We start from the raw sequence: 288,358 nt of genomic DNA, 5'->3' as shown, positions 1-288,358 counted from the left end.
ACGTGTGTCTGTACCTGTGTATGTATTTGTACCTGTGTCATTGCATGTACCTATGTCTATGTCTGTACCTGTGTCCGTACCTGTGTATGTATTTGTACCTGTGTCTGTGCATGCACCTGTGTCTATGTCTGTACCTGTGTCTGTACCTGTGTATGTATTTATACCTGTGTCTGTTTATGTACCTGTGCCTATTTATGTACCTGTGTCTGTACCTGTGTATGTATTTGTACCTGTGTCTGTGCATGTACCTGTGTCTCTGTCAGTACCTGTGTCTGTACCTGTGTATGTATTTGTACCTGTGTCTGTGTATGTACCTGTGTCTATGTCTGTACCTGTGTCTGTACCTGTGTATGAATTTGTACCTGTGTCTGTGCTTGTACCTGTGTCTATGTCTGTACCCGTGTCTGTACATGTGTATATATTTGTACCTTTGTATGTATTTGTACCTGTGTCTGTACCTGTGTATATATTTGTATCCATGTCTGTGCCTGTGCCTATGTCTGTGCCTGAGTCTATGTCTGTACCTATGTCTGTACCTGTGTATATATTTGAACCTGTGTCTGTGTATGTACCTGTGTCTATGCCTGTATCTGTACCTGTGTATGTATTTGTACCTGTGTCTGTGCATGTACCTGTGTCTATGTCTGTATCTGTGTCTGTAGCTGTGTATATATTTATACCTGTGCATGTATTTGTACCTGTGTCTGTACCTGTGTATATATTTGTACCCGTGTCTGTGCCTGTGCCTATGTATGTGCCTGCGTCTATGTCTATACCTTTGTCTGTAGCTGTGTACGTATCTGTACCTGTGTCTGTGCCTGTACCTGTGTCTATGCCTGTACCTGTGTATGTATTTGTACCAGTGTCTGTGCTTGTATCTGTGTCTATGTCTGTACCTTTGTCTGTACCTGTGTATGTATTTGTACCTGTGTCTGTGCATGTACCTGTGTCTATGTCTGTACCTGTGTCTGTACCTGTGTATGTATTTATACCTGTGTCTGTGTATGTACCTGTGTCTATGTCTGTACCTGTCTCTGTACCTATGTATGTATTTGTACCTGTGTCTGTGCATGTACCTGTGTCTATGTCTGTACCTGTGCCTGTACCTGTGTATATATTTGTACCCGTGTCTGTCTCTGTGCCTATGTCTGTACCTGTGTCTATGTCTGTACCTATGTCTGTACCTGTGTATATATTTGTACATGTGTCTGTGCCTGTGCCTATGTCTGTACCTGTGTCTGGTGCTGTGTATGTATTTGTACCTGTGTCAGTTCCTGTGTCTATGTCTGTACCTGTGTATATATGTGTACCTGTGTCTGTGCCTGTGTCTATGTCAGTACCTGTGTCTGTACCTGTGTATATATTTGTGCCTGTGTCTGTGCCTGTGTCTATGTCTGTACCTGTGCCTGTACCTGTGTCTATGTCTGTACCTGTGTCTGTACCTGTGTATATATTTGTACCTGTGTCTGTGCCTGTACCTGTGTCTATGTCTGTACCTGTGTATGCACTTGTGTATGTATGTACATGCCTATACCTATACCTGTGTCTGTACCTGTGTCTATGTCTGTACCTGTGTCTATGTCTGTACCTGTGCCTGTACATGTGTATGTATTTGTACCTGTGTCTGTGCCTGTGTCTATGTATGTACCTGTGTCTGTACCTGTGTATATATTTGTACCTGTGCCTGTGCCTGTGTCTATGTCAGTACCTGTGTCTGTACCTATGTATGTATTTGTACCTGTGCCTGTGCCTGTGTCTATGCCTGTACCTGTGTATGTATTTGTACCTGTGCCTGTGTCTATGCCTGTACATGTGTCTGGACCTGTGTATGTATTTGTACCTGTGCCTGTGTCTATGCCTGTCCCTGTGCCTGTACCTGTGTATGTTTTTGTACCTGTGCCTGTGCCTGTGTCTATGTCTGCACCTGTGTCTGTACCTGTGTATATATTTGTACCTGTATATGTACTTGTACCTGTGTCTGTACCTGTGTCTATGTCTGTACCTGAGTCTGTACCTGTGTATGTATTTGTACCTGTGTCTGTGCATGTACCTGTGTCTATGTCTGTACCTGTGTCTGTACCTGTGTATGTATTTGTACCTGTGTCTGTGCATGTACCCGTGTCTATGTCTGTACCTGTGTCTGTGCCTGTGTACGTATCTGTACCTGTGTCTGTGCCTGTACCTGTGTCTATGTCTGTACCTGTGTATGTATTTGTACCCATGTCTGTGTTTGTACCTGTGTCTATGTCTGTACCTTTGTCTGTACCTGTGTATGTATTTGTACCTGTGTCTGTGCATGTACCTGTGTCTATGTCTGTACCTGTGTCTGTACCTGTGTATGTATTTGTACCTGTGCCTGTGCATGCACCTGTGTCTATGTCTGTACCTGTGTCTGTACCTATGTATGTATTTGTACCTGTGTCTGTGCATGTACCTGTGTCTATGTCTGTACCTGTGCCTGTACCTGTGTATATATTTGTACCCGTGTCTGTGCCTGTGCCTATGTCTGTACCTGTGTCTATGTCTGTACCTATGTCTGCAACTGTGTATATATTTGTACAGGTGTCTGTGCCTGTGCCTATGTCTGTACCTGTGTCTGTACCTGTGTATATATGTGTACCTGTGTCTGTGCCTGTGTCTATGTCTGTACCTGTGTCTGTACCTGTGTATATATTTGTGCCTGTGTCTGTGCCTGTGTCTATGTCTGTACCTGTGTCTGTACCTGTGTATGTATCTGTACCTGTGTCTATGTCTGTTCCTATGTCTGTTCCTATGTCTGTACGTGTGTATGTATTTATAACTGTGTCTGCGCCTGTGTCTATGCCAGTACCTGTGTCTGTACCTGTGTATGTATTTGTACCTGTGTCTGTGCATGTACCTGTCCCTATGTCTGTACCTGTGCCTGTACCTGTGTACGTATCTGGACCTGTGTCTGTGCCTGCACCTGTGTCTATGTCTGTACCTGTGTATGTATTTGTACCTGTGTCTGTGCCTGTACCTGTGTCTATGTCTGTACCTGTGCCTGTACCTGTGTATGTATTTGTACCTGTGTCTGTGCATGTACCTGTGTCTATGTCTGTACCTGTGTCTGTACCTGTGTATGTATTTGTACCTGTGTCTGTGCATGCACCTGTGTCTATGTCTGTACCTGTGTCTGTACCTGTGTATGCATTTATACATGTGTCTGTGTATGTACCTGTGTCTATGTATGTACCTGTGTCTGTACCTGTGTATGTATTTGTACCTGTGTCTGTGCATGTACCTGTGTCTATGTCTGCACCTGTGTCTGTACCCGTGTATGTATTTGTACCTGTGTCTGTGTATGTACCTGTGTCTATGTCTGTACCTGTGTCTGTACCTGTGTATGTATTTGTACCTGTGTCTGTGCATGTACCTGTGTCTATGTCTGTACCTGTGTCTGTACCTGTGTATATATTTGTACCTGTGTATGTGTTTGTACCTGTGTCTGTACCTGTGTATATATTTGTACCCATGTCTGTGCCTGTGCCTATGTCTGTGCCTGTGTCTATGTCTGTACCTATGTCTGTACCTGTGTATATATTTGTACCTGTGTCTGTGTATGTACCTGTGTCTATGTCTGTACCTGCGTCTGTACCTGTGTTTGTATTTGTACCTGTGTCTGTGCATGTACCTTTGTCTATGTCTGTACCTGTGTCTGTAGCTGTGTATATATTTATACCTGTGTATGTATTTGTACCTGTGTCTGTACCTGCGTATATATTTGTACCCGTGTCTGTGCCTGTGCCTATGTATGTGCCTGTGTCTATGTCTGTACCTATGTCTGTACCTGTGTATATATTTGTGCCTGTCTGTGCCTGTGTCTATGTCTGTACCTGTGTCTGTACCTGTGTATGTATCTGTACCTGTGTCTATGCCTATGCCTATACCTGTGTCTGTACCTGTGTCTATACCTGTGTCTATGTCTGTTCCTATGTCTGTACCTGTGTATGTATTTGTACCTGTGTCTGTGCCTGTGTCTATGCCTGTACCTGTGTCTGTACCTGTGTATGTATTTGTACCTGTGTCTGTGCATGTACCTGTGTCTATGTCTGTACCTGTGTCTGTACCTGTGTATGTATTTGTGCCTGTGTCTGTGCATGTACCTGTGTCTATGTCTGTACCTGTGTTTGTACCTGTGTATGTGTTTGTACCTGTGTCTGTGCATGTACCTGTGTCTATGTCTGTACCTGTGCCTGTACCTGTGTACGTATCTGTACCTGTGTCTGTGCCTGTACCTGTGTCTATGTCTGTACCTGTGTATGTATTTGTACCTGTGTCTGTGCCTGTACCTGTGTCTATGTCTGTACCTGTGTCGGTACCTGTGTATGTATTTGTACCTGTGTCTGTGCATGTACCTGTGTCTATGTCTGTACCTGTGTCTGTACCTGTGTATGTATTTGTACCTGTGCCTGTGCATGCACCTGTGTCTATGTCTGTACCTGTGTCTGTACCTGTGTACGTATCTGTACCTGTGTCTGTGCCTGTACCTGTGTCTATGTCTGTACCTGTGTATGTATTTGTACCCGTGTCTGTGTTTGTACCTGTGTCTATGTCTGTACCTTCGTCTGTACCTGTGTATGTATTTGTACCTGTGTCTGTGCATGTACCTGTGTCTATGTCTGTACCTGTGTCTGTACCTGTGTATGTATTTGTACCTGTGCCTGTGCATGCACCTGTGTCTATGTCTGTACCTGTGTCTGTGCCTGTGTACGTATCTGTACCTGTGTCTGTGCCTGTACCTGTGTCTATGTCTGTACCTGTGTATGTATTTGTACCCGTGTCTGTGTTTGTACCTGTGTCTATGTCTGTACCTTTGTCTGTACCTGTGTATGTATTTGTACCTGTGTCTGTGCATGTACCTGTGTCTATGTCTGTACCTGTGTCTGTACCTGTGTATGTATTTGTACCTGTGCCTGTGCATGCACCTGTGTCTATGTCTGTACCTGTGTCTGTACCTATGTATGTATTTGTACCTGTGTCTCTGCATGTACCTGTGTCTATGTCTGTACCTGTGCCTGTACCTGTGTATATATTTGTACCCGTGTCTGTGCCTGTGCCTATGTCTGTACCTGTGTCTATGTCTGTACCTATGTCTGCACCTGTGTATATATTTGTACAGGTGTCTGTGCCTGTGCCTATGTCTGTACCTGTGTCTGTACCTGTGTATATATGTGTACCTGTGTCTGTGCCTGTGTCTATGCCTGTACCTGTGTCTGTACCTGTGTATGTATTTGTACCTGTGTCTGTGCATGTACCTGTGTCTATGCCTATGCCTATACCTGTGTCTGTACCTGTGTCTATGTCTGTTCCTATGTCTGTACGTGTGTATGTATTTATACCTGTGTCTGCGCCTGTGTCTATGCCTGTACCTGTGTCTGTACCTGTGTATGTATTTGTACCTGTGTCTGTGCATGTACCTGTGTCTATGTCTGTACCTGTGTCTGTACCTTTGTATGTATTTGTACCTGTGTCTGTGCATGTACCTGTGTCTATGTCTGTACCTGTGTCTGTACCTGTGTATGTGTTTGTACCTGTGTCTGTGCATGTACCTGTGCCTATGTCTGTACCTGTGCCTGTACCTGTGTACGTATCTGGACCTGTGTCTGTGCCTGCACCTGTGTCTATGTCTGTACCTGTGTATGTATTTGTACCTGTGTCTGTGCCTGTACCTGTGTCTATGTCTGTACCTGTGCCTGTACCTGTGTACGTATCTGTACCTGTGTCTGTGCCTGTACCTGTGTCTATGTCTGTACCTGTGTATGTATTTGTACCTGTGTCTGTGCCTGTACCTGTGTCTATGTCTGTACCTGTGTCGGTACCTGTGTATGTATTTGTACCTGTGTCTGTGCATGTACCTGTGTCTATGTCTGTACCTGTGTCTGTACCTGTGTATGTATTTGTACCTGTGCCTGTGCATGCACCTGTGTCTATGTCTGTACCTGTGTCTGTACCTGTGTACGTATCTGTACCTGTGTCTGTGCCTGTACCTGTGTCTATGTCTGTACCTGTGTATGTATTTGTACCCGTGTCTGTGTTTGTACCTGTGTCTATGTCTGTACCTTCGTCTGTACCTGTGTATGTATTTGTACCTGTGTCTGTGCATGTACCTGTGTCTATGTCTGTACCTGTGTCTGTACCTGTGTATGTATTTGTACCTGTGCCTGTGCATGCACCTGTGTCTATGTCTGTACCTGTGTCTGTGCCTGTGTACGTATCTGTACCTGTGTCTGTGCCTGTACCTGTGTCTATGTCTGTACCTGTGTATGTATTTGTACCCGTGTCTGTGTTTGTACCTGTGTCTATGTCTGTACCTTTGTCTGTACCTGTGTATGTATTTGTACCTGTGTCTGTGCATGTACCTGTGTCTATGTCTGTACCTGTGTCTGTACCTGTGTATGTATTTGTACCTGTGCCTGTGCATGCACCTGTGTCTATGTCTGTACCTGTGTCTGTACCTATGTATGTATTTGTACCTGTGTCTCTGCATGTACCTGTGTCTATGTCTGTACCTGTGCCTGTACCTGTGTATATATTTGTACCCGTGTCTGTGCCTGTGCCTATGTCTGTACCTGTGTCTATGTCTGTACCTATGTCTGCACCTGTGTATATATTTGTACAGGTGTCTGTGCCTGTGCCTATGTCTGTACCTGTGTCTGTACCTGTGTATATATGTGTACCTGTGTCTGTGCCTGTGTCTATGCCTGTACCTGTGTCTGTACCTGTGTATGTATTTGTACCTGTGTCTGTGCATGTACCTGTGTCTATGCCTATGCCTATACCTGTGTCTGTACCTGTGTCTATGTCTGTTCCTATGTCTGTACGTGTGTATGTATTTATACCTGTGTCTGCGCCTGTGTCTATGCCTGTACCTGTGTCTGTACCTGTGTATGTATTTGTACCTGTGTCTGTGCATGTACCTGTGTCTATGTCTGTACCTGTGTCTGTACCTTTGTATGTATTTGTACCTGTGTCTGTGCATGTACCTGTGTCTATGTCTGTACCTGTGTCTGTACCTGTGTATGTGTTTGTACCTGTGTCTGTGCATGTACCTGTGCCTATGTCTGTACCTGTGCCTGTACCTGTGTACGTATCTGGACCTGTGTCTGTGCCTGCACCTGTGTCTATGTCTGTACCTGTGTATGTATTTGTACCTGTGTCTGTGCCTGTACCTGTGTCTATGTCTGTACCTGTGCCTGTACCTGTGTATGTATTTGTACCTGTGTCTGTGCATGTACCTGTGTCTATGTCTGTACCTGTGTCTGTACCTGTGTATGTATTTGTACCTGTGTCTGTGCATGCACCTGTGTCTATGTCTGTACCTGTGTCTGTACCTGTGTATGTATTTATACATGTGTCTGTGTATGTACCTGTGTCTATGTATGTACCTGTGTCTGTACCTGTGTATGTATTTGTACCTGTGTCTGTGCATGTACCTGTGTCTATGTCTGCACCTGTGTCTGTACCCGTGTATGTATTTGTACCTGTGTCTGTGTATGTACCTGTGTCTATGTCTGTACCTGTGTCTGTACCTGTGTATGTATTTGTACCTGTGTCTGTGCATGTACCTGTGTCTATGTCTGTACCTGTGTCTGTACCTGTGTATATATTTGTACCTGTGTATGTGTTTGTACCTGTGTCTGTACCTGTGTATATATTTGTACCCATGTCTGTGCCTGTGCCTATGTCTGTGCCTGTGTCTACGTCTGTACCTATGTCTGTACCTGTGTATATATTTGTACCTGTGTCTGTGTATGTACCTGTGTCTATGTCTGTACCTGCGTCTGTACCTGTGTATGTATTTGTACCTGTGTCTGTGCATGTACCTTTGTCTATGTCTGTACCTGTGTCTGTAGCTGTGTATATATTTATACCTGTGTATGTATTTGTACCTGTGACTGTACCTGCGTATATATTTGTACCCGTGTCTGTGCCTGTGCCTATGTATGTGCCTGTGTCTATGTCTGTACCTATGTCTGTACCTGTGTATATATTTGTGCCTGTGTCTATGTCTGTACCTGTGTCTGTACCTGTGTATGTATCTGTACCTGTGTCTATGCCTATGCCTATACCTGTGTCTGTACCTGTGTCTATACCTGTGTCTATGTCTGTTCCTATGTCTGTACCTGTGTATGTATTTGTACCTGTGTCTGTGCCTGTGTCTATGCCTGTACCTGTGTCTGTACCTGTGTATGTATTTGTACCTGTGTCTGTGCATGTACCTGTGTCTATGTCTGTACCTGTGTCTGTACCTGTGTATGTATTTGTGCCTGTGTCTGTGCATGTACCTGTGTCTATGTCTGTACCTGTGTTTGTACCTGTGTATGTGTTTGTACCTGTGTCTGTGCATGTACCTGTGTCTATGTCTGTACCTGTGCCTGTACCTGTGTACGTATCTGTACCTGTGTCTGTGCCTGTACCTGTGTCTATGTCTGTACCTGTGTATGTATTTGTACCTGTGTCTGTGCCTGTACCTGTGTCTATGTCTGTATCTGTGTCGGTACCTGTGTATGTATTTGTACCTGTGTCTGCGCATGTACCTGTGTCTATGTCTGTACCTGTGTCTGTACCTGTGTATGTATTTGTACCTGTGTCTGTGCATGTACCTGTGTCTATGTCTGTACCTGTGTCTGTACCTGTGTATGTATTTGTACCTGTGCCTGTGCATGCACCTGTGTCTATGTCTGTACCTGTGTCTGTGCCTGTGTACGTATCTGTACCTGTGTCTGTGCCTGTACCTGTGTCTATGTCTGTACCTGTGTATGTATTTGTACCCGTGTCTGTGTTTGTACCTGTGTCTATGTCTGTACCTTTGTCTGTACCTGTGTATGTATTTGTACCTGTGTCTGTGCATGTACCTGTGTCTATGTCTGTACCTGTGTCTGTACCTGTGTATGTATTTGTACCTGTGCCTGTGCATGCACCTGTGTCTATGTCTGTACCTGTGTCTGTACCTATGTATGTATTTGTACCTGTGTCTGTGCATGTACCTGTGTCTATGTCTGTACCTGTGCCTGTACATGTGTATATATTTGTACCCGTGTCTGTGCCTGTGCCTATGTCTGTACCTGTGTCTATGTCTGTACCTATGTCTGCACCTGTGTATATATTTGTACAGGTGTCTGTGCCTGTGCCTATGTCTGTACCTGTGTCTGTACCTGTGTATATATGTGTACCTGTGTCTGTGCCTGTGTCTATGTCTGTACCTGTGTCTGTACCTGTGTATATATTTGTGCCTGTGTCTGTGCCTGTGTCTATGTCTGTACCTGTGTCTGTACCTGTGTATGTATCTGTACCTGTGTCTATGCCTATGCCTATACCTGTGTCTGTACCTGTGTCTATGTCTGTTCCTATGTCTGTTCCTATGTCTGTACGTGTGTATGTATTTATACCTGTGTCTGCGCCTGTGTCTATGCCTGTACCTGTGTCTGTACCTGTGTATGTATTTGTACCTGTGTCTGTGCATGTACCTGTGTCTATGTCTGTACCTGTGTCTGTACCTTTGTATGTATTTGTACCTGTGTCTGTGCATGTACCTGTGTCTATGTCTGTACCTGTGTCTGTACCTGTGTATGTGTGTGTACCTGTGTCTGTGCATGTACCTGTGCCTATGTCTGTACCTGTGCCTGTACCTGTGTACGTATCTGGACCTGTGTCTGTGCCTGCACCTGTGTCTATGTCTGTACCTGTGTATGTATTTATACCTGTGTCTGTGCCTGTACCTGTGTCTATGTCTGTACCTGTGCCTGTACCTGTGTATGTATTTGTACCTGTGTCTGTGCATGTACCTGTGTCTATGTCTGTACCTGTGTCTGTACCTGTGTATGTATTTGTACCTGTGTCTGTGCATGCACCTGTGTCTATGTCTGTACCTGTGTCTGTACCTGTGTATGTATTTATACATGTGTCTGTGTATGTACCTGTGTCTATGTATGTAACTGTGTCTGTACCTGTGTATGTATTTGTACCTGTGTCTGTGCATGTACCTGTGTCTATGTCTGCACCTGTGTCTGTACCCGTGTATGTATTTGTACCTGTGTCTGTGTATGTACCTGTGTCTATGTCTGTACCTGTGTCTGTACCTGTGTATGTATTTGTACCTGTGTCTGTGCATGTACCTGTGTCTATGTCTGTACCTGTGTCTGTACCTGTGTATATATTTGTACCTGTGTATGTGTTTGTACCTGTGTCTGTACCTGTGTATATATTTGTACCCATGTCTGTACCTGTGCCTATGTCTGTGCCTGTGTCTACGTCTGTACCTATGTCTGTACCTGTGTATATATTTGTACCTGTGTCTGTGTATGTACCTGTGTCTATGTCTGTACCTGCGTCTGTACCTGTGTATGTATTTGTACCTGTGTCTGTGCATGTACCTTTGTCTATGTCTGTACCTGTGTCTGTAGCTGTGTATATATTTATACCTGTGTATGTATTTGTACCTGTGTCTGTACCTGCGTATATATTTGTACCCGTGTCTGTGCCTGTGCCTATGTATGTGCCTGTGTCGATGTCTGTACCTATGTCTGTACCTGTGTATATATTTGTGCCTGTGTCTTTGCCTGTGTCTATGTCTGTACCTGTGTCTGTACCTGTGTATGTATCTGTACCTGTGTCTATGCCTATGCCTATACCTGTGTCTGTACCTGTGTTATACCTGTGTCTATGTCTGTTCCTATGTCTGTACCTGTGTATGTATTTGTACCTGTGTCTGTGCCTGTGTCTATGCCTGTACCTGTGTCTGTACCTGTGTATGTATTTGCACCTGTGTCTGTGCATGTACCTGTGTCCATGTCTGTACCTGTGTCTGTACCTGTGTATGTATTTGTGCCTGTGTCTGTGCATGTACCTGTGTCTATGTCTGTACCTGTGTTTGTACCTGTGTATGTGTTTGTACCTGTGTCTGTGCATGTACCTGTGTCTATGTCTGTACCTGTGCCTGTACCTGTGTACGTATCTGTACCTGTGTCTGTGCCTGTACCTGTGTCTATGTCTGTACCTGTGTATGTATTTGTACCTGTGTCTGTGCCTGTACCTGTGTCTATGTCTGTACCTGTGTCGGTACCTGTGTATGTATTTGTACCTGTGTCTGTGCATGTACCTGTGTCTATGTCTGTACCTGTGTCTGTACCTGTGTATGTATTTGTACCTGTGCCTGTGCATGCACCTGTGTCTATGTCTGTACCTGTGTCTGTACCTGTGTATGTATTTATACCTGTGTCTGTGTATGTACCTGTGTCTATGTATGTACCTGTGTCTGTACCTGTGTATGTATTTGTACCTGTGTCTGTGCATGTACCTGTGTCTATGTCTGTACCTGTGTCTGTACCTGTGTATGTATTTGTACCTGTGTCTGTGTATGTACCTGTGTCTATGTCTGTACCTGTGTCTGTACCTGTGTATATATTTCTACCTGTGTATGTATTTGTACCTGTGTCTGTACCTGTGTATATATTTGTACCTATGTCTGTGCCTGTGCCTATGTCTGTGCCTGTGTCTATGTCTGTACCTATGTCTGTACCTGTGTATATATTTGTACCTGTGTCTGTGTATGTACCTGTGTCTATGTCTGTACCTGTGTCTGTACCTGTGTATGTATTTGTACCTGTTTCTGTGCATGTACCTGCGTCTATGTCTGTACCTGTGTCTGTAGCTGTGTATATATTTATACCTGTGTATGTATTTGTACCTGTGTCTGTACCTGTGTATATATTTGTACCCGTGTCTGTGCCTGTGCCTATGTATGTGCCTGTGTCTATGTCTGTACCTATGTCTGTACCTGTGTATATATTTGTACATGTGTCGGTGCCTGTGCCTATGTCTGTACCTGTCTCTGGTGCTGTGTATGTATTTGTACCTGTGTCTGTGCCTGTGTCTATTTCTGTACCTGTGTCTGTACCTGTGTATATATGTGTACCTGTGTCTGTGTCTATGTCTGTACCTGTGTCTGTACCTGTGTATATATTTGTGCCTGTGTCTGTGCCTGTACCTGTGTCTATGTCTGTACCTGTGTCTGTACCTGTGTATGTATCTGTAACTGTGTCTATGCCTATACCTATACCTGTGTCTGTACCTGTGTCTGTACCTGTGTCTATGTCTGTACCTGTGTCTGTACCTGTGTATGTATTTGTACCTGTGGCTGCGCCTGTGTCTATGTCTGTACCTGTGTATATATTTGTACCTGTGTCTGTGCCTGTACCTGTGTCTATGTCTGTACCTGTGTCTGTACCTGTGTATATATTTGTACCTGTGTCTGTGCATGTACCTGTGTCTATGTCTGTAGCTGTGCCTGTACCTGTGTATGTATTTGTACCTGTGCCTGTGCCAGTGTCTATGTCTGTACCTGTGTCTGTACCTGTGTATGTATTTGTACCTGTGCCTGTGTCTATGTCTGTACCTGTGTCTGTACCTGTGTATATATTTGTACCTGTGTCTGTGTCTGTACCTGTGTCTGGTGCTGTGTATGTATTTGTACCTGTGTCTGTACCTATGTCTATGTCTGTACCTGTGTCTGTACCTGTGTATATATGTGTAACTGTGTCTGTGCCTGTGTCTATGTCTGTACCTGTATCTATGTCTGTACCTGTGTCTGTACCTGTGCCTGTACCTGTGTATGTATTTGTACCTGTGCCTGTGCCTGTGTCTATGTCTGTACCTGTGTCTGTACCTGTGTATATATTTGTACCTGTGTCTGTGCCTGTGCCTATGTCTGTACCTGTGTCTGGTGCTGTGTATGTATTTGTACCTGTGTATGTGCCTGTGTCTATGTCTGTACCTGTGTCTGTACCTGTGTATATATGTGTACCTGTGCCTGTGCCTGTGTCTATGTCTGTACCTGTGTCTGTACCTGTGTACATATTTGTGCTTGTGTCTGTGCCTGTACCTGTGTCTATGTTTGTACCTGTGTCTGTACCTGTGTATGTATCTGTACCTGTGCCTATGCCTATACCTATACCTGTGTCTGTACCTGTGTCTATGTCTGTACCTGTGTCTGTACCTGTGTATGTATTTGTACCTGTGTCTGCGCCTGTGTCTATGTCTGTACCTGTGTCTGTACCTGTGTATATATTTGTACCTGTACCTGTGTCTGTACCTGTGTAGGTATGTCTATGCATAAAGCTATAACCGTGTCTGTACCTGTGTCTATGTCTGTACCTGTGTCTATGTCTGTACCTGTGTCTGTACCTGTGTATGTATTTGTACCTGTGTCTAGGTCTGTACCTGTGTCTGTACCTGTGTATATATTTGTACCTGTGTCTGTGCCTGTGTCTATGCCTGTACCTGTGTCTGTACCTGTGTATGTATTTGTGCCTGTGCCCGTGCCTATGCCTGTACCTGTGTCTGTACCTGTGTATGTATTTGTACCTGTGCCTGTGCCTGTGTCTATGCCTGTACCTGTGTCTGTACGTGTGTATGTATTTGTACCTGTGCCTGTGCCTATGCCTGTACCTGTGTCTCTACCTGTGTATGTATTTGTACCTGTGCCTGTGTCTATGTCTGTACCTGTGTCTGTACCTGTGTATGTATTTGTACCTGTGCCTGTGCCTGTGTCTATGCCTGTACCTGTACATGTGTCTGTACCTCTGCCTATACCTGTGCTGTATGGATCTAAAGATGGAATCTTGTACTGCGTTCAGCAGCGGGAAGCAAGGTTAGTGGGAGAGTTTAATTGAGCAGGGGGCCAATAATCAGCTTGCCGAGGTGTCTAGAATTCCGCTGGGAAGAGGGGTGAGGGGCATTCGCAGGCATCTGCTTGTTATGCGTGATGATTGAATGGCCAGCTCACCGCAATTCAGTTCACGCTGAGCAAGCAGGACTCGCCTTCAAATTTACAACTGCACAGAGGAGGCTCACGGCAGGCGAGGGTTTCAGCTTGCTGGAGTTCAAGCGAGTAGCCTCGGTTCTCTTTCCTCTTTAAGGGCCTTTGTAAAAACGAGGCGATGATTGGGTGGTGGAATTTTTAGTGGAATGGGGCAGGAATGTTGGAGAGGGAAGGAGGGAGTCTTGGGCACAGGACAAAGCAAGGGAGGGAAAGCATAGCGTGGCATGGATGTGGAAGGGAAGGAAGGGCTCCGCGTGTTGGAAGTGGGGGTCGTGGGTGTGGAGGGGGGTTCCTGGGATGGTCCTCAAGGGGCAGGGTCAATTTTGTCCACAGTGGGGTTCTGAACATAGAACATACAGCACAGAAGGAGGCCATTCGGCCTATCGAGTCTGCACCGACCCACTTAAGCCCTCACTTCCACCCTATCCCCGTAACCCAATGACCCCCTCCTAACCTTATTTGGACACTAAGGGCAATTTATCATGGCCAATCCACCTGCACGTCTTTGGACTGTGGGAGGAAACCGGAGCACCCGGAGGAAACCCACGCAGACATGGGGAGAACGAGCAGACTCCGCACAGACAGTGACCCAGTAGGGAATCGAACCTGGGACCCTGGCGCTGTGAAGCCACAGTGCTATCCACTTGTGCTACCGTGCTGCCCAAGTTGAACTGTGGGTACTGGGCATTGTAAGGAACAGTCGCAGTGAGTTGGGAGCGGGTGGGGGGGGTTGAGTGGGATGCGAGATGATGGCAGGACCTGGATCATGGTCGGGTAGCGGATGGTCTATGAGTGGGGTTGGTGGAGCGGTCACAGAAAAGGACATAACCAGTGGGTGGTCAATGGAAACAGTCAGGGCTCGGGGGGCTAATGGGTGCAGGTTCAGAGCTGAGAGAAGGCATGTGGGAAGTCATGCTTAAAGGTGGAAAGTTAATGGGGGGAAGGTGAGGAATGGTTTTATTGGGCGGATCAAGATGGCAGGAGGAAGTTGTTGGGTAATGGGGGAAGAAGAATATGGTGGAGTGTGTCTGGAAAGTTATGTGGACAATTTTCACAAGGCTTTGCCTCACAACACCGTTGCTCTGTGTGTGTGTGAGTCCTCAAAGTGGGAAGCGGGTCTTTTCTGGTGGAGGGAATGAAAGGTGAACACAACTGGCCGACTAAAGGGACATTCTAATATTCAGTGAGAAGCATGGTTAATTGTATTCTCTCTATGGTGAAGCAGGCTTGCTCCATGACTAACAGGCCTCTTAACATTGAGAACACAGCAAGTTTGGGAGCTGCAGGAAAGTCTGCGCTGAATCTCAACTGAAGTTGACCAAAGGGAGTGGGAGTGATGGAGGAAATGAAATGAAATGAAAAATGAAATGAAAATCGCTTCTTGTCACAAGTAGACTTCAATGAAGTTACTGTGAAAAGCCCCTAGTCGCCACATTCTGGCGCCTGTTCGGGGAGGCTGGTACGAGAATTGAACCGTGCTGCTGGCCTGCCTTGGTCTGCTTTCAAAGCCAGCGATTTAGCCCAGTGTGCTATGGCCCGTAGGAAGGGGCGGGGGAGGACTAGTTTTGTGGGTCATGGCTCCCCTTACTGTTGTGTCCATGGACATTGATATATGAACGAGAGAATAACGCATTTGTGGTCCTCCAAGATGGCCTTCACGATGGTTGTGTGGAGGAGGCCAGGAGTAGATTGAGGCTATTGACTGAAATGCTCAGGGTCATGGAGATAGCTTCAAAGAAAATGCTGACGAGATGGATCTGCGTGGATCAATGTAATTTGCTCACTGATCACCTTAGGCATACATGATGTTGGCTCCAGGCTAAGCCTGCACCCCTACAAACTATGGTGAGGCTGAGGAGGAAGTGGCGTTGGCATCCTGTCTGCCCTGCCACAAGATTCATCGAGACCCTAATGTAAGCTCATCTAACGACTCAAGGTCACGGTGGCCAGTCATTCCACCCCGAGTGGAAATCACTTTCACACCCGCTCCAGCCTCTCAAATTAAAGTCCGGATCTTAAGATTTTAACTTGCAAAGGTTTAGAATCGCAGTGCTCTTCAATACATTTCAGCTGGATAGTTTTGGCGCCTTTTTATAATACTTTTGCAGACAGAAGAAATATACTTTTTTTTGTCACACCTGATGACATCCTAGCAAGGGGATTTCAAAGTAATCAATCATATTATTAATTACATTTGAAGTTCTTTTACCAAAACAAAGCTGATTACCTCTCCTGCTGTGAGCTTCCTCTGTGCAGTTGTAAATTTGAAGGCGAGTTCTGCTTGCTCAGCGTGAACTGAATTGCGGTGAGCTGGCCGTTCAATCATCACACATAACAAGCAGATGCCTGCGAATGCCCTCACCTCTCTTCCCGCCGGATTTCTAGACACTTCGGGAAGCTGATTATTGGCCCCCTGCTCAATTCTGTTCTCTCACTCACCTTGCTTCCTGCTGCTGGGAGCAGTCATGGTGGCACAGTGGTTAGCGCTGCTGCCTCACTGCTCCAGGGACATGGGATCAATTCCGGCCTCGGGTCACTGCCTGTGCGGAGTCTGCACGTTCTCCCCGTGTCTGCGTGGGTTTCCTCCGGGTGCTCTGGTTTCCTCCCACAGTCCAAAGATGTGCAGGTCAGGTGGATTGGTCATGCTAAATTACCCTTGACCATCCAAAAGGTTGGTGGGGTTACTGGGTTACAGGAATAGGGTGGAGGCGTGGGCTTAAGTGGGGTGCTCTTTCTAAGGGCCTGTGCAGACTCAATGGGCCGAATGGCCTTCTTTTGCACTGTAAATCCTATGATTCTATTAACAATGAGAAAAACAGGCCAAAATTGTGCAAATGAGAAGAATTGTGCATATTCTAAGCCAGAGGCAGTTTGATGGATTCAATGGGTAGAACCTTGTGCTGTTCCCAGAGGTGGGCATCTTGATGGGTGGGGTAACTTCATTGCGCAGGAGGTCAATGATCAGTTTCTCTGAGTGATCTGAAACAATGGTATTATGTTCTCAAACGCTTGACCGATGATCGAGTTTCTTGACTGCAGGAGTGGGGAGTGGGGAAGCCCTTTTGCATATATCTGCATCTCAGGCATACTCTTTGAAAGCCAGACTCACCAGAATTAGTGCACCTTTTACATGAAGTTATATGCGAGCGAGAAATTTGAGATTCAGAACTGCACATCTCAGTGACGTGCAGAAGGCAAGCTAGCGTGCTTGCACAGTTTGGAGTGAAAAGATGAGGCTTTTTCCTCTTGGGGCGGGAGGTGGCATCTGAGGCAGGGAGGGAAGCTCTCCGAGGTAGTGAGGGAGGGTGGCTGTCTGAGGTAGTGAGGGAGGCTGTCCAAGGCAGGGAGGGAGGCTATGCGAGGTAGGAAGGTAATCCGAGGCAGTGTGGGAGGGTAGCTGTCCAAGGCAGCGAGGGGCAGGGCTACCTGAGGCAGGGTGGAGACATTCTGAGGTAGGGCAGGAGGTTGCATTCTGATGGCCATGGAGCAGAGCACTCTAAGATAGAAAGGGAGGAAGGGATGAAAGGAAGATGTCTGAGGCAGGGAGTGAGGTTGTTTAAGGCGGGGAGGGAAGGTTAGTTTGCAGATATTTGCAGAAGAGGACAAGGCCTTGACTCATGGAGGTGATGGTCATGTTGGTGGGTGGATGGGTTTGCCAGGTCACAATGGTCAGGTAGAGATGGTCCGAAAGAGCAAGGTCAGTGCTGCCATTGGTGGATGATGTGTTAGGAGGTCGGTTCGGTGTGGACTGCACTTGATGCAGTGATGCGAGAAACAGACATCTAACACTGTAGAAGATCCAACGTGGTTTTATTGAATGATAGACCTAACATACATATTCATCTGTGGGTCGACACTATACTGAACTGACTGGAGACCTTGTACTAGCCTGACCAGACTTACTAGCTACCGTATGGTGTTTGCACTGTGCTAGCTCGTGGACTCTGACTGTCTCAGTGGCTGGGTCCCGAGAGAGCGGGACACCTAGTGCCCTCTGGCTTTATAGTGGTGGTGTCCTGTCTGGTGATTGGCTGCACTGTGCTGTGTGCTTACTGGTCATCCTGTGTGTCAATCACTGCCTGTCTGCATCTCATTGTATACATGCGTGGATATTATGACATCTCCCCCATTTAAAAAAAAATAAATACTAAGGTGAGTAGATCAGTAGCCTCATGGCAGGGTACGTCTGGAGGAAGCATCGTAGGTGGCGGGGTACACCGGTCAGGTAGCGGGCGTGGAACTCTTCGCAGTGCCCGTCTGTTGCGCCGTAACGGAGAGCCATCAGCCATGCGGACAAGGAATGATCTTGGGGCTACAAGTTTAAGCACAACAGCTGTGGCTGGCCAGCCGCCCTCAGGCAACTGTACGCGAACATGTGATCAGTTGGGGCCAGCTCGGGCAGATCCGTGGCATGGGCATCATACGTGGCTTTCTGTTGGGCCCGTGACTGCTGCATTTTCTGTAGGACCATGAGGTGGTCAAGGTCGGGAACGTGGATGGCTGGAACTGTGGTCCTCAGAGTGCGATTCATGAGCATCTGGGCTGGGGACAATCCAGTGGACAGTGGGGTCGCCCTGTATGCCAGCATCGCCAGGCTGAAGTCGGAGCCTGAATCTGCAGCTTTGCACAGCAGCCGCTTTACAATATGGACCCCTTTTTCGGCCTTCCCGTTTGACTGCGGGTAGTGGGACTGGAGGTAACGTGACGGAAGTTGTAGGACTGTGCAAAGTCAGACCTCCCTTGGCTGTAAAAGCAAGGACCGTTGTCGCTCATTACCGTGAGCGGAATCCCATACCTGACGAACGTTTCTTTGCAGGCTTTGATTACCGCCTTCGACGTGAGGTTGGACAGTTTCACTACTTCTGGGTAACTGGAGAAGTAGTCGACCAGGAGTATGTAATCATGCCCCTTGGCGTGGAAAAGGTCTACACCGACTTTGGACCACGGAGAGTTCACAATCTCGTGCTGCTGCAACATTTCTTTGGGTTGAGCTGGCTGAAACTTCTGACAGGTAGGGCAATTGAGGACAATGTCGGCAATGTCCTGGCTGATGCCCAGCCAATAGACCGCCTCCTGAGCTCTGCGTCGACATTTTTCGACCCCAAGGTGACCCTCAAGGAGTTGGCCCAGCACCATAGCATGCATACTCTGAGGAATTACGATTCTGTCGAGTTTCAGAAGGATTCCCTCCACCACCGTCAGGTCGTCTTTCACGTTATAGAACTGGGGACATTGTCCCTTCTGCCAGCCATTGCTGAGGTGCTGCATCACCGCTGCAGCAGAGGATCCTTGGCTGTCTCCTCACGAATTTGGACCACCCATTCGTCAGAGGCCAGAAGGTTGGTGGCACACAACTGCACTTGGGCTTTGATGTGGCAGATGAAGTCACTTTGTTCACACGGTGTGGTAATGGACCTGGACAGGGCATCTGCAACGATCAGCTCTTTACCTGGCGTGTAGACCAGTTCGAAGTCGTAGCAGCGTAGCTTTAGAAGAATACGCTGTAATGGAGGTGTCATGTCGTTTAAATCCTTCTGGATTATGTGGACTAGAGGCCTGTGGTCCATCTCTACTGTGAATTTCGGTAGACCATAAACATAGTCGTGGAACTTGACTATCCCTGTTAGGAGGCCCAGACACTCGTTTTCAATCTGAGCGTACCGTTGCTCAGTGGGCGTCATGGCCCTGGAGGCATACGCCACTGGAGCCCAGGATGTGGAGTCATCCCGCTGAAGGAGCACCGCCTCAATGCCGTCCTGGCTTGCATCAGTTGATATCTTGGTTTCCTTGGTTGGGTCGAAGAACGCTAGGACCGGGGTTGTCATGAGTTTTGCTTTCAGCTCACGCCATTCCTCTTCATGCGTGGCAGCCACTGGAATTCCGGCAACTTTTTGACGAGATGGCGGAGGGCCGTGGTGTGCGATGCCATATTGGGAATTAATTTCCCGAGGAAGTTGACCATTCCGAGAAAGCGGAGGACCGCCTTTTTGTCTTCTGGGGTCTTCATGGCGTTGATCGCCGAGATCTTGTCGGCGTCTGGCCGTGCGCCCTGCTGCGAGATGTGGTCACCTAGGAATTTGATCTCCGATTGACCAAATGAGCACTTGGCCGGTTGAGCTGAAGACCATGTTCATGGATTCTTTGGAATACCTTCTTGAGGCGAGCGATGTGTTCCTGGGGCGTTGTGGACCAGATAATGTCATCATCAATGTACACTCGCACCCCCTCGATGCCCTCCATCATCTGCTCCATGATGCGATGAAATACCTCGGAGGCAGATATGATCCCAAAAGGCATCCGGTTGTAGCAGTAGCGACCAAACGGGGTGTTGAACGTGCACAACTTGTGACTGGACATGTCTAGTCATATTTGCCAAAAACCCTTGGAGGCGTCCAGCTTAGTAAAGAATTTGGCATGAGCCATCTCACTGGTCAACTCTTCTCATTTTGGTATCGGGTAATGCTCCCTCATGATGTTGCGGTTTAGATCCTTCGGGTCAATGCAAATGCGAAGCTCCCTTGACGGCTTCTTGATGCAGACCATGGAGCTGACCCAGTCTGTGGGCTCTGTAACCTTTGATATGATGCCCTGGTCTTGGAGGTCCTGTAATTGCTTCTTCAGACGATCCTTGAGGGGCGCCGGCACCCGGCAAGGTGCACAGGGGTGGTGTTCAGCTTGAGCAGAATTTTGTATCGGTATGGGAGCGTGCCCATTCCGTTAAACACGCTGCGGTACTGCGTGATGATGTCATCTATGTCGGCTTGCAAGTTTCCATCAGGCGAGGCTGTCGCCGGAGATGATGACATGGTGTGGACTCGCTGAACCAGGTTCAGGAGCTTGCAGGCTCGAGCACTGAGCAGAGATGTTCTGTCAGGCCTGATGATTTCAAACCACAGCGTCGCCTTAATCGCCTTATTGGGTATCCCCGGTTGACACGGGCCACTGGCAGCTATGGCATTGCCATTGTAGTCAAGGAGCTGGCAGGCCGGTGGAAGAATGCTTGGTCTGACGCGGATGGTGTCGAGATCGGATTTGGCGATGAGGTTCGCCGATGCGCCGGTGTCCAGTTTAAATCGGATGCGAGCCTTGTTAACTGTGAGGACAGCACACCACTCGTCGTCGGGATCCACACTGAGGATCGAGAGGCGTTTCGCCGTTGTGGTGGAAGGCAGCGCATGTGTAGTTATGATGCCCACCCGGTATGGGGACTTGAGGTACTCAGCATCAGGGTCTGTTGTGCTGCCGGGATCGGAATCTGGCATTCCTTGTTGTATTGAGCGGACACTCCTGCGCCGCAGCTGGGATCGCTGGCTGCTGAGCAGTGGAGCAGATCTGCAAAGGGCTGCGTAGTGGCCAAGCTTGCCACACTGTAGACACCGTCGTCCTTTTGCCGGACTTTGCCGCTTTAAGTGGGCGGAGCCACAATTTGGACACGTCATGATGCCGACGTCAGCATGTTCCGTGCGCCATCGCGCATGCTCGGTGTGGTCGGTCGACGTACGCACCTGCGCAGTCAGGTTGTGGAGCTCATCATCCACTCGGTCGTGGCGCGCATGCGCAGGGACCCGGGAAAAGCGCTTGAAACGGCCACTCTCCTCGATGCTCAGGCCCTGCATTTGTGCGATGGCCTGCACCCGTTCCGCCTCGTGGGAGGCCAGCTTCGCAGTTTCTGCCGCCCTGATGTGGGAGCAACGATTCTTAGCATGCTCATGGACAACGATTGTCTCGATAGCGACAGAGAGGGTCAACTGTTTGACTTTCAGGAGCTGCTGCCGAAGGGAGTCGGAGTGGACCCCGAAAACGATCTGATCCCGGATCATGGAATCAGCCGTCGAGTCATAGTTACATGACTGCGCTAGGATGCAGAGATGGGTGACGAAGGACTTAAATGGTTCATCCTTACCCTGAAGCCTCTGCTGGAAAACGAACCGTTCAAAGCTCTCATTCACCTCAATGTCGCAGTGGCTGTCAAACTTCAGCAGGACTGTTTTGAATTTCGCTTTGTCTTCGCTGTCAGCGAACGTGAGGGAGTTGTAGATGTGGATGGCGTGGTCCCCCGCGGTGGAGAGAAATAGCGCGATCTTCCTGGCATCCGATGCTGCTTCGAGGTCGGAGGCCTCGATGTACCAGAGGAACTTTTGCTTGAAGAGCTTCCAATTTGCGCCGAGGTTGCCGGAGATGCGGAGCTGCGGAGGAGGCTGGATGTCGTCCATGTCACCGGATGGATTCTTGCTGGTCAATGCTGATTCACTCGAGGTAGGTCCGTCAATTTTCAGTATCACCCCATTCCTGGTACCATGATGTGTTAGGCAGGTCGGTTCGGTGTGGACTGCACTTGATGCAGCGATGTGAGAAACAGACGTCTAACACTGTAGAAGATCCAACACGGTTTTATTGAATGATAGAACTAACATACATATTTAACTGTGGGTCAACACTATACTGAACTGACTGGAGACCTTGTACTAGCCTGACCAGACTTACTAGCTACCGCATGGTGTTTGCACTTGCTAGCTCGTGGACTCTGACTGTCTCAGTGGCTGGGTCCCAAGAGAGCGGGAAACCTAGTGCCCTCTGGCTTTATAGTGGCGGTGTCCTGTCTGGTGATTGGCTGCACTGTGCTGTGTGCTTACTGGTCACCCTGTGTGTCAATCACTGCCTGTCTGCATCTCATTATATACATGCGTGGATATTATGACAGTAGGGTCCTGGGGGTTGAACTGGGGTTGCTGGGCAACAGAAGGAACAATCACGGTCAGAGGAGTGGCATGATGAAGTGTGGGAGTTCCAGAGTCATGGTTGAGAGTCAAATGGTCTCACGGGGTATGACAGAATTGTATAGTACTGGTGGCACAGATAATGACAGGGGTTGAGGGTCAAGGTGGACTTGGGAATGACAGGCCAGGGAGAGACATTGTGGGCCCTGGGGCATCCCTCAGCATTTCCTTGTGCCGTATCCCTCTATACCCACTCTAGGGGCTGGTTTAGCACACTGGGCTAAATAGCTGGCTCCTTCGCAGGTGCCCAGAATTGGGAACCATAGTCACAGTTGGACCAAGCTATTTTTTTTATATGTTTGCAAAACCTCTTGCCTTTTGTATTTTGTGCCTCTATTAAAAAGCTACGGTTTTGATAGGAGAATCTTTACAATCACAGCTTTGCACACAATGTGCTCATTAATGTTATTCAGCCAGCTCCTCTTCTTCGAACCCGGTCCTGTGCGATATCTGAACAGCAGCATGCAAAAGACCTGAATCTCTCAAGCACCACAAACAACAATCCCATCTACAAATGAGAATATTTTGAGTTAACAGTGACACATTCCATCGGTCCATGACTCCTGCTTTCACTTCCAAGTTTAGAAATGGCAAAAGCTTCCACTAAATTAGCACGAATGTTACGTACAGGAGGGGGGGGAATTTAAACTGTCCTGATTTTTCCTCTGATACATGTCTGTAAATAAAAAATGTTTTTTATTTTTTATTTTAAAAAGTGGTGGTGCATTTTCCTCCACCCTTAAAATTGGAGTGTACCAATCCTCTATTAATAACTCACACAGCAGACTTGGAGGAAGATCAGATAAAGGGGACTAGCTTATATCACAGGAACACAAAATGCAAGGCAGGGCTTAGAAACGCCTGACCCTATTTGCACATAGAACAAAGAGCAATACAGCACAGGAACAGGCCCTTCGGCCCTCCAAACCTCCACCCTTTGCCAAAACCCTCAGCATTTCCTTGTGCCGTATCCCTCCATACCCCCTCTAGGGGCTGGTTTAGCACACTGGGCTAAATAGCTGGCTTTTAAAGCAGACCAAGGCAGGCCAGCAGCACAGTTCAATTCCCGTACCAGTCTCCCCGAACAGGCGCCGGAATATGGCGACTAGGGGCTTTTCACAGTAACTTCATTTGAAGCCTACTTGTGACAATAAGCAATTTTCATTTTCATTTCATTTATACCCATCCTATCCATGTATTTGTCGAGATGCCTTTTGAATGCTGTTAATGTATCTACTTCCCCTGGCAACACATTCCAGGCACTCACCACCCTCTGCATAAAAAAAGAGAGGGATAAGGGAAAGGAAGATGGTCTAGGGCCCAACCACAATAAAATACAAGTTAGGGTTTTACCTTGGTCCAGGGACCAGAATCCAGGGTGGGATTCCAACCCCCCCCCCCGCCAGGTCGGAGAATCGGTGGGGAGCGGCATGAATCCATCCCCCGCCGGCTGACAAATTCTCCGGTGCCGGGGTTTTGGCGGGGGTGGGAATCGGCAGCTGGCAGCGCCCCCCCCCCCCCGGCGATTGTCCGGCCCGCGATGGGCCGAGTGGCCGCCCGTTTTCGGTTTGTTTCGCCGGCGTAAATCACGACAGGTCCTTACCGGCGGGACCTGGCTCCACGGGCGGCCTGCAGAGTCCTCGGGAGGCGCGGGGGGATCTGGCCTCTGGAGGTGCCCCCACGGTGGCCTGGCCCGTGATCGGGGTCCACCGATCCGCGGGCGGGCCTGTACCGTGGGGGTACTCTTTCCCTCCGCACTGGCCGCTGTCAACCTCCGCCATGGCCGGTGCGGAGCAGGACCCCCCTGTGCATGCGCCAACTCGCGACAGCCAGCGGAGGCCATTCGGCGGTTTCCCAATTTTGATGAGGGCCAGAGATGCTTCTGGTGCCTCCTGCATGATGGTGGATGACACAGGCTGTGGCCTGAAGTCCTGTTCTTTTTGGAGGTCAAACACTAACTGCCCGAGTTTAGGTTCACAGGGCAATATTACAAGTTCCAGCACCTTGGGGAGGTCATGTAAGATACCTCCCACCGCTTCGAGACTTTGGACAAAGGATGTATTTTCCCAAGGCTGGAAACGTGAGGTGCTCAATACAAAGAACAAAGAAGAGTACAGCACAGGAACAGGCCCTTGGGCCCTCCAAGCCTGTGCCGATCATGCTGCCCGACTAAACTACAATCTTCTACACTTCCGGGGTCCGTATCCCTCTATTCCCATCCTATACATATATTTGTCAAGATGCCCCTTAAATGAGTGGGATTCCTTTTGTTGTTGGAGACACTGGTTTCAGATTGTTAAACAAAGCCCCATGGACGAAAGCCATTGCGTGAGGTAATGCACTTTGGAAAGTCCAATGCATGTAGGAATTACACAATAAATGGTATAACTCTTGCGAGTACTGACAGGCAGAGAGATCTGGGCGTGCAAGTCCACCGATCTCTGAAAGTGGCAACGTATGTGGATAAGGTGGTCAAGAAGGCATACGGCATGCTGGCCTTCATCGGTCGGGGCATTGAATATAAAAATTGGCAAGTCACGTTGCAGCTGTACAGGACCTTAGTTCGGCTTCATTTGGAATATAGTGTATAATTCTGGTCGCCACACTACCAGGAGGATGTGGATGCTTCGGAGAGGGTACAGAAGAGGTTTACTAGGATGTTGCATGGTATGGAGGGCATTAGCTATGAGGAGCGGTTAGATAAACTCGGTCTGTTCTCACTGGAACGACGGAGGTTGAGAAGTGACCTGATAGAGGTCTACAAAATTATGAGGGGCATAGACAGAGTGGATCGTCAGATGCTCTTTCCTAGGGTAGGAGAGTCAAGTACTAGGGGACATAGGTTTAATGTGGGTGGGTAAAAGTTTAGAACTGACGTGCGAGGCAAGTTTTTTACACAGAGGGTGGTAAATGTATGGAACGCGCTGAATAGGGTGGGAATGGAAGGGTACGGACTCCGTGAGTGCAGACGGTTTTAGCTTTGGTATGTACCATAGTCGGTGCAGGCTTGGAGGGCCAAAGGGCCTGTTCCTGTGCTGTATTGTTCTCTGTTCTTTGGGACAGGTAACTCTTAGGCCATCAGCGGTAAATCAGAGACGAGGAAATTCAATCAGTTACCTTTATTCAGAGCTGGCTGGGGCAGACATCTCACCTGCGAGGCGATTGTGTTCACCTGGCTGGAATGGTTATTCAATGCAAGGAGTATTGCATTCCAGAAGGTGTGAGGTGTTCGCCCTTTGTTCGCTTTCAAACTGCTCAGAAACTTCCAGGAGCGAGCATGTGATCCGCTGGAGCCATTTTATCAGCCCAGAAATTGGCCATTTTGAAAAGCGGAGAAAAAAATAAGTAATTTTACAAAGTAGATCAGCTGATGGAGAAGAACCCGCTACTTAGATCCACTTCTCCAGCCTACCCCCGTAGGCCCCACCTAACCTTTGGACACTAAGGGCAATTTAGCATGGCCAATCCGCCTAATCTGTACACCTTTGGACTGTGGGAGGAAACCGGAGCACCCGGAGTAAACCCACTTAGACACAGGGGAAACTCCGCACTGTTAGTCAAGGCCAGAATTGAATCCGGGGTTCGATTCCCGGCTTGGGTCACTGTCTGTCCGGAGTCTGCATGTTCTTCCCGTGTCTGCGTGGGATTCCTCCGGGTGCTCCGGTTTCCTCCCACAGTCCAAAGATGTGCAGGTTAGGTGGATTGGCTATGCTAAATTGCCCTGAGTGTCCAAAAAGGTTGGGTTAGATGGGGTTACGGGGATAGGGTGGAGGTGTGGGTTTAAGTAAGGTGCTCTTTCTGAGGGCCAGTGCAGACTTAATCAGCTGTATTGCCTCCTTCTATAATTCTATGAATTTCAACAAGACGTTCCAACTCCTGTATTCAATATTCTGACCAATAAAACCTAGCATGCTGAATGCCTTCTTCACCACCCTGTCCACCTGCGACTCCACCTTCAAGGAGCTATGAACCTGTACTCCCAGATCTCTTTGTTCTGTAACTCTCCCCAACGCCCTACCATTAACTGAATAGGTCCTAAACCTGATTTGATCTTCCAAAATGCTTCACCTCACATTTATCCAAATTAAAGTCCATCTGCCGTTCATCGGCCCACACGCCCAATTGGTCAAGATCCCGTTGCAATCCTAGATAACCTTCTTCACCATCCACTATGCCACCAACCTTGGTGTCATCTGCAAACTTACTAACTATGCCTCCTACATTCACATCCAAATCATTCATATATATCACAAATAACAGTGGACCCAGCACCGATTCATGAGGCACACCGCTGGTCACAAGCCTCCAGTTTGAAAAACAACCCTCCACAACCACCCTTTGACGTCGGTCGCCAAGCCAATTTTGTACCCAACTGGCTAGCTTGCCCTGGATTCCGTGAGATTGAACCTTTTGCAACAACCGACCATGCGGTACCTTGTCACAGGCAACCAGAAGCAGGGACACCTGGGGAGGAAGCGCAGTCTGAGATTGTATTGGAGGAGGAAGTTGCTGTGGACTCTGAGTTAAGATCCCCCATCTCCTCCACCTGCCGACCCAGCACCCAATATAGCTGAGGATGCCAGGGGTCCCCTGGAGGACCGGGTCACAGTGATTAATATTGGTTGCATCCCTTCTCCTATGCCCTGGATTCAAAAGCCCTGCCATTGAGATTGATATTTTGTTGACCAGCATATCATTTTTGGAGCTATCTGGTGTCAAAAATTTCCTTTCAGAACTGTCCTTCCTCTCCTTGTCAATATATCTCAAAAAGAGCAAAGCTATTGATTGGCTCAGATGATTTGATCTGGGCACTCTAATTTACAGTGGACAATACTACCTTGAGAGTCTGTGCCGCAGTTCCCTTCAAAATCTAAGCTGGTGTAAATATCAGAAGCTTAGAGCCAATTTCACAACACAATTAGTCAATAAACGACGCTGCTTTGATCAACTTGCCAGTCTTGTTACTTCATCTTGCAACTTCCAAATTGGAAATAGGAACAGAGTATGTGAAGGAATTCCTGAGGCATTTTCTGTCAACTCTGATAGAGCTCCCTCGCAGAAAATAGAGGACACCTCATCAGTCAAAGAACAGAACTCCAGTGGCAGGACCACTGCATTTATTTGTAGTTAAAGGTGATGAAAATCCTGCTGAATTGCGGCAGACCCGTGATAAAGTGGACGACTAACGCACTGGCTGGGCAACGTAAGGTCATCTACAGCACCTCTGGTCCCATCTTCTTTTCTTTGATGCCATTATCACCTCCCATTTTCCAGCATCGATAATCACCACCCGATTTAATGACTCCTGCCCACTTTATCACACAAACTTTCATTTGATCGTTCCCTCCCCAGCCTCTGTACTTGCTTCAAATCCACCACATCCGCAACAACATCTATCGAATGTACTCCCTGGTTTGCCTTATACTTTGATGTCAGATTTATCTCACAACAGTACTTTAAGATATCTCAGAACTCACAAGGTTTCTACGCGCACAAGTGGGCCTGGATTCTCCACCCCACGACGCTGGAAACACGAATCGCGGTCGGGTGTCCGTCGAAAATCAAGGTTCGCACCCGGTGCCGAATCGAAAGCCATGCACCGGGTGTGAACTGGAGGCGGCAGCGCAATTTTGCGTCCTGCGGCAGCATGCCAAACCGGAATTTGCATGTGTTAACATACCATTAGCGGGTTTGATGCAGTATACTCTGCACCTCCACGATGCTCCCTCCGCACCCTCAGGTGGAAGTCACGTGGGCGCAGTTTACTACAGGTATTTACAAGCGGGGACTGGGTGCCATGACTGCTGAGGGAGTGTAACGGGGAGCTGCAGTGTTTGTTTTAATTTGTACCCATTCAGTACAAGTTCCCGGCCCCTGACTGCTCACTCTGCTCACTGTGTCCTGTCAATGTTCACACAGCCTCTGGTCATCTGGGAGCCCACCCAGGCCGCCCCTCTGGAAACTCTCAGACCCCAGCTGACCATCACCGGGATGGGCGTGGCCAAGCTCAATCAGTGGCCCACCAGGTGCTGCCACTCCTCAGTTCACTCATCAGAAGCTCAGCCCCACTGCATGGGAAGCAGGGGAGTAGCAGAGCTCACCCCACATGGACATTCGCACCGTGGCCTTTGGCACCCTCCCTGGCACACTGCCCCTGTCAGGGCAGAGGCTTCACCAGTCACACTGTCAGCCAGCCCACCCCTCAGGACCACAAGCATCTCCAAGCGCTGCCTGTCCACCACGCCCCTGCTCCCATCCATCCTGCCCCCGGACAGGTTGTCACGACCTGTACGTCACACCCAGGACCCACATCACGCTGCAGCTAAGTTCCGAGCAGACGCCCCTCGCTCAACCCCATCTGCAGGGCCTGCCCACACACAAGCCTCTCAGCGTGGAGGTGACTGGTGGCACACCGTGACCCTCTCCAACGCGCAACCAAGTGCCACCCTGCTGGCGCGAGAACACATGGGCCACGCAGTGGGGGGTAAATCGCTGGCTTTGAAAGCAGACCAAGGTAGGCCAGCAGCATGGTTCAATTCCCGTACCAGCCTCCCCGAACAGGCGCCGGAATGTGGCGACTAGGGGCTTTTCACAGTAACTTCATTTGAAGCCTACTTGTGACAATAAGCGATTTTAATTTCAATTTATTTTTTCAGCGAGCAGACACACAGTAGACTCCACTGGGGAGCCAGGACAGGGGCTGCAGACCCTATCGCTGATAGTGTTGCGGCACAACCCTGGTGACAGGGACTGGGTGCAGTGTGGGATGGCTGAGGGATGGGTTTGGTGGGGGGCGGTGCATGTGGAGCTGGGACTGACGTGTAACTCAGGGTCACTGTTTAGCCTATTGTGGGTGGGCAAGGGAATACCTCATCTCGCTAACATGTCTCACCCTGCAGAGAAGGAATTTTGGAGTACAGCCTGGAATGCTCGCTATCTACCTGGCCGCGGCTGCCGTTGGAGACGCATGGGGGCTGCAGGCACAGGCGCTGCTCGGGGAGGATCCTACACAACAGGAGCCTGCCCCAGAAGATCAGGGGCCAGCTGGTGAGGCAGGAGAGTCAGCCGTCCAACAGGCCGAGGTGCGAAGGGGGCGCCGCATCATGCCACGTTTATACTGTTGGCACCTGTCCTTCGAGGACCTGACGGACTGAACATGTCACTGAAGTGTTTGGCTAACCTCTGAGACCATGCAACATCTGTGCCAGATGATGGAGCACCTGGAACCAGCGGTGTGTGGAAGAGGAACACTGCCCCAGTTGCCCCATCCCCCTCTTAGGGTCCTATCAACATCACGATAGGGTTTGGGTGCTGGGCAGGCAGTCTCAGCGGGTCTTGTCCACGGGATGGAAGATGACTAGTTGTGAGATGGACTCTGGTGCTCCTCATCGTCTGACGAGGTCTGACTCCTGCCTTCTGGATCACATTCTACCGTCTGCCTGGGTGATCCCTGCATGTCTGCAGTCCTGGAGGCCCCCTCTTGTCTGAACCAGGGTCTCTATGACCTCCGCCATGGAGCACAGAGACTGGGACATGTCCCTCAGCGAGTGCGACATGTCCCTTTGCACCTCAGACATGTCCCTCAGCACCTCGGTCATGTCCCTCTGTGACTGGCCCAGGCCAGCCAGCGCACGGCCAATGTTCTCGATACCCTGAGCCATGACCCTTTGTGACTGGGCCAAGCTCTGGTGCGCCGCGACAATGCCCATGTGGGCCCGGTACATGGCTGCCTGAGACTGGGCTCCCCTGGAATCTCAGCCATTGACCACAGTGTGCCCCAAGCCTTGGGCATCTTGATCCACGGCTGTGACCTTCCCACCCAAAGCTGGCCTGCATTGAATTGAAATTTCACCATCTGCCCTGGTGGGATTTCCACCTGGGTCCCCAGAGCATTATCCTGGGTCTCCGGATTACTAATCCAGTGATAATACCACTGCACCATGTTCCAATTGTCGGCCCATCTCCTGCATCTGAAGGTGGTTGGACTCCTCCAACTGCACCTGCAGCCTGTTGAAAAGTTGCTGCCCCCCCCCCCCCCCCCCCCCCCCTCCTATGGATAGACCCTGGCTCTGCATCTGCATCTCCACCAGTGGTGGAGTCAGTATTCCCAGAAGCGTGAGACCTGTCTGGACTACAGCTAATTCCTGGGATTGGGAAGCCCTCAAACTACCCACCCAGTAAGGGAGTTCGTACCTCCGCCTGACATGCCGCAGCAGGTGTGATGTGGGGACCAGAAAATGCCCCAGGAGCCTCTTCACTAATATGATCAGCACGGTAGCACAAGTGGCGAGCACTGTGGCTTCACAGCTCCAGGGCCCCAGATTCGATTTCCCCGCTGGGTCACTGTCAGTGCGGAGTCTGCACGTCCTCCCCGTGTCTGAGTGGGTATCCTCCGGGTGCTCCGGTTTCCTCCCACAGTCCAAAGACGTGCAGGTTAGGTGGATTGGACATGCTAAAATAGCCCTTGGTGTCCAAAAAAGGTTCGGAGGGGTTATTGGGTGACGGACGTGGGGTGGAAGTGAGGGCTTGGGTGGGTCGGTGCAGATTCGATGGGCCGAATGGCCTCCTTCTGCACTGTATGTTCTATGTTCTATGATCCACAGAGGTGATAGTGTCCGAGACAAAAGACAAGACACATGGTGAGATCGCGTCAAAGAGTGGTGTGGGGGACTCACTTGCTTTGGGGACATCTCTATGCGTCAGGGGCTCACATAATTGACCTATGTAGACCTCTGCGCATGAGCTGCCCCTCCTCCATCACATTCAGCTAAGTGGCATTTGGCCCAAAACCCTTCTACCCATCTTAACCATGTCTAAATGCTTTTTAAAAGACCAAACTGTACCCGTCCCTACCACTGCCTCTGACAGCTCATTCCAGACACTCACCACCCTCTGTGTGAAAAAATTGCCCCTCTAGACCATTTTGTATCTCTCCCCTCTCACCTTAAACCTAAGCCCTCTAATTTTAGACTCCCCTACCTTTGGGAAAAGATGTCGACTATCTACCTTATCTATGCCCCTCATTATTTTATAGACCTCTGTAAGATCACCCCTAAACCTCCGACGCTCCAGGGGAAAAACAGTACCAGCCTATCCAGCCTCTCCTTATAACTCAGACCATCAAGTCCCGGTAGCATCCTCGTAAATCTCTTCCCACTCTTTCTAGTTTAACAATATCCTTCCTACAATAGGGTGACCAGAACTGAACACAGATAATGGACATTGTGAGACACTTGGATGTAGGTTACACGGAGGTTCGGTCGCTGGTGGTCTGTGTGTGCAGGACATCTGGCCAGTGAGGACAACACAGGTGTTAGGGTTTGGTGCAGGGTGGGATGTAAGAGGGGCGCAGGCAAATAGAGTTTGATTGGCCTCAAAGGGAGTGGGGGCGTGAGGGGTGAGGGGCGGGAGTGATGCCAGGGGCACGGAGTTGGGGACTCACCCGAGCTGACCCAAGGAGGTCGTTCATCTTTTTGCCGCTCTGTACACCTGTGCATCTGGTGTGTACAGGGCGCTCGCCACCTCTGCCACCTCCACCAAGGCCCGGTTGATGTCGGCAGGCAGTAGCCTCCTGCCCCAATCTGGGGAAGAGGAGGAGACACCTCTCGTCCATTGCATTCAGCATCGGTCCAAGCTCTGCATCTGCGAACCTCGGGGCTGCTCTCCATGGTGCCACCTTCTTGACTGGAATGAGAGTGTGTGGGGAGTGGAGTACATAGAAACAGCTCCAGCTTGCCAAGCTGTCATTGCAAATTCCTGCCCCAGGACGTCTGACACAGGCGTTAATGACAATTGCACTAGTTTCACATGGGTGGAATGCTGGTCCATTAGAATGTCCTGAATTGTTCCAGAACTGGCGCCCCCAATGGGAAAAAATGGTGAATCTGTGGAACTCTACCCCATCCAACACCTCCCTCCAATGCTGGCACACTTAGAATCATAGAATTTACAGTGCAGAAGGCGGCCATTCGGCCCATCGAGCCTGCACCGGACCTTGGAGAGGGCACCCTATTGAAACTCACATCTCCACCCTATCCCAAGTAACCCAGTAACCCCACCTAATCTTTTATGGACACTAAGGGCAAGTTAGAATGGCCAATCCACCTAACCTGCACACCTTTGGGCTGTGGGAGGAAACCGGAGCACCCGGAGGAAACCCACGCAGACACGGGGAGAACGTGCAGACTCCGCGCAGACAGTGACCCAATCTGAATCTCTGGGGTGGAGTTGAGGAGTCGCAAAGGTAAAAAGACCCTGATGGGAGTTATGTACAGGTCTCCGAGCAGTAGTCAGGATGTGGGGCAGAAAATAAATCAGGCGATAGAAAAGGCATGTAAAAAAGGCAATATTACAATAATCATGGGGGGCTTCAATTTGCAGGTGGACTGGAAAAATCAGGTTGGTAGTGGATCCCGAGAAAAGGAATTGGTGGAATGTCCAAGAGGTTTTTTTTTGGAGCAGCTTGTGATGTGAGCAGCTACTAGGGAACAGGCAATTCTGGATTTGGTGATGTGGAATGAGGCAGACTTGATTTGGGAACTTAATGTGAAGGAACCTTTAGGGAGCAGTGACCACAATATGATAGAATTTACCCTGCAGTTTGAGAGGGAGAAGCTGGATTCAAATGAAACGGTATTATAATTAAATAAGGGAGCTACAAAGACATAAGGGAGGAGCTGGTCAGAGTTGATTGAAAAGGAGCCTCGCAGGGAAGACAGTGGAACAGCAATGGCAGGAGTTTTGGGGGGTTATTCGGGAGGCACAACAGAAATTCATCCCAAGGAGGAGGAAACATGCTAAGGGGAGGACAAGGCGTCCATGGCTGACGAGGGAAGTCAAGGACAGCATAAAAGCTAAAGAAAAAGAATACAAAGTGGCAAGGATTAGTGGAAGCTAGAGGATTTGGAAGCCTTTAAAAGTGAGCAGAGGAACAACAACAAAAAGGGAGGGAGAAGATGGAGTATGAGTGGAAGCTAGCCAGTAATATAAAGGAAGATAGGAAGATTTTTTTTCAATATATAAAAGGTAAGAGAGAGGCAAAAATAGACATTGGGCCACTGGAAAATGTGGCTGGAGAAGTAATAGTAGGAAACAAATAAATGGCAGACAAACTGAATAGTTACTTTGCATCAGTCTTCACAGTGGAAGACACCAGTGGGATGCCAGAGCCCCAGGAGAAACAGGGGTCAGAGGTGAGTGCAGTGGCCATCACTAAGGAGAAGGTTCTGGGGAAACCAAAAGGTCTGAAGGTGGATAAGTCACCTGGACCGGATGGACTACACCCCAGGGTTCTAAAATAGATAGCTGAGGAGATTGTGGAGGCATTGGTGATAATCTTTCAGGAATCACTAGAGGCAGGAAGGGTCCCAGAGGACTGGAAAGTGGCTAATGTAAGAAGGGAGAGGGGCTTTTCACAATATACATTAATGTTCTGGAAGAAGGAACTGAAGGCACTGTTGCTAAGTTTGCAGATGGTATAAAGATCTGTAGAGGGGCAGGTAGTATTGAGGAAGCAGGCAGGCTGCAGAAGGACTTGGACTGGCTAGGAGAGTGGGAAAAGAAGTGGCAGATGGAATACAATGTGGAAATGTGTGAATTATGCACTTTGGAAGGAGAAATGGAGGCATAGACTATTTTCTGAATGGGGAAATGCTTAGGAAATCAGAAGCACAAAGGGACTCAGGAGTCCTTGTTCATGATTCTCTTAAGGTTAACATGCAGGTTTAGTCGGCAGTTAGGAAGGCAAATGCAATGTTAGCATTCATGTTGAGAGGGCTAGAATACAAGAGCAGGGATGTACTTCTGAGGCAATATAAGGCTCTGGTCAGACCCCATTTGCAGTTTTGGGCCCCGTATCTAAGGAAGGATGTGCTGGCCTTGGAAAGGGTCCAGAGGTGGTTCACAAGAATGATCCCTGGAATGAAGAGCTTGTCATATGAGGAACAGTTGGGGACTTTGGATCTGTACTCGATGGAGTTTAGAAGGATGAGGGGGCACCTTATTGAAACTCATGTTGTGTGAGAGTACCTTTAAGAAATGGGTTTTATTACTGCAGTGATGTCAGCGAGTAGGTGGAACTGGGCTGTCTGTCAGCTTTTTACTTTCATTTTAGGATGTTTGCTGCAGGGTGTGTTTTAGTTTCCTTTTCAGAGCTGGATAGCTGCAGTCACAGCCAGAAGGTGTATTAGAGTTTCTCTCTGTAATCTAAAGACTGTAAATCGATCCTGGTGATTTAAAATTAATAACCGTAGTGACTTTAACCTGATGTGCTTCTGATAAAAGGTGTTTTAAGTCTTGTGGATGTTGAAAGGAAAGCTTAAAGGATTACTTAGTGTTGTATTCTTTGGGGGTTGTATTTGAATTAATGTTTGCTAAAATGTTCACTGTATGTTTTAAAAAGGTTAACTTGAGTTCATAGAATAAACATTGCTTTGCTTTAAAAAATACTTTTCCATTTCTGCTGCACCACACCTGTAGAGTGTGTGCTTCCCGTACCACAATCTATTAAAAGTTGTGGGTCAGGTGAACTCCATGATACACTTTGGGGTTCTCTAAACCCTGGCCCATAACACTTACAGGATACTGCGTGGCCTGGATAGAGTGGACGTGGAGAGGATGTTTCCCCTAGTAGGAAAAACTAGAAGCAGAGGACACAGTCTCAGACTAAAGGGACAATCCTTTAAAACAGAGATGAGGAGAATTTCTTCATCAGAGGGTGGTGAATCTGTGGAACTCTTTGCCGCAGAAGGCTGTGGCGGCCAAATCACTGAGTGTCTTTAAGATAGAGATAGATAGTTTTTGATCAATAATGGGGATCAGGGGTAATGGGGAGAAGGCAGGAGAATGGGATTGAGAAAAATATCAACATTGATTGAATGGTGGAGCAGACTCGATGGGCTGAGTGGCCTAATTCTGCTCCTATGGCTTATGTCTTCTGTGCTGCAGGAACTGGCCAAAGTTCCTTTGACAGCAACATCCTGATGGACCATCAATTCACACGAGTCGAGTTGTAGAAGAGAACAGTGGTTTTAATAAGCTAAGAAGTATGCCAGTCTGCTGCTGCTCCCGCACTGAGAGGTGGCCACAGGTCTGCCAATTATATACCTCCCCGAGGGGCGGAGCCACAGGCGGAGCCAACAGAAGCATCAACACAACAACAGTAAGTAACAGTGAATAAGAACAACAGTGAACATATATACAGTGGTGGATAACAGTAGGACGAATAACGAATAACGGTAAATATATATCTAGTCGCAATACGTGGTTCACCTCCAAAACCAGTGACCTCCACCAGTTAGAAGGAGAAAGGCAGCTGGTGCATGAGACACCGCTACCTGCAACATCCCACCTCCTTGTCACACACCTCCGTGACTTGGAATTGCTTCCTTCCTTGTCCTTGAATCCAAACTCTGGGACTCCCTCCCCAGCGGCACGGCGACTGTACCAACATCACACGGACATCTGCAGTTCAATAAGACGGCTCAGTGCCACCTTCTCAAGGGCCATTAGGCTTGGGCATCAGGCAAAGACCTTGCCGGCAACGGTCGCATCCCATAAATGGATAAATGGGGGGGGGGGTAAAAATGGCGAATTTACTCTACTTGAAAGCCAAGCAGCAATGTGAGAATGTTCCATTCGCATGCAAATATATGAAAGCAAACCGTGGCCCCGACATGTCAGTAACGAGGACGTTACAAAGCATCATGTTCAGTACTCCATTGTGAGCACAAAAAACTGATTGCAGTTTTTTCTTAACCACAGGTAACATTTTGTCCAAGTTGTGTTGCCGCAAATTTGATACGATCCAGGATTTGACACCTTTTGAAATCGCAGGGTGAATTCTTCATCGGCAGCTTTCTTCATTCCGCCGGCAGCGCACCCCTGCCTGTGGGGTGCCTGCAATGGGAAATCCCATTGGCCAGCGGCGGGAACGGAGAATGCCGCTGCCAGCAATGGCAGTGCCAAGGAACACACGGCTGGGCAGGCGGAGAATTCAGGTGTCTGTTCTTTTTGAATCGGACTTGTTCATTCACTCTTCCTCTCTTTATTCCAACAGGAGACCTTGGGGAGGAAATTGGCCAGAAGACTGGAGTTGAATCTTTGGGAGGACAGTCTGCAGGACAGGCTCCAGACACTGGATGCTCCCAGGCCCAGCTTCTTCCACTTCGTTGCAGCCACTGTTGTACTATTCTTCTTGCAGATGCTCAGTCGCAGCCGTGTGTACCCTCCACAAGGTGACTACAGGAACTCATCAAGGCTCCTTAGACATCACCTTCCAAACCCACGACCACTACCATCTCGAAGGAGAGGGCAGCAGATACCTGGGAACCCCACCACCTGGAGGTTCCCCTCCAAGCCACTCACCATCCTGACTTGGAAATATATCGCCGTTCCTTCACTGTCGCTGGGTCAAAATCCTGGAACTCCCTCCCTAACAGCACAGTGGAAGTACCTACACCTCAGGGACTGCAGCGGATCAAGGAGGCAGCTAACCACCACCTTCTGAAGGGCAATTAGTGGATGGGCAATAAATGCTGGCCTAACCAGCGACGTCCACATCCCGTAAAAATGAATACATTTTTTTAAAAACGCTTTGCACCCACTATCTTTCCAGATTTTTACTTACTCCTCAGGGAGGCAAAAAAAACCAGAGAGAAACTTAGTGCCAGTAAGATGAAAAAACAGCAGTCTGGAAATCGCTCCCTAAGCTCCTCGGGCCATTGTAACAGTCCAAGATTCCTATTGATTGTGACTGACTGACAAGTTACATTGATACAGAAGATCAAGGTGAACAGAGCAGTCTTTGTCGCTCTGGCTTGATTGTCACCAGTTCAGAGAAAATCCGCAGGCAGTTTGGAGTGGCCATCCTTGCATGAAAATCATTTGTGTGTAATTTATTTTCTCCCTGGGAGTAGCACAAAACATGAACGAGCTGAGCAAGTGCAATTCCCTTTAAAATGACAGCGCTGAATTACAACAAGTATTTAGAATGCGGTGGAACTCCATTAACTTGTTAACTGCAGCAAAATGTCATACATTAGGTATGTCTTACTGACCATTGCCTCCTGCCAGTTTGATAAAACGGAGAACGTACTCTTTCCAAAAGATTAATTGAGGGAATGGGTTTGGGCAGAGATGAACTACATTACATTTAGACAGACCGATTGGTTCAATTGACTGCAAGAAACATTCTACTCCTTCCGTGGAAGCAAAGGACAGATAAGAGCGCAGGTTTTAATATGTGCGCCGAGCATTTCGGTTATCACAGGAATCTCTCTCCATTAAGTTTTCCGTAAATGAATTGGGACACTCAAATTCCTTTCTTCACTTAAAGTCGCTGCAATGTCACCGGGCTCAGGTTGACCAGATCCAATTGCAATCCCTTCGCCATTATCCATAAATATGGAATGACTCTCCTAAATCCTGCGTGAGGAATCATCACCGTTGCGTAACCGGGACTCAATTCACCATGTACGAGAAAAACCCCGTCACATTTTTCCCACCCATTTACCCTTGAATTGGCTGCTGCGATCGCTTTGCAGCGGCTGAATGAAGTGTTTCCCCTGGTGCCTCTTTCACAAATCTTTTGAGTCCACAGCACCATGTTAAATCTATTTGTGCAGCCTGAAGGCTGATTGCAGCAGTTTTAGTTCTTAGCAACGCCATATTGTGCAGATCCTTCCGGACCCAATCCCATGGGGAAGTAAGACTGGCAGGGCACCAGATCAGAGGTAGACAAAGTGAGAGGTGAAAAGAAAGAAAGTATTTGACTTTGCATAGGGTGGGCGATGGTTTGGTGCTCTTGTCGCTGGGCTAGCAATCTAGAGAGCCAGACTAATGGCCTGGGGACCTGGGTTCAAATCCTACCATGGCAGATGGTGACATTTGAACATTAAAAAATTCTGGAATTAAGAGTTAACGATGACCATTAAACCATTGTCGATTGTTGCAAAAACCCACCCGGTTTCACTCATGTCCTTCAGGGAAGGAAATCTGCCGTCCTTACCTGGACTGGCCAACATGTGACTCCAGGCCCACAGCAATGCGGTTGACTCTTACCTGCCCCCTACTGGAATGGCTGAGCAAGCCGTTCCGTTTCAGGGTAATTTGGATGGGCAATAAATGCTGGCCCCATGAGCGACGCCAACATCCCCTGAATGAATAAGAAAAAACGTTTTGTGAACTCAGGGTGTTCAAAAGTGTTTCACAGCCTATTAATTAATTGTAATTATTGTTTCAGAGGGAACGCAGCAGCCAAATTGCACACAGCAAGATTCGACAAATGACAATGCAATAACGACCAGATCGTCTGTTTTAGTGGCATCAGTTGGGGGCCAAGACACCAGGGAGAACTCACTCCCGTTCCTCAAAATAGCGTCACGGGGTCTTCTGCCGCTACCTCAGAGGGCAGGCACCCCATCCAAAAGACGCCATGTCGGACAGCGCAGCACTCCAAGTACCGGGCTGGAGGCTCAGCCTGGATTTTGTTGCCACATCTCTGGAGTGGAAGGGACTTGAACCCACAACCTGAAAATCTGCGGAAGTGAACACTCAGATATATCAAAGAGTAAACATCCAAAAACTGAGAATGTGTTTTAGTCTCGACCCAAAGTGCCAGATTTCCTTCCTAAACCTTCCCACTCCTCCACCTCCTTGTTTTGTTATGCTCTTGACATAGCATAAGCTGCTGCCTTGATGTACACTCTGACAAAGGAAGGTTCAGACTTGGAGATAGCTTTAACGCCTTTATAAAACGATTAACAAGTCTCCTACTTGGATTCGACACTACTGTTAATCCTGCTATAGTTACTCAGATTGATGAACCAGTCTGCTACAATCCACGTGGTGGGTATGATGTTCAATCAACCCTGTGTCTGTACTCACTGAGTGTCTCCACTGGAAATAGACTGAGCATATGTGATGTGTCCTTTTATATGGGTTGGTGTAAAGCCCTCCTATGGTAGTGTCACCTCTGTGTGTATCGTGACTGCCCACTGGTCGTGTCCTATCTTACTGACCTATTGGTTGACTGTCTGTGTGTCATGTCTCTGGTGTTCCCTCTAGTGTCTAGCTAGGTGTAGTGTATGTACATTAACCCTTTGTGTACTTCCAGTGATGTACATCACCACACCCCTCTAAGAGGCTCTGTAAAAAAAATTGAAAGTGTTTTTATTGGTTTTCACATCATTATGTTACTCATTCCAGTTCACACTTTAACTTTAAAAGTTTCATCACCGCGCATAATGTTAAGCAAGGCAACCGAAGAAAGATTAAAAATTACAAGTGAGAGAGAAGCCAACGAAGAACGAGAAGAAGAAAAGAACAATGATACAAACAAACAAGGAGCATCACACGTGTTTAAATGTTACCCCTCCCCCACCCTCAGTGGCTGTGGGCCCCGTTAGCCGCTCTGTCTTAGCTGGACTGCCCAGTATTGGCCCTATAGCTTGTCTCGTCCAGGGTGCTGCACTGCTTGCCCTCGGGCCCATTTCCTGCGGGAATACCACATGTGTTCTGCCGAGTCTTTAATTGTTTTTTGTCCCCCATCGCTCCCCATCCCTTCCCCCCTATCCCCTTCCCTTTCCGTGGTGATCCGTTGCTCCTCTGTGCCTTCCATGTCCTGTGGAAGCCCTCTTCCGACCCACGGATGGCAAATTTTATCTTGTCCTGTTGAAGGAATTCGGACAGCCAGCCTGCAACTTTGGGTGGTGCTGCCAAACACCAGCCAAGCAGGATTCTTCGGCAGGCCGTGAGAGACAAAGGCTAGGACATCGCCTCCCCCCCCCCCCCCCCCAACCCGCCGCCACCCCCCCCCCCCCCCTCCTCCTGATAAAGAGTTCTGGCTGATCTGAAACCCCAAAGACCACCACTTGGGGGCCTGGCTCCACCCTCACCCCCACAACCTTGGACATTGCCTCAAAGAAGGTTTCCAGAACTTGACTTGTCTGGGGCAGGCCCTGAACATGTGGGTGTGGTTGGCCTGCCCTCCCTGGGCACTCTTCGCACTTGTCATCCACCTCCAGATTCATTCGGGCTCTGGTTGGTACACTCTGTGCACCACATTTAGCTGCATTAGGCTCAGGAGCCTCTGTAAAAGTGAACCTTTTGACCGAGCGTTTGTTTGGCCTTCTTTTGGTCTTGGAGTGTATCTGAAAATCAGCAGGGAAGGCATGGGATTGCCATCAGCATCAGGAAAGTGGGTAAGACTTCGCTAGGCCCGTGGTGACTGGAGTCAGGCATCTCCACTGATTCCACACTCAATGGCAAGGCTGTGAGATGGGCCACTTCCTGCTAGAAACATTTACATCTCCTTCAGCTGTTACCCAGCATCGACCTCCCACTGTGCAGACACCTCATCCCACTTGCCATGGTGCCAGCACAGCAAGAGACCCACCCAGCACTGGCACAGTTGCTGTGTGGTTGTAGATCCCTTTGGCACAGAAGGAGGCCATTTGGCCCATCGATTCCATTCTGGAAACCAGTGAAAGCATTCCTCCTTTGGGTGTCTCATACCACCAATGATTTACTAACAGCCAGTTGCTCTCACCAGTTGCAGTACAGCGACATTAAAAAAGTTGGCCATGTGGTGATATGCATGATAACATCAATGTGTATAGTTATCGGTACGACCTCCGACCAGCAGGTGGTGATAGAGATCCACCACGTGACTTGAGACACCCGCCAGTTGGTAGTAAGTCGTACAAGAGAGTAGTTGCACTTAGAGTAGTTCCATGAGAATTCACTGAATTCATTTAGTAGCCATAGTCCGTATTATAGTTTGTTAGTTATCTTTCCACGTGTTTGTTAATGAATCATCTTTCCAGTGAAACAACTAGATTTTTTCTATACATCATTACCACGGTCATAACACAGAACACAACAGGCCATAACTCACAACCTCAATTGCCTTCCAATCACGCACGTGTGGGTTGCCTTGGGCCCAAACTACCCCTCAGGAAAACAGCTGGAGTTAGAAATTCATTGACAAGTTGGCCCAATATCTCTCTTTCAATATTCATTTGCCTCATGCACCTCCATCCTCGACTCCAAGGGCCTGGGAGAATTCAGCCCCGTGTCAATATTTCAGAATAAGTTGGATAGGTGAGCATAAGGAGAGGAGCGTTATGGGATGTGGGGATAACACCAGCATACGGAATTAGGGCGACAGTTCATCTAAATTGTCCCAATTAATTTATTTCCATATGTGTCTTTGCAATTTTTAAATTCTTTCATGCAATGTGCGTGTCTCAGGCAAGGCCAGTGTTTGTTGCCCGTCCTGAACTGAGTGACTTGCTCATGGCGAGAGGATTTGAGTACAGGAATGGGAATGCTTTACTGTAATTGTACAGGGCATTGATGAGGCCACACCTGGAGTATTGTGTGAAGTTTTGGTGTCCTTATCTGAGGAAGGATGTTCTTGCTATGGAGGGAGTGCAGTGAAGGTTTACCAGGCTGATTCCTGGGACAGCGGGATTGTCATATGAGGAGAGACTAAGTCGGTTAGTATTATATTCACTGGAGTTTCGAAGAGTGAGGGGAGATCTCTGATGCACGATCAATTGCACCGAGACGAGAGTTGAATACAACTGAGGCTTTATTACTCTAAGATGTGTGGCCTCCTACAGCAGCTGGCGAAGTGGCTGCTGTATAGGGAGCACACATATTTATACTCCGCCTACTGGGCGGAGCCAGCAGGCAGGGACTACCCCCGTACCTGTAGTACAGGGCCTTACCACACATCTCCTAATATATACAACAGTGGTGATTACCACAATCTCATAGAAACTGACAAAATGCTAACAGGATTAGACAGAGTAGATTCAGAAGGAATTTCCCCGATGGTGGGGAGTCCAGAATTAGGGGTAATAGTTTAAGGATAAGGGGTAAACATTTTAGACTGAGATAAGGAGAAATGTCTTCACCCAGAGAGTGCTGAACTTGTGGAATTCACTACCACAGAAAGTAGCTCAGGCCAAAACGTTGTGTAATTTCAAGAAGGAAATTACTTAGCTCTTGGGACTAAAGGGATCAAGGGATATGTGGGGGAGGGGGGGAAGCCGGGGTCAGGGTATTGAACTTAATGATCAGCCATGATCATAATGAATGGCGGAGCAGGCTCGAAGGGCCGAATGGCCTCCTCCTGCTTCTATTTTCTATGTTTCTATGACTTGCTAGGCCATTTCACAGGACAGTTAAGAGTCAACCACATTGCTGTGGATCTGGAGTCACTTGGAAGCCAGGCCAGGTACGGATGCAGATTTCTTTCCCTGAAGGGCATTAGCGAACCGGATGAGTTTTTAAGACACTTGGTGATAGTTTCATAGTCACCGTCACTGAGACTAGCTTTTCAATTCCAGATTTTTATTAATTGATTGTAAATTTCACCAGCCGCTATGGTGTGATTTGAGTATTAGCTTCGATTACTGGACCCATGACATTGCCGCTAACCATCGTCGCTGCAATTTCTCAATTCTCTCAGTTTTTTTATTTATTGTCACAAGTAGGCTTACATTAACACTGCAATGAAGTTACTGTGAAAATCCCCTAGTCGCCGCACTCCGGCGCCCGTTTGGGTACACAGAGGGAGAATTCAGAATGTCCAAATTACCTAACAAGCCCGTCTTTCGAGACTTGTGGGAGGAAACCGGAGCACCCGGAGGAAACCCACGCAGACACGGGGAGAACGTGCAGACTCCGCACAGACAGTGACCCAAGCCGGGAATTGAACCTGGGACCCTGGGGCTGTGAAGCAACAGTGCTAACCACTGTGCTACTGTGCAGTATAATAGTGCTAGTAGTAATAACAGTGCTACCCACTCTGTGCAGTATAATAGACCAAACTTGCTTCAAACATTATTTATCATGCTTACATCAGGGACTTTTTAATTCCTGCTGAATCCTCAAATATCATTGAAGCGCATTGTAGAAATGTCCCTCTGTGTAAGAGCAGATGGGGAATATCAGGCAGCTCCCACCCGTTTACCAATGCCTGGGAAAGTGAAACTCTACCCCACTGTAAACAGCTATTTTCCAATCATTCTACCAGCAACTAAGTAAGAGAACCTGATTAAGAAGGTAACTGTCGCACAGGACAAGATTGCAGAGAATAAAATCTCATTACCTATTTGTCAGCCAAATAATCACTTCAACTTATCTTTCTGCCATCTTTTAATGAATCTGTGAATTGCACAATGGAGTTCAACAGAATGCCTCTTATAACAATAAAGATTCATTTTAATCAGAAGCTGGAAGAGGATCCAATGTAACCAACAAAAGTCTTCGAAAGCCTTTTAACATTTCCTGCTTTTATAGAATGGCAACTTAATTACTGAGACTGCAAAGTATAATCATCAAGTTTCAAACAACACACTCTTACGAAACAACTTTATTATCCTTTGGATATTTTGGGAGTTATTATTGTGTGGAACCTCTGACACTTAAGTTAGTTATTACATGCTTCAACCTTCAACAAAATAATCATTGAAGGAAGGTGGGCATTCAACAGAGCCAGGAATTGATGAAGTTCAGGGAATCTTGGCTAATTTTTCTGCTCCCTGATCGTAGAGGGGACTGACTGTGAATCTGCAGTTACAGGTACATTTATGTAACAAGCAAGAGTCGGCCTGAGATCCCCCCTTCACCATTGCTGTTAAACCCAGAGCCGCAAACACTAAAAACATTCAAACCCTGGCGAAGGGATGCAAAACCCTTCACTTATTCTGCCACGTTCGATGGGCGGGCAAGAACATAAGGCGGAATTTTCCCCTCCAGCCTGTGACAGGGTTGGTGACGGACGGGAACAGGAAATTTGGAGAGAGGCCAAAATTTGAATTCCCGCCGGTGGGAAAGCGACTTGGGATTTTCCCCTCCAGGCTTTCACGGCAGGCTGATGGCGGGACCGGTTTCCCGCTGATCTATGATGGGATTGCCATTTGCATTGGATTAATCTGTCATGAATGCTCATTAAATACGCTACTTGCCAGAATCAATAAGCCCCTCCCAATCTAGTGCCACAGCGGTGGGAAATTAGGCCGGTCTAAAACACATTTGCATAGAAGTGGCATGCAGCTGTTGCCTCTCGCTTCACTTGGTGCATCGAGGCGAGTGCAACACTCAAAGCTTGCCTGCCGCAGCGCCACTCCACGTTCACACGAATGCCATGAGACGCTGCACTGCTGGGAATGTAGCTCTGTTCAATGGCTTCCTCCATTGTTCAGCAATGTGTCCTCTACAAGGCTCAGGCAGGGCTGTGTGCCCAAAGGGGGCGGCATGGTGGCAGAGTGGTTTGCACTGCTGCCTCACAGCGCGAGAGAAGCAGGTTCGACTCCTACCTGTGACTGTGTGGAGTCTGCACATCCTCCCCGTGTGTGCGTGGGTTTCCTCCGGGTGCTCCGGTTTCCTCCCACAGTCCAAAGATGTGCCAGTGAGGTGGATTGGCCATGATAAATTGCCCCGAGGTGGGGTTGCGGGTGGGGGATTGGGCCTAGGTGGGATACTCTTTCAGAGGGTCAGTGTAGAATGAATGGGCCGGATGTCCTCCCTCTCCACTGGTGGGATTCTAGACCACGTCATGTTCTCGTACCAGGGAGGTCCGAAGGGATGGTCAGGGTTAGCAGAGGCTTCTTCAGCCTGTAAAGGGGGGGAAGGTGATACGGGGGTGGGAGGGGGAATTCAAATCTTTTCTCTGCAAGTGGCCATGCACACCACCTCGAAATGGTGAAGGGTGAGGTTCACAGTGGGGGCATCAGCAGGATTCAGGTGGGAGGGTTGGAATACAGACAGCAATGACCACGAGAAGCAGGATTACTAGGAGAGGCTGGAAAATTATGAGTTGGGAGCACTTCCTGCCCACCTTAGGGTTCAAGGGAGATTAGAACCTTGCTAATTACTCACAGAGGGAGGGTCGAAGATGGTCACATAATCAGATCTCAACACGCCTCTCTTAGCAATGCAAAGTAATGATGCAGTGACTTCTGGGCCATGAGGTTGGGGGGGTAGGGTTGGAGTTAGTGTGCGAGGAGCCCAGGGCTGCCCTCAGGGGCCAATTCCAGGGAGTAGCCTCAACCTGCTTGTGCTCAAAACATTGAAATGGTGTCAGAGCTGATAGAAAAGATTAGGATTTCCTTGGGGAGGTTCCAGTGGAGCCATTGCATTATCTTTCCTGGTGCTTTATAGAGAGACGGCAGGAGCCACTGGCTTCACAATACAGTCACTCCAGTTGTGATTCAACAGAGAAGTATATAAGAATGGAAATGAGGACAAACGTTTAGGAAGCACAGCTACTGCATATGTGCCAGATCACCGCTGAAAGCCTGAAATGTAAGCCTGCACTTGGCAGGATCGGACAGAGTCAGCATGGATTTAAGAAGGGGAATTCATGCTTAACAAATCTACTGGAATTCTTTGAATATATAACTAGTCGACTTGATGAGGTGGAGCCAATGGATGTGGTATATTTGGACTTTCAGAAGTCTTTCGCCAAAGTCCCACCTAAGGGATTTAGTGTAAGACTAAAGCGCGTGGGATTGGTGGTAAGTGTATTGAGATAGATAGAAAACTGGTCGGCAGACAGGAAACAAAGAATAGGAATTAACAGGTCTTTTTGCAAATGGCAGGCAGTGACTAGTGGGGTACCGCAGCTGGGACCCCAGGTATTCACAATATACATTAATGATTTGGATGAAGGAGTGAAATATAATCAGCGGAATTCTCCGTCAAGCGGCATCCTTCAGTCCGCCGGCATCTCACGGATTTCCTGACGGCGTGGGATGGCCACAATGGGAAACCCCTTTGTCCAGCTGCAGGAAAGGAGAATCCCGCTGACGGCGGGGAGGGTGGGGTGGGGGGGGGGGGGGGGCGCTGGAAAATGCGGCTGAGAAGACCGGAGAACTATCTCCAAATTTGCAGATGACACAAAGCTGGGTGGGTGGGTGAGCTGTGAGGAGGATGCGGAGACGATTCATTGTGATTTGAGCAAGTTGAGTGAGTGGGAAAATGATGGGCAGATGCAGTACAATTTGGATCAATGCGAGGTTATTCACTTTGGTAGCGAAAACAAGAAGGCAGACTATTATCTGAATGGCCATAAATTAGCAGAGGCGCACATGCAGTTGTTATGGGGCAAAAGATGGCATCAAAGTAAGCACTTTGAAGACCCTAATGGGTTACCAAGAAGGCGCTTTTCAAATATGTTGTTGAATCATCATTAGCTAGCGTCAATCAATATAACGCTGAATCTTGTCTGACTGCGGAAATGCGCCACAGGAAAGGTCATCGTGGGAATTCTCCTGAATTGCCTCCTCCAGTGGCTGAAGACCTTCTCCCTAAGTCTCAGTGGAGCTTTATGATTTGATTTATTGTTGTCACATGTAATGGTAGACAGTGAAAGTATTGTTTCATGCATGCTGTACAAACAATGCATACCGTACATAGGGAAGGAAGGAGAGGCTGCAGAATATAATGTTACAGTAATAGCAAGGTGTAGAGAAAAGATCAACTTTAAAGTCTGATGGCAGTAGGGAAGAAGCTGTTCTTGAGTCGGTTGGTACGTGATCTCAAACTTTGCTTTCTTTTTCCCGACGGAAGAAGGTGGAAGAGAGTATACCCGGGGTGCATAGAGTCCTTAATTATGCTGGCTGCCTTTCCGAGGCAGTGGGAATTTTAGACAGAGTCGATGGATGGGAGGCTGGTTTGCGTGATGGACTGGGCTACATTCACAACCTTTTGTAATTTCCTGCGGTCTTGGGCAGAGCAGGCTCCATACCAAGCTGTGATACAACCAGAAAGAATGCTTTCTATGGTGCATCTGTAGAAGTTGGTGAAAGTCGTAGCTGACATGCCAAATTCCCTTCGTCTTCTGAGAAAGTAGTCGTTGCTGGGCTTTCTTAACTATAGTGTCGGCATGGGGGGACCAGGACAGGTTGTTCGTGATCTGGACACCTGAAAACTTGAAGCTCTCGCCCCTTTCTACTTCGTTCCCATTGATGTAGACAGGGGCATGTTCTTCACTCTGCTTCCTGAAGTCGATGACAATCTCCTTCGTTTTGTTGACATTGAGGGAGAGATTATTGTTGTCGCACCAGTTCACCAGATTCTCGATCTCATTCCTGTACTCTGCCTCATCATTGTTTGAAATCCCACCCACTACTGTGGTGTCATCAGCAAATTTGAAAAACAAGTTGGAGGGGAATTTGGCCACACAGTCATAGGTGTACAAGGAGTATAGTAGGGGGCTGAGGACACAGTCTTGTGGGGCACCGGTGTTGAGGATGATCGTGGAGGAGGTGTTTTGCCTATCCTTACTGATTGTGGCCTGTGGGTTAGAAAGTTCAGGATCCAGTCACAGAGGGAGGAGCCGAGGCCAAGGCCACGGAGTTTGGAGATGAGTTTTGTAGGAATGATGGTGTTGAAGGCTGAGCTGTAGTCGATAAATAGGAGTCTGACATAGGTCTCTTTGTTATCTAAGTGTTCCAGGGTAGAGTGCAGGGCCATGGAGATGGTGTCTGCTGTGGATCTGTTGCAGCGGTAGGCGAACTGTAGTGGATCAAGGCAATCCGGGAGGCTGGAGTTGATTCGTGCCATGACTAACCTTTCGAAGCACTTCATGATGATGGATGTCAGAGCCACTGGATGATAGTCATTAAGGCACGCTGCTTGGCTTTTCTTTGGTATAGGGGTGATGGTCATCTTCTTGAAGCAGATAGGGACCTCAGATTGTTGTAAAGAGTGGTTGAAGATGTCTGCGAATACCCCCGCCAGCTGATCCGTGCAAGACCTGAGTGCCTGTCCGGGTACCCCATCCAGGACAGTGGCTTTCCGAGGGTTGACCTTCGAGAAGGCTGCTCTGACGTCTGCAATGGTGATCTCAGATACAAGTTCTGGAGTGGAGGGCTTGCTCTCGCTGACCTCTTCTTCAAAGCGTGCATAGAATGCGTTGGGCTCATCAGGGAGGGGTGCATTGGAGCTGATAATTTTACATGCCTTCATTTTGTAGCCAATATTTCTTCCCGACCTCGCCATGGTCAGCTTCCGCCCATCAAGGGGCTGAATGGATTTTCTGCATGTGACAATTCCAGGAAAAGTGCAGGCAGCAGCATCAATCTCTGTACATGGCCTTCTTCGATCTCGCACAGACCTGCGACTCTGTCAACCGTGAGGGATTGTGGAACATCCTCCTCAAATTCGGCTATCCGCAGAAAATCGTCACCATTCTCCGTCTGCTCCACAATGACATGCAAGCCGTGATCCTCACCAATGGAACCGCCACAGACACAACACATGTGCAAACTGGAGTTAAACAGGGCTGCATCATCGCACCAACGCTCTTCGCCATCTTCCTCGCAGCAACACTCCACCCCGTCTCCCTGACGTTCCCCGCTGGAGTGGAGCTAACCTACCAGACAAGAGGGAAACTGTTCAACCTCCGACACCTTCAGACCAGAACCATGACCATCCCAACCTCTGTCATCGAGCTGCAGTACGCAGAGAAGCCTGTGTGTGCGCACATTCAGAGGCCGAACTACAGACCATCGTCGATGCATTCATCGAGGCAGATCTGAGAACGGGCCTCAGACTAAACATCCAGAAAACAAAGGTCCTCTAGCAGTCCGCTCCTGCCACACAAAACTGCCCCCCGACCCATCAAGATCCACGGTGAGCCCCTGGACAATGTGGATCATTTGCCATACCTCGGGAGCCTCCTCTCGGCGCGAGCAGCCATTGACGACGAAATCCAGCATCCACTCCAATGCTTCAGTGCAGTCTTCGGAGTGTTCAATGACCGAGACCTCAAACCAAGCTCATGGTCAACAGAGCAGCCGTGGTCCCTGCCCTCCGACATGGACAATATGCAGCAGAAACCTCAAATCCCTGGAGAGATATCACCGACACTGCCTCTGCAAAATCCTGCAAATTCACTGGCAGGCTAGTGTACCAATGTGAGCGTCCTCTCCCAGGCCAATATCCCCAGTATCAAGGTACTGGTTACACTCGCCGAGCTGCAATGGAGCAGCCACATTGTCTGCAGGCCTGGAACAAGACTCCCAAAACAAGTGCTCTACTCCGAGCTCCACAACGGTAAGCGATCACTAGGAGGGCAGGGGAAACGCTACAAGGACACTCTGAAAGCCTCCCTAAATAAATACAACATCCCCATCGTCACGTGGGAATCGCTTACCTTACAATGCAAAAGCTGGAGAAAAGCATTCGTGAAGACGCCAATCACCTCGAGGATCCTACGGTGGAGCACGCGGAGAACAAGTGTAAACAGCGGAAGGAGAGCGCAGAAACCAGACCGTCCCATCCACCCACCACATCAAACACCGCCTGCCGACCCTGTGGCAGAGTCTGCGGATCCAGGATCGGACTATTCAGTCACCGCAGAACCCACCTGCCCGGAGTGGAAGCAAGGCACCCTCGACCCTGAGGGTCTGCCCGAGAGAGGGTATTGTTCATACTGACCTCGTTAGAGAAATCACATTTCAGACTTTGGTTCCCTTCTCTTAATTAGCACAGTAAGGGTTGGTTTAGCACAGGGGTAAATCGCTGGCTTTGAAAGCAGACCAAGGCAGGCCAGCAGCATGGTTCAATTCCCGTACCAGCCCCCCCCCCGAACAGGCGCCGGAAAGTGGCGACTAGGGGCTTTTCACAGTAACTTCATTGAAGCCTACTTGTGACAATAAGCGATTATTATAAGTGATTATTAGACCTGTCACAGGGTCTCTATTGTGGTCGCCAAGGTTGTTGTCTCCATCTCCATAGAATCCATAACATCCCTACAGTGCAGAAGGAGTCCATTTGGCCCATTGATTCTGCACCGACCCTCTGAAAGAGCACCGTAATAAGGCTCACTCGCCTAACAAGGCTCGCAGTTTTGTCGGCGCAGGCTCGGTTGGCCGAAGGGCCTCGACTGTGTTGTATGACTGTATGAGTGTATCCTGAGGGGACTTGACAGGGAGGATACTGAGCAGATATTTCCTCTTGTGGGTGACACGGCACCGGAACATAATCTAAAAATAAAGGGCAGGGGTTTCTGACGGCTGAAGCTGGAATAGGGAAACAGGATCGGGCAGAGAATCGTGCGTCAACTATAAATCGTGGCCAGTGCCGAGCGGCAAACGGAATATCACGCTCCGGCCCTTCGATAGCGGCCTGAATGTGTTCCACGCCGAACGCCGGCGGGGCATGCAAATTGTACAGTAAACGCTGTTGCATATCATTAACGGGCCCGACCCAGCAATCTCTACGCCTCCTGCTCTACTCCACCTCCGCCAGGAAGAATTACCAATGGCGAGGTTCACTTGTGGTATTGAAAATCGGGAAACAGGTGCAGTAGTTGCTGAACGGGAGGGAGGGTGTACAAAGAATGCCCAACATCGCTATAACGTGCTGACAGTGGTGCCACTGGTCGGGGGGCATCTGCCAGGGCCGGCGGGGGGAGCAGTGGGGGGGTGGCCAGGAGGGTGGCCGGGAAAATACCACACAGCTGCACAGGCTGCTGACTGCCAACTGTGAACTTAGCACTACGGATCGTAAGGGTGCCACGCCCCAGGTCAAGCCCCAGGTACCTTCTGGCCCCAGTCAACCCATCAGCAGGATGAGTTGCTCCAGCACAACCAGTGCCAGCTTCTTGGCCGGTGCTAGCCCACCATTGGGGCCTGAAGCTCTCCGGGACCGGCACCGCTTTCGTGAATGCGGAACACTCGCAGTTCAGCCCCGGCATCAGCCCTTCGTCTCTCAAACGGAGAACCCAGCCCTAGATGTCTCACATTTTTATTTTTCTTGTTTCTTTTAAATTTAGAGTACTCAATTCATTTTTTCCAATTAAGGGGCAATTTAGCGTGGCCAATCCACCTAGCCTGCACATTAGTTTTTGGGTTGTGAGGGCGAAACCCACACAAACATGGGGAGAATGTGCAAGCTCCACACAGACAGTGACCCAGAGCCGGGATCGAACCTGGGACCTCAGCTCCGTGAGGCCGCAGTGCTAACTACTGCGCCACCGTGCGGCCCAGATGTCTCATATTTTAGGTGAAAATGAGGATTTTTTTCTTTTCCTCAAGGGGTTTTTGTCTGCGGAATGATCTTCCCCAGGGAGCATTGAAGTATTTTTACGGCTGAGTTTGACAGATTGTTGATTGATAAGGCAGCCCAAGGGTATCGGGGAGACAGGATAGTGAAGTTGAGGCCACAATCAGTTCAGGCGGATCTTATCAAATGGAGGAGCAGGCTAGAAAGGGGCTGAATGGCCTACTTCTGCTCCTAATTAATGTGCGCGTTTGCTCACAATTTTTGGTCAAGGACGTAACCTAAACTTGGTTACAGTTTTCTGTGAGGATTATCCCTTTAAAGGCAACACAGCAGAAAAGGGTCACCAATAGGGTGACCAATTGGGTCATCGTCCCAGGGGTGTAGCCTTCTTCTGCTGGAAGTATGTAGAGAGCTAGCTGCAGCCGGGCAGCTGTGGAACAATTCTTACTAATAAATGCCTTTTGTGCTCATTATTGTGAAATTGCACCTTGACGTCTGGCGACGAGGATAAATTATCCTGGCACATCTCTGGCTTGACACCTGTGAGTATCCTGTTTTAATGGAGGTCGGAAAAAAACTCACCAGTTAGTGGGCAGCACGGTAGCATTGTGGATAGCACAATTGCTTCACAGCTCCAGGGTCCCAGGTTCAATTCCGGCTTGGGTCACTGTCTGTGCGGAGTCTGCACGTCCTCCCCGTATCTGCGTGGGTTTCCTCCCACAGCCCAAAGATGTGCAGGTTAGGTGGATTGGCCATGATAAATTGCCCATAGTGTCCAAAATTGCCCTTAGTGTTGGGTGGGGTTACTGGATTATGGGGATAGGGTGTAGGTGTTGAACATGTGTAGGATGCTCTTTCCAAGAGCCGGTGCAGACTCGATGGGCTGAATGGCCTCCTTCTGCACTGTAAATTCTATGATATAAAATTCTATGATATGAATGCCCCTCTTTGGACGAATAGATCTATTTGAGATATTAAGATATTGCTAGACGCTGAGTACTGTAGGGCCCGATTTAATGGCCGTGTTGCGCTTCCAAGACATGGCGACATGGCCGTGAAATAGCGGGAGAGGCCAAAAACAAGAACCACGCAGGGTACTGATCCGATCCCGATCTAACCGGCCTGCTCCCTTTGGTGAAATCCGGATCTCACCTTAGCATGGTGAGAAACCAACAATCACCACTCCAGCCCAATCTCCATATAATTAATAAGAACTAGCCCCTATCCAACGGCCTCCCGTGATCCAGCGGGCTCCCCAGTAAGTGGTCATGTGGACGCCAATTATTATTCCTTTTTAAAAATGTAAAACTGGCGGAGAGGCTGCTACGGAGACCCGAGGAGGTGAGTAGCCATCGTCGCTGACAGGCAAAGAACTCGGGGGCATTGTGTTTGCTGCCCCGGTGCTGAGAGCAGATGGGGAAGCAACTGGGGGGGTGGTCAGTCTCAGTCAGGGTTGCCGGCATTGTGGGGGGGGGGGATGGGGATCGTGGACCACGGGGAGTGGTTAGGGCTCGGCTGGGTGGGTTTAATTGCCTGCGGGGAGGGGGTGGGAGGGAGGTAGGACGTGGAGTAATGGGGGACTGGAAAGTCCCAGGGTGGAAGACACCTCTGTTTGTCAGTCTCACACCCTCTCCCAATTCTTTGCAGATAATACACGGGATGGAAGCTATTTTTGACCCAGTGGAACTTTCCCAAGCGATGCTGCTGGCTGGCCAGGCGGCCAGATGGCAAAGAAGGCGGCAGCGGCAGCGTTGAAAGGCTGTCAAGATCACCGCAGCCCTGAACATCTACATCTACATTCCAGGACTCGAGTGGGGACCTGTGTGGCATCTCACAAGCTACAATCCACAGTTGCATCCATGAGGCCACTGGTGCCCTGTTTGCCCGGGCAGCTAACTAGATACAGTTGAAATGGATCAAACCCAACAAGATGCCTGGCCACAGGATTCTCTGCCATCGACGGATCATGTCCAGCGGGTAGTGGATGGCACGCATGTTGCCTTGCGCTCGCCGGGCCATCTGGGAGTGCCCTATGTCAACAGGAAGGGGTTCCACTGCCTGAACATTCAGCTTGTATGCGACCGCCACATGAGGATCATGCACATGTGTGCCCCCTTCCCAGAAAGTGTGCATGACAGCTACATCCTGGGGCAGTCATGCACCCTGGCCTCTTCGAGGGGCACCCCAGGATGTCCAGTTGGCTCTTGGGGGATAAGGGGTATCCGCTGAGGACTTGGCTAATGACGCCAGTACAGAGGCTGGTGATCGATGCGGAAACACGATATAACGAGACCCATCTGGCCACCCGGGCTGTCATTGAGTGGTGCATCGGACTCCTCAAAATGCAGTTCCAATGCCTCAACCTCTCTTGTGGTGCCCTCAGTTCACCTCCCAGTGGATAGCCTGCTTTCTGGTGGTCTGCTATACCCACCGCAACCTGGCACAGCAGAGGGGCGACTTGTTGGAGATGGAGGGGGGGGGAATATGTGACCACCTCCTAGGAAGAGCACGAGGATGAGGAGGCGCGGACCGGGAGGGGCTGGAGGAAGAGCCCAAGGACGACCCGCAGGACCTGCTGGAGGATGGAGGACAGGTGGCAGCGGCGAGGTTCCAGAAAGGCTGGGGGGGCAGGGAAGCCCCTCTTCCTCACCCGCTTCACACAGGCAGTGGCCTCATCCGTCATTCCCTCTTCCCACCTCCCTATCTGCACCCCCCCCCCACTCCACCCCATCGTTCGGCATTCCCCACTCCCTTCACCGTCTGTGGGCAGAATTTTACAACCCCTCCAGTCGGTGGGATTTTCCAATCCCGCCGGAGTCAATGCACTTTGGAACGGCTCACCGTGTTTTACAACCCCGCCCCCACCATGACAGGGCCGTACAACCCCGCCGCATATTTTGACCCTGAGGTATTGTAGCATTCTCAGAGGATTTCGTCTCCAGTCCAGACCTTAAACAGAGGTCAGAGTGCACCATGAGGATGTTGATGATTCGAAGGCTCTATTAAAAGAACAAATCAACTGCTCATTCATCTCATTGCTGTTGGCAGGACAGCGCTGTGCACAGGATGGTTCTGCTCAAGAACAAAGGCCGGACTTCAAAGTCAGGCATTGCAAATTAAGTGCTTTTCGGTGAGAGATGTACAATAAGAAACCAAAACTTTCTTACAATCTTCCCTACACTGGAGATTGGTGACACACTTATGTGGCACAGCTCAATTCAGTCCTCATTCCAAATTCCAGGATTCTATTCACCTGTCAGTTTAATTCCCCCACCTTGCACCCATAGTCCCATCATTGGTCTCCAGCACTATCCTACTCAGGCTGAGTCAATTCAGTCACGTCGGCTGTGCTGTGGGTAACCAAAGAACCCCTCCAGTGACAAACAGGAAGAAGGTCATCCAGCAGAGGTGGCGGAAGAGGATTCTGGGAGAGGTCACCTCGACTGTACTGTGGGGAGCCAAAGAACCCCTCCAGTGACAAACAGGAAGGAGGTCATCCAGCAGAGTTGGCAAGAACAGGATTCTGGGAGAGGTCAACTTAGTCACCTCGACTGCACTGTTGTTAGCCGAAGAACTGGTGTCAGATTTAAATTCCATCCTCAATTTTGTTTGTTTCGTTAGACAGCAGCTGTTGCTGATGATTCTTCCGCTCCCTTTCTAGGCCTATATTTTGTTTCTTTACGTGTCCCATTACCATCTCCTTTCATCATAGAATCATAGAATTCCTACAGTGCAGGAGGGGGCCCATCGAGTCTACACCAGCCCCCGAAAGAGCACCCCACCTAAACCCACACCTCCACCCTATCTCCACAACCAAGCAACTCCACCTAACTTTTGGACACTACAGGACAATTTAGCGTGACCAATCCACCTATCCCATACATCTTTGAAATATGGGAGGAAACCGGAGCACCCGCAGGAAACCCACACAGGCACGGGAGAGTGTGCAGACTCCGCACAGACAGCCACCCAAGCTGAGAATCAAATCCGTGTCCCTCTCACTGTGAAGCAACAGTGCTAACCACTGTTCTATCGCGCCGCCCATGACCATGAAACTATCATCAGGGAAAATACCCATCTCATCCAGCAGAGATGGCAGAAGAGGATTCTGGGAGAAGTCACCTCGACTATACTGCGGGTCGCCAAAGAACCCCTCCAGTGACAAATAGGAGGAAGATCATCCAGCAGAGGCGACAGAAGAGGATTCTGGGAGATCCAGCAGAGGGCAGTAGAGCGGAGCTGCTGATTGGCTGTTGCGGGGAAAATTTGCATCCCGAAAGTGTGCCTGACCAAGACACCCTAGGTGTTCAAGAGAAGGCAAGCATGCAGCAGAGGGCAGTAGAACTGAGCTGCTGATTGGCTGTTGTGGGGAAAATTTGCATCAGTGCATTGCGGTCACCGTATAGATCATAGATCATAGATCATACAATTTACAGTGCAGAAGGAGGCCATTCAGCCCATCGAGTCTGCACCGGCTCTTGGAAAGAGCACCCTACCCAAACCTCCACCCTATCCCCATAATCCAGTAACCCCACCCAACACTAAGGGTAATTTTGGACACTAAGGGCAATTTAGCATGGCCAATCCACCTAACCTGCACATCTTTGGACTGTGGGAGGAAACCGGAGCACCCGGAGGAAACCCACGCACACACGGGAAGAACGTGCAGACTCCGCACAGACAGTGACCCAAGCCAGGAATCGAACCTGGGACCCTGGAGCTGTGAAGCAATTGTGCTACCCACTATGCTACCGTGCTGCCACTATGCTACCATGCTGCCAACGTCTTGAAGGTGGTTTGTGGAGGAGCTGTTGTCAAGTGACGGTTAAACCCGAAACACTTCTTCAGTGTTTCCCTCCCTACCTTCTCCTCTAACCAAAAAAAAAGACAATTACTGTCAGGATCCTAGCCGAGTAAAGATCAAGAGGGAGCGTCGAGGGCAGGTAGAAGTAGGAAGAAGTTGCACCGTGACGTCACAGCCTGCAGGTAAATGAGTGGCTGGTGACTGGTAAGTAGTTTTTCTTTTCCCTGAGGTATTATCTTGAAACGAAAATGAAATTAAATGAAAATCACTTATTGTCACAAGTAGACTTCAAATGAAGTTACTGTGAAAAGCCCCTAGTCGCCACATTCCGGCGCCTGTTCGGGGAGGCTGTTACGGGAATCGAACCGTGCTGCTGGCCTGCCTTGGTCTGCTTTCAAAGCCAGCGATTTAGCCCTCTTGCGGGGCAAAGTGGTTTCTGAGTGAGTGCTTGCTGAGAAGGAGAGTAAATTTTTTAAAAGACTTACTTTTGGGAGTTTCCAGCTGAATCCGGTCGGAGTGAGGACAAAGTGACTGCTGGGTAAGTAGTAACGATTTAAATTGTTTACGCAGGCCCATAACAGCTGATTGCTGTTCTCGTGTGGGGTGCAGTGGTTGCTGGTTAAGTGTTTTATTTTTACCTGTATTTAAGTTGGGCAGTTTCTAAACCCGAGACACTATACTTGTAGTGTCCCCCTACCCTTCCACCTCCTTTAACCTTTGGGGTAGAGTGAATAACAGGTAAGCTCTTTCTTTCTTTTTCTTTTTTTATCTAGAGGGGATGGCAGGGAAGGCAGTGCGTTGTTCCTCCTGCAGAATGTTTGAGGTGGGGGACGCCGTCAGTGTCCCTGCTGATTTCACCTGTGGGAAGTGCACCCATCTCCAGCTCCTTAGAAACCACGTTCGGGAACTGGAGCTGGAGCTGGATGAACTTTGGATCATTCGGGAGGCAGAGGTGGTCATAGATAGTAGCTTCAGGGATGTAGTTACTCCGAAGAATCAAGGTAGATGTGTGACGGTGAGAGGGGCCGGGAGGAAGCAGTCAGTGCAGGGATCCTCTGTGGTCGTTCCCCTCAGTAACAAGTATACCCTTTTGGATACTGTTGAGGGGGATGACCTACCAGGGGTAAGCCACGGTGACCGGATCTCCAGCACTGATTCCGTCCCTGTGGCTCAGAAGGGAAGCGGGGGGAGCAGGAGAGCAATAGTTATTGGGGACTCGATAGTTAGAGGGACAGATAGACGGTTCTGTGGCAGCGAAAGAGACTCATGAATGGTATGTTGCCTCCCGGGTGCCAGGGTCCGTGACGTTTCGGACCGTGTTTTCAGAATCCTTAAAGGGGAGGGGGAACAGTCACAAGTCGTGGTACACATCGGTACCAACGACATAGGTAAGAGAAGGGATGGCGACTTAAAAACGGAATTTAGGGAGCTAGGGTGGAAGCTGAGAGCCAGGACAAACCATGTTCTCATCTCTGGTTTGTTGCTATCACGTGCTAGTGAGGTGAGGAACAGGGAGAGAGTGCAGATAAACACGTGGCTGCAGGGATGGTGTAGGAGGGAGGGTTTCAGGTACGTGGATAATTGGAGCACCTTCTGGGGAAGGTGGGACCTGTACAGCCAGGATGGTTTGCATCTGAACCAGAGGGGCACCAATATCCTGGGAGCGAAATTTGCTACGGCTCTTTGGGGGGTTTAAACTAATTTGTCAGGGGGCTGGGAAAATGAGCTGTGTTCCAGAAACCAGTGTCGAGGGTGGTGAGGTACTGAGGAGGGTATCAAGGTCGCAGGAGTGTACCGGCAGACAGGGTGGGTTGAAGTGTGTCTACTTCAATGCAAGGAGCATCCGGAATAAGGTCGGTGAACTTGGAGCGTGGATTGGTACTTGGGACTACGATGTTGTGGCCATTACAGAGACATGGTTAGAACAGGGACAGGAATGGTCGTTGGAAGTTCCGGGGTATAGATGTTTCAGTAAGAGTAGGGAAGGTGGTAAAAGAGGTGGACGGGTAGCATCGTTAATCAAGGATAGTTTACCGGCTGCAGAAAGGCAGTTTGAAGGGGATATGCCTACTGAGGTAATATGGGCCGAAGTTAGAAATAGGAAAGGAGCGGTCACATTGTTAGGAGTTTTCTATCGGCCCCCAAGTAATAATAGAGATGTGGAGGATGAAATTGCAAAACAGATTATGGATAGGTGTGGAGGTCTCAAGGTAGTTGTCATGGGTGACTTTAACTTTCCAAATATTGATTGGAACCTCTATAGGTCGAACAGTTCGGATGGGGCAGTTTTTGTACAGTGTGTGCAGGAGGGTTTCCTGACACAATATGTGGCTAGGCCGACAAGAGGGGGGGCACATTGGATTTGGTACTGGGTAATGAACCGGGCCAAGTGTTAGATTTGTTTGTGGGAGAGCACTTTGGAGATAGTGACCACAATTCGGTGTCTTTCACTATTGCAATGGAGAGGGATAGGGCCATACGGCAGGGCAAGGTTTATAATTGGGGGAGGGGTAATTATGATGCGAATTAGGGAGCATAAGATGGGAACAGACACTGTCAGGGAAAGGCACAAATGAAAGGTGGAGCTTGTTCAAGGAACAAATACTGCGTGTCCTTGATAGGCATGTCCCTGTCAGGCAGGGAGGAAATGGCCATGTGAGGGAACCATGGTTCACAAAAGAGGTTGAATGTCTTGTCAAGAGGAAAAAGGAAGAGTATGTAAGGATGAGAAAACAAGGTTCAGTTGGGTCGCTTGAGGGTTACAAGGTAGCAAGGAATGAGCTGAAAGAAGGGCTTAGGAGAGCTAGGAGGGGGCATGAGAAGTCCTTGGCAGGTCAGATCAAGGAAAACCCCAAGGCATTTTACTCTTATGTGAGAAATAAAAGAGTGATCGGGTTGAGGGTAGGGCCGGTCAAGGACAGTAGTGGGAACTTGTGCATGGAGTCAGAAGAAATAGGAGACGTGTTGAATGAATACTTTTCTTCAGTGTTCAGAAAGGAGAGGGGCCATGTTTTTGAGGATGAGAGTGTGATTCAGGCGGGTAGGCTGGAGGAAGTAGATGTTCTGAGGAAGGATGGATTCGCAATTTTGAAAAACCTGAGGCTCGACAAGTCCCCTGGGCCAGATGGGATATACCCAAGGATTCTTTTGGAGGCAAGGGATGAGATTACAGAGCCTTTGGCTTTGATCTTTGGGTCCTCGCTGTCCACGGGGTTAGTGTCAGAGGACTGGAGAGTGGCGAATGTTGTTCCTCTGTTCAAGAAAGTGAATAGGAATGACCCTGGTAATTATAGGCCAGTTAATCTTACTTCGGTGGTCGGGAAGATAATGGAAAAGGTCCTAAAGGATAGGATTTATGTCCATTTGGAAAGATGCAGCTTAATCCGGGATAGTCAACATGGATTTGTGAATCTTGCCTCACAAATTTGATTGAATTCTTTGAGGAGGTAACTAAGTGTGTAGATGAAGGTAGAGCAGTTGATGTCGTATACATGGATTTTAGTAAGGTATTTGATAAGGTTCCCCATGGTCGGCTCATGAAGAAAGTAAGGAGGTGTGGGATGGAGGGAAATTTGGCCAATTGGATAAGTAACTAGCTATCACATAGAAGACAGAGGGTGGTGGTGGATGGAAAATTTTCAGACTGGGGACCGGTTACCAGCGGTGTACCACAGGGATCAGTGCTGGGTCCTCTGCTGTTTGTGATTTTTATCAATGACTTGGAGGAGGGGCCTGAAGGGTGGATCAGTAAATTTGCTGATGACACCAAGATTGGTGGAGTCGTGGATGAGGTGGAGGGCTGCTGTAGGCTGCAAAGAGACATTGATAGGATGCAGAGCTCGGCCGCAAAATGGCAGATCGGGTTTAACCCTGATAAGTGCGAGGTGATTCATTTTGGTAGAAAAAATTTGAATGCGGATTACAGGGTCAATGGCAGGGTTCTGAGGAATGTGGAGGCACAGAGAGATCTTGAGGTTCATGTCCACAGATCTCTGAAGGTTGCCACTCAAGTGGATAGAGCCGTGAAGAAGGCTTGTAGTGTCTTAACGTTTGTTAACAGGGGGCTTGAGTTTAAGAGCCGCGGGGTTATGCTGCAACCATACATGACCCTGGTGAGACCACATTTGGAGTATTGTGTGCAGTTCTGATCACATCATTATAGGAAGGATGTGGACGCATTGGAAAGGGTGCAAAGGAGATTTACCAGGATGCTGCCTGGTTTGCAGGATAGGTCTTGTAAGGAAAGGTTGAGGGAGCTAGGGCTTTTCTCTTTGAAGCGGAGGAGGATGAGAGGCGACTTAATAGAGGTTTATAAGATAATGAGGGGGGATAGATAGAGTGGACGCTCAGAGACTATTTCCTCGGGTGGATGTAGCTGATACAAGGGGGCATAACTATAAGATTTAGGGTGGGAGATTTTGGAGGGATGTCCGAGGTAGGTTCTTTACTCAGAGAGTGGTTAGGGTGTGGAATGGACTGCCTGCTGTGATAGTGGAGTCGGACACTTTAAGAAATTTCAAGCGGTTATTGGATAGGCACATGGAGCACACCAGGAAGACAGGGAGTGGGATAGCATGATCTTGGTTTCGGACAATGCTCGGCACAACATCGAGGGCCGAAGGGCCTGTTCTGTGCTGTACTGTTCTATGTTCTAACTCAGTCCCCAGTCTGATCTCCAGCCAACAGCAGCATGCAACCAACCTTAGGTCCACAGGCATGGTCTTCACCACAAGGGGCACATCTGCAAAACTTGCTTAACTCGGTCTGGATGGCATAGATCCACTAATGTTATCTTCCAGGTGCACAAATAACTGCAGCAACTTATTCTCTTAAGTGTATTCTCAGCTTTTGGATGTCATCTCTTCTTCTTGAATCTTCTTAAGCTTGTCTGTTCTGCTCCACTGGACTCACCGACTGCTGCTGCACAGCCTGGTCTGAACTGCGTACTTTTATATCTTTCAACAAGTTTTAAGTTTCAACAGTCCACCCTCAGTTTGCTCTCGCTTTCCTCAGACGAGGAATTTCATTTTGAATTCTGGGTGTACGTTTCCAGCTTCCCTTTCAGTTCCAATTTCAGTTCAACTTCTGTTTTGAGGTAGCATCTGCCTCAAATACACACACATTAAATTTTAAAATGTGGATTCCCTCACAATAGACATTTCTAGTGAAAGAAATGTTGCCTCTCTCACGCTATGGCCAGTATCTTTGCTGGGTCAGCAGTAAAGCAATGCGCAAATTACAGGACTTAATGAAAATAAATAATTGAACATATTGTTCTGGGCCAGGCTTTAGAGAACCCCAAAGTGTATCATGGAGTTCACCTGACCCACAACTTTTAATAGAGGCTTAACAGGCTTTAATTGTATGGTGTATTTCAAAGATAAGGAAAATAAACCAGTCCAAAAAGAAAAAAAAGAAGAAATGGTAGCAAAAGAAATCCGGAAGTCCTGGAGAGGGCACTTCTGGGGAATTCAAACGAAGATGGAAAGTACAAATTAAAGAATCGGGCCCTCTCCACCCTTGACCTGTTCATTTGATTTTTCAGATGGAAAAAATAACAGACGAACCAGTTCACAAGAAGGCAGAGAACTACACCCCAGAGAAGAATGTTTTAGACAGGATTGGGGGGAAACTAATGATACAATTGGCTACATATTTGGGGGAATTAAATGACAAGAGCCTGTAGGAAAACTTTACGGGTTAGAAACAACTCAAAATATCAAATTATTACTGAGCAGTGAAACCTCTGGTCAGACATCTCTAATTGGACATCAGCTGATGGATGATCTGTGGTCTCCACGGGGTATGTACTACGTGGTGGAGTTATTAAGGGTCATGGCAGATAGCAGCAACTGACGAGGAACCCCAATATGATAAATGACAAAAGTTTAAGAATTTTTGTAGCTTGATGCCACGGTGGGAAAATAATTACCAGTGCAGCAAACAATATTGCATTGAAGAGCTGTAAACATTATTAAAGAAGAAATGTCATGTAAATTGGTAGGGACTGTTATGTATGATAATGGGGATATGTGTGCCATTCAAGGACCTTGATCAGTATTTCTAAACTGTGTGAATGTTTTAATAGATGGGAATAGTGGTAGTTTAGTGTGTTTTCTGGATTTAACTACATAGAACATCACGAATAATATTGATGTTGTTTACACACCATATTTAGTATGTAATGACTATTGGTTCCAAAACCACGAAGGGATGTGTCGATATTGTACTTTATTTTTAGTATTGAAATTGTGATAACAGTAACAAATATGTAAAGTTGTAACACACGGTTTATTTGTGTGGTTAGATGATGAGTAATGTGTTAAGATAAGACTTAATTTTTTTTCTGTGTATTTAACAATAGGGAGATTTTGGGTGTCATTCTCCGACCCCCCCGCCGGGTCGGAGAATGGCCGTTGGCCGCCGTGAATCCCGCCCCCGCCCCCGCCGAAGTCTCCGGTACCGGAGATTGGGCGGGGGCGGGAATCGGGCCGCGCTGGTTGGCGGGACCCCCCGCTCAATTCTCCGGCCCGGATGGGCCGAAGTCCCGCCCAGAAATTGCCTGTCCCGCCGCCGTAAATTAAACCTGGTATTTACCGGCGGGACCAGGCGGCGTGGGCGGGCTCCGGGGACCAGGGGGGGGCGCGGGGCGATCTGACCCCGGGGGGTGCCCCCACGGTGGCCTGGCCCGCGATCGGGGCCCACCGATCCGCGGGCGGGCCTGTGCCGTGGGGGATCTCTTTCCCTTCCGCCTCCACCACGGCCTCCACCATGGCGGAGGTGGAAGTGACTCTCCTCACTGCGCATGCGCGGGAAACTGTCAGCGGCCGCTAACGCTCCCGTGCATGCGCCAGGAAACTCAGCGTCCGCTGATGCTCCCGCGCATGCGCCGCATTTCCGCGCCAGCTGGCGGGGCAACAAGCGCCATGTCCGCCAGCTGGCGGGGCGGAAATCCCTCCGGCGTCGGCCTAGCCCCTCAATGTTGGGGCTCGGCCCCCAAAGATGCGGAGCATTCCGCACCTTTGGGGCGGCGCAATGCCCGTCTGATTGGTGCCGTTTTGGGCGCCAGTCAGCGGACATCGCGCCGTTGGGGGAGAATTTCGCCCTTTATTTGGAAAAAAAGTTATGGGTTATACCGGGGGATAATTTGCAAATATAGTTTGACCTGAATAGCACCCACTGAAGCCTTTATCGGAGTCAGGGAGTGAGAATCCCTGATCACCATTTAGAATGTCGGCCCTTTTTGGTCTTGGGGGAATTCTAAGAATAGTGGTGAGTTTTCAAATGCAAGTGGCAGGATCAGACAGAGTCTGCATGGAGTTATGAAAGGCAAATCATGATTGAAAAATCTACTGGAATTCTTCGGGGATGTAACTACTAGAATTGATGAAGGGGAGCCAGTGGATGTGGTGTATTTGGACTTTCAGAAGGCTTTTGACAAAGTCCTGCATAAAAGATTAGAGTGTAAGATTAAAGCGCATGGGATTAGGGGTAGTGTACTGAGATGGATAGAAAACTGGTTGGCAGACAGGAAAGAAAGAGTAGGAATTAATGGGTCTTTTTCAAATTGGCAGGGGGTGACTAAGGGAATACCACATGGATCGGTGGCAGGACCCCAGCTATTCACAGTCTATATTAATGATTTAGATGAGGGAACTAAATGTCATGGGCGACATTCTCCGACCCCCCGCCGGGTCGGAGAATCGCCGGCGGCTGGCGTGAATCCCGCCCCCGCCGGTTGCCGAAGTCTCCGGCACCGGAGATTCGGCGGGGGCGGGAATCGCATCGCGCCGGTTGGCGGGCCCCCCCGCTCGATTCCCCGGCCCAGCTGGGCCGAAGTCCCGCCGATAAATTGCCTGTCCCGCCGGCGTAAATTAAATCACCTACCTTACCGGCGGGACAAGGCGGCGTGGGCAGGCTCCGGGGTCCTGGGGGGGGGCGTGGGGAGATCTGACCCCGGGGGGTGCCCCCACGGTGGCCTGGCCCGCGATCGGGGCCCACCGATCCGCGGGCGGGCCTGCGCCGTGGGGGCATTCTTTCCCTTCCGCCTCCGCCACGGTCTCCACCATGGCGGAGGTGGAAGAGACTCCCTCCACTGCGCATGCGTGGGAAACTGTCAGCGGCCGCTGACGCTCGGGCGCATGCGCCGCCCGGAGCTGTCATTTCCAAGGCAGCTGGCGGGGCACCAAAGGCCGTTTCCGCCAGCTGGCGGGGCGGAAATTCCTCCGGCGTTGGCCTAGCCCCTCAATGTTGGGGCTCGGCCCCCAAAGATGCGGAACATTCCGCACCTTTGGGGCTGCGCGATGCCCGTCTGATTGGCGCAGGTTTGGGCGCCAGTCGGCGGACATCGCGCCGTTTCCGGAGAATTTCGCCCCATATCTCTAAAATTTGCAGATGACACCAAGTTGGGTGGGAGGGTGCATTGTGAGGAGGATGCAGAGATCCTTCAGTATGATTTGGACAAGTTGAGTGAGTGGGCAAATGAATGGCAGATGCAGTGTAATTTGGATAAATGCGAGGTTATCCACTTTGGCAGCAAAAACAGGAAGACAGACTATTATCTGAATGGCCATAGATTAGGAGAGGAGAATATGTGACGAGACCTGGGTGTCCTCATTACTGAAGGTAAGAAAGTAGGTGGTAAAGAAGACAAACGGTATGCTGGCCTTCATTGCGAGAGGATTCGATTACAGGAGCAGGGATGTCTTGCTGCAATTATACAGGACCTTGGTGAGGCAAGACCTGGAATATGGTGTGCAGCTTTGGTCTCCTTACCTGAGGAAGAATGTTCTAGCTATAGAGGGAGTGCAGCAAAGGTTTACCAGACTGATTCCTGGGCTGGCAAGACTGACGTACGAGGAGCGATTGAATCGGTTAGGATTGTATTCACTGGAGTTCAGAAGAATGAGGGAGAATCTCATAGAAACCTATAAACGTCTAACAGGACTGGACAGGGTTGATGCAGGAAGGGTGTTCCCGATGGTGGGTGTGTCCAGAACCAGGGGTCACAGTTTGAGGATACGGGGTAGACCATTTAGCACAGAGATGAGGAGGAATTTCCTCACTGAGAGAGAGTGCTGAGCCTGTGGAATTCATTGCCGTAGGAAGTAATTGAGTCCAAAGCATTGTATGGTTTCAAGAAGCAGTTGGATGATGCTTTGAAGAAATAATTAAGGTGAAGGAGATCAAAGGATTTGGGGGGAAAGCGGGATTAGGCTATTGAGTTGGATGATCAGCCATGATCATAATGAATAGCAGAGCGGGCTTGAAGGGCTGAATGGCCTCCTCCTGCTCCTATTTTTTTCTATACTTCTAATATTCTATGTTGATCAAGTTGACGGATTGAGAAATTAACAGTACAAACTCTGAAAGGAAATATAAATGAGAGTGGGTGAATTTAATGTCAAATCAGACACAGATCAAGAAATAAAGAGAGGAAAAGAAAGATCAGATGAAGAGAGAGAGAGAAAAATAGACCGAAAAAAATTAATAAAATATCTCCAACAATAATTACCACCGAAGAGAATGAGACCTGTGTTAGTTTTTAGTGTCGGGGAAGTTGACAGTTATAGGATGGGATTCTCCACTAATGGGGCTATGTCCACACGCCGGCGTGAAAATCGGCGCCAACCACTCCGGCATCAACGGTCCCCGAAAGTGAGGAATTCTCCACTTTTCATGAGGTTAGGTTGACGTCGGAGTGGTTCCCGCAGCTCCAGCCGGCGCCGAAGGGCCGGCGCGAGTTCGTGCATGCGTGGAATGGGTGGCGTATTTCCGCACATGTGCAGAACTGCCGGCGTATTTCCGCGCATGCGCACCCCCTTCTCCGCGCCGGCCCCCGGGCAATATGGCGGAGTCCTACAGGGGACCGGCGCAGAGGAAAGAAGACCCCCACGGAACCGGCCCACCCGCCGATTGGTAGGCCCTGATCGTGGGCCAGGCCACAGTGGGCCAGTCCCCCACCCCGGCGTCGGATCCCCCCCCCCCCCCCGGGACGGCCCCCACACACTTACCTGCCGTGTGTGAGGTGAGTAATTCACGCCGGCGGGACTGGGCAAAACCTGTCGGCCACTCGGCCCATCGGGGCCCGGAAAAGCACCGGTGGGGGGGGGGGGGCTGTCAACGGCCCCCGACCGGCGTGGCGGCAATCCCACCGCCGCCCGACAAACGGAGAATAGGGAAGCCGGCGTCGGGTCGGCGGGGCGGGATTCGCGCCTCCCCCCGGGGGTTCTCCGACCCGGCGAAGGATCGGAGAGTCCCGCCCAATATTATTCACATTGCGAAACGGATCTTTGGAATCTAAACAAGTTAATGTTCTGTGATGAGATGAGTTTGCAACGCTGTGGCCGTACAATGCATTTCAATGATTAACCGTAGAGCGAGATGACACTTCCTCGACGCTATGGTGGAGGGGCGCATCTCGGACAGCAATTTTCCCATTTTCACATGTAACCGGGCATTTGCCCTTCGTTGACGATACTGCGCCTTTTGCATTGACCTCGCTGCTATTTTGGGAGCAAAATCTGAGCCATGACACTCATAGCTTTCCAGACGAGCAAATTGATGAGTGAGAGTTAGATTCCTGTTATCACGAACAGCAAAGCTTAAAGGACCATCAATGCTGTAAAAAAAAAATCGAGAATTAACTTGCAAGCGGTCAACGTTACAAAAACCATTTCCCCTCCCGCTGTGATTCAGGGACATGAATTCCGCAAAAATTTCACCCCGAGCTGTACCGAGATCTTTCAGGTTTCAGTAAAGGTTATTCATTAGACTTTCCAATGCACTAATTGATATGCTGGGGGGGAAAAAAACACCTGCTGTAAATGTCTTTTTATCTTGCTGTGTGTAAAGCTCTCTCTGTAGTGGAACCATGGTGTGTCGTGCACCAGAATGAAAGGGCACCGAACAGATGGGCAGATGGCTTGAACCTTTGTTTAGCTGTTTGATTTATAACTGGATCGTGCATCGCAACGGTGGAGCCATAAATGCAAATCTATTCTTTAGCAAACCAGTCATTGAAGATCGTCACAAGGCCAGACCAAGTCGATCTTCGCTAAGATCAGAGTGAAGCATCTGAGTTTCTTTCTCTGACAAGTTTACCTAAAATTTAAAAAGCCCACGTTCGCGCTCCTGCCTCCACCGTGCCCGAGACACGATGGGTAGATTTGTGTGACCGGTGTCACCCCAGATTTGGTGGAGCTCTGGAACTCACTGCCTGAAATGCTGGCGGAGGATGAAACGCGTTGAAAATTGTGCATTAAAAAAATGAACTTGAGGGTGGCACGGTGGCGCAGTGGTTAGCACTGCTGCCTACGGCACTGAGGACCCAGGTTCGATCCCGACCCCGGGTCACTGTCTGTGTGGAGTTTTCACATTCCCCCCCGTGGGTTTCACCCCCACAACCCAAAGATGTGCAGGTTAGGTAGATTGACCATGCTAAATTGCTCCTTAATTGGAAAAAAATAATTGAGTACTCGAATTTTAATAAATAAATAAATAAATAAATAAATGAATGAATGAATGAATGAATGAATGAATGAATAAATGAACTTGGAAATTCAGTTCTCGGGGTGTTCAAACCGACAGGACTGTACTCCCGAAAGGATGAGACTGGGCTTGATGTGGCAAATGGCCACTTTCACCTGTACCTTCAAACTTTCTGGCCGGGATTGTCCGACCCGGAGAATCCCCAGGGTGGCGCAAGAATCGCGCCCCGATGCTGGCTTCCCCATTCTCCACTGCCGTTTTCAGGGCGCCCGCGGGATCGGCGCCACGCCGGTCATGGCCGTTAACAGCGATGCCCCGGCGATTCTCTGGATCACGATGGGCCGAGTGGCCGACGGGTTTGGCCGAGGCCTGCCGGCGTGAGTTACTCAGGTCCCACATGGCACGACCTGGCAGGTGAGTGTGCGGGGGCCGTCCTGGGGGGGGAGGGGGAGGGGGGGGGATCCGACCCCGGGGGCGGGGGGGGGGCCCATGGTGGCCTGGCCCAAGGCCTACCGATCGTCAAGTGGGCCGGTTCCATGGGGGCCTACTTTACTCTGCGCCGGGCCCCTGTAGGGCTCTGCCGTATTGCCTGTGGGCCGGCGCGGAGAAGGGAACTCCCACGCATGCGGGAAATGCACCGGTAGTTCAAACTTTCTGGCCCCCGAGGAAGGGGAGCATTCCTCACTTTCGGGGACCGTTGATGTCAGAGTCGCTGGCGTCGGTTTTCACGCCAGTGTGGGGACATAGCCCCATTAGTAGAGAATCCCGCCCTCTATCTTCTATGTTTATGTTGGCGGCTGCTGATTGAACAGAGATCATCGTTGGGATCATTTAAGTGCTTTGTAAATGCAAGATCTCATTTTTTTCAATCAATGGAGCTGATTTGCTGATGGCAGTTTTATCCTGAGTGCAAAGTCAGGATTTACCCTCAGCCAGTAATGGAATCTGGAATAACATTTCGTACAATTCAACTGAGGATTAGGCTAAAATCCATCTGCAGTCGTGGCGCGAAAGCGTTGGCCCTTTAGGTTAAAAGTTGACACCTGGTGATGATCACGTTGCTGTTTGTGGGGCCTTGCTGTGAGCAAATTGGCCGCTGCATTTCCTGCGTGACCTCGAAACCAAGCATGCCGAATGCCTTCTTCACCACCCTGTCCACCTGCGACTCCACCTTCAAGGAGCTATGAACCTGTACTCCTAGATCTCTTTGTTCTATAACTCTCCCCAACGCCATACCATTAACTGAGTAGGTCCTGGCCTGATTCGATCTGCCAAAATGCATCACCTCACATTTATCTAAATTAAACTCCATCTGCCATTCGTCGGCCCACTGGCCTAATTGATCAAGATCCCGTTGCAATCCTAGATAACCTTCTTCACTATCCACTGTGCCACCAATCTTGGTGTCATCTGCAAACTTATTAACCATGCCTCCTAAATTCTCATCCAAATCATTAATATAAATCACAAATAACAGTGGACCCAGCACCGATCCCTGAGGCACACCACTGGTCACAGGCCTCCAGTTTGAAAAAACAACCCTCTACAACCACCCTCTGTCTTCTGTCGTCCAGCCAATTTTGAATCCAATTGGCAACCTCACCCTGGATCCCGTGAGCTTTAACCTTCTGCAACAACCTACCATGCGGTACCTTGTCAAAGGCTTTGCTAAAGTCCATGTAGACAATATCTACTGCACTGCCTTCATCTACCTTCTTGGTCACCCCCTCAAAAAACTCAATCAAATTTGTGAGACATGATTTTCCACGCACAAAGCCATGCTGACTGCCCCAAATCAGTCCTTGCCTCTCTAAATGCTTGTAGATCCTGTCTCTCAGAATACCTTCTAGAAACTTACCTACTACAGACGTTAGGCTCACCGGTCTGTAGTTCCCAGGCTTTTCCCTGCTGCCCTTCTTAAACAAGGGCACAACATTCGCCACTCTCCAATCTTCAGGCACCTCACCTGTGGCTGCCGTTGATTCAAATATCTCTGTTAGGGGACCTGAAATTTCCTCCCTAGCCTCCCACAACATCCTGGGATACATTTCATCAGGTCCCGGGGATTTATCTACCTTTATGCGCTTTAAGACTTCCAGCACTTCCTCCTCTGTAATATGCACACTTCTCAAGACATCACTATTTATTTTCCTTAGTTTCCTAACATCCATGCCTTTCGCCACCGTGAATACCGATGAGAAATATTCATTCAGGATCTCACCCAACTCTTGTGGCTCTGCACATAGATGTCCTTGTTGATCCTTAAGAGGCCCTACTCTGTCCCTAGTTACTCTTTTTCCCTTTATGTATCTGTAGAAGCTCTTTGGATTCTCCTTTGCATTATTTGCCAAAGCAATTTCATGTCCCCTTTTTGCCCTCCTGATTTCCCTCTTAACTCTATTTCGACAATCTCTATACTCTTCAAGGGATCCACTTGATCCCAGTTGTCTAGGTACGTCATATGCCTCCTTCTTCTTTTTGACCAGAGTCTCAATATCTCGAGTCATCCAGGGTTCCCTACTTCTACCAGCCTTGCCCTTCACTCTAAATGGAATGTGCTTACCCTGAACCCTGGTTAACACATTTTTAAAAGCCTCCCAATTACCAGCCGTCCCTTTGCCTGCCAATAGTCTCCCCCAATCTACCTCTGAAAGTTCCTGTCTGATACCATCAAAATTGGTCTTGCCCCAATTAAGAATTTTAACTCATGGGCCAGACCTATCATTCTCCATAGCTATCTTAAAACTAATGGAGTTATGGTCACTTGTCCCAAAGTGATCCCTCACTAACACTTCTGTCACTTGCCCTTCCTTATTTCTCAAGACGAGGTCAAGTTTTGCCCCCTCTCTAGTCGGTCCATCTACATACTGAATGAGAAATTCCTCCTGAATACACTCAACAAATTGCCCTCCATCCAAGCCCCTAATGCTATGGCTGTCCCAGTCAATGTTGGGAAAGTTAAAGTCCCCTACTATTACCACCCTATTTTTCTTGCCGCTATCTGCAATCTCCTTACATATTTGCTCCTCAATTTCCCGCTGACTATTTGGGGGCCTGTAGTACAGTCCTATCAAGGTGATCTCGCCCTTCTTATTTTTCAGTTCCACCCATATAGACTCAGTGGGCGAACCCTCGGATATATCCCCTCTAAGTACTGCCGTGATGTTCTCCCTAATCAAAAACGCCATTCCCCCTCCTCTCTTGCCTCCTGTTCTATCCTTTCTATAGCATCTGTACCCCGGAACATTGAGCTGCCAGTCCTGCCCCTCCCTTAGCCATGTTTCAGTCATAGCTATAATATCCCAGTCCCATGTTCCCATCCATGCCCTGAGTTCATCCGCTTTGCCCGTCAGGCCCCTTGCATTGAAATAAATGCAGTTTAATGTAGACTTTCCTTGCTCTCTGCCCTGCTTTCTCTGGTCATGCTTTACACACTCTCCCTTCCTGCCTTTTGTTTCCGTCCCCACTGACTTCCTACATCGGTTCCCATCCCCCTGCCACATTAGTTTAAACCCTCCCCAACTGCACTAGCAAACACATCCCCGAGAACATTGGTTCCGGTCCCACTCAGATGCAGACCGTCCGATTTGTACAGGTCCCACCTCCCCCAGAACCGGTTCCAATGTCCCAGGAATTTGAAACCCTCCCTCTTGCACCATCTCTCAAACCACGTATTCATCCTAGCTATCCTGTCATTCCTACTCTGACTATCACGTGGCACTGGTAGCAATCCTGAGATTACTACCTTTGAGGTCCTACTTTTTAGTTTAACTCCTAACTCCCTAAATTCAGCTTGTAGGACCTCATCCCGTTTTTTACCTATATCGTTGGTGCCTATATGCACCACGACAGCTGGCTGTTCACCCTCTCCCTCCAGAATGCCCTGCAGCCGCTCCGAGACATCCTTGACCCTTGCACCAGGGAGGCAACATACCAACCTGGATTCTCGTTTGCGTCCGCAGAAATGCCTGTCTATTCCCCTTACAATTGAATCCCCTATCACTATAGCTCTGCCACTCTTTTTCCCGCCCTTCTGTGCAGCAGAGCCAGCCACGGTGCCATGAACCTGGCTGCTGCCATCTTCCCCTGGTGAGCCATCTCCCCCAACAGTTTCCAAAACAGTAAATCTGTTTTGGAGGGAGATGACCGCAAGGGATCCCTGCACTGCCTTCCTACTCTTCCTCTGTCTGTTGGTCACCCATTCCCTATCTGCCTCAGTAATTTTAATTTGCGGTGTGACCAACTCACTGAATGTGCTATCCACAACTTCCTCAGCATCGCGGATGCTCCAAAGTGAGTCCATCCGCAGCTCCAGAGCCGTCAAGCGGTCTAACAGGAGCTGCAGTTGGACACACTTCTTGCAGATGAAGGAGTCAGGGACACCAGAAGGGTCCCTGAATTGCCACATCTCACAAGAGGAGCATGACACGGGTCTGAGCTCTCCTGCCATGACTTAAACCTGAAGTTAAATTTGAACTACACTACACAGCTAAGAGAAAGTCAAAGAGAGAAAAGAAAAATCACTTACCAGTCACAAGCCAATCACTTACCTGCTGGCTGTGATGTAATTGCTCCCGAGACTCCCTCACAGGTCTGCTTCTCTGCACCTCCTTAAGATGAGCACCAAATTCCCTTAACTAGTTAATTAATTTACTTAAATAATTGGTTGGTTTTTTTTGGAAACTCAACCCCAAACACCAAACTCCAAAAAAACACAGCCCTCACTCACCTCTTACCCGAACTCAGCCTTACCCAAACTCAGATACACTCTGTTTGCTTCCAGCACTCTGTTTCTAAAGGCACTTCAGCCACACCTTTTGTATCCTTCCTGATTTACAGTCAGCCAATAGGCCTGCTCCCGGAACTGAACTCCTGAAACTATGGACTCTCTGTGAACTCCCGCTGCTTTATGGACTCTCTCTCTGTGAACTCCCGCTGCCTTATGGACTCTCTCTCTGTGAACTCCCGCTGCCTTATAGACTCTCTCTCCGTGAACTCCCGCTGCTTTATGAACTCTCTCTCCGTGAACTCCCGAAACTATGGACTCTCTTTGAACTCCCGCTGCTTTATGGACTCTCTCTCTGTGAACTCCCGCTGCCTTATGGACTCTCTCTCCGTGAACTCCTGCTGCTTTATGGACTCTCTTTCCGTGAACTCCCGAAACTATGGACTCTCTGTGAACTCCCGCTGCTTTATGGACTCTCTCTCCGTGAACTCCCGCTGCTTTATGGACTCTCTTTCCGTGAACTCCCGAAACTATGGACTCTCTGTGAACTCCCGCTGCTTTAGGGACTCTCTCTCTGTGAACTCCCGCTGCCTTATGGACTCTCTCTCCGTGAACTCCCGCTGCTTTATGGACTCTCTTTCCGTGAACTCCCGAAACTATGGACTCTCTGTGAACTCCCGCTGCTTTAGGGACTCTCTCTCTGTGAACTCCCGCTGCCTTATGGACTCTCTCTCCGTGAACCCCCGCTGCTTTAAGGACTCTCTCTCCGTGAACTCCCGAAACTATGGACTCTCTGTGAACTCCCGCTGCTTTATGGACTCTCTCTCTGTGGACTCCCGCTGCTTTATGGACTCTCTCTCCGTGAACTCCCGAAACTATGGACTCTCTGTGAACTCCCGCTGCTTTATGGACTCTCTCTCTGTGAACTCCTGCTGCCTTATCGATATAAACTAAACGACGGTGGGGATTAAACGTTGCTGTGCGCACACTCTGGGTAGGAGAAGCCGGACAGAGAACAACAAAATGGATCGGCACATCTCAAAGCGTCAGCGGAGGCATTCTTTATTAGGATAGAAGAATGTGAAATACGGGACACCGGGGCAAAATTGGGAATCAAAAGGCTGAAAGTTGAGAATTTCCTGTCCATTTGCAGCACATCAGAAGGCGCACAAGATGCAGGCAATATTAACATCTTGAGTGAAACCTTTGTTGGAGTGTGGCCCAGAGGATTTGGCAGCCGTGCTGGAAGGAATCCAATGACCGCACAGGGGTGGTCAAGGTCACTGACTGCATCTTCAAAGGATGTCTCAGGCTCCCTGCGCCACTGACCTCTGACCCTGCTCAATGCCCACCATCCCCACCACTTTCCATCAGTCGTCCTAACATTCTGCACTCAAACATTGTGCAACTCAATCGCCAACATTCTGCTGTCTGTTTTCAAGGACAAGGAGCAGAGCAGAATCACCGGTGGTGTGTGTGTGAGGGGTGGTGTGGGGAAGGATAGGAGTGGGGGAGCCTAAGGGAGGGTGTGGCGCTGCGCTCGCATCATGGGGGTGGCCGCGACAATGCCTGTACCATCTGTCCTCACCGAAGGCATTCAGGATGGTGACCCGTGTTTGCCCTTTGCCCCTTCTTAACTCTCACTCCCCCTCATCCAGATATCTGACAGATAACACAAGCTGCGGATGGTGTAACCATGGACCTTTTATTGATTCACTTCCCATTGCCCCTCCCCCATCCTAATCCTCCCCTCCTGATGTCCTACTTTCCGGAACTCGTGCCGGCATATCCCCAAGAGGAAGCCGTGAACGGTGGTGGGCAATTGAACAACTCACTGGAGGAGGAGGTTCCACAAATATCGCCATCCTCAATGAAGGAGGAGCCCAGCACAGATGTGCCAAAGACAAGGCTGAGGCACTCGCAACAATCTACAGCCAGAAGTGCCGAGTGGATGATCCATCGCGGTTTCCTCCGGAGGTCCCCAGCATCACAGATGTCAGCCGGTACGATTCACTCCACGTGGTATCAAGAAGCGGCAGAAGGCACTGGATACTGCAAAGGCTTTAAGTCATGATGCTTTCCCGATAATAGTACTGAAGACTTGTGCTCCAGAACTTGCTGCACCCCTAGCCAAACTGTTCCAGTACAGCGCCAACACTGGCATCTACCCGGCAATGTGGAAAATTGTCCAGGTGTGTCCTGTACACAAGAATCAGGACAAATCCAACCCAGCCAAGTACTATCCTATCAGTCTACTCTCCATCATCAGCAAATTATGGAAGGAGTCATCAACACAGCTATCAAGCGGCACTTGCTCGGTAATAACCTGCTCACGGACGCTCCGTTTTGGTTCCACCAGGGTCACTCAGCTCCTGACCTCATTACAGCCTTTGTTCAAACATGGACAAAAGTGCTGAATGCCAGAGATGAGGTATGAGTGACATCAAGGCAGCATTTGACCAAGTATGGCATCAAGGAGCCCCAGCTAAACGGGAGTCAATGGGAATCCGGGGGAAAGCTCTCCGCTGGCTGGTGTCATACCTGGCACAAAGGAAGATGGCTGTGGTAGTTGGAGGTCAATCATCCCAGCTCCAGGTCACCACTGCAGGGGTTCCTCAGGGTAGTGTCCGAGGCCCAACCATCTTCAGTTGCTTCATGAATGACCTCCTTTCCATCATACGGTCAGAAGTGGGGATGTTTGCGGATGACAGCACAATGTTCAGCACCATTCGTGACTCCTCAGATAATGAAGCAGTCCATGTCCAAATGCAGCAAGACCTGTACAAAATACAGGCTTGGGCTGACAAGTGGCAAGTTACATTTGCGTCACAGATGTGCCAGGCAATGACCAACTCCTACAAGAGAGGATCTAACCACCGCCCCTTGACATTCAATGGCATTACCATCAATGAATTCCCCACAATTAACATCCTGGGGGGTTATCATTGAACAGAAACTGAACTGAACTAGTCACATTAATACTGTGGCTACCAGGGCAGGTCAAAGGCCAGGAATCCTTCAGCGAGTAACTCACCTCCTGAGCCCCCCCCCCCCCCCTCCCCCCCCCCAAAGCCTGTCCACCATCTACAAGGCACAAGTCTGGAGTGTAATGGAATACTCTCCACTTGCCTGGGTGAGTGCAGCTCCATCAACACCCAAGAAGCTCAACACCATCCAGGACAAAGAAGTCCGCTTGATTTCTCCCCCTTCCACAAATATTCAAATCCTCCACCATGGACGCACAGTGGCAGCTAAGTACTATCTATAAGATGCACTGCAGGAACTCACCAAGGTTCCTTCGATAGCACCTTCAAAACCCCAAATTACTACCATCTAGAAGAACAAGAGCAGCAGATACCTGGGAAGCCCACCACCTGGAGGTTCTTCTTCAAGTCACTTCCCACCCTGGCTTTGAAATATATCGCCGTTCCTTCACTGTTGCTGGGGCAACATGCTAGAACTTCCTCCCTAACAGCACAGAGGTTGTACCTACACTTCAAGGACTGCAGCGGTTCAAGAAGGCAACTCACCACCACCTTCTGAAGGGCAACTAGGGAGGGGCAATAAATGCTGACCTAGCCAGCGACACCCACATCCCGGAAATGAATTTTAAAATAGGGAGAGGGAACTGTACCCAATCTCTGAGGAAGGAACACCATCATTTGATTTGACAGTCGCAGCCACTCAGCTCAGGGGTAATTAGCGATGAACCACATATTCTGGAAGTGAATGTTAGAGTCAGGTGACCTCAGACTGACTGGAGAGCTGGGAGAGAGGTTGCTGGCAGAAGATCATAATATTATTCATCTGTTGTTTTGTTTATATTTGACCCACAGTTAATGTTAATAAATCATTTATAGCTTTAGCTACAAGTGTTCTTGTGATATAAATCAGGACATCTGTCGAGAACATTATAGGAAGAATACAATATTAGAACTTGCCTTTCTTGACACAGATGGACTCCGTCACTTCCTCATTTAAGGAAAGATGTAAATGCGTTAGAAGCAGTCCAGAGAAGGTTCACTAGACAAACACCAGGTATGGGTTGGTTGTCTTGTGCAGGAAGATTGGAAAGGTTAGGTTTGTATCCATTGGAGTTTCGAAGAGTAAAAGGTGACTGGATTGAAACCTTTAAAATCCTGAGGAGTCAATGTGCCTCAGGATGTGGATGTGGAGAGGATGTTTCCTCTTGTCAGAGAACCTAGAACGAGGGGTCACTGTATAAAAGTGAGGGGTAGCTCATTTAAGACAGAGATGATGAGAATTGTTTTCTCTCAGAGGATGGTGAGTTTCTGGAATTCGCTCCCCTCAAAATGGGAGCAAAGTTTGGAATATTTTTGAGGCAGAGGTCGATCGGTTTGTGATAAACAAGGTTATCGGGGGTATGCGGGCAGGATCTTATTGAATGGCGGCACAGGCTCGAGGGGCCGAGTGGCCTACTTGTCCTCCTGATCCATACGTCTGTATGCTCAGCTGCAAGGGACCGGTGCAGGAATGTTCCGAGGATGTGCGCAGATGATGTTTGTGAAACATGTGCCAAATTGCTCGATACTCAGTGCCCACACACGCAGGGTGCACCCTTGCCAGGTTCGGTGCATTGCCTGGGATGTGCCAGGTGTGTTAATACTGTGAACAGCGCAATAATAATAATACTCTTTATTAGTGTCACAAGTAGGCTTACATTAACACAGCAATGAAGTTACTGTGAAAAGCCCCTCGTCGCCACATTCCGGCGCCTGTTCGGGTACACGGAGGGAGAATTCAGAATGTCCAATTCACCTCACAAACAGTTCTTTCTGGACTTGTGGGAGAAAACCGGAGCACCCGAAGGAAACCCACGCAGACACAAGGAGAAGGTGCAGACTCCACACAGACAGTGACCCAAGTCAGGAATTGGACCCGGACGCCTGGCGCTGTGAAGCAACAGTGCTAACCACTGTGCTACCATGCTGCCCAATTCTATGTCTTCAGAGCTTCTGCTAGCATCTGCCCCGGCAACGCTACGGGGCCTAAAATCACAATCACTGAATTCAATTCTGCTGTATGCAATGAAATCGGAGGGGAATAAAAATTCTGAATAACCAGGTTTTTTTTAACCACAACAAAGACTGTGATTGCTGATACTGCAGAAACTGCCTGCTGTGGTATGGTAATACATATTTATTATATCTGTAATCTTGTCATCTATTACGAATAAATCCATGCTAAAACTGCTGTAATGATATCATATAGGAGGCTAATATCGTCTTGTCAATGTAATAGTCTCCAATACTCAAGCATAGAAATGTTACTGACAATTACAATACAACTTATAATTTATAACTATAAAAATAACATAAACAGAATAAGTAGCAAATCACAGGCCCTGAGCTCAAAGCTGTAATCTAATTTCAGCATTCAGCGTGATGTTTATAAATCACTAAAGCTTTCCTTTGGTGCCTTGTCACATCAGTTGGATTTTTGGATTCAATTCCAGTCTCCTGACTCATTCCCAGGTTTTCAGTATTCAACGTGTCACCACACTCCAAGGCCCAAAAGACTGTCAAACAATGGAGAGAAGGAGGCCGGCTCAGCGAGTTCGGGGTTGAAATTTCTCTTGAGAGAGTGCAGGATCGAAAGCCTCACAGGAGCAGGGGGTTGTTACGACAGACTGGCCTCCTCAGTCTACGTGGACTGCAGAGCACCCCAGAGTACTGGGATAGAGCCTGGTGGGGCCAACGGACAGGAGACTGAGGTGGGTCGAGTTATGGGCCTGGGATTTTACTTCTCAGGTAGGTGGGCTCAGATGGGAAACCTTCATTCTAACTCACTCAGTATTCACCATGGCAAGCCGTGGGAGCCAAGCTGAGAAGAGATAAAATAGAACTCAAACTATAGGGCAGCACGGTAGCGCAGTGGTTAGCACAGTTGCTTCACGGCTCCAGGGTCCCAGGTTTGATTCCCGGTTGGGTCACTGACTGTGCGGAGTCTGCACGTTCTCCCCGTGTGTGCGTGGATTTCCTCCGGGTGCTCCGGTTTCCGCCCAGAGTCCAAAGATGTGCGGGTTAGGTGGATTGGCCATGATAAATTGCCCTTAGTGTCCAAAAAATGTTAAGTGGGGGTTACTGGGTTCTGGGGATAGGGTAGATACATGGGCTTCAGTCGGGTGTTCTTTGTAAGGGCCGGTGCAGACCCGATGGGCCGAATGGCCTCCTTCTGCACTGTAAATTCTATGATTCTATGATCCACTACAGACATTATTACAAAAAACTCTCATTTGGTAAAGCCCATACAATACATTTATATATATCTCTGCTCCCGCCAGTAGCCCATCCCGGTCCGCAGATTACCCTGTGGAGTGTGGTGGCTTCAAAGAGAATTCCCATTGACAAGCAGCAGGAGTAGGGAATCCCACCGCCAGTGGACAGCGCGCTGATGAAAAGCAAGCGGCTGAAGTATCGGAGAATCCAGCCCCTTATCTAACCATTTGCAACATCTCTGAAGCTTCGTAACTTACAAATCACAACCTCGTGCCCTTGCTCCAGTGAAACGGGATCTATATGAACTCAGCACCGGTCCTATGGAATTCAGGTTTCATGTGGGCGTCATGTCCCAGCGAACCCCCCACCCTGCTTCACCTCAGTGAGAATGGGGGTCGGACATCTGAATCCAGCATCTGTCCACCAAATCCGAATTCATGAATCAAGTCTTCATGACTGCAAAAGTCCAGGCCGTGGAATCATTACAGCACAAAACGGGGCCATTCAGCCTATCAAGTTAATGCCATTAAACTTTTCTCACCCTAATTTCCCTCTGACGCTAATGGATCAAATGTCCCCAGTGGAGTAAATGACCACAGGTTTCCCACGCTGGCAAGTTTACTTGGTTGAGATGCAGCAATAATTCTCAACACAGGAAACATGACCTCACATATGCATGTAGCCCTCAGGACGTGTAGACCACGCCTCCAGTGATTAAACTTGCAATTGAGTGGCCCACCCAGCCATTTCCGAGTGTTTTTATGAAGGTGCCTAGCCTTCAGCTCACCTATCCTGTGAATTGTATATTGCTAGTCTGGAATTTGGTCCAATGATGTGAAGGTTAGATTGATTTGCCATGCTAAACTGCCCCTTAGTGTCAAAAGGTGGGCAGGTTAGGTGGGGTTATGGGGATCGGGCGGGAGAGTGGACCTAGATAGGGCGCACTTTCAGAGGGTCGGTGCAGACTCGATGGGCCAAATGGCCTCCTTCTGCGGTGCTAACGTTGTAAGCCAGAATAGGTTTCCTGTATCGAAGACTATTAGTGAATCACTTATGCTATCCTGACAAATAAATCTGCCTACACCTCCCACTGCCTTGGGAAAGTGGGCAGTATAATCAAGGACCCCTTCCACCCGGGTTATTCTCTCTTCCAACCTCTTCCATCAGGCAGGAGATACAAAAGTCTGAGAACACGCACTAACAGATTCAAAAACAGTCTCTTTCACGCCCCCGCATCCCCCCCCCCCACCCGCCACACCCCTAGTACCAGACTCCTGAATGACCCTCTTATAGACTGAACTGATCTCGCTGTGTATCTTCTCTACTGAGTAGCACAACACTCCGTTTGCTTCACCCGATGTCTATGTCTATGTATTTACATTGTGTATTTATCGCATGTCCTATGTTTTCATGTATGGAGTGATCTGTCTGGACTGTACACAGAGCAATACTTTTCACTGTACCTCGATAAACGTGACAATAATTCTAAATCTAAATTTCAGAGTTTGCCATGTGTGGGATTTAAATTCATGATTTGTGGATTGCTAGTCAGCATAGCGACAGGGTTCGAGTACAGGAGCAGGGATGTCTTGCTGCAATTATACAGGGCTTTGTTGAGGTCATACCTGGACTATTGTGTGCTGTTTTGGTCTCCTTACCTGAGGTAGGATGTTCTTGCTATGCTGGGAGTGCAGCAAAGGTTTACCAGACTGATTCCTGTGATATCGGTGTTGACCAATGAGGAGAAATTGAATCAGTTGGGATTGTAGTCGCAGGAGTTCAGAAGAATGAGGGGGGATCTCATAGAAACCTATAAAATTCTAACAGAATTAGCAGGGTAGATGCAGGAAGGATTAGGGTTAGGGTTAGGGTTAGGGTGTTCCTGATGGTGGTGGAATCCAGGACCAGGGGTCACAGTCTGAGGATACAGGGTAGACCATTTAGGATTGAGATGAAGGGAAATTCCTTTGCCCAGAGAGTGGTGGAATTTGCTACCACTGAACATCGTGTGCTTTTAAGAAGGAGTCCACTAGACTGTGATACTGCTGACTTCGACAAAGCCTGCATAAAAATTTCTATCTATACACCAGGGATGAAAACCTGAGACATTGTATGCGGTCGGGGGCATAAGCCTGTACGTTGCGTGAGGTGACCGTGAGCGAGAGCGCTAGTTTCTTGGTCGCCGCGAGGTCAGGCGTGGCCCCTTCTAAGAGGCGCTGGCGCATGTAGTCAGACCCTGTGCCCGTAATGAATGCGTCTCTCATTAGCAGGTTCGAATGTTCAGCAGCCGAAACAGCCTGGCAGTCACAGTCTCTCACCAGGGCGAGCAGGGCACGCCAGAAATCTTCCACAGACTCACCGGGAAGTTGGTGCCGCATGGATAGGAGGTGCCTGGCGTAGATCTTGTTGGTCTGCTGAGCGTAATTCTCCTTCAGTAGCGCCATGGCCTCTGCGTAGGTAGGCGCGTCCTGGACGAGGGGAAAAATGTAGGAGCTCAGCCGCGTGTACAGAATCTGGAGCTTCTGTGCTTCTGAGATTGGGTCTGGCGCAGACCCGATGTATGCTTCAAAGCAAGCTAGCCAATGTTGGAAGTCCTTTTTGGCGTTATCTGCTTGAGGATGCAGCTGCAGGCGATCTGGCTTGATGCGGAGGTCCATCTCTGAAAAATCTCTGTGTAATAAATTGATGCACTATCAATTACGACGAGACGAGATTAGAATGTAATGGAGGCTTTATTACACAGAGATGTGTGGCCTCCTACAGCAGCTTACGAAATGGCTGCTGTTCGGAGAGCACACACATTTATACTCCGCCTCCTGGGCGGAGCCAGCAGGCAGGGATCTACCCCTGTACCTGTAGTACAGGGGCCTTACCGTAATACCCATATATACAATATAATACAACAGTGGTGACTTCCACAAAGGCAAGAGTATTTATTGAGGGAAATAATTCTCACAGCCAGCAAAAGTAATGATACAAAGAAGTCGAGTGACCACACACTACAGTGAATAAATTCAATAACAGGATGATACGCCCTCAAATTTTGAAGTATGCTACAAAGTCTTGCTTCGAACAACCTTTGTGCATCATGATCGCCTCATGTTGGCCTTCATTGCAAGGGTAATAGAATATAAAAGTAGGAAAGTCTTGCTACAACTTTACAGGGCATTGGTGAGGCTGCATCTGGAGTAATGCGCCCAGCTTTTGTCTCCTTATTTAAGAAGGAATATATTGGCATTGGAGGCAGTTCCAAAAAAAGGTTCAATTGGTTGATTCCAGGGATAAAGGGACTGACTTATGAGATAATGTTAAGCAGCTGGTCCACTCATTATAGTTCAGAAGATTGAGAAGTGCTCTTACTGAAACATGTAGAATTCTGAGGGGGCCAGGGTAGATGCTGGGGGGGGGGATTTCATTTTGTGGGGGTCTTTTGTAAGTGGCAACGGAAGGAGTCCACAATGAGTTGCAGATAAAAGCAACTGATTTTTATTTAAACGCGCTATTATGTACAGCTCCAGTAGTTTCCTTCTGGATCTTCTCTAATCGGTGTCTGACTGGCTGACTCTGTTTATACAAGAGCACATTGCTTTATTTTCGGGCCTTGATGAGGAATGCCCCACTCAAGGCTTCGATACATTTCCTGTACTAATGAGCTCAGCTCGCCAAATATCAGGGGCGAAATTCTCCTACCCGCACCGCCACATTTCTGCGCCGACCGGCCAGCGGGAGTCTCCGTAACACCGGCCGGTCAATGGGGTTTCCCATTGTGGGGCAGCCCCACGCCGTCGGGAAACCCCCGGGCGCCGGCAGAACGGAGACTCCCGCCGGCGGCGAATGACGCCCCAGGATCTTGAAGACCTCTCTCAATTCTCCTCTCAGCCTTCTTTCCTCCAAGGAAAACAGTCCCAATTTCTCCAATCCATCCCCATAGCTACAGTTCCAAATCCCTGGAATCATTCTTGTCGATCTCCTCTGCACTCGCTCCAATGCCTTCACGTCCTTCCTCAAGTATGGCGCCCAGAACTAGACACAGTGAACCAGAACTAGACCACCATAATACCAGTACCAAAGAAGAACAAGGTAGCCTGCCTCAGCGACTACCGACCGGTGGCCCTGACGTCTGTTATCATGAAATTCTTTGAGCGGCTAGTCATGAGACAGATCACTGCCAGCCTCCCAGACGGTCTCGATCCACTGCAGTTTGCCTATCACCGCAACCGGTCCACAGCAGACGCTATCTCCCTGGCTCTGCAATCAACACTCGAACACCTCGACAACAAGGACAGCTATGTAAGACTGCTGTTCATCGACTACAGCTCCGCCTTCAACACCATTATCCCAGCAAGACTAATAACCAAACTCTGCAATTTTGGACTTGACCCCTCCCTATGCCGTTGGACCCTTGACTTCCTCACCAACAGACCACAATCTGTCAGGATAGGCAACAGCACCTCCTCCACAATAGTCCTCAACACCGGAGCCCCGCAAGGATGTGTGCTCAGTTCTCTCCTGTACACCCTGTACATACATGACTGTGTGGCACGATTTAACTCCAACTCAATCTATAAATTTGCAAATGATACGACTGTGGTGGGCCATACCTCAAACAACGACGAATTAGACTACAGGAGGGAGATAAATCACTTGGTTGCATGGTGTAACGAAAACAACCTCATCTAAATGTTGGAAAGACCAAGGAACTGATCATCGACTTCAGGAAGCGTAGCATGACGCACACTCCCGTCTGCATCAATAGCTCTGAAGTGGAGATGGTCGATAGCTTTAAGTTCCTGGGGGTCACCATCACCAACAGTCTGTCCTAGTCACGTTGATGCAACAGTCAAGAAAGCCCAACAATTTGGCATGTCTGCATCGACTCTCACCAACTACTACAGATGTGCGATAGAGAGCATCCTATCCGGCTGCATCATAGCCTGGTATGGCAACTGCTCTTGTTCATGTATTTGCTTTGTTCCGCACTGTAACCAATCACTGTTTGTCGATGTACCATTTGTCAATGTTCTCTGTTGATTACTCTTTTGTCTGCTATGTATGTACTGTGCACCTTCCCTCGGCCGCAGAAAAATACTTTTCACATGTGACAATAAATCAAATCAAATCAAAATCAAATCAAATCAAAAAAATCAAATCAGTGCTCCAGATGAGGCCTAACTCATGTCTTATACAAGTTCAACATGACCTCCTTATTCTTGTACTCAATGTCCCATCTAATAAAACCCTGGATACCATCAGCTTTTTAACTGCTCTCTCGACAAGAAACCTTGATGATCACTATTGTCATGTGAGAGGACCTTGAAGAAATGGGTGTTTATAAATGGGTGTGTATATAAATATCTGTAGTGAGAGTACCTTTAAGAAATGGGTGTTTATTACTGCAGTGATGTCAGAGGGTGGGTGGAGCTGGGCTGTCTGGCAGCTTTTTACTTTCGTTTTAGACGTTTGCTGCAGGGTGTGTTTTAGTTTTGTTTCCAGAGCTGGATAGCTGCAGTCACAGCCAGAAGGGGTATTAGTCTCTCTCTCTGTAATCTAAAAACTGTAAATCGACCCTTTGGTGATTTAAAACTAATAACTGCTCTCAGTAGTGACTTTAACCTTACGTGCTTCTGTTAAAAGTTCTTTTTTAAGTCTTAGAACATAGAACATAGAACAGTACAGCACAGAACAGGCCCTTTGGCCCTCGATGTTGTGCCGAGCTTTGTCCGAAACCAAGATCAAGCTATCCCACTCCTTGTCAGTCTGGTGTGTTCCATGTGCCTATCCAATAACCGCTTGAAAGTTCCTAAAGTGTCAGACTCCACTATCACAGCAGGCAGTCCATTCCACACCCTAACCATTCTCTGAGTAAAGAACCTACCTCGGACATCCCTCCTATATCTCCCACCCGGAATCTTATAGTTATGCCCCCTTGTAACAGCTACATCCACCCGAGGAAATAGTCTCCGAACGTCCACTCTATCTATCCCCCTCATTATCTTATAAACCTCTATTAAGTCGCCTCCCATCCTCCTAGCTCACTCAACCTTTCCTCATAAGACCTATCCTGCAAACCAGGCAGCATCCTGGTAAATCTCCTTTGCACCCTTTCCAATGCTTCCACATCCTTCCTATAGTGAGGTGACCAGAACTGCACACAATACTCTAAATGTGGTCTCACCAGGGTCATGTACAGTTGCAGCATAACCCCGCGGCTCTTAAACTCAAGCCCCCTGTTAATAAACGGTAACACACTATAAGCCTTCTTCACGGCTCAATCCACTTGAGTGGCAACCTTCAGAGATCTGTGGACATGAACCCCAAGATCTCTCTGTTCCTCCACATTCCTCAGAACCCTGCCGTTGACCCTGTAATCCGCATTCAAATTTTTTCTACCAAAATGAATCACCTCGCACTTATCAGGGTTAAACCCCATCTGCCATTTTTCGGCCCAGCTCTGCATCCTATCAATGCCTCTTTGCAGCCTACAACAGCCCTCCACCTCATCCACTACTCCACCAATCTTGGTGTCGTCAGCAAATTTACTGACCCGCCTTCAGCCCCCTCCTCCAAGTCATTGATAAAAATTACAAATAGCAGAGGTCTTATGGATGTTAAAAGGAAAGCTTAAAGGATGACTTAGTGTTGTATTCTTTGGGGGTTGTATTTGAATTACTGGTTTCTAAGATGTTCACTCTATGTTGTAAAAAGGTGAACTTGAGTTCATTGATTTAACATTGTTTTGCTTTAAAAAATACTTTTCCATTTCTGCTGTACCACACCTGTAGAGTGGGCCCGGTGCTCCCCATACCACAACCTATTGAAAGTTGTGGGTCAGGTGAACTCCATGACACACTTTGGGGTTCCCTAAACCCTGGCCCATAACACTATCCAGGGTGAATGTGGAGGGGATGTTTCCTCTTGTCGGAGAATCTAGAACAAGGGGGTCACTGTTTAAAAATAAAGGGTCATTCATTTAAGATGGAGATGCGGGGAATCCCAGAGGATCCTGAGTCTCTGGAACTCTCTTCCTCGAATATTCAAATTCCTCTTTGAATGTTTTGAAGGCAGAGCTGGGCAGATTCTTGATCAAACAGGGGTGAAGGGTTATCGGGGGGTGGGGCTGAGGTTACAATCAGATCAGCCGTGATCTCATTGAATGATGGAGCAGGCTCGAGGGGACGAGCGGCCTACTCCTGTTTCTAATTCTTCTGCCCTGCCACCTTCAGGGCCAAGAGGCGATTTGATAGAAACGTTCAAAATCATGTGGGGTCTGGACAGGATCGAGAGGGAGAAACTGTTCCGGCTCGTCAGAGGATCAATTACGAGAGGGCACAGATTTAAGCTGCTTTGCACAGATGCAAATGTGATGCGGGAAAAGGTGCTTTCGCACAGCGAGTGGTCCGGGTCTGGAATGCGCTGCCTGGAACTGTGGTGGAGGCAGGTTTAATTGAGGCATTTAAGAGGGATTTTGATGGTTATTTGAATTGAAACAATGCGCAGTTGTTCGGGGAAAAGGCAGGGGAACGGCACTAAATAAATGATGCTCGTTCGGTCAGCTGGTGCAGACTCGATGGGCCGAATGGCCTCCTCCTGCACCGTAACAATTCTGTGATTATATAGAATCATAGAATCAACAGTGCAGAAGGAGGCCATTCAGCCCATCGAGTCTGCACCAGCCCTTACAAAGAGCACCCTGCTGAAGCCCACAAATCTCCCCTATCCCCGTAACCCAGTAACTCCCACTTAACATTTTTTGGACACTAAGGGCAATTTAGCACGGCCAATCCACCGAACCCACACATCATTGGACTGTCGGAGGAAACCGGAGCACCCGGAGGAGACCCACCCAGGCACAGGGAGAACGTGCAGACTCCGCACAGACAGTGACCCAAACCGGGAATCGAACCTGGAACCTTTGAGTTGTGAAGCCACAGTGCTATCCACTTGTGCTGCCGTGCTGCCCCAGTTTCTCCCCATCTGTTCTGTGCACCCCCCTCATGATTTTAAACATTATTATCAAATCGCCTCTTAGCCTTCAGGGTGGCAGAGCATAAGGACACACAGTGGGTTCCCCGGCTGTTGTAACAAAGAGGAGAGGAGAGAAAATTGCAAAGGTAGGGATTATAAATGATCCGGGATGCAAGCGTTTTAGAGCAAATCAGTTGATAAGGTAGTTGAAGAGAATCTGGCCAGAATTCTCCGTCCATTCACGGCGGCGGGATTCTCCCTTCTCGCTGTCGTGAATGGAATTTGACGATTACAGAACCAAGACGGGAAGATGGTGTTAGGTTACAGAACACAATTTAATTGATTGGTCAAACAGGCTTGAGGGGGCCAGTGTCAAAGTACAAAGAACAAAGAAAAGTACAGCACAGGAACAGGCCCTTCGGCCCTCCAAGCCTGCACCGACCATGCTGCCCATCTGAACTAAAATCTTCCACACTTTTGGGGTCTGTATCCCTCTATTTCCATCCTATTCATGTACTTGTCAAGAAATTTGGCATGTCTGCATCGACTCTCACCAACTACTACAGATGTGCGATAGAGAGCATCACAGCCTGGTATGGCAACTGCTCTTGTTCATGTAATTGCTTTGTTTGGCACTATCGTCCCTGCTTCCACCACCTCCTCCGGTAGCGAGTTCCAGGTACCCACCACCCTCTGTGTAAAAAACTTACCTCGTACATCTCCTCTAAACCTTGACCCTCGCACCTTAAACCTTTGCCCCCTAGTAATTGACCCCTCTACCCTGGGAAAAAGTCTCTGACTATCCACTCTGTCTCTGCCCCTCATAATCTTGGAGACCTCTACCAGGTCGCCCCTCAAACTCCGTCATCCCAGTGAGAACAAACCGAGTTCATTCAACCTCTCCTCATAGCTAATGCCCTCCATACCAGGTGTGGTGATACACCACTGCACTTCCCTACCATTGTCCATAGTATATAATAGTTGTGCGTGACGTGGCCCTGTAATACTGTGTATTGTACTGTAGCTCTGTAGAGGTTCGGTCACCGGTAGGTAACCCGACCTGGCCACGGAGAGCTCCGCCTTAGCCACTCCCCCGGGAGTTACGTATAAGAACCTCTTCTGGGACAGCCCCCATTCTGTCTGGGGTCGTCTGTGTTGGGTAAGCCTCCCATGTAGTATATTAAAGCCTTAGTTAAAGTCTCACATGTATTTGTGGTTCTTGACGCTTAGTGCATCACCAGGCAACATCCTGGTAAATCTTTTCTGGACCCTCTCTAAAGCCTCCACATCCTTCTGATAGTGTGGCGACCAGAATTGAACACTATACTCCAAGTGTGGCCTAACTAAGGTTCTATACAGCTGTCGTTGGATTTCCCTTACAATGACCACAGGAATCAAAGTCGCCACTTCACGGCAGTACCGAGGGAATGCTGCACTGTCGGAGCTACAGCCTTTCGGAAGAAAAGTCCAACCGAGGACCGGCCTGCCCTCTCAGGCGGATGTACAAGCTCCCCTGGCATCATTTCGAGGGAGAGCAAGGGGGGTGATCCCTAGTGCGTGCCTCTTCCTCATTCACAACATTAACCACACTTCACAAATGCACAGCTTCTGCTGAAAAGCACTTTGGGGCATCCTGTGATCATGGAACATACTGTAGAAATGCAAATATTTCACCATTTGAATGACTGAAAGAAGAAAGAGATTTTTAACTGATCATGTCTGTGAGAAGCCATTTACTTCTAATAATTCTAATGTAATCAAGTGCAAAGGAAAGTGAACAAAGTTATGAGGGACATAGATAGGGTGGAGAGCCGGCGGAATTCTCTGAAAATAGGGCTATGTCCCCACGCCCTCGAGAAAATGGGTGCGAATCACTCGTGGAGAAAGTCGAGAGTGATTCTCCGTTTTGAAGGGGGCCAGCATAGCCCCGGAGTGCTCCTCTCAGCTCCAGATGCCGACACGGGGCCCTGCACATCCGGCCGCGGGTCAACACATGCGCGCGGCGGCGGCCCCACGCAACATGCCAGACCCACACAGCGGGCCGGCCCCGACAATATAATTCCCCGGAGAATCGCGGGAAGGCACTGGACCAGATCGCGGGTCTGACGCCCCATTCTCCGTCCCCGCGCCGAGCGCGATTTCGGCACGGAGGCTCGGAGAATCCCGCCCAGGAACGTTTTCCCTTAGTGGAGGCGTCAATAACCAGGGGGCATTGATTTAAGGTAAGTGGCAGGAGATTTAGAGGGGGCGGCATGGTTGTATAGTGGTTAGCACTGCTGCCTCACAGCGCCAGGGACCTGGGTTCGATTCCGACCTCGGGTGATTGGCTGTGTGGAGTTTGTACATCTCCTGTGTCTGCGTGGTTTTCCTCCGGGTGCTCCGGTTTCCTCTCACAGTCCAAAGATGTGCACGTTAGGTGGATTGGCCACGCTAATTGCCCCTAGGTGGGGTTACAGGTAAAGGGTGGGGGATTAGGCCTAGGTAGGGTGCTCTTTCAGTGGCCCGGTGCAGATTCGGTGAGGCGAATGGCCTCCTTCTGCGCTGAAGGGATTCAATGATTCTATGAGTTGAGGAAACACATTTTCACCCAGAGGGTCATGGGAATCTGGAATTCTATACCTCAAAGGGTGGTAGAGGCGGGAACCCTCACAGCATTTAAGAAGCATTTAAATAAGCACTCGAAACCCGTGGCAGACAAGACTCCGGACAAAATGCTGGAAAATGGGATCAGAATAGATAAGTGTTTGATGGCTGGCACAGACACGATGTGTTATAAATCTCTTACGACTCTCTGATTACAGATGAGATTATAACAGTCAAGGGATACCGGTATGCAAGGTATATTCTCACCGAATCTAGGGAAAGAGAAATAGTGCTGTGTTACACCTTTCTGATGATGTTGTTGTTCAAATAAACGATGGCAGTCAAATTCAACCCAGTCAATTTTATGAACTCACATTTCCATTGTAGACGTCAAGCAGCTGCTATTCATGTGAGCAGTGCTGCTCAGTGTATTGTTAAACAGATAACAGAGTGATGCTACTCACACATTGTGTGTGCATGTGTATAGCAGCAGGATACCCAGGACATTGAGTGCCCAGAATGAGAATCCCCCCCGGCACAGCATAATGTCTGCTCTCAGCAAGTCCACTTGCCAATGAATGGAAGAGAGCGAGATTTCAACACATAATTATCAAATTATTTCACCGAGTGCAGTAAAGTTCGATGCTCGGCACGTGCTGCCAGAAAAATATTTGGACCGAATATAGATGAAGGGCTGTGTTTTTTGGTGAAATAGGCCGGACGAGAAGCATTCGCAACACCTGAGGGCTCATTTCGATCTGAAGAAGTGGTTAGGTGGGATTGGGGGCAGGGGGGGGGGGGCACACGGTGGGGGGGGGGGGGCAGGGAGGGGGCGGATGGAGACTACGTAGGGGTCAGTTTTCCAGTGGGGAGTCCGCAAGGAAAACAAAGGAACATAGGAATGACAGCCCCTTGGGACTGGCCTGTTGTTCACTCTGATCATGGTCCCACCTGCTTCATAACTCCATCTTCCCTACACATCAAAGTTTTGAAACTTCTGCCCCCCGCACCCCCCCCCCCCCCCCCCACCACCCCCATACCCCCCGATCCTCCACCACAAGTCTCTGCAGTTTTTGGGGGGGGATGTTCCAGGTTTCCACCACTCTTGTGTGAGGAAATGCTTCCTGATTTCACCCCCTGAAGGGATAACTCTAATTATTTGGTTGTCCTCCCCTCCTCCCCCTTTTAATGGCCTCCCACCAGAAGTGGAAAGAGTTGCTCTCTATCCCCATTGACTCATTTGATTGCCTTAAACAGCCTTGGGGCAGCGCAGTGGTGCAGCGCCTCACAGCCCCGAGGTCCTGGGTTCGATCCCAGCCCCGAGTCCCTGTCCATGTGGAGTTTGCACATTCTCCCCGTGTCGGCGTGTCTCACCCCCACAACCCAAAAAGATGAGCAGGGTAGGTGGATTGGCCAAGCTAAATTGCCCCTTAATCGGAAACAAATAATTGGGTATTCTCAATTTTTTTTTTTTAAAAGCCCTGCTCAGATCACCAATTAATCTTCCATATTCAAGGGAATACAGGCTTAGGGAGAGGGGTGTCATAATATACACCCATGCACATCATGAGGTGGCAGGCAGTGACAGACACCCAGGTGAGCCAATCAACATACAGAACAGAACACAACCAATCATCAGACAGAACACCAGAGGGGGGCTTCCAACTATAAAACACACGAGGCATCAGCACTCCGCCTCTTTCCACTGGTGACAACTGTAGTGACAGTCAGGGTGTACAAATCATTCAACACCTTCTACACATGGATCAGAGCTAGCCTGGTCTAGATAGTTAGAGTTAGTACACTTAGAGTAGTAGAGAGTCAACCCACAGGCAGCTGTGTGCTTCGTTACTGAAGTTCAATAAATCTTATTGAGCCAACGCCTACGTTTGATGTATTCTTTATCGTTTATCTGCATCGTGTTGCAGCCCATGTTACCCCAGGGTGAATAACACGACAAGGGGGAGGCAAGAAAAAACTGATTAACTGCTTAGTGGATTGAGCTAATAGTGGGGGAGTAATTCAATTAACTGCTGCCCATTCTTCCTGTGTTGACACTGAAGTTCGAGTTTCATGGTATAACCTAATGCATGCATCTGCATTGCGCTGGTCACTATATAGACTTGGACGAATTTTAGTCCCGGATCCCCACAAGGGTGCGCCTAACACATGTACACTCATTCGGTCGGACGCTGCTTCTGGCTGTGGATGGGTCTGTCCAATTGGACTGGGTACACTTGCAAAACCAGTTAACATACCTTTGGCAGGGAGGTGGGGAAATAGGCCGCGCCCAATGTAATTTAAGTGAATCCCAGCTGCATTCAGGCAAGTCTCTGTCCAGTCGGTTCAGAAGCAGAGATTAAACCACCCACGAGTGTCATAATATACACCAGTATATCATGGTGCAGACACACATACTGATGGACACACAGCGTGACCAATCAATACACACAACACCGCAGCCAATCACCAGTTAGAGCACACGCACTATAAAGACAGAGGGCATCAGAGTTCCCGCTCATTCGGGATGCAGCCTCCTACAAGGACAGAGCTTACAGCTTACAGCACAGATCCTCACCATGTGCTGAGTGCATAGACTGGTTCGGACAGGCATAGGTCTTTAGTTGAATCTAACATCGTGTTAACCCACAGTGAAAGTATGTTCAACAGTTTCGAACTTAATAAAATAGTGTTGCACTATTTTAAGTGTTGGTGGCCTGTATGTGTTCCACGGATCCAGAGCACCCAACACATCAACAAGGAGACCAATTGGCCCATCATTCCACTTTTCCGTCAGCTGCCAAGGTGGGATTTGAACCCACATTCCCCAGAGCATTGGCTTGCTTCGGGATGACTGGTTCAGTGACTTTACCACTGCTGCTGCCTTTTGCCAATGATCTGCATCAGCGTCATTTTGGTCCCTGACCCGCCTGCCGGTGGCAACAATTTTTCGCATTTACTCTTTTAAAACTCTTCATCATATTGGGATTTGACAGAGAGGATGCTGACGTACCCCCTTGTGGAACAAGAGGACGCAGTTTAAAAATGATTGGCCTCCAATTTAAGACGGAGATGAGAAGAAATTGTTTCTCTCAGCGAGTCGCAAATCTTTGGCACCCTCTTTCACTGAAAGCAATGGATATCTTTAAGGCCGAGGTAGATTCTTGATTAACAATAGAATCAAAAGTTATCGAGGGTTCCTCCCAGAGCCTAAAGATGTGCAAGTTAGGTGGATTAGCCGTGCTCTTGAGTGTCCAAGGATGTGTAGATCAGGTGGGGTTAGGGCGGGGAGTGGCCCGAGGTAGGATGCTCTTTCAGAGGGTCAGTGCAGACTCAATGGGCCTCCTTCTGCTCTGTAGGGATTCCATGATAAACATTGAACAGCAGAGTAGGTTTGAGGGACTGAATGGCGCACTCCTACTCTTGATTCGTTTGTTCCTGTTGAAGGCCTCGATTGAACCTTCTCTCAGCCTTCTCTGTTTCAAGGAGAACACTCTCAGCTTCTCCACATAACTGAAACCTCTGCCCCCCTGCTGCTACATCTTTGGGTGACCAGGCAACTTGACCGGCCTGTTTCCCGCCGTATTGTTCCAGCTGAGTGGAAAGGTGGTGTCGGATCAGGAATACCCCTGCCACGTTTGGGTCGGTTATTATTCTGACAACATTAGATGCTCTTCTTGGTGAGGAAGTGGAGAAATAACAAGAATAATAATCGCTCATTGTCACAAGTAGGCTTCAATGCCGTTACTGTGAAAAGCCCCCAGTCGCCACATTTCAGCGCCTGTTCGGAAAAGGAGGAAGAGGAGAAAGCCGGAGTGGAAAAAGCAAGTGTACAGAAAGCATCGTAGCTGCGCTTAACTGAGGAGCAGGTGCACGGGCCAGAGAATCAGGTCTCCTACGTGGAACCACTCACTCTAACCGACAGACATTTTGATTGTAGCTCTTCGGCCATTCTCAATGTGATCTAGAGCCTCTTTGCTCACCTGGGTAATGATTGTGTACTCCAAATGTGCTGGCAACTCTTCGACACTTCGCCTAGTTGCACACGGAAACCGCAGAAACAGAGTTAATGGGACGGGGTTTCGCTGGCCTCCCAGTGGCGTGTTTCTTGGCGGTGGAATCTCTTGGTCCCGCTGCCGTCAATGAGACTTCCCACTGAATCCACCCTACGCTGCCGGGAAACCCACGGCGGAGGCGCGCCGTCGACGGGACTGGGAGTCCCCGCTGGCGTGAACAGCCGGAAGACCTCGCCAATCGTTCCAAGTTCTCTTCTTCGGAGCGGTAGAAGAATCGCATTGGACTCCAATCCTTAACCTCTGTTCCTCTCCTGACAGGTGCTCCAGACCTGCCGAGTTCTTCCAGCACGTCCTGATTTTATTCCAGGTCTCCAACATCTGCAGTGTTTTGCTTTTACTTTAGTTATTGTTCCAGTGTGAGAAATCACATTGTAGTCAAAGTTTTCCAAATGTGGTTCTCCAGCTGGGTGGTAAAAAATTAACTTTGCGTAAATAGTACAGTGGCGGGGGAGATGTTGTAAATGATGCTAGATCCCCATTCCCTTGTGGTGCACACGCCACGGGAACAGGGAGAGCGATGACATCCTCGTGATTAATAGCTTTTTTTCTAGCTTAAGCAACTCAGAAGGTGCTGGTGCAAAATACTGCGTTGGTAAGTTGACAAATTGGCTTCGACAGGGCTGGTGGTTTGCGCATCACGTCGGAAAAATAACCATGGAATCGTTGTGAAATGCCTAAATGATGTCCTTCAGGGAGGGAAACCTGCCATTACCACCTAGTCTGGTCTATGTGTGACGCCGCGGAATCATAGCACGGAATGTTCTGGCTTTCCCCACCAGCAGGATCTTCCCGCCCCATTGAAGTTGACCCCCCCCCACCCCCCCCGGCCACAGAGGAGCCCAAAGTGAGAGGCATAAAGAAACTTATTTTATTACAAAGTAAACTACATACAGTACACTCCAGGTGCCAGGTCCCAGCCACCACTACCCTGCTCAGTGCCCATCTGGGCTGGCTTTTATGCTGGAGTCCATTTACTCTGCTGATTGGCACCATCCCCTCAGCGGGGAAGCTCGTATTTCGCGAGGCTGATGGGGAGGCTAATTGGTCCGTCCCTGTAGGTCTCGTGTGGGTTATATCAACCCCCCCACCCCCCGCTCACCTCAATGGGCTTCCCGGCAGCCTAACCGATGCAAAACCCTGTAGTCAACGGGAGACCGGAAGATCTGCCCAGCAGCCAATGGTGAGCCCTCTGTACCGCTGGGGAGGGAGTGGGGGAGGGTCAGAAAATCCCACCCGTAAAATGGCTACAGCACAGAAGGAGGCCACTCGGTCTGCCATGTCCGTTCCGGCTCTCTGCCAGAACAACTCAGCTCGTCCCACTCCCCCCCAACCATCCCCCGTTGCCCTGAAAACGTTTTCTCTTCAGATGGTTATCCGCTGCTCTTTTGAAAGTCACCATTGAATCCACGGATGTGACCATCAATTCACTCGAAGATACGTGGAGAAGCAAACCGTGGTTATAATCAGCTTAGAACTGAGCCTGCCTGTGACCGGTACAACACTGAAGGCGGCCCCGCAGGTCAGCAGCTCTTATACTTCCTGTAAAGAGGGTGGAGCCATGGGCGGAGCCCGTACATGCCCCAACATATCCCCTGTGGGTGAAGCCACACAATGGCCCAAAGGTAGAGCCCACAGGGTTAATAACATAACACAGTGCACTGGTGAATTATCAGTAATTATACATTCACCACATCCACCTCTTCCACAATCTCATGCTTTCCAAATCCCAGCCACTGGCATGGTCTGCTTGCCTCTTGATGTTTGCGTGTGAAAATGCGGATGCTTTTTTTTGAATCGTGTGACATTAGTCCATGATAGTGACTCCGCCTCCCTGTGCACACCGGTGTTTGAACCTGCGGGCGCCCGCTTGAACCGTATGGCTAACTGCCACGTCACAAGGGCAAATTCATCACAAGTTGAGGCTTCTCAGATTCTGCCGTAAGAATGCAGATGCTATTTTAGACTGCACTCCGACCACCAAGAAACAGATGTAGCCTTTGGGGTGAAGGGAATCACAGGATATGGGGGAAGGCGGGGTCAGACTCTTGAGTTGGATGATCCGCCATGATCACAATGAATGGCGGAGCAGGCTGGATGGGCCGAATGGGCTCCCCCTGCTCCTATTTTCTATGTTTCTGTGATGATTTAATGTTGAATTGTGCCATTGAAAGCTGAGTCCTCACATGGGACCATTAGTCCGGTTGATCATAACCTTCACGCTGAGTCTGATTCAGTTAAACTGACTGAATGTCAGGCGGAAAAACATCCTGTTCAGTGAACGTGCCTAATATACCTTTTGCATCCCTGTGCGTTAATGTAGACAGCCAGTCAAAATAGCAATTAGTTTTCTGCATCATCTGAACTAATATTGTGAGTTGAATAATCAGCAGCAGGAGCTGGTCACATTTTCCAATCGTGTTCACATGTCCGAATGTGTTTGACAAATTATCACCTGCAGATTCAGTATTCGAACTAAGCACAATAACTTATATTTCTACCAGAGCTTGAACATCATAAATCATCCCAAGGTACTTCGCAGAAGCATTGCCAGGGAGAAACTGCCATTGAGTCTTGTGAAGAGATTGTTGGACCGATAGTTAACTCGCTAGCCCAATGAGGTAAGGTTCCAGGGAGAGGTGGAGGCAGAAAGGTGAAGGTTTTTGGGACACATTCCAGACCTTCGGATTTCAGCAGCTCGATGCCGCCAGTGGTGGGGCGGTGAAAATCAGGAAGTGCACAAGAGATGGGAAATGGAGGAGCGTCGAGATCGTGGGGGAGCTGGAGGCCTGGAGGAGGTAACCGGAGCAAGGCCTGAGCACACGGATCGAATGTTGAATTGTACCTGATGCTGGACCAGGTGTCAAGGTAAAAACAGCGAACACAGGAATGATGGATGATGGACATTAATGCAAGTTAGCATCTGGGCATCATCAGGGTGCTGGTAAGGCGCATCGACACAGCGCAGAAGTTGGGATGATATAGGAGAGCATTTTGAATACGAACAGACAAATTAGGGGAGGAATCGGCAACCCGGCCCCTCGAGCCCATTCAATAAGATCATGGCTGTTCTGATTGAAACCTTGACTCCAGGGGCGGGATTCTCTCAGCCCACGCCCTTCGGAGAACCGCCGGGCCAGGCGCAATTCGCGCGACGTCGCCCCGACGCTAGTACACCGATTCTCCGGTGACCGGAGAATCGGCACCATTGGGGCCGGCACGGTTGGCGTGGCGCCGGTCGGGGGCCGCTCTACTCGGCCCCCCCCCGGCGATTCTCCGCCCGGGATGGGCCCCGCACAAGAAAGCCCGAGTCTCGCCGGCGCCGTTCACATCAGGGGTGTCATTCTCCGACCACCCCGCCAGGTCGGAGAATGGCCGTTGGCCGCCGTGAATCCCGCCCCCGCCCCCGCCGAAGTCTCCGGTACCGGAGATTGGGCGGGGGCGGGAATCGGGCCGCGCCGGTTGGCGGGACCCCCCGCTGGATTCTCCGGCCCGGATGGGCCGAAGTCCCGCCCAGAAATTGCCTGTCCTGCCAGCGTAAATCAAACCTGCGTGGGCGGGCTCCGGGGTCCTGGGGGGGGGCGCGGGGCGATCTGACCCCGGGGGGTTACCCCACGGTGGACTGGTCCACGATCGGGGCCCACCGATCCGCGGGCGGGCCTGTGCCGTGGGGGCACTCTTTCCCTTCCGCCTCCGCCACGGCCTCCACCATGGCGGAGGCGGAAGTGACTCCCCATTTACAAACAGTGACCCCGAGTTTGGCATTTTATGACAGCATTCTCCATGAGAACAGTTAATACAAAAACAGGAGTCTTCAATAACTGCCAACAAGGGCTGCACGGTGACGCAGTGGTTAGCACTGCTGCCTCCGGCGCTGGGGTGGTATTCAGAGGGTGGGGGTCGCTCGCAGGCCTTAGTGGCTCTTCAAGGCCGTGGGCCTCAAGGTTCGAAGGGGTCTGGCGGCTGATGTGCAGGCAGTGATTCCCGGGTGCTCCTTGCTGGACCTGTGGTGATATCACTGCTGAAGGGATTGCCCTTCCAGAGAGACCGCTGGAAAATGGGTGGGAGCAGGTGAGCCCACAGGGTCAGCACTGGAGGCAACTGTGAGGTGTCTGGGTGGGGGTTCCATGAGATGCCAGGCTGCGTGGGCAGAGTGGGGGACTCTGCTAAGGTTTGGTTCCAAGCCTTATGAGCGATGAATATCCTCGACAGGGAAGAGGTTGACTGCAGTGAGCATGGACCCCCACACTCAGGCAGCACTGTGAAGCCAGAGAGCAGGAGCTGTCTGGATGGTCAACTGGTCATGCAAGCCAGGCTGTCGGGGATTAATGTCTGGGTGTCTGGCTGTTCAAGTTGGAAGGCGTGTTTAATGGGCAGCCCCTGAGAGCTGGGGGAATGAGGGTGCCAACTAAGGATGACATTGACTGTGAATTACAGTCTTATCATGTGAGAGTACCTGTAAGAAATGGGTGCTTAAGAAATGTACCTTTAAGAAATGGGTGTTTATCAGTGATGTCAGAGTGTGGGTGGAGCTGGGCTGTCTGTCAGCTTTTTACTTTCGTTTTAGGCTGTTTGCTGCAGGGTGTGTTTTAGTTTAGTTTTCAGTGTTGGAGCTGAAGCCAGGCAGAGCAGGTGTACTGTTGATCTCTCTGCCCTGAAAAGACTATCTGTTGATCATTTGGGGAATTCAGAATTATAAATGTTCTCATTGTGTTGTGGGCGAGGCGTTTTCAGAATCCCAAAATGTATCATGGAGTTCAACCAACCTCTCCCTTTAATGTATTTGTTGCTTTTCTTAGCACACGGCTTTTTCCCTAGGTGTGGGATTACAATTATGGACACGTGGGTTTTTAAACACAAAACACTGTTTATTCCATGAACTCAACTAACATCTTAAATAAACATTGGATCTCTTAAACCCCGTACTTCAAAGATAACTCACTACTGTCATGTGAGAGTACTTTTAAGACATGGATGTTTAAGCAATGTACCTTCCTTAAAATGTTCCTTCAAACTTCCAAGAGACTTGACACCTTTAAACAAAATCATATCAGGTTAAAGGCTTCACTATTATAAGTTTAAATCACCCAAATTATCCAGAGATAGTCTTTCATGGCAGAGATGCAGCTCACTGCAAAACACAGACACACACCCAGCTCTTTTCCTACAAACTGCAAAACTAAACTGCAAAATGGCTGACCTGACCTCAGCTCCACCCACTCTCTGACATCACTGTTTTCTTAAAGGTACATTGCTTAAACATCCATGTCTTAAAAGTACTCTCACATGACAGTAGTGAATGTAAACCTGATGTGCTTCTGTTAAAAGGTGTTTCTTTTGTCTTCTGGATGTTGTTTGGGAAGCTGTTAAGCATTACTTAGTGTTGTATTCTTTGGGGGTTGTATTTGAATTAATGGTTGCTCAGATGTTCACTGTATGTTTTAAAAAGGTTAACTTGAGTTCATAGAATAAACATTGGAAAATACTTTTCCATTTCTGTTGTACCACTCCTGTAGAGTGGGCCGCGTGCTCCCCATACCACAATCTATTAAAAGTTGTGGGTCAGGTGAACTCCATGATACACTTTGGGGTTCTCTAAACCCTGGCCCATAACAGTCTTCACAAGCATCAGGTGAACCTCGCCTGCCACAAGGGGAATCCAGTTGGCTAATTAGTTCCCTTACCCTTCCTTGATATGTCAATTGTGTTAATTTAGTCAAGATTGCAATGCATGAGTGTGCCACTGATTGGCACCTGTTAGTCAACCTTTTGGAAACCTAGAACCCCAAGCAGGAACTCCAAGCATAATACACACGTCTCCATAACTGAGAGGGAACACAGATGTGGCCTCCAATAGAAGGCATTATGGTCAAGGCGCTCATAATTCACCACGTTCAGGAGATGACGGGTGGCAGCATCTCATTCCCCCGGGAGGTTCGAATGCAGTTCTATTGAAACACTTAACTGCCTTCACTCCTCACCCTTGGGGGAGTTACATGGCGTGCTGAGGCTGTCAAGGGTCAAAGCATTTCATTCAGATGAAGTTTGAGAGGGGCAGCTATGGGGAAGTGGCTACTGTGTGAGAGGGGAGGGAGCGAGTCTCATTGGAAAGGTGCCTCACAGAGGTGGATGCACATGGGTGGATATCCCAGATGCTGAGAGGGCTGAGGGTCAGGACATTGTCAGGACCCCTCATCACCTACTTTGATGTTCTCTTCTTGTCAGCTTTTGTTTAGGGAGAATCATGGAGTCAGTCGAGCTGATAGCTCTTTTGATTGCTATCGAACAGGAGCAGCGACATCGACATGCCGCTGCACACGGCCTGGACCAGCGCCCTGCAGAGGGGGTGGGGAATGGGCCCATTGATCTTCAGGGACAGGGCCACAGATGGCAGAGCCTCGAAGGACACACTACTGGCCAAGGGTATTTCGCCACAGAACTTCCTACCTCCAGATATCAGAGACCCAGTGTCAGATAAGACTGCCCCGGGGGACAATGGAGCACCTGTGCCCGTGGTGCAAGAGTTTGCACCACATAGACTGGGAGATCACCCATAGCCGGGGGCCCTGAAAGTTACTGCCACTCTGAACCTCTGTGCCAGCGGCTCATTGCAGGGCAGCACAGGTGACCGGCACAGCATTGCCCAATCTGTCCACACAAGTGCATAAGGAAGCCATTGATGCGCTATTCGCGAGGGCCCACATGTACATTAACTTGGACTTGGATTAGGCAAGCCTTGATAGAGTTATGGGCTTCATCCACATAGCAGGCTTGCCCCAGGTGAAGGGTGTCATCGCCTGACCCCATTGTGGCTCTGCGCTCCCCATGGCAGCATGGGCTGCCATTCTGAACCACAAGTGATACCACTGCCCAGATTGTCTGTGACCACGCAACACTCATAATGCAGGTGTTTCCCGGGGGAGCGTCCAGGACCGTCACACCTTGGGACCCTTGCAGATTCCAGCTGTTTTAGATGGAGAACAGCAGCTGGAGGAATGGCTCCCCAGGGATAAAGGTTACGGACTCAGGAAGTGGCTGACGATGCCAGTACGGAGGCCACAAACACCCACTGAGACTCGCTACAATGAGGCTTATGCATCAATGCGTGCATTGGTGGAACAAGCGATTGTGCTGCTCAAGATGTGGTTCCGGTACCTGGACCCGGATGGAGGGAGACCTCCGATACACCCCACAGAGTGTGCCGCGTCATTGTGGACTACTGAACTCTGTCCAAGCTGGCGCTGCAGCGGGGAGAGCAGCTGCACCAGGAGGACACGGAGCAGTGTCACATCTTCTCAGGTGAGGAAGATGTCAAGGAAGGGAGCGCGGGGCAACCCGCGGAGGGAGGTCTTCAGGTGATGGCCAGGGCCCACATGGGGCACAGGGCAAAGGACGCTCTCATAACCTTTCGATTTGGGGACAACCGGGAGTGAAGACCTCTCCAACCATCCAATCAATACGGAGGTGCCTACAGGAGGTCATCATGATGGTGGCTATATTCATGGGCAGACCACTGGATGTTGGAGGAGAACGATGATGACTTGCGGTGAGGGCAGAGAAATGTTCCTCTCATCCTCTGTGAAATGTATGACCCCTGCCTGACAGAGAGCTGAACACGACCTGCCACTGAGTGGGGTGATCTAGGGGCACAGACAGGCGGAATGACACATCTCAGCTGCTCCTCCGTCCTCCGAGGGCAGGGGTCACGGTGTTTTTCTCCACCTGCTGACGAGGTGGACTGACTCTCAACTCGTTTTCAGCCCTTGACATCCTCATAGCTAGAGAATGTTCGCAGACACGATGTGGGCAAGGGGATGAACCTTCCATGGATGGGGTTTGGGGCTGGGGCTGGGGTGTCTGTGCCAGGAGGGGCACAACTTTACTGCATCGTTCAAGTGTGAGTTGGAAGAGACGTAGCGCTGTCTATGGAAGTGTAGCGCACAAAGACTCCGTGAGACGAATAGAGTGAAGTCGATGAGGCTTTATTAAGCGTGTCTGTTCCCCCGCAGCTCGATAGTAAACTGGCCAGCGGGGGAAGACTCCGGCTTCTTATACTCCGCCTTCAGGGCGGAGCTAGAGGTCAACGGCCAACCAGGACCCGGGATCTGTCAGCCAATGACATTAGGGCTTCCAGTCCCACATGACCCCCAATACATACTACCACAGGAAGGAGTAACAGGAATAGAGTGCTGGGCTAATGGTAAGATTCTTGGCAGTGTGGGTGAGCAGAGATATCTCGGTGTCCATGTACATAGATCCCTGAAAGTTGCCACCCAGGTTGAGAGGGTTGTTGAGAAGGCGTACGGTGTGTTAGCTTTTATTGGTAGAGGGATTGAGTTTTGGAGCTATGAGGTCATGTTGCAGCTGTACAAAACTCTGGTGCAGCCACATTTGGAATATTGCGTGCAATTCTGGTCGCCGCCTTATAGGAAGGATGTGGAAGCATTGGAAAGGGTGCAGAGGAGATTTACCAGAATGTTGCCTGGTATGGAGGGAAGATCTTATGAGGAAAGAAGAGGGACTTGAGGTTGTGTTTATTAGAGAGAAGAAGGTTAAGAGGTGACTTAATAGAGGCATACAAGATAATAATAATAATCGCTTATTGTCACAAGTCGGCTTCAATGAAGTTACTGTGAAAAGCCCCTAGTCGCCACATTCCGGCACCTGTTTGGGGAGGCCGGTAGGGGAATTGAAACCGCGCTGCTGGCATTGTTCTGCCTTGCAAGCCAGCTATTTAGCCCACTGTGCTAAACCAGCCCCTGGTTTAGATGATCAGAGGATTAGATAGGGTGGACAGTGAGAGCCTTTTTCCTCGGATGGTGATGGCTAGCACGAGGGGACATAGCTTTAAATTGAGGGGAGATAGATATAGGACAGATGTCAGAGGTAGGTTCTTTACTCAGAGAGTAGTAAGGGCATGGAATACCCTGCCTGCAACAGTAGTGGACTCGCCAACATTAAGGGCATTTAAATGGTCATTGGATAAACATATGGATGATAAGGGAATAGTGTAGATGGGCTTTAGATTGGTTTCACAGTTCGGCGCAACATCGAGGGCCGAAGGGCCTGTACTGCGCTGTTATGTTCTATGTTCTATGTCATTCTCCCACTGCACTGGGATGAAGCTTGAGCTTGCGCGAAGGTTTGCGGAAGTGACATTCTGGAGGCCCCTGTAGGATGTGATTTTTAATGGAAGCTGTTTACTACAATGGTGATTTATCTCTATTAATGCCTAGGTTTATCCATGCCCACTAGGTACCCATTATTTCTTTCTCTTCCTCCCCCTCCTGCTACGTCAAGGTGTATCCCCAGAATCCACAGCTGAGGTTGTGGCGGTCAGCTGACTTCCACACCCTTTTGTCTGAGATTACCTTTGTGGGAGTCCACTTGAGAGGCCTGGACCCTGAGGTCCGAGTCTACTTTTGGGCTGCACAGATGTGGCACCTCCTCAAATACCAAATCAATGTGGAATTTTCAGCGTGGAAACGAGCCATTCGGTCCATTGAATTAACACTGCCATTTACCCTCCGCATGAGATTTCCCCTCCTCCTCTCACTCTTGCATAGAATCCCTACAGTGCGGAAGGAGACCATTTGGCCCATCGAGTCTGCACTGACCTCTGAAAGAGCACCCGACCTTGGCCCACTCCCCCGCCCTATCCCCGTAACCCCATATCTCACCTAACCTGCACATCTTTGGATCCTATGGGGAAATTTAGAAATGGCCAATCCACCGAACCTGCACATCTTTGGGCTGTGGGAGGAAACCGGAGCACCCGGAGGAAACCCACGCAGACACGGGGAGAAAATGCAAACTCCACATAGTCACCCAAGGACAAAATTGAAACCGGGCCTCTGGCGCTGTGACGCAGCAGTGCTAACCAGTGTGCTGCCCCTGAACCCTTACGGCAATGGTGGATTTAAAGTTTGAACAAGACCGTCCTGTATTAGACCATTTTCGCCTGCTGCGCCTCTTTGAATTGTCTCTCGACCCTGACAACAAAATGCCTCATTTCAATGACAGAAACCTCTAATCGAAAGGATTTTACAAGATTCTCTGAGAATGCAGAGGAGCAAATATATTAGCACAAAGGTATGCAAGATGCTCTCTGAACAAATTGAAATCCAGCTGCTTTGTATTCCCATTTCAGCGCGGAATAACACCACAGTCTGCAGAAGGTTAAGTGGAAAGTGGGATTAACACCTTCCATTACAGGCTCCTCGTTCTTTCTGACAAGGCTAGCTCCTTTATTATTCGCGGAGGATTTAAAATGTAATGCACTCAACGTGATGGAAATTAGTTTTAATGTCTTAACAACTCCAGCATATACGTTGCTGCCATGCGCGTAGATCACTGCACAAATTGGTGATTCCACTGGCTATATTTGATCTGTCATCTCTAAGAATTATGCATGGGTTTTGAGTGTCAGTGTTCTGGTGCGTAATTGTATTGGCGCTCTGCATGGTTGAAGGTCTATCGGAGCTTAAGAGATGCGTCAAGTTCCGACATGACCAACATCCCAAGAAGGCCAGAGACTTTTGTCTGGAAGGCAGTGGTTTATATCCGTGAGCTATGAGCTGAGATTTCCATCTCCCCTTCCCTGCCAGCAATTCCCACAGTGTTGATCTGCAGCTGGAGCTTTGGTGGCCATTAATGAAAGCAAATGCTTAATTCCCAGGCAGGCTGCAGTGTGTCATCACATACATTGACGTGACTGGCTGGCTTTCTTCCATTGCATCTGATACCATTGCCCTTTGAGGGCACTTCAAACAGAGAACAACATTGCTTTCAAGTTAATCAACGCGAACTGCCGACCTCATCGTCTTGCCATCTGCTTGAAAAGGCTGGATTGTCAGGCCGTCAAGCGGCCGTGGAAATGCTTCTCGATGTGGTCAAGTGGAGTACGTGACATATGACCTATCGTGCTGCGGAACCAACGCCAATTGAGTTCCAACTCCCCAAAGGGTATGACAGAAGTGGAAGAAATAAAGTTCCCATTGTACCCTGGCATTTGAATTTCAATGCTGGTGCCAGGAGGCTGGTCGAACGAGGCCTTACAATCTGAAAAGCTCATCTGGAAACTATGAGGCCTGCCTTGGCCTAAAGCTTTGGCCAAGGACCAAAGATGGTAGAGCCAGCGACTTGCTCAAGAGCCATTCTCACAGACAACAACAACTTGCATTTAAATGCGCCTTCAACGCCTCAAAGCCTAACGTTTGAGGTTGTCAAACAACAACAGGAAATGCCGTTCAATGTCAGCGGGTCTGGCAGCATCGGTGGAGTGAGACTGGAGTCTGGATGACTCTTAACAGGCTTGCAAGGTGAGCTACATTCTCTCTCTACAGATGCTGTTGGACCTGCCGAGATTGTCCGGCATTTTCTGTTTTGGATTCCAGCATCGGTAGCATAGCGGTTAGCACAATTGCTTCACAGCTCCAGGGTCCCAGGTTCGATTCCCGGCTTGGGGCACTGTCTGTGCGGAGTCTGCACGTTCTCCCCGTGTGTGCGTGGGTTTCCTCCGGGTGCTCCGGCTTCCTCCCACAGTCCAAAGATGTGCAGGTTAGGTGGATTGGCCATGCTAAATTGCCCTTAGTGTCAGAAATTACCCTTAGTGTTGGGTGGGGTTATGGGGATAGGGTGGAGGGGTGGGCTTGGGTGGGGTGCTCTTTCCAAGAGCTGGTGCAGACTCGATGGGCCGAATGGCCTTCTTCTGCATTGTAAATTCTATGATCCGCAGTAATTTGCTTTCATACCATCGAACAAGGCTTTGACACTGAAACACATGATGAGAAAATATTCGGGCAGGCGACCGCAGATACTTGATGAAAGAGATAGGTTCTGAGGAAAGGGCTTGAAGGAGCAGGTAGGGAGGGGAGAGATGTTCAGGGGAAGTGGTCCACGTCTTTTTAATCTGTCAACGGTGATTAAAATTGAGCTTGTGCATGAGGCCAGAATTGGAAAGCAGTTACCTCAGAGCATTGTAGGGTTGGAGGAGATTGCAAAGCTTTCAGAATGCATAAGCAAACTCCATTTGCTTGCCTTTGCTAATAGCAAATGTGTCGCGTCCATTTTTTCTTCCAACTTTACAGCACTTTGTTTGGCTGCTGAGAATATAATTTTGAACCAGAAATAATGACCGTGGTGTTGAGAGAAGCTGTTAGTCCGTCTGTGTCTCTTTTTACGTGACCACCAACCTCTGCTACCTTTTATATCCTCCTATTTTGGATCTCTGTGCACTTGAAGCACAAATATTCTTCATAGTGTCTTTCTCTGTGGTGTCCCTGGGAGAAGTATTAATTCCCAAGGTGGCAGAGTGGCCGAGCCAGTGTCTGAGCCATTCAAGAGCAGCAGCGGGAGAAAAAGACAATAGACAATAGACAACAGGCCCCCTAAATAAAGAGACTCCCTACAGAGAACCCAAAAATAAAGAGACCCTCCCCAAAGACCCCTAAAAGAGGGATCCCTGTCAAGAAGCCCCTCAGAAGAGGGGCTGTGAAACTAACAGCAATGTTTATAAACATCAAGATTTGATTGGCAGCCCCAGACCACATCAAACAGAGTTAAGTGCTTTCTATTAGTTTCACTGCTGGCTACATTAAAGCCACTCAAGTGTGAAGGGAGATGAATGGAAAGTATTTCAGTAACGCAGTTTAATTGGTCCAGTGGCTGTCGATCAAAGCTTAATATTTCTAAACACCATGGTTAATTTCTGTCTGGACTGCTTTATAGCTTCCAGACAGGGGTCTTGCTGCCGGGGGGGGGGGGGGGGGGGTCTTTCTGACAGGCGCCTCCTTCTGGGGAGATTCCTGAAAGGTGTCTATCTTCTCTAGGGCATCTGACAGGGGGCTCTCTTCTGGGGGGCTCTCTGGGGGTGGGTGGGGTGGGGGGTGGGTAGATGGCTTCATATAGCGGATCTCTGGGGGAGGTTCTCTGTATTTAGGAGGAGGGGGAGGCAGGATGGTGGGAATTGGGAATCGCTTCCTGACTTCCACTCCCAGCATGAGCAATTCATGTGAGCAATTCAGCTCCGGCGGGAGAACATAGGGCGATATTTACCAGCGCTTCATGCGGCGGGAAATTCCGGTCCGACACCACATTAAATCCCGCCCATCGTCTTCCAAAGGGGGAACCCTGTCTCTGAATCTCGCACAGTGCAGAGTGAGTTGGGTGACTCATGATCGGCCCACCATGGAGCCCTATTGGGGCACTCCAGTGATTCACTCTTTGCGACCGTATCCACGCCGAGCACAACGGGGTCGCTGAATTGTTTAATTCTGCCTTTGCACTGTCATTCGTCTTTTCCTGAACTTTAGGAATTCTGAAGGAGTGGGAACTCTGATTACCCCCCACTCCCTATTCAGACCATAAGACATAGGAGCAGAATTAGGCCACTCGACCCATCGAGTCTGCTCCGCCGTTCAATCATGGTTGATATTTTCTCATCCCCATTCTCCTGCCTTCTCCTCATAAGGAGGCATGGGATAGTGGGAAATTTGGCCAGTTTGATAACGAACTGGCTAACGAATAGAAGTCAGAGTGTGGTAGTGGATGGCAAATATTCAGCCTGCATCCCAGTTACCAATGGCGTACCACAGGGATCAGTTCTGGGTCCTCTGCTGTTTGTGATTTTCATTAATGACTTGGATGAGGGAGTTGAAGGGTGGGTCAGTAAATTTGCAGACAATATGAAGATTGGTGGAGTTGTGGATAGTGAGGAGGGCTGCTGTCGGCTGCAAAGAGACATAGATAGGATGCAGAGCTGGGCTGAGAAGTGGCAGATGGAGTTTAACCCTGAAAAGTGTGAGGTTGTCCATTTTGGAAGGACAAATATGAATGTGGAATACAGGGTTAACGGTAGGGTTCTTGGCAATGTGGAGGAGCAGAGAGATCTTGGGGTCTATGTTCATACATCTTTGAAAGTTGCCACTCAAGTGGATAGAGCTGTGAAGAAGGCCTATGGTGTGCTAGCGTTCATTAACAGAAGGATTGAATTTAAGAGTCGTCAGGTGATGATGCAGCTGTACAAAACCTTGGTAAGGCAACATTTGGAGTACTGTGTACAGTTCTGGTCGCCTCATTTTAGGAAGGATGTGGAAGCTTTGGAAAAGGTGCAAAGGAGATTTACCAAGATGTTGCCTGGAATGGAGAGTAGGTCTTACGAGGAAAGGTTGAGGGTGCTAGGCCTTTTCTCATTAGAACGGAGAAGGATGAGGGGCGACTTGATAGAGGTTTATAAGATGATCAGGGGAATAGATAGGGTAGACAGTCAGCGACTTTTTCCCCGGGTGGAACAAACCATTACAAGGGGACATAAATTTAAGGTGAATGTTGGAGATATAGGGGGGATTTCAGAGGTAGGTTCTTTACCCAGAGAGTAGTGGGGGCATGGAATGCACTGCCTGTGGAAGTAGTTGAGTCAGAAACATTAGGGACCTTCAAGCAGCTATTAGATAGGTACATGGATTACGGTAGAATGATATAGTGTAGATTAATTTGTTCTTAAGGGCAGCATGGTAGCATTGTGGATTGCACAATTGCTTCACAGCTCCGGGGTCCCAGGTTCGATTCCGGCTTGGGTCACTGTCTGTGCGGAGTCTGCACGTGTGTGCGTGGGTTTCCTCCGGGTGCTCTGGTTTCCTCCCACAGTCCAAAGATGTGCAGGTTAGGTGGATTGGCCATGATAAATCGCCCTTAGTGTCCAAAATTAGTATTGGGTGGGGTTACTGGGTTATGGGGATAGGGTGGAGGTATTGACCTTGGGTAGGGTGCTCTTTCCAATAGCCGGTGCAGACTTGATGGGCCGAATGGCCTCCTTCTGCACTGTAAATTCTATGATAATCTATGATTAATCTAGGACAAAGGTTCGGCACAACATCGTGCGCCGAAGGGCCTGTTCTGTGCTGTATTTTTCTATGTTCTATAACCCTTAATCCCTTTCTTAATCAAGAACCTATCTAACTCTGTTTTAAAGACACTCAATGATTTGACCTGAACAGGACGTACTGAGGATACTGTGACACTGAGATCAGCGAAAGCAGCCCAATTTGAAGATTAAAATAATTCACCAGTCCCGAATTAAGTAGCGGGTTATCAGTGGGAAGCTTGGAAATCATTCCAGTCAATAATGAGCCCCCTTTAAGAAATATGAGATTTACGAACGCACAGTCTGCAACGGAAGAATACTTTTCAAGACTTCCAGGCTGTGTTGAAATCCGTAATCCAGTCTTTTTCACTGGTAATTCTGATGCCATTCCTTCCTCCGGAGCATTATTATCACAAGGAAATAGATTCAGTCATGTTTAAATGAATTTGCTTTTGTAGTTAAAATCTTCTGGTAATGACTTTTAAATGATTGTGAGGTTCAGAAGTGCTTTCACCTCCGCCATTCTTTGAAAATCAAGCGGAAAGCTATCAGTTTAATCACGTCTAACCTTGTAAACTGCACACCCCAGAGCCATGAACCCTTTGCACTCCGACTATTTGGGGTTCCCTTGTTCCAGTGCTGCGTTTGATGAAGAAGTGTAACTAATTTATTTCAATGCTGAATTTGTCAACAGGTTTGCTGCTCAGGACGGCCGCATCCCACTTTGCTTCGCTGTGTGAAAGGGACCGCCCTGCCGGTGGTTTCAATCACTCCAATTTGTTCTGCTAATCATCAACAGAGGCTGGGTGTGAAACGAGCTTGAACCCAGTGAAGAGCCCCCCCCCAAACCTGAATCTCCCTTCAGACTGTCCAAAGCCAGCTTCTTTTCTCCTCAGTCACAGCGTCAAGTGTCTGTCCACTCTGCAGATTATGCTGCAAGTAGAAAAAAAACACATTTGACTCTTCCGAAGCCTTGCCTTTCCAAGGAAGGCACCAATGGGAGGTGAGAAAAACAGCCCACCGTTCGACTGTCTTGTCAATGGGCATCTGCTGACTGGGACTTATGTTTTGCCGCAGACACTTATTCACTTCTTACAAGAGAACCCATCTTGTTCCCAAAGAAACAATTGAAGGCCTCAATGTTGGGGGTGGCGGTGGGGGTTCGGGGCAGTGGGGGGGTGGAGGTATTTGACTTTTTTTTGTCTTAGCCTGGCAGCGTCTGAAGCCAGTTGCCACGTTAAAAGCATCGGGAATAGCGGAATCGTGCGCATAAAATACCAACAAAACAGAAAATGCTGGAGGTCTGACAGCATCTGCAGAGAGAGGAGGGAGCGAACGTTTCGAGTGTGGATGGCTGTTTGTCAAAGTTAGAGAGAACTGGAAATGTGATCACATTTATACAGGTATGGCGGGTAGGGGGCGTGGAACAGGTCAAAGAGAAAATGCTGGAAAATCTCAGCAGGTCTGGCAGCATCGGTTGGGAGAGAAAAGAGCTAATGTTTCGAGTCCATATAGAACATACAGTGCAGAAGGAGGCCATTCGGCCCATTGAGTCTGCACCGACCCCTTAAGCCCTCACATCCACCCTATCCCCAAAACCCAATAACTCCTAACCTTTTTGGACACTAAGGGCAATTTAACACGGCCCAATCCACCTAACCTGCACGTCTTTGGACTGTGGGAGGAAACCGGAGCACCCGGAGGAAACCCACGCAGACACGGGGAGAACGTGCAGACTCCACACAGACAGTGGCCCAGCGGGGAATCGAACCTGGGGCCCTGGCGCTGTGAAGCCACAGTGCTAGCCACTTGTGTTACCGTGATGACCCTGTGTCAAACCTTAATAAGTCCTGCTTCATAGAATCATAGAATTTACAGTGCGGAAGGAGGCCATTTGTCCCATTAAGCCCTTGGAAAGAGAACACCCCACCTAACCCCACCCCTCCCCATCCCATCCCACCCCCGCAACCCAGGAGCCCCACCCCACCTTTGGTTTTGGACACTAAGGGCAATTTAACATGGGCAATCCACCTAATCTGCCCATCTTTGGATTGTGGGAGTACCCGGATCAATGGAAAAAATGAAAATAAACTGATAGAAATAAAAATGGGGTGAAACCGGAGTACCCGGAGGAAACCCACACAGACACGGGGAGAAGGTACAGAGTCCATACAGGCAGTGATCCAAGCCGGGAATCGGACCTGAGACCCTGGAGATGTGAAGCAACTGTGTTAACCATTGTGCTACCGTGTTGCTCCTGCTTGCGGACTGACCGGAGGTGTTCTGCAAAGCGGGCACCCAGCCTGCGTTTAATCTCTCCAGTGTACAGTAGACCACATTGGGAGCAGCAAATGCAATAGACCAGATTGAAGCACGTGAAGTGCTGCCTCACTTGAAAAGAGTGTTCAGGGCCTGAGATGAGAGCAGGATGGAGATGAAGGGGCAGATGTTAAACCTTCTGTGATTGCATAGGAATGTGCAGTGGGAAGAGGGTGAGGTGTTGGGGGTGAAGAAGGAGTGAACCAGGGTATCCCGGAGGGAATGATCCCCATGAAATGCTGACAGTGGGAGTGAGGGGAAGATGTATTTGGTGGTGGCATCATGCTGGAGTTGGCGGAACTGGCGGAGGATGATTCTTTGCTTGCGGAGGATGATGGGGTGGAAAGTGAGGACAAGGGGGACCCTCTCCTGATTCTGGAAGGGAGCAGAGGGGGTGAGGGCATAGGCGCAGGAGATGGTCGGACCCTTTTGAGAGCCCTGTCGACCACAGTTGGTGAGAAACCACGATTAAGGAAGAATGAAGACATGTCATCAGCACCATTTTGGAAAGTGGCATCATGAGAACGGATGCGATTGATGTGAAGGTGGGAGAATGGGATCGAGTCCTTACAGGATGTTGATGTGACGAGCTGTATTTAGATATTTAGATTTGTACATAAAATCCCAAGCCATCCAAGGCTGATCTTTAACAAAACAATTTTCTGACCTGAGCTCTTTCTTTGTTAACTGGTGCTCCATTGTTAAGTGTATCTGCTGCATCTTATTACATTTCAGGCACCTCTGTGATTTAGTCTTTCAGGCCCATGCCTTTTTTAAAGGTCTTTGTTTTATTAGTTGAAATCTTCACTATGTTTTGTGTCTGTTATTGGCAGAAAACAGGGAATACATCAAATGGATTATGTACTTTACTCTTGGAATTAAGGGGAGAAAGTAGCACAGTGGTTATGTTGCTGGATTAATAACCCAGAGCCTCAGGCTAATACTTTGGGGACACAGGTTCAAATCCCACCATTGCTGCTGGTGGAGTTTAATTGATTAAAAAAGTTTCATTAATTTTCAAAATATTCTGGAATTGAAAGCCAGTCTCAGCAATGATGACCTTGACACTATCATCGATTGTCGTAAAACATATTTGGTTGTACAGGGCCCTGGTGAGACCACACTTGGAGTATTGTGTGCAGTTTTCGTCTCCTTCTCTGAGGAAGGATGTTCTTGCTCTCGAGGGAGTGCGGCGAAGGTTTACCAGACTGATTCCAGGGATGGCAGGACTGTCATATGAGGAGAGATTAACAAGGTTAGGATTGTTCTCGCTGAAGTTCAGAAGAATGAGGGGGGATCTCATAGAGACTTATAAAATTCTAATAGGATTAGACAGGGTAGATGCAGGGAAGCTGTTACCAATGGTAGGTGTGTCCAGAACCAGGGGTCACAGCCTGAGGATTCAGGGTAAACTATTTCGGACAGAGATAAGGACACATTTCTTCACACAAAGAGTGATGAGCCTGTGAAATTCATTCAAGCTTCAGGGATGTAGTTACTCCGAAGAATAAAGATAGATGGGTGACGGTGAGAGGGGCTGGGAGGAAGCAGTCAGTACAGGGATCCCCTGTGGTTGTTCCCCTTAGTAACAAGTATACCAAGGTTACTGATGGGGAGGGGGACTTACCAGGGGTAAGCCATGGGGTACAGGTCTCTGACACAGAGTCTGTCCCTGTCGCTCAGAAGGGGAGGGGGGAGAGGAGTAGAGCATTAGTTATTAGAGACTCCATAGTTAGGGGGATAGATAGGAGATTCTGTGGGAACGAGAGAGACTCGCGGTCGGTGTGTTGCCTCCCAGATGCCAGGGTCCATGATGTCTCGGATCGTGGTTTTGTGATCCTTAAGGGGGAGGGGGAGCAGCTCCAAGTCGTGGTCCACATAGGTACCAACGACATAGGTAGGAAAAGGGATAGGGATGTAAGGCAGGAATTCAGGGAGCTAGGGTGGAAACTTAGATCTAGGACAAACAGAGTTATTATCTCTGGGTTGTTACCCGTGCCACGTGCTAGAGAGACGAGGAATAGGGAGAGAGAGGAGTTGAACACGTGGCTACAGGGATGGTGCAGGAGGGAGGGTTTCAGATTTCTGGATAACTGGGGCTCATTCTGGGGTCGGTGGGAACTCTACAAACGGGATGGTCTACACCTGGACCAGTGGGGTACCAATATCCCTGGGGGGGGGGGGGGAATTTGCGAATGCTCTTCGGGAGGGTTTATACTAGTTCAGCACGGGATTGGGAACCTGAATTGTAGCTCCAGTATCCAGGAGGTTGAGAGTAGTGAGGTCATGAGTAAGGTTTCAAAGTTCCAGGAGTGTACCGGCAGGCAGGAAGGTGGTTTAAAGTGTGCCTACTTCAATGCCAGGAGCATCCGGAATAAGGTGGGTGAACTTGCGGCATGGGTTGGTACCTGGGACTTCGATGTTGTGGCCATTTCGAAGACATGGATAGAGCAGAGACAGGAATGGTTGTTGCAGGTGCCGGAGTTAAGATATTTCAGTAAGCTCAGGGAAGGTGATAAAAGAGGGGGAGGGGTGGCATTGTTCGTCAAGGACAGTATTACGGTGGCAGAAAGGACGTTTAATGAGGACTCGTCTACTTTGGTAGTATGGGCTGAGGTTAGAAACAGGAAAGGAGAGGTCACCCTGTTAGGGGTTTTCTATAGGCCTCCGAAAAGTTCCAGAGATGTAGAGGAAAGGATTGCAAAGATGATTCTGGGTAGGAGCAAAAGCAACAGGGTAGTTGTTATGGGGGACTTTAACTTCCCAAATATTGACTTGAAACACTATAGTTTGAGTATTTTAGATGGGTCCGTTTTTGTCCAATGTGTGCAGGAGGGTTTCCTGACACAGTATGTAGATAGCCCAACGAGAGGCGAGGCCATATTGGATTTGGTACTGGGTAATGCACCAGGACAGGTGTTAGATTTGGAGGTAGGTGAGCATTTTGGCGATAGTGACCACAATTCGATTACGTTTACTTTAGTGATGGAAAGGGATAGGTATATACTGCAGGGCAAGAGTTATATCTGGGGGAAAGGCAATTATGATGAGGCAAGACTTAGGATGCATCGGATGGAGAGGAAAACTGCAGGGGATGTGCACAATGGAAATGTGGAGCTTGTTCAAGGAACAGCTACTGCGTGTCCTTGATAAGTATGTACCTGTCAGGCAGGGAGGAAGTGGTCGAGCGAGGGAACCGTGGTTTACTAAAGTAGTCGAAACACTTGTCAAGAGGAAGAAGGAAGCTTATGTAAAGATGAGACATGAAGGTTCAGTTAGGGTGCTCGAGAGTTACAAGTTAGCTAGGAAGGACCTAAAGAGAGAGCTAAGAAGAGCCAGGAGGGGACATGAGAAGTCTTTGGCAGGTAGGATCAAGGATAACCCTAAAGCTTTCTATAAATATGTCAGGAATAAATGAATGACTAGGGTAAGAGTAGGGCCAGTCAAGGACAGTAGTGGGAAGTTGTGCGTGGAGTCCGAGGAGATAGGAGAGGTGCTAAATGAATATTTTTCGTCAGTATTCACACAGGAACAAGACAATTTTGTCGAGGAGAATACTGAGATTCAGGCTACTAGACTAGAAGGGCTTGAGGTTCATAAGGGGGAGGTGTTAGCAATTCTGGAAAGTGTGAAAATAGATAAGTCCCCTGGGATTTATCCTAGGACTCTCTGGGAAGCTAGGGAGGAGATTGCTGAGCCTTTGGCTTTGATCTTTAAGTCATCTTTGTCTACAGGAATAGTGCCAGAAGACTGGAGGATAGCAAATGTTGTCCCCTTGTTCAAGAAGGGGAGGAGAGACAACCCCGCTAACTATAGACCAGTGAGCCTTACTTCTGTTGTGGGCAAAGTCTTGGAAAGGTTTGTAAGAGATAGGATGTATAATCATCTGGAAAGGAGTAATTTGATTAGAGATAGTCAACACGGTTTTGTGAAGGGTAGGTCGTGCCTCACAAACCTTATTGAGTTCTTTGAGAAGGTGACCAAACAGGTGGATGAGGGTAAAGCAGTTGATGTGGTGTATATGGATTTCAGTAAAGCATTTGATACGGTTCCCCACGGTAGGCTACTGCAGAAAATACGGAGGCATGGGATTCAGGGTGATTTAGCGGTTTGGATCAGAAATTGGCTAGCTGGAAGAAGACAAAGGGTGGTGGTTGATGGGAAATGTTCAGACTGGAGTCCAGTTACTAGTGGTGTACCACAAGGATCTGATTTGGGGCCACTGCTGTTTGTCATTTTTATAAATGACCTGGAGGAGGGCGTAGAAGGATGGGTGAGTACATTTGCAGATGACACTCAAGTCGGTGGAGTTGTGGACAGTGCGGAAGGATGTTACAAGTTACAGAGGGACATAGATAAGCTGCAGCGCTGGGCTGAGAGGTGACAAATGGAGTTTAATGCAGAAAAGTGTGAGGTGATTCATTTTGGAAGGAATAACAGGAAGACAGAGTACTGGGCTAATGGTAAGATTCTTGGTAGTGTGGATGAGCAGAGAGATCTCGGTGTCCATGTACATAGATCCCTGAAAGTTGCCACCCAGGTTGAGAGGGTTGTTAAGAAAGCGTACGGTGTGTTAGCTTTTATTGGTAGAGGGATTGAGTTTCGGAGCCATGAGTTCATGTTGCAGCTGTACAAAACTCTGGTGCGGCCTAAATTGGAGTATTGCGTGCAATTCTGGTCGCCGCACTATAGGAAGGATGTGGAAGCATTGGAAATGGTGCAGAGGAGATTTACCAGAATGTTGCCTGGTATGGAGGAAAGATCTTATGCGGGAAGGCTGAGGGACTTGAGGCTGTTTTCATTAGAGAGAAGAAGGTTAAGAGGTGACTTAATTGAGGCATACAAGATGATCAGAGGATTAGATAGGGTGGACAGTGAGAGCCTTTTTCCTCGGATTGTGATGTCTAGCACGAGGGGACATAGCTTTAAATTGAGGGGAGATAGATATAGGACAGATGTCAGAGGTAGGTTCTTTACTCAGGGAGTAGTAAGGGCGTGGAATGCCCTGCCTGCAACAGTAGTGGATTCGCCAACACTAAGGGCATTCAAATGGTGATTGGATAGACATATGGACGATAAGGGAAGTGTAGTTGGGCTTTAGAGTGGTTTCACAGGTCTGCGCAACATCGAGGGCCGAAGGGCCTGTACTGCGCTGTAATAGTCTATGTTCTGTGTAGTTGATGCTAAAACTTTGAATATATTCAAGAGGCGGCTGGATATAGCACTTGGGGAGAATGGGATCAAAGGCTATGGGGAGAAAGCAGGATTAGGTTATTGAGTTGGATGATCAGACTGATCGTGATGAATGGTGGAGCAGGCTCGAAGGGCCAAAAGGCCTCCTCCTGCTCCTATCTTCTATGTATCTATGTATCTATGTTCACGAATGTCCTTTGGGAAGGAAATCTGCTGTCCTTACCTGGTCTGGCTTACATGTGGCTCCAGACCTACATGCAATGCGGTTGACTCTTAACTACCCTCTGAAATGGCCGAGCAAGCCACTCAGTTCAGAGGCCACATCCTGGGGTTACCATTGAACTCAGTTGGCTGGACAGCTGGTTCGTGAAGCAGAGTGAAGCCAACAGCGTGGGTTCAATTCCCTTTACTGGCTTAGGTTATTCATGAAGGCCCCACCTTCTCAACTTTGCCCCTCGACTTTGGTGCGGTGACCCTCAGGTTAAATCACCACCAGTCAGCTCTCCTCCCTCAATGGGGAAAGCAGCCATTGATCCTCTGGGATTATGGCGACTTTACCTTTACTTACCATTGACTATTAGCTGAACTGGACCATCCAAGTAAAAACAAGAGCAGGTCAGAGGCGAGGGATTGTGCAGTGAATAACCCACCTCCTGACTCCCCAAAGCCTGTCCACCATCTACAAGGCACAAATCAGGAGTGTGATGGAATACTCTCTCCCTGCCTGGATGAGTGCAGCTCCAACAACACTCTTTCTCTAAATGGCTAACAGAGACTAGTGGGATACCACAGGATCAGTGCCCAGACCCCAGCGATTCACAATGTATGTATTAATTCTTGAGATGAGGGAACTAAATGCAATATCTCCAAATTTGCAGATGACACAAACCTGAGTGGGAGGGTGAGCTGTGAGGAGGATGCAGAGATATCTCAGTGTGATCTGTACAAGTTGAGTGAGTGGGAAAATGCATGGCAGATGCAGTATAATGTGATAACTGTGAGGTTATCCACTTTGGTTGCAAAAACAGGAAGGCAGACTATTATTTGAATGGCTATAAATTAAGAGTCGGGAATGTGCAACAAGACCTGGGTGTCCTCGTACACCAGTCGCTGAAAGATGCACGTGGACACCAAGGTCTCGCTCTCTCAATTTACACCCATTCAGATATCTGCTTTCTTATTTTTGCTGGTAAAGCAGATAACCTCATACACTGTCAGCGGGTAAATATACAAGGCAGGACGATGACGACAACCCACTGTGAGTTAACCTCTGGTGCTCCTCAATCTTTGACATAGTCTAACTCATGGATTGGATTGGATTTGTTTATTGTCACGTGTACCGAGGTACAATGAAAAGTATTTTTCTGCGAGCAGCTCAACAGATCATTAAGTACATGGGAAGAAAAGGGAATAAAAGAAAATATATAATAGGGCAACACAAGGTATATATACAATGTAACTACATAAGCACTGGCATCGGATGAAGCATACAGGGTGTAGTGTTAATGAGGTCAGTCCATAAGAGGGTCATTTAGGAGTCTGGTAACAGCGGGGAAGAAACTGTTTTTGAGTCTGTTCGTACGTGTTCTCAGACTTCTGTATCTCCTATCCGAGGGAAGAAGAATGAGTAAGCCGGGTGGGAGGGGTCTTTGATTATGCTGCCCGCTTTCCCCGGGCAGCGGGAGGTGTAGATGGAGTCAATGGATGGGAGGTAGGTTTGGGTGATGGACTGGGCGGTGTTCACGACTCTCTGAAGTTTCTTGCGGTCCTGGGCCGAGCAGTTGCCATACCAGGCTGTGATGCAGCCAGATAGGATGCTTTCTATGGTGCATCTGTAAAAGTTGGTAAGGGTTAATGTGGACATGCCAAATTTCCTTAGTTTCCTGAGGAAGTATAGGCGCTGTTGTGCTTTCTTGGTGGTAACGTCGACGTGGATGGACCAGGACAGATTTTTGGAGATGTGCAGCCCTAGGAATTTGAAACTGCTAACCATCTCCATCTCGGCCCCGTTGATGCTGACAGGGGTGTGCACAGAAAAAAAAAACATTGTTTCCTGAAGTCAATGACCAGCTCTTTAGTTTTGCTGACATTGAGGGAGAGATTGTTGTCGCTGCACAACTCCACGAGGTTCTCAATATCCCTCCTGTATTCTGACTCGTCGTTATTCGAGATCCGGCCCACTATGGTCGTATCGTCAGCAAACCTGTAGAGTTGGAACCAAATTTTGCCACGCAGTCATGTGTGTGATGCTCGATCAATAACTCCTGAGACGAAATTGGAGACAATTGCCCAAAGATGCAATTGCACTAGATGTTTCCCCCAGCAGCGCAGGCACAGAATGCAGCTGCTGGGGAGACACAGGCTCTTATACTCCGCCTTACTGGGCGGAACCAGCAGGCAGGCTTCACCAATAAAAATAGCAGTCTCAGATACCGCCCACACCAATGGTCTTACAGCATTATTCAGGGTACCGTAATACCCCTAATACCGACTACCTCATTCACCCCCTGTTAAAAAAAAGAGTCCGGCGGGGGTGGTGGTCTTGCGTTATACAGTGGTAGATGTGTAGGTTATGGTGGTACCCGGTATACATTAGCACAGTGTTTTGCCTCGTTACATGTCGCAACTATTTACAGTAATTATTTACAGTCAGAGTGAAGCAATTGGTCGATTGGGGGCCCTGGTCGTCCTTTGCGATCGTCGTAGCTTCGGCGGTGATGCAGGCGCCGGCTCGGGCATCCATGGCTCCGGGAGCGTGGCTTCAGCTTCAGCAGCTTCATCACCCCCAGATGGGACCAGTGGAAGGACCGATCCACCTGGGAAGGGGGCGGCTGTGGGGTGCGAGTGACCCCCGGGTGGCAGAGGTCCTCGTGGAGGGCCCGGAGGCGGTCCACTTGTGTGTTGGCACACGTGCTGCAGGAAAGGGCATCAGGAGGCTCGTTTACCTTCCCGGGACGATACAAGATCTCATAGTTGTAGGTGGAGAGCTGAAGGCCTGGCAAGCCTCTGCCGACAGGGGGAAGACTGAGGATTGAATTAGTGGGCGGGCCTTGTCCGCATAGTTGGCGACCCACTGGGCATATTACGAAACAAATCCCAGGCAGCGTTTCAGGGCCTTGGAGCAGTGGGGGAGGGGGAACTCCATGAGGGGGTACCTGCGATCGGGATCTGGGCCCATAACTCCATCATGCACTATGTAGCCGAGGATGGCCAGATGGTCGGTGCTGTACATGCATTTGTCCTTGTTATATGTCAGATTAAGGATTTTTGCGGTATGGAGGAATTTTCGGAGGTTGGTGTCATGGTCCTGCTGGTCGTGGCCGCAGGTGGTGACCTTATCGAGGTACGGAAACGTGGCCCGCAAACCGTACCGGTCAACCATTCGGTCCATCTCCCGTTGGAAGACCGAGACTCCATTTGTGACACCGAAGGGAACCCTTAGGAAGTGGTAGAGCCGCCCATCTGCTTCGAATGAAATGTATTTGTGGTCGCTCGGGCGGATGGGGAGCTGGTTGTAGGCGGATTTTAGATCCACCGTAGAAAAGACCTTGTATTGTGTAATCTGATTGACCAGATCAGATGTGCGGGGGAGAGGGTACATGTCGAGCTGTGTATGCCTGTTGATGGTCTGACTATAATCGATGACCATCCAATGCTTCTCCCCGGTCTTTACAACCACTACTTCAGCTCTCCAGGGACTGTTGCTAGCCTCAATAATACCTTCCTTCAGTAACTGCTGGAGTTCCGACCTAATGAAGGTCCGTTCCTGGGCACTGTACCGTCTGCACCTGGTGGCGACGGGTTTGCAATCCGGGGCGAGGTTCGCAAACAGGGAAGGCGGATCGACTTTGAGAGTCATAGATTATCATAGAATTTACAGTGCAGAAGGAGGCCATTTGGCCCATCGAGTCTGCACCGGCTCTTGGAAAGAGCACCCCACCCAAGGTCAACACCTCCACCCTATCCCCATAACCCAGTAACCCCACCCAACACTAAGGGCAATTTTGGACACTAAGGGCAATTTATCATGGCCAATCCACCTAACCTGCGTGGCTGCAGACAGTGAGGGGGGGTTATAGGGCCGCCAAATTTAAAAGTTAAGCTCTGGAGGTTAAATTGGAAGTCTAACCCTAGGAGCATGGCAGCGCAGAGGTGAGGAAGGACGTAGAGCTGGTCATTTTTAAACTCCCTTCCCTGAACCGCAAGGTTCGCTATGCAGAACCCTTTGATCTCTACCGAGTGAGACCCGGAGGCCAGGGAGATTTTTTGGTTGACTGGGTGGATAGGAAGAGAACAGCGCCTTTCCGTATTGGGGTGTATGAAGCTCTCTGTGCTCCCGGAGTCGATCAGGCAGGGTGTTTTATGCCCGTTGATGAGCATGGTCATCGTCGCAGTCGAGAGTGTTCAGGCCCGAGACTGGTCCAGGGTCACCGAGGAAAGACGTGGCAAAATTTGGATGTTTTCCTCGGGCGGCGTTTGGTCATCCGAGTCGGGGTCCTGAGAGTCCAACCAAGATGGCGGCGCCCACTGGTCGCACATGGCTGGAAGTGTACAAGATGGCGGCGCCCAGCCATCGCACGTGGTCCCCGGGGAACAAGATGGCGGTGCCCGGAGCCCACACATGGCCGTGGAGAAGGAAGATGGCGGCGCACCCTGGCCGCACGTGGCTTGTGGAGAGGGTTGTGGTGGCGGTCCTGGTTCGCCCCCAGAGACCGCGGCGACTGCCCGGGCCTAGCATACTACCACGAAATGGCTCTTTTTGCCGCACCCTTTGCAGAAGGATGAGCGGGCCGGACAGCGCTGCCAGGGGTGCTTGGCTTGCCCGCAAAAATAGCAGCGGGACCCCGCAGGGTTGCCTGGCAGTCTCGCAGCACAAGCTTGTGGGGGATGCATCGGAGTTGGCCGCGGGGGGGGTCCATGCTGCCCAAGGGGCTGCCACGTGGTCAAGAACGCAAGCGCGGGCGTTTCGGGAGGCCACATCCAGGGAGCTAGGAAGGGCCCGTGCCTCTTTGAGGCCTAGTGTCTCTTTCTCCAGCAATCGCTGGCGGATTTGGGAGGACAGCATACCTGCAACAAAAGCGTCCCGGATCAAATGTTCTGTGTGGACGCTGGCCGAAACTTGCGGGCAGTCACAGTTCCTCCCTAACACCAGGAGCTCACGGTAGAACACCTCCAGGGATGCCCGGGGATTTGTCGCCTCATCGTTAGCAGATGTTGAGCGTAGACTTGGTTTGCATGGCGAATATAGTGTCCTTTCAGCAGGGTCATTGCGGCCTCGAAATTGTCCGCATCCTCGATGAGGGTGTAGAACTCTGGGCTCACCCTCGAGTGGAGAACTTGCAGTTTCTGGTCCTCCGTAGGTTCAGTCGTGGCTGTCCTGAGGTACCCTTTGAAGCACGCCAGCCAGTGTCTGGAGGTTGCCGCTGAGTTTGCCACGTGGGGGCTGAGTTGCAGACACTCCGGCTTTATTCGGAGCTCCATTCTTTAAAATCTAGTGCAATAAATTGATCAATAACTCCTGAGACAAGATTGGAGACAATTGAAGGCTTTATTGTACTAGATGTTTCCCCCAGCAGCGCAGGTACAGAATGCAGCTGCTGGGGAGACACAGGCTCTTATACTCCGCCTTACTGGGCGGAACCAGCAGGCAGGCTTCACCAATGAAAATAGCAGTCTCAGGTACCTCCCACACCAATGGTCTTACAGCATTATTCAGGGTACCGTAATATCCCTAATACCGACTACCACAGGGTGTACAGGGAATAGAGTAGGGGGATAAGTACGCAGCCTTGCGGGGCACTGGTGTTGAGGACTATTGTGGAGGAAGTGTTGTTGTTCATTCTTACTGATCGTGGTCTGTTGGTCAGAAAATCGATGATCCAGTTGCAGAGTGGGGAGCCAAGTCCTAGGTTTTGGAGCTTTGATATGAACTTGGCTGGGATTATGGTGTTGAAGGCAGAACTGTAGTCAATAAATAGGAGTCTGATGTCGGAGTCCTTGTTTTCAAGAGGCTCTAGGGATGAGTGTTGGGCCAGAGAAATGGCATCTGCTGTGGACCGGTTGCAGCGGTATGCGAATTGCAGTGGATCAAGGCGTCCTGGGATTATGGAGGTGATGCGCTTCATGATCAACCTCTCGAAGCACTTCATTACGACTGAAGTCAGTGCCACCGGACGGTAGTCAATGAGGCACGTTGCCTGGTTCTTCTTTGGCACCGGTATGATGGTGGTCTTCTTGAAGCAGGTGGGGACCTCGGAGTGGAGTAGGGACAGGTTAAAGATGTCCGCGAACACCTCTGCTAGCTGGTCCACGCAGGCTCTGAGTGCACAACCAGGGATCCCATCCTGGCCCGTCGCCTTCCGAGGGTTCACTTTCAGGAAGGCCAAGCTGTGATGGTGGGTATGGGTGAGTTAAGGGCTGCTGGGGCATGCAATAGCGGATTGTTGGTTACCTGCTCGAACCGAGCATAGAAAGCATTGAGTTCATCGGGGAAGGGTGCGCTGCTGCCGGAGATATTGCTCGGCTTCGCTTTGTAGCCCGTTATGTTGTTTAGTCCTTGCCACAACCGCCGAGAGTCTGTCTGTGACTCTAGCTTGGTTTGATATTCTCTCTTGGCATCTCGGATGGCTTTGCGGAGGTCGTACCTGGATTCCTTGTGTAGGTCAGGGTCGTCTGTCTTGAACGCCTCAGGTCTGTCCTTCAGTAGGGAGTCAATCTCACGATTGAGCCATGGTTTCCGGTTGGGGAACGTACGTACTGTTTTCTTTGGCACGCAGTTGTCCACACGTTTGCTGATGAAGTCTGTGACGGTGGTGGCATACACATTTAAGTTGGTCGCTGAGTTCTTAAATATGGACCAGTCCACTGTCTCTAAGCAGTCACGTAAGAGCTCTTCTGTTTCACCGGACCAGCACTGCACAACCTTCTTAGCTGGATTCTCCCGCTGGAGTTCCTGCTTGTATGCCGGGAGAAGGAGCACCGTCTTATGGTCTGATTTCCCAAAATGCGGTCGGGTGATGGAATGGTAGGCGCCCTTGATTTTTGCGTCACAGTGGTCAAGAGTGTTCTCGCCCCTGGTGGGACAGGAAATGTGCTGGTGGAATTTTGGCAGTACACTCTTGAGGTTGGCCTTGTTGAATTTTCCGGCCACAGTGAACAAGGCCTCCGGGTGTTCTGTTTCGTAGTTGTTTATAGGGGTCCTAGGGGGGATGGCAGGGGGATGGGAACCGGTGCAGGAAGTTGGAAGGTAGTAAAACAGGGACAGAAACAAAAGGCAGTAAGGGGGAAAGTGTAAGGCAGAGTCGCCATCGTCAAAAATCAAAAAGGGTGACAGTACAAGGAACAGTGACTGAGGGGAGCTCAGTGAAGAGGACCAGGAATACTAAAAGAATAAAACTGGAGGTAAAAACATGAATGGTAAGCGACGCGGCAGGTTGTTACATGAAGATATGGGTTCAACGACAAGGAAAATTAGGAGAAAAGTTAAGAGGAAATATAATTTAGGAGAGGTTACTGATCGAGGTGTTAAGATTCAGAACAGAGGTAAAAAAAGTGTACTTTACCTGAATGCCCGTACTTTTCGGAATAAGGTAAATGAGTTGATGGCGCAAATCATCGTTAATAGAACAAAGAACAAAGAACAAAGAAATGTACAGCACAGGAACAGGCCCTTCGGCCCTCCAAGCCCGTGCCGACCATGCTGCCCGACTAAACTACAATCTTCTCCACTTCCTGGGTCCGTATCCCTCTATTCCCATCCTATTCATGTATTTGTCAAGATGCCCCTTAAATGTCACTATCGTCCCTGCTTCCACCACCTCCTCCGGTAGCGAGTTCCAGGCACCCACTACCCTCTTCGTAAAAAACTTGCCTCGTACATCTACTCTAAACCTTGCCCCTCTCACCTTAAACCTATGCCCCCTAGTAATTGACCCCTCTACCCTGGGGAAAAGCCTCTGACTATCCACTCTGTCTATGCCCCTCATAATTTTGTATACCTCTATCAGGTCTCCCCTCAACCTCCTTCGTTCCAGTGAGAACAAACCAAGTTTATTCAACCGCTCCTCATATCTAATGCCCCCCATACCAGGCAACATTCTGGTAAATCTCTTCTGCACCCTCTCTAAAGCCTCCACATCCTTCTGGTAGTGTGGCGACCAGAATTGAACACTATACTCCAAGTGTGGCCTAACTAAGGTTCTATACAGCTGCAACATGACTTGCCAATTCTTATACTCAATGCCCCGGCCAATGAAGGCAAGCATGCCGTATGCCTTCTTGACTACCTTCTCCACCTGTGTTGCCCCTTTCAATGACCTGTGGACCTGTACTCCTAGATCTCTTTGACATTCAATACTCTTGAGGGTTCTACCATTCACTGTATATTCCCTACCTGCATTAGACCTTCCAAAATGCATTACCTCACATTTGTCCGGATTAAACTCCATCTGCCATCTCTCCTCCCAAGTCTCCAAACAATCTAAATCCTGCTGTATCCTCAGACAGTCCTCATCGCTATCCGCAATTCCACCAACCTTTGTGTCGTCTGCAAACTTACTAATCAGACCAGTTACATTTTCCTCCAAATCATTTATATATACTACAAAAAGCAAAGGTCCCAGCACTGATCCCTGTGGAACACCACTGGTCACAGCCCTCCAATGAGAAAAGCATCCTTCCATTGCTACTCTCTGCCTTTTATGGCCTAGCCAGTTCTGTATCCACCTTGCCAGCTCACCCCTGATCCTGTGTGACTTCACCTTTTGTACTAGTCTACCATGAGGGACCTTGTCAAAGGCCTTACTGAAGTCCATATAGACAACATCCACTGCCCTACCTGCATCAATCATCTTAGTGACCTCCTCGAAAAACTCTATCAAGTTAGTGAGACATGACCTCCCCTTCACAAAACCGTGCTGCCTCTCACTAATACGTCCATTTGCTTCCAAATGGGAGTAGATCCTGTCTCGAAGAATTCTCTCCAGTAATTTCCCTACCACTGAAGTAAGGCTCACCGGCCTGTAGTTCCCGGGATTATCCTTGCTACCCTTCTTAAACAGAGGAACAACATTGGCTATTCTCCAGTCCTCCGGGACATCCCCTGAAGACAGCGAGGATCCAAAGATTCTGTCAAGGCCTCAGCAATTTCCTCTCCAGCCTCCTTCAGTATTCTGGGGTAGATCCCATCAGGCCCTGGGGACTTATCTACCTTAATATTTTTTAAGACACCCAACACCTCGTCTTTTTGGATCTCAATGTGACCCAGGCTATCTACACACCCTTCTCCAGACTCAACATCTACCAATTTCTTCTCTTTGGTGAATACTGATGCAAAGTATTCATTTAGTACCTCGCCCATTTCCTCTGGCTCCACACATAGATTCCCTTGCCTATCCTTCAGTGGGCCAACCCTTTCCCTGGCTACCCTCTTGCTTTTTATGTACGTGTAAAAAGCCTTGGAATTTTCCTTAACCCGATTTGCCAATGACTTTTCGTGACCCCTTCTAGCCCTCCTGACTCCTTGCTTAAGTTCCTTCCTACTTTCCTTATATTCCACGCAGGCTCCGTCTGTTCCCAGCCTTTTAGCCCTGACAAATGCCTCCTTTTTCTTTTTGACGAGGCCTACAATATCTCTCGTCATCCAAGGTTCCCGAAAATTGCCGTATTTATCCTTCTTCCTCACAGGAACATGCCGGTCCTGAATTCCTTTCAACTGCCACTTGAAAGCCTCCCACATGTCAGATGTTGATTTGCCCTCAAACATCCGCCAGTTCCCGCCTAATATTGTTATAATTCGCCTTCCCCCAATTTAGCACATTCATCCTAGGACCACTCTTATCCTTGTCCGCCAGTACTTTAAAACTTACTGAATTGTGGTCACTGTTACCGAAATGCTCCCCTACTGAAACATCTACCACCTGGCCGGGCTCATTCCCCAATACCAGGTCCAGTACCGCCCCTTCCCTAGTTGGACTGTCTACATATTGTTTTAAGAAGCCCTCCTGGATGCTCCTTACAAACTCCGCCCCGTCTAAGCCCCTGGCACTAAGGGAGTCCCAGTCAATATTGGGGAAGTTGAAGTCTCCCATCACCACAACCCTGTTGTTTTTATTCTTTTCCAAAATCTGTCTACCTATCTGCTCCTCTATCTCCTGCCGGCTGTTGGGAGGCCTGTAGTAAACCCCCAACATTGTGACTGCACCCTTCTTATTCCTGATCTCTACCCATATAGCCTCACTGCCCTCTGAGGTGTCCTCTCGCAGTACAGCTGTGATATTCTCCCGAACCAGTAGCGCAACTCCGCCTCCCCTTTTACATCCCCCTCTATCCCGCCTGAAACATCTAAATCCTGGAACGTTTAGCTGCCAATCCTGCCCTTCCCTCAACCAGGTCTCTGTAATGGCAACAACATCATAGTTCCAAGTACTAATACAAGCTCTAAGTTCATCTGCCTTACCCGTAATACTTCTTGCATTAAAACATATGCACTTCAGGCCACCAGACCCGCTGTGTTCAGCAACTTCTCCCTGTCTGCTCTGCCTCAGAGCCACACTGTCCCTATTCCCTAGTTCTCCCTCAATGCTCTCACCTTCTGACCTATTGCTCCCGTGCCCACCCCCCTGCCATACTAGTTTAAACCCTCCCGTGTGACACTAGCAAACCTTGCGGCCAGGATATTTATGCCTCTCCGGTTTAGATGCAACCCGTCCTTCTTATACAGGTCACACCTGCCCCGGAAGAGCTCCCAGTGGTCCAGATAATGGAAACCCTCCCTCCTACACCAGCTGTTTAGCCACGTGTTTAGCTGCTCTATCTTCCTATTTCTAGCCTCACTGGCACGTGGCACAGGGAGTAATCCCGAGATTACAACCCTCGAGGTCCTGTCTTTTAACTTTCTGCCTAGCTCCCTGAACTCCTGCTGCAGGACCTCATGCCCCTTCCTGCCTATGTCGTTAGTACCAATATGTACAACGACCTCTGCCTGTTTGCCCTCCCCCTTCAGGATGCCCTCTACCCGTTCGGAGACATCCTGGACGATTATGGAATAATGACTATGATTTAGTAGCCATTACTGAAACATGGTTAAAGGATGGTCACGACTGGGAGTTAAATATCCAAGGGTATCAAACTATTCGGAAGGACAGAGTGGATGGTAAGGGTGGTGGTGTAGCTCTGTTAATTAAGGATGACATCGGGCAATAGTAAGGGATGACATCGGTGCTAGGGAGGATAAGATTGAATCCATTTGGGTGGAAATCAGGAATAGCAAGGCGAAAAAGTCACTGATAGGAGTAGTCTATTGGCCACCAAATAGTAACATTATGGTGGGGCAGGCAATAAACAAAGAAATAACTGATGCATGTAGAAATGGTACAGCAGTTATCATGGGGGATTTTAATCTACATGTCGATTGGTTTAACCAGGTCGGTCAAGGCAGCCTTGAGGTGGAGTTTATAGAATGTGTTCGTGATAGTTTCCTAGAACAGTATGTAATGGAACCTACGAGGGATCAAGTGGTCCTAGATTTGGTCCTGTGTAATGAGACAGGATTGATTCAGGATCTCATAGTTAGGGATCCTCTCGGAAGGAGCGATCACAATATGGTGGAATTTAAAATACAGATGGAGGATGAGAAGGTAAAATCAAACACTAGTGTTTTGTGCTTAAACAAAGGAGATTACAATGGGATGAGAGAAGAATTAGCTGAGGTAGACTGGGAGCAAAGACTTTATGGCGAAACAGTTGAGGAACAGTGGAGAACCTTCCAAGCGATTTTTCACAGTGCTCAGCAAAGATTTATACCAACAAAAAGGAAGGACGGTAGAAGGAGGGAAAATCTACTGTGGATATCTAAGGAAATAAGGGAGAGTATCAAATTGAAGGAAAAAGCATGCAAAGATTAGTGGGAGACTGGAGGACTGGGAAATCTTTAGGGGGCAACAGAAAGCTACTAAAAAAGCTATAAAGAAGAGTAAGATGGATTATGAGAGTAAACTTGCTCAGAATATAAAAACAGATAGTAAAAGTTTCTACAAATACATAAAACAAAAAAGAGTGGCGAAGGTAAATATTGGTCCTTTAGAGGATGAGAAGGGAGATTTAATGGGGGATGAGGAAATGGCTGAGGAACTGAACAGGTTTTTTGGGTCGGTCTTCACAGTGGAAGACACAAATAACATGCCAGTGACTGATGGAAATGAGGCTATGACAGGATTGTTATCACTAAGGAGGTAGTGATGGGCAAGCTAATGGGGCTAAAGGTAGACAAGTCTCCTGGCCCTGATGGAATGCATCCCAGAGTGCTAAAAGAGATGGCTAGGGAAATTGCAAATGCACTAGTGATAATTTACCAAAATTCACTAGACTCTGGGGTGGTCCCGGCGGATTGGAAATTAGCAAACGTGACACCACGGTTTAAAAAAGGAGGTAGGCAGAAAGCGGGTTATTATAAGCCAGTGAGCTTAACTTCGGTAGTCGGGAAGATGCTGGAATCTATCATCAAGGAAGAAATAGCGAGGCATTTGGATGGAAATTGTCAAATTGGGCAGACGCAGCATGGGTTCATAAAGGGCAGTTCGTGCCTAACTAATTTAGTGGAATTCTTTGAGGACATTACCAGTGCGGTAGATAACGGGGAGCCAATGGATGCGATATATCTGGGTTTCCAGAAAACCTTTGACAAGGTGCCACACAAAAGGTTGCTGCATAAGATAAAGATGCATGGCATTAAGGGGAAAGTAGTAGCATGGATAGAGGATTGGTTAATTAATAGAAAGCAAAGAGTGGGGATTAATGGGTGTTTCTCTGGTTGGCAATCAGTAGCTAGTGGTGTCCCTCAGGGATCAGTGTTGGGCCCACAATTGTTCACAATTTACATAGATGATTTGGAGTTGGGGACCAAGGGCAATGTGTCCAGGTTTGCAGACGACACTAAGATGAGTGGTAAAGCAAAAAGTGCAGAGGATACTGGAAGTCTTCAGAGGGATTTGGATAGGCTAAATGAGTGGGCTAGGGTCTGGCAGATGGAATACAATGTTGACAAATGTGAGGTTATCCATTTTGGTAGGAATAACAGCAAAAGGGATTATTATTTAAATGATAAAATATTAAAACATGCTGCTGTGCAAAGAGACCTGGGTGTGCTAGTGCATGAGTCACAAAAAGTTGGTTTACAGGTGCAACAGGTGATTAAGAAGGCAAATGGAATTTTGTCCTTCATTGCTAGAGGGATGGAGTTTAAGACTAGGGAGGTTATGCTGAAATTGTATAAGGTGTTAGTGAGGCCACACCTGGAGTATTATGTTCAGGTTTGGTCTCCTTACTTGAGAAAGGACGTACTGGCACTGGAAGGTGTGCAGAGGAGATTCACTAGTTTAATCCCAGAGCTGAAGGGGTTGGATTATGAGGAGAGGTTGAGTAGACTGGGACTGTACTCGTTGGAATTTAGAAGGATGAGGGGGGATCTTATAGAAACATATAAAATTATGAAGGGAATAGATAGGATAGATGCGGGAAGGTTGTTTCCAGGTTGTGGCGGGTGAAAGCAGAACTAGGGGGCATAGCCTCAAAATAAGGGGAAGTAGATTTAGGACTGAGTTTAGGAGGAACTTCTTCACCCAAAGGGTTGTGAATCTATGGAATTCCTTGCCCAGTGAAGCAGTAGAGGTTCCTTCATTAAATGTTTTTAAGATAAAGATAGATAGTTTTTTGAAGAATAAAGGGATTAAGTGTTCGGGCCGGAAAGTGGAGCTGAGTCCACAAAAGATCAGCCATGATCTCATTGAATGGCGGAGCAGGCTCGAGGGGCCAGATGGCCTACTCCTGCTCCTAGATCTTATGTTCTTATAACTGTGTACAGTTCGTGCAGCGCCTTCCTCACTTCTGCCTGGGGTGGGATGTAGACGGCTGTGACAATGGCTGAAGTGAACTCACGTGGAAGATAGTATGGGCGGCACTTCACGGTCAGGTATACCAGGTCTGGGGAGCAGTAGGTCACCAGGGTTGCTGCATCCAAGCACCAGGAGGAGTTGATGAGGAGGCACACCCCTCCACCCTTTGCTTTGCCTAATGACGCGGTGTGGTCCACCCGGTGAATTGAGAAGCCTTCAGGTTGTATGGCACAGTCCGGTGAGGCAGGGGTGAGCCATGTCTCTGTGAAACAGAGCACACAGCAGTCTCTTACTTCCCTCTGAGAGGTAAGTCTGGCGTTAAGTTCATCCAGCTTGTTTTCGATCGCTTGGACGTTTGCTAGGAGTATGCTGGAGAGAGGGGTCTTGTCTGTCTCCTGTCTGTCCACTGCCAACACTCTCACACCCATCACCTGCACAGTATGCCTTGGGGAGGGAGCGGGGGAGCCCAGGTCAGGTAGCTGGTATCCCGGGGGTCTGGATCTGGGAGAGAGCGAAGTGTTTCTGGGGGAAGAGGACACAGCCTGGCCCGCAGTGTGGAGTAACTTGACGGAGGCACCACATGTATTGCGTGTAATGTGCTTTAACGTGGTATAATTGTGCTCCAACTGTTCGTAGCCCCCAATGATGCCATCTCCCCTCCCTCCAGTACCCTGTCAGTATTCCACTATTTGCTTAGCCCTCTGTGCTCTATCACTACATCGAAGTGTGTCCCCAGCATCCACATCACAGGTGGGGGCAGCCTGCTGCTTACCACGTCCCATGGCCTTTTATGCCCCATGCGAGTTTCCTTTGTAGGCCTGGGGCCGGACGGCCCTATCCGACTCGATGGTGGCACATGCCTTGCTGCGCCATCCTGTTCCGCACGCAGACCTCTAAATCCGTGGTTGTCAGGGTGGGTGCACCCCGGAGAGCTGCCCACCGCCGTAGTCTCCCTGTAGAGCTGGCCTCCAGTGCTCCTTCCTCCCAATCGGTGCCCATAGGGCCCTGGGGGTCACTTCGGGATGGAGAGGCAGCTGGGCCGAGGTCTGGATGCTCCTGCGTCATCTGGCTCCAACATCCCTGGTGGCTCTCCAGTGTCTGCACCGTGGTGTCGGTGCCCTCAGCGATCCCCTTCTGTGAGTGGGCCATGCTGTGCAGTGCCTCGCCAATGTCCACCTGCATCTGGGATACGGTCCTCAGCGACTGAGGCATGCTCCGCAGCGCCTCAGTAGAGCCCACCTGAGACTGGGACATGCTCTGCAGTGCCTCGGAACGTCCACCTGCAGTAGGTACACGCACCCAGCATGCTGTCGAGGAACTCAGCCAAGGCCGTCACTGACTGAGCTACGGCCTTGGACACCACCACACATGCTGTTGAGATCGTGCTCCAGGCTCTCCACTGCAGTCGACACCCTAGCAGTGCTGGCATCGGTGCCCTGCATTCCCAGTGCCATCTCCTGCGCCTGTAGCATTTGGAACTCCTCCAATATGGACCCATTGGAGTGCTGCTGCCACCCTGCCCTCTGAATATCATGGGCGCACTCTGTTAACTGCATCAGCTCCGGGATAGCCTAGGCCAGAGGCTCAGCATCTAGTTGGGACCCAGCTGTGTCCTGGGATCCAGCAGACATCGACATCTATCTCCCCTGGACGTTCCTGCCTCCACTTGATGTACATCTGAAACTGTGTGGTGCTCGCCAGATTGTGCCCCAGAAGCTTGTCCATTACTTTCCTCCACCGAGGTGTGTGTCTCTGTGCTGGTGGAGAGTGGGGATGACAGCTGTGACACATCGAAGCTACCTCGGAGCTCTCTGCTGAGGTGTTCTCTCGGAAGGCAGGGGGCGGGACTCCCCTGATGGGCCGGCAGCTTCAAATGTAGATCCTGTGGGAGAATGGACATGTGGTCAGTGGGAGGGTGGGTCATCATCCTGGCATGAACAACTAATGTGCGACAGGTCATCTGGGTGAGACACTCACCTCTGCAGCACAGTTCACTCTCGATGTCGATGACCAATCTGTCTTCGGTGACCCCTGCAAACTCCAGGGCCCAGTCCTTATCCGGGGTGAGGACCCTGAGATCTGGCAGCCCGCCACCGTTCTGGGCCCTTTCCGATCTGTCGTGGGCAAACTTTTCCTGTGGGGGCACAGAGGGGGCATTGTAAGCTGCACGCTTCATGCATCGCGGGTGGGGGGTCCATGGGGGTGGCGGAGGCATGTTGGGGGATAGGCGAGTGCACCACCGCTGGGCATGGTTGGGGTGTGCTGGTGGATGCTATGGTGTGCTTGGGCAGTTGTGGTAATGTGCTCGGGGTGGAGGGGAGGGGTGCCAGGCACACGGTGATCGGGGAAGGCCTCTGGGGATAGTGGGCAGGACCAGTACCAGGGGACCGATGCCAGCTGACCTGTGCGATACGGTGTAGCTTCTTCCGGTAATGGGTGGCGGTCCTCCTGATGACACTCTCCGAGCTGACAGCTGATGCCCTTGCCCCCAGGCGGCACTGGCTGACCCTCTGAGCCACTTGGAGAAGAGGGTATCCCGTCTGGACTCAAGCGTGTCCATTAGTCTGGCCATGTCAGAATTCAGCATATCTGCATTGAATCTTACCAATTTTTACAGATGCATCATAGAAAGCATCCGATCAGGCTGCATCACAGCCCAAGACCGTAAGAAACTTCAGAGAGTTGTGAAGACCGGCCAGTCCATCACACAAATCCGCCTCCCATCCACTGACTGTATCCTCACCTCCCGCTGCCTTGGGAAAGCGGGCAGCATAATCAAAGACCCCTCCCACCCGGGTTATTTATTCTTCCAACTTCTTCCATTGAGCAGGAGATCCAAAACTCTGAGAACACGCACGAACAGACTCATAAACAGCTACAGAACTGAACAATGATCAGATAGGAAGTGTGGAGTTAGTGTTAACAGTTCCGTCAGTTCAATGGTAGGAAACTGCTTTAGATTCTTTGAAAATAGGTCAGTTTGTTTCTTGCTGGTTGTGTTATTGGTAAATAACAAACTTGGTATAATATTGCGTATATGTGTGAATTATACTTTTGTATGCTTGGAAAAATAAAGAGACCAGCCTGTCAAACCAGTCCTCATGATTTAACCCTTTCAGCCCTCGTGCTGTCCCAGTGAACCTGCACTGCAGAATGCTGCAGTACTGAGGGATCTTGCCGTCCTTGTACATCAATCACAAGAAGTCAGCGTGCAAGTCCAGCAAGTGATTTGGAAGGCAATGAAAGCTTGACCTATTTTGCATGGGGGATGGAGGCGGCATGGTAGCACAGTGGTTAGCACTTTTGCTTCACAGCTCCAGGGTCCCAGGTTCGATTCCCGGTTTGAAATGAATGAAATGAAATGAAAATCGCTTATTGTCACAAGTAGGCTTCAAATGAGGTTACTGTGAAAAGCCCCTAGTCGCCACATTCCGGCGCCTGTTCGGGGAGGCTGGTACAGGAATTGAACCGTGCTGCTGGCCTGCCTGGGTCTGCTTTAAAAGCCCCCGATTTAGCCCTGTGCTAAACCAGCCCCTTGGGTCACTGCCTGTGTGGGATCCTGCACATTCTCCCCATGTCTGCGTGGGTTTCCTCCGGGTGCTCCGGTTTCCTCCCACTAGTCCCAGAAGGCATGCTGTGAGGTGAATTGGACATTCTGAATTCTCCCTCTGTGTACCCGAACAGGCGCCGGAATGTGGCGCTGAGGGGATTTTCACAGTCACGTCATTGCAGTGTTAATGTAAGCCTACTTGTGACACTAATAAAGATTATTATTATCTTCGAGGCTGAGTTAGACAGATATTTGATTGACAAGGCAGTCGTGGGTTATGGGCGACAGGCAGAATAGTGGTGTTGAGATCAGCTGGGATCTTATCGGCGAGGAGGCTTGAGGGGCAGAATGCTCTACTCCTGCTATTTCTCACGGTCTGACGCATTCCTGACGTGTGGGGACCTGGTACTGAACCCAAACTGTCCAGTGCTGTCCACAAACCTCTCCAGGGCTGCAACAGGGGGAACTGCCATATCTGTTTGGCTTTACTACTGTGAAAATCCCCTGGCACTACAATACTACTGGATTGAGTAGCGCGCCATTTGCTGAGATTTTACTAGGAGGATTCCTCCCCCTTTCTCTCGGCTCTTTGGCCCGATGGTCAATGTCAAATGCCAAAACACAAGCACAGAACTCGTCGAGACTGGAATTCAGATCTGTTCCCCCTGAATCCTTCTGAACCACCGCAAAGTGATCTCCCTCCACACTCCCCAGACATCAACATAATGGTTGAATAAACAGACACCTGATTTAAAATGGGCACTAAGATGTGTTTATCTTCACAGCTCTTTCATGATATTTATTCCCCATAATTTTATGTGTTATGTGAAGACGATCCCTTCTCCGTTCTGGAATTCCAATACCTCAACAGGGAACCAACAGGTGGAATTCTGCAAGTTTCCACTGCTGCCTCATGTGTGCCTTTAAGTCACTGCCTGTTATTTATTGCCTCAGTTTAAGAGCAGTTTTTAAAGGTCTGTCTGTTTTAATGGCTCAGACGGGAGTTCCCGCAAAATGAATTATAAATTTAGACATATTTCACTCTCTTCCTCTTCTCTTGAATGTACAAAACCAATGCTGGAGTGCAGTTTCCCAGCAACTTCAGCCTTCTGATACTTCGCCCAACAGGCCATTTTTCACGTGTGGACCCTAGGCAGTCAGCCGTGATGAGCGGATCCCACTGGGCAAATACGCGTGAATTGCGTTGACGGGGGTGGCCCGTCATTGGCCAGCCGCAGGATCTTACGGTCCCGCCGCTGTTGGCGAAACTTTCCACTGTTAATAATAATAATCGCTTATTGTCACAAGTAGGCTTCAGTGAAGTTACTGTGAAAAGCCCCTAGTCGCCACATTCCGGCGCCTGTTCGGGGAGGCTGGTACGGGAATTGAACCGTGCTGCTGCCTTGTTCTGTTTAGCCCACTGTGCAAAACCAGCCCCTCCGCCATCCTCCGCCATGTTCGCATCCTACGCCACCGGAGAACCTGTAGCGGTGGGGAGTTGGGGTCCTCACTGACATGACAGGAAGATCCCGTCAGCGGGAATGGTCGGAAAATCCCGCCCTTGGTAAAAATTCTATGCTCATTCGATATAACTAAGGAAACGGAGGAGCTTGCATTTCTCTAGCACTTTCCATGACCTTAGGATGTCCCATAAGACTTGACAACCAATGATTTGCTCTTGAAGTGTAGTCACCTGTAATGTGGGCAATGCAGTACAGTGGTTAGCACTGTTGCTTCACAGCGCCAGGGACCCGGGATCGATTCCCAGCTTGCGTCACTCTTTGAGCGGAGTCTGCATGTTCTCCCCGTGTCTGCGTGGGTTTCCTCCGGGTGCTCCGGTTTCCTCACACAAGTCCCGAAAGACGTGCTTGTTAGGTGAATTGGACATTCTGAATTCTCCCTCAGTGTACCCGAATAGGCAGCGGAATGTGGCGACTCGCGGATTTACGCAGTAACTCCATTGCAGTGTTAATGTAAGCCTACTTGTGACAATAATAAAATTATTATTATTATCGCAGAATCCATCCTTATTTCTGTATATGTGAGGGAGGGAGAGTGTGTTGTTGTGTTTACATTTCAGGATGTTTTGTGAATAAACATTTTCTTTGAAAATTTTCTGACTGAAATTTACCTGAAAGCTTTATTACTGAAACTCAGAACACTCCGTCTGAAACACATCTTATTGTGGACACCCGGGAGATGAAAAGGAAAGTTATTCCAGCACCTCTGTCCCCACCCGTAATCGGGTGAATATCAGCCGGACACCTTCAGGATGACGCCTGACAAAACAGGCGAAGGATAGCTTTACGGGAATGCTGCCATAACGGGAGATCCCCAACACGTGGAGAGCATGGAGAATCTGGAACTGTTCTCCATAGAGCAGAGTGGGTTAAAGGGGATAGAATCATAGAATACCTACAGAGCAGAAGGAGGCCATATGGCCCATCGAGTCTACAGCGACCCTCTGAAAGAGCGTCCTACTTCAGCCCACTCCCCCACCTTATCCCCACCTAACCTTTGGACACTAAGGAGCAATTTATCATGGCCAATCCACCTAACCTAATTTTTGGATGGTAAGGGGCAATTTTATCATGGCCAATCAACCCACCCAGCACAGCTTCAGGGTGTTGGAGGAAACCGGAGCACCCGGAAGAAACCCATGCAGAACGGGGAGAACGTGCAAACTCCACACAGTCACCTGAGGTCGGAATTGAACCCGAGGCCCTGGCGCAGTGAGGCAGCAGTGCTAACCACCATGCCACCATCCCGCCCTATTTAATCAAAGTGCTTCAGATCATTAGTGGTTTTGGTAGGCTAACTAAGGAGAGGTAATTTCCATTGGTAAGAGAGTTGTTAACTAGAGGGCATAGATTTAAGCTAATTGGCAAAAGAGCAAGGGGCAAGTCAAGGAGAATCTCTATTTCATGCAGCATGTTGGTATCTGAAGGGGCACTGTTTGAAAATTGCCAGTGGCCAAGTCAATCGTAACTTTCAGAAGAGAAGAACTGGATCCTCGATTTTCTGACCAACAGGCCACAATCAGTAAGAATAAACAACAACACCTCCTTCACAATATTCCTCAATACCGGGGCCCCTCAAGGCTGTGTACTTAGCCCCCTATTTGACTCCCTGTACACACACGACTGCGTGGCAAAATTTGGGTCCAACTCCATCTACAAGTTTGCTGACGATACAACCATCGTGGGCCGGATCTCGAATAACGATGAGTCAGAATACAGCAGGGAGATAGAGAACCTAGTGGAGTGGTGTAGCGACAACAATCTCTCCCTCAATGCCAGCAAAACTAAAGAGCTGGTCATTGACTTCAGGAAGCAAAGTACTGCACACACCCCTGTCAGCATCAACGGGCTGAGGTGGAGATGGTTAGCAGTTTCAAATTCCTAGGGGTGCACATCTCCAAAAATCTATCCTGGTCCACCCATGTTGACGCTACCACCAAGAAAGCGCAACAACGCCTATACTTCCTCAGGAAACTAAGGAAATTCGGCATGTCCACATTAACCCTTACCAACGTTTACAGATGCACCATAGAAAGCATCCTACCTGGATGCATCACAGCCTGGTATGGCAACTGCTCAGCCCAGGACCGCAAGAAACTTCAGAGCGTCGTGAAAACCGCCCAGTCCATCACACAAACATGCCTCCCATCCATTGACTCCATTTATACCTCCCGCTGCCTGGGGAAAGCGGGCAGCATGGGGCAGCACGGTAGCATTGTGGATAGCACAATTGCTTCACAGCTCCAGGGTCCAGGTTCGATTCCGGCTTGGGTCACTGTCTGTGTGGAGTATGCACATCCTCCCCGTGTGTGCGTGGGTTTCCTCCGGGTGCTCCGGTTTCCTCCCACAGTCCAAAGATGTGCAGGTTAGGTGGATTGGCCATGATAAATTGCCCTTAGTGTCCAAAAGTGCCCTTAGTGTTGGGTGGGGTTACTGGATTATGGGGATAGGGTGGGGGTGTTGACCTTGGGTAGGGTGCTCTTTCCAAGAGCCGGTGCAGGCTCGACCGGCCGAATGGCCTCCTTCTGCACTGTAAATTCTATAATAATCAAAGACCCCTCCCACCCGGCTTACTCTTTCTTCCAACTTCTTCCATCGGGCAGGAGATACAGAAGTCTGAGAACATGCGCGAACAGACTCAAAAACAGCTTCTTCCCCACTGTCACCAGACTCCTAAATGACCCTCTTATGGACTGACCTCATTCACACTACACCCTGTAAGCTTCATCCGATGCCGGTGCTTAGTGTTGGGTGGGGTAACTGGGTTATGGGGATAGGGTGGACGTGTGGGCTTGGGTAGGGTGCTCTTTCCAAGAGCCGGTGCAGACTCGATGGGCCGAATGGCCTCCTTCTGCATTGTAAATTCTATGATTATGTAGTTACATTGTATATATACCTTGTGTTGCTCTATTATGTATTTTCTTTTAATCCGTGTTCTTCCCATTTACTTAATGATCTGTTGAGCTGCTCGCAGAAAAATACTTTTCACTGTACCTCGGTACACGTGACAATAAACAAAATCCAAATCCAAGAAGTGTTACAGTACTTCAAAAAAAAGTTGTGAGACGGGAACAGGTGAGTGGGGCAAATTGGGCAGCTCTTTCGAAGAGCTGGAACAAGCACGGTGGGACGAATGGCCTCAGTCTATGCAGTATGATTCTGATTTCGACAACTCCGCGAGGCCAAAAACATGAAATTGAATCGGATACGTGATTATCCGTGGAGAAAGATTTACAAACTTTTCCTCTGGGATAACTTGCTTCCTTAAATCATTGAAAACTTGACTGCTCCCATCTGCAAGCCGACCGTTCCTGACATACCTGCTGACCTCACATGTTTACATTCCCAGTGCAGCGGGGAATAGGAATACTGAGCCCGTTGAACAAGTCTGCGAGGAAAATATCAAAATAGGAGTTGTATAGTCAGGCCGCCGCTTGCTGTCTCGAATTTATGCGGGTTTGAAGAGTGCTGATACACATGTTAGTCAGCACGCTCTCCCAAAATACCCCAGTTATGTTACTTAGAGAAATAATCACAGGAGGCTCAGTGGGGAAAATCATTGCTGAAGACAAAAGTTTTCTGCAGAGATTCGCTTCTCCTTTCATGACTTGCTGTAGAGTCTCTGAACTGATTATTTATTCCCTGACAAATCACCAAATGGAAAGCGCGTTTGTTGCACTTGCAAATACTTTAACACAAGATGAATTGCCTCCTTGCCAGAGCAACTCCCCCCCCCCCCCCCCCCCCAATAAGTGACTGATTCTTCTGTGAGAGATTCCATTTGCGCTCTGCCTGGCCTAGACTGCCTGCATTATAATTAAAGAGAGTTAAATGTCCAGCAGACTCTGATTCATACACGACAAAAGTCCCCTTGTGTCCTTCAAGTGTCACATGCTGACAGTGAGCAGAACTATCATCAATGCGGAAAGGTTGGAGATATATCTCGCAGCTTTTGGCAGAACTGGGTGCTTCAGCTGAGTGGTTGTCTGACGAATAGAAAGCTCTCCGTCGTTAATACCAGTGCGGCAAAGGACCCCACAAGGCTTCCACCCGCCCTGTACCCAAGGCGTGCCATTGGGGGCACAGTTTCACACACATTACCAAAGGTAAGCGCCTGTTCAATTCTTTCTGTAACTTTCCCTGCCAATTAAATATTTATTTTCGCAACGTGAAGGCGTCCTCATTGTCATAATGAGGACTCTCCATTAATCCACGTTGCTTGTTTTTTTTGCCAGCTAGATTTCAGAACGGTCCAAACTGCATTTCCCAATCACATTCTTGATATATTTTCAAGTTGAAGAATGGCGGCACAGTAGCACATTGGTTAGCACTGCTGCCTCGTCGCGCCAGGGGCCTCAGTTCAATTACCGCCTCGGGTGATGGTCCATGTGGAGTTTGTACATTCTCCCCGTGTCTGCGTGGGTTTCCTCCCACGGTCCAAAGATGTGCGGCTTAGGTGGATTGGCCATGATAATTTGCCCAAAGGTTAGGTGGGGATATGGGGGTAAAGCATGGGAGTGGGCACAGATAGGGTGCTCTTTCAGAGAGTCGGTGTAGGCTTGATGGGCCGAATGGCCTCATTCTGCACTGCAGGGATTCTATGGTTCTATTCTTTGGTTCGAAGGTGACATTGGTCTCTATCTGTGGTGTGAAATGGAGTAGTAATGAATTGGCAGTTGAATTTTCCCCAACGCTGTATATTCTTTCCACTGAAGAGCGCAGAAAGATCGTTCAAACTGCTTTCCCCCCCCCCCCCCCCCCGAGCGTCACCGTTACTTTTACACGGTATGAGATTGAAAGTTTTGACAATACTTTCCAATTCAGTGAAAAGTTTTAAAAAACTGGCGTGATGGAAAGTGAACTGCTGATTTGCGGTGAGCCCATTTTGCACTGAGTGACATTGGCCAGTTTGCATCCCGCGTTCCCCCACCCCCCTCCCGCCCGATCCCAAATCGTGCACTTCAAGTAGTCGTACACACCTCACACCAAATTAAGATTGACATGAACCGCGCACTTTCAATCGATAAAGCTTTGATGTAGATAATGCAGAATTGCAAGTTGTATTCGGCCTGTGCATTGATTGCGAATCTGTCATGATTGATCATGACACTGATTTCTGAACAGACGAAACAGGAGGAGTGGACCATTCAGCCCTTCAGTGAGATCATGGTTGATCTTTTACAATACTGTTTTCCTGCACGATCAATGTGGTAGCACAGTGGTTAGCACTGTTGCTTTACAGGGCATGGGACCTGGATTCGATTCCCGGCTTGGGCCACTGTCCGTGTAGGGTCTGCATATTCTCCTCGTGTCCGCGTGGATTTCCTCCGGGTGCTCTGGTTTCCTCCCACAGTCCAAAGATGTGCAGGTTAGGTGGATTGGCCATGCTGAATTGCCCTTAGTGTCCAAAAAGGTTAGGTGGAGTTACTGGGTCACGGGGATAGGGTGGGGTGAGGGCTTGGGTAGGGTGCTCTTCACAAGGGCCGGTGCAGACTCAATGGTCTGACTGGCCTCCTTCTGCACTGTAAATTCAATGATATGATACGATATGAATGGGAGCAGTGCAGATATCTGAGGGTTTTAGAGCTGGAAGAGGTTAGAAGGGCAGCACGGAGGCACAGTGGTTAGCACTACTGCCTCACAGCTCCAGGGACCCAGGTTCGATTCCCGGCTTGGGTCACTGTCTGTGCGGAGTCTGCATGTTCTCCCCGTGTCTGCATGGATTTTCTCCAGTTTCCTCCCACAAGACCCGAAAGACGTGCTCGTTAGGTGAATTGGACATTCTGAATTCTCCCTCTGTGTACCCGAACAGGCGATTAGGGGCTTTTCACAGTAACATCATTGCAGTGTTAATGTAAGCCTACTTAACACAATAATAAAGATTATTGTTACCTCTTGATGCCTTTCAGATGTAAAAATCTCTCCATCTCAGTCTTGAATATTCCCTGCGACTAAACCTCCGAAGTCCCCTGGAGTAGAGAATACCAAAGATCCTGAGTGAGGAATTTCCTCCTTATCGTGGCCGGAGAAACTGGGTGTCCAGGTTCTGGACTCACCAGCCAAAGGCACCGTCCTTCCTGCATCTATCCTGCCGAGCCCTGTGAGAATTCTGTCTCTGTGGATTAAATCGCCTCGTATTCTTCTAAACCCTAAACGCCCAGTCTATTTAATCTTTCCTCATAACCCAGCAATTAATTCAGTGAACATTTGTTGTACTTCCTCAATGGCAAATTTTCCATCTATCCTTTCTCAAGTAAGAAGACCAAAACAGTGCACAATACTCGAGAAGCTGCCTCACCCAGGCTCGATATCACTAGCTCTATGTAATGGCAATCAGACATCTTGGTGAGACCATATCTGGAGTATCGTTTGCAGATTTGTAGACTTATAAAACCTAATACATTAAAGCCTACATAAAATTAAAAACGATATTGGTTGTTCCTCAGCTCTGGGTGCAGTCAGGAATTTGCTGTCATCGTTTGCCTGAAGTTGCATTGGTTAAAGTTGTATTCAAAGCTTCCACTAAAACGTATCTGCATAATCCCAAAATTTAAACCCTCCATGAAGCAATACAAGTGGCCAGCTTCAAAGAATATTAATTTTCAGTCTGTTAGAAAGTATGCCTTGATGTGTTCGGGAGTAGCAGCTGGTGCAGTGTCAGTAATGCAGCTGAAAATCGGTTTATCAACTTTTTAAGGGCATCTTTAATAACAGGTCTCCACCCGCGAGTCATTCAAAAATCACACATAATCATCCAAATAAACCAAAGCTCAACTATTCGGGCGGCATGGTAGTACAGTGGCTAGCACTGTTGCTTCACAGCGCCAGGTTCCCAGGCACGATTCCCGCTTGGGTCACTGTCTGTGCAGAGTCTGCACTTTTTCAACGTGCTTGCGTGGGTTTCCTCCGCGTGCTCCGGTTTCCTACCACAAGTCCCGAAAGACGTGCCGTTAGGTGAATTGGACATTCTGAATTCTCCCTCTGTGTACCCGAACAGGTGCCAGAATGTGACGGCGAGGGGCTTTTACAGTAACTTCATTGCAGTGTTAATAACAAAGAACAAAGAACAAAGAAATGTACAGCACAGGAACAGGCCCTTCGGCCCTCCAAGCCCGTGCCAACCATACTGCCCGACTAAACTACAATCTTCTACACTTCCTGGGTCCGTATCCTTCTATTCCCATCCTATTCATATATTTGTCAAGATGCCCCTTAAATGTCCCTATCGTCCCTGCTTCCACCACCTCCTCCGGCAGCGAGTTCCAGGCACCCACTACCCTCTGCGTAAAAAACTTGCCTCGTACATCTACTCTAAACCTTGCCCCTCTCACCTTAAACCTATGCCCCCTAGTAATTGACCCCTCTACCCTGGGGAAAAGCCCACTTGTGATACTCTCCTTCGGGGAGAGTAGTTATAGTTCTTGTTATTTTGTGTATACCGTAATAAACCAGTTGTTCATTTCTACCCATTCGTCTCTTCCATCCGGGTTCTACATTGGCGATGAGGATGGGCTTCCTTGCTGTTCACGGCAGCTCGCATACTCGAGTTAACTCAGACAGACCCACAGCTATCTGGGGTCCGACACATTGTCCAGTATGGGGGCCAACACAGAGCTTTGCCCGATGATCTACGGGCTTATATGACGATGCTCCTGGAGCTGAGCGTAGAGGAAGGCATCTTATTGTGCGGGATACAGATGATCATGCGAAAGAGAAAATGCTGGAAAATCTCAGCTGGTCTGGCAGCATCTGTAGGGAGAGAAAAGAGCTAATGTTTTGAGTCCGATGAGTCTTTGTCAAAAGTGATCGTGCCTCTTGTTACAAGACCGCCACATTGGACACCTGGGAGTATCCAAGATGAAGATGCTCCCCGCAGCTATGTCTGGTGGCCCGGGATGTGCTCGGACATTGAGAAGGTGGCCTGTGCTAGGAGAACCAGGAGGCCCCACCGGATGTGCCAATGCACCCTTCAGAATGGCTGGAAAAACCTTGGTCCCGTGTCCACATTGACGTCATCGGCCTATCCCAGGGGGCCACATTCCTCATCATGGTAGATGCCCACTCAAATTGGCTCAAGGTCCACAAGGTACAAACTGTGACCACAAAGACAACCATGGATAGGCTGCAGCATATATTCAGCGCCCATGGAATTTCCCGAAGTGTTGGTGTCGGATAACGGTAAGGAGTTCAAGTCGTTCATGACCTCGCATGGACGGACCACCCTGCATCACCCAATCTCAAACGGTTAGACGGGGCGGGCGGTCCAAACCTTCAGAGGGGCGATGAAGAAACTGACCACAGGGTTTTGGGAGACGTGACTGCCTGTTTTCTATTCAGTTTTACTGGACGACCCCTCATACTATCACAGGTGTGGCACCAGTTGTTGATGAGACGTCAGCTCCAGACCCACCTCAGTCTGGTCATCCCAGACATGGGCACTTGGATCCAGCAGCAACAAGATTGCTCCGAGACGGACACAGGTCAACGCTCGCAGTTGCGCAACTTAGGCCCCAGGCTTGTTGCTCCAGGCAACTGGCCCAGTTTCCTATTTGGTCCAGACACAGGGACGTGAAGCCAGCGATTCCGGAGGATCCGTTGGTAGGTCCCACAGTTACTCCTGGTACTATGATGTGTTGGGTACTCTGCTACACAGACGAACCAACACGGTTGCGAATGGTACAACTCAGTTTTATTGCTAACATTTATTTACAGTGGTAAACTGGTTACTGAGGTTCGATCATAACCCTAGAATCTGTGGACCCATTCCTAATTCTATCTTGTAGTGGCACACAGCACATGGTGGATGTCTGAGTGGCTTTTAATGAGCTCTGTGCCCTGAGCTGTCTCCTGCTGGAATGCTCAGGAAGTGTCGTGTTCCCTGTTTTGTACTGTGTATGCTCTTGCCTGTGATTGACTGTGGTGTTGTGTGTGTGTTGATTGGTCTGTTGATCTGTCCATCAGTATGTATGTGCTATGATGTTTACCTGAATATCATGACAGACACCATCTCAGACTAAAAGGACGATCATTTATAACTGAGATGAGGAGGAATTTCTTCAGCCAGAGGGTGGTGAATCTGTGGAACTCTTTGCCGCAGAAGGCTGTGGAGGCCAAAACACTGAGTGTCTTTAAGACAGAGATAGATAGGCTCTTGATTAATAAGGGGATCAGGGGTTATGGGGAGAAGACAGGAGAATGGGAATGAGAAACAAATCAGCCATGATTGAATGGCAGAGCAGACGCGATGGGCCGAGTGGCCTAATTCTGCTCCTATGTCTTATGGTCTTAACTCCTGGACTGTGCTCCATATGATTTCCCCCTTACACAGCTGACTATGAACTCCTGTGGTAATTGGGGCTTGCCTTTCCCCTTAACAAGGCATGTCTCTGTACAAAAACCCTGACCTGGGTGCAGGTCGTAAATTGTTGCATTATCAATAAATATCTGTAAAGTGCCAGGAATTAATTAGTTAGGGACTAGTTGTTACGTGTAAGTGTTCCAGGGTGCCACATTTCACAATGCACGAGAAACCGAAATGGTGTATAGCAGAACCACCTCATTCCGGTCCTGGATTATCCATTATTGGGACTATGTCCCCACGCCGGCACCAAAACGGTAGAATTTTACACCAGAAAACCTGGCATCAAAGGGACACGAATTCCCAGCCCTGCAGGGGGCTAGCAGGGACCCGGAGTAAATCTCGCAGCTTTTGCTGCAGATACAGCCCCCCGCACGTCCGGGTCAGAGGCCGCGCATGAGCACGGCGGCGGTCTCCAGCGGCTGCGCCGTACTCTGTGGCAGAATCGGACCGCGAAGCTGGGCCCACAAAAGAGAACCCCCATTTGGCTGCTCGCCCGACCCTCAACCCCCGCACAGACATTCCCCGGCCGCGGACCGAGTCCGTAGTCGCCATGCGAGTATCCTGACCGGCTGGAGCACATTAGTTCCACGGCGTCGGGACTTCGATTGGTCGGGGGCAGAGAATGGCTGAGCTGGCCTCTGGCAATGGCCTCAGGTAGGTCCCAGGCGGCCCGGTGTACTCCCCGAGTACGGCGCTTGGCGGGGCCGGCAGAATCGGTGAACCGCCGCCGGTCACGATTTCTTGCGGGAACATGGATTCTTCCCCCCACCCCCCGCAGCGGCCGCGATTTCGGTGTGGGATGCGGTGAATCCAGCCCAAAGTGTTTCTGGTCTTTCCAAGGTTAAAATGTGATTATTAACAACAACAAAAACAACAAGAGCACAAAGAACTAAGCTCAAAATCGCAAAACAAAAATCTATTGCTAGCTCAGACAACTATTTTTTGGACACAACTCAAGCATTCAGCACTGAGCCGGTTGATACAATTAAATTCAATATTGTGGGTGCAATCCTCCCATTTTGAACCTTAGTGTTCCCACCAGTGGGAAACCGGGGCTCTTTCCAGCTGGCGCTCGGAGCGATGCTCACGGGCCATTCCAAGGAAGGATTACCGTTGTTTATTGATATAGTTCTACAGGGGTCCGTTCACTGTGAAGTGCTTCCGCTTTTGAGCAGGTGTCCTTTTAAACCACATTTTTTTTTTAAGGAGGCTGACTCTTTTTTCTGAAGAGCTTCTTCGAAAGATTAGGTGCTGTGTCGGAGTGCTGCCCCCCCACACCTGCTCTTTCTCGGAAGCTCTTCAGTAAAAAGAGGCAGCCTCTTTAATAAAACTGAGGTTAGAAAGAACACCTGCTCAAAAGAGGAAGCACATCAGAGTTAAAGGACCCCTGTGCAACGGTATAAATAAACAGCGATAATCCTTCCTTCAAAATAAAATGGACTTATCAATCAAGAGATTTCAAAGAGGTAACGGACCGTGAAATTGAATGTAAACAACATAGTCAAAGTTTTTAGGCTTCTAAACACAGAGGCTTGGAAAAGTTGACGGACAGTGAAATTGACCGGGATAAATGGTTTCTACTACTTTAAAGGGAAGACTTTCACTTTCTTCTTACAGATCATTGATATTGACATACTGGGAGATTCCATCACATCAGAGGGAAGACTTTGAACTGAGACTTGACAGGCTGAAAGACATTTTAATGAGTTTCAAGGCTACAGATGGGAAGACCATCCAAACGATCCGCACCCTGGGAAAGACTCACGACCTGAGCCCCTCCAACCCAGTCCATGTCCCTCCACCCCTCCGCTGAACTGCATCTGCCCCTCCGCTGAACTCCATCTGCCCAGAAGGAGCCCTTTCAGCACCCTGGAGGCAAGAGCAAGAGGGTACTCAACCCCTTGCCCTCCCACACAGCGTAAGGCTCCAGATCCCCACTTGTTCGGACTTGCACCAATTCACAGCAGCGTGACCCCCGGCTGGGGGAGCTGCAGTATCCCAGGAGGCCAGTGGATCGGGCTTCATGCCCGTTAATGATACTTAAATGAAGCTTAATGAGGTGTTTGCATGTTCCCGCCTGGGCTGGGCAGGAACCTCGCGGGGCCAGTGCAGCGGACTGGGACACCCACAACAGGTCTGATGCTCGATGAGAATTCCGTTTCTGTCTTTGTCCACGATTCAGCAGGCCATCACAATTTTCATTTCCGGTAATAGCCACGGAGAATTCGCTCCGCCCCCCTATTTCTTGGAAAGACTCCCCTTTACTCTTACCTGAAGGTAGGCCTCATTGCACAACAGTATATTAGCATCATTAATCTAGTCACTTTAACATAGAATCATAGAATTTACAGTGCAGGAGGAGGCCATTCAGCCCATCGAGTCTGCACCAGCCCCTGAAAGAGCACCCTATTTAAACCCACACCTCCATTCTATCCCCGTAACCCAGCAACCCCACCTAAACTTTTGGACACTACGGGTCAATGTATTGTGACCAATCCTCCTAACTCACACACCTTTGGAGTGTGGGAGGAAACCAGAGTACCCGGATTAAAACCCACGCAGAGACGGGGAGAATGTGCAGACTCCGCACAGACAGTGACCCAATCCGGAAATCGAACCTGGGAGCCTGGAGCTGTGAAGCAACAATGCTAACCACTGTGCTACCATCGCCACCCCAAATTTACAAACAAAATTTCCAAAGATACAAATAAATAAACTGCTTCAAGCCCTGTTGATTATATTTCTAAGATCATGCACAATAGCTGTCAACTTGCATTGTCGCTGGACGTTTGGTGCAAAGATTTTATCTTATTAATTTTATTGTATTTTGATGGAGAGCTGAGTTGTTATGACATGCAACTAAAGGAGTGACAATTATCATAGAATCACATGGTTTGAGGTTAGTGCAAAAATTGTACCTGTCAGGATTAAGGTTTTGAAAATCTGAAACCCAATCCATCCACTTCCAGGTTTAGTGGAGGTAGGACAAGGGGGTGGGAGGCAAGGTGGCAGCTTTAATCTTTTATTGAGGCTTCCAGTCGCTGCTTTAACATTCTTTGCAGGGAACAGACCCGGCAGTTGAATGGAAGCACTGACTAATTCAGGTGAGCAGATAGGCATCTTTATGGCACTGCGTGTGGGTCAGGAGGAGCAGGAGTGCTTCCACCTGACTCCTCAAGCTCCCCAAGCTCCCTCTCCATCATTTTTCCCTACCGAGATCTCAGGACAGACCCCCCCGCCCCTCAGGATTAGACCCCCAGGTCCTGGGTTCAGGGATTTGACCAACACATCTGGGAACGGATGCCATTCCCTCAAGCTGTCAATCGGGCCTACCTGCTCCTGAAGCCCCCCTGGAGCCCTCCGTGCCCAAGTGAATACCAAGCTTGTCAATCAGGCCGACTTCAAGTAAATGAGACGCAACCTGTGGAGCTTTAACTTCCGGGTTTCCCATCTGAGACGCCACCTGTTGCCAACATAAGGTAGGGGCTGGTTTAGCACAGTGGGCTAAACAGCTGGCTTGTAATGCAGAATAAGACCAGCAGCGTGGGTTCAATTACCGTACCGGCCTCCCCGAACAGGCGCCAGAATGTGGCGACGAGGGGCTTTTCACAGTAACTTCACTGAAGCCTGCTTGTGACAATAAGCGATGATTATTATTAAAACCTGTTAAGGTAAACATCTGGGCTATGGAATCCCAGAGTAGTACCTCATGGAAGGAGACTGTTTAACCATCGAGTCTCCACTACCTAGTTTCAAAGATGCAGTCATTCTACGAGGGGCAAAGGTTAGAGGAGATGTGAGAGAAGTTTTTTACACAAAGGGCAGTGGGTGCCTGGAACACGCTGCCGGAGGAGGTGGTGGAAGCAGGGACGATAGTGACGTTTAAGGGGCACCTTGACAAATACATGAACAGGATGGGAATAGAGGGATACGGACCCCAGAAGTGGAGAAGATTTTAGTTTAGACGGGCAGCATGGTCGGCGCAGGATTGGAGGGCCGAAGGGCCTGTTCCTGTGCTGTACCTTTCTTTGTACTTTGTTCTATTCCCACTCTCTCTCTTTTCCTGTATCTCTCCGATCCCTTTCTGTCAACTCTTTATCTATTTCCTTTTGGAAGGCCACAATTGAATCTGTATTCACCATGATTATCAGGCAGCGCTCCCCAAGTCTTAACTGTGGTTCGCATAAAAGGGATTGTTCTCATGTCTGCTCTGTTCCTTTTCGCATTCACTTCACATCTCTGCCCTCTGCTTCTCAGTCTGTCAGTCAATCTGCAGAATAGAATGGATTCTTTGAGGGTAGCAGATCTTTATCAGTTGATCCAAAGTGACCCAATTTGTCTCAGTTTCGATATAAGGGCCTGGATTTCAACTGGGAATAGAGGTAGGGGTGTGGGGGGGGTTTGGGGGGGGGGGGGGGGGGGGGGGTTGGGGCGGGGGGGGGGGGGCGGCTTTGGGGGAAGGTAATTGTTGAAGGGAGAGTGGGGCTGATAAGCCCAGAAACGTCATGGATGTGGAAGGCCCTGTCCAATGGCAGAGAGACTCTCACTTACATCAAACTCCGTGGAGTGGTGCCTGAGCTCCGGTCTTCGCCAGGCAGGCTGGGACAGAGATTTGTGGCAGGAAGCAGGGAAAGGTTTGAGGTACAAGTGGTCAGCAGGGAAGTCGGGGAAGCCTCTGGCAGTGATTGGGATTGGGGTGGGCGGCCTGGGAGTGGGCTGGTGGTATCGAGAGCGGGAAAACTCGGCCAAAGATCGGGGCGCAGTGGGTCCAGTACACGTACACATCAGGTAAAACCGCCTCGTCTGGCCCGGGATCCAGCTCCCAGCAGGTTTGCTCTGTTGGGGAAACCAACACTGTGCCCCCTTCCCCCCGCACAGCTCAAGCATCCAACTAAAACTGCAGATTGGCTCTGCATGTTTAACGTCTGACCCTGCTTTCTTCCTGAGGCTGCCCCACTCAAAGATGCAAGGTTATAAATGGAACATGATGAGAATCCGGATGTCAGTGTCGAATTTTATCTTCATTATCTCCCCAACCCAGGCATCTCAGCCAGATAGGAGCAGTTAAAAATCGGGGCCTAGGGCCTCACCCATGCAAATAATTCCTGACCAGAAAAATATTTTAATACTGCGATATCTTTTGAAACCTGCGCTTTGTAAAACGCAGCCTTTAGACATCCGTGCTACTGTATATTGGGGAAGGTGACACGTTAATAATGATGGGCAGCACAGTAGCACAGTGGTTAGCACAGTTGCTTCACAGCTCCAGGGTCCCAGGTTCGATTCCAGCTTGGGTCGCTGTCTGCACGTTCTCCCCGTGTGTGCATGAGTTTCCTCCGGGTGCTCCAGTTTCCTCCCACAGTCCAAAGATGTGCAGGTTAGGTGGATTGGCCACGCTAAATTGCCCTCAGTGTCACAAATAAAAGGTTAGGTGGGGTTACGGGGAAAGGGTGGCGGCGTGGGCTTCATCGGCGCTTTCCAGGGGCCGATGGGCCAAATTGCCTCCTTCTGCACTGGAACATTCCATGGTTCTCTGGGTTTTCTCACCACTCCAGATCTGAAATGGAAAACCAGGGAGGAGTAAGGTTTTCTAATCTTGTTAAAAGCACTGCCTTAGCTGAATCCTTTTCTCTTCACCTCAGTTGGTTGCCATGTTCCAGGAACCGTGTTGAACCCGAGAGCAGGCCAGCTTCTCTGTTACTACACCGGGGGCTCTTTCAACGCAACATTCCCATTGGGGCAAGATCTGGTTTTACATTCCGCTCGGCTCCAGTCAGTCGTGAGAAATGGTGGGTGAGTTGTAAAACCGTCAACCCATTGCATCCCATGACCGAGAGAGCCAGATAAATATGATCCTTTACTTCCCAGAGGTCACTCAGAGAATCATAGAATTTGACAGTGCAGAAGGAGGCCATTCGGCCCATTAAGTCTGCACTGGCCCTTGGAAAGAGCACCCTACCCAAGCCCACACCTCCACACCATCCCTGTAATCCAGTTACCCCACCTGACCTTTTTGGACACTAAGGGCAATTGATCATGGCCAATCCACCTAACCTGCACATCTTTGGACTGTGGGAGGAAATCGGAGCACCCGGAGGAAACCCACGCAGACACGGGGAGAATGTGCAGTCTCCGCACAGACAATGACCCAAGCCGGGAATCGAACGTGGGGCCCTGGCGCTGTGAAGCTTCAGTGCTAACCACTGTGCTGCCGTGGCGCTACCGAACAGAAAGTGAGTGGTTCATCCCTTCCTGTCCCCACAGTCCCAGCTCGGTGGATTAAACCTCGGAAGACCGATTCATCAGGAGGGCGCCGAATTAGTGGCTTAAAAGGGGGCTCCACACCCAATCGGGTGTTGAGGCCGGTACGTCATGTGGGGGAGAGTTTACGTGGCAAGGTCCACGAGACCATAAGTCATAGGAGCAGAATTAGGCCACTCGCCCCATCGAGTCTTCTCCGCCATTCAATCATGGCTGATATTTTCTCATCTCCGTTCTCCTGATTTCTCCCCATAACCCCCATAAACCCTGATCCCCTCAGTCAGTCATGGCGGCCTTATGTCAGGCTCCAAACGGCGAGTCAATGCTTCAAAAGCACCCCAGCGCTGCCAACTTCAGCAGCACTCTCAGCTGCTACATGGCAGCCGGGGTCCTATGGGCAGACCTTTTATTCCGCCCTCGTGCTGCCTCCTCGTACCTGACTCCCAAACCTTTTCCCATCCAACGTCCGGAAAACGGAGCCGGCAACAGAAGAACGGCGTGCAATTTTGCTCTTTAGTAAGCTCAATGGCGGTTGAGTGGGTACTTCAAAATGGCGGGGGGGGGGGAGTGGCGGGGGGGGGGGGGGGGGAAGTGGCGGGGGGTGGGGAGTGGTGGGGGGGCGGCGGCGGTGTGGGGGGGGGGGGGGGTGGTAGGGCACTCAATCTGCGGCTGTAGAATCCCATCCCATGAATAGCTTCGATTTCTCACCCCCGACTGCTTTCTGTATCGTCCTGTGCAGAAAAAAAAGGAATAATGAATGAATTTAATAAAAGAAAAATATCAGATGCTAGGAAATGTTGCTGCGGGGTATAAGACTGCAAATGATTAATATACTCACCTCGAATTCCTCTGTGCTAAAAAGTAGTGGGTTAATGGTCCCACCAAAATAATGGAAGGGAAGAATTTCAAGCATTTTTCAAGCAACTTCACAACAAACATTAATAAGTTGAAGTCCCATGGTATAATGTCAGGCCAAAGAGATTAATGCTCTACATTGGAAAGGACATCAATTTTTTTAAAAAGATGCATAGGCTGAAAAACACTGATGTAAAGATGCACGAGTAAATATATTTGAAAGAAATAGGAGGAATAATAAATGGAGGTGATTAGATTGAGCAAAGCGGTAAATCGAGAATTGCAAGCCCAAAATTAAGACAGAAGACTGCGGAAAAAAAGAGTTTCAAAAGTAAATTGCTTTGGAAAATACAAACAACTGGGTGAAAACAAGCAGGTAATCTTGTAATACATAATTTAGTTGTTTTTTTTCAAATTGTGTTGAGATGTTTTCTTGTCTATGATTAAGGTCAGGGAGGATCAACATGTCTTCATTTAAGAAGTCTTTGCGTTGGAGAATAATAATTAGCGCCGCTGAATCATAGCAAAGGCAATGTTTTAATTAATTCTGGACATCACCCCTTTCATAAAAACTGGAATAGCAATTTTTGTGTGGGGAACCACTCACGGCATCTCACCAGAATGAATAAAAATGCCATTTTTAATCGCTGCAACACACATTTCTGCCAATATCTGACACAAGAAAACGAGTAAAAATAATATATTAGGATGAGCTTTATTTGACATACTGAGTAAATTTGCTGATTGTGCACCTGAGAGCATTAGAGTCCTGTGTTCCATCTCTGCTATCTACTTTGCTGATCTTAACATAATTTAAATAGATCTACTATACAGAAATGAACATTTACATTTTCTCTGCTCTGCCACAGGTTTTAAATCAAATTTGCTGCTGATATCCTAGGTTGCAGCAAGTTCCTTTCAACCAGCACCTCTTGTGCTTGCTGACTTACATAGAATTTACAGTGCAGAAGGAGGCCATTCGGCCCATCGAGTCTGCACCAGCCCTTGGAAAGAGCACCCCACCTTCACCCTATTCCCAGAACAGTAACTCCACCTCGCCTTTTTGGTTGGACACTAAGGGCAATTTATCATGGCCAATCCACCTAACCTGCACATATTTGGACTGTGGGAGGAAACCGGAGCACCCGGAGGAAACCCAGGCAGACACGGGGAGAACGTGCAGACTCCGCAGAGTCAGTGACCCAAGCCAGGAATCGAACCTGGGACCCTGGAGCTGTGAAGCAACTGTGCTAATCACTGTGCTACCGTGCTGCCCATAAACATTAGGTGGGACTATCCAACTCCTCTCACCAGCAGGATCTCCCGGTCACGCCCAAGGTGACCTTCCCGCCCCCACCCCACAGCGGGTTCCCTGACAGTGGGACCGGGCGAGCCACTCAAAAACGGCATAGACATTGGCGGGTCCGGAAACTTCCACCGGCCAATGATGGGCTGCCTCCACCGCCATCGGGAGGGGGCCGGGCACCCATAGTTTACCACGGCAACTATTTTTTTTGGACTCCCTCCATAGCCTCGCGGCCTCTCCTACCTCTGAAACCTGTTCGAACCCTCCAACCCCTGAGCTCTCCTCCAACTCTGGGCTCTTGAGCATTCCCGATCCTCGTCACCCTGACCTTGACTTCTCCCTCGGTTCTAGCCCCTCTGAAATTCCCTCCCTAAATCTCCCCACCTCCCTTTGCTTTGTTTAACACGCACTTTCAGACTCACCTCTTAGACCAAACGTTGGTCACCTGTCCCAGCAATTCCTCACGTGGCTGGGTATCAAATATTTTGACAGTCAGTTCTGCAGTGAAGCACTTCGAGATGTTGTACTCTGCTTAAACCGATGGATAAATGCATGTTGCTGCTGTGCTATCATAGCACTGGTGAGCAACTGGTTCCACCTGGGGCTGCACCCCATGTTCTCCAGAGTTATTTGCTCTTTCATTATATATTTAACAAATTATCTCAAATGCTGGTTGTTTGGATGAGAGTGGTCTGGTAGGAATGTGGCAAGTTACGCCTGGCGGTATTGGTGTTTCAATCCAGTCAGTCTACAGCGTCAATTATGAATCCAAGGAGAATCGAAGGGCTAGCTGCTTTTTCAAGATAGAAAATGAATCTGAAATGATCATTGATAATAATTTATGTTATTGCTGGCAGAGAAGATGACTGCCATGCCTCTAACATTAACATTACGGAAGAGGGGTGGGGTTGGTGATGGAGTGTCATGGTATTGTTACTGGACCAGTAATCCAGAGACCAGGGTAATGTTCTGGGGACCGGTGTTCGAGTCCCACCAGGGCAAATGGTGTAACTTGAATTGTCGATTGGTGTAAATGCCCAGCTGGTCCACAAAATCTGCCGCCTGGCCTATATGTGACTCCAGACCCGCAGCAATGTGATTGACTCTGATGGCCTAACAAGCCACTGCTCAATATTGTTGGCACGTCGACCGACACCACAATGGTTGAAGAAGGCAACTCAATATCACCAAGGGATGGTCCATGTGGTGTGGGCACACCGACTGAACTCCCTCTCTAATTGCACAGTATGTGTGCCTACCCCACAGGGACTGCAGCGGTTCAAGAAGGCAGCTTCACCACCACCTTCTTAAGGGCAGTTAGGGATGGGCACCAAATGATGCCCTCGCCAGCGACACCCAAATCCCGTAAATTATTTTTTTTAAAATGCTTACAATTGTGGGAATTTTACATTGGCGGGATGTTTACGCAACATTTTACAGCCCCTCCCCCACTACAATGTGGCCATATAATTCAGTCCCGTGTGCGTAGTGTATTGTGTATGTGACATGCCACTGTTGTAATATGCAACATTTAAGAACCATGCACACATAAAATCTGCTTGCAGAGGAACTTGTGGACAGGAGTGGACCACCTAACCTCTTGAGCCTGTGTTATTCAACTGGATAATGGCTGCTTTGTATCTTAAGTCCATCCACTCGGCTTGATTCTACAACCCTTATGTTCCCTGCTTAATAAATATCCATTGATATAAGTTTTGAAATCCCCCATCAGAGAAAATAGTTTCTCCTTATCAACCCTATCAAGTTCTTCATACACCTCAATTAAACATTCAATGGGAAACATTGCCTGGTCTATCCAGCCTGTCCTCAGAATTTAACCTTTGCATTGATATCACTCTGGTAAATCTGTGCTACTCTCCCTCTCCAAGGTCAACGTATCCATTCCGAGGTCCAGAATGGGACATAAAGTGTCTAAAATGTGGTCTAACCCCCAGCTTTTAAACAGCTTTGAATGTAACTTACACCCATTGTATTTTAACCCCCTGATGCTAAAGCTGTCACAGTCTTTTTTGTACTTGTCCATTTTAATGATTTCTGTCCAAGGATCCTGAAATCTCTTTGTTCCTCTGCAGTTCCTAGTCTCTCGCCTTCGTCATGCGAGAGTACCTTCAAGAAATGGGTGTTTAAGAAATGGTTGTTTATCAAAATATCTGTTGTGGATGTACCTTTAAGAACTGGGTGTTTATCAGTGATGTCAGAGTGTGGGTGGAGCTGGGCTGTCTGTCTGCTTTTACTTTCGTTTTAGGCTGTTTGCTACAGGGTGTGTTTTAGTTTCGTTTTGAGAGCTGGATAGCTGCAGGCAAAGCAAGGGGCTGTATAAGGATCTCTCTGCAAACTAAAGACTGTCTCCAAATCAATTGGGTGATTTCAAATTGCTGACTGCTCTCAGTAGTGAATTTAAACCTGATCTCTGTGTTAAAAAGGGTATTTTGTCTTATGGATGTTAATAAAGAAAGATTAAGGGTTACTTATCAAATATTGTATCTGTGGGGAGGATTGGTGCTGATAGTTGTTAAGATGTTTACTGTGGGTTTATAAAGTGTTAACTGGTTTCATCAATAAACATTGTTTTAATTTAAAAGTACTGTGGATCTCTGGTGCATCACACCTGTAAGGTAGGCCCATGTGCTCCCCATAAACACAATCTATTAAAAGTTGTGGGTCAGGTGAACTCCATGATACACTTTGGGGTTCTCTAAACCCTGGCCCATAACACCTTTTATAAAACACGCAGAGAAAGATTCCTTTGGACTCCAGAGGCCTCATGCTCCCCCAGCTGAACTCCACCTCCCCACCTTAGCCCACTCACTCGATGTATCAATGCCCTGTTGAAACCTCCTCCTCCCATCGCTGAGCCACCTCACTCACCGGCAAACCTGGGTATACAGCTCTCTATTCCTTCATCTGAGTCATTTACCACAACAGTGAAAAGCTAAAGCTGAGAACAAAGAGTAAAGAACATAGAAAAGTACAGCACAGGAACAGGCCCTTCGGCCCTACAAGCCTGCGCCGACCATGCTGCCCGTCTAAACTAAAATCTTCTACACTTCCAGGGTCCGTATCCCTCTATTCCCATCCTATTCATGTATTTGTCAAGATGCCCCTTAAACGTCACTATCGTCCCTACTTCCACTCCCTCTTCCGGCAGCGACTACCCTCTGTGTAAAAAACTTGCCTCGTACATCTACTCTAAACCTTGCCCCTCTCACCTTAAACCTATGTCCCCTAGTAACTGACCCCTCTACCCTGGGGAAAAGCCTCTCATAATTTTGTAGACCTCTATCAGGTCGCCCCTCAACTTCCAGTGAGAACAGACCAAGTTTATTCAATCTCTCCTCATAGCTGATGCCCTCCATACCAGGCAACATCCTGGTACAATCTTTGGGGATGCCATGAGACACACCTGCCAATTTGAGTACATACCCAATATCAATATTCTTTCTCTGTGTCCTAACCATTTCTTCGTGCTGGAGGTATTTCACTGAATCTTCTTCGCCGCAATCAATAAATCCATTGTCTAAAATGGATGAGACATTGCAACCAATCACTATAGGAGATATAAATGGTACAAGGTAATTATTCTCATTATTCCCTGTCAAGCCACTTCAAAGAAAACCTTAAATCTCTCCCGTCGGTTACACCAGTGGATCTATACACTGAATCTGTCATTGGGGAACGAGGATAAAAAATCAACCGACCATCAGAAAATCAGTATCAGATTAGGCAGGGACGGATGGGAGAGAATGCCTGAAGATTTGTGCAGTGAGAAAAGTCTTTACCTGTTGTGTGTTTGTCCTGGCAGTCGAAATCCAGCTTCACTACTCCGTAAACCATGAGGGAAAATGGTGCATTTAGCGGTGCAGGAACGTCATGCAGGTGGGAAGAGTAAGTGGGGAAAATAAAAGTAAGTGGGGTTTCCTGATCCATTCCCTGCAGGTTCAGTCAGTTGTGTCAGAGGCCTGCTTGACAAGGCCCACTCAGTAACTGTTGAGAGCAACCTTTGGCAGTCCATGTCACACGGCTATCTTTGTCCTTGCCCCATGTTGAGCAGCCCATGCTCCCATTGTACATTACGGCCAGAATTATGCGTCTTCCCCTCCCCTCTCCCCCCGCGGGTTCTGGGGCCACGGGGATCAAGGACAGGATTCCCTCCAGAACACTCTCACCCTCGACCTGGATGCAATTTTACGCTGGGCGGGCAGGGCCTCAGACTAAGAGCGTGCCCTTTTTCTAATTAAGGCCCTTCAGTGGCCACTTAATGTCCTTTTCCCACCCAGCCTCAATTTTTAGGCTGGCAGGCGCCTGATAGATCATTGGTGGGGTGGGCGTTGGGGGGGACTTGAAAATAAACTAACGTCAGTTTCAGGTGGAAAGGGTGGTGAGGGGGGGAGGGGCATAGGGTGCTCTTCCATCAGAAGCCCCCTTATCACTGGAGTACCCTCCCTTCAGGGTCCTGCGACCTTCGACCTCCCCCCACCCCCAGCCTATCCACCGACTACCCCATTGCAACCACTCACACCTTCACTACCTCCTCCCAACCCTGCCAACCACTCCTTCCGCTCCCCCCCCCCCCCCCCCCACCCCCACCCCCGCCGCACTCGATCCCAGCCACTTACTTCTCCTCTGGTTCCAGGCACTTGGTTCCAGCCAGTTAGCCGCAGTGCCTCTTCTGGCCACTGAAGAGCTGTTCCTGGATTGACTGGAAATCTGCCGGCCAGCCAGATTGGGACCTCCTCCGGGTGATGGGTGGAAGTTCCGCCTTCTGCCAGTTGGCGGCGATGTGTCGCCTGAATGCTCGCCGTCCTGGAAATTCAGGCCTGCACGAATGCAGGGGTTTCATTGGGGAGGAACGACAAGACACACTGAAAACCCATTTCGACATTTGGAGCTGTGTTTTCAGAGGCAAGTGTATCAAAATAAATTAGATCTGTTTGAAGTAAACAAGCAACTCTTACCCTGTGAGAGTTGATGGACTGGGAGAGGCCACACCGAGAGAATTGTTTTGATCTCCTGACCCAAGGAAGGTTATACTGGCCATAGAGAGGGGGGCAATAAAGGTTCAGCAGCCTGATCCCTGCGATGGCAGGATTGACCTACGCGGAGAGATTGAGGAGATTGGGTCTGTATTTTCCTGAATTTAGAATGGTAACATTGCTGCTGCAGAAAAAGTTCTCACAGGACTCAGCAGAGTAGATGGCGTGGGGTGAGTGGATCGGGGAGAGGGTGGTGGGGCGGGGATGGGGGTGACTTTAACGGGGGGTGCGGGGGGGACACAGTTTCAGAATAAGAGGTGCATTTCGATCTGAGATAAGGAGGAATTGCTTCCTCCTTATAAGGAGGGCGGTGAATGGCTGGAATTCTCTACCCCATAGCAGGCTCAGTCACTGAGTGTGTTGATAAATTCCTAGTTTTTAAAGATATCAAGGGATAGCGCTGGAAAATGGTGTCGAGGTGGAAGATCCACCCTGATCTCATTGAAAAGTCAGAGCAGACTGGAGGGGCCAAATGGCCGACTCCTGCTCCAATTCCCGGCGTTCCTGTTGAATGGAATTCCCCAAGGTTGATTTTTTTTAAAAACGCCGATGGTACCAAACGGGCTGGAAAACAGTGAGGATAATGCCAATCAAGTGGGCCAAGATGGGGTTAATGCAGTCGAGTGTGAGGTGATGCATGTTGGCAGAAGGAACAAGAAGAAACAACATGGATGTAAAATCGCAGGGATAAAGGAGACATGTGGGTCTTTGAAGGTGGCAGGACACATTGAGAGAGTAGTTAGTAAATGGTATATGGGATATTGGCCTTCAGAAATAGAGGCATTGAATACGTTATGCTGAACTTGTATAGTGTAAGTCGCCACAGTCCCAGTTGACCGTAGGCTGCTTTCCCCTTTGAGGGGGAGAGCTGACAGGTCGTGATTTAACCTGAGGGTCACCGCACCTCAGGCGAGGGGCAAGGTTGAGAAGGCGGGGCCTTCATGAATAACCTCAACCGGTTTCGGGGATTGAACCCACGCTGCTGGCAGTGCTCTGCATCAGGAGCCAGCCAACTGAGCTAAACCGGCCCCCGGTTTATCATAGAATCATAGAAGTTACAGTGCAGAAGGAGGCCATTCGGCCCATCGAGTCTGACCGGCTCTTGGAAAGAGCACCCTATCCAAGCCCACACCTCCACCCTATCCCCATAACCCAGTAACCCCAGCCAACACTAAGGGCAATTTTGGACACTAAGGGCAATTTATCATGGCCAATCGAACTAACCTGCACATCTTTGGACTGTGGGAGGAAACCGGAGCACCCGGAGGAAACCCACGCACATACAGACTCCGCACAGACAGTGACCCAAGCCGGGAATCGAACCTGGGATCCTGGAGCTGTGAAGCAACTGTGCTAACCACTATGCTACCGTGCTGCCCGCTTGTATATTACTTGTATATAGTTCTGGTGAAGCCACAACTAGAATATTGCATCCTGTTTTGGTCACCAAATGGAGGACTTTAGTTGGATGGAGGACTTTAGCTCCAGTGTTAGAATGGAGAGGCTGGCTAGTTCGCCTTGGAGCAAAGGAGATTGCGGGGAAGCGTGCAATAGAGTAGGCTGAGATAAGCTGGACAAGATGAAGCTGTTACAAGGGCTAGCTGAAACAGATTTAAGGTTTTGAACAAGAGGTCCAGGGGGATTTATTTTTCTTTATCCTTTCATGGAATGTGGGCATCACCTGAAGTCAGTATTGTGGGCCCATCTCAGGGCATTAGCTGGCAGTGTCCTTTCAGGGCTTTTAGTTCACCTACAAACATAGAATCCCGACAGTGCAGATTGAGGCCATTCAGCCTATCGAGGATGTACTGACCCTCTGAAAGAGCAACCCCTCCTCCAGGCCCAGTCCCCCGCCCTATCTCCGTAACCCAATCGAACCTGCACATCTTTGGACACCAGGGGCCAATATTTTAGCATGGCCAATCCACCTATCATGCGCATCTTTGGAATGTGACTGGAAACCGGAGCATGTGGAGGAAACCCACGCAGCCACGGGGAGAGAGCGCAAACTCCGCAGATAGTCGCCCTTGGCGGGAATCGAACACGAGTCCCTGGCTCTGTGAGGCAGCAGTGCTAACCACCGTGCCAACACGCTGTCTCAAGATTTCAGTTACCCCTGCTGAGGGTGATCTCAGACTATTGCCTTTACAATGCAGAGGAGGGAGGGGCAACTGAACCTGCAGGTTCAGCCATGTCCCAATGAGTGGCGAGCACACCACTGCACACGAACTTGAACATTCAATAAAGAGGGAACAAAAAAGAAAACACTATTGTGACCCCCTGGACCCGTGCGCAGTCAATTCCAGCCCCTCTTGACCCGGAGTCGCTGCACTATTTAAATAAATAATTCTTAGAAATACATCTGACATCTTCGGCCCATAGCTGCCCAATAACTGCAGTGACTAGGTTTGTAAATGTAGACAATTACGTTTATTAATAGCAATAACTATTATTAAATATGCAGCAAATACAACATATTAACTATTATCCAATTCCCCCCCCCCCTTAAACTTGTCCTACACAAGACAGACAAACACAGACAGCAGAAGATGGGGGTAAAATAATGAGGAAAAAGGGACAACATTTTTGATTCAGATGGTTGTCTGTCTTATAGCACCTTCCTTCAATTTAGGTTTTTTGGTTTGAGGTTTTCACTGTAGAATCATTCTGTTCTGCGATGCAACTTTCTGGAGAAAACAGGAGAGCGAGAGAGAGAGGGCAGCGTCTTTGCTCATGGCATCCAGGACTCCAAATGCTTCCCCAAGCTCTCTGCAAAATCATCCCACTCCGGCAGGACCTTATCACCACCTGCTACTGGGCAGAATACAGTCATTGGCCACCAGCCAACCGAGTCTCAACCATCTCTCGCCGAGAAATTTGAGATCTGCTGTTCAAAGCTGGCATAATGCCCTCTTTGGTAAACTTTTGAGTTCCTCCCTTCCCCTGCTTGACTTACAGGTACATGTCCATTAAGCATCCATGGGGCAAAGTGATGACAGCAATAATAAAGAGAGCAGGGGGCCCTTATGACACCACATTGATTATTCCACAATAAACATCTCTAAATTCCCTGTATCCATGAATGTGTGCCAACCGTGAAGTGTGCCAGTTTGTTTTGCTCTCTACCTACGCGAGTCGCACCAATCCAATGGGAAATATTTATAAATGAAATTTAAACTTTAAAAACACTCATACCACCTTTATCACTCTTATGTCGGCATTGGGCAGGAAGGGTCATAACGTGGAGTCTCTCTGTATGACCAGGAGGTTCTGTTGGAGCTCACCTATAAACTGCAGGACTGGTGTCTGATGTCTGGCTTTACCAATCAAGATCTTCCCCCAATACGGAATCATACATGCCCCACGCATTCAGCCGGCACTGTAGATTTTATTTGGAATGGCGTGGGAAACGGGTAAAACCGAGAGAGCAGAAATGGTGCAGACTACGAGTTCTTCCATTGTAAACAGTACGTCACTGGTGAAATGTCACCCTGACTCTCCATTTGGTAGGAACGGAGTTTGGTTCTCCACTGAGTAATAATCTTTTAATAATCTTTATTATTGTCACAAGTGGGTTTATATTAGCACTGAAATGAAGTTACTGTGAAAATGCCCTCGTCGCCACATTCCGCCGCCTGTTCGGGTACAGGGAGGGAGAATTCAGAATGGCCAAATTACCTAACAGCACGTTTTTCGGGACTCGTGGGAGGAAACCGGAGCACCCGGAGGAAACCCACGCAGACACGGGGAGAACGTGCAGACTCTGCACAGACAGTGACCCAAGCCGAGAATCGAACCTGGGACCCTGGCGCTGTAAGCAACAGTGCTACCCACTGTGCTACCGCGCCACCATGCCATGAGTAGTTAACCCAATGCAGTCCCTTCGTTCCAGCTTGAGGCTGTGATATTGGAAGCTCAGCCGCTTTAAGCTTCCTCAATCAAACCAAGTTAAATGGCCTTACAATCGTCTAAAAAAGAAAGATGCAGCAAACAATTTGCTCTGCAGCTTGGTCGGAATTCCCTGGTATGTAAACCTGTGTCAGCGTGCAACTCGGGACTGCCAGTGGGAGGAAGCACAAAAAGAAGACAGCGCCAACCGCATGTGTGAAGTCAGAACATCACTCAGTTTGGTCCAAATGTTAAAAATAATCTGCCTGAACATATCCCGGCATTAAAAGTGGGGCAGCTTGGCCGAAATAGAACGGCAGCAAAACTCCCAAAGTAAAATGCGCACCTCCTTTGGGAACAAGCCACACATGTGGCTTACAGGACGGCTGACCCACCATGGCAAAATAGCACATTTAACGTTACACGGCGCCAAAGTGGCTTCTGAGCAAATTAAGGGGTTCGCCCTCGACAACCAGAATCGAGGGCGGAGGCGTCGACATTTTTCAAGGAGGCAGGCGTGAAACTGAAATTAGTTTGATACGAGCTGAGTTCTCAGATAGGGAAGCACCAGGGATGACAAGATCTCGGGAGTGGTTGCTGGGATTTTGGTTTGTCACGGGCATGTGGGCGCCGCCATTTGGCCGGCATTTGACTTTTGTTTGGTTTCGGCTATTTTCGTTTTTGTTTTTCAAATTATTATTATTTTTAAAAATCGGTCTTTACTGAAGTACCTGATCAAAAACGTGTCCGAAAAATAACTGGTGCTGAGTATTGACAAGGCTATAGGTGCGACAGCAATAGCTTGCATTTATACAGCGGGCAGGGTTTTCCAGACCCTTCCCGCGATCGTGGCATTCCAGTGCCGCCAAAGGCAACCCGCCCGTAGGGCAGACGAGCCGCACAAAACGTTGGAGGCTCCAGCGGGGCTGGAAGATCCCGCTTGTAATCAATGGCGCACCTATTCCGCCATCGAGAAACATTCCACAGTGGGGGTGGGGGGGGGAGGTGTGGAAAATCCAGACGGTGGGCGGGATCCTCTGGTCACCCAGGCGGGATTCTCCTTTCCTGCTGCTTTGCAATGGGAATTCCCACGGAAGCCGGGAAACCAAGAGTGGGGGTGCGCTGCCGATGGGAATAGCAAAGCCCAACAAGCGGAGAATTCCGGCCAGTTTCTTTAATGTAATATAATGTCCCAGCTATTTTACAGGTGCAATCTGAATCACATAAGGGGACATTTGGACAGAGGACTGGTCAAAGAGGTAGGTTTTGAGGAGCTTCTTAAGGGAGGAAGAGAGGGGGCGAGATCAAGATACGACGTTTCCTCTCAGGTTTTATGCCTCACATTCTTTCCAGGGCTCAGCAGGAGACCTGCCAGCAATGCAAAGCTGTTCGATGCCCAGTCCACTGGTGTGGGGCAACCACATTAATTTCCTTGTCCATATGGTGTTTCAGACAAAGAGAGGAACAGCCTTCACCCAATTAACAGGCTTCCCTCAAGTTCAGGGAATCATTAATTACACCCATGTCAACGCAAAGACCCCAACTCAGAATTCGTACACCTTCAGCACCTGAAAGTCCTTCCACTCACTCAGAGTTCAGGTGTTTTGTGACCCCAACATTTTCCTTCAGATCAGTGCAAGGTTCCCCGGCAGCTGCCCCAACACCTTCGTACCGAGGAGAGCTCCCACCTCTCTCATTGATTTCAGCTACCAAAGCTGATCCGTGGTGAGCTTCGAAGAGAAGAGGACTACCCTTTAATAACTTGGCGAATGGCACCTTTCGGAGCCCTCAAACTGAGGCAGAGCACAGGCGCAGCCCCGCAGTCACAAAGAATGTAATCGAGCAGGTCATTGATATTCTAAAAATGTGCTTCAGGTGCTTTGGTCGCTTCGGTGATATACCGCAGTGCGCCCCCGGAAGCGTATCCAGAATAGTTGTGGTGTTCTGCATGACGCATAACATCTCAAAGCAAAGGGGCTACAACCCAAAGAGGGAGATGCCATGGCTAGTGCTGCAACCTCTGGGGAGAAAGAGCGTGACGCGGAGGCGAAAACCCTGTCCAATCTGACAATTCCAAAGTGGATAAGGAAGAGGAGGCTGCCAATGGCAGAGCAGCTGGGAGGCATGCTCACGTAGCCAGGGCTGATTCTGGGCAAGAGGGGGCAAGTGGGGGCTTGTTGTCACACACACATCCTTCATTCACATAGGATCCTTTGAACTCACTCTTGCCATCAGCCAGTCCCTGGTGAGTACCCTCCAACTTTAATATGGAAACCACACTTACCAAGGGTTCACCCCCAGGCTAGAGAAACACCCATGAACGGGTTTGACTTGGTACAGGTACAGCAAGTGATTAGGAAGGCAAAAGGAACGTTGGCCCTTATTGTCAGGGAAACGAAGCATAAAAGTAGGAAAGTTTTGCAACAACTGTACAGGACATTGGTGCAATGGTTGCCAAAATTCAACATCGGCAAACGTGAGACACAGATTACGGTACAAAGACATGATTGTTGGCAGGCGGTCTGAAGACGGTCGCGCTTTTTGCTAATTTGAGCATTGAGAGAAAAAGCGAGTCTAGGATGACAACCTTAGGCACTTAAACCCGAGGAATACACAGGGAATAATTCTTCAGGGTTATTAATGTGATTCTAAATACAATTGTGCTATGAACTGCCCTCAGTGAGTGAATTGTCTGCGGGATTTTCCGTTGGCAGGACACTCCGCACCGCCGGCAGCACACCCACGCCCGCGCTTTTCCCGACAGTGTGGGGTGGTCCACAGTGGCAACCCCATTAGCCAGCTGTGGGAACGGGGAATCCCTCTGCCGGCAGGGGCATGCTGAAAACGGGGCTGGCGGGACAGAGAATCCTGCACTGTGGGGGCGATTCTCCCAAATGGAGCCCAAGTGTTCGCGCCATCATGAACGCCGTTGCGGTTCACGACGGTGCGAACCGGGCCCGGGTATGACCTATTCTGTCCCCCACATTGGTTCACGCCGCTCCAGCCTCCTTTCCCGGTGCCAAGCGGGTGCCGCGCCAACCCGCACATGCGCAGTTGGGCCGCGCCAACCTGTGCATGCGCGGGGGACTTCTTTCGCCCGCCGGCCCCGACTGAACATGGCATCGGTGTTCAGGGGCCGGCCGCGCATGGGAGTAAGCCCGGGGTGGGAGAGGCCAGCCCGCCGATTGGTGGGCCCCGCACATTGGACCTGTGGGAGGAAACCGGAGCGCCCTGAGGAAACCCACGCAGACACGGGGAGAACATACAGACTCCGCACAGTGACCCAAGCAGGAATCAACCCGGGACCCTGTATCTGTGAAGCAACAATGCTAACTACTATGCTACCTTGCCATCCACCGAGTCGCAACTTAACTCAACGACATAGTAAAAGTGGAGAATGCTGAACCATCATGCCAACAAAGCCGGAGTCCCCATGACTAAGAGGTTTTGTAATGGCAAACATGCTAGGGGGCAAAGCTACATGGAAGGCTAAACAGAGGGACTTGGATAGTTGGAGGGAGTTTGGTGTATATTCAGAAGTCGTAAAGAGGGGCCACACAGATGGGTCTGGGCAGAAAAGGTCCTGTTGGATGGAACATATAAGGCCAAGGCTAGGCTAGTGTCAGGCGGCATGGTGGCACAATGATTAGCATTGCTGCCTCACAGCACCAGGGACCCGGGTTCAATTCCAACCCTGGGTGACTGTGCGGAGTCTGCACGTTCTCCCCGTGTCTGCGTGGGTTTCCTCCGGGTGCTCCGGTTTCCTCTCCCAGTCCAAAGATGTGCAGGTTAGGTGGATTGGCCATGATAAATTGCCCCTTAGTGTCCAAAGATGTGTGGATTAGGTTGGGCTGTGGGGATAGGGCGGGGTAGTCGGCCCAGGTAGGGTGCTCTTCCAGAGGGTCGATGCAGACTTGATGGACCGAACAGCCTCCTTCTGCGCTGTAGGAATTCTATAATTCTAGTGTCCCGGTGATTTGAACAATGCTTAGCAGCTAAAAATGTTCGAGTGGAGTCACCCACAGCAGGAAAGGTCAATTTGAAATATTTTCTGGTCTTTGTGACAACGTTGTCTCGATATAAAAGCTGCATTTCTGCAGGGTGATTACCGCCAGAGAGAAGTGTTTCTGAAACCTCCTAAAGCGGTGCCAAAAGTAGAGGGGAAACTTTGGATGTTGAGTAAGTGCGTATATTGATTAAGCAATGCTTCCAGACTGTGATGCCTTTCGGTTTGATCAGGGTTGTAAAGTTGGGTTGTCTCCATCTGAAGGCAGATCCTGCGGCATCTTCGTGATGCACGTTGATGATTTCCAATGTGGTGACGCGAGTGAGATTCAAAACAAAGTTATTGGTAGGATTAGAACAGACTTTAAGGTTGAGAGTTAGGCCAATGAGTCCATTAAATATGATGGATGAGAATTAAAATAGTTTGCATCTGCAGTTACTTTACACCACAATCATATTGAGAACGTGTTAGTCCAATGATACTCATTCAAGTTTGGTCCCCATAGAAAGATACAGATGCTTCCAAAGGTGAGACCGAGCAGCTGATTGGACAATTAAACTATCTGGGCACACAGACAAAAACAAATGCTAACTTTGATGCTCTTGAACTTGGGCTAGTAATCCAGAGACTCAATGTAATGCTCTGGGGACGTGGGTTCGAATCCCACCCCGGCAGCTGGTGGAACTTGAATTCAATACAATGTATCTGGAAATAAAAGTCTAATAATGATCAAGAAACCCTTGTCGATTGTCGTAAAAACCTCATCTGGTTCACTCATGTCCTTCAGGGTAGGAAACCTGCCATTCTAACCGGACTGCACGTGACTCCGGACTCCACAGCAATGTGGCTGACTCTTAAATGGCTCCCTGAAATGGCCCAGCAAGCCACTCAGTTGAAGGGCGATGAGGGATGGGCAATAAATACTGGCCCATCACTCACACCACGGGAATGAGTAAAAAAGAACGAGAATGAAACGTCCCAATGTCCAGGACGTCTTCCAGGAATCAAAACAATTAAAGATGGAGAAATGTGTACTGAAGGTTCAAACTTCGGGCAACCTAAGGAATATATCATTGATTGTGTCCAGTGACGCCTCTTACATAAACCTTGTTGATGGGTTTGCAAGTGCAACGCGTTTCTATTTTGACCCACAAGAGATATTATGGAAGTGTTGTCCCTTGGCATGGGAAGCTGGGAAAATAAGGCTATATTGAAGAGAGCCCTGGCGCAGACACTGTCACATTGGTAGACGGGTTTGGCATGGCATTGTTTACATCTAAATTACATTAACGGGAATTTCAACATGAGGGTAAATGACAAAGTCAATATCCCAAGAGAATATTGTATTGACAATCGATCTCTTTGGGATAACGTACACTCCATACAAAGATAAGTGAAAGAACGAGATGACCAATTGATATCGCAAGCCCAAAACAAAAGGCGGAGAGAAAGAAAATCTTGACGCTGTAGTGGGTTGATGCAAGCCACCAGTTATCAGATTGTTTTACCAGAGGGAAGACTCGTAGTGAAAATAAATTGCTGGGGATATTAGAAAGGGGATGACTCAGGCTGAGAGTTTTGGAAATGTGTGATTTTGTCATCTGGGAGGGATTTCCTCAGTTTTATCTTTTGTCTGAAAAGAAATGTCACTTGTTATCATGAGGGAATCTGTGAATGTTGGAATTATGCTGCAATAAAGTACATGTTTTCATGGCGGTAAATAAGAGCAGCTGTGCCTAATTGCGAGAATACTGAGATTCAGGCAACTAGACGATAAGAGCTTGAGGTTCATAAGGAGGAGATGTTAGAAATTCTGGAAAGTGTGAAAATAGATAAGTCTCCTGGGCCGGATGAGATTTATCCTAGGATTCTCTGGGAAGCTAGGGAGGAGAATGCTGAGCCTTTGGCTTTGATCTTTAAGTCATCTTTGTCTACAGGAATAGTGCAAGATGACTGGAGGATAGCAAATGTTGTCCCCTTGTTCAAGAAAGGGAGTAGAGACAACCCTGGTAACGATAGACCAGTGAGCCTTACTTCTGTTGTGGGCAAAGTCTTGGAAAGGTTTATAAGAGATAGGGTGTATAATCATCTGGAAAGGAATAATTTGATTAGAGATAGTCAACATGGTTTTGTGAAGGGTAGGTCGTGTCTCACAAACCTTATTGAGTTCTTTGAGAAGGTGACCAAACAGGTAGATGAGGGTAAAGCAGTTGATGTGGTGTATATGGATTTCAGTAAAGTGTTTGATAAGGTTCCCCACTGTAGGCTATTGCAGAAAATACGAAGGCATGGGATTCAGGGTGATTTAGCAGTTTGGATCAGAAATTGGCTAGCGGGAAGAAGACAAAGGGTGGTGGTTGATGGGAAATCTTCAGACTGGAGTCCAGTTACTAGTGGTGTACCACAAGGATCTGTTTTGGGGCCACTGCTATTTGTCATTTTTATAAATAACCTGGAGGAGGGCGTAGAAGGATGGGTGAGTAAATTTGCAGATGACACTAAAGTTGGTGGAGTTGTGGACAGTGCGGAAGGATGTTACAGGTTACAGAGGGACATAGAAAAACTGCAGAGCTGAGCTGAGAGGTGACAAATGGAGTTTAATGCAGAAAAGTGTGAGGTGATTCATTTTGGAAGGAATAACAGGAAGACAGAGTACTGGGCTAATGGTAAGATTCTTGGCAGTGTGGATGAGCAGAGAGATCTCGGTGTTCATGTACATAGATCCCTGAAAGTTGCCACCCAGGTTGAGAGGGTTGTTAAGAAGGCGTACGGCGTGTTAGCTTTTATTGGTAGAGGGATTGAGTTTCGGAGCCATGAGGTCATGTTGCAGCTGTACAAAACTCTGGTGCGGCCGCATTTGGAGTATTGCGTGCAATTCTGGCCGCCGCATTATAGGACGGATGTGGAAGCAGTGGAAAGGGTGCAGAGGAGATTTATCAGAATGTTGCCTGGTATGGAGGGAAGATCTTATGAGGGAAGGCTGAGAGACTTGAGGCTGTTTTCGTTAGAGAGAAGAAGGTTAAGAGGTGACTTAATTGAGGCACACAAGATGATCAGAGGATTGGATAGGGTGGACAGTGAGAGCCTTTTTTTTCGGATGGTGATGTCTAGCACGAGCGGACATAACTTTAAATTGAGGGGCGATAGATATAGGACAGATGTCAGAGGTAGGTTCTTTACTCAGAGAGTAGTAAGGGCGTGGAATGCCCTGCCTGCAACAGTAGTGGACTCTCCAACATTAAGGGCATTCAAATGGTCATTGGATAGAGATATGGACGATAAGGGAATAGTGTAGATGGGCTTTAGAGTGGTTTCACAGGTCAGCGCAACATTGAGGGCCGAAGGGCCTGTACTGCGCTGTAATGTTCTATGTTTTATGTATTCTGACGTCATTCCAAAGGTATATAAAGGTGTACACACTGGACTTCGGGGGGCTAAATCTCTGGCTTTGAAAGCAGACCAAGGCAGGCCAGCAGCACGGTTCAATTCCCGTACCGGCCTCCCCGAACAGGTGGCGGAATGTGGCAACTAGGGGCTTTTCACAGTAACTTCACTTGAAGCCCACTTGTGACAATAAGCGATTTTCATTTTCATCTGGAAGAGTTTGTGTCTTTAAATCCGCCAGCTTGGAAATGAAGCTGTCTCCAGCTGCAGGCTGTCTTCACTCTGATTCTTTCCTCAACATACGATTGCTGGAATTAACACTGACAACACTTCAAAAAAAAGTGTTTCATCGTCTGTCAACGTGCGTTGGGGCATCCTCAGGCTAGGAAAGATGCTGTATTACAAAAAATAGTACATGTGCTAGTTGCTGATATGTTTGAGTCAGCATGCAGCACCTTTAGCTGGGAATCTAGTTCTCTCTTAACATGTTGTGAAGTTTACTTTGCAGGTTCTTGCAGATGAATCATGCTGTCGACACAGAAGTTGCCATTTACCCCAAATCTGTCCAAGGTACATGCTTGCTGGACACATCATTCATGACTTAATTCAATAAGATTTGGAGATAATATTAAAAGTAATAGATCCATAGATTGTTCTCCATTTGATAAGTTACATCTTTTCTGCGTCGATTCTAATCAATGTCCGACAATTGACTTCTTCATAGATTATCATAGAATTTACAGTGCAGAAGGAGGCCATTCGGTCCATTGAGTCCGCATCGGCTCTTGGAAAGAGCACCCCACCCAAGGTCAACACCTCCACCCCATCCCCATAACCCAGTAACCCCACCCAACACTAAGGGCAATTTTGGACACTAAGGGCAATTTAGTACGGCCAATCCACCTAACCTGCACATCTTTGGACTGTGGGAGGAAACTAGGGGACCCGGAGGAAACCCACGAACACACGGGGAGGATGTGCAGACTCCGCACAGACAGTGACCCAAGCCGGCATCGAACCTGGGACCCTGGAGCTGTGAAGCAATTGTGCTATCCACAATGCTACCGTGCTGTCCCCAAATCTGTCCAAGATACATGCTGCTGGACACATGGTTCATGATTTAATTCAATAAGATTTTGAGACAATATTGTCAGACTAACTTAGCGACCACCCACCGTGGAAAATTTATCTCGGCAACCCATCCCCCCCCAACCACAATTACCGATCCCACCTCAGCCTGAGCCAATAATCATCATCACATTATTATCGTTCAAAGGAGGAGTAAAGAGGGAGACAGCGAAGAGGAAGCAAAAAAACTCAACCTCAAGGAAGAGTTGGAAGGAACTGAATCCTCCCCAGGATACAAAATCTGCTTAGGCCATCGAAGGATAAAGTCACGAATGCAGTAACATTAAAAAAAAAACCAACAAATATTAAAAATAAAAGCCCGACAAGGATCAGCTCTAACTGGGTGGCGATCCACAATTTCAGTGAGGACTGGGTTAACCCTACCAACCCCAACCTTCCGTCCCTCACTCCGCCCCTCATCTTCACTCATCTTCTTTGTGAACTAGACTGCGGGGTGGGGGTGGGGTGATAAAAACACTCCCCTCCCCAACCACAAGGATTATAAGACATAATCGTGGTGATATGCCTCTGGTCATGTTGCATACACTCAGTAATGTGACCTCCCACCAGCAGGTGGCGCCAGACATCAGTCATGTGACATCCGGTTATCGGCAGAAGGTTGTAAGGCGTACACAAGGACAGTCGCACATCGGGTGGTTCCAGGGAAACCCAGTCTGTATAGATTCTGTATGTTATCCTTCCATGTGTTATCAAATAAATCATTCTGAGTCATCAACAGAATACAACAATAATGACAAAAAAGGAGTAGAACTGTGCTCAGATCACACTTTTCAGAATTGACTCAGTCTGGTTTTGCTAAAACAGGATAACGACGAAACTAGCCTGTGTGCTCATATTTCGCACTCCCCTACAGGAATAAAACCCAGCAACCAATAGTCAACAACATCATCAACAGGGAGTAATGTTCAGGATTAAGGTAAATCGCAAGATAAAGACATCTTCCATGTTGCACGGGAAAGTAAAGGATAAGGCAGTATCAATGACCACTCTTCAGGATCCCTCAAGGATTCCAGCGATCGAAGCACGAGGCACCATCACTTCCACCATGCTGGCTCTCTGACACCCAGGCAGTCCATAGCTGAGATACCGGCCGGTGGGAATGACTCAAACCGCTCGGCCACCTCTGGCCCATCAAGACAAAAATCGAGAATAGGACAATATAGAACCGGTGATCGATGGGCCCAACCGACCCCTGACCTCGAAGACAGCAGTCGTTATGTTCCATCGAATCTGATGCACCCAGCCTCCAGGTCCAGATTTCCAATTTTTAAACTCAACCGGGAACTCTCTCACCAGGGATCCAGCCCAAGGGCACACCCCACCCAGCCCCCATCTCCCGACCCCATCAGGATAGACAATACAGCACACAGCAGGATCTTGATCAAACTGAGGCGGGCCCTGCTGGGAAAAGTGCCCTTTTGCGTGCAAGAACCTCTTGTGTGCCCGCACCACTCTCCCAAAGATATCCCGCAATCCTTCAAAGAGAGTTTTGACACCTTGTAATGCAGAGCCGTGATCCTCAGCCAAGACAACAGTTTTGATGGCGGCCACCATCCAGATGCCTGGAGTGTTCGCAGAACAGTACTTTTCACTGTACCTCCATACACGTGACAATAAATCAAGTCAATCAGCTGCACACAGCACTGCCCAGGTGAGAGGTCACTCAGCAGCAACTACACCACCCCCAGACGGACCCCGCCCCAGCCCACTCCCACCGCCATCAACAAACGAGAATTTTAACATTTTACCTTGACTTTCCCTCGCAAAAACACCAATCGTGATCTTCCAGGGACACAGCACAAGCCATGTGACCCGAGAAAAAACGAGTATGGAATGTGCACCAGGGTAAAATAACGTATTAAAAGAACAGCAGAGCTGGTGCTCGTGAAAACGCAATTGCTCCCGCGCTCAAATCACGTGACTCCCCCGAGTTCCAAGATTTTGACCCAGAGACAGTGAAGGAATACATTTCCAAGTCAGGATGGTGCATGACTTGGAGGGGAACTTGCAGAAGATGGTGACGTTCCCATATATCTGATGCCCCGGTCCGTCCAGATGGTAGAGGTTGTGGGTTTGGAAGCAGATGTGGAAGAAGGCTTGATGAGTTTTTTAATCATAGAATTTACAGTGCAGAAGGAGGCCATTCGGCCCATCGAGTCTGCACCGGCTCTTGGAAAGAGCACCCTACCCAAGGTCAACACCTCCACCCTATCCCCATAACCCAGTAACCCCACCCAACACTAAGGGCAATTTTGGACACTAAGGGCAATTTATCATGGCCAATCCACCTAACCTGCACATCTTTGGGCTGTGGGAGGAAAGCGGAGCACCCGGAGGAAACCCACGCACACACGGGGAGGATGTGCAGACTCTGCACAGACAGTGACCCAAGCCGGGAATCGAACCTGGGACCCTGGAGCTGTGAAGCAATTGTGCTATCCACTGCAATTGTGTTGCAGTGTATCTTGTTGATGGTACAAACTGCTACCACTAGGCACTGGTGGGTGAGAGAAGTGGCTATTTAAGGTGTGGACCATCATTTGCTCAGCTTTAGCTGGTGTGTTTGTTAACAAGCAGAGTAGTGACAAAGAAAGGCTTGTCTGTTTTACTTATGCGTTTTCCATCTCTTTGTCCAGATTATCTATTTCCCACACAGAACAGTTGAGCTCTTCTGTTGCATGTTAATGACACTCGACTTAAGCTTTTTAGTATTCTTGGATTCCATTTTCCCCAGGCCTCGAATAGTTTGGGAAATTGCCTTTGGTGTTCTGTCTTTCACAATCCATTGCACTGACTGGTTTTACAGAGGGCCAAATCCAGTCTTATCCATAAGGAGCCGCACTAACATCCTGTTCCAATTTCAGCATTGATGTCTCCTGGATTGCTATCAAGTGACAGATTCACTCTCCATGTCCTGTCTTGTTTCGCTGCTAATCGCCACAGCAAAACACTAGCTTGCTTCAAACACATCTCTCCCAGCTTAATTTGCAAATATTTCTGCACTGTCCTTTCTTTGAACATGTGGCTGGACTCATCAAACACTTATCCCTGAGATGGATCGGCCGCTTATCAGGCTGAAGAAATAACATTGTGAAGGAGTCATGTTCTTGGCTTCCTTGTTTGGGGATATGCCTTAGTTCCACGTACACGTTTGATCCTGTCATCAGGGATCTTCTTAAATGTTTCTTTTTGCTATATCTGATTAATAGCTTTCTCAACATTCAAGACAGACCCTTTGGGAGCCTTTCAGAAACCAGCTAAATCAATTGATCTTGAGTATCGCTATGTTACCACGAGGCCTAAAGTCAGAATTACCCCCGTTGTGTGAGCTTCTTTAAGATGTGTTGAGGGAACGATTAGCAATTCCAATATTTCGGATTATTTTATTCATAAAATAAATTTCTCAACTGAGGCCATTCAAAGATAACCTTCTATTGTTCAGCTGTCGACATTAAATAGCGCTTTTAGCCACGTCGCTCAGTCCGATAGATCTGTCAGCACGCGTGCTCCCGGAATTAAAATTCACGGCCAACCTGACAACAGTGCGCTTGCAAAGTAATGGTGCAAACACCGGTTAATGTGACCAAGGAGTGGAGCACCATAGCTGGGTCTAGAAGAGTCTCCCAGGCAAAGGATAAGAAAGACCCAGTTAAGAGGAAAGGAGGAGCGGAGAAAGTGGGCCCAAAGAAAGGGATCTGGCTGGCAGACCTTGTGACATTATGATAAATGTACAGAACTGTAAGGGGTAATGTTGGGCGGGATTCTCTGATCCCACGCCGGGCCGGAGAATCGCCGGGGGGGTGCGCGAATCCCGCGACGTCGCTCCGACACCGGGCTGCCTATTCTTCGGCGACCGGAGAATCAGCGGCAATGACGCCGGCGCGGTCACCGCGGCACCAGTCGGGGGCCACTCAAAGCGCCCCCCCCACCCCGGAAATTCTCCGCGCTCAACGGTCCGAATGTGCGCCGAGTTCGGCCGAGTCCCACCGCCGTCGTTCGCGCGTGGTCCTACCCGGCGGGACCTCGGCATTATGGCTGCAGGGACCGTCCTGGTGAGTGGGGAGGGGGCATCCGACTCTGGGGAGGGGCCTCCACGGTGGCCAGGCCCGCTGTCGGGGCCTACCGTTTGGCGGGTGGGCTAATTCAAGGGGGGGGGCCTATGTTCCTCCGCACCGGGCCTCTGTAAGGCCCTGCCATGTTGCCCAGGGGCCGGCGCGGAGACGGCAACCCACGTGCATGCGTGGACCCGCGCTGGCTGTGCTGGGGCACGTATTGGCAGCTGGAGCTGCGTGAAGCGCTCCAATGTCATTCCGGCCCCTTGTGCGTCGCAGGATCACTGCTCCTAGCGGCCAGATGACGCCATCGTAAAACGCTCCGGCGTTTACGATGGCGCCAACACTTCGACCCATTATCGGAGGATCCAGCCCGTTGTGTCCAAATCAATCACTAGAGGGAGCTAGATGCCGAACTATATAAAGCATCGATGCTAAGCCTTCTGAAAGAGTGTTGAGGAGAAGGCTAAGATAAAGACTGTAGGAAAGATAGTGCGAGTGAGAGCAGATCATAGTTATTGTATTAATGTAGAGATTAGTGGTAGATGAGTGTAGATTGTATGTTCATTGTCAACTGTTTATTATATACGAGTAAGTGTCGAATCCAATTAAGTAGTGTAAATAAATCTTTAGCTTTGTTTACTATAAAAGCTAGTTAAACACTACGCCAACCATCCGCAGATCAGAACCACAAAGAACACTACAGACCTGACGTTAGAGAAGATGAGGTCCTGACACGAGAAGAGGACTTACGAAGAGCCCTGGTGATCGGAAGAGGCTGCAAAAGGGTTGATGACTCAGTGTCGCTGGTCATCCGGGCAAATGCAACCCGTTGACGCAGCAGTATTCTGCTCAGCTTGGCCAAGGGGCTGATGCTGTGCTTGTAAGCTGGTGCTGGAGTGCAGACTCTGGAATTCAGGAGAGTGGAATCTTGGGAGAGGAGATTGAAACCCTGTGAGGTGACCCGTTGTTGAGTTGGAGCGACTTTTGGAGAGAGTTCCAAGTTGGGATCTCATCGGTGAGTCTCTCATGAGAGAGGCAGTGTTTTGGTTAACAAGGCTGGTTGACTCACACTCAGCCTGTAACATCCGGTGGAGTGGAAATCAAGCAAGTTTGCTACTCTGCTCTTAGGAGTGGCTGGATTTCCAGAAAGTAAGTATCTCGCCCAATCTTCTGACTCAGGCTGAGAAAGATTGGTGTAGTGCAATGGGCTCCTGTGGCCTACAGTTGAAGGCAGCTCAGTCGCAGGTACGTAAGCCATGCCCCTTTGTACAGCACTAACTGCTGTAAACTAAGGTTAAAGGCCCAGCCAAGTTTAAATGTCTTTGACAAGCCAGGCAGAGGGCAAATGTACAAGGCATATATGTAGGATGTGATGTGGTGGAGCCTGAGGGGGTAGATTAGGAGGAGAGCTGGGAGTCAGGCTGGGCCTAGTGGAGGGAAGTCGGGTCAGAGCTGGGAGGACGGAGGGAGTTGGGGGTTTAGTCAGGGCTGCTATGCCTCCCTCCAAACGGTGAGGAGCCCACTCCTCCTCCCAACACATTTAGCTGGTGCTGGGCTCCAGGATTTAGAATAGCCACTGCTCATCGTGATGATGTTGGGAAAAGCAGAGCTGTTAGATTGGCCAGCAGATACCCGAAGGGGGACTCCCACCTGTGTGGGAGGTGGAACTTTGATATCCGGCCAATTAATACTGAGTAGTGTGTCGTCGGGATGCATTCCCCACCAACTCTCCAGGTGGCAGTCCAGGAAGCAACACCACCCATTAAATTCCACCCATAAAATTGGTGTTTCAAATCAGTGAGGGTATTGAGCAGAAATGATGGGGTTTGTACACCGTTAAAAACCCAGTAACATCTCATTCAACAAGCTGTAACCTTTTCATAGGATTTTGCGGTGAGACTAAAAGCGTAAAGTGGAAATTTGAATCAGTTCAGTGATTTCTAATTGATTGCACTCTGGAAGGAACTCAACAGTGTATCCACTGGAGGAGCGTAGACACCCTGACAACAGCTTCTGGATTTCCACCTTATTCTGCGCATATGCGGACTCTCAAAGTGTCCGCAGAAGTAGCACTTGGGTCCCCCGGGGTTGGTTGGCTGCCGCGCGGCGCAGGCCTGGGGTTGGATGGGGGAGGTCGCTGGTGGGGTCCACGGTGACCAGGAGGGGTGGGCCGTGCGGTCGGGGGCATTTGCCTGTATATTGCGTGAGGTGACTGTGAGCGAGAGTGCTAGTTTCTTGGTCACCGCGAGGTCGATGGTAGCCCCTTCTAAGAGGCGCTGGCAGATGTAGGCCGAACCTATGCCCGTAATGAACGCGTCTCTAAGGAGCAGGTCAGAATGTTCAGCAGCTGAAACGGTCTGGCAATCACAGTCTCTCACCAGGACGTGCAGGACACTCCAGAAATCTTCCACAGACTCACCGAGGAGTTGATGCCGCGTGGACAGGAGGTGCGTGGCATAGATTTTGTTAGTCTGCTGAGTGTAGTTCTCCTTCAGTAGCACCATGGCCTCAACATAGGTCGGTGCGTCCCGGATGAGGGGAAAGATATCGGAGCTCAGCCGCCTGAAAAGGATCTGGAGCTTCTGTGCCTCTGAGGGTGGGTCTGTCGCAGATCCGATGTATGCTTCAAAGCAAGCTCACCAATGTGCGAAAGCCGACTTGGCGTTATCTGCTCGAGGGTGCAGCTGCAGGCGATCAGGCTTGATGCGGAGATCCATCATTGTAAAATCTCTGCATAATAAATTGATGCACTATCAATTACGACGAGATGAGAGTAGAATGTAATCGAGGCTTTATTACGCAGAGATGTGCAGCCTCCCGCAGCTGCTGCCGAAATGGCTGCAGTTCGGACAGCCCACACATTTATTCTCCGCCTACTGGGCGGAGCCAGCAGGCAGGGATCTACCCCCGTACCTACAGTACAGGGGCCTTATCGTAATACCCCCGTGCGCGGTATAAACAATACAACAGTGGTGACTACCGCACAGCGGAACAATGAGAATGAACGCTGATAGTTTCGCCAAATAGGCCGCTGTAATATTGGATTAGATGGATTGGATTTGTTTATTGTCACGTGTACCGAGGTACAGTGAAAAGTATTTTTCTGCGAGCAGCTCAATAGATCATTAAATACATGGGAGGAAAAGGGAAGAAAAGAAAATACATAATAGGGCAACACAACATATACAATGTAACTACATAAGCACTGGCATCGGATGAAGCATACAGGGTGTAGCGTTAATGAGGTCAGTCCATAAGAGGGTTATTTAGGAGTCTGGTGACAGTGGGGAAGAAGCTGTTTTTGAGTCTGTTTGTGCGTGTTCTCAGACTTCTGTATCTCCTGCCCGATGGAAGAAGTTGGAAGAGTGAGTAAGCCGGGTGGGAGGGATCCTTGATTATACTGCCCGCTTTCCCCCGGCAGCGGGAGGTGTAGATGGAGTCAATGGATGGGAGGCAGGTTCGTGTGATGGACTGGCCTGTGTTCACGACTCTCTGAAGTTTCTTGCGGCCCTGGGCCGAGCAGTTGCCATACCAGGCTGTGATGCAGCCCGATAGGATGCTTTCTATGGTGCATCTGTAAAAGTTGGTAAGGGTTAATGTGGACATGCCGAATTGCCTTAGTTTCCTGAGGAAGTATAGGCGCTGTTATGCTTTCTTGGTGGTAGCGTCGACGTGGGTGGACCAGGACAGATTTTTGGAGATGTGCCCCCCTAGGAATTTGAAACTAATATATCCAGGAAGGTTGCGGCAATTGCTGAATGCAATGCAATACCAACACAACAGCATCTATTGCTGATCTCCTGTGGCGCAGTAGTGGGAATAATCACTGCTCCCCCTCCCTGTGACGTAGATCCGCAATTGGGTTGGAAAAAAGGGCGGCGCAATCCTAATTGCTCCCCACTGGGTAATGGCAGTGACAGGACTGCAGTGTCATGTCGCAGCGGAGTTGGGCAGCCCACCAGTTTGAGTGCGGCTGTTAAAGCCAAGCTATTTACATTCTGAAAGCGGAAGCAGGAGCTGTGAATCAATTCAATCCTATTTACTTGTGTGGGCTCCGTTGAAGTCTATGAGATACTCATACCATAAATTGTGCAGGAGCTCACTCTATATCTTAACATGCTGTTACTATTTCCCCCTTGTTTCACGGTCTAATCTGTACAAACTGTCTTTTAAAAAGGACAATTGGATGGCGGCTGAATCTGATTTCTGCAACAATTGCACCTTCATGCTTTTTTTTTTGTCCCCCATGTTCTTAAGGGCAGCACGGTAGCATTGTGGATAGCACAATTGCTTCACAGCTCCAGGGTCCCAGGTTCGATTCCGGCTTGGGTCACTGTCTGTGCGGAGTCTGCACATCCTCCCGCTGTGTGCATGGGTTTCCTCTGGGTGCTCCGGTTTCCTCCCACAGTCCAAAGATGTGCAGGTTAGGTGGATTGGCCATGCTGAATTGCCCCTTAGTTATAAAGGTTAGGTGGGGTTTGAATTGCTAAGTGCAAAATTGCTAAGAAGGGCTAAATTGCCCTTAGTGTCCAAAATTGCCCTTAGTGTTGGGTGGGGTTACTGGGTTATGGGGATAGGGTGGAGGTGTTGACCTTCGGTGGGGTGCTCTTTCCAAGAGCCGGTGCAGACTCGATGGGCTGAATGGCCTCCTCCTGCACTGTAAATTCCATGATAATCTATGATTAATCTAGGACAAAGGTTTGGCACCACATCGTGGGCCGAAGGGCCTGTTCTGTGCTGTATTTTTCTATGTTCTATGTGTCAGCTTGTAACCTCCGCCCTCGTTGCTGCTGGCTCTCCTTAAGTTCTGCTGAAAGAATGGGAGGCAGTGAAATGCTAAATGCCCCACCTCTCAATACAGGTCGCTAAATCGCAAGCCAACACTTGGGGGTGGGGGAGAGAAGTGGGGGGAGATCAATAACAGCTCGCACGCTGGCAAGGCAGGAGACGCGTAAATAAACCATTTATTGACTGAAGGGGAGTCGGTGGATGGATAAGTGATAGGGCCAGCAGTAGAGATCTGGGCAGCGTGGTAGCACAGTGGTTAGCACTGTTGTTTCACAGCGCCAGGGTCCCAGGTTTGATTCCCGGCTTGGGTCACTGTTTGTGCGGAGTCTGCGCGTTCTCCTCGTGTCTGCGTGGGTTTCCTCCGGGTGCCCCGGTTTCCTCCCACAAGTCGCGAAAGATGTCTCCCCACTTCTCTCCCCCACCCCCAAGTGTTGGCTTTCGGACATTCTGAATTCTCCCTCCGTGCACCCGAATAAACGCCGGAGTGTGGCGACTATGGGCTTTTCACAGTAACTTCATTGCAGTGTCAATGTAAGCATACTTGTGACAGTAAAGATTATTATATTATTAAAAAGTGATAGGGCCACTAGTAGAGAGGGGGTGGTGGAGAGAGATTATTACATTAGTCCGGGGCGGCGAACACGACCGAGCCGAGCTGCTGTATGTCACCAGCGGTAGTGCCGTCGTCATTCAGCAATACAGACGTCACTTGCCAGATCGCCAAAGGTAATGCGTTTGAATCATTTGAAAAGGTTCCCTCACAAAGGGACAACTTGAGCCATCAATTAAACTGACAGGCTGAGGAGCTGGCTTTCCAGGGTCCACCTTTCCCTTGTCTGTTTTAAATAAACATTGGATTGCAAAGGCCACGGAACGAGATGAGGCAGTTAATTCTAACTGACTCACAGGCAGAACAGTGCGGCTGTTTCCGTTTCATTTTTTTTTTTTTGCTTTTGCGGGGTTATTTCCTGCGCGTCTTTGGCCCCTTCTTGGTTTTTAAAATTCATTCAGCTGCCCTGCTGGGAGAGGTGGGAAATGGAGGAGTAAATGTATTCAGTGCTCCTTCTTGACACAGGTTCAATTGGACCCACCGACATGCCTCCTACTCTGCAGGCTCAGCGTGCAGGCCACCCACTGTCAAAACTACCTGCGTCCAAATGATCATTTTGTTTATGAGTGCAATCAAACTGCAGCCACGTCATTCACAGGAAAAAATATTTATCTGTCGCGCAGCAAAATTTGTTTCATTTCTGCCCAGGGAGCTAGCCATCAAGCGTGCTCCTACCTTTAGATTGGGTACTTTCCAGCTATTTCTTTCCCTAATGAAATATAGATCTTGTCATTATCCGAAATGCACAGCGGACTGTACATGGAAGACATGCACGCCTCTTCCTAGCCCTTTCTGCTCCTTTTAATACCCGGAATGAAATGCTATATTCAAAAGAAAAATGAAAGTAGGCATTCCACAACAATCTCAAATCATTGTCAACAAAATTACTGCAGCTGCCACTCACGTTTAGAATCTTAGACTCCCTACGGTGCAGAAGGAGGCCATTTGGCCCATCGAGCCTGCACCGGCCCTCTGAAGGAGCTCCTACCCAGGCCCACTGCCCTCCCCTCCACCTCTCCTTACCCTCGTGACCCCACCTAATGTTCGGACACCAAGGGCAATTTGAGCGTGGCCAATCCTACCGAACCTGCCCATCTTTGGACTGTGGGAGGAAACCGGAGCAGCCGGAGGAAACCCACGCACACACGGGGAGAAGGTGCAGACTCCGCACAGACAGACTTGAACCCAGGTCTCTGGCGCCGTGTGGCTGCAGAGCTAGCCACTGTGTCGCCCTGCGGCCCATTGTATAGGTCCTTACGCATGAATATAGGTAGTAGGCCATTCGGCCCCTTGACCCTCCTCCACCATTTGATAAGATCAGGGTGAGCTGATTGTGGCCTCAATTCCAATTTCCTATCTACCCATTTGACTCTCCTGTCAATCTACAATCAGCCTGAAATAAAACGTGCAACGACGCAGCCTCCACTGCTCTCTGAGGAAGAGCATTCTATATAACAACAATGTTTTGGGCGGGATTTTCCAGGCTCTCCCTGCGCGCCCCCCCCCCCCCCCCCATTTTCCACAGCCAGGTGTGGAGCTGGGTGCCAGCTCTATCAAGCCCCTCCCCACCAGAGGGATGGCGTAAACCATGCCCGCTCATCTTTTTTTCTTTAAAAATCTGGAGAGGAAACTGGGGCGAAATTCTCCACCAACGGCATGATGTCCGCCGACTGGCGCCAAAAATGGCGCCAATCAGACGAGCATCGTGCCGGCCCAAAGGTGCGGAATACTCCGCATCTTTGGCGGCCTAGCCCCAACATTGAGGGGCTAGGCCGACGCCGGAGGGATTTCCGCCCCGCCAGCTGGTGGAAATGGCGTTTGTTGCCCCGCCAGCTGGCGCGGAAATGCGGCGCATGCGCGGGAGCGTCAGCGGCCGCTGACAGTTTCCCGGCGCATGCGCGGGAGCGTCAGCGGGCGCCGACAGTTTCCCGCGCATGCGCAGTGGAGAGAGTCTCTTCCGCCTCCGCCATGGTGGAGGCCGTAGCGGAGGCGGAAGGGAAAGAGTGCCCCCACGGCACAGGCCCGCCCGCGGATCAGTGGGCCCCGATCGCGGGCCAGGCCACCGTGGGGGCACCTCCCGGGGTCAGATCGCCCCCCCCCCCCAGGACCCCGGAGCCCGCCCACGCCGCCTGGTCCCGCCGGTAAATACCAGGTTTGATTTACGCCGGCGGGACAGGCAATTTCTGGGCGGGACTTTGGCCCATCCGGGCTGGAGAATTGAGCGGGGGGGTCCCGCCAACCGGCGCGGCTCGATTCCCGCCCCCGCCCAATCTCCGGTACTGGAGACTTCGGTGGGGGCGGGGGCGGGGGCGGGATTCACGGCGGCCAACAGCCATTCTCCGACCCGGCGGGGGGTCGGAGAATGACGCCCCTGGTCTTTGTAACTGGAGAGCTGCACGCCATCTTTCAGTCTGAGCCTGACATTCCAGTAACATTCTGCCCAATATTTGAGTTGTTTCTGAATTTCTGCACTCCGATATTATATTTTGCTCTGCTAATGCAGTACCTCTTTTTGGATGGAATTTAAACCAAAGCCCCAAGTGCCCTGTCATTTCGGTGTAAAGGACCCCATGGAACAACATTTTGAACAACAAAGGAGGGAAGTTTGTCCTGATGTCCCAGATGGAATTTATTCATTTATCTACACCCAGGTGAGGTGTGCAATGAAATACAATACTCTCCACTTGCCTGGATGTCTGCAGCTCCAACAACACTCAGGAAGCTCAACACCATCCAAGACAAAGCAGCCCACTTGATTGCTCCCCCATCCACAAACATTCAAACCCTCCACCACCGACAAACAGGAACAGCTGTATGCACCATTTGCAAGATTCACTGCACAAATTCACCAAGGCAGCACCTTCCAAACCCACGACCACTACCATCTCGAAGGCCAAGGGCAGCAGATACCTGGGAACCCCACCACCTGGAGGTTCCCCTCCAAGTCACTCACCACCCTGACTTGGAAATATATCGCCGTTCCTTCACTGTCGCTGGGTCAAAATCCTGGAACTCCCTCCCTAACAGCACAGTGGGCGTACCTACACCTCAGGGACTGCAGCGGATCAAGGAGGCAGCTCACCACCATCTTCACAAGGGCAACTAAGGATGGGCAATAAATGCTGGCCTAACCAGCGACGTCCACATCCCATAAATTAATAATAAAAAAGACGGGTATATGTTCAGCAGAATTGCCAGAAAATTAATCAACCTTAAGTGAATCACCTGCATAATTTGGAAGATTTTTATTTGGTTGAATTGAGGGTGAATTGTCTCCAGATGGCTTCACAGCATTCCAGAGCAGGACTCAGTTGCCAAGTGGGAGTGAAGATATTGAACACCACTCGTGTTGGCTGTTTCCAGGCTGGAAGAGTAGGGCAGGAATTGATTGCAGAAATCAGCACGGTAAAAGACCGTTGGCGCGATTCTACGACCATGCTGCGCCCTAAAAGCAGCTCGCCATGGCACAACATGGCCAATAGATGCCGGGAGGCCCCGCTCCTGGGATCTACCCGCCTCGCAAGGTCTAACACAACCTCGTGAGATGTTGCGATCATGTTTTAGCAAATCTGCATATTAGAGCGAGACAGCTCGTCTCACTTTAATGTGCAGATTCCCGAGGTACCCAAGCCATTGGGATCTTTCTCCCTCATCTCAGTGACCTCAGGCGAGCGCCGTTTAGCACTGGTCTCCACAAATGGGCACCAGATGGGATGGCACTTGTGGGGATCTTCCAGGGGTTTGGAGGTCCACAGATGAATTCCCTTTGGGCAGGGTGATGTCCTGGCATGGCTGGTGTCGCATTGGCACCCTGGCACTGTCAGCCTAGCACTGCGGCAGTGCCATCTGGGTACCAGGCTGGCACTGCCATGGTGCACAGGTGGCACTGCCAGCTGGCAGACTGAGTGACTACACTTAGATTAGCAGAGAGTCGAACTCATTGAGAACTGTGCTAATAGTTCAATAAAACACATTGAACTCACTTCAAAGTCTGGAGCATCTTTTACTCAAAACTGCATCAAGTGGCAGCTTGTGTTATTCCAAATTACATAACACGACAACCACCACCGCTTTCTCAGGGGGCAATGAAGTAACAAAGGCTGGCCTTCTCAACAACCCCCACGTCCCATGAAAAGAATTGCTAAAGTTGCGGAAGCGTCTAGTTCTGTCTTGCGTCAAGGCATCATGCAGAGCTGGGGACTAATTGGCCCAACATGGAGCAGGTGTTGCGCTCCATCAATATCACCGCCATGTCCACCATTTTGCAGCACCTCTGTTCCCAGCTTCTTTGGCAGCTCACATTGAATAAAATCGGGGGCCGGGGGGCAGATATTTGACTCTGGGAAATATCGATTTGATAAAATTGAGGACACAGGTCTTGAGATGATTGGCAAAAGTACCAAAGGCAACATAAGCAAAAAAAAAAACATTTATTTGGTGAGATTTGCATTGCCTGACAAGATGGTAGAAGCAGATTCAATCATTTTCTTTCAGAAGAGAATTGGATAAATAATTGAAGAGAGAACTGGGCAGGGCTATGGGTAAAGAGCAGTGGTGGTGGTGGGCTGTTGTTGGGGAGACGGGGTTGGGGTGGGCAAGGGGGGGGGGGGGATGATTTGGGGATCAAAAAGCCAGCAGAGGCTCGCTGGGCTAATGGGCCTCCTTCCGTGATGTGTAATTCTTTCCTTGTATTGAATCTCAAGACAGCTGCCAATTCTGACAGGGATTTCCAGAGTGTCAAACTCATCCTGCACTCTGTGCTCACCATGAGTGGAAAGGGTGCTGGGAGGCTCAGTCCTGGGCAAGCGGCCTTGGCCCGATGGAAGAGATGACAGCCTGCCTGCTCCCCTGCCAACCTCTCCACCAAATGTCCATGTCTGTGTTACCAAAGTGTTATGGGCCAGGAGAACCCCAAAGTATATAATGGAGTTCACCTGACCTACAACTGTTTATAGATTTTGGTTAGGAGGACCACAAGTGCCTACCTTTCAGGTGTTATTCAACAAAGGCCTTAAGCACTTTTAATCAAAACAAAGGTTTATTCTATGAATTCAGTTAACATTTTTATTAACACACAGTAAGCATTTTTGTCAACTACAAACATAAATACCCCACATAGCTACAGTACTCTATATATACAACCCTTAATAACTTCCCCTAACTGTTTCAATCAAGTAACAACATCCATGAACCCGAAAACCCATTTACCAAAACAATAGTTGTGAATTCCTTCCAGAAAGCAGTTATCACTGATAAATTATCAAGTGATCTGGAGACACCTTTTAACATGCAGAGAGAGACACACACACGACGCCTCTGTCTGACTCCAGTTTCCAAAATGTGTAAACGAAAGTAAAACTCAGAGCCACAGCCCAGCTCCACCTACACAATGACATCACTGAAGCCATTTGATCATACAAAGCATTTCTTAAAGGGACACTGCCCCATGACACAAGCTTCCGAGGCCAACCTGCCAAGAAGCTGCAGTTTATGCGAACAGTCACCTTTTCGAAATATCGAAGGGGATTTAAATGAAAAGAAAGATCACAGTAAGAACAAAATGTAAGCATTAAAAATGGACATTGAGTGATTTTTGTTTTGCATCACGAGATTTAATTATCATCGCTCTTTATCTGTGCTGCAACTTTTTCAAATTCATTGATGAGATCCCTATACTGCTTGCAAGGCCAGCATTTACAACCCTATATAACCGAGGGGCTTATTAGACCGTTCTGGAGGGTTAAGAGTCAACTTTGCTGTGGATTCAGTCACATTTTTTAAAATTCACTCATCGGACATAGGCGTCGCAGGCTGGGCCAGCATTTATTGCCCATCTAATAATATTAATAATCTTTATTAGTGTCACAAGTAGGCTTACATTAACACTGCAATGAAGTTCCTGTGAAAAGACCCTAGCCACCACACTCCGGCGCCTGCCCGGGTGCACAGAGGGAGAATTCAGAATGTCCAATTCACCTAACAAGCACGTCTTTCGGGACTTGTGGGAGGAAACCGGAGCACCCGGAGGAAACCCACGCAGACACGGGGAGAACGTGCAGACTCCGCACAGACAGTGACCCAAGCGGGAATCGAACCTGGGACCCTGGCGCTGTGAAGCAACTGTGCTAATCACTGTGTTACCATGCCACCCATCTCTAATTGCCCTTGAGGGGGCTGTTAAGAGCCGACCATAATGTTGTGGGTCTGCAGTCACATGTGGGCCAGACCACATAAGGATGGCAGATTTCCTTTGCTGAAGGACATTATTAATCGGATGGCCATTTGAACCAGATGAATATATATGGCAGACAGGGTAAGCAGAGGGCATCGTTCGTTTCAGTTCAAACAGATAGGTCTTTCCAACAATCCAATCACTTCACGGTCACTCTTACTGATACGCACACTTGCTTAAGAAGTGCTTTAGTTAACTGCATTCAAGTTCCCCAGCAGCCACCTTGGCGGGATTCAAAATCATATTTTTGGATCAATAATCCAAGGCAGCACCACCCCGCTACTGCACCCTCTAAAGACTAGGTTTCCTCTTCACTCCCTGGGGGTAATTATGACTTTGGTTGATATTGGGAATTAAAATCAGGAGAAGTTTATAATGGCCAGCTGAACAGATATTGCCCGTTTCTGAACCACATTCAGCCTCACTGTGTGTGGCGACTTGAGATATTGACTGGTAGCTGGATAAAGATGTGCAAAAACATTTTCTACCTTTACTTATTGTCTAGCAGACAACATTGCACCTTGGCAAGGGCAATTAGGGATGGGCAACAAAGACTGGTCTCTCCAGCGACCGCTGGACCCCATGAATAAATGAATGATAAAAAAATATTAAATCCTGTAATCATGGGTGCAGCTGAAGGTCACATCTCTTGTTCCTTTGTCTTTCAGTGATGTAAAGAGCTGAACTGGGACAAGATTCGGTACAAGGTTCTCCCCGTGCGTTCCAAATTGTTCAGCATCGGTGTTTTCCTACCAGGAAAAAGCTTTCGCTCGGGAAATCTGCCCCGCCAACTCAACCGTCACGTCTGCCAGGGAATGCTGAGACGCTACGAATGGTGGGCTATCCTGATGGGGTGTGTGATGCTGGATTGGTGCCTGACGACTCCGGTTCACCCGGAACACAAGCAAGCGAACCGTCAGCTTACCTCTCACCAACACGTCAAACAGAAATGGGTGTGGAACCAACTCTTTGTATTGGAAGAATACCTTGGAACAGAGCCACTCCACATTGGCAAGGTAGGTCACTGCTTTGAGATGAGTTCAAGAAAACAAGACTTGTATTTATACACTGCACAGTCTTTCACGAGCAATGAATGGCCCAGAACGCTTTACAGCCAGTGGAAGCAACCTCTGAAGCGCTGTCAGTGTGGTAATGACCAGGTCATCTCGTTTTTTTCCCCGTGTTGATTATTGGCTGGGACATGGGGGGTGATCTCTGGCTCCTCCTCAAAATTGTGGTGTGGGGTCTTTTACATCCCCGCGAGAGAGTGCAGAGCGGAATTTGGAATAGCCTCTTCCCCAAAAGATGGCACTTCGAGCAAAGCAGCAGTCCCATCTGTAGTGTTAGCCAAGAACATTAAGCTGAAGTCATGGAGTAGCACTGGAATCTATGACCTTGTGCCTCAGAGGCAGGAGAGCTATCAGCTAAGTCGCAGCTGGCACAAGGGGCTGGAATCTCCGCCACTTGCCTCGTGTAGCGGAGTTCCTAATGCAAAGGAGAATCCAGCGTCAGGGAAAAAACCGGCAGTGCCGATTCTTTTCCAATGCTCTGGTGCCCCGCTGGTGCATCCGATTAATGAATTGGGCATCAGATTCTCCACACCTCCGTGATTCTCCGGCCCTCGGACTTTCTGCCTTCTGCAGAGAAAAAGAGGAAGCAAGAGCACTCGACTGCTTTTTATGTGGTCAAGAGCTGTCAGTCATAGCTGGATGTTTCTAAACATTGCGGTTAGTTCCATTGTGGTTAGTTACATAGCTGGGTACTTGAGATCCATTCAAGTATGAAGAGAAATGAAATGACAGAATCCAGACAGCTGGCTGAGTTGAAGCTGTCAATCACAGCCTAGTACAAGCAATTTCCTATTGATGTGAATTAAATCCCAGCGGATCAAAATCTGAGAGGGTTCAAACCTGAGAGATCTGGGGCGAGATTTTCTGTTCCTCCAGCCACATGTTTCTCGGTAATGCACTGTTCGCTGCCCGAGGCATCAGGTGAGTTTAATAGCAGTGACCCTTTTCAGTGTCTCTGTCTGGACTGCTCTCTGGCTTCGAGGCATGGGTCTCTGTTGTGAGTGGGGCTCTGTTATGGAGGCCTCTGGTTGAGGGCTCTGTTCTGGGGTGTCTATGCTGGAGGGCTCTGGTTTTAAGGAGTCCCTGGTGGGGGGCTCTGTTATAGGAGATCTCTGGTGGGGCGGGCCCTGTCGGGGGAGGTCTCTGGTAGCGGGGGCTCTGCTTTCGGAGGTCTTTGGTATGGGGGCTCGGCTATGGGAGGTCTGTGGTAGGGGGGCTCAGCTATGGGAGGTCTCTGGTAGGGGGGCTCTGCTTTGGGAGGTCTCTGGTACGGGGGCTCGGCTATGGGAGGTCTCTGGTAGGGGGGCCCTGCTTTGGGAGGTCTCTGGTAGGGGGGCTCTGTTATGGGAGGTCTCTTATAGGGGGGCTCTGTTATGAGGGGCTCTCTGTTGTGGGGAGGGCTCTGTTATGGGAGGTCTCTGGTGGGGGGCTCTCTGTTATGGGAGGTCTCTTATAGGGGGGCTCTGTTATGAGGGGGTCTCTGTTGTGGGAAGGGCTCTGTAATGAGGGGGGTCTCTGTTAGGGAGGGCTCTGTTATGAAGGGGTCTCTGTTAGGGAGGGCTCTGTTATGGGGCGTCTCTGGTAGGGGGGCTTTGTTATCAGAGTCTCTGTTAGGGAGGGCTCTGTTATGGGGGTTCTCTGGTAGGGAGGGCTCTGTTAAGGGAGGTCTCCAGTAGGGGGCTCTGTTAAGGGAGGTCTCCGGTAGGGGGGCTCCATTATGGGAGGTCTCTGGTGGGGGAGCTCTGTTATGGGACGTCTCTGGTGGGGGGGGGGGGGCTCTGTTACAGGAGGTCTCTGGTAGGGGGCTCGGTTCTGTGAGGTCTTTGGATGGAGGGCTCTGTTATGGGGTGTCTATCCTGGAGGTTTCTGTTATGGAGGGCCCCTGGTGGGGGCTCTGTTATAAAGAGCAAGCAAATCCCGTGGTGTTGGGGATGGCAGAATTGCGTTGTAGGGGAGGGTGCAGCCGTTGGACCTCGATATCGGGCCGCCCGTACAAAACGGAAGCGAGATAGCGGGATTCGCAATGGAATCCCTCGTAGTCACCGCCATCACGGCAAGGGACAGTGAATCGCCTCTGGGCACCGTACCCAGTGAAATTGCGTTCGGCGATTGGCCGGAGAATCCCCATTCACGGCCGAATCTGGGGCAGCATGGAATACCATAAACCATCACTGTGCGCTTGACAGGAGCATTCTAAAACAAAATATAACAATCAGCCGCATCCGGATGTATTAGCGCAGATCAATATAGGTTTGAAGGAGCATCTTAAAGGGTCAAGGTGAAGAGGAGGAGATGTTGAGACAGGGAATTTCAGAGATTAGGGCCTAGGCAGCTGACGGCATGGCTGCCAATGGAGACGCGGTTAAAATCGGGCAAGTTTCCGAGGACAGATTTGGAGGAGCAAATGCAAAAGATGCCGGGAATACGCAGCAGGTCAGGTCCCATGTGTGGTGAGGAACGGAGAACTCTCAAACCCATGAATATTCTTCGCAACTAGATCTAATCAGATGAGTGCAGATGGCTTCGGCATCTGTCATAATATACACCAGTATATCATGGTGCAGACACACACTGATGGACACACAGTGGGACCAATCAACATACACAACACCGCAGCCAATCACCAGTGAGAGCACACGCACTATAAAGACAGGGAGCATCAGAGTTCCCGCTCATTCGAGTTGCAGCTAGCTAGGAGGACAGAGCTCACAGCCTGCAACACAGACATTCACCATGTGCTGAGTGCATCGACTGGTTAGGACAAGGCACAGGTCTTTAGTGAACGCTAGTATCATATTAACCCACAGTCCAAGTTTGTTTAAACAGTTAATGATTCAATAAAATAGTGTTGCACTATTTCAAGTGTTGGTGACCTGTATGTGATCCAGAACACCCAACACATCAGCGTCTTGAGGGGTTGGTGAAGATGACAGCGATGGGGAGGGGGCGAGGCAAAGGAGGGATTGAAAAACAAGGGTGAGAATTTTAAAATCAAAGGCTTTGCTGACCAAGGAGCCAACACTGGTCCACAAAACTCTGCTACCCTTGTGCTAACTCACACCCAACCCCAGTCCCCTATCACCAGGGGTGATAGGGGACTGGGTTTGGGTGTGAGTTAGCACAAGGGTAGCAGAGTTTTGGATGACCTCAAGTTTACAGAGGGTAGAAAGTACGAGACCAGCCAAGAGTATGTTGGAACAGTCGAGTCAAGAGGTAACAAGGCACAAATGATTATGCTGAATGCTTACCTTGTCGTTTATTATGCAATGACTGACACTGGCTGCCTCTTGAGCAGATCCATAGAATCCATAGGATCCCTAAAGTGTCGACCGAGGCCATTCAGCCCATTGGGTCTGCACCGACCCCCTGAAAGACCACCTCACCTAGGCTGACTCCCCCATCCTATCCCCATATCCCCACCTCATCTGTGGAAACTAAAGGGCAATTTTAACACGACCAGTCCACCTAACCTGCACATCATTAAATTGTGGGAGAAAACCAGAGCACCCGGAGGAAACCCACGCAGACACAGGGAGAAGGTGCAGACTCCACACAGACAGTCACCCAAAGCCTGAATTGAATCTGGTGCCCTGGCGCTGTGGGCCAGCAGTGCTAATCCCTGAAGAAGCCTTTCTTGAACATATAAATCAACTCATGCCTATTTCAAACCTTGGTAAACCAAGGTGGGTTGAATGCAAACAACGACGAATTAGACTACAGGAGGGAGATAGATCACTTGGTTGCATGGTGTACCGAAAACAATCTCTCTCTAAATGTTGGAAAGACCAAGGAACTGATCATCGACTTCAGGAAGCGCAGCACGACACACACTCCCGTCTGCATCAATGGCTCCGAAGTGGAGATGGTCGATAGTTGTAAGTTCCTGCGGGTTACCATCACCAACAGTCTGTCCTGGTCCACTCATGTCGGTGCAACAGTCAAGAATGCCCAACAATGTCTCTACTTCCTATGGAAGCTGAAGAAATTCGGAATGTCTGCATCCAGTCTCACAAACTTCTACAGATGTGCCATGGAGAGCATCCTATCCGGCTGCATCACAGCCTGGTGTGGCAACTGCTCGGTCCAAGACCACAAGAAACTGCAGAGTGTGGTGAACTCAGCCCAATGAATCACACAAGTTTGCCATCCTCCCATTGATTCTGTCTACACCTCCCGCTGCCTCAGGAAGGCAGACAGCATTGTCAGAGACCCCTCCCACCCAGGCTTTGCCCTCTTCCAGATCCTTTTGGAAGATACAGATGTCTGAAGACCCGCACATCCAGACATAGGAACAGCTTCTTCCCCACAGCTGCCAGACTCCTCAACGATTCCCCCTCAGATTGATCTGTTCCCTGTAAGAACACTATTCACCATGCCCTGTGCTTCTCTTGTTTGGCCCTTGTTCCGCACTGCAACCAATCGTTATTTGTTGATGTACCATTGTCAATGTACTCCACCCATGATTCTTTTGTCTACTATGGCCGCATAAAAACACTTTTCATTGTACTTCGGTACACGTGACAATAAATATCAATCAATCAATTAATCAACCCTATTGTTCGCCCTTAGCCAGTATGGGGGTGGCACAGCTCTGGGTAGAATCACGCAAAAACCTCAAGCCTACTATCCCAAGGCCTTGAAACATCTGAAAATCTGCTGCTACACTTTGGCTCCATCACCCCCACCCCACCCCCCCCAACCCCCACACAAAATAAACTCAGAAGCCTCTGACACTGACAGCCTTAATATTATCATAGATTTCCTGATCCTGAAGCAGCTTCACCACTTTCGCTGACTGACAGTGTGCAGAGAAGGTGGAAAATACAAATTTGAGTTGTGCCGCGATGCCAGCAGAATCTACAATTCCTGACATCTTGACTCAAGCTCTGTGCAAACCGCGTTCGCTTGAAATGTGTTCCTCATTGAGGGACAATTGGGATCTTGAGGATGATTACTTCCTGTCACTGAACTGGAATAAATGTGTTTCGGAAGCATACGTAATCACCTATTAAAGGTGCAGCGACACTGCACATTCACATTGATGTAAAGTGATTTTGACTGCGCACCGAGCGACGTGCAGCATCCGTCAAAATCCACCTCATTCTGGATGGGAAAAGTGGTCATGGGACAAACCAACCCTCTGTGTGTCTCAAGCGCCTGCTTTCTCTGCCAACGAGGACAAGCAGCTTTGACTTAGAAGGAACAAGATCATGGAGTGCATCCTTTCTCTCTCTTCCTCTTTCTCTCTCTCCATCCATCCAGTTCGCAAGTGGAGCCCTGTCTCTGCGTTTTGACTGGCTACAGGCCACAGAGAGAGATCTTGAAAATAACTCGACCCAATTCTGCTGTCTCCTGAAGAACAGATCAATCTCCTGCCTACAACTTGAAACTCAACAGGACCACCCAGTGACGGCAGCAGGACCAATGAATCCAGCATGAAGCCAGCCAAGTTACCAATCTTCAGCAGTCATATGTCCCTTTAATGTTACCAAACTCTAAATTGAATAATCTAGCCTCCTCATTCTGTAATCCATTGGTGTTTGTTTGTATGAATTTAAAGTGTGTGCGTGCCTGTGAAATCCAGAGCATTTTTATCACTTAAAGCAGGTTAAGTACAATGAAAGTTATTGCTTCTTTTGTGAAAGGTTGAGTCAACCTGACTGTGTGCGTCTTTTATAGTCACGGCAGGTAAACAGTTAAACACTCATGGAACTGGCAGGTTTTCATAAAAATCTCTTGCAGCAAATCGAAGAGGGAGAAAAGAGGGGAGCCCTCCGACTCCCCTCCTCGTTCGATTGTGGCAGTGGTGTTTTGTTATGTACCGACTGTCTCCACTGGCCGACCACTGATCCTGTGTGTGGTGTCCTTTATGTATGGGTTGGTGTAATGCCCCCCTGTGGTCATGTCACCTCCTTGTGTATCATGAATGTCCATTGGTCACCTCCTATCTAACTTATCTATTGGTTGAGTGTGTGTGTGTGTGTGATGTTTCTGGTGCTCCCTCTAGTGTCTGTCTGGTGCATCACTGTAAATACACTGTCATGTATTTACAGTGATGCACATCACCACAAGTGGTGCAGTGCCAATGTCAGTGGATTGGCAATCGAAAGGCGCAAGCTAATGCTCTGAGGACATGGGTTCAAATGCCACCAAGGCAGCTGGTGAAATGTTGATTCAATTAATAAATCTGGAACATAAAGCGAGCCCCAGTAATGGTGAACATGACAACGATCATCGATTGTTGTAAACATCCATCTGCTTCACGAATGCCTTTTCGGGAAGAGTATCTGCCATCCTTCGCTGTGCCTCCAGACCCTTACTGCCTGCCAAAATGGCCGAAGAAGCCATGGCTCAGTTGGTAGCACTCTTGCCTCGGAGTCAGGAGGTTCCAAGTTCAACTCCCATTCCAGAGGCGTGAGCAGGAAGATCACGGCTGATTCTCCAGGGCAGCACTGAGCCTTGGCTGGAGGTGCAGGTTTTTGTGTTTGCCATTACATTGAGGCTCCAACTGTCTGTCCTGGAGGATGTGAAAGATCCTCTGGTCCTCAAGGAAGAGCAGGGGAATTATATCCCTGTGTTCTGATGAATGTTTGTCCCTCAGCCAACATCACTGAGAAATGGATTGATTGGTCATTATCGCGTCATTGTTTATGGGAGCTTGCTGTGCATAAATTGGCTGCATTTCGGCCATATTTCATGGTTGCAAAGCACCTTGAGGTGTTGGGTGTGAAAAGCGATATGTAAATGAAATCCTGGGCTGGGTCCTCCGGTCCCCCAGCCTCATGCTCCTCGACGAAGGGAGGGCGGCGCACCATTCCCTGGCGCCGGAATTCTCTGCTCCCGTCGCTGTCAATGGGATTTCCCATGGAAGACACCCCACGCTGTTGGGGAACCCATGGGCGGGTGTGCGCTGCCGGCGTGACCAGAGAATCCCGGCCTCTATGGGGGGGGGGGGGGGGGGTGATGTCAGGACACGAGGTCATGTGATGAAACCTCCAGTGATACACCTGGTTAGTGTCAGTATGACTTTGATGCAGCATTGTTTGGGCTTCTTTATGAATTGTCTACTGATTATTTCCTTAACGTCTCGAGAAAACGTGCAACTCCGCCTTAACTTTGGAAATATTTAAATTCAATTAGCTGGGGAATAAAGTTGCAAACATGTTGGTGTGTTGACCGGAGAACAGTAGTGCACTTTAACCATGGCATTACAGCAGATATAGGAAGCAAAGTAAAAACAAACATCTGGGGCGCGATTCTCCGACACCCCCACCGGGTCGGAGAATCGCCAGGGGCTGGCGTGAATCCCACCCCCGCCGTGTCCCGAATTCTCCGCCACCAGAGATTCGGCGGGAGCGGGAATCGCACCGCGCTGGTCGGCGGGCCCACCCCCGGCGATACTCCGGCCCATGATGGGCCGAAGTCCCGCCGCTGTCAACCCTCTCCAGCCGGCGCGGATTAAACCACCTACCTTACCGGTGGGAGCAGGCGGTGCGGGCGGGCTCCGGGGTCCTGGGGGGGGATGCGGGGCGATCTGGCCCCGGGGGGTGCCCCCATGGTGGCATGGCCCGCGATCGGGGCCCACTGATCGGCGGGCGGGCCTGTGCCGTGGGGGCACTCTTTTTCTTCCGCCTTCACCATGGTCTTCACTATGGCGGAGGCGGAAGAGACCCCTCCCCTGCGCATGCGCGGGGATGACGTCAGCTGCCCCTGACGCTCCCGTGCATGCGTCGCCCGGTGAAGTCCTTTCGGCGCCGGCTGGCGTGGCGCCAAAGGCCTTTCCCACCAGCCTGCGGAGCGGATACCACTCCGGCGCGGGCCTCGCCCCTCAAGGTGAGGGCTTGGCCCCTAAAGGTTCGGAGACTTCCGCACCTTTGGGGCGGCCCGACGCTGGAGTGATCTGCGCTGTTTTTGGCTCCGGGTAGCAAACATCGCGCCAGTTTGCGGAGAATCCCGCCCCAGTTTCCCCGAAGCCCCTTCGAAGCTAAGATGCCTTTCCTTCTTCAAATTCAGTCATGGGATGTGGGCGACGCAGTCTCGACCAGCAGTTGTTGCCCATTCCTATTTCATAGAATCATGAAATTTACAGTGCGGAAGGAGGCCATTCAGCCCATCGAGTCTGCACCGGCCCTTGGAAAGAGCACCCTACCCAAGCCCTACCTGGGACCCTGGAGCTGTGAAACAGTTTTGCTAACCACTGTTCTACCGTGCTGCCCTTCAGAAGGTGGTGGTGAGCTGCCTTCTTGAACCGCACCAGTCCATGTGGTGTAGGTACACCCACAGTGCTGTGAGGGAGGGAGTTCCAGGATGTTGGCCCAGTGAAAGTGAAGCAACGGCCGACATATTTTCAAGTCAGGATGGTGTGTGGCTTTGAAGGGAATTTGCAAGCGGTGGGTTTCCCGTGCACCTGCTGCCCTTGTCCATCGAGTGGTAGAGGTCACAGGTTTGGGGGGTGCTTTCAAAAATGTTTGTTTAACGATTCATCACTATTGTAACGACAATTAAATATTTGATATTTATTAAACTATTTATTTGAATTACAGCTACAGCTCCACTCAGATTCGAATCATGGTAATGGTTCTCTGAGATACAACCTGACAGGTGATGGAGCCGGGACTATCTTCACCATCGATGAGGATAACGGAGACATTTACCTCATAACGAAGCTGGACCGAGAGGCTAAGCCATTTTACATCCTGCGAGCTCAAGTGGTAGACAGAGCAACCAACCAGCATGTAGAACCAGAGTCAGAGTTCATGATTAAAGTCCAGGACATCAACGACAATGAACCCCAGTTCCTGGACGAACCGTACGTTGCCACGGTTCCTGAAATGTCACCTGATGGTAAGGGAGGGAAATTGTCAACTCGGGAAGGAATAGTCGATGAAGACAAAGAGTTATACTGAACTTTTTCTTTCTCTCTCCACAGTGGCCGCCAGACCCGCTGAGCTTTTCCAGCATTTTCTATTTTTATATTCGATCTATAATCATTGTCTGGCCTCGCCTTCATTGTATAGATTCTCTATTTGCCTCGATGAGTTCAGCGTCAACAACTTGCAAGAACCTTGATACCATCCAAGGCAAAGCAGCCCGCTTGATTGGCAACCCTTCCCCAAACATTTGCTCCCTTCACCACCGACACACAGTAGCAAGATGCACTGTGGGAACTCGCCAAGGCTCCTTAGGCAGCACCTTCCAAACCCACGACCACTACTATCTTGAAGGACAAAGGCAGCAGACACTTGGGAACCCCACCACCAGGAGGTTCCCCTCCAAGTCACTCACCATCCTGACTTGGAAATATATCGCCTTTCCTTCACTGTCGCTGGGTCAAAATCATGGAAACCCTCCCTGACAGCACTGCGAGTGTTCCTACACCACATAGATTGCAGCGGTTCAAGGAGGCAGCTCACCACCACCTTCTCAAAGGCAATTAGGGAAGGGCAACAAATTGTTGGATTAGTCACAATGCCTAAGCTAATGAATGATTAAAAAAGATACATATTCGAGATGCCCTCATGAAAATATCAATCCTTGGGTAAAATTAAAGTTAACCTGGAGTAAGTCTTGTTCTGGGCCTACATTCTACATTTCTGCCTTTTTGCTGGTCATCCACATTGATGCCTGGAAGAACTGACACCTGCCCTGCTCAGGAGAACCCGATTTCCTGGAGAGTTTTGTAATATGCCTTTAAATAATATCAATATGACATGATTAGATGAGAAAGTGTTATGTGATCATAGAATCATAGAATTTACAGTGCAGAAGGAGACCATTCGGCCCATCGAGTCTGCACTGGCCCTTGGAAAGAGCACCCTACTTATGCCCATGCCTTCACCCTATATCTGTAACCCAGTAACCCCACTTAACCTTTTGAACACTGAGGGGCAATTTAGCATGGCCAGTCCACTCTTTTGACTCTTTTCGCCCACATAAGACAAGCAGAATGGGGTTCGATTTACAATAGAAATAGAAAATGTTGGAATTACTCCGCAGTTCAGCATCTGTGAAGAGAGAAACATATTCGATGAAAGGTCATCAACCCAAAACTTTAACTCTATCTGTCTCTCCACAGGTGCTGCCAAACCTGCTGAGTATTTCCAACATTTTCTGTCCTAATTTCAAATTTCTGTCACTCACTGTATTGTGCTTTCTTTGGGGTTCAACTTATACCTCGTTGTTCCTCTGAATAAAGGCCTTCCATTTTTGGTCCTTTCCAAAACATTTCTGTCTGTCCAGCTCCCTAACATTTCATTGCACAACACCCCTAATGAATGTCGCTGAAAGGGCAGACATGTTGCCCAAGCTTTTCATCTTTTCCACTCATTCGGACAAGCACAAGAATGCCAAATTTCAAACGATACCAACAATTTATACTTCAGGATAAAGTGTTGGTTGGCAAGTCGACTCCGATTGGCCAAAGCATTGCCATGGAGAGAGCAACGGGGAATTATAGGCTCCCTAACTTCCTGGGTAATTCAGAAAGTGTGACGGGCCTGAACATATTCCTTTTGTTTGCAGAGAATGGCCCCCTGAATATGAATGTATGATGTGATCGCCTGGAATTTGGCGTTATGGTGGTGGACCTGATGAGTTTGAGATGAAAAGCTTCAGCAGTATAGGTTCAGCATTTGTGATATTGGTTTGGCCTTTGTGAAGCAAAGATCCTGAGATTTTCTTCAGCATAAAAAGCACAATCTGGTGCAGGTTCCTGCTGCTATCCTGCATTCACTCCACTTGCACCTCAGTTAGATGGGTTCAATACACACAAGGGGTGGGATTCTCTGAGCCCGTTGCCGGGCTGGAGAATCGCCGCAACCGCGCCACCCCGCCCCGACGCCGGCACGCGATTCGCTGAGGAGCGGAGAATCGCCGCCATTTGTGCCGGCCCGGCGCCGGTCGCAGGCCGCTGTCCGCGGCTGGGCCGGGCCACCGATTCTCTGGCCTTAATGGGCCAAGCGGCCGCGCGGAAAGGCCCCCCGACCCTGCGCGCAGAGTTCCGGCTGCGAGCAGGACGGCGCCGGCGGGAACTGTGTGGGGGGAGGGGGCTCTTTCACCGGGAGGGTGCTCCGATGGGGTCTGGCCCGCAATCTGGGCCCACCGATGGACGGGCCGGCGTCTCATGCTCCTGCCCTATTTTATTACGCGACCGGCTCCTGAACCCCCATGCCATGGTGCATCGGGGCCGGTGTTTGAGGAAGTCCCCGCGCATGCGTGGGTTGGCGTGGCGCCACTGCGCATGTGGGTTGGCGCGGCGCAACTGCGCATGCGCGGGTTGTCATGGCGCCCAGTTGGCGCTCGGAAGGAAGGCTGGAGTGACGTGAACCGCTCCAGCGCCGTGCAGGCCCCTTGTGGGCCAGAATCGGTAGCGCCCACGCCAGTTTTGCGCCGTCGTGCAATGCGACAATGTTCACGATGGCACGGACACTCTGTCTCCATTTCGGCGAATCCCGCCCAAGCATCGGATACTTCCTTCTTGTGTTCTCCATCCAAAGGGAAGTCTGACCCACAGTGCAATGATCACCAGCATGGGTAGGGAAGGGAGGCAGCTCCCAAATCCACTTGCCGTGGAACAGGGATCGACAAGCCCCCGGACCAATATGACCGGCATGAGTTGTCCTCCACGTCCTTCCAACCAAGGAGTCTGAGTTGCTGTGGCGACGCTCACTTATCCATGCATGTTCATAGAATGATAGAATCCCTGCAGCACCGAAGAAGGCCATTCGGCCCGTCGAATTTGCACTGACCTCGAAAAGAGCACCCGACCTCGGCCTGTACCCCCACTCTGTCCCCGTCACCCGAACCAAGCTACACATCTTGGACACTAAGGGGCGATTTATCATGGCCAGTCCACCTAACCTGCACAACTTTGGACTGTGGGAAGAAACTGGAACACCCGGAGGAAACCCACGCAGACATGGCGAGAATGTACAAGCTTCACACTCACCGTGATCGAAAACCAAACTCAAACCCGGGTCTCTGGAACTGTGAGGCAGCAGTGCTAACCATTGTGTCATCCTTAAATCAAAATGGAGAATGTGGGCTTCGATCCCATTAACTCTCACATGCTAAACTAGCGTTCTACCATCAGATCAAATTCCAACAAACTGGCAGCTTGAATCTATGAATAGTGATAGCAGAGGTTCCACCGTTGGCATGTCACTGACCAGCAATATCTCCGACTCTTACCACCTGTTACTGGAATGATTTACAGGCTGATAAATGAAATGAAAATCGCTTATTGTCACAAGTAGGCTTCAAATGAAGTTACTGTGAAAAGCCCCTAGTCGCCACATTCCAGCGCCTGTTCGCGGAGGCTGGTACGGGAATTGAACCGTGCTGCTGGCCTGCCTTGGTCTGCTTTAAAAGCCAGCTCTTTAGCCCTGTGCTAAACCAGCCCATTGGTTCGACCTGTTTGCCACATTTTTTTTTCTTTTTTAAAAAAAATGTAGATTACCCAATTAAGGGGCAATTTAGCGTGGCCAATCCACCTACTCTGCACATCTTTGGGTTGTGGGGGCGAAACCCACGCTGACACGGGGAGAATGTGCAAACTCCACACGGACAGTGACCCAGAGCCGGGATCGAACCCGGGACCTCGGCGCCGTGAGGCAGCAGGGCTAACCACTAGGCCACCGTGCTGCCCGATGTTTGCCACATTATTAACACACCTTTGTTGCCCATCGATTCCTCGAGTGGGACATGCACCCTAGCTTCTGGCTCAGAGACAGGGATGTTACCCACAGTGTCACAAGATCTCCTTCTACATCACATTTGTAGAGGTGCAATTGTTCCTGTTGTAAAGCAATTAAGTGCTTAAACTGTGGTTGTGTTACTGGGCTAGTTATTCAGTAAGGTCTGGTCGAATGATTCAGTGGATATGATTTCAAATTCCGCCATCGTAGCTGGGAAATCTAAATGAATGAATGATTCTGCAATCATCTGAGAGAAAGACAATCAATAAAGATGGCAATGAAACTACCGGATGTAAGTTTCCAGCTGATGTCCTTTAGGGAAGGAAATCTGCCATCCCTACCTGGTCTGGCCGACATGTGACCGCAAGCCCTAGGGATGTGGCTGACTCCTAATTGCCCTATGAAATAGCTCAGCAACATACTCGGCTGTGTTCAAGAAAGGGGCTCACCACCGACATCTCAAGGACAATGAGGGATGATCAATAAACGCTGGCCTTGCTGGCAACGTCCTTATTAATGAATGAATAAAAGGAAAGGTTGTTCAAGCCTTGCATTCAGAGTCGCTTGTTGTTGGTTGCGTCCTTTTCCAATGGAGAAAGTCGACGGATTTGGTGTCCACTCCCAAAGAGCGTTTCAACTATGTCAACTTGTAATATGCAGCCTCTCCACCTCTCTTTCCTCTCTCAACCTTTCTGTCTCTCTACCTCTCTCCTCTTTCTAAACCTTTCTGTCTCTCCACCTCTTTCTCCTTTAAGCCCAATTTCTTTCTCGGCATTCATTATTTTGTAAATCATTCCAGTCCTCTCAAGGTTTCTCTCCCAGAAATAATAAAAATGACTTTTTTGTCACTGTCACACAAATATTAATAAAATTAATATATTAGGATGAGGTATTTCCTGATTTACTGGGTAAATATGCTGAGTGTGTCACTGAGAGTATTGGAGTCCTATATTCCTCCTCTGGTTTTTGCTGCACTGCGACTCCTGATCTTTCCCTGATTTAAATAGATCTGCCGTTGGCATATGAACATGTTGCTGCTGTTTAAAAGGTTTTACACCGTATCTGCAGCCTCAATTCAAACTCGCATTCAGACCCTTCACTCGTCAGCCCCACGGTCCCGATCGACATTGGCTCTGAGTCCCGCAAAGCTCAATCTACAAATTCTCATCTTCACCTTCAGATCCCCTCGTGACCTCATCCCTCCCTACACCTGGAACCTCTTCCAGTCCTACAACCCCCTGAGATCTCTGCACTCCCTTCAGTTTCGACGCTTGCTCTCTTCCTTTGTTCTACCGTGGACCACCGGGCTTTCAACCATCTGAGATTCTCTCCTTTAACTTTCCGCCTCCCCACCTCTCCCCGCTTCTTTGCATTACTCCTTGGAACCTAGTACTTTGATCACTTCTCATAACATCTCCTTATGTGGCTTATTTTCAAATTTCTACTGAAGGCTCAAGAGGCTGCATTGCCTACTCCTTCTCTGATGTTCCTACTTGATAGCACTCTTGTGAAGCGCCGCGAGATGTTTTTCTGAAGTCAATTTCATTGTAAGCTAAAAGAACAAAGTGAAAGTCAATCATCAATAAAGAGCAAAGCAGCACTCAACCTAATCTGACACTCTGTGCTTGTTTCCGAAGATTGAAGTATTCATACAATCACACAGAGCCATGGAACCAAGGGAGACAGTTATAGCCAACATTGGGTATCACGGATCCAAATTTACCCTGACTCCCCCTCTGCAGTTTGCAGGCCTTGTACAGGGGGCAGTAATGGGTTCGTGGGAGGATGGCTGAGGTTAAGGTTGGAGGTTCCAGGTCTTGGCCTAGCCTCCCACCTGCCCTTTCCCAATGGACTCCATTAAACTTCAGCCAAAGGAGGAGACGGCTGTCCCGGCAGAAAATTCAGTGCCCGGATGCTCACTGTTGAAGGTGCTACATTATTGCAAGTTATTATGAACACAAGAAATAGATCATAGAATTTACAGTGCCGAAGGAGGTCATTCAGTCCATTGAGTCCGCACTAGCCGTAGGAAAGAGCACCCACTCAAGCCCACACCTCCACCCTAACCCAGGAACCCCACCTAACCTTTTTGGACACTAAGGGCGATTTAGCATATCCAATCCACCTAACCTGCACATCTTTGGACTGTGGGAGGAAACCGGAGCACCCGGAGGAAACTCACGCAGACACGGGGAGAACGCACAGACTCCGCACAGACAGTGACCAAAGACAGGGATCGCACCTGGGACCCTGGAGCTGTGAAGCAACAGTGCTAACCACTGTACCACCATGTCACCCCCAGGAGATGTACTGAACAATTCAGCCCCTCAAGCCTGCTTTGCCATTCAATACAATCATGGCTGATTCTCTATCTCAACTTCAGTTTCCCAATCCCTCCGTATTATCACTTGATTTCCTGAGGGATCAAGAAACGGTCGATCTTAGCTCTAAATATATTCAACGATGGAGAAAGCAGAATCCTCTGGGGTCGAGAATTCCAAAGATTCACAACCCTAAGAGTGAGGAAAATGCTCCTCAAACAGTCCAACGTGTTACTGTTATTGTCGTGAGCCTATGATTGTGGGGGATCGCATTTCTGTTCTCCTCATTTGGCCTGCGTCCCTCCCTATTTCTAAAATTTTCTGCAGTGATATATTTGTGCAGAAGTACATGTTCAGTCTCACAGCGTAGGAAAGAGCTGAGCGCCTTTCAATTAGACAATTGGGGAACCTTCTTGAACTATTGCTGTGCATGTGGTCACAGTGATGTTATGAAGGAAATTCCAGGTTTCTGGCCCAACGATGAAGGTTCCCCAACGCCTTCTCAAAGACAATTAACTGAATTAAACTGAAGGCTTTAATGAACTAATTATTTATACTCTTTGCAGGAACCTTCGTTACTCAAGTGACAGCAACAGATGCTGATGATCCTTCCTATGGGAGCCATGCCAGGATAGTGTACCACATCCTCCAGGGGCAACCATACTTCCTGGTGGAGCCGACAACAGGTGAGTCAAGTGACTTGTGCCTCGCAACAGGAAAGACATGGTTGGCCCGTTTGGGTAAGAAGTGGCATTGAACACTGAAGCTGCGCATAAGACGCACATGGGTGATGAGGAAGCCATTCAGCCCCTTGAGCCTGTTACATCATTTCAATTAGATGATGGCTGATTCATGCAAAAAAAAACATTCATTTTTTTCACCGCGACTAGACATTGCAAAGAGCTTTACGGCCAATGGAAGTGTAGTCACTGTTATTATGTGGGAAAGACAGCAACCACTTCATGCACAGCAAGCTCCCATAAACAGGAGTATGATGATGACAGTCAGAGAGATCTAGCAGTACAGATCCACAGGTCACTGAAAGGGGCAACACAGGTGGAGAAGGTAGTCAAGAAGGCATACGGCATGCTTGCCTTCATTGACCGGGCATTGAGTATAAGAATTGGCAAGTCATGTTGCAGCTGTATAGAACCTTAGTAAGGCCACACTTGGAGTATAGTGTTCAATTCTGGTCGCCACACTACCAGAAGGATGTGGAGGCTTTAGAGTGTGTGCAGAAGAGATTTACTAGAATGTTGCCTGGTATGGAGGGCATTAGCTATGAGGAGCGGTTGAATAAACTCGGTTTGTTCTCACTGGAACGACTGAGGTTGAGGGGCGACCTGATAGAGGTCTACAAAATTATGAGGGGCATAGACAGAGTGGATAGTCAGAGGCAGCTCCCCAGGGTAGAGGGGTCAATTACTAGGGGGCATAGGTTTAAGGTGTGAGGGGCAAGGTTCAGAGGAGATGTACGAGGCAAATTTTTTACACAGAGGGTAGTGGGTGCCTGGAACTCGCCGGAGGAGGTGGTGGAAGCAGGGACGATAGTGACATTTAAGGGGCATCTTGACAAATACATGAATAGAATGGGAATAGAGGGATACGGACCCAGGAAGTGTAGAAGATTTTAGTTTAGACGGGCAGCATGGTCGGCACGGGCTTGGAGGGCCGAAGGGCCTGTTCCTGTGCTGTACTTTTCTTTGTTCTTTGTTCTTTGATGACCACATTCTCAGGCAGTGCATTTCAGATCCTAATGATGTTCTGCCTAAAAATATTTTTCCTCCTGACATCGTTGGCTCTTTTGCCAATTGCCTTAAATTGGTGTCTTCTGATTCTCACTCCTTTCATCAATGGGAGCAGCTTCTCCCCATCTGCTCTCTACAGACCCCTCAGCATCTTCAAATTCTCTATCAAATCCCCTCTTAACCTTCTCTCATCTCAGGTGAATAGCCCCAGTTATCCATGAAATTAAAAGTCCTCATATCCGGAACCATTTTCTCTGCATCCACTCTAACGGGACATTCCCTGCTGTCATTCGAATACAACATTGAACCAAGCCCCTGTCCGTCCTCTCAGCAGAATCCCTCAGCATGATTTGGGGCGAAAAGGGCAGATCCCTGTTGTCTCGGCCAACATTCATCCCTAAGCTAATCCCAGCAAGTGGCTGATCTGTTGGGCTCTCTTCCTCAGAGAATAGTGGAGACTGGGCCATTGAGTAGTTTTAAGACTGAGTTTGACAGAGTGTTGAGTGACAAGGGAGTCAAAGGGAATAGGGATTAAGAGAAAAGTAGAGTTGAGGCCACATTCAGATCAACCGTGATCTAATCAAATGGCAGAACAGGCTCAAGCGGCAGAATGGTCTCCTCCTCCCCCTTATTTGGTGGTTCACATATGTTCCTCTTCGAGCCAAACACCATCCGGACTTGGAACGATATTGTCATTCCTTCACTGTTGTTGGGCCAGAAACCTGGAATTTCGTTCATAACATCACTGTGACCACATGCACAGCAATAGTTCAAGAAGGTTCCCCAACGCCTTCTCAAAGACAGTTAACATAGAAATATAGAAAATAGGATCAGGTGTAGGCCATTCGGTCCTTTAAGGCCTTCTCCGCCATTCAACATGCTCATGACTGATCCCCTATCTCAACGAGATACTCCTGCACTCTCCCCATTTCCCTTGACACCTTTAGAGTCCAGAAATCTATCTATCTCCTTCTTAAATATCTTCATTGAGTTGGCCTCCACAACCTTCTGTGGTAGAGAACGCCTCAGGTTCACCCCCCTCTGAGTGGAGACGTTTCATTACGGATGAGCAACAAATGCTGGCCTTGCCAACGGCGTTCACATCCAATGAAACGAAAAGCGTTAAAGCTATCTCGTCATTACTTTCATTGCTGTCTGTGGGATGTTGCTGTGAATAAATGGGCAGTCAGGTTAACTGCGTTCCGACAGTGACAATATCTTCAAAGTACAGTTTTATCTGTGAAGCGCTTTGGAATGTCCTGAAAGGTGCTATACAAATGCAGGCCCTTTATTCCGAGCCGAAACATAGCAACGGGAGGAGGCCTCAAACCTGTCCTGCAGCTGATCTACGAGCTAGCTCCACATATAGAGAACCTCTTCTTCTCGTCAGGCGGCGCTCATAGACACTGAATTATTCCTGACTGGATACCAGTCAATCTTAAGTAATAAGAACATAAGAACTAGGAGCAGGAGTAGAGAGAAGAAGGTTAAGAGGTGACTTATTGAGGCATACAAGATGATCAGAGGATTGGATAGGGTGGACAGTGAGAGCCTTTTTCCTCGGATGGTGATGTCTAGCACGAGGGGACATAGCTTTAAATTGAGGGGAGATAGATATAAGACAGATGTCAGAGGTAGGTTCTTTACTCAGAGAGTAGTAAGGGCATGGAATGCCCTGCCTGCAACAATAGTGGACTCGCCAACACGAAGGGCATTCAAATGGTCATTGGATAGACATATGGACGATAAGGGAATAGTGTAGATGGGCTTTAGAGTGGTTTCACATGTTGGCGCAACATCGAGGGCCGAAGGGCCTGTACTGCGCTGTAATGTTCTATGTTCTATAAACCTGCCTGTAACCCCTTAAGACCTACGGACAGCAGGATCTCCGACTTAAAATGAACAATTTTAGCATCAATTGTCACTTGCCGAAGAGAAGCTCCAAACTTGTATCGTCCTTTGCATGCGGAAGGACTTCCTAACACCCTCGTATTCGTAATGTGGGGGCAGACTTGGGGTGCAGTGGGGTGGGATACAGGGTAAATTCCAAACATTACAGCTGAAGAAAGTCTCTGTATTAAACAGAAAATCACTTCTCCGAAGAAAGAAAAGCATTCGGATTAAATGGGAAATAGAAAGTACTGTGTGATGGATATTTCGGAGAGTTTCTTCAAATTGTCAAGGGATGGCTGATTGGAGGATAAACCCCCCCCAAAAAACCACAGAGTTTATGACTTTCGGAGGAAAATTAGCATTCTAAATTAGGAGCGCCGGGAAATGCAGATGCTCCAATCATTAATATTCACCACATTTCCACTCAAGCACTTTATCAGTTCGTATTTCCCCACAGGACCTCTGGCTGCGAGTTCCAGAGAGAAACTGAAGAACCCATTTGAAAAAAAAAATGTTTTTGAGGAAGCATTGCAGCGGCACGGTAAAACATTCTGACTGCTGTCTTCCTGAAAGGAATTATTTAACCCTCATATAGAATAAAACAGAAAATGCTCGATAGGGTCAGCAGGTCTGGCAGCATCTGTGGCGAGTGAAACACAGTTCATGTTTCGAGTCCATATGACCCGTCAACAGTTATTAAGGAGGCTAATGGAATGTTAGCCTTCATCACACGAGGATTTGAGTACCAGAGTAGTGAGGTCTTGCTTACATTGTATAGAAGCTGTGTGCAGTTTTGGTTGCGGTAAAGATGCACTGTCACATACCTCAATGGTGAAAATAAAAGGTATTGATTAATAAGAATTGTGAAGCAGCCTCATGGCTGTAGCTAGCTCACAAAATGTCTCTTTGCCTCGGAGAATCTCTCATCATGGGATGATTGCACACTCTGATTGGCCATGCAGGCCATGTGACCCTTACTCTGCTGTGTTGCCCTTAAATGGACAATTACCACAGCCCCTCCCCCCTTTAGGTCTTTTATCCAATCTTCGATAACTAATTCACTCCCTCCTAAAGACCAACTAAACATTATCTATATGAGTTGGACATTTATAAATCGAGTCTTTGAGGGAGTTTCTGTTCCTTGGAGAGCGGTGTAAATCTGTTGTCTGAGATGCTTCCACAAGATCAACATTAACAGGAACTGCAATAACAGGTACCTCTCCTGGCAGTACAGGCAGTTCATTCCTATTTGCTTCCACAGAGACCAGCTCTCTCCCTGGTTCAGGAATGACTATTCTTGTTCCTCAGAGTATGATGCTATCCTCAATTCATTCTTACAGGAAAATAATGGGTCCATTTCCTCAGAAAATGACATATTGACCCATCCTATAAGTATTGTGTCTCTCACTTTGGACAGAAGTGGATCTCGATTGGACCAGTTCTTGATCTGCTTCACCGGCAACGTGTCTAAAAAATGTAATGCCGTGATGATTTCTTGTGGTACTGGAGTACATCTGATACTTTCTTGCAAGGGTAGGTGGCTAAGAGCATCCGCATTCGCTCTGTGTATTCCAGGTTGGTGCTTGAAAGTATATTCATAGGTGGATAGAATAAATGCCCATTGTTGGATTCTTGCCGAGGGGATTGGCGGGATAGACTTGTCCTCTTTGAAGAAACCGGAGCACCCGGAGGAACCCCACGCAGATATGGGGAGAACGTGCAGGCTCTACACAGACAGTGACCCTAGCCAGGAATCGAACCGGGGTCCCTGGTGCTGTGAAGCAACAGTGATAACCACTGTGCTACCGTGCCATCCTGACTGGTGAATGAAGCCATTTTGCGTGCTCTGCAGCATTTGTGCACCTTTTTCAGGGCTTTCCATGGCCAGCGCTATCTCCATAGCTTGTTTAAAGTTTATGTCGTCCTCTTCAAGCACCATTGTTCACATCACAGATTAACCTATCTTGTAACATGTTGTCTAGTGTTGTTCCAAAATCATAATGCTCCAATAATTGCTTCAGTTTAGCAATGTAAGTCACAATAGATTAACCTTGAAGCTCTCACCCTCAAATTAAATTTGAATCTTTGGAGTATGACCAATGGTTGAGGTTGACATTGAGCATTCACGGAATCCGTGAGCTGACTAAGTGATTTGGAGCCGGGCGTGGTTGGGGCTGTAAGACTGCGAATCAGGTTATTGGTCTGAGTTCCACAAACACTTAGGAGAATTGCTTTGTGTTTTGCCTTCTGCCTTGTTTCGTTTGCTTGGAAATAATACCAAAGGTGCTCGACGTGTTGTGTCCTGTCCTCGGTGAGATAGAGAATGTTAGCAAGATGAGGGTTCCCTTGACCATCCAAAGCCAGCAAGCCAGGTTGCATGGTCACCCTAAGTTGTACAGCTGCACCACCCTCAATACATCCCCCTGCCCCCTCGATATGTTGTTGGCCGCACTTAACCCCTGGCCCATCAGTGAGTGACACCTGGCCTGTGAAATGGGGATCCTCTATCTTCACTGCCCATCCTGTCAACAGAGGTAGAAGAGGAACAACTTCCATTGGAACTGTCGTCTACAAACTTGGATCTCTGCCAAACCCACTCTCTTGAAACTGGCACCAGCTCAGAGACATCCACTCCCGAGGAAGTCAGGGAGTTGGAGAAAGTCATACAGTTACTTACTGCCGAGGAGGGGAAGAGTCTTGAAGGTTTGCAAGCTCCTTTGACAGAAAGTCAGTCGACCCACTTGCTGCTTCTGACCCTCACGGATCATCTAATCATCGACTCATGGAACGACAGCACGGAAAAAGACCATTCATCCAATTATTACTGTACCTGCTCTTTGAAAGAGCTGTGCAATTATCCCTACTCTCCTTTCTCCTTCTGCACAGCCCTACAATTGTTTATTTTTCATCCCCAGTTCCCTATTGAGGTCACTATTGAGTCTGCTTCCACTGTCTTTACATCCAATGCATTCTGGGTCAGAAGGGATGTTCCCCCTTGTGGGAGAGTCTAGGACCAGAGGGCGTAATCTCAGAGTAAGGAGTCACCCATTGAAGACAAAGATGAGGAGAAATTTCTTCTCTCGGAGGTTGGTGGATCTGTAGAATTCTTTACCGCAGAGAGCTGTAGCGGCTAAGACAGACAGATTTTTAATCACTAAGGGAATCAAGGCTTCTGGGGATAAGGCGGGAAAGTGGAGTTGAGGATTATTGTACCTGATCAGTCATGATCTCACTGGGGGTGGCACGGCGGTCAGCACTGCTGCCTCACGGTGCTGAGGGTTTGATCCCGGACCCGGGTCACTGTCTTTGTGGAGTTTGCACATTTTCCCCGTGTTTACGTGGGTCTCACCCCCACAACCCAAAGATGTGCTGGGTAGGTGGATTGGCCACTTTAAATTGCCCCTTAATTGCAAAAAAAGAATTGGGTACTTTAAATTTATAAAATTCATGATCTCATTCAATGGCGAAGCAGACTCGATGGGTCGAATGGCCTACTTCTGTTATTACGTCTTATGGTCTTATAAGCACTAGTTGCCATCAGAGCATTTTGCTGGTCATGCATGAGTGAGCCGCTTCATTGCCTCGCTGCGGAGTTTGATCCAAGGTGGTAGAGGTAATTCTGCCAGCAGGTTGAAAAGTAACAGTTGGCCGCACCGCGGGCTGCTTTTGGGCAGCCGGTAATATCCCGTGGTACTTGCCAGGGAAGTCTGCCAAGGGGGAGAACAGCAGACAGGATTGAGCCATCTCTCGAGAAGTATCTCACGGATGAGGTATCGATGGGTCACTGAAACACAAGATGTGATTAAGTCAAGCATTGATGCACAGTTGGGCTGGGCATGGGGACGGTTTCGGACAGCTGGTGCGGTAGCCCCTGCTGAGGGGGATCGATGGGTACCTTCGCCATTCACTCTCTGACAGGAGAAGCACAGAACAAGCAGCCAGCTATCAAGTTGTTTCCAGTCTCTTGCCAGCTTTTGTATCTTAATATCATAGAATTAATATAATTTAATGCCATTTGGGTCATCTTGTCTGTGCAGTCTATCTGAAAGGGTGTCTGTTATGAGTACAGCTGATGTTAAACACTCGGGTAGTCCACGTTTTTGCCGTTTGGCATAACATGAGAAAAGAAGTGAGGGATGTTCCAGACATTTTTGCGATAATTTTAAACAAACAAAAAATGTCTCTGAAACAGTAAAGCACACAACACAAAAAGTCAGCTGAAAATACATTTTACATTAATGGCGGTACATGGAAACTTTAAATTTACCCAGTTACGAACCCCACTATTTTCCTAATCTCAGAGTTAATCCCCCCCCAAAAATGACATCCCGTCCGTTTCAAAAACTATCAGCAAAATCCAGCAATAGTTACCAAACTAAGCACCTGTATCTCTCGGGGTTGCGAGGATAGAGACGGCTGGCTTCTCAAGCTGGTTTTGTTCAGTTACAGCTTGTTGGGAGTGGGCATAATTTCCTGCGGTCTCAAAACTGTTCCCACGCATGGGGTGAACCTGCCTCTGATGTACTGTTTCTCCTTTTGCTCGTCCCTTAACGGAACTAACACGCACAGTGGTTAGCACTGTTGCTTCACAGCTCCAGGGTGCCAGGATCGATTCCCAGCTTGGGTCACTGTGCGGAGTCTGCACATTCTCTCCGTGTCTACGTTGGTTTCCTCCGGGTGCTCCGGTTTCCTCCCACAAGTCCCGAAAGACGTGCTTGTTAGGTGAATTGGACATTCTGAATCCTTCCCCAGTGTACCCTAACAGGCGCCGGAATGTGGCTCCCACCCACAGCCATTCAGCCAACCCAAGAGGACGTCGGTGATTACCTAACTTTGATTTCATGAAATAGACCTGAAGTGGACGATTACCTTGACAGAAAAGGAATGATTTAGTCTGCAAAGTAAAAAAGAGCCACGCTCATGTTTCAGCGACAACTGACACACATTCTGTCATGTTTCCTGTACCCCAGATAGAAGCATTCAATAAAATAGTTCTGGCCTGATTTAGTTGGCCGAAGTGTCATTTCATGGAAAAGAATGAACCTTAAGGTTCCTCACCCAAGCAGAAATGACCTTTCAGTGATTCTCACGTATTACCCCACGGGGAAATCCTTCCGAATTGTGACGGACTTTATCGGAGGCAATAGAACCACTTGGAATTTATTTTCTCGTCTGTTGTGGAGTGAGTTCTGAACTGACTTGTCGTACAAGAATGTGTCCTCTTTTTTTTTTCAACGGAGTGGGAATATATTTTGCAGGAGTAATCCGCATTGCTCTACCTAACATGGACAGGGAGGCCAAGGAACAGCATGTGGTGATTATAGAGGCGAAGGACATGGCTGGGCTAAAGGGAGGTCTCTCAGCGACCACGACGGTGACCGTCACCTTGTCTGACGTTAATGACAACAGACCCAAGTTCCAGCACAGTGAGTAGCTTCCAGCTCAACAGGACTCCTCATTATCATAAAAGTTATAAATATTGTAGACGAGGCATAATGTCTTCCTGGAACATTAGCATATACTTGTAAGCATAACTGCTTTTTCAAACATACAGTGAAATGTGTTCCCAAAGGCCACCTGGAGTGGCAATCTGTCAGCCTCAAAGAAGAAAAATTAGATAAATAATTCAGGGACTTGGAGACCATGCCAAACTCTCCTCAATCCTCACACTTCTGTACACTTCCCATCATATCTCTAACACAAGAGTTGAGGGATCTGGATTTGTTCTTCCATGAATACTGTAATTTTGGGTCATAATTCCCTCCCCCCCCCCCATCCCGATGGATAAGTCGGTCGATAAACGCTCCCTCTGGAACTCCGTCCCTCACACCCAGAGGACTCCAGTTATCCTCCCCTCATTCTGCCTTGAGTTCCTTTTTATTCCTTCACGGGATGTGAGCGTGGTTGACAAGGCCAACATGGATTGCCCATCCCGAATTGCCCTGTGAAGCTGGCGGTCAGTCACTTTCGTCAGCCCGTGTTGTGTTAGTGAGGGAGTTCCAGGATTTTGAACCCGACGACAGTGAAGGAACGCTGATATATTTCCGAGTTGGGAAAGTATGTGGTTGGTGGCTTATAGCTGGTACACCCGGCTGCTGCTGTGTGTCAGCGGCGGACAGAGTGAATGTTTAAGGTGGTGGATGGGGTGCCAATCAAACGGGACTGCTTTGTCTTGGATGGCTTTGAGCTTCTTGTGCGTGGGTGGAGCTGCACTCACCCAGGAAAGTGGGGAGCATTCCATCACACTCCTGACTTGTGCCTTGTGGATGGCGGACAGGCTTTGGGGAGTCAGGAGGTGAGTCAAACCGCAGGTGATCATCATTCTCTGTAGAAAACATGGAAGGTCCCTTTCCTGTGTCCATCTCGTCTCCCAATTCAATGGGTTAGGTTTTAATCCGCCTCATTCGCCTCCCTCAACACCACTAATCCCTAATCCACTGGTAATGATTGATCTACTTCCAGTCACAAGTTGTCTCTTCCAGACAGTGCATTCCAGACGCAAACCACTCGCTGCGCCAAAAAGATTTTTCTCACGTCACCCTTGCTCCTTTTGCAAATCACTTTGATCCTGCGCCCTCTCGTTCTTGATCCTTTTTCCGAGCTGGAACATTTTTTCCCTGTCTACTCTGTAGCCCTGGTCCACACCCAGTGCCACAAATGTGTTTAGCATTCATCTGAAAAGACATGGGGGGGGGGGGATTGTGTTTTCCCCTTCTCGCACCTTCCACCCCTCTCCCCCTCCCCACCGACTCCCCAGACGGGATTCTCCACTCCCACGCCAAGGTGCCCTCGCCGTCGTGAACGGCGTCGAGGTTCACGACGGCGCGAAACGGCCCCTACCCCGACCGATTCGGGCCCCGACAGTGGGCTAGGATCGGGGCCGCATCATCTACACGTGCAAGGCTTTGTCGCCACGTAATGGCGGCGCCGCATAGATGACGCCGCCGGCGCCGCATAACTGGCGTCGCCGGCACCAACCCGCGCATGCGTGGTTGCCATCCTCTCTGAGTCCGCCCCGCAAGAAGATGGCAGACGGATCTTGCAGGGCCATGGAAGGAAGGAGGTCCTCCTTCAGAGAGGACGGCCCGACGGTGCTGTTCCCGACGGCAGCGACCAGGTGTGGATGGCGCCGGGGGGGGAACCCGCCGTTTTGGCCTGGCCGCTAAGCCCATCCGGGCCTGAGAATAGCGGGGGTGCCGGAGAATCACCATTTTGGGTGTCTCCGGCGATTCTCCGGCCTGCGGCCCGCGGAACTCGACGGGGCCGTTCCCGCCGCTTGGGAGAATCGCGGGAGGGCATCGGACCGGCGTCCTGGGAAATTTTGGCGGCCCAGGCGATTCTCCCAACCGGCGCGGGAGTGGAGAATCTCGCCCCTATCTATTTGCTTTGTTTTCTCCCCTCCAGCTTGCAGCAGATGGCACTCCACGGCAAGTGAGAAAAAGGATAATAAATAAAATGGATAATGTGCCGGGTCGGGAGAAGCAGAGTGATAATCACACTGAGGCACAGTTTAACGCAGGAAACCCAGCACGAGGAAGGAAATATAAACATTTGGAAATCACATTAAATGTTCAGTGCATAAAACAAATAGCTAATGACCCACTTGTTTTGCAGCGTTATGTTCAGCATCAGTGTGGCATCAAAAGTGCATTTATTACTTGGGAGCAAGGGTGGCTGAGCTGAGTCGATGAAGAGTGGGACTGTTCCGAGACCCATTCCTTTGGCTTCCCTCTGGTGTCAGTATAACCTCACTTCAAACGCAAAGCATCCTATCGGGCATTTATTACATTTGGTAGTTACGTGGGTCACCTGCAAATCCCAGCACAGAAAGTTCAGTACGATCATGCTGATAATTCCTCTCCTCACCAATCTCCTCCCAACCTTCGCACGGTAGCACAGTGGTTGGCACAGTTGCTTCACAGCACCAGGGTCTAGGTTCAATCCCTGGCTTGGGTCCCTGTCTGTGAGGAGTTTGCACGTTCTCCCTGTGTCTGCGTGGGTTTCCTCCGGGTGCTCCGGTTTCCTCCCACAGTCCAAAGATGTGCAGGTTAGGTGGATTGGCTGTCCTAAATTGCCCATAGTGTCCAAAAAGGTTGGGTGGGGTTACTGGGTTACGGGGATAGAGTGGAGGCGTGGGCTTGGACAGGGTGCTCTTTCCAAGGGCCGGTGCAGACTCGATGGGCCGAATGGCCTTCTTCTGCACTGTAAATTCCATGATTCTTCATCTAACTCTAGAAACATTCTTCTATTCTTTTTGCACAGGGATTGGAATAGAGGAATAGAGAAACCTTGGTACAATTATTGTTCAAGGGTTTGATGCCCAAAAGGGATAAAACAGTTCAGATCAGTATTCTAATTTTCCAACCTTTACTGTATTTCCTTCTGGGTGAGCTCCTGTGTGCAGTTTTGGTCACTATAAACATGGAGATTGGTTAGGTTGGCTGGATGGATGGTTCGGAATGAGGAGCGGCGCCAACAGCGTGGGTTCAATCCCCATGCCGGCTGCGATTATTCATGAAGACCCCACCTTCCTAACCTCACCTGAAGTATGTGTGGCCCTCAGGTTAAACCTCCACCAGCTCGCTCCCTCAGAGGGGAGAGCAGCCTCTGGGATTATGGTGACTTTCATTTAAAGAAGGATATACTTGGAGGCAGCACCAGATTGGGCCCTGGGATGAGTCGGTTGCCCACTGATAAGCTCCAATATCTTGGTAGACCTGAGTGCTGCCTGTTGTTGTGACTGTAAGGTGGCTATGCTTTAAACTGTCGTTGTTAATTTAAGGTAAGAACAGAATGCCCTGGAATGGGGGATGGTATGAAATTGTACTGAACTCTGCTTGGCGAAAGGCCCATGTGACCGGATTGCCATGGGGACAGGGATGCCCAGGTCCACCCCCACTGAAAGCCAGGTGGGAGCTATGAATCCTGGTCAGGTAGACCTCACTGTGGGTGGGTGGGATTTCCTCAGGGGCAGCCCGTGCTGCTGAGGGGGCCATTCCCTGAGCCACAGGGTGCACGATTTGGGGGACTCCCGCCCTCGATCCCACCGGGAGGCCACCAGAGTTCACCAAACGGTGTCCCGACGTGGCGGAGGGGACCATTGCCACTGGTAACATTCCAGTGAGCAGCAGGAGGAGGGCCATACTTGGCCTTTTCTGGGCAGGAGAGCCATCTTCCACCTTCCTCACCACTGGCAGGATACCACGGCGGCAAGAAGGCAATGGGCACTTCACCACTGCCCGCCAGTGTCTCTGAGAGTGAAAGGGGAGGGTAACTAAGAGTAACCTGCTTCATTCTTGCTGAGCCTCAGAACGATTTACCAGCCTTCTATTCAGAGAGGGTCAGTGAATTCAAGGCAAGTCCTCGAGAAAGATGCAATATCATATTTGATAATGAAACATGAGAGGGAGTATGGTTTTCTGCTTTCCATCTTAACTTGCACCGACCGGCACAACCTGGGCGAAGTCAGCCAAACCAAGCAGTTTGTCTTCCTGATGTTGTTTGGTTTAGCTCAGTGGGATAGACAGCTGGTTTGTGATGCAGAACAAGGCCAGCATCGCGGGTTCAATTCCCGCACCGGCCTCCCCGAACAGGCGGCGGAACGTGGCGACTAGGGGCTTTTCACAGTAATTTCATACTCGTGACAATAAAAGGTATTATTATTATTATTATGTGCAATGGCACAAAATATATATTTTTTAAATCAGGGAGTTCTAAACCCAAACCACGCATACCCGTGTTTTTCATGATCTTTCACCCTGGCTCAAGATTCAATTTGCCCAGATCAGCCCACAAAGCTGGTACAATCCCCGAGGATGTCAACTTTCACCAATAGCACTGGCTCGGGAAAGCTCGACAAATTGCTTTCAGGTTCTGCGGCACACCGACGTCAGCAGGGACAGATTAAATGGTTTCTCAGCTCAAAACAGCTCAGTTTACTCAGAAACCGACTGGTTTTCACCTGCGATTATTGAGCAGTTCAGCATAGTTATTTTAAATCAGGTTGCGAGTGACATTCGCGTCACACAGGTCCACAGGCAAGGCCATCCCCAACAAGAGAGGATCTAACCATCGCCCCATGACGCTCAATGGCATTACCGTCGCTGAATCCCCCACCAACAACAGCCTGGAGGTTACCATTGACCAGAACCTGAACTAGGCCAGCCACATAAATATTGTGGCTACAAGGGGAGGCGGCGACTTAGTGGTACTGTCACCAGACTAGTAATCCCGAGGCTCAGCATACTCTGGGGTCCTAGGTTCAAATCCCGCCACTGCAGATGGTGAAATTTGAATTCAATAAAAATCTGGAATTAAAAGTCTAATGATGACCATGATTGTTGTAAAAAAAACCATGTGGTTCACTAATGCCCTGTTGGGAAGGAAATCTCTCATCCTTACCTGGCCTGGCCCACAGCATATTGTGGCTACAAGGGGAGGCTCTGGGAGGCTCCAGACCTTACCTGGTCTGGCCCAGAGCCCTTCGGGATGGGCAATAAATGCTGGCACCGCCTGCAACGTCCACATCCAATGAATGAATAAAAAAAAAGAGCAGGCCACAGAGACTGCGAATTCTGCGTTAAATAGCTCATCTCCTGTCTCCCAAAAGCCACTCCACCATTTACAAGGCACAAGTCAGGAGTGTAATGGAATACTCTCCACTTGCCTGGATCCGTCACACAGCGCCAAATCCGTCGCCTCTACCACCTACAAGGACAGTGGATGCATGGGAGCATCCCTCCAATCCACACATCATCCCGACTTGGAAATATATCGCTGCTCCTTCACTGTTGCTGGGCCTCCCGAACAGCAAAGTGGGTGCTGCCCACGCCACAGGGACTGCAGTCATCCAAGGTGGAAGTTCACCACCATCCTCTCAAAGGCAATTAGAGATGGGCAACAAATGTTACCCTAGCCAGCGACGCCCCTAGCTTAAGAACGAATAAAAAGACTGGCTATGCTCACACAAAGTGCACGTTTTTGCTTGCAAACCCTTTTCTAACTGTGTGAATAAATCTTCACCGGGTTAAGCTCTTGAATACACGATACGGCCAAAGTTTTTAATGGAATGAAGAAAAATGGTCATGTTCAATTACATTGGTTCATGGAAGATTCCTGAATATAATAATAACAATAATAATAATCGCTTATTGTCACAAGTAGGCTTCAATGAAGTTACTGTGAAAAGTCCCTAGTCGCCACATTCCGCCGCCTGTTCGGGGAGGCCGGTACGGGAATTGAACCCGCGCTGCTGGCCTATGTTCTGCATTACAAGCCAGCTATTTAGCCCACTGTGCTAAACCAGCCCTACAAATATGTATAGCAGAAACCTGCGGCGGGATTCGCCGACCCCCCGCCGGGTCGGAGAATCCCCTGGGGGCGGCGTGAATCCAGCCCCCAAGCGGCTGCCGTATTCTCCGGTGCCGCTTTTCGTGCGGGGGCGGAATTCACGCCACACCGGTCGGGGGCCATTGGCAGCGGCCCCCCCCAGCAATTCTCTGAGCCCCGATGGGCCGAGTGGCCGTCGGTATTTGGCCAGTCCTGCAGGTGTGGGTTACGCATGGTCCCACACGGCGGGACCTGGCAGGTAAGTCGGCGGGGGCAGTCCTCGGGGTGGCGCGGGAGGGTCCGACCCCTGGGGGGGGCCCCCACGGTGGCTTGGCCCGTGATCGGGGCCCACCGATTTCCGGGCTGGCCTATTCCGTGGGGGCACTTCTTCCTTCAGCGCCGGCCCCTGTAGGGCTCTGCCATGGCCGGCGCGGAGAAGACACCCCCCCGCGCATGCGCCAAAGTACAGCGGCCGGTCTGCGCATGTGCTAGATCACACCGGCCCTTCGGCACATGTGCGAACTTGTGCCGTCCCTTCGCCGCCAGCTGGAGCGGCACCAACCCCTCCGGCGTCCACCTCGCCCCCGAAAGTGCAGAGAATTCCGCACTTTCGGGGGCTGTTGACGCTGGAGTGGTTGGCGCCGGTTCTCCCGCCGGCGTGGGGACTTAGTCCGCAGAAGGGAGAATCCCGCTGCTGAGCTGTAGCCCAACCGGCATAATGTCTCAGACATTCTGGGTGCACCCAAAGGAGAAACATTTCCCTGGTATTGTCCGCGTGTGGCCTTGTACCCTTATTAGATCTGGGAGCAGTTTGTACTGTAATTCCTGCACAGCTATCATTAATGCCCTAAAATAGATTCGAAATCTACAGATTGACGACTTTCTCCTTAATGCTTGATTAGTGCATGTGAAGAAGCTAATTGAATTTAATTTGCTTGTGTTGGTTTATTGGGCTGATGCACAGTACGTTCCGGGTAACGTACACACTGCGGAGTATGAATCTCTGAGACTGAGTCACCCTTTCCTCCATCACCTTCTCTTTCAGAGCTGTATCATTTCTCGGTGCCAGAATCAAGCAGAATGGGATCCACTGTCGGGAGGATCATGGCGACAGATGCCGACATTGGGCAGAACACAGAAATGAACTACATGGTCAAGGCTGGCGATGGCTCAGATACATTTGGCGTATTTACAGACAGTGAGACGCAGGAAGGTGTCATCGTACTGAAGAAGGTGGGGTTTATTCCAGGATTTTCTTATTTCTATCTCTTCTGGAAATGGGAGTTTCAGTAGTTCAGCTCCTCCCTCCATCCTGAAGTAGACGTATTCAGCTTTGTTAATATGACAAGCTGTGGTATATTATAGATCATCGAATCATAGACTTTACCGTGCAGAAGGAGGCCATTCAGCCCATTGAGTCTGCAGCGGCCCTTGGAAAGAGCGCCCTATTTAAGCCCACACCTCCACCCTCTCCCTATAACCCAGGAACCCCACCAAACCATTTTTGGACACTAAGGGCAATTTAGCACGGCCAATCCACCTAACCTGCACATCTTTGGACTGTGGGAGGAAACCGGAGCACCCGGAGGAAACCCACACACACACGGGGAGGATGTGCAGACTCCGCACAGACAGTGACCCAAGCCGGGAATCGAACCTGGGACCCTGGAGCTGTGATAGCTGATAACACTGATAACCGATTAGATGTAGATTTAGATTTCTCGTCATGTGTACCGAGTGAGAAGTATTGTTCTGTGTACAGTCCAGGCAGGCCAGCACTTGAAGCAGAGAAAACTAAAGTGGCTGAATAAGCTTGACCATTGACCACTTGTCAAAGGCTCACTCAAACACTTCAGTGGAGCGTAGACCCAGATCGCCTATCACAGAAACACAGAATTGTTACAGCGCAGACGGAGGCCATTTAGTCCCTCGACTCTGGGCCGGCTCTCCAAACGTGCGTCACGACTTGGTGCCATTCGCTCTCCTTTCTCCGTGTCCCTCCACATTGTCCCGATTCAAATCGCGCCCTCTGGAATGCCTCGATTGAACCTGCCTCCACCACACATGCAGACAGTGCGCTCCAGACCCCAGCCACTCGCTGTGTGAAGAAGTGTTTTCCTCACGTCACATTTGCATGTTTTCCAAATCACTTGAAATCTCTGTCTTCTCGTTTTCGATTGGGGGGAAACGGGACAGCTTCTCCCCGTCTACTCTGCCGAGCCCCCTTATTATTTTGAACATCTCTGTCAAATCTCCATAAAATCTAATCAGCGCAAAGTATAACTTGGAACTTTGCCTCATCAGGTCATATATTTGTGATGAAATATTTAGGTCCAGAAACCCAGTGATTCAGCTACAACTGAGTGACAGATTAAACTTGTTGGACACTGAGAGAAAGAAAGGATATGCAGATAGTGTATGAAGGAGCAGTTGGGCTCGAATACCAGCCGTGATCTTAATGAATGGCAGAGCAGGCTGGAAGGGGTAAACAACGTCCCCCAGTTTCTATTTTGTGTTTTCTTATCAATCAACCATGAAATCCATGGAATAGTGTCGCACAGAAGGTGGCCATTCAGCCCATTGTTCATTGGGTGACTGTGTGGAGTTTGCACGTTCTCCCCATGTCTGCTTGGGTTTGCTCCGGGTGCTCCAGTTTCTTCCCACAGTCCAGAAATACGCAGGTTGGGTGGATCAGCCGTGCTAAATTGCTCCTTGGTGTTCAGGGACGTGTCGGTTATGTTGCAGGGTTGCAGGGATAGGTTAAGGGAGTAGACCTGGGTAGAGTGCTTCTCTGCTCTTCCTACAGTTCCCTCCTTGTCACGTACTTATCCGATCCCCCTTTCAAAGCTACTATTGAATCTACGTTAAGACGGTGCCCTCTCGATTATTATGTCTCACCTCATCGGAACAACTGTTTCCTTGCCTCATTCTCGGTTTCTTTTTGCCAGTCATCATGGCCGGGATTCTCCGACCCGGGGGGGACGCGAGAATCGTGCCCCGCTGCCGGCTTCCCTATTCTCGGACGCCCGCGGGATTCCCGCCGCGACAGTCAGGGTCCATTGACAGCGGCCCCTCCCGGCGATTCTCCGGGCCCCGATGGGCCGAGGAGTTTGGCCGAGTCCCGCCGGCGTGGGTTACTCACCTCCCACACGGCGGGAACAGGAAGGTGAATCTGCGGGGGCCATCCTGGAGGGGTGCAGGGGAATCCGACCCCGGGGGGGGGGGGGGGGGGGGGGGGGGGCGGCCACGGTGGCCTGGCCCGCGATCGGGGCCGACCGATCGGCGGGCAGGCTGGTTTTGTAGGGTCCTATTTTATTCCGCAGCGGGGCCTTATAGGGCTCCACCATATTGCCCAGGGGCCGGCGCGGAGGAGGGAATCCCCACGCATGGGCGGAATCACGCCTGCCGTTCCGCGCATGCGTGAACTCGGGCAGGCTGTTCCGCGCCGGCTGGAGCTGCGGGGACCACTCTGGCGCCAACCTAGCCCCCTAGGGAGGGGAGCATTCCGCATTATCGGGGACCATTGACGCCAAAGCGGTTGCCGCCACTTTTCACGACAGCGTGGGGACATAGCCCCATTATCGGAGAATCCCGCCCCATAAATCTGTGCTGTCGGTATACTGACCACCGCACTCCCACCGCCCCCCCCCCCCCCCCCCCCCCCACCAATGTGATCGGATTCTCCCAGTGAAATCTTGTTTAACATTCCAGTGCAAAGTGTGTTCCATTGGGGATCTGATCAAAATCCGTAACTCACCTTTAAAACCTTCAATCGCACCCGTGGCCACAGATTTCTGCGGCGACTGTAAAGAATTTAAACAACAAACCATTAACGCCTGCACAGATGTGGCCTGGTGGGTGGTGTATCCTGAATCAGTGCAATTAAATTGAGTGCACATACCAAGTGGGGGAAGAGGGAGGAATTCATGATATAATTGCATATGTATTGGACCCTGGCACAGCCAGAAACTGATACCATGGTCATTCCCCCACCGTACTGGCACCTACTCCCGAACTGGCATTCATCAAGGGAAAAACAAGTTAATTGTGGGCATCCCCCTGATGTCTGAGTGAGTGCAGTGAGAATATAGGAGAAGTGACAGGAACTCTATTCAGTCGAGCGGCCCAGCAGTTTTTTGCCTGGCTTCCTCAGGTGAGATGCCTGTCACTCAATTCTGCCCAGAATGGTCGGTGCAAATTTAACTCGTTTTCACCTGCATGGTGGAAGAGTTCAGTAAATCAGCACTTGATGATCAAGAAAAAAGCTGGGATGAGGAAACACGACCACGAAACTGCCAAATTAGTGCAGAAGAGGGGACAGAAATCCGCCACCCTTACCGGTCAGGGCCAATAGGGATTCCAGTCCCACCCCAATGTGATTAACTATTTACTGCCTCCCAACGCAGCCTAGCCAGCCACTCAGTAACATTGCATACCGGGCAACTCGGGATTACCAATAGATGCCAGCGAGGGGCGGCAGGGTGGCACAGTGGTCAGCACTGCTGCCTCGCAGCGTCCGGGACCCGGGTTCGGTTACAGCCTCGGGTCACTGCCTGTTTGGAGTCTGCACGTTCTCCCCGTGTCTGCGGGGGTTTCCTCCGGGTGCTCCGGTTTCCTCCCAGTCCAAAGATACGCAGGTTAGGTGGGGTTCTGGGGATATTGCGGGCGAGTGGGTCGGAGGTAGGGTGCTCTTTCAGAGAGCCGGTGCGGACTGGATGGGCCGCAGGGCCACCTCCTGCGCTGCGGGGATGCTATGTTCATCCACATTTCTGAGAACTAACTTGAACAAAATGAAGGGGCCACCCCATTAAAAGTCTAAATGAGCAGCCACTGATTAATCAGCTGGGTGGCCGAGTGATCTGTCTTGGAGCACAAGGCTGATCAATCACCTCGCTTTTTGAACCAGTGATGAATAATGGAGAGCAGAACTGTGTCTGTGCTTTGCTGCAGCTATTGGACTATGAGAGCAAGAGGAGATTTAGCATCAGAGTGGAGGCAATCAACAAATACATTGATCCCCGACTCCTCAGCCTGGGACCGTTTAAAGATGTCACAAATGTCAAAGTCAACGTGCGCGACGTCGATGAGCCGCCACTCTTTGTCTCTCCTGAGTACGTTTTCAAGATCCAAGAGAACGGAGAGGCTGGTGCCTTTGTTGGCGAGGTGACGGCAAGGGACCCAGACGCACTAAACAATTCAATCAGGTAGGCGATGCTTAAACTGCGGCATTGATTGCCAATTCAGCTTAACAGTGTGGAAAGTTCTCTCCCACCCTGCGCTGATTGCGATATCCTGCTGCCATACTGAGAACAGAAAAAGAATTGCCTACTTAAATTGTGCTGTTAGGATACTTTAAACAATATAAAAAATTCAAGCCGGTGAGGATGGTTGGGAAGGACAGCTGAACGGGTAAAGTGGGGACCATTATTAGTTTTCACGTCATGTTTAATGGGCTTTCAAAATTTTCACTGAACAAAGTGATTGACTTCCAAGTGTCTCATTGCTTATTCATGACTGACATGATTGCGTTGATGTTTCTTCTCATATTTCACTTCTTCTGGCATTATCTGCTGCCTCTGTAAGCTTACTCGGGTGTAATGTGTCAAACCTATCTCTTCAAATCAATAGAGTTCTGGTGTCAATATTACAGCAAACAAGACAGAAATATCAGCTGATGTTTTTCCAGCGAGCTTTCTGGTGATAGCTGCGAGCACACCAAAGCAATTCAAAGGGGCATCATTTTCTGTGCTCCTCTCGGAGATCCCAGTGAGCAAGCGATAGCACAGGTGGGACCACTTGCAAAATGCCTGAGGCGGCCCAAGAGCACGCACTAAAATGGGCGCCGATTCGAAGGCGGAGGAGCCCAAAGTGAAGACAGTCGTCCCAGATTTTGCGGTGGGAATGGCGGCAATAAAGAACTGTGCGCGTTCGCCATCGTTGCTCCTCTGAAGCTGACACCAACGTCTGGGGTCCACACACACAGCGTGGTTAAAAGTGGACTGGAGTTGCTGCCAATGAATCTGACAGTACATTATGTGTGGGGGTCCCCCCGGGGTCCCCCCCACCCCACCCCAACCCCCCCCCCCCCCACCCCACCCCACCCCAACCCCACGCCAAGTGCAATCAATTAGAAATCACTGAACTGACGAGAATTTGCACTCTTCCGCAGTACCTTCATTGCAGTGTTACCGGGCAGCATGGTAGCACAGTGGTTAGAACTGTTGCTTCACAACGCCAGGGTCCCGGGTTCGATTCCCGGCTTGGGTCACTGTGCGGAGTCTGCACGTTCCCCCCGTGTCTGCGTGGGTTTCCTCCGGGTGCTCCAGTTTCCTCCCACAAGTCCCGAAAGACGTGCTTGTTAGGTGAGTTGGATATTCTGAATTCTCCCTTTGTGTACCCGAACAGGCGCCGGAGTGTGGCGACGAGGGGCTTTTCACAGGAACTTCATTACAGTGTTAATGTAAGCCTACTTGTGACAATAAAGATTATTATTATTATGAAAGCCTACTTGTGACACTAATAAAGATCAAATTATATTATTTTAGGTTCTTGGGTCCAAAACAGAAACTCCAAAAATAATTACACTAGTTGAATGAGGTGCTGGCAATAATTTTAAGGGTACATTAATTTTGTAATTGCTGCTAAGCAGCCACACTGACCTGAGAGAGTAGTTTACACGTCAAATATCCCCATTGACATAGGCCTGGATTTTTCAGATGGTGAGGTTTCATTTCCTGCCATCCAACGAGTTGGAGGGCAACACTTTCCCTCCAAATCAGATTGCCCCGCAGTCAATTTAACCCTTGAATAAGTATTAAGTGGCTGCAACCAGGACTTCCGCCCCTCACCTGGGAGGAACTCCAGCCTCAGAGAGCTGCTGGGAGCTGCTGGCCAGTCTGTGACAGCAGCTCTCCGGTGACAGCGCTGAAGTGGACAGAAGAGGAAATGCAGGAGGATGTCAGAGACTGGGTACCAGCGGCCCAGGTAAGTTCAAGGACTCCAGAGGTGGGTAGGGAAGGCCTGGAGCCGTGTGAAGGGGGGAATTGGGGTCTCAGGCCAGAGGTCAAGTGTGGCGGGAGGAAGGTGTGGAGGCCACAGGTAGGGCACCCAAATTCAGAATGGGACTTCTGATGGAGGTGCACCCTCTTCCCCTCCAGCCCGAGATGTAACATTTCTGTTTCTCGACCTTCTCGCATGGAGGTTCAATCTTCTTGTCAGACTGAACATTGATTCTAGTGCAGAAAGGCCCTTATGTGACCATTAATTAGACACTTAAGGACTGCATGTGTGTGTGCATGTGTGTGTTTGCCTATGTGCATGCATGTGTGCACATGTGTATGTGTGTGCACATGCGTGAGTGCACATGTGTGAGTGCACGTGTGCGTGGTCATGTGTATGTGCACATCTGTTGGTGCACATGTGTGTGTGTGTTCATGTGTGTGCGTGTGTGGGCAAATGACTGCATGAGGGCTACATGCTTGACGTGTTTTTATTATTTTCCTTGGGTTTCATAGAACAAAGAACAAAGAAAATTACAGCACAGGAACAGGCCCTTCGGCCCTCCCAGCCTGCGCTGATCCAGATCCTTTATCTAAACCTGTCACCTATTTTCCAAGGATCTACTTCCCTCTGTTCCACGCCCGTTCATATATCTGTCTAGATGCATCTTAAATGATGCTATTGTGCCCGCCTCTACCACCTCCGCTGGCAAAGCGTTCCAGGTACCCACCACCCTCTGCGTTACACCTCCCTTAAACTTTCCCCCTCTCACCTTGAAATCGTGATCCCTTGTAATTGACACCCCCACTCTTGGAAAAAGCTTGTTGCTATCCACCCTCTCCATACCTCTCAGAATTTTGTAGACCTCAATCAGGTCCCCCCTCAACCTCCGTCTTTCCAATGAAAACAATCCTAATCTACTCAACCTTTCTTTATAGCTAGCACCTTCCATACCAGGCAACACCCTTGTGAACCTCCTCTGCACCCTCTCTAAAGCATCCACATCCTTCTGGTAATGTGGCGACCAGAACTGCACGCAGTATTCCAAATGTGGCCTAACCAAAGTCCTATACAACTCCAACATGACCTGCCGACTCTTGTACTCAATACCCTGTCCGATGAAGGCAAGCATGCTGTATGCCTTCTTGACCACTCTATCGCCCTGCATTGTCACCTTCAGGGTACAATGGACCTGAACTATCAGAGCTCACTGGACATCAATTTTTCCCAGGACTCTTCCATTGACCGTATAGTCTGCTCTTGAATTAGATCTTCCAAAATGCATCCCCTCGCATTTGATGGATTGAACTCCATCTGCCATTTCTCTGCCCAACTCGCTGTATTCTCTGACAGTCTCCTTGCTATCTGCAACTCCACGAATCTTAGTATCATCTGCAAACTTGCTAATCAGACCATCGATACCTTCGTCCAGATCATTTATGTATATCACAAACAACAGTGGTCCGAGCACGGATCCCTGTGGAACACCACTAGTCACCTTTCTCCATTTTGAGACACTCCCTTCCACCACTAATCTCTGTCTCCTGTTGCCCAGCCAGTTCTTTATCCATCTAGCTAGTACACCCTGAACCCCATATGACTTCACTTTTTCCATCAACCTGCCATGGGAAACTTTATCAAACGCCTTACTGAAGTCCATGTACATGACATCTACAGCCCTTCCCTCATCAATTAACGTTGTCACTTCCTCAAAGAATTCTATTAGGTTTGTAAGACATGACCTTCCCTGAACAAAACCATGCTGCCTGTCACTGATAAGTCTATTTTCTTCCAAATGTGAATAGATCCTATCCCTCAGTATTTTCTCCAACAGTTTGCCTACCACTGACGTCAAGCTCACAGGTCTATAATTCCCTGGATTATCCCTGCTACCCTTCGGAAACAAAGGGACAACATTAGCAATTCTCCAGTCCTCCGGGACCTCACCCGTGCTCAAGGATGCTGCAAAGATATCTGTTAAGGCCCCAGCTATTTCTTTCCTCGCTTCCCTCAGTTACCTGGGGATAGATCCCATCCGGACCTGGGGACTTGTCCACCTTAATGCCTTTTAGAATACCCAAAACGTCCCCCTTCCTTATGCCGACTTGACCTCGAGTATTTAAACATCCATCCTTAGCCTCAACATCCATCTTGTCCCTCTCCTTTGTGAATACCGATGCAAAGTACTCATTAAGAATCTCACCCATTTCCTCTGACTCCATGCATAAATTCCCTCTTTTGTCTTTGAGTGGGCCAATCCTTTCTCTAGTTACCCTCTTGCTCCTTCTATACGAATAAAAGGCTTTTGGATTTTCCTTAACCCTGTCAGCCAAATATATTTCATGACCCCTTTTGGCCCTCGTTATTGCGCGTTTGAGATTTGTCCTACTTTCCCGATATTCCTCCAAAGCTTCATCAGATTTAAGTCGCCTAGATCTTATGTATGCTTCCTTTTTCATCTTAGCTAGCCTCACAATTCCACCTGTCATCCATGTTTCCCTAATCTTGCCATTTCTGTCCCTCATTTTCACAGGGACAAGTCTGTCCTGTACTCTAATCAACCTTTCCTTAAAAGACTCCCACATTTCAAATGTGGATTTACCCTTAAAGAGCTGCTCCCAATCCTTATTCCCTAGCTCCTGCCGAATTTTGTTATACTTGGCCTTTCCCCAATTTAGCACTCTTTCTTTAGGACCACTCTCGTCTTTGTCCATGAGTATTCTAAAACTTACGGAATTGGGATCGCTATTCCCAAAGTAATCATCAACTGAAACTTTAACCACCTGACCGGGATCATTCCCCAATACCAGGTCCAGTATGGCCCCTTCCCGAGTTGGACTATTTACATACTGCTCTAAAAAACTCTCCTGGATGCTCCTTACAAATTCTGCACCATCTACGTCTCCAACACGACATGAGTCCCATTCAATGTTGGGGAAGTTAAAATCTCCCATCATGACCACCCTATTTCTCCTACATTTTTCTATAATCTGTCTACATATTTGTACCTCTATTTCATGCTCACTTTTGGGAGGCCTGTAGTAAAGTCCCAACAATGTTAGTGCACACTTCCTATTTTTTAACTCTACCCATATTGCCTCAGTGCTCGAATCCTCCATCGTGCCCTCCTTAATAATAGCTGTGATGTCATCTCTGACCAGTAATGCAACTCCTCCACCCCTTTTACCTCCCTCTCTCTACCTCCTGAAGCATCTGTACCCTGAGATATTTAGTTGCCAGTTTTGCCCTTCCCTCAACCAAGTCTCCGTAATACCAATAACATCATATTCCCAGGTACTAGTCCAAGCCCTAAGTTCATCTGCCTTACCTGCTACACTTCTCGCATTGAAACAAATGCACCTCAGACCACCTGTCCCTTTCCGTTCATCATCTCTTCCCTCTCTACTCTTCCCCTTAGTCACATTGAGTTTATTATCTAGTACCTTACTGGCTTTAGTTGCTGCCTCTTTACTGACCTCTAACTTCCTAACCTAGTTCCCATCCCCCTGCCACATTAGTTTAAAACCTCCCCAACAGTGTTAGCAAAAGCATCCCATAGGACATTGGTTCCAGTCCTGCCCAGGTGCAGGCCATCCGATTTGTAATGGTCCCACCGCCCCCAGAACTGGCTCCAATGTCCCAGAAATCTGAACCCCTCCCTCCTGCACCATCTCTCAAGCCACGTATTCATTCTGACTATTCTTGACTTTCTACTCTGACTGTCTCGTGGCACTGGTAGCAATCCTGAGATTACTATCTTTGAGGCCCTACTTTTAACTTATCTCCTAACTCCCTAAATTCTGATTGTAGGACCTCATCCTATTTTTCCCTATATAGTTGGTGGCTATATGCACCACGACAACTGGCTGTTCACCCTTCCCCTTCAGTATGTCCTGCAGCCGATCTGAGACATCTCTGACCCGTGCACCCGGGAGGCAAGATAGCATTCGGGATTCTCGTTTTCGACCACAAAAACGCCTGTCTACTCCCCTTATGATTGAATCCCCTATGACTATTGCCCTGCCAGTCTTTTTCCTGCCCTTCTGTGCAGCAGAGCCACCCACGGTGCCATGAGCCTGGCTACTACTGCCTTCCCCTGGTGAGTCATCTCCCCCAACAGTATCCAAAACGGTGGGCGGGATTCTCCGACCCCCCGCCTGGTCGGAGAATTGCCGGGGGCTGGTGTGAATCTCGCCCCCGCCGTGTCCCGAATTCTCCGCCACCAGAGATTCGGCGGGGGCGGGAATCGCGCCACGCCGATCGGCGGGCCCACCCCCGGCGATTCTCCGGCCCGCGATGGGCCGAAGTCCCGCCGCAGTCAACACTCTCCCACCGGCGTGGATTAAACCACCTACCTTACCGGCGGGAGCAGGCTGCGCGGGCGGGGTCCGGGGGCGTGGGGCGATCTGGCCCTGTGGGGTGCCCCCACGGAGGCCTGTCCGCGATCGGACCCCACCGATCTGCGGGTGGGCCTGTGCCATGGGGGCACTCTTTTTCTTCCGCCTTCGCCATGGTCTTCACTATGGCGGAGGCGGAAGAGACCCCTTCCCCTGCGCATGCGCGGGGATAACATCAGCAGCCGCTGACGCTCCCGTGCATGCGTGGACGTACGCAGGCCGGCGAAGTCCTTTCGGCCCCGGCTGGCGTGGCGCCAAAGGCCTTCCACACCAGCCGGCCGGAGGAGCGGAAACCACTCCGGCGCAGGCCTAGCCCCTCAAGGTGAGGGCTTTGCCCCTAAAGGTGCGGACACTTCCGTACTTTTGGGGCGGCCCGACGCCGGAGTGGTTCCCGCCACTCCATCACGCCGGGACCCCCGGCCCCGCCGGGTAGGGGAGAATCCCGCCCGGTATACCTGTTTTGGAGGGAGATGACTGCAGGGGACACCTGCACTGCCTTCCTGCTCTTTCTCTGCCTTTTGGCCACCCATTCCCTGTCTCCCTCACCAATCCTAACCTGCGGTGTGACCAACTCACTGAATGTGCTATCCACGACCTCCTCAGCATCACGGATGCTCCAAAGTGAGTCCATCCGCAGTTCCAGAGCCGTCATGCGGTCTAACAGGAGCTGCAACTGGACACACTTCCCGCACATGAAGGAGTCAGGGGCATCGGCCGAGTCCCTGAAGTCCCACATTGAGCACGAGGAGCACAACATGGGTCTGGGATCTCCTGCCATTTTAACACTTTACCTTAACTGATTACAAATATAATATCAAATAATGAATAAGTGAAAGGAATAAGGATTTTACTTACCAATCACAATACTTACCAACCCACGAAGAGTTAATTTTCTCCCAGATACTTACCTTCCTGACAGACCCCTGGCCACTGCTCCCGCCGAAAATCTGAAGCCATTACTTGCGGATAAAAGAAAATGAAAAGAGAGAGCTTACCGGATATTCACTCACCCCCTTAGGTTAGAGGAGGTGGAAGGGTGGGAGACACTCAAGTGTAGTGTCTCGGGTTGAGCAAACGCCCAACTTAAATAGAGGTAAAAATCAAACACTTAAGCACCTACCTGATTCCCAAGCTGCACTCGCTGCGCTCCGGCTCTCTCTCTCTCTCCCGCTCCCGAAACTGAAGGCTGCTGGAACCTGGGGGCAAGTTGAAACACCGACCTGAATCCCAAGCTGCACTCGCGCCACTCCGGCTCCCTCTCTCTCTCCCGCTCCCGAAAATGAAGGCCGCTGGAATCTGGGGGCAAGTTTAAACACCTGCCTGAATCCCAAGCTGCACTCGCTGCACTCCGGCGCCCTCTCTCTCTCCCGCTCCCAGAAATGAAGGCCGCTGGAACCTGGGGGCAAGTTTAAACACCTACCTGAATCCCAAGCTGCACTCGCTGCACTCCGGCTCCCTCTCTCTCTCCCGCTCCCGAAAATGAAGGCCAATAGAACCTGGGGGCAAGTTTAAACACCGACCTGAATCCCCGGAACCTGGGGGCAAGTTGAAATACCTACTTGAATCCCAAGTTGCACTCGCTGCGCTCTGGCTCCCTCTCTCTTGTGGTGGTATGTATTAGGGGTAATACGGTACACCATGAATGCCGGGGAGCTATTGGAGGACAAATGCTGGGTCCCGATTGGATCTGCCGCCTTCTGGGCACCACCCAGATAGGCGGGGTATAAGAACCCGGTTTACTCCCCGCAGCTGCATTCTGTGACTGAGCTGCTGGGGAACAAGTCTGAACAAGTCTGCTCAATAAAGCCTCGATTGAAGTTCTCTACGTCTCGCCTCGTGTGTGATCGATGGTGCTACAATTTATTGAGCAGACTTAAAAAGGAATATGGAGCTCCGGATCGCCCCGGAGTGCCTGCGAATCGGCCCCCAAGCAGCTAACGCAACATCGGCGTTTAAACACTGGCTGGCGTGCTTTGAGGGGTACCTCCGAACGGCCCCCGGCAGACCAACGGAAGACCAGAAGATGCAGGTCCTGCATTCCAGAGTGAGTCCCGAAATCTACGCACTCATCGAGGACGCGGAAGAATTCCCAGCGGCGATCAACTTGCTGAAACTGACCTACATTAGGCCCGTCAACCAGGTCTACGCACGCTACCAGCTCGCGACGAGACGACAAATCCCCGGGGAATCGCTGGACGAATTCTTCAATGCGCTGACGATCCTGGGAAGAAACTGCGGCTGCCCAGCGGTAACGGCGAATGAACATCCGGACCTCCTGATCAGAGACGCTTACGTAGCAGGTTTGGCATCGTCGCAAATTCGCCAGAGACTTTCAGAGAAAGACTCTCTCGGACTCACAGAGGCACGGGCCCTTGCAGCCTCCCTCAACGTGGCCTCCCAAAACGCCCGCGCCTATGCCCCCGACCGCACTACAGCCTCTTGGGCTTCGTGGACCCCCGCCGCGACCGACCCCCCAGCACCCCCCACCCCTCCGCAAGCGTGTGCGGCCAGAATCCCAGACCACCCGGGGGGGCCCTGCTGCTACGTTTGCGGGCAGACAAAACACCCCCGCCAGCGCTGCCCGGCCCGCTCGGCCACCTGTAAAAGCTGCGGCAAAAAGGGGCACTACGCAGTGGTGTGCCAGTCCCGTGGGGTCGCCGCTATCTCCGGGGAACAAACGGGACCACGGGCTCAACCCCCCCAGCGACCCACGGGCGGCCGACGGGCGGCGCCATTTTGGACCCTGGGCACCACGAGGGGGGGACAGGTGCTGCCATCTTCCGACCCACGGGGCGCGTGCGATCCATGGGAGCAGCCATTTTGTCCACCCCCGGCAGCGTGCGATCCATGGACGCCGCCATCTTGGCTGACAGGCAAGGACCCCAGCGTGGACAGCTCCACACTGCCTGAAGACAACGATCTGATGCACCAACCACGTTTGGCATCGGTGACCCTCGACCAGTCGCGGCCCCGGACGCTCCAGACGACAACGACAAAGGTGCTGGTGAACAGGCACGAGACACCGTGTTTGATCGACTCGGGGAGCACGGAGAGTTTTATTCATCCGGACACGGTAAGACGCTGTTCCCTGGTAATTCGGCCAAGCACCCAAAAAATTTTCCTGGCGGTGGGGTCCCACTCCGTTGCAATCAAAGGGTTCTGCTTCGCAAACCTAACGGTGCAGGGGAGAGAGTTCAAAAATTACCGGCTGTATGTCCTCCCCATCTCTGCACTCCCACTCTCCTGGGGTTGGACTTCCAATGCAACCTCCAGAGCTTAACATTTAAATTTGGCGGCCCTATACCCCTACTGACTATCTGCGGCTTCGCGACACTCAATGTCGAACCGCCCTCCTTGTTTGCGAAGCTCACCCCGGATTGCAAACCCGTCGCCACTAGGAGCAGACGGTACAGCACCAAGGACCGGACGTTTATCAGGTCCAAAGTCCAGCGGCTGCTGAAGGAAGGCATAATCCAGGCCAGCAATAGTCCCTGGAGAGCTCAGGTGGTAGTAGTGAAGACAGGGGAGAAGCAGAGGATGGTCGTAGACTAGTCAGACCATCAACAGGTACACGCAGCTAGATGCGTACCCTCTTCCCTGCATATCCGACATGGTCAATCGGATTGCACAGTACAAGGTCTTCTCCACCGTGGACCTTAGGTCCGCCTACCACCAGCTCCCCATTCACCCCGGTGACCGCATGTACACTGCCTTCGAAGCAGACGGGCGGCTATACCACTTCTTAAGGGTTCCATTCAGCGTCACGAATGGAGTCACGGTCTTCCAACGGGAGATGGACCGAATGGTTGACCAGCACGGTTTACGGGCCACGTTCCCGTACCTCGACAACGTCACCATCTGCGGCCAAGACCAGCAGAACCATGACGCCAACCTCCGCAAATTCCTCCAGACCGCTAACGCCCTCAACCTCACCTACAACGAGGAAAAATGCGTGTTTAGCACCGACCGTCAAGCCATCTTGGGCTACGTAGTGCGTAATGGAGTGATAGGCCCTGACCCTGAACGCATGCGCCCCCTCATGGAGTTCCCTCTTCCCCACTGTGCCAAAGCCCTGAAACGCTGTCTGGGCTTCTTTTCTTATTACGCCCAGTGGGTCCCCCAGTACGCAGACAAGGCCCGCCTACTAATCCAGTCCACTACTTTTCCCCTGTCGACAGAGGCCTGCCAGGCCTTCAGCCGCATCAAAGCGGATATCGCAAAGGCCACGATGCGCGCCATCGACGAGTCCCTCCCCTTCCAAGTCGAGAGCGACACATCCGACGTAGCTCTGGCGGCCACTCTCAACCAAGCGGGCAGACCCGTGGCCTTTTTCTCCCATACCCTCCACGCTTCAGAAATTCGCCACTCCTCAGTAGAAAAGGAGGCCCAAGCCATAGTGGAAGCTGTGCGACATTGGAGGCATTACCTGGCTGGCAGGAGATTCACTCTCCTCACTGACCAATGGTCAGTAGCCTTCATGTTCGATAATGCACAGCGGGGCAAGATAAAGAACGACAAGATCCTGCGGTGGAGGATTGAACTCTCCACTCCACAAACAACTATGAGATCTTGTACCGTCCTGGAAAGCTGAACGAGCCGTCCGATGCCCTATCTCGCGGCACATGTGCCAACGCACAAGTGGACCGCCTCCAAGCCCTCCACGAGGACCTCTGCCACCCGGGGGGTCACTCGTTTCTACCACTTTATAAAGGCCCGCAACCTCCCGTACTCTGTCGAGGAGGTCAGAACAGTCACCAGGAACTGCCAAATCTGCGCAGAATGCAAACCGCATTTTTTCAGGCCAGATAGAGCGCACCTGATAAAGGCTTCCCATCCCTTTGAACGCCTCAGTCTGGATTTCAAAGGCCCCCTCCCCACCACCGATCACAACACGTCCTTTCTTAACGTCGTTGACGAATACTCCCGTTTCCCCTTCGCCATCCCCTGCCCCGACATGACCGCGGCCACGGTCATTAAAGCCCTCTGCACCATCTTTACACTGTTCGGTTTCCCCGTCTACATCCATAGCGATAGGGGATCCTTCTTCATGAGTGACGAGCTGCGTCAATTCCTGCTCAGCAAGGGCATAGCCTCGAGCAGGACGACCAGCTACAACCCCCGGGGGAACGGGCAGGTAGAGAGGGAGAACGGAACGGTCTGGAAGACCGTCCTACTGGCCCTACGGTCTAGGAGTCTCCCAAATTCCCGCTGGCAGGAAGTCCTCCCGGATGCCCTTCATTCTATCCGGTCCCTGCTGTGCACCACCACGAACCATACGCCGCACGAGTGCCTCCTTGTCTTCCCTAGGAAGTCTGCTTCTGGAACGTCACTTCCGATCTGGCTGGGAGCCCCGGGACCCATCCTGCTCCGGAAACATGTGCGGGCACACAAATCAGACCCACTGGTGGCAAAGGTACATCTGCTCCACGCCAACCCGCAGTACGCCTACGTGGCGTTCCCAGACGGCCGACAGGACACGGTCTCTCTGCGGGACCTGGCGCCCGCCGGAGCTCCCCACACCCCCCCAACACCAATCACCACCCCCTCACTCCCGCCGGTGCACCCTACAGCCACCCCCTTCCTGGGGGGATCGGTTCTCCTCCCAGGCCCGCCCAGGAGTAAGGAAACAGAGAGGGACAGCGCGATGCTCCCAGAGTCGACCGGACTCGAGCCAGCACCACCACCAGCCGGGCTAAGACGATCGGAGAGGGCGACCAGAGCACCATCTCGACTCATCGAGTCGACTTAAGATGTATATAATTCAGTGGCCCAGTAAAGCGGCATTGTTGTAAATAGTTAACGCTGCTAATCGGGTAAAATGTGAATAATTCGGTGGCCCAGTAAAAGCGGCATGGTTGTATATAGTTCAATGGTTAAGGCACCGACCCTGTAATCCCCTACCACCATACCACACACCACCCCGCCGGGTTCCTTTTTAACAAGGGGAGAATGTGGTGGTATGTATTAGGGGTAATACGGTGCACCATGAATGCCGGGGAGCTATTGGAGGACAGATGCTGGGTCCCGATTGGATCTGCCGCCTACTGGGCTTCACCCAGATAGGCGGGGTATAAGAACCCGGTTTACTCCCCGCAGCTGCATTCTGTGACTGAGCTGCTGGGGAACAAGTCTGAACAAGTCTGCTCAATAAAGCCTCGATTGAAGTTCTCTACGTCTCGCCTCGTGTGTGATCGATGGTGCTACATCTCTCTCCCGCTCCCAAAAATGAAGGCCGTTGGAATCTGGGGGCAAGTTTCAATACCTACCTGAATCCCAAGCTGCACTCACTGCGCTCCGGCTCCCCCTCTCTCTCTCCCGCTCCCGAAAATGAAGGCTGTTGGAACCTGGGGGCAAGTTTAAACACCTACTTGAATCCCAAGCTGCACTCGCTGCACTCCGGCTCCCTCTCTCTCTCCCGCTCCCTGAAATGAAGGCCGCTGGAACCTGGGGGCAAGTTTAAACACCTACCTGAATCCCAAGCTGCACTCGCTGTGCTCCGGCTCCCATGGTTAATAAATTTGTTCTTTCCTTTACTCAAGAACACCTGGTTTAAAAGTGATTTTTTGATTGCTCACAGCTCAAATAGTTCAGTACATTCTGATTTTCACAGGCGTGAAAAATATACGTAATTCGGATTTGTTTATTGTCACGTGTACCGAGGTGCGGTGAAAAGTATTTCTCTGCGAGCAGAAAAATGTTGTTTTGGAGTCTGGTAACAGCAGGGAAGAAGCTGATTTTGAGTCTGTTCGTGCATGTTCTCAGACTTTAACCTTTGTTGTGACTGTCCGAGGTGGCTGCACCGAGGGGAGCCGGTTCACCCCTTCTCACAACATGGAGGAATTAAAGGTGTGCTTTTGAATGGTCCCACGGAGGGGCCAAAACCTTGAGTGGTTTTATGATAAACTTGGCTTGGAATGTTCATTTTGTGCAGGTGGTAAGGGCTGCGCCTCCTCATGATGGCGAGATTGTGCAGCAGGCAACACGTCCTGACAATCTGGGCTGTGGAGGGGCGGTTTCATCAACTACATTTTGTGCAGCAGCAGGGCCTTCATTCTGTGCATGGTGTGTGTGCATGTGCCTGGGCGTAAGTATGCGCGCGTGTGTGCACGCGTGTGTGTGTGTTGCGTACCAGTGTCATGAGCCATACAATGAAAAGACAGCCCTTGTCTTTCAGTAGCTACCAATCATAGAATCCCTACAGTGCAGAAGGAGGCCATTCAGCCTATCGAGTCGGCACCGACCCTCTGAAAGAGCACTCCACCCTATCCCAACAACCCCTTAACCTAAGCTACACACCCCTGAACACTGAGGGGCAATTTATTCTGGCCAATCCACCTAATCTGCACATGACAGTGGGAGGAAACTGGAGCAACCGGAGGAAACCCACACATACAGTCACCCGAAGCCGGAATTGAACCCGGGTCTCTGGCGCTGTGAGGCAGCAGTGCTAACCACTGTGCCACCTTGCTGCCCCTCTGGCTTGTTGTGATGGCTCTAAATGCTGATGGCACAGAATGAGGACATCATGACTGCTGTCAGCAGACGAGGCATGATATGCTGCCTCTGGTCTGGGTGCACCTTCTGGGTCCAAACGGTCCTTCAGCACCTCCCACACCACTCCCTGTGAATTTGAAACAACTTTCAAAAGCTTGTACAATTACAGCAACAGGTAAATGAAATGAACCAGAAATTAACACTGGGTTGTTGATGATCCCTTCAAATAGCATTGAAGGGAGTCCTTCCTGCTGATGGATGCATGTTCAGCCATAATGATTAAGAGAGAGCTCTGGACCAGTGATACTGGTACCAAACCTGGGGCGAAATTCTCCCCCAAAAACGGCGCCAATCAGACGGGCATCGCGCCGGCCCAAAGGTGCGGAATGCTCCGCACCTTTGGGGGCCGAGCCCCAACATTGAGGGGCTAGGCCGGTGCCGGAGGGATTTCCGCCCCGCCAGCTGGCGGAAATGGCGTTTGGTGCCCCGCCAGCTGGCGCGGAAATGCGGCGCATGCGCGGGAGCGTCAGCGGCCGCCGACAGTTTCCCGCGCATGCGCAGTGGGGAGAGTCTCTTCCACCTCCGCCATGGTGGAGGCCGTGGCGGAGGCGGAAGGGAAAGTGTGCCCCCACGGCACAGGCCCGCCCGCGGATCGGTGGGCCCCGATCGCGGGCCAGGCCACCGTGGGGGCACCCCCGGGGCCAGATCGCCCCGCGCCCCCCCGCCAGGACCCCGGAGCCCGCCCACGCCGCCTGGTCCCGCCGGTAAATACCAGCTTTGATTTACGCCGGTGGGACAGGCAATTTCTGGGCGGGACTTCGGCCCATCCGGCGCGGCCCGATTCCCGCCCCCGCCCAATCTCTGGTACCGGAGACTTCGGCGGGGGCGGGATTCACGGCGGCCAACGGCCATTCTCCGACCCGGCGGGGGGTCGGAGAATGACGCCCCAGCATTGGACTCTGATTGACATCATAGAAAATAGGACCAGGAGGAATCCATTCGGCCCTTTGAGCTGCTGCGCCCTTGATTATGATCATGGCTGATCATCCAACATGTCATATGAGGAGAAGTTCAGGACTCTGGGCTTGTACTCAATGGAGTTTGGAAGGTTGAGGGGGGATCTAATTGAAACTAATAGAATACTGAGAGGCCTGGGTGGAGTGGACGTGGAGAAGATGTTTCTACTGGTGGGAGAGACTCGAAACCGAGGGCACAGCCTCAGACTGAAGGGACGATCCTTTGAAACTGAGATGAGGAGGAACTTCTTCAGCCAGAGAGTGGTGAATCTGTGGAACTCTTTGCCGCAGAAGGCTGTGGAGGCCAAATCACCACGTATCTTTAAGCCAGAAATAGATAGGTTCTTGATTAATAAGGAGATCAGGGGTTACGGGAAGAAGGCAGGAGAATGTTCCCATCAGCCATGATCGAATTGCGGAGCAGACTTGATGGGCCGAATGGTTTAATTCTGCTCGTATATCTTATGGTCTTATGGTAACCTGTTCCCACTTTCTGCGCATACGTTTAATCCTTTTTGCCCCAAGATCTATATCTAATTCCTTCTTGAAATTATAAAACAATGTTTTGGTCTCAACTGCTTCCTGTGGTGTCCAATTGCATAGGCTCACCACTCTCTTGGTGAAGACATTTCTCCTCATCTCTGTCCTAAATAGTTTACCCCGTATCCTCAGACTGTGAACCCTGATTCTAGACTCCTCCACCATCTGGAACAACCTTCCTGAAACTACCCTTTCGGGTCCTGTTAGAATTTTATAGCTTTCTATGAGATCGCCCACCTCATTCTTCTGAACTCCAATGAATATCATCCTAACTGACTCAATCTCTCCTCACACTTTAGTCCCGCCGTCCCAGGAATCGGTCTGGTAAATCTTCGCTGCACTCCTTCTATAGCCAGAATATCCTTCCTCAGATAATCTCTCCATCAATGTCAACAAAACGAAGGAGATTATCATTGACTTCAGGAAGCAGAGTGGAGAACATGCCCCTGCCTACATCAATGGACCTACCTCGTATTAAGTTGATCTTTTCTCGACACCCTGCTATAACTGTAACATTATATTCTGCAATCTCTCCTTCCTTCCCTATGTACGGTGTGCATTGTTTGTACAGCATGCAAGAAACAATACTTTTCACTGTATACCAATACATGTGACAATAATAAACCAAATCAAAATACGGACACCAAAACTGCACACAATACTCCAAAATTGTATGTAGTCTGACGACTCTGCATGATTCCAGTGTATGTTCACTGAGCCCTCACTCAATATGGCATCTGGCATGACTCACCCCAGAAGTGTTTGCACACAGCACCAGTGCCATTCTTCGGCCAAAATGGAACTACTAGCCCCAAAAGAACTGCTTCTACCATTCCTGGTTTTGTACCACAGGACTGCAATCAATATTCCAAGTATGGCCCTACCAAGATTCTATCTAAAACAGAATTAGTTACAGAGATTCGTGAACACAGCCGAGTCCATGATGCGGCCTGCCTCCCATCCATTGACTCTGTCTGCACCTCCCGCTGCCTTGGGAAAGTGGGCAGCGTAATCAAAGACCCCTCCCACCCGGCTTACTCACTCTTCCAACTTCTTCCATCGGGCAGGAGATACAAAAGTCTTCTCTGCATCTTCTCTGCTGAGTAGTACTACACAATCTGTATGCTTGACCCAATGTCTATGTCTATGTATTTACATTGTGTATTTATCGTATGACCTATGTTTTTTCATATACAGAACGATCTGTCTGGACTGTACGCAGAACAATACTTTCACTGTACCTCGGTACATATGATAATAAACCCAAATGCAAGTCCAATGTCATTCAACAAGACCTCTCTTGCCCTGTTGATGAGGTGAAATTGCTTGAGAAATATCTGCCTTGTCAGATGATCTCCCTGTACGAGTGAGAGAAAGGTCACTTGAACAGTGTCTAGGCTCCTTTAAAACGTGGGTTTTCATGTTCTCCTGAACAGCTGCAGAATGGGAAGTATCCGGGGAATGCGCCTCAGGAAGACTGAAAATGACAACATTTTAAAAATAGCTTACGCTGATGAAACCTTCGTCCAAAGGAAGAGATTTGATGGACGAGTTTGAATCAAATGTCTCTGAGCAAATTAATTTTGTGGCAAATTGCTGGCAGGTTGGGAGCGTACACAGTATCCTTTGCGAGAGTGGCTATCCATATATTGGCCAGGTTTCTGCATTCTGAAATCCTAAGGTTGCACACAATAAAAATCAAACTTGGATTATTTTGTTTAAATCGTGCAGGTATTTCATTGACCGTCCCACTGACATGGACAGAATTTTCAACATCGATACGAAGAATGGAACCTTAACGGCATCTCAATCCCTTGACCGTGAGGCAGTCCCTTGGTACAATTTAACAGTCTCGGCATCAGAAGCAAGTATGTCATTTCCGGTGTCCCCAAATTTCATCAAATAACTTTTAGTTTTTCATTTTCTTGGTCGCCTATTGAATGTTTTTTCGGATAAAATCTCTTGTGAAGGTCACACGCTTCAAGCCTGTCTGCTCACCATTGATTGCGTCCGTTGAGCAATTCCTTTCACCCCCAACTTGCAAGAATATCAATGTTTTGGGGAACCAATGGTAGATGGTGTTAAGATACAGGTTAACCACGATCAAATTGAATGGCATGAATGACTTTTGGGCTAGGAACATTGGAAATAGTGGGAGGCCATTCGGCCCATTGAGCCTGCTTCACCATTCAAACAGATCATGGCTGATCATCTATCTCTTACATAATTTTTCCATTCTCCCCAAAACCCTTGATGTCACTGATATCCAGAAACCAATTGATTTTTGTCTGAGGCTAAATGGACTCCTCCTGTTTCCAAGTCCAGGATTTACATCTCTGTGAGTTTACTCTTTCTTATTGGCAAATTACAAGAATTAGAAAGTAAACAATTAATGCTTCGTTTTAATTTCTCTAACTTCAGGTTTATAGAATCCCTACAGTGCAGAAGGAGACCATTTGGCCCATCGAGTCTGCACCGACCCTCCGAAAGAACACTCCACCCAGGCCCACTTTCCCCGCCCACCCCCGCAACCCCTCCTAAAACTGCACATCTTGGGACACGATGGGGCAATTTAGCATGGCCAATCCACCTAACCTGCACACACCTTGGACTGTGGGAGGAAACTGGAGCACCCGGAGGAAACCCACGCAGACACGGGGAAAAAGTGCAAACTCCACACAGACAATCACCCAAGGCTGGAATTGATCCTGGGTCCCTGGTGCTGTGAGGCGGCAGTGCTAACCACTGTACCACCCTGCTGCCCTTCTGCATAATGGTATCTAAGCAAGTTGAACTCAGTCTGTCAGGACGACTAATTTTTCGCCCCACTATATATCTTGTAATTAAAATGCACTGCACAATGTAATGATCCATGGCTCCAATTTTTATCCAGGCTTCAGGACATCCAAGGGTGCACCATCCTATGTATTATTAATCTTATTTGAGCTAGCTAATTCTTCAATCTATGAAATCTTCCAGCGCACTCTGAAAGCGCCATGTCACGAGACGGCAGTTGCCAGAACCTCTGTGTGACCAAATGCATATGCAAAATGATTTGCTGAACTCTGACGGCCAAAGATGTGTGAATGTGTTCCCCAGGTGCCAACTCACACCCTGACTTGATTTTCACACGGTTCATAGTTTAATAAGTAATGTGGCTCAGTGTTAATTTCTGATTGATAACACTCCTGTGAAGCACCTTGGAATGTTTTATGACATTTAAGGCTGGAGCAACAATAAAAGCTTTGCACTTATAGATCACCTTCAATGTAACTAAACAGCCCAAGCTGCTACACAGGAGCATTATCAAATTTTTTGATTTCATTTGATTTGATTTATTATTGTCACATGTATTAGTAGACAGTGAAAAGTATTGTATCTTGCATGCTGTACAAACCATGCATACCGTACATAGGGAAGGAAGGAGGGACTGCAGAATATAATGTTACAGTTATTGCAAGGTGTGGAGAAAAGATCAACTTAATACGAGGTAGATCTGATGTGTTGGGTGTTCTGGATCACAAACAGGTCACCAACACTGGAAGTGGTGCAACTCTATTTTATTATAAGGTTAACTATAGTAACATACTGGAACTGTGGGTAAATGCAATACCAGCTTTAACTGTTGACCCTTGCCTAGTCCTAACCAGGTGATGCACTCAGCACATGGTGAATGTCTGTGTTGCAGGCTGTGAGCTCTGTGCTCCAAGCTGGCTGCTACTAGAATGAGCGGGAACTCTCCTGTCCCCTATCTTTATAGTGCGTGTGCTCTCACTGGTGATTGGCTGCGGTGTTGTGTATGCTGATTGGTCCCACTGCATGTCCATCAGTGTGTGTCTGCACCATAATATACTGGTGTAAATTATGACAAGATCCATTCAAAAGTCTGATGACAGCAGGGAAGAAGCTGTTCTTGAATCGGTTGGTACGTGACCTCAAACTTTGGTATCTTTTTCCTGACGGAAGAAGGTGGAAGAGAGTGTATCCGGGGTGCGTGGGGTCCTTAATTATGCTGGCTGCCATTCCGAGGCAGCGGGAATTGTAGACAGAGTCAGTGGATGGGAGTCTGGTTTGCGGGATGGATTGGGCTACATTCACGACCTTTTGTAGTTTCCTGCGGTCTTGGGCAGAGCAGGCTCCATACCAAGCTGTGATACAACCAGAAAGAATGCTTTCTATGGTGCATCTGTAAAAGTTGGTGAGGGTCATAGCTGACATGCTAAATTTCCTTAGTCAAGTCCAAATGGAATTTGACACTGAACCACGTCATTTTAGTAAATCAGATGGCTAAAAACGTGGTCAGAGGGGTAGATTTTAAGGAGCTGTTTAAGAAAGGAAAGCAAGGCTTGTGCGGGAGAGGGGTTGGGAGGGTGAGGAGAGAGGGGGACAGGGAGAGGTTTAGGGAGGAGATTCTAGAACTTAGGGACTTGGCAGTTGAAGGTTCAGCCACCAGTGATGGAATAATTAAAGTTGAGGACACGAAGAATGAAGTCACGCAAGAAGATGAAATGTTTTGAGGCAGTCGGCGTGAGATGAGAAAGAGGGAAATGTGACCACAATGGCCTCACTATTGCCACTAACAATAGCAAGAGCAAAGAGAGATCGCACCCAATTGTTATAATTCCCTGCATAATATCAAAGCTATTCAACTTGTTACAAATAATAGTCCTCACCCTTAGATACGGCAGAATGTTTGTACATGAAAAACATTCCCAAATACTGGTGGCACGATTCTCCGATCGCAGTGTCCGTGCCATCGTGAAACAGCCCCCACAGGGAGCCAGCACGGCGCTAGAGCGGTTCACACCGCTCCAGCCTCACTTCCTGGCGCGCACTGGGGGCGGCGCCAACTCACGCATGCGCAGTGGCGACGCACCAACCCACGCAAGCGCGGTGGCTTTACGGAACGCGCTGGCCCCGACACAACATGGCGCGGCCGTTCTGGGGCCAGATGCGCAACAAAGTAGGCCCGGGGGGGAGGGGCCGGCCCGCCGATCGGTGGGCCCCGATCACGGGCCAGACCCCATCGGAGGCCCCCCCCCCCCGGGCACGGAGCCCCCCTCCCCTTCCACAGGCCGCCCCCCGACCCTTCGCGCAGAGTTCCCACCAGCAGCGACCAGGTGTGGACGGCACCGGCGGGACTCTGCTTTTTCCGCGCGGCCGCTCGGCCCATCCGGGCCGGAGAATCGGCGGCCCGACCTCGTACAGCGGCCCGTGACCGGCACCCTGCCGCGCAAATGCCGCCGACTCTCCGCACCTTGGAGAATCGCGCGCCGGCGTCGGGGCAGCGCGGTGGCGGCGATTCTCTGGCCGGGCGCGGGGCTGGGAGAATCGCGCCCTGGATTCTCTGGTTCGCCAGCCGCATGTTTCTCGGTGGCGCACCCATCGCTGGCGGCTGGATTCTTTCTTCCCTCCTCTTGTCAATGGGGGTTTTCCCACTGAAGGCAACCCTTGTCACCGGGAAACCCGCGGGCGCGGGTGGGGGGTGGGGGGCTGCTGCCAACGGGAAAAGTGAATCGCGGGGGCCATTGATTCCGGCCACTATTTCTAATGGACAAAGTCAGATATTAACCGCAGGGGCACTATTTTTAAAGTGACAATAGCTTTCACCAGCATATTGCCTTGGTTAAAAAGCTCCCAAGGTGCTTCACACAAATGTTGACACCATATGTGAAATTTTAGCAAGAATAAAAAGGAAGAATAAAAACGTTTATTGTCTAAATGGTGAGGGATTGCAAAGTTCGAAGGTGTAGAGAGATCTGGGTGCCCTGGCATATAAGGAATGTTATAGTTTATTGTGAGGGGGATTGATTACAAATGTAGGGCAGTAATGCTTCAGTTGTAAAGGCCATTGGTGAGACCACACCTGGAGTATTGCGTCCAATAATGAAGCTCTTTCTTTCAGGTAAAATGGAAACGTGTTAGAAGTAGTTGAGAGGAGGTTTACCAGACTAGTAACCAGGAATGGGTGGGTTGTCTTACAGGGAAAGGTTGGCAAGGTTAGATTTGCATCCCAACAGAGTTTAGAAGAGTAAGAGGTGACTTGATCGAAACCTTTAAGATCCTGAGGGGTGTTGACAAGGTGGATGTGGAGAGGATGTTCCCTCTTGTGGGAGAATCTAGAACGTGGGTCGCTGTTTAAAAATAAGGGGTCACCCATTTCGGACAGAAATGGGGAGAAATGTTTTAGTTCAGCAGGTCGTGGGTCTCTGGAACTCACTTCCTCAAAAGGCAGTGGAAGTAGAGCCTTAGCATATTTTTTAAGCAGAGCTGGATAGGTCTTGCTTAACAAGGGGATAGAAGATTATCGGGGGTAGACAGGAATGTGGGGTTGAAGTTGCATTCAGACCAGCCATGATCTTATTGGATCACAGAGCTGGCTCGAGGGGCCGAGTGGTCTACTCCTGCCCCTGATCCGCATGTCTGTAGGTCAAGAAAAAAAGAGTTAAAGGGTTGTAGCGCACAAAGACTCCATGAGACGAATAGAGTGAAGTCGATGAGGCTTTATTAAGCGTGTCTGTTCCCCAGCAGCTCGATAGTAAACTGGCCTGCGGGGGAAGACTCCGGCTTCTTATACTCCGCCTTCAGGGCGGGGCTTGAGGTCATCGGCCAACCAGGACCCGGGATCTGTCAGCCAATGACATTAGGGCTTCCAGTCCCACATGACCCCCAATACATACTACCACAAGGGTTAATTGAAAGTTTAAATGAGAGAGGGTTTAAGAAGGACTATCTTCAGGTTACTTGAGCTCAGCTGCAAGATACAGGAGGCTTCATGAGAATGTTAAGGTTAAGTTATATCTGAGGTAAAGTTGCCACAGTCCCAGGTGACTATGGGCTGCTTTCCCCTTTGAGGGGGAGAGCTGACTGGTGGTGATTTAACCTGAGGGTCACCGCACCTCAGGCGAGGGGCAAGGTTGAGAAGGCGGAGCCTTCGTGAATAACCTCAACGGTACGGGGATTGAACCCACGCTGCTGGCCTTGCTCTGCATCACAAACCGGCTGTCCAGCCAACTGAGCTAAACCGGCCCCATTGTCTGAGGTAAGCTGTTGGTGTCAGCCATAGTTCAGTTGGTAATCCCCCTGCCTCTGTGTCAGATAGTTCTTATTTCAAGTCCCCCTTCAGGACAAAGTTTAAATCTGTTCTTCAAGCGTGGTGCTGAAGGAATGCTGCACTGGTCCTCTCAATGTATCGGCTTTGAAAATGGGTAGCTGGAGTTATTGCCAATGTCCTGGTCATCCCTCAATCAACATCACAAAAACAGACAAATCAAAGTTTGGTGGCACAGTGGTTAACACTGCTGCCTCACAGCGCTAGGGACCCGGATTCGATTCCAGCCTTGGCTGACTGTCTGTGTGGAGTTTGCACGTTCTCCCCGTGTCTGCGTGGGTTTCCTCCGAGTGCTCTGGCTTCCTCCCACAGCTCAAAGATGTGCAGGTTAGGCGGATTAGCCATGCTAAATTGCATCCTAGTGTCCATAGATGTGCAGGTTAGGTGGATTATGGGGATCGAGCGGGGGAGTGGGCCACGTTAGGGTGCTCATTTGGAGGGTCAGTGCAGGCTCGATGGGCTGACTGACCTCCTTTTGCACCATAGGGATTCTATGGAACCTATAAAGCAAAATACTGCGGACCCTGGAGATCTGAAATAAGATCAGACAGTGCTGGAGAAACTCAACAGGTCGGGCAGCATCTGTGGAGAGAGAAACAGAGTTAGTGTTTCGAATCCAATATGACTCTTCAGAACTCCAAAAAAGAGTTCCGAGGAAAAGCCATATGATGTTCAAAATGGTGACTCCCTTTGTTCCTGCACAGATGCTGCCTGACCTGCTGGGTTTTTCCAACACTTTCTGACTTCATTTCACTGAAGTAGATTACCTGCTCAATGTCGCATTGCTGTCTGTGGGATCTTGCTGCGTCAAGGTTGGCTGCTGCGTTTCCTACATTGCAGCTGTGACTACAAATCAAAAGTACTTTCCGACTTTCAGAATGTCATGAAAGGTGCTACATACATGCAAATCGTCCTGTCAATATCTTCAGGCAGAATTCCTGATTGCTAGTTGAATCAAGATCGATTTTACCATAGTATGCTGTTACAAGTGCGGTGCCGCATGGTAGCACAGTGGTTAGCACTGTGGTCCCAGGTTCGAATCCCGGAGCCTGCACATTCTCCCCCTGTCTGCGTGGGTTTCCTCCGGGTGCTCCGGTTTCCTCCCACAGTCCAAAGATGTGCAGGTTAGGTGTATTGGTCATTCTAAATTGCCCTTAGTGTCCAAAAAAGTTAGGTGGAGTTACTGGGTTACGGGGATAAAGGGGATAGGGTGGAGTCATGGGGTTTAGGTAGGGTGCTCTTTCCAAGGGCAGGTGCAGACTTGTGGGCTGAATGGCCTCCTTCTGCACTGTAAATTTTATTCTGTGAATTGATCTATTCTCACTGGCCATACCGAGCAAACCAGTTCATACACCTCTTGAAGAAAGGAGCGCCAAACCTTGTTCTTGGGGTTTGAAAGGAAGTTCCAACTAAAAAAAGTAAAAACCCAAACTTTGTTTGAAAATAAATGTTTAGGATTCTATTCATGAAGACAGTCGAATCATGCCGTTAGCTTTAAAAGCTGAGAAAATTATGCACCATGTCCTTTGACAAGAAGGACATCATTACTGGATTATTCAGCGGACCATTTTATCACAAGCATATACAATCACGCAAAACACAAAATGAGAGAAGTCCAACTCATTAATTTGTTTGAACACACTCTATATAATCTCCAACCTCGTTATCAATTTGTCAATTAAAATTTTTAAATGTCAAGACAAATATTGATTTGACAGTAATAAGACTATCACTAACGTTTGAGAAGCTTTGTTGTTCTAATAGTTCTATGCTTTAATTTTGCAAGCGTATTAAATTAAACAGCCAGATTCATTTTGAAAGCCCCAAATTATGTCTACTTAATTGCTCCGTCGCCCCAATGGAAAAATAATTCATTCACCGGCCCTTATTTCCTTGCAGCTTGGAAATGGAACGTAGAAAATAAGAAACCAAAGAGAAAATGCTGGAAATCTCAGCAGGTCTGGCAGCATCTGTAGAGAGAGAAAAGAGCTAACGTTTCGAGGCCAGATAACCTAAAGCTAAAAGACAGAGAAAGTGGGAAATATTTATACTGTGGAGTGAGAGAATGAAAGATGAGTCATAGCCACAGAAACCCAGGGAACAGGGTCCCCAGCGGCCACGCTGAGTTCCCGACGATGAGACCACATGTGTCCCATGCTGCCGGGAACTCGGCCGGTCGGGGACGGAGCATCGGGAGGCCTGAGGCCGTCGGTACGGCGCGCGGCGTCGGTGACCGGAAAATCCAGCCCCTGGGATCTGCAAGGACAAAAAAAATGAAAACCATTTCATATACCGACAAAGAACCTGCTGACGTAACTAAAGCCAAACCTCACCCGCTGCCTCTCGACTGTTGTCTGTTTGCTCCAGGTGACCCAAAGAAAGTTACTTCAATCCGGGTGCATATTCGAGTTCTCGATGACAACGACCACGCTCCGGCATTCCCGATTCCTTACAAAACGTTTGTGTGTGAAAACGCAAAGCCCGGCCAGGTAAGAATTCCCAGAAATTGGGACATTGTCCCGGCTGCCATTGTGGCGAAGCATTGCTGCTTGCTGCGCTTGCCAGGAGCTCGTCCATTGCTTTGATGCGGTGAGGCGTTGCTCCTCCTGAAAGAATTGGGGCGAGATTCTCCGAACCCCCCGCCGGGTCGGAGAATCGCCGGGGGCTGGCGTGAATCCCGCCGCCGCCGGTTGCCGAATTCTCCTGCACCGGATATTCGGCGGGGGGCGGGAATCGCGCCGCGCCGGTTGTCGGGCCCCCCCCCCCGCGATTCTCCGGCCCGGATGGGCCAAAGTCCCGCCGCTAAAATGCCTGTCCCGCCGGCGTAGATTAAACCAACTACCTTATCGGCGGGACAAGGCGGCGCAGGCGGACTCCGGGGTCCTGGGGGGGCGCGCGGGGCGATCTGGCCCCGGGTGTTGCCCCCACGGTGGCCTGGCCCGCGATCGGGGCCCACCGATCCGCGGGCGGGCCTGTGCCGTGGGGGCACTCTTTTCCTTCCGTCTTCACCACGTACTCCACCATGGCGGAGGCGGAAGAGACTCCCTCCACTGCGCATGCGCGGGGATGCCGTCAGCGGCCGCAACGCTCCCGCGCATGCGCCGCCCGGAGATGTCATTTCCGCGCCAGCTGGTGGGGCACCAAAGGCCTTGTCCGCCAGCTGGCGGGGCGGAAATCCGTCCGGCGCGGGTCTAGCCGCTTAAGGTTGGGGCTCGGCCCCCCACGATGCGGAGCATTCTGCACCTTTGGGGCGGCGCGACGCCCGACTGATTTGCGCCGTTTTGGGCGCCAGTCGGCGGACATCGCGCCGATACCGGAGAATTTCGCCCCTGCTCTTTCTAATGGACGACAGCTTTCAGCAATAGCGCGTCTAAAACTGAAACTGTGGCCAGGGCCTAACCTCGCAGACTTCGGAACCTTGTTGCCATGGGGAAAATGGGCATGAGAAGCCTGGGCTTCGGGGGGGGGGGGGGGGGGGGGGGGGGGGGACCAGAAGAAAAAGAACATAAAATTGAAAATGAAAGGTCAAAGTAAAACTTTTCTGGCACGGTCTTGTGTACCATAAGATGGAACTCCAGTAGTACTGCTGCCCGTGTGCCTGATTTTTACAGGGGCCGAAGCAACTTTTAACGGGTTTAACCTTCTGGGTCACCCGGCTGTGATTTTCCCCCAGTTGGATAATTAATAGCCGAGGGAGGGCTCACTGGACAAGTAAAGATTTCCAGCGGACACTCGGAGATGGAGGGCCAGAAGACACCCTCCAGCTGAAGCAGCAAGGAATGTAAGCGTTGAGAGAGAGAGAAGGGACACCTCCATTTTGGAGAAACCCTTCCAGCTGGGCAGTCAGCCATTATGGCTGGAGTCAGCTTTATAAGCCCACCAGGAGCACTGGTTTCCCCTGTTTGCTGCTGGGAAAACACTGCCAAACATCTGGCCAGCGCGCCACCACCTGGGTAGATTGGGAGACGGACTGGAAACTACAACAATGAGCCTTAATAAGCTATCGACTGCTGGAATCCACCGCTTTGGGCCGGTAGCCCGGCCTCCGCAGAATCCATAGAATCCCTACAGTGCAAAAGGAGGCCAATCGGCCCATCGAGTCTGCACCAACCCTCTGAAAGAGCATCCTACCTCGGCCCACTCCCCCACCCCATCACCGTAACCCCCTAATCTGCACACTTTTGGACCCGAAGGGGTAATTTTGGCATGGCCAATCCACCTAACCTGGAGTCCGTTGGATTGTGGGAGGAAACCGGAGCACCCAGAAGTAGACATGGGGGAATTCCCAGGGGGACGGCCAAGGGGAGGGATGGAGCTGGGAAAATGGAATGCCGGCTGGACACACAAAGTCCAGATTCGTCCAAAAAAGTTTCAATTTTGCTCCGTTGTTTAACGGCATACCAAGTGAGATTATCTAGCAGGCAACACAGAATGACAAAGGACCGTAGAAACCCACTAACTAACATACAGCTGCAAAAATTCCAATTTATCGCCTGAGATGGTATGTGTCTCTGAAAACTTTCACTGCTACTCTCTGTCCCACCTCAGAAGTTACGCTTTCAATCTTTTATAAAAAGGGGGTTGAAAAGTACGAGAAGGAAAAGAAAAGAAGAGACCAATGAAAATTTATTATATGTGTAGTGAGTTGTTATGCTCTGGAGTGCACGGTTTGGGAGCTAATGGTAACGGCTCAAAAGGGACATGGATATTCACTTAAAAATAGGAAACATTTGCAGGAGTGAGTAAGGGAAAGGGACTAATTGGACAGCTCTCTCAGAGACTAGAGCAACACATGATGGACTGAATGGCCTCCCTGCTGTTCTTGCGAATATCTAGTGTGTGGTTCCTGTGTTTCAGAATTTTGTTTTTTAGTTTTGTGAAATTTAATCGTAGAACATGCAATTCAAGCACGCTTGGAGCCCCTTAGGGTGGAGTTACAGGGTGGGGGGGGGGGGGGTTTGGCCTCGGCAGGGTGGTCTTTTGAAATGTTGTGCAGACTCGATGGACCGAATGACTTCCCCTTTGCACTGTAGGAATTCTATGAATTTGCTCAGATTTAGAGATTAGCAGAATACCTCAAGAAATGACAGTTCTAAAAACGACTTAGATTTTTTTAATGCAGTCAGAACAGCAAAGATAGAGCGATAAAACAACAGATGGGCTGTTCTTAGCTGAAGAGATATATATAAATGTCTGTAAATCGTGCCATAATGGCAGTCTCGAGGGATGTTTTTATTTGGGAGCTGGAGCTAAATTTGTTTAAAAGTATTCAATCAACCTTGAAAGGTTGTAAAATCCATTTACTTCATTGTGAATGAGGAATAATAAACTTACAGGTAAGTTAGGGGACATCCCAAAGCAGGCAACCTCATCATGGAGATAAGTGGAGTTTAGGAAGGTTCTCTGGTGTCAGTTTATCTGGATATTTGCTGGGAAGGACTTTTAGTGTTGTGGTTTGGCCCTTGTGTGGTTTGCAGCTCACTAAAGGAAGATAGCCGAAGGAAATCGCAGACCTGCTCTATGAGTGGAGTAAACGCTAACTTCACCATTGAAGTGGAGATGCCGGCGTTGGACTGGGGTGAGCACAGTAAGAAGTCTTACAACACCAGGTTAAAGTCCAACGGGTTTGTTTCAAATCACGAGCTTTCGGAGCGCTGCTCCTTCCTCAGGTTTCATGATTTGAAACGAACCTGTTGGACTTTAACCTGGTGTTGTAAGATGTCTTACTGTCCATCATTGAATGCGTGGAAGGCAGGGGAGGCTTAATCTTAGTTTGAATCTCGTGAAGGAACACAAGCTGGAAGATTGTCTTGTTTGAAGCTAGAAACGTAGAAACTAGGAGTAGGAGTAGACCTATTTGCCCTTCAAGCCTGCTCTACCATTCAATATGTTCATAGATGATCTTCTATCTCAAAGCCATATTATCCCTGTACCCCTTGACGCCATTAAAATCTTATTAAAAAATCTATCCTTTTCTTGAATATATTTGGTGACTTGTCCTCCACAGTGTTCTGTGGTAGAGGATTCCATCGGTTCACTACCCTTCGAGGGAAGACGTGTTTCCTCATCTCCGTTTTAAGTGGTCTACCCTGTATCCTGAGACTGTGCGCTCTGGTTCTACATTCCCCAACCAGGGAAACCATCCTCCCTGCGCCTAGTCTGTCCAATCCTGTTATAATTTCACATGTTTCAATTAGACCTCCTCTCGGTCTTCGATACATCAGTGAATACAGACCCACTCCATTCAATCCCTCCTCAAAGGACAGTTCCACCAACCCTGGTATTAGCCTAGTGAACCTCCGCTGCACTCCCTCTATGGCAAATATATCCTTTCTCAGGTAGGGAGACCAAAACCGGACACAATACTCCAGGTGTGGTATCATCAAGGCCCTGTACAACTGCAGTAAGATACCCTTGCTCTTGTGCTCAAATCCTCTTGCAATAAAGGCCAACATACCATCTGCCTTCCTGACTGCTTGCTGCACCTGCCTCTCCACTTACATATCCCTTTGTACATCCACACTTCCCAATGTATCGCCATTTAAATAATACTGTTTTTCGCACTGAAGTTTGTAACTTCACATTCACGTTGCGACTGCTGAGGCATTGCTCTGAGGGATTGCCGGGACTCTGTGGAGCATGTGCCTGCTGTCCTCTCTTAGAATGAGAGCACAGGGCCACCTACCCCTGCCACTCTGCCCGTGGCCCTGTCGCTGCCTGTCAGCCAGCCTGCGGACTGGCATTCAGGAAATGTTTTAAGGCCAAGCAGCTGATGTTTGCACTGAATATTGGACCGTTTGGTTGGAATCATAGAATTTACAGTACAGAAGGAGGCCATTCGGCCCATCGCGTCTGCACCGGCCCTTGGAAAGTGCACCCTACCCAGGCCCACTTCGCCACCCTAGCCCCATAACCCAGCAACCCCACCCAACACTAAGGGCAATTTTGGAGACTAAGGGCAATTTAGCATGGCCAATCCACCTAACCTGCACATCTTTGGACTGTGGGAGGAAACCGGAGCACCCGGAGGAAACCCACGCAGACACGGGGAGAATGTGCAGACTCCGCACAGACAGTGACCCGAGCCGGGAATCGAACCTGTGACCCTGGAGCTGTGAAACAATTTTGCTAACCACTATGCTACCGTGCTGCCCTTTTAAAACACAGTCATGGTTGTTTTATAATGGCTTTTATGTCAATATTGTGGGCTAAGGAGACAGCATGGGTGGTCAGTGTAGAGGGAGGGTAAGGTTTCTGTTGAATGGAGATTTAAGATTATAAAAACGTGGAACATTCGAACAGGACGAGATCGGGTAGATGCAGGAAGGATGTTCCCGATTGTGGGGGTGTTCAGAACCAGGGGCGTCATTCTCCGAGCCCCCGCCGGGTCGGAGAATGGCCGTAGGCCGCCGTGAATCCCGCCCCCGCCCCCGCCGAAGTCTCCGGTACCGGAGATTGGGCAGGGGCGGGAATCGGGCCGCGCCGGTTGGCGGGACCCCCCGCTGGATTCTCCGGCCCGGATGGGCCGAAGTCCCGCCCAGAAATTGCCTGTCCTGCCGGCGTAAATCAAACCTGGTATTTGCCGGCGGGACCAGGCGGCGTGGGCGGGCTCCGGGGTCCTGGGGGGGGGGGCACGGGGCGATCTGACCCCGGGGGGTGCCGCCACGGTGGCCTAGCCCGCGATCGGGGCCCACCGATCCGCGGGCGGGCCTATGCTGTGGGGGCACTCTTTCTCTTCCGCCTCCACTACGGCCTCCACCATGGCGGAGGCGGAAGTGACTCTCCCCACTGCGCATGCGCGGGAAACTGACAGCGGCCGCTGACGCTCCCGCGCATGCGCCGGGAAACTGTCAGCGGCCGCTGTCGCTCCCGCGCATGCGCCGCATTTCCGCGCCAGCTGGCGGGGCAACAAACGCCATTTCCGCCAGCTGGCGGGGCGGAAATTCCTCCGGCGTCGGCCTAGCCCCTCAATGTTGGGTCTAGGCCGCCAAAGATGCGGAGCATTCCGCACATTTGGGCCGGCGCGATGCCCGTCTGATTGGCGCCTTGTTTGGCGCCAGTCGGCGGACATCGCGCCGCTGGGGGAGAATTTCGCCCCAGGAGTCATTGTCGAAGGATCTGGGGCAAACCTTCCAGGGCTGGGAATAGGGGACATTTGTTCACCCAGATTGTGATGAGTCTATGGAATTTGTTACCACAGGAAGCGATTGAGGTTAAAACACTGTGGGGGCCACTCAGTAGACTGAAGTTAAATTCTGCTTAACGGTACGTTTGCCAAGGTGTTTCTCGGTGGCTGCAGGGCCGGGAAGCTCTCCACCAGCGGCACTTTGCCGGGTTTTTTTGTGGCCTCCAGGAGATTCTCTCCATCGAGGCCGAACTTGAGCTGATCTCACCCGTAGGAAAGGCTCCTCGCAGACTGGGGCAGATACAGCCCATGGTCTTTTCCTTCTCTCCTCCCTCCTCCTCCGTCGGCCCGCTCCTGAGCGACTTACCATGTCTTCGGCGACAAAGGCTCTTCAGTCATGATGACGAGGTTGTCAAGGATTGTGACACAGTTACAGTTGAATGTTGCAGGAACGTTGCTTCAGCACTCCATTAGCCTGTGTGCTGAATTTTCACATGACAGTATGGTTCTCACTGTACACATGCTGTCCACATGTGGTGTGGTTATGCATCAGGATGATGAGCCAGGTGTAAAATGCCCTGCAGCCACCCTCTGGTTTGATGTGGCGGGTTATATAACTGAGGGCACAGTGGACTACGCAGATTGGATGCATCGTGACTGTATCCAGGACAGCGGGCATTCATGTCGGGAACGTATTGATATCATGGTTGTGTTGTAATTCACCGAGTGAAGTCTATAAGTGAATGTTAGAGTCGGGTGACCCCTCAGAATGGCTGGAGGATGCTGACCAAGAGAGGTTGCTCGTGCATGATCTTACTGTTATTCATCTCTTGTTTTGTATATAGTTTACCCACTGCTATTGTCAATAAATCTGGGGGGCAGCACAGTAGCATAGTGGTTAGCACAGTTGCTTCACAGCTCCAGGGTTCCAGGTTCGATTCCCGGCTGGGGTCACTGTCTGTGTGGAGTCAGCATGTTCTCCCCATGTGTGCGTGGGTTTCCTCCGGCTGCTCCGGTTTCCTCCCACAGTCCAAAGGTGAGCAGGTTAGGTGGATTGGCCATGCTAAAAATTGCCCTTGGTGTCCAAAAACGTTAGGTGGTGTTACTGGGTTACGGGGATAAAGGAATAGGGTAGAGGCATGGAGCTTAAGTGGGGTGCTCTTTCCAAGGGCCGGTACAGACTCAATGGGCTGAATGACCGCCTTCTGCACTGTAAATTCGGTAAAATCGTTTATAGCTTTAGCTACAAGTGTTCTTGTAATATAAATCAGGCCATCCGACAAGAACAATTCAGGGAGTGGGCAGGAATATAGAGGTGATGCCTACAATCGGCCGCGGTTGTATTGATTGGCGGAGTTTGCTCATGGACTCTGTGGCCAACTCCTGCTGCTATTTCTCCTATTGTTCTGATCTTATTCGTCTGCGCGATACGTGAAGCATGGTTGAACACCAACCGCACATTTGGGGAATAGAACCCTTGGCGGTGCACCTCTGCATTTAGATGTGGTGCCCATAAAGGCATGTGTGCACAGGCGGTGGAACCTGGCACCATGATGAAGTCCACTCCCTTGGCAAAGGGACCAGCCTACCCAGGTTGCCATCTGATGGCAGCCACACCAGAAGTGTTTGCGTTTGGTGCGGAAACCAGTTTGGAGCCAAAACGCCACCCTTGGCACGGAAATATCCAGTGCCGCGTAACTAAACATTGCTGGCCATTATTCTAAAATCAGCTTTACTCTCCCTGATCTCGATAAGCTGCCCTTCCCCAGGGCATGAGCAATGGCAGAAGAACCACCATCTTTCCCAAGTGTTTTCTTGGCAACCGGAGCTCTGAATTCCACCCCCCCACCCCCCCCACCCCACCCCCCCCCCACCCTCGCGGGCGAGTATCTGAGCAAAGGCTTTGCAAGAGACACAATAAAGTGCAGCTCCATCCTGACAGCTAAGCATCACAGCTGTGCTCCGGACCCCAGTCTGCCAATCAGCTCGTGTTACAGTGAAGGGTAAGGTGATATCTGTGAATTCTGTTTTCTGACTGATCTCAAATCTTTCCTACTTTAGCTCATTCAAACCATCGGCGCAGTGGACGAGGATGAGGCAGTGGAGGGACATCACTTTTACTTTACCTTGGCGTCAGATGCTGCCAGTAATCCCAATTTTACAGTTAGGGATAATAAAGGTAGGACACCAGGGGCGTGCCATAGTAAATGGGCTTTCATCCATCGCAGACACTCCCCGATGATCCCTGCAGTGTGCGAGATTGAACTTCAGATGCTAACTGGCTTTTGCACCTTATCGACACGCGCTCCGATGTATGGTAGACAATAACTGCGAAGGATGCTGCAGCCACAGTGGCCACAAATGTTCTCATTACTGCAGCAGCAGCAGTCGCAACTGTTGGCTGTTCACCGGTCGAAAAGAATAAACTATTTGCCGCCCCCTGGAACACTGTAGATCACCAGAGTACTAGCGGCTCCAGGGAACTTCCTGGCTCTCAGCTCACTGTAAAAACCTTTGCTGTTTAAGTGCGGCCAATCCATCCGAATGTCAGTTGGAACAAGATTTAATTTGCTGTGTACATGTTGTGGTGCACATCTCCACTGAACAATCCCAGTGCTCAGTCCAAATTCATCAGACAATGTCAACTGAGTACTCCTTTATCTCTCCCATTCTCTCGCGCTTTCTCTTTCGCTCTTCCCATCACCTGCTCTCTTTCCCTCTTAATCTCTCCCTTTCCCTCTTTCTTTCTCTCTCTCTTTCTGTCTCCCTCTTTCACTCATTCTTTCTCTCTTTCCCCCTTTCGTTCCCTCTGTCTCTCTCTCTCTCTCTTTCCTGCCCATACAAACAGACAAATTAAGAGGGGGTAGGCAGAATGTGGGGGTCAGGCCACAGCCAGATCAGCAGCGACCTTATCGATCGGCGGGGCAGGCTTGAAGGGCAGAATGGGCCTTCAGAACGTCATGGTGAATTGCCTTCGTAAAAAAATCAGGGGTAGGCCATTTTGTCCGTCAACCTACTCCACCAATCAATATGATTATGGCTGATCTGATTCAGAACAAAGAACAAAGAAAAGTACAGCACAGGAACAGGCCCTTCGGCCCTCCAAGCCTACGCCGACCATGCTGCCCGTCTGAACTAAAATCTTCGACACTTCCGGGGTCCGTATCCCTCTATTCCCATCCTATTCATGTATTTGTCAAGATGCCCCTTAAACGTCACTATCGTCCCTGCTTCCACCACCTCCTCTGGCAGCGAGTTCCAGGCACCCACTACCCTCTGTGTAAAAAAACTTGCCTCGTACATCTCCTCTAAACCTTGCCCCTCGCACCTTAAACCTATTGTGGCCTAATCTCCACATTCTGCCGCCCCTCCCCTGCATTGATAATCTCTCTGTCTTTGTTTCGATCTCTTTTTCTGCCTCTTTTCAGGATGAAAAGTCATAGAGCAAGTGAGCGAAGACACACCCCTGTTTTGTCAACAAAAGGCCCACAGATGACGTAGACCATAAGAACATAAGACATAGGAGCAGAATTGGGCCACTCGGCCCATCGAGCCTGCTCCGCCATTCAATCATGGCTGATTTGTTTCTCATTCCCATTCTCCTGCCTTCTCGCCATGTTACTGTTCAATAATTCAGGCCAGTCCATTCCATACTTGGCTGAATGGTGTTGAAAGCCTCCAATGATTTCAGAGTGACTGAAATATGTTAAAAATATGCGACATCTTGGACACTCTATTTCATCAGATGGGGGAAGTACCCACCCATTTATAATCAGTGGAGAAAAAACAACTTGCTCCCAAATGTTCAGTAAGTAAATCAGATGGACAATTTGCTGAATTTCTACCCATGAACGATGTAAAGATGTGACTGAAACTCATACCTCTTTTTCTTAATTCACATGTAAAATAACAGTGTCCATAATGAATTGTATAATTCTGTGCACAATACGATAAACATTAAAGAGAACTGGAAAAGGGCCGCTGATACGATTGGCCTGATCCATGTTTTTAGATCATGTTTAGATTCAGCATGAAGGAATCTGTTCCTGTAATGCAAATAGATTGATGGACATAAAATCAGAAAATGCTGGAAAAGCACAGCAGGCCAGGCAGAGTCGGAGAGAAACAGAGTTAACATTTCGAGCCCAGTGTGACACTTTCTCCAACAGCCACAGTATTTTGCTTTGAAAGCCATGGACAACTTGTGGGCAGCACGGTGGCACCGTGGTTAGCACTGCTGCTAAACAGCTCCAGGGACCCGGGTTCGATCCCAGCCTTGGATGGCTGTCTGTGTGGGTTTCCTCCGGGTGCTCCAGTTTCCTCCCACAGTCCAAAGATGTGCAGAATAGGTGGATTGACCATGCTAAAATTGTGCCTTAGTGTCCAAAGGTGAGCAGCAGTTTAGGTGGGGATAGGGTGTGGGATTGGGCCTCGGTAGGATGTTCTTCCAGAGGGTTCATGCAGACTTGATGGGCCAAAAGGCCACCTCCTGCAGTGTAGGGATTCTATGATTCAATTTGGCACATTGAGATTCGTAACACATCTTATCAGGAGATGAAGATATATCTGGCAACTAATTAGACTGTGTAAAACCTAGCTGGTATTGGAAATAGAATCGCTTACTTGGTGAAATCTATAGCTCTATTAATTAGTCTTTTTAAGTTTGACATAGCAGGATTGATTTAAAAATGTAATTATATCATTTAACCTTTCCTTAATATCATATTAAATATGCAACCCCTTTTTTATGGTCACCCTCACTGAGACCACATTTATTTTTGATCCATTCAGCCAGAATAACCCTTCCTTTCTTCTCAACCTCTTCTTCACTCCCACCCAAATATCAATTCAAACACACTGGGTGGAATTCTCCCCCCTCCCACGCCGGGTGGGAGAATCGCCGGGGCGTCGCGCGTGTCCCACCACGCCGCCCCGACACCCGCACGCGATTCGCCCACCCCCCCAAACCGGCGCGGCAAGAATCACGGAGAATTGCCGCTCGCCGTTTGCAACGGGCAAGGGGCGATTCTCCGGCCCGGATGGGCCGAGTGGCCTGCCCAATACGACGGGTTCCCACCGGCGCCGTCCACACCTGGTCGCTGCCGGCGGGAACAGCACGGGAACACTGCGGGGGGGTGGCCTGTGGGAGGGGGAGGGGGTTTCCTGCACTGGGGGGGGAGCCTCAAATGGGGTCTGATCCACGATCGATGCCCACCAATCGGCGAGCCGGCCTCTCTGAAGGAGGGCCTCCTTTCTTCCGCCGTCCCGCAAGATCCGTCTGACATCTACTTACGCAGCGCCGCCTTTTTGCGGCGCCAATGCCCGGCGCGCGTAAATGACGCGACGCCGCTCCTAGCCCACCGGGGGTGGGGGTGGGGGGGGGGTGGGGGGGGGGCGCGGGGGCTGGGAGCTGGTTCCGACGCCGGAGTGAAACACTCCGGTTTTCACTCCGGCGTCGGCACTTAGACTCCCGATGGGAGAACTGCGCCCGATGTCTCCTGGGTCATCCAGAAATCAATATGATGTGGTAAAGATTTCATTGAGCTTTTCTGCCCTCCCATTAGAACTGGAGTGGAAGCAGCCAATTTTCAGGATGAAAGAATTGAGAACCCTCGCCAGAAATGCTTGGTATATGTGTGTTTTTCTTCAGCCAAGAAAATAAATCTCAACAAAGACAGCGTTGCATGAGAAGATTGGACGAAAACACATTGACCTGAAATGTTAACCCCGTTTCTCTCTCGTCTAAGTGGTTCGATTCTGATTCAAATTGTACTTTGCAACCACAAATCCACTTATTGTGTATCATTGAGTTCAGAGTCTGTGGTGATTGCCCCTTTAAGGGCACCACAGCAGGGTTTAGCTGCAAATGTGTAGCTCTTCAAGGCAGCTGCAAATGAATTATATTTTGATCGACTAATGAAGTGCACGATTGCAGAAACAGACCGTCAGGGAGGGGTATCCGCCGTCCTTACCCGCTCCGGCCGAGGTGAGACCCCAGGTCCACAGCGATGGTTGTTGACTCTTAACTGCGCCCCTCTGAAATGTCCGAGCAAGCCGCACAGCTCAAGGCTGGGCAACAAATGCTGGCCCAGCCAGCGGCTCCCACCTCCCATGAAAGATTTCTAAAAACGTATCAAAACTTTTAATCTTCAGATTGATGGAGACCGGATGAATGACTAAAGATGTGTGTCGGGACCCTGTGGAAGCTCTCAGGTGCAGAGTTCTGTGTGAATTCCCTGGGAAGTTTAAACTTCTGATAGGCCTGGTTCCCCGATCTGCAAATGTCACCAACTCGGAGAATGAATCGGAGACCTTGGACAATTCTAACTTACTTACCCAGACAGTTACCTTGGAAATGTTAGACATACAAATCCTAGTCTAACGCCTGGGTAACGACAAACCAACCCCCCCAATTATCCCCCAAAACTTCCAAACTAGATCCCTGAATACCCAACCAACATCCAGATCACCTTCCCCACACCACCCACCCCCCCGGCAAATACCTAACACCTTGACCCGATAACCCTTCTGACCCAACCCAACATCCCCCGAGCCAAGCTGACAACCCCCGCACCTAGCTGATATCCCACCCAATCCAACTACTCCTTGATCGCAGCTATCAACTCTCTTCCTAACCCCCCTACTCACTTACTCCCTTACTGACTGTTATAACCTGCCTACTTACAATTGGCTGGGGACTAATGACTATCCCACAATCCTATGGGAGTATGAACTTCCCCAATGAGGGGGGCGGAGAAGCTCCTAGTATAAATAAGCTGGCCAGTTCAGGAACCAGCAGGAAGGAGAAGGTAGCAGGGGAAGTTACTGCTACTGTTATATATATATATATATATATATATATTGTTATAGTAAATAAACGTTGTTATTTTGTATCCTTAAAACTCGTGCTGGATTCTTCGTGGCCCTTACAAAACTGGCGACGAAGGTAAAAGTGAATAGCTGTCTACACTGCTGAAGCCACCTCCCTGGATTTTTGTTGGATACAGGTTGGAAGTTGTTTTCTATTATACCATGCCTCTGTACGGACGTTTGGATGTTTTTGATGCTGCGCTGGAAAGCTGGAACCAGTCCACACAACGGATGCGTTACTATTTCCGGGCAAACAATATCACTGAAAACGAGCGCCAGGTGGTCATATTGCTCACCGCCTGCGGGCCGCATACGTTTGGGGTGATTAGGAGCCTTACGTACCCAGCTACGCCGGACATCAAAACGTTTGACGAACTTGTGAATATAGTGGGGCAACACTTTAACCCAACCCCGTCCACGATAGTCCAGCGTTACCGGTTTAATACCGCTGAGAGGACCCCTGGAGAATCCCTTGCCGATTTTTTTATCCAGGCTACGCGGGATTGTGGAATACTGTGACTATGGTGAGACCTTGTCAGAAATGTTACGCGACCGTTTGGTTTGCGGTATTAACAATGCAGCAACCCAGAGAAAGTTGTTAGCGGAGCCAACATTGACTTTTCAACAGGCAATACAAATAGTCTTGTCCCGAGAGAGCGCAGAGCGAGGAGTACAGGAGCTACAGGGAATGGAAGTGCATGCCTTGGGGCGCAACCCTTTCCGCCCAAAAACGTCCCCCCGCACTCCTGCGGTACCTTGGGCGAGGCAAGGACCGGACCGACGCCAGTGGCCATCGGACATTCCTCCCCGAAGGGAGCCTTCTCCAGAGCCAATGGATGAGGAGCCATGTCCGTGTCAAACTTGTAGGCGCCGACCCCGTCGCGGACGGCAGTCCTGGGGACGCCAGAGGCGCCGTCGTTCCGACCGAAACTGGGACAAGCCCAGGGGCCGTAACTGGGACCAGCCCAGAGGCCGTACCTTCCATGTGGATGAACCTGTGGCGACCACTCCTGAGGACGTGGAGACGGAGGACGACTGCCTGCAGTTGCATTGTGTGGCAGCTCCCCGTGTGGCCCCCATTAAGGTGACAGTACGGGTCAATGGCCACCCGCTGGAGGTGGAGTTGGATACTGCCGCAGCGGTCTCCGTGATCGCCCAGATGACATTCGACCGCATCAAGCAGGGTATACAGACCCTTACATTAACTGACTCACAGGCCAGGTTGGCCACCTACACGGGGGAACCACTGGACATTGCAGGAACTACAATGACCCCTGTTGTCTATGGACACCAGGAGGGGCGTTTCCCACTTATCGTAGTGCGTGGCCATGGGCCCAGCCTGTTGGGTCGGGACTGGTTGCGCCATTTGCGGTTGCAATGGCAGCACATCCTCCAAACAGTTTCTGGAGGGTTGACTGAGGTGCTAGGACGATACCCAGAGGTATTCCAGCCTGGTTTGGGGAAAATAAAAGGGGCCGTAGCCCGTATCCAAGTTGAACCAGGAGCCACGCCGCGCTTTTCTGGGCGCGCCCAGTGCCTTACCCTTTGCTCGAGAAGGTAGAAGGGGAGCTCACTCGTTTGGAGAGTTTGGGTATTATCAGGCCCGTCCGTTTTGCTGACTGGGCAGCACCAATTGTACCAGTAATGAAGCCAGATGCCACAGTTCGCTTGTGTGGTGACTATAAACTTACAGTGAATACAGTTTCCCGACTCGGCCGATACCCAATGCCTCGCATAGAGGATCTCTACGCGAAACTTGCAGGTGGACTCTCATTCACAAAATTAGATATGAGTCACACCTACCTGCAGTTGGAGCTGGACCCTGCCTCCCGACCATATGTAACAATTAACACACACCGGGGCCTGTATGAATATACATGGTTGCCCTTTGGAGTATCCTCTGCCTGCGCAATTTTTCAACGTGTTATGGAGGGCATTTTGAGAGGTTTACCACGTGTGGCTGTCTACCTAGATGACGTGTTGATTACAGGGACGTCGGAGCAAGAGCATTTGGAAAATCTGGAGGCTGTCCTTAGACGCCTTTCGGAGGCTGGAGTCCGTCTACGTCACACAAAGTGCGTATTTCAGGCAAAAGAAGTAGTCTACCTAGGTTATCGGGTGGACCGCGAGGGTCTGCACCCCGTCGCAGAGAAGGTGCGTGCAATTCAACATGCCCCCACCCCGACTGACACTTCGCATCTTTGTTCTTTTCTCGGTCTCGTAAACTATTACGGGAAGTTCCTCCCCAATCTGGCAACTACGCTGGCCCCCTTGCACCTGCTGCTAAAGAAAAATCACACCTGGGTTTGGGGTCAGCCGCAAGAAACTGCTTTCCGGCGGGTAAAGCAACAGTTGTCGTCGTCTGGGTTACTAACCGACTATGATCCGGAAAAGCCTTTGCTCGTCACATGTGATGCATCCCCGTATGGTATTGGGGCTGTCCTATCCCACAAGATGGAGAACGGGGCCGAGCGACCGATAGCTTTCGCCTCCCGCACATTGACTGCAGCGGAGAAAAAGTACGCGCAGATCGAGCAGGAGGGCCTGGCAGTGGTTTTCGCGGTGAAACGCTTCCACCAGTATGTGTACGGCCGCCATTTCACTATCGTGACTGATCATAAGCCCCTGCTGGGACTCTTCAGAGAGGATAAGCCAATACCGCCCATTGCTTCTGCACGGATCCAGCGCTGGGCTTTGTTGCTTGCTGCATATGAGTATTCTCTGGAGCACAAACCAGGTACGCAGATAGCAAATGCCGACGCACTGAGCCGATTGCCTTTATCGACCGGCCCCATGTCGACCCCCACGACCAGTGAGGTGGTTGCAACCCTAAATTTTATGGACACCTTGCCTGTCACGGCATCACAGATCCGTGAGTGGACCCAGACGGAGCCAGTCTTGTCAAAGGTTCGGCACATAGTCCTGTATGGTGGGCAGCATAGACAGCTCCCAGGCGAGTTGCGGGCATTTTCCTCCAAGCTGTCAGAGTTCAGCGTGGAAGGTGGCATCCTCTTGTGGGGGACGCGTGTGATTGTCCCGGAAAAAGGCCAGGAGCTGATATTATCAGACTTGCACAATGGGCATCTGGGCGTGACCAAGATGAAAATGTTGGCCCGGAGTTATGTCTGGTGGCCAGGCCGCGACACCGAATTGAGAAGGTGGCCCAAAACTGCTCCATTTGCCAGGAGCATCAGAAGCGTCCGCCGGCCGCGCCCCTACATCACTGGGAATGGCCAGGGCGGCCTTGGGCACGCTTACATGCAGATTTCGCAGGCCCTTTTCAGGGATCCATGTTCCTTCTACTAATTGACGCCCAGTCCAAATGGCTGGAGGTGCATAAGATGCAGGAGACAACGTCCTGCGCAACAATTGAAAAGATGCGTTTATCATTTAGTACGCATGGCCTCCCCGAGGTGCTGGTCACGGATAATGGCACTCCATTCACGAGTGAGGAGTTTGCTAGGTTTACAAAGATGAACAGCATCTGCCATATCCGCACTGCCCCTTACCACCCGGCTTCAAATGGGTTGGCAGAGCGTGCAGTGCAAACATTCAAAAGAGGCCTAAAGAAGCAGTCTTCCGGATCAATGGACACGAGACTGGCTCGCTTTTTGTTTACGTACAGGACCACCCCCCCCATACAGTGACTGGGATAGCTCCTGCAGAACTCCTAGTGGGCCGAAGACTTCGCACCCGCCTTAGTATGGTCTTCCCGGACATTGGCGCAAAAGTACGCCGCACACAAGAACGGCAGGGACAGGGATTGTCTCGGCATCGGCCGATTCGGCAGTTTGCGCCCGGTGACCCAGTATTCGTGCGGAATTTTGCTGGTGGTGCCCAATGGGTTCCTGGTGTAATCTTTCGCCAAACGGGCCCTATATCCTACCAAGTGCAAGCCCAGGGTCGTCTCCAGCGAAAACATGTAGACCACGTCCGGTCCAGAAGATCATCCCCTCAAAAGATTCCCCGCCCCCGGAGCTCATTTCAACAGCCGCAAAGGCCAGAGACAAGGGAAGGTAGTCCTCAAAATCTTCCACTGGTGCCTCACTCGATGCCTGCGCAGGTCATTACGGGACCGAATGGAGATAGAGACGCTGACATGACGGAGGCAGCAGACTCTGACTCCGAGATGGAGACACAGGATGAATCAGAGGAGGAATCTTCGGGTCCACAGGCCGTGGATGTACAACCGCGCCGTTCATCACGGAAGCGCCGGTCTCCGTCTCGTTACACGCCGCCTGATCCAGCGCCGCGTGCAAATGGCGTCCGGCCTGCGGCCAAACGAGTTCGACGCCTTCCTTCGCCAGGGTCTTCGGTGGATTCCTTGGACTTTGGGGGGGGAGGGATGTTATAACCTGCCTACTTACGATTGGCTGGGGACTAATGACTATCCCACAATCCTATGGGAGTATGAACTTCCCCAATGAGGGGGGCGGAGAAACTCCTAGTATAAATAAGCTGGCCAGTTCAGGAACCAGCAGGAAGGAGAAGGTAGCAAGGGAACTTACTGCTGCTGTTATATATATATATTGTTATAGTAAATAAACGTTATTTTGTATCCTTAAAACTCGTGCTGGATTCTTCGTGGCCCTTACAAAACTGACCTCACCCACCGACCCATCTCATCCACCTACCCACCGATTGGCTTACACGGCACCTTTATTTAAATTTATCGTTGGGATGTGGGCTTGACTGGTTAGATCAGTGTTTATTGCCCATCCCTAACTGCCCTGGAAAAGGTGTCAGTAAATTGCCTTCTCGGGACACTGCAGTCCATGGGGTGTAGGTACACCCACAGTGCTGTTGGGAGGGTGATCCAGGTGTTTGACCCACACACTAACCCACCTCGCCAACGTCCCACCTCACCCACCAACTAACCTACCCCCTACCCATTTACCCACTTCAACACCTTCAACACTTCCTACCCAACTACTCGCCCACCTTATCTACCCATTCACTCACGCCTCTATTCATTAAGGTTCAAACTAGATCTTTGAACTTACCCTCCGGCAGCTGGTGCTGTAAAATGCAGCCGTTTCCTGCCATCCCCAGACTCTCTTTTGCTCCGACAGAGTTCCTGGAGGGATGCTGCACTGAGCCTTTCAATGGAAGCCGGAATCGGAAGATCCCGGTTGAAATACGCAGTAGTGTCGAGTCAGGAGAATATACGAGCAAAGAGGCAACTTGACCATCATTGGTGCTGCTTGGAAGGGCAGAGCCTTTGGGTGGGATTCTCCATCCTGCCGGACTCGTATTCTGGCGCGGCGTACCCCCGCCGGCAGCAGGATCCTACATCCCGGCAGCCGGCCAATGGGGTTTCCCATTATGGCCACCCCATGCCGTCGGGGAATCCGCGGGCGTGAGTGCGCTGCCGGCGAAGCGGGCGGATCCCACAGACGGAAAATCCCGCCCTATGCCTTTAAGCAGTAGAGATACAGAGACATAAACATGATCACCTTGCTATTTTTTCTTGGGTTGAGATGTAACCTTTTGTTCTTTTTTGAATTGAACTCTCTCGACAAATTGTTAAAGAAAACCTTTGCATCCTTGTTATTGTCTGTTTCTCATGAATGTGTCAGTGCTAATTAATTATGGTCTGTAAAGCGTTCCTGTTTTACATCCTCATCCATTGTTCCAGTTCTTATCTCAACATTTCTTTTTCCAAATTTGGCCGTGAAAATACTCAAGTTCTACATTTTATAATTTCAGCAAACAACAGTATACGCTAAATTGTGCACTGACATATAAAACACAAAAATGTCCTGAGAGCGAATAACGATTAATAATTTGGTTAAGTAAAAAGAAAACCAAAAACTTTAATCTTGTGAGATTAAACCAAATCCTAATTCGACATATGTCCAAAGATGTGCAGGTTAGGTGGATTGGCCATGCTAAATTGCCCATAGTGTCCAAAATTGCCCTTAGTGTTGGGTGGGGTTACTGGGTTATGGGGATAGGGTGGACGTGTGGACCTTGGGTAGGGTGCTCTTTCCAAGAGCCGGTGCAGACTCGATGGGCCGAATGGCCTCCTTCTGCACTGTAAATTCTATGATTCTATGATATGTATGCACAGCCAACCGGAGTATTTTACAGTCTGGAGGTGCTGCCTGACCAGATGAGATGCTTCCAGCATTTTCTCTTTATTGTCACAGAGTTAATGTTCATGCTGAAGCCGTGTAACTAGTTCTGCAGTAACTTCAAACCTGTTCCTTATAAAAGCCCGCAGCCAAAGTATTAACATATTCTCTGTTGAACAGACTGGAGCTCGGGATAGTTCCACAGGAACAGCTAAGTAGATGCAAATAGATATTGCAGATGCAGGAAGGACGTTCCCGATGGTGGGGGTGTCCAGAATCAGGGGTCACAGTCTGAGGATACGGGGTAGACCATTTAATACAGAGATGAGAAGAAGTTTCTTCAGCCAGAGAGTGGCTGGCCTGTGGAATTCGCTACCATAGAAAGTAGCTGAAGCCAAAACATGTGTTTTCAAGAAGCAGTTCGATATAGCGCTGGGGCGAAGCAGATCAAAGGATAAGGAGGGAACGTGGGATCAGGCTGTTGAGTTGGTTGATTAGCCGCATTCATGGGCTGCACGGTAGCACAGTGGTTAGCACTGTTGCTCAACACCGCCAGGGTACCAGGTTCGATTCCCGGCTTGGGTCACTGTCTGTGCGGAGTCTGCACGTTCTCCCCGTGCCTGCGTGGGTTTCCTCGGGGTCCTCCGGTTTCCTACCACAAGTCCCGGAAGACGTGCTGTTAGGTGAATTGGACATTCTGAATCCTCCCTCTGTGTACCCGAACAGGCGCCAGAATGTGGCGACGAGGGGCGTTTTATTAGAATCAATGGGGGGAGGTGCCATGCTCTGAGGTCCCGGGTTCAAATCCCACCAAGGCACATGGTGGCATTTGAATTCAACAAAAAAAATCTGGAATTAACAGTCTAATGACGACTACGAAACCATTGTCATTAAAAACCCATCTGGTTCACTCATGTCCTTCAGGGATGGAAATCTGCCGTCCTGACCTATGTGAGTCCAGACCAACAAGCAATGTGGTTGACTCTTAAATGGTGACTCCGTTCAAAGGCATCTTGGGATGGGCAACAAATGCTGGCTTCATGGACATGTAGTCACATGTGGGCCCCCAGAACATTATTCTGGTTCACTAGTCCAGTGACAATGCCACTACACCACCACCTCTGCCATGTTTATTTGGTGTTGTTTGAGTCACTATGTATCAATCAGCAGATCGCACATTTCTGTTATGCCCTCCTCTCCAAATCAGGAGCACGAAAGCTGACAGTAACATCTCTATCAACAACTTGGCAAGGTGAAGCAGGCACCAGTGCACCTGGAAAACGAGTGTGATATTTTGGCAGGATCTTTATGTCTTTGTCCCTGCACTTTGCAACCAAACTGTTGCTTTTTCTTATTTATCATTATCTTTCAGATAACACTGCGGCGATTCTAACTCGGAGAGCTGGTTTTAGCCGAGGAGAACAGGCCATTCACTTCCTGCCCATTCTGATAATGGACAACGGGACCCCATCGCTCGGCAGTACCTGCACCCTCACTATCCGAGTGTGTAGGTGCAATAACAATGGCATTGGCCAATTATGCAACGTTGACGCCTTCCTTCTGCCTGCTGGGCTCAGTACTGGAGCTCTCATTGCCGTACTGGTCTGCGTCCTGATGTTATTGGGTGAGTAACCTCACAGTGCCTATTGGGCCTCCAGCTCGGCTGACGAGTTGAAGGCCGGGCGGGGCCGATGGCTGGAATCTCGATTTCCTTTGCACCATTGCTTGAGTTGTACCTCTCGCAGATTCTGAAGGACCTTGACAGAGTGGACTCTGAGAGGTTGCTTCCGCTGGCTGGGGAATCTACAACATGGCGGCACCATCTCTGGGTAAGATGTGATCACTTGGGACTAAGATAAGGAGAAGGCCCTGCGTTCAAAATGTTGTGACATTTTAGAATTCTCAAGAGCAGAAGGGTTATGGGTGCTCCATCATTAAATATATTGAAGAGTGAGTTGGGGGTAGGTTTTTGGTTTCTCAAGGAATACAGGGGCTGGGACTATCCATTGCAGGTCTGCCCCGCTACTGCTGCTGGCGAATGCGGAGAAATCGGCCGTGACTTTTGTTATGGGCCAGGGTTTAGAGAACCCCAAAGTGTATCGTGGAGTTCACCTGACCCACACGTTTTAATAGATTGTGGTATGGGGAGCACAAGGGCCTACTTTACTGGTGTGGTACAGCAGAAATGGAAAAGTATTTTTTAAAGCAAAACAATGTTTATTCTATGAACTCAAGTTAACCTTTTTGCAACATGCAGTGAACATCTTAGCAACCATCAATTCAAATACAACCCCCAAAGAAGACAACACTAAGTATCCTTTAAGCTGTCCTTTTAACATCCATAAGACTTAAAACACCTTTTACCAGAAGCACATCAGGTTAAAGTCACTACTGTTATTAGTTTTAAATCACCAGGATCGATTTACAGTCTTTAAATTACAGAGCGAGATTCATACACTTTCTGGCTGTGACTGCAGCTATCCAGCTCTGAAAACGAAACTAAAACACACCCTGCAGCAAACAGCCTAAAACAAAAGTAAAAAGCTGACAGAAGGCCCAGCTCCACCCATTCTCTGACGTCACTGCAGTAATAAACACCCATTTCTTAAAGGTGCTCTCACTACAGATATTTATATACACACCCATTTATAAACACCCATTTCTTAAAGGTACTCTCACATGACACTTGCGCTGATGGCAGGATTCTCTACTCCCTTCGCTTGTCAATGGGGTTTCCCATTGAAGCCACCCCACGCCAGCAGGAAACCCACGGGTGGGGGTGCACTGCCTGCAGGACCAGAGATTCCCACCACCAATGAATGGACGGAGAATTTGGGCCAGTGGGAAAGTGGAGTACAGGCTGAATGGCGGATCAGGCTTGATGGGTCACCCTGTCTAATTCCCTTTCCAGTTCTCACGTCCTTAAGTTCTTAAGAATGCAGGGGGGAGAAAAACAGAAAAGATAATGGGCATGATTCTCCGTTTCTGAGACTAAGTGTTGACGCCGACGCAGATACCGTGGACTTTCACAACGGCAAAACTGGTGCTTCACCTGGACTGATTCAGCAACTGTGGAGGGGCTAGAACCGGCGCCACGTGGAACACAATCGATTCCAATTAAAAACGGTTCATGATTCGACGGGTCCGTGATTGACACTCGGGAGGCTGACAAGCTGCAGCCGCACATACACGTTACATTCCCCACACACACACTCATCCCAGCCAACAAGATGGCACTGGTTGTGCTGGAGCGCGCCCATACAGCTGATGGGTCAGCTGGGGCCAGAGGGCACCCAGGTGGAGTGCCTCGGGGGGGGGACCTATATGACCCGTGGCTCTAAGTTCACAGTGAGCTGTCAGCGGCATGCATGGCTGCCTTGTCGGCTGAGGCAATGGTATTCCGTGCCTGTCCACCCCGACCCCGCAGCCTACAGGCCATGCTCCGCTACTCCCGCCCCCCCCCCCCCCGACCCTGACAGAAGCCCCCCAGCCAGCGGCACAACTGTCAGCAATGTTGGACACCTTCCATACCGCCTCTCTCTCCCTCAGCAGCCGTGACGCCGGTTTCACTATTTCTAAAAGCACAAGTGAACCGCGCCCTCAGGAACTCAGCCCTACGGGGGTGGAGCATCGCGGAGGACCCGGAGAATACCGGGTCGGGCCCACTAATGATATGCAAATAGTGTCTACTGTACGTGCATTCCAGAACACATTGACGCCGCTGTCGAGGTGACAGAGAATAGCCATTTGGCGTTAAAATCGGCGCCTGCCGCGATGTTAGCGGCGGAATCTATTCTCCGCCCAAACGGGTTTCGGGATTTCGCTGTCCACCAAGGGAGAATCCCACTCAATGATTTTTACCCACAAATTCAATCCACACCTGAGAGCAATCCGATTTTAAATGATTAAAAATGACTTTTAAAAAACATGCACGAGGAAGTACAGTGCTCGGTTTCTTGGTAAATTGGTTTTACAAATCGCGTTTGAAAGCTCTTAAAAGTTGCCTCTTGGTGTCCCTCCAGCCAAATGAATCAATATAATTTTTCGGAGTCGCCTCAAAGATCAGCAAGCAAACACAATTCACCGAAACTCCCAACAGGGTCGATTAATTCATTTGGGGATGGGGGGGGGGGGGGGGTGAGGGGGTCTGTTTTGAGGGCGGGGGACTGTTTCTCGTGAAATGTTTCTAAAATCAGTGCAAAAGATCATGGAGTTGCTCTGCACGATAACCACGTGTACATCTGTCTCATCCTTTGGGTCAGTTGTGTTGATTTTGGGCGAACTGGAAAAGATCAGAGAAACTGGATGGCAACTCAGGGCCAAAGTGTTTCGTTTGCACAAACCACAATGACCAAAATCGTGATATTCGGCAAGGTACACAGTCTTACCTCGTTTGACTTGCTGTAATTATTAATCCCGGGAATTACGTGACCCCCGAATTGGGAAATCACGCGGGCATCTTTTAATATTCCTTTTCAAAAACGTGAAACGGGGGTTGGGGTTCATTGCAGTTGTGAGTGCAATTACAGATCTGCTGAAGAAGTTACACTTTGAGGAATCTGCAACCATAAATGCAGAAGCAAATCTAAAATCAATATCGCATCTCAGCAGGGAGATCTTAAATTCATTCGACAGCTTGAAGAATCTGGGCAAGGGAAGTCTAGCGGTTCATGCGAACTCCTGTCTTCTTATAATTGCACAGAGTTTGTTGATTGCCAATGCCGTTTTTCTGCCTATTTCTCGATTTAAAATTTCCGAGTGATGACGTTACACGTGATCTGCTGATAACACTGCAGTTGTGAAGGTTGCACAAGGAAGTGGGGCGCGGTTTAACCACCACGCTGTGCGCGGCATGGGCGTGGGCGCCCGGGGTAAATCGTGGGAAAGGCCAAAATTGAGATTCTTGCCGGGCGCAAGCCAGTTTGCAACTCACCCGGCCTCAGTACCCATCTCGCCCAAATATGGCGGCAACATAATTAATCCTCGTTTACATTCATTTCAGCCTCATTAACAAGATTGAAGTCGAATGCGGTGGCCTCCCGGGAATTATGTGACCCCCCCATTGGGAAATCATGCGGGCATCTTTTAATACTCCTTTTCAAAAACGTGAAGCTGGCGCAATGGCAGCTGAGGGGACGTGAGGAGATGAGTAGCCATTTCCATTTTCTGGCACGCAGCTCAAGGACATTGGATCTGCAACCCCAGTGCTCAGATGGGGAATGGGGGTGAGGGGGGGGTGGGGGGTGAGGTGGCGCATCTTCACGGGAGTTCGCTTGGTCAAGCCGCGAAAGCGTTCCAAGTTGTGAGTCACCCCTGGGCCGGGAGGGGGGGTGGGGGGGGCGGTGAGGGACTTTGCGTCTGTGAGGCCTTCAAGGCAGCTTTAATTATTGTGGACACCCATAACAAAGGCAACCACAGCTGTGTCTGTCTGCCCTACCAAACTCTCTCAGGACAGAGCCCGGCTGCACCTCCTATCCTCAAAGTCGATTTCACTCCCTTTGACTGTGAGCAGCCTTTAGCTTCACAGCTGAAGACTATTTCAAATGGGGAATTAGCCTTGTAAGCCGTGAGAGCACTTCACACTCCTCAACTCTCACGTGCCTCCTCGAGGGCACATGTGCCACATCTCAGAGGATGATTAATGCATTGCATTTCAATCAAACTTTGAAGCCTGAACAATGTGTTGGAACTCTAGGAAGGTCAGCGTCAGAGAGACAACTGTCAACAACCAAACACTAAAGAGCAGGGCTTCAGGATATTGGAGTGTAGCTGCACATGGCCTCCCTAATATTCATGGCCTGGGATCTATGGGCTCATGATGTGGCCGTGAATGAGTGTGCAGAGGGAGGTTTGCCAGCACAACTGGCTCAATAGATGGCACTCGGAGAGAAGGCCAGATACGTAAGGGTGGGGGAGTCCTGGTGGATTTTGAGGTTCCCGGGATGGAAGCCCTAACTGATTCTCCAATTCCATACAGCTACCAACATGGATGGTGGTGTTGGTCCCGGAGCTGCCCTTGCGCTGCTGGTGGCAGCCTAGGGGTGAGAGAAGGCCGCAACAATGACAGAGGCTGGAGGCAGCAACCCATGTGCAGGTGGCTGCTGCACACCCTGAAGACCCGGCCACCCATCAGACCGAGGACAAATCCAGGGGCAGAGGCAGGGGACAGCCTAAGGTGTACAGGCATTGTTGGACTTTCGATGAGTTGACGGACAGCATGTGCAGTAGCAGACTGCGAGGTGCCAGGTCTGTGCCACGTCCCCACAGACCCGGCACCCCGTGGAGGAGAAAAGCACCCGCACCCGGTGGCCATGAAGGTACCACGGCCCTCAACTGGGTCATTCACAATCTACAGTCCACAGGTGCATCCGGGAAGCCATGGGTGCCGTGTATGTCCGGGCATCGAACAACATCACCTTTGGGCTGGAACAGGCTCACAAAGATGCCCGGTCTGCAGGATTCACCATCATCGCCGGGATGCCGAACATCCAGGAGGTAATCAATGGCATGCGTGTTGCTTTGTGCACAAGAGGCATCAAGGAGCACGCCCTTTATTAACAGGAAGGGTTCCGCTTCCCGAATCGTCAGATGGTGTTCGACCACTGCCTCTGTACCATGTACGTGTGTGCCTGCTACCCAAGGAGCATGTATTACAGCTACATCCTGGGGCAATCGGAGATCCACAGTGTATTCAATGACCACCCCACGATGATGGGTTGGCTTATAGGAGACAAGGGGTACCTGCTAAGGTCCTGGCTGTTAACGCCACTGTGAAGGCCAGAGACCAAGGCAGAGACTCAATATAACGAGGCACATCTTGCCATCCATGCTGTCATTGAGTGGTGCATCGGACTGTTGAAAATGCGGTTCCAATGCCTGCACTGCTCTCGTGGAGCCCTGCAGTACACTTCCGGAGGATCTTCTGCTTTGTGGTGGTCTGCTGTGCCTTCCACAGCCTGGCACAGCAGCGGGTTGACATGCTTGAGGAGGAGGGAGAGAGACATGCGGCCTTGACGGAGGAGGAGTCGGACTAGGAACGGCTGGAGGATGGGGCCAGAAAGAACCGTAGGAGGAGATGGAGGACAAGCAGCGGTAAGGGTCCGACAAGCCCGGAGAACCAAGACCTCATCCTCACCAGATTCCCATAGGAGGAGGCTGTGATCATCAGCGCAACGCCACTCCCTAATCCCAGTCTCCCTCCCCAATCCCCCTCTTCAATCTCCTTTCCTCCTCCCATATCCTGCTTCCCCCCTGTGGCGAGCAGCTGAGGCGTGACTCTGGTGAATCCGACGGCGAGACAGCCAGTAATGGCGAGAAGCACGTGGGGGATCAGTTTTGGTACTAAGTGTCATTGAATACGGGCCGTGATCTCGCCAACGCTACCGCCAAGAAACAACCCACCAAACGTGCCCAAAATAACACTTAGAAATTTTTCTGTTAAATCGAGCCCAATATCGCCCATTTCCGAAGCAATTGTCTTCAGAGACCACGCACAAACGTTTTTCAGTAAGCTGTGCACAGAGGGTCTCAATTGCCCAATCTTCTTGGAAAGCTCAGTTGCGATGGGCGGAATTTCCCCGTTTCTTTGCAGAGTGTCACAGCGGGCGGGAAAAGCGGCTGCAAAATCGTCGGCCCCAATGGTGGCTTTATCCGTCGTACGACTCGCAGCATTGAAAAAACAATGGCAAGGGCTGGATCGCAGGGGGGGGGAAGCAGGCAGGGCGGGTTTACTCAGCATCCACCAGGCCAGACACTTGCTTTTTTTAAAGTTCAGAACGCCATTTTTAAAGGCCGCCCAAGAGTAAAAGTAGAAACTGCTCCCCCCACCCCACCACCCCCCTGGTGCAATGTACTCAACCAAGCTCCTCTGGTGGGTCTGCCCACTTGGTTTATGCTGCGGAAGGTCATTAGTAATTCATCTCGCCATGAGGGATAATGATACGTGGGGGATTATCAGGCACAGAAGCCGGTAAAATGGTTTTATAAACCATGTGGAAACTTTAAATACAATGAGGACAATTTTCAGCTTCATTTGGCTGAGCGACTGGCTGAATGAATTGAAAATCAGATGAGGGTTCTTTCACCGATGTGAAATTCACTGCGTCAAAAGTCAGCTCAAACAATTGCAACTGAAATCTAACCCCTGTTTCTGTCAAAAGCATTATCATCATAGAATTTACAGTGCCTAAGGAGGCCATTCGGCCCATCGAGTCTGCACCGGCTCTTGGAAAGAGCACCCTACCCAAGTTCAGCACCTCCACCCTATCCCCATAACCCAGTAACCCCACCCAACACTAAGGGCAATTTTGGACACTAAGGACAATTTATCATGACCAATCCACCTAACCCGCACATCTTTGGACTGTGGGAGGAAACCAGAGCACCCGGAGGAAACCCACGCACACACGGGGATGATGTGCAGACTCCGCACAGACAGTGACCCAAGCCGGAATCGAACCTGGGACCCTGGAGCTGTGAAGCAATTGTGCTATCCACAATGCTACCGTGCTGCCCCTAGAACCCTTACAGTGCAGAAGGAGGACATTGGGCCTGAGTTTGCACCGACCCTTCCCGAAACAGTACTCCACCCAGGCCCCCTGTCCACCCAACCCGCCCTATCCCAGTATCCTAACCTGCACATCATTGGATTGGATTGGATTTGTTTATTGTCACGTGTACCGAGGTACAGTGAAAAGTATTTTTCTGCGCGCAGCTCAAACAGATCATTAAGTACATGGGAAGAAAAGGGAATAAAAGAAAATACATAATAGGGCAACACAAGGTATACAATGTAACTACATAAGCACCGGGAACAGATGAAGCATACAGGGTGTAGTGTTAATGAGGTCAGTCCATAACAGGGTCATTTAGGAGTCTGGTAACAGCGGGGAAGAAGCTGTTTTTGAGTCTGTTCATGCGTGTTCTCAGACTTCTGCATCTCCTGCCCGATGAAAGAAGTTGGAAGAGTGAGTAAGCCGGGTGGGAGGGGTCTTTGATTATGCAGCCCGCTTTCCCCAGGCAGCGGGAGGTGTAAATGGAATCAATGGCTGGGAGGCAGGTTCGTGTGATGGACTGGGCGGTGTTCACGACTCTCTGAAGTTTCTTGCGGTCCTGGGCCGAGCAGTTGCCATACCAGGCTGTGATGCAGCCGGATAGGATGTTTTCTATGGTGCATCTGTAAAAGGTGGACATGCCAAATTTCCTTAGTTTCCTGAGGAAGTATAGGCGCTGTTGTGCTTTCTTGGTGGTAGCGTCGACGTGGGTGGACCAGGACACTAAGGGGCAATTTAGGAGGCCAATCCACCTAACCTACACATCCTTAGACTGTGGGAGGAAACCAGAGCACTCGGAGGAAACCCACGGGAGACAGTGCACACTCCACACACGCAATCATCCAAGGCTGGAATTGAACCTGAGTCCCTGGCACTGTGAGCCAGCTGTGCTAACCACTGTGCCACCGTGCCATAGTAGGCACTCATAGAAGCATGCCTCTTGATTTGGTGCTATCCAACCAGACTCTTCATTTTACAGTTAGGGTACTGGACCGACCACAACATTTGTTAGGAGGCTGGTTGAAAACCCTAAACAATGTTTTTAATTTGTAATTCTGTGAGGAAAGGATACTTGACCCCAGGAGTGATGACTCTGACTAATAGATATCTTTTATGTTGAAACAAACTTTAAGCACAGAATTAACCACATTAATATCAAAGAAATAGCCTTACAATTTTCAGTTAAACAATTCTTAAACAAAAGGAAAAACTTGAACTTACCTGGTATTGACTCCAATTAAGCAATCCAATAAAGTTCAAATGACACTTGTAACTAAAGTTAATAACAACAGATTTACTTGCTTAGCTATGTAGAGATTTTTGGAGAGAGTTCCTTTAAAGGGCAGATCTAGTACACTTCTGCTCAACCTAACAGCATTTGGCAAAAACTGCAAAACTACGGAGTGACCTGGCTCCTCCCATTAATCAAATCATCTGCATCCCACTAAGATACCTCATGACTGTCATGTTCTGTAGAACGGTCAAAGTGAATGAAGAACCACAGAACATCTAGTTTAAATAATTTATTATGGAACAATTGTGTGATAACTAGGATAATTAAAATAATAAACTACTAACACTAATCAACTATTGTGGAGCTACTGCAAAATACGTATGTCTTCCAGCATGACCTACTCCCAACTCGCCGACTACAGGGTAACGTGGTGGGTTTACAATGCCACCTAGAGGACATGCATAACATTAGTGGGCAGCACGGTAGCACAAATGGCTAGCACTGTGGCTTCACAGCGGCAGAGTCCCAAGTTCGATTCCCTGCTGGGAATGTGCGGACTGTGCGGAGTCTGCACGTTCTCCCCTTATCTGCATGGGTTTCCTCTGGGTGCTCCGGTTCCCCCCCACAGTCCAAAGACGTGCAGGTTAGGTGGATTGGCCATGCTAAATTGCCCTTAGTGTCCAAAAAGGTCAGGAGTGATTATTGGGTTATGGGGATAGGGTGGAAGTGAGGGCTTAAGTGGGTCGGTGCAGATTCGAAGGGCCGAATGGCCTCCTTCTGCAATGTATGTTCTATGCTATGCTACACTGCCACCTAGAGGACATGCATAACATTATGTACAAACTTGCTTTATGCATATCATCACAATGCCCTGCTTAGCTAGGACTAAATACAACCCCTCATAAATTACCTACTCTCCAGGGAATTTCCAGCAATGATAACAATATCCCATTCGCCCTTTATCTGTAACCAAGTAATTGATTGGAATGAATGATCAGCTCACTCTTTTACTACACTTTAATTACAGCTTTAGCAGACACAGTCTGGGTATCTTAATCAGAAATCTTTAATAATATTACTGCAACAAACACATACTTTAACCTGAGGTTTTAATATCATTGCTGCACCGTATATAAAATATAATATGTAACAATTTCATAGATTCATAGTTTCATAGAACATACAGTGCAGAAGGAGACCATTCGGTCCATCGAGTCTGCACCGACCCACTTAAGCCCTCACGTCCACCCTATCCCCGTAACCCAATTAGCCAATAACCCCTCTTTTTAAAAAAAAAATTTAGAGTACCCAATTAATGTTTTTCCAATTAAGGGGCAATTTAGCATGGCCAATCCACCTAGCTTGCACATCTTTTGGGTTGTGGGGGCGAAACCCATGCAAACACGGGGAGAATGTGCAAACTCCAGACTGACGGCGACCCAGACTAAGGGCAATTTATCATGGTAATTTCATCACAGTACTTTAGAGGATCATTCTCTTTCATTAAAAATTGATTGATTGGAGCCTGACAGATGTGAAAGGCCAGAAGAGAATGAGTTTGGTAATTATTATGCTTCCAGGAGTCCTCTTAAAAAAAATCTTAACTTAAAGTTAAGACATGCGTTGCAAAAAAAGGATCAGACTTCTATTTCAAATCACCAATAGTCACAGTACATTGTGTTTGGATGAATATGTAGTTCATCAATGGTAAGGGTGATGTTAAGAAGCTTCAAGGTGACTTAGACAAGTTGAGTGAGCGGGCAAACACATGGCGGATGCAATATAACCTGGACAAACATGAAGGTATTCAATTCGGATGGAAAAACAGAATGCCAGAGTATTAATTAAATGGTGACATTGCGGAATGCTGACAAACAAAGGGACTTGTACACCAGTCACTGAAAGCAAACATGCAGGTACGGCAAGCAGTCAGTGTCATGATATGCACTCATGCCCATAATGAGATACAATAGAAAGGCAGTGGCAGACACCCAGTACAGCCAATCAACACACAGGCCAGAACACAACCAATCACCAGGCAGAATACTAGAAGGTGGTCTCCCATTATAAAACACACGAGGCATCAACACTCTGCCTCTTTCCACTGGTGACAACTGTAGTGACAGTCAGGGTGTATATATCAGTTAGCACCTTCTACACATGGCTCAGAGCTAGTCTGGTCTAGTTAGTTATAGTAAGCACGCTTAGATTAGTAGAGTGTCAAACCCACAGCGAACTGTGTGCACTGCTTAACAAGTTCAATAAAGCGTATTGAACTGACATCACAGTTTGGAGTCTACTTTCAAGTACAACTGCACCCAGTTGCAGTCCGTGTTACCCCAGGGTGATTAACATGACAGTCAGGAAGGCAAATGATATGCTGGCCTTCATTGCAAGAGGATTTGAGTGCAGGAGCCAAGATATCTTACTGCAGCTGCACGGGGCCTTAGTGGGGTTACACCCGGAGTGTTGCGTGTAGTTTTGGTCTCCTTATCTAAGAAAAGATATACTTGCCATAGAGGGAGTGCACAAAGGTTCACCTGACGGATTCCTGGGATCACAGGATCATCGTGAGGAGGTAATTAGGCCGACTAGGCCTGTATTCACTGGGATTTAGAAGAATGAGGGGGGATTGCATGGAATGTATAAACTTCTGATGGTGCTGGTCAGACTGAATGCAAGGATGCGGTTTCCTTTGGCTGGAGGGTCTCGAACCTGGGGTCACAGTTTCAGGATATGGGTTAGAACATTCAGGATTGAGATGAGGAGAAACTGCTTCACTCAGAGGGGGGAGGGGGGGGGGGGGCGAACCTGTGGAAGTCTCAACTGCAGAAGGGTGTGGAGGCCAAGAAGGAAATAAATACATTTCTAGACTTTAAAGGTGTCAAGGTGTATGGGGAAGGCGCTGGAGTATGGGGTTGACAGAGAGGATTAACCGTGATCATGTTGAATCGTGGAGCAGGCTCGAAGGGCCAAATAGCCTAGACCTGCTCCTATTTTGTACGTTTTCTGTGATTGTTTAGTGGCCATGTATCATCAAACTGCAACAGGCCACCCTGAACATGTTCTCCGTTGTTTCCTCCTCAGCGCTCATCCTGCTTCTCCTCGCTCTCAGGCAGCACAGGAAAGATCCTCGGTTTGCTCATGAAGGTGACGAAATCCGGGAAAACATAGTCAGGTACAACGATGAAGGGGGAGGCGAGGAGGACACGGAAGCCTTCAACATGGCCACCTTGAGAAGCTCTCGCGTCGGGCGCAGGCCCAAGGCGCGAAAAGACGTGAAGTCCGAAATTCCGTCCCTGTACAGGCAGTCGCTCCAGATGATGCCAGATGCGGCCGCTTTTCGGGAGTTTGTCAAGGAGCGGCTGAATGAAGCTGACACCGATCCCTCTGCTCCCCCATTTGATTCCCTGCAGACGTATGTGTTTGAGGGGACCGGCTCAGTCACGGGGTCCTTGAGCTCCTCGGCTTCCTTTACCTCCGGGTCGGACGAGTGTTACGAATACCTGAGCGACTGGGGACCACGCTTCAGAAAGTTGGCGGACCTGTACGGGTATTGTGGAAGTCGCCCAGGTACATGAGGCGAGAGAAGGACATTTTCACAGCTTCAGACTCTCTATAGACTTTGTACTCCTGACGTTGGGTCTCATCCCCCTGCCAGTGAACGTTGGAAGTTCAGCTCCCTGCCACATGTGATTTACTGACCATTTCTTTTAAAGACCAGAAAATCACCTGCGGCACACCTGGGTTTCGAACTCGCACATCCAGCAATGACCCTCAGTCACTGGAACCTCAATATCAGGAGGTTAACTGGAGTCGGATGTTTCCCACTGACAATTTTTAAGCATATATTTAGCAGATAGTGAGAAACCTCTCAAGAGCAATCTGAGTGACCATAGACTGACAGAATCCCGACAGTACAGAAGGAGTCCATTTGGTGCATCAAGTCTGGACCCACCCTCCGAAGGAGCACTCTACCTGGGCCCACTCCCCCACCCTATCCCTGTACCACCTTCTGGACACCAAGGGGCAATTTACCATGGCCAATTCACCTAACCTGCACATCTTTAGACTGTGGGAGGAAACCGGAGCACCCGGAGGAAACCCACGCAGACACGGGGAGAACGTGCAGACTCCGCACAGACTGTCACTGGAATTGAACCCAGGTCTCTGGCACTGTGAGACAGCAGTGCTGACCACTACAGGAGCTTTTAGTGGGAATGTCTTGATGAAACGATTGCGTTGTCACCCCACTTCATTCGAATTCGACCATCCAGAATCATAGAATCATGGAATTTACAGTGCAGAATGAGGCCATTCGGCCCATCGAGTCTGCACCGGCCCTTGCAAAGAGCACCCCATCCAAGCCCACACCTCCACCCTATCCCCGTAACCCAGTAACCCCACCTAACCTTTTTAGACACTAAGGGCAATTTTGGACACTAAGGGAATTTAGCATGGCCAATCCACCTAACCCGCACATCTTTGGACTGTGGGAGGAAACTCACGCAGACACAGGGAGAACGTGCAGACTCCGCACAGAGAATGACTCAAGCTGGGAATCGAACCTGGGACCCTGGAGCTGTGAAGCAACAGTGCTAATCACTGTGTTCCGGTGCCACCGTGACACAGATTCTGGTGCGAAAGAACGAAGGGAAATATTTATCACGCTGACAAGTGTGACCCTGGGACTGATGAATGTGAATTCAAAAGTTCAAATAAGATCTGCCTCACATCACTATGCAAAGGTGTTCTGTTTGTGACCTACACAGTTAAGGGGTCAGGCTTGACTGAGTGGTAATATTCTTGCCCCTGTACCTCGAAGTTTGTTGTTTAAGTTCCACTCGAGGCACTTGAGCACATATAGAACATTGAACATAGAGAAATACAGCACAGAACAGACCCTTCGGCCCACGATGTTGTGCCGAACCTTTGTCCTAGATCAATCATAGATTATCATTGAATTTACAGTGCAGAAGGAGGCCATTCGGCCCATCGAGTCTGCACCGGCTCCTGGAAAGAGCACACTACCCAAAGTCAACACCTCCACCCAACACTAAGGGCAATTTTGGACACTAAGGGCAATTTATCATGGCCAATCCACCTAACCTGCACATCTTTGGGCTGTGGGAGGAAACCGGAGCACCCGGAGGAAACCCACGCAGACTCGGGGAGAACGTGCAGACTCCGCACAGACAGTGACCCAAGCCGGAATCGAACCTGGGACCCTGGAGCTGTGAAGCAATTGTGCTATCCACAATGCTACCGTCCTGCCCTTAAGACCAAATAAATCTACACTATATCATTTTACCGTAATCCATGTACCTATCCAATAGCTGCTTGAAGGTCCCTAATGTTTCCGACTCAACTACTTCCACAGGCAGTGCATTCCATGCCCCCACTACTCTCTGGGTAAAGAACCTACCTCTGACATCCCCCCTATATCTTCCAACATTCACCTTAAATTTATGTCCCCTTGTAATGGTTTGTTCCACCCGGGGGAAAAGTCTCTGACTGTCTACTCTAACTATTACGGGCAGCACGGTAGCATTGTGGATAGCACAATTGCTTCACAGCTCCAGGGTCCCAGGTTCGATTCCGGCTTGGGTCACTGTCTGTGCGGAGTCTGCACATCCTCCCCGTGTGTGCGTGGGTTTCCTCCGGGTGCTCCGGTTTGCTCCCACAGTCCAAAGATGTGCAGGTTAGGTGGATTGGCCATGATAAATTGCCCTTAGTGTCCAAAATTGCCCTTAATGTTGGGTGGGGTTACTGGGTTATGGGGATAGGGTGGAGGTATTGACCTTGGGTAGGGTGCTCTTTCTAAGAGCCGGTGCAGACTCGATGGGCCGAATGGCCTCCTTCTGCACTGTAAATTCTATGATTCTATGATGATTCTATTCCCCTGATCATCTTATAAACCTCTATCAAGTCGCCCCTCATCCTTCTCCGTTCTAATGAGAAAAGGCCTAGCACCCTCAACCTTTCCTCGTAAGAACTATTCTCCATTCCAGGCAACATCCTGGTAAATCTCCTTTGCACCTTTTCCAAAGCTTCCACATCCTTCCTAAAATGAGGCGACCAGAACTGTACACAGTACTCCAAATAATCCAGGCTGCCACTCCCAGTGTAGTACTGAGGGAATGCTGCACTGATGGAGTTGTTTGTCCTTCTGATGTGGTACTACACCAGCCCCCAGGGAGATGTCAAAGATCCTCTGGCACTTCTTCGAAGAAAAGTTGGGATGCCTTCGCTTTCTGCTGTCCTGGCCAAGTATATACCCCTCAACTGATTCTCCAGAAGGGTGAATATTGGTCATTATTGCATTCCTGTTTGTGGGATTTCCAATTCTAATTCTCTTTGCACACTGAATGGTTCACTAAGGCAGACTTTCATCATTCCCAGAGTGGAAATTCCCGGAACAGGTCCGTTGCCAGGGGCTTATAACTCGAGGGTGGCCACTTCACGTCAAGTATGGCTGACCAGGAATCCCTCTCACTCTTACCACCAGCCATTGGTGCGGTGGAAGGATTTGCAGGTTGACACACTCCACCTGTTTGGCTGTGTTATGAACGTACCTTCCATGGCTTTTAGGTCCTGGGGTGGGACTTGAACTCAGAACTTCGGGCTCAAAGGTGGGGATGTTACCCAGTGCGCCACAAGGTCTCTGCTTGTTGCTGTGTAGGAAGCAGGCAAATTGTACACAGCAGGTCACACAGTGATGACATCGAAGAAAGTATTTAATTGACTGTCAAGTGCAATGGGGCTTCCTGAGGTATTGAAAAGTATAAATGCAAGTTCTTGGAGAATGGAAGTCACTGTTGGTCATCCCATCATGGCAGTTGGAAGAGCCAGTCTCAGGATTGGTGACCATGAAGCCATTGTCTATGGGCACAAAAAACCCATCTGGTTCACATATGTCCTTCAAGGAAGGAAATCTGCCATCCTTATCTGGCCCATGTGACTCCAGACCCACAGCGATGCTGTTAACTCTTAACTCTGCGCTCTGCGATGGTGTGACAAGGTCGAAGACAATTAGGGATGAGCAACAAATATCTGTCAGTTCTGCGGTGACCGTATAATAAAGAAAAAAATAACACAATTAGTATGCTCAAAGAACAAAGAAAGGTACAGCACAGGAACAGGCCCTTCGGCCCTCCAAGCCTGCGCCGACCATGCTGCCCGTCTAAAATCTTCTACACTTCCTAGGTCCGTATCCCTCTATTCCCATCCTATTCATGTATTTGTCAAGATGCCCCTTAAATGTCCCTATCGTCCCTGCTTCCACCACCTCCTCCGGTAGCGAGTTCCAGGCACCCACTACCCTCTGTGTAAAAAGTTTACATCTCCTCTAAACCTTGCCCCTCGCACCTTAAACCTATGCCCCCTAGTAATTGACCCCTCTACCCTGGGGAAAAGTCTCTGACTATCCACTCTGTCAATGTCCCTCATACTTTTGTAGACCTCTAGTTTATTCAACCTCTCCTCATAGCAAATGCCTTCCATGCCAGGCAACATCCTGGTAAATCTCTTCTGCACCATCTCCAAAGCCTCCACATCCTTCTGGTAGTGTGGTGACCAGAATTGAATACCATGGCCGAGGACCCTGCTAGACGGCCGACAAGCCAGGTCCTGCCGGGATGGATCATGTCCATTTCACGCCGGCGGGACTGGCCAGGAACGCACGGCCACTCGGAGAATCCCGCCCCATATTCCAATCATTTTATAAATGAGTTAATGGTAACAGCAGAGGTCAGAATTTGGATAGGAACACATCAAAGTCCTTCCGTAGCAGCAACATCAGTAACCGATGGGTCGGAATTCTCCGGCCGGTCGCTGGCGTCGGGATTCTCTGTTCCCACCAGCAGGGTGGGGTGGCTTCAATGGGAATATTGACGGTTGTGCGAGCAGAGAATTCCGTCGCCAGCGAACTGCATGCCGGCTCCCTCTGACGAGAATCACGCGGCTGGGAGACCAGACAATCCCGCCCAGCGACTTTGATACATGTTTCCTGAGAAAATATTCCCACATTTTTACTTGCTTGTGGTACAATGAGAATGGGCATCTGTAGCTGACAATCTCTCACTGTGAAATTCGATAGAATTTCTGGCCACATTTCAAGCGGAGGACACCACAAGGAATTTGCTATTCTGCCTTTCCTTCTTCATTTTTCACTTTCATGCTTTTGGAGAACTTTCAGCATTTTCGGGAGAAAGATGCTGGTGCAGGAGAACAAGTAATTCTTATTCTGGTCATGCATCCTCTGCATCAAGCTTTGCCAGGTTTGCTCTGCACGCTCGCTCCACAATAAGACTTGCTCGACTTTAGCCCAATCTCGAAAGATTATTTGTTGCTGCTTCACTGCGACTTTAACAATTCAGTGTTGGTTAGGACCACATTAGGGATGGTTTTGTGACTGATCGATGCCCTGGGTAGGAAATAGCATTGATAGCGCGCAAGGTCATTTTAAAGACAACCCTTATATTAACAAACAAACATTGTCCATCCGATCGCCCTGAGCTTGAATCATCAAAATCCCTTTAGTCCTTTTTTGAAATTAATTTGATTTTGTGCTGTTTTGTTTTTGTGTAGCCTGGCCAAACATAGGAAACAATCCATCACCATTTATCCTAGCTTTGAGTTTACCACACACACAAGCAGGCCATTCGGCCCAGCAGGTATATGTTAGCGTTTGTGCTCCACTCGAGTCTCTTTCCACCCAACTTCCACTCACTCCATCAACATATCCCTTAAATTCCTTGTGAGCCCGCATTCTTTCCCTGTGTAAAGGAGTTTCTTCTGGATTCTTCATTGGATTCGGTAGTGACTATCTCGGGGAGGCAGTGGTGGTGTTGTGGTATTGTTAGTGGAATAATAATCCGGAGACCCATGGCAATGCCCTGAGTCCTTGTCTTCAAATCAGATGGCTGAATTCACTGGGGGAAGTTGTGTGGTGGAGCCGGTAGTGTTACTTGTCTGCAAAACCAGGAGCTCTAGGTTCAAACTTTACGCCAGGTCTTGAGGCCATGAAACCTGGTCAAACAGGTTGATTTTTAGGAGGCGATGGTTTAGTGGTATTGTCACTGGACTAGTAATCCAGAGACTCACGGTAATGCCCAGGCAATCTGAGTTCAAATCCCACCACAGTTGATGGTGAAATTTGAATTCAATGAAAATCCAGGAATTAAAAGTAATTAAAAGATGGCCATGAAACCATTGTCGATTGTCGTAGAAACCCATCTGGTTCACCAGAGTCTTTAGGAAAATGCCCCCCGTGCCCTTTTGCACTGCACATAGGGGTTTCCTGTTTAGGATGATGCTGCACATCCTTCACCTCCTTGCCCTCGCCCATTGCCTGGACATGCCTTGTTGCCCTCTGGTGGCAGAGGTCCCCAGTGGTCCCCTAATACAGAGGAGACCTCCCTCTTAACCTTGCGGACCTGGGGTGGAGGCTGTTGGACGCAGCAGTCCCACACAACCATAGCTTGCCTCAGTTCATGGGCACCCAAGATGCCTGCCCTTTTTGCGGCCTTGCAGAGTCCACGGACCACGAATATACAGATTGTTTTAGACTGCACTCCCTTTTCAATTAGTTAAAAAACCTTTTGTTACAGTTTTGTTTGCACTTCAGCAAGAATCTATGGATTCCTAATCTATGGAACCCGGTGTGGAGAGGGGAGGGGGGGGGGGGGGTGGCGGGCTAGGAAGGAGGAGGACCTCCTCATGAACCTGCTCCTGGGACTGGCCAAACTTGCCATCAACAGGTCCCCTCAGCGGGTGACCGCGGGAGTCGTCTGACACAACTGTCTGCCCCTCCACCGCAGCTACGTTCACGGCCGGGTGTCCCTGGAAAAGAAGCAGGCGGATGCCCCCTGGCCTTTCATGCCCAAAGGGCATCACAGGGAATGGGGTGCATTATCGACCTTCTCAATCCCGTTTTGGTTTGATGTTTTAACTCTCATTTGTGGTTTGTTTTTGTTTAAGGCCGTATCCCTTCAAGGGCCTGTCACTTTAATTTGCCCCTCAGTTTATTTGACTTATTTTAATTGGTTATTTGATTTGTCTCAAAATAGGGTAATGCCACCGGACTAGTAATCCCGAGACCCAGGATAATCCTGCCATCGCAGATGGTGAGATTTGAATTGAATAAAAATCTGAAGTCTAAAGGCTAATGATGACCATAAAACCATTGTCATAAAAACATTTATATATCTCTCTGAACAGAGCTGGACAGTGCCTATGTTCAGTGCCAGTATGCTAATATTGCACAAAGTGATCTCCAGGCTATATATATTTTTCCCACAGCTATGCGTATTATTCATGTTCCAATAATTCACTCTCTCTGTGAGTGCAAAGAGAGATTTTGAAATGTAAACATCATGTTGAATCTACCTTCTCCTTATCCCAATTACAGATCAATGTTGCCAGGAATCATAGTGAATTTAAATATATCATTTAAGCTGACAGCACCTGATTTTATTAAACTGTCGCTATAAAGGAATCAGATACATCTGAGAGTGCCTCTGGGCAAACGGTTCTTAAACCAACCTTTGCAAAGGCTGTCAGTGGAAATATTTCCAACAATCTTTTTTATATCTGCTGAAATGGACCTGATGGATGTGAAGAGAGAGAAAAAAAATCTCTTCAGCTATTTCTGCAACGATTGGCACGGTAGAGGGAGTATCTTATATTCTGTTATAAACAGTTATAAAAAGTAGTTTGGGATGACAGTCAGCAACTGCATATCCTATGGCCTAAATGTCAAGGACCACATTTTGTTGTCAGTTTGAGCTTTTTGAACAACAATTATCAGGAATTCGCTTCTATTCAGCCACATGGCTGTCGAGGGGGTGGTTTAGCACAGGGCTAAATCGCTAGCTTTTAAAACAGACCAAGGCAGGCCAGCAGCACGGTTCAATTCCTGTACCAGCCTCCCCGAACAGGCGCCGGAATGTGGCGACTAGGGTCTTTTCACAGTAACTTCGTTTGAAGCCTACTTGCGACAGTAAGCGATTTTCATTTCATTTCATTTTTCAGCGGGCTGGTTTAGCTCGATTGGCTGGGCAGCTGGTTCATGTTGCGGGGTGAGGCCAACAGCGTGGGTTCAATTCCCGCATCGTCTGACATTATCCGTGAAGGCCTCACCTTCACAACCTTGCCCCTCGCCCGCATATGTGGTGAGCCTCAGGTTAAATCATCGAAGTCAGCTCTCCCCCTCAAAGGAGGAGAGCAGCCTGTGGTTCCTATGGCGACTTCCACTTCATATCTGTGGATTTTAATTATATCCCAACTTCATGTTTGGATGCAGTGGATTGAGTAAAATCCAGGATCATTTCGTTGAAAAACCCATATTATTCACCCTTTGTCAGTATGTTGCCAGGCGAGTAATAACAAATACGGATAAGAATATTTTGCAGCGACTTTGTGATAAGGAATTTTTTGGTCCTCCCCCACTGACGGACTCTTAGCCTCCCCCGAAGATGACCCCCCTCCCCACTCAACAAACCACAGTGGGGGAGAGTCGTGGGTTGGGGGGGGGAGAGCAGGGGGACACCCCGCCAAGAGTCATTAATTTAAAAAAGACTACCGATGTGTCTCTTCGACAACAACTTGCATTTATATAGTGCCATTAATGCAAGAATATGTCCCAAGGAGCCTTTGAGCAGGGTAGGTAAAATAAAGGTTGGGGGAAGAGGTTGGGCGGGATTCTCCGTCCCGTCGCACCCGTTTCCCGGCCCGGCGCGCCCCCGCTGGCAACGGGGTTTTCTGTCCCGGCAGCCTGCCAAAGGGATTTCCCATTGGGGGCGCCCCCCGTGCCATTGGGAAATCCGTGGACCGTGAGTGCGCTGCCGGAGGAACGGAGAATACCGGCGAAATGGAGATTCCCGACGACGGAGAATCCAGCTCATTGATTTGAAGGAGGTGAGAGAGAAGAGGCAGGGAAGTGTGTTAAGCTAAACATGTTTTTTTAAAAGTAATAATGTATCTGCTAATCAAATGCTTTATTTTTAGTATCTATCTCTGCATTTATTGGGGTACCACGGGTTGGACAATATAGGTTCCACTATAAACATGACCCACAAATCTGACGGAGAACGATATAATTTGAACATCTATTTAAAAACTGCGGATCAAAAAAGGTCACCATTGACTCCCCAAAGCTTATCCACCATCGACAAAGCACAAGCCAGGAGTGCGTTGGAACACTCTCCGCTTTTTGGGAGCAGTGCAGCTCCGACAACACTCAAGAAGCTCAAATGTATTCAGGACAACCCAGCAAGGCTCTTTCGACAGCACTCTCCAACCCCACGACCACTACCACCTCGAAGGACAAGGGCATCATTATTCAACTTAAAGACGAGCAAATTGCCGGAACTGAGAAATAGGGAACAGAAATTGCTGGAGATCACTCAGCAGTCGAGAAGAGGGGCAAGTTGGGTTAAGGGGTAAGGTCATGGACCGATCAGCAGAACCTCTCTGACATAAACCTGGGCAGATTGAGCTAACTCTCCGAGACTGAAACCTGCCCTGATTTCACTAACGGCCACAATGCCCAGGAATAAACGACCTGGAAAAATTGAAAGCCTATTTAACACTTGCTGTGTAATTTTTTGTGATCACCCATATTTAAGCTTTAAGCATTGATTGTGCCAGCGAATTGCTGATAAAACAAAACCCTTCACTGCCTGTAAATTTGAAATGTTTATCACCACATTTCTATTTATGTACATATAAAAATAAAATATTTTTTTCCTGCAATAATAGGCTCCAGATATTGTACTGCTCATAGGGGAACATTAGAGTGCGGGCATAAGGATGTAGTTAGGGTTATTTTGGTAATTTGGTATTGCCTGCACCCAAAGGGGTCATTCAGCCTAACATATCAACGTTGGCATTTAAGGTCTACACAATTCTTCTTATCAAAAATTCACAGCATTTTTTTCCATTTCTCCCTCACGCAACTGTCTCGCCACCCCTGAGACACAGAGTTGTGTCCATTGGGAGGCACCTGAGAAATGTGCTGGCACAGAGCGTGTGATTTCCCATCTGGCGATGAGGCACTCCTTTCCGGTAGCTGAATAG

At 49.4% G+C, this 288,358-nt stretch overlaps 1 protein-coding gene across 1 annotated transcript; it reads left to right on the top strand.

The window, feature by feature from the left end:
- The first annotated feature begins 138,663 nt into the window (after nucleotides 1–138,663).
- On the top strand, nucleotides 138,664–280,264 carry LOC140385855 (cadherin-7-like). Its single transcript, XM_072468448.1, has 12 exons — nucleotides 138,664–138,965; nucleotides 186,477–186,824; nucleotides 195,422–195,722; nucleotides 202,461–202,580; nucleotides 210,794–210,961; nucleotides 217,909–218,096; nucleotides 221,814–222,067; nucleotides 239,041–239,177; nucleotides 246,788–246,909; nucleotides 254,607–254,724; nucleotides 266,865–267,116; nucleotides 278,366–280,264. Exons 2-12 carry the CDS (start codon nucleotides 186,624–186,626, stop codon nucleotides 278,857–278,859), a joined length of 2,355 nt encoding a protein of 784 aa, XP_072324549.1. The 5' UTR covers nucleotides 138,664–138,965; nucleotides 186,477–186,623; the 3' UTR covers nucleotides 278,860–280,264.
- The last annotated feature ends 8,094 nt before the right edge of the window (nucleotides 280,265–288,358 follow it).

Source organism: Scyliorhinus torazame, chromosome 11 (genome assembly GCF_047496885.1).
Source record: "Scyliorhinus torazame isolate Kashiwa2021f chromosome 11, sScyTor2.1, whole genome shotgun sequence".
In the NCBI taxonomy this organism is placed as follows: Eukaryota; Metazoa; Chordata; class Chondrichthyes; order Carcharhiniformes; family Scyliorhinidae; genus Scyliorhinus; species Scyliorhinus torazame.
This window is presented reverse-complemented; position numbering and strand designations above follow the sequence as displayed.

What these genes read in the sequence shown, in the direction of transcription:
- LOC140385855 (XM_072468448.1), top strand. Translation starts at nt 186,624, where the DNA reads ATGCTGAGACGCTACGAATGGTGGGCTATCCTGATGGGGTGTGTGATG. An exon ending in CCTGGTGGAGCCGACAACAG is followed by an intron (nt 202,581 to 210,793) that starts GTGAGTCAAGTG and finishes TATATTTTGCAG; the next exon opens with GAGTAATCCGCATTGCTCTA. An exon ending in GTGTCATCGTACTGAAGAAG is followed by an intron (nt 218,097 to 221,813) that starts GTGGGGTTTATT and finishes GCTTTGCTGCAG; the next exon opens with CTATTGGACTATGAGAGCAA.